Here is a 288358-nt window from a genome sequence, read left to right on the forward strand (position 1 = left end):
TAGTAGCAAAGTCCATTACATTGGATTGTTCCACAGTGTTTTATGTTCTATGTACAATGTTCTTCTGGTTCTGCTCATTTTACTTTGCATCATGAGGCTCTTCCAGTTCAGATGGAAAGCCTCCAGATCATCAATCCTTATAGTGTAATAGTATTCCACCACCAGCATATACCACAATTTTTTTAGCCATTCCCCTATAGAAAGACACCCCCTCATTTTCTATTTCTTTTTTGTCTCTACAAAGAGTATGGCTATGAATATTCTTGTACAAGTCTTTTTCCTTATTATCTCTGGGGTGCAAACCCAGCAGTAGTATGGCTGGATCAAAGGGCAGACAGTCTTTTAATGCCCTTTGGGCATAGTTCCAAATTGTCTTCCTAAATGGTTGCATCAATTCACAACTCTACCAGCAGTGTAATAGTGTCTCAATTTTGCCACATCCCCTCCAATGTTTATTTTCCTTTGCTGTCATATTGGCCAATTGACTAGGTATGAGGTGGTTCACAACCTCAAACAACCTCAGTGTTGTTTTGATTTGCATTTCTCTATAAGAGATTTAGAATACTTTTTCATGTGCTTATTGATAGTTTTGATTTCTTTGTCTGAAAACTGCCTATTCATAACCCTTTACCATTTGTCAACTCGGGAATGGTGAAACAAGCATTTATTAAGTGCTAGTGCCAGTTACTTTCAAAATGGCATTTCACATAATCCTCACAACAATCCTGGGAGATAAGTGCTATTATTATCCCCATTTTACAGATGAGGAATTAGGCTTGGGTCACCTGGGTAGTAAATGTCTGTGGCTACATTTGAATTCAGTTCTTCCTCCATAGCTAGATGGTGTAGTGGATAGAGAATCACAGCTGAAGTCAGGAAGATGTGAGTTCAGATTTGACCTCAGACACTAGCTGTATGACCCCGAACAAGTCATTTAACCCTATATGCCTTAGTTTCCTCATGTGTAAAATGAGCTGGATAAGGAAATAACAAACCACTCCAATATCTTTGCCAAGAAAACCCCAAATGGAAGTAACATGGAGTTTGCTGTGACTAAAATGACTAAACAACTTCCTGCTCTGCACTCTATCCACTGTACTACCTTGCTATCTCTGGGTAGTGATGATGCCGATGCTATGTCAAGGATTCTCGCTGTCTGTCCCACTCTCCTTTTCAACCGTTACTACTCACTTATTCTTTTATGTATACTTGCTACTCAAGTCCAAATAAACCCACACTCTTCCCTTCCTCTTCTTTCCTCCCTCCCAGGCTTTTCTGCCTTTGAACCCCCGGTCATGCTTCTGTCTTTACCTGCTATGTCTTCATCTGATTCCACCCATGGAAATCCTTCAAGTTTTGAGAGCCCAACTCTCATGTCACTTACTCTGTGGATTCTTCCTTGAGTGCCTATGAGAAACCTGAATGACCTCACCTTCCTCAAATATCTCTTGCCATTTTTTTGTACATACTGCATTTGTATCATAGTTACATGTGTTCCTTGCTCTTCACAACCCTTTATCTCCTTCCCACTCAACTGTGACTTCTAGAAGGCAACAGCTATATATTTCTTCATTATCCACCATAGGGCTGAATATAAAGAAGATACTCATACTTATTAAATGAATAAGTAATATACCTTGAAATCCCTTAGGAGTAAGCAACTCAACAACAAGGACCATATCTTTTTTCCATTATTAAAAAATTTAATTTTTTTTCCAGATTACATGTCGATACAATTTTCTACAATTGTTTTTGGACATTTTTCGATCCATGTTTTTTCCCTTCCTTGTCTTTCCTACTCCCAAATATGGCAGGTAATATGATGTAGATTGTACTTAAAGTCCATATTTTCTAATTTTCTATGGTTGTGTGATCTTGGACAAATCATTTCCTTGCTCCGAGGCTCAGATTCCATGCTGAAAAATGTTGGAGGTGTATTATACATGATTTTGAAATCCCTTTTTGCTCTCTCTTTATACATTCTATATTCTGTGTTCTGAGAACCATTTCAGCTCTCTTTTATGGTATCTTCCAGCTTGAAACCTCTTAACAATGACTGATAATATTGGACTGTACAGGAATGTTTGCCAACTTTCTTCTCTGGAGTTCCTTCCCACCTTGAAAAAGAATCAGTGGCAGCCTTAGCTGGCCTTCTAGGGAAGTGGTTAGTTTCCAATTTCCTGTACTTCTTCCAGAGTCTGAAGAGCTGGGAAGGCAGGCAAAAATAGTTGGTATGAAGAGACTGGTCCCTAGGATAGGGACCTTTGAGCTTGATTAAACAAATTCCCCAGGTACTCTGTTGGTAGATGAGGTAGGACACTGGGGAAGTCTGCGAGCCTGAAATCAAATATAAGGTTGTAGAAAAGTCTAAGAGAGGTTGGTTTCCTTTTCATAGGAGAATTATACATTTGGTCACTGATAGGATTAGAAATAGGGCCAACTTTTGATTGCTGATGCTACTGGAGAGGGGGCTATTAATGCAAATAACTGGAAATGGCAGATTAACTGTCTGGCTTCTCCAAGAGGAGAGGAGACTTCTGAGCTGAAAAGTCTGTCTCCCTAGAACAGTAGAGTCTGTTCTGTTCCTTCCCAAACCACTTTTGATCTTATACCACTGGATCACAAAGATATTTCTGGGCTGGCAAATGCTGTCTTCCTGATGGAGTTAAAAGATATATATATATATATACATATATACATATATGTATATATATATATATATATATACAGGTTAGAGAGAATGCTCCTGACAGCAGGAGGAGGGACAAGATGACCCTTGGGTGTCTCTGGTGACCCTTGGAGTGTTGTAAATAATGGAGGATCATGAGATAATGATAAATCATGAGATTATAATAATATGATAATTTAAATGCTGTTCACACATAACATCAGGACCATCTCTGGTTAGATGCAACTAGGGAAGCTAAGGGAAATCAGTAACCTGCCTATGATTGTATAATTGCGAATAATCTGAGGCAGGAATTGAACATAGATTCTTGTCCCCATCTCTGACCCTGATCCCCCACAAGATTCACACTCTATCCACTATGCTATACTACCTATTCAAGACAAAGGAAAAGGGAACTCTTCTAAAGGACTTCTAAATAATTCTGATGAATGAGAGGCAACATGGCATAATGGATTGAGCTTTGTCTCCAAACCTGGTCAGTTATTCTCTATATGGTCCAAGCAAGTCATTATTCTCTCTGAGCTCTTTTCCTCTTCTACAAAATGAGACAATTAGATTTGATGAGCTAAAATGTTAAATATTCCTATGATTTATAAAGACCCAGCCAAAATTTCATTACACCTTAAAATGGAGTTGATAATCTCATAGAATGTTGAGTTCTTAGACCCCAAGATAGTAGAATGTAGAAAAAAAGAAAGTAGGGAGTTGGAGGGATCTTTAAAAAGAGATAAAGCTTGAAGGGGCCTAGGTGATTATCTAGACCAAGGGTTCTTATCCTCATTTGTGTCATGGAGCCCTCTAGCAGTCTGCTGAAGCCTGTTGACCCCATCTTGGAATCATATTTTTAAATGCACAAAATAAAAATAAAAAATAAAAAATATATATATGTATATATATATAAAGCAAAATCAACCAGTTACGTTGAAATGTGGTGCTCAAAATTAAAACATAACCAAAAATAAATTCATTGACTCCAGGTGAAGGACTTTTGATTTAGATTCTAAGTCAACCTGCTCATTTTTCAGAAAGAAAAAGTGAGGACCAGAGAGGGCAAATGACTTGGAATGAGCTAAGTATTGTATGCTAAGTATTATACTAAGTACTATGTCATTTGATCCTAAAAACAACCCTACTATGTAGGTACTATTATGACCCTTGTTTCACAATTGAAGAAAATGAGGCAAACAGAAGTTAAGTGACTTTCCCAGGGATACATAGCCAATAAGTATCTGAGGTTAAATTTGAACTCGGGTTTTCCTCACTCCAGCCCCAGCACTTTATCCACTGAGCCACCTAGTTGCCTTGTTCAAGTTCCTACGGTAGAATACATGGCACAAACTAACTGGTTTCATCGTTGGCCGTTTTATTCTTTGTTGAGTTATGTTCAGCCCTGTCCATCTCTTTTAGACTATTTGAAATTTTCTTGTCAAAGATACTAGAGTGGTTTGTCATTTCCTTCTCCATCTCATTTTAGATAAGGAAACCAAGGCAAACAGGGTGACGTGATTTACCCAGGGTCACATGGCTAGTAAATGTCTGAGGCTGGATTTGAACTCAGGAAGAGGAGTCTTCTAGACTCCAGGCCCCCAAATCTATCCACTGTGCCCCCTAGCTTCCCCTTGGCTTATTAGGCAAGTTCTAATTCACTGGTAAGTGTTTTCTGAAGGGAAATTGATTTGGCCTCTCCCAAGTCAAATGTTTTGTGGATGGACAAGGCTCCATTCAGAGGGGTTTCTTGGAAGAAAAAAGAAGTGGCATTCTAAAGATCTGCTTAGTTGACTGAGAGGAAAGAACAGAGTGTCCCAGGGAGAAACAGTGACTTCACCGAGATGAGGATCGTCACATCCGACACAGATCCCTGGCCAGGCCCTCTTCTCACAACTGCTCACCTGGGAAAGGAGGCAGAGAGGTCTGGCAGCTGGACACTCCATGCTCTAATCTTCCTAAGTGTTTTTTAATTAATGGGAACAAAACTCTTTCCAATTAGGAGCCACATGGGAAGTTGGCAGGGGGAGGGCGAGTGATCTTGGTAGGGTTAGGTACATTAGACAGAAACCACTTGTCCTGAGAGTTGGGAATGTTGCTCACCCCCTACTCCCAGCCCACTCCCCACCCCCACCCCAGCCTCCGGGAGACTTGAACACTCAAGCAATTTCTATAAAATAAACCATATAATCAGGTAAATAAGTCCATAAGGTAGATTGTTCCTTTCCAGCTGCTCATGTCCCCTGTCGGTAACCTGTCTAATCTCAGGGTAATGCAACATGTGTCCAATTATGGCTGGATATCCTTTGAGAGTGGTTTGGGGAGAAGGCGAGTGAAGGGAGTTGGTAGGGGGAGGGGAGCCTCAGAAACAGAATTAAAACATTTAAACTGTCAATCCAAATCCTGGAGAGGCCTGATTACCTGGGCTTGGAGGAGGACTGGTTTGGTTTGGTGTCTGCTACAATTTCCTGGCCTCCAGCATTGACGCCCAGTGACTCCTTCCTTCCAGGAAGGAAGCCTCCTGACTACCTGAGACCCGGAGTCCTTGGGGAGGGGGGTAAGGTCTATTCCTCTGAACCCAGAGCCGATGCCCCCTCCTTCCTGCTCAGTTCACTGTGTCTGGATTGCCAGTGGACTGAGTATGATAGACATATATATATATATATATATATATATATATATATATATATATATATATATATATATATATATATATATATGTAAAGGCAGGTATGATTCATGTGTAGCCTCATGAAATAGTGGAAAGAGCATTGGATCTGGAATCAGGAGCTGGGTTCAAATTCCATTTCAACTCCTTACCAAACATATGACTGAGCAGGTCACTTAACAGTTTCCTTATCTGTAATAAGACGACATTCTCTACTTCAATGGTAATGAATGAAGTGGTGATCATGTTGAAGGATCTTGGTTAGGATGTCTGGCTTGGAGAAGAGATACAGGGTGAGTGTAATCAATATCTACAAGTATTTGAAGGGCTATCGTGGGAAAAGGGGTTAGACTGGTCTCATCTCATGGCAAGACTATTAAGTAGTCTTCTGGTCTCCCTGCCTCAAATCTCTCCCCACTCCAACCTATCTTCTACTCAGCTGCCAGTGATTGCTCTAAAGTCCAGGTCTGACCATGTCACAACCCGCCCCACTCCCCCACCCCATTCACTAAATTCTAGTGGTTCTCTGTTACCTCCAGGATCAACTATAAAATCCCATTTGGCCTCACCCCTTCCTCCCTTTCCAGGCTTCTACTTTTCTTCCCTCTGTGGATTCTGTTGTTCAGTGAGTGATACTAGCCTTCTGGCTGTTTTTTGAATATGACTCTTCATCCTTCCACCTTTTTTCTGACTATCCCTGATGCCTGGAATGTTCTCCATTTTCATCTCTGACTCCAGGCTTCCCTGATTTCTCCAAGTCTCAGCCCAAATCCCACCTTCTACTAGACATTCCAATTTCCCCTGAAAACCATTGCCTTCCCCATTGAGATGACCTCCATTTATCCTGTATCTCTCTTGTCCTTACCTGCTGATATCATTGGTTCTCTTTGAAAATGAAGGACGAACAACAATCTCTCTTGCAGTTGTTTATGTGTTGTCTTCACTGTTATTGTCTTGGGGGCAGGGATTGTTTTTACCTTTCCTTGTATCCCCACTCCATAGCAAGGGTCCTGGCAAAGATTATGTAAGTGCTTAATTGACTTGTTGACTTGCTTGGCCCTGCAGAGCAGAAATTAGAACAAATAGGAAGAAGTTGTAGAGTAGCAGATTTGGGCTTGATGTAAGAAAAATTTCCTAATGAGTGCTCTCCAAAAGGAGAATGGGAACTGGAGGATTTCTATATGAACTGGAAGAACCTCTGTGAACTGATGCAGAGTGAAATGAGCAGAACCAGGAGAACATTGTAACAGAAAGTGAAACATTTTGGGACAATCGAATGTAACAGACTTTTACCAGCAGCAATGCAATGATCCAGAACAATTCTGAGTGACTTATGAGAAAGAACCCTATCCACATCCAGAGGAAGAACTGTGGGAGTAGAAAGCAGAAGGAAAACATACTTATCATGTGTTTATATGGGTACATGATTTGGGTTCAAAAGATTGCTCTATTGCAAAAATGAATAATATGGAAATAGGTATCAAGTGATACCATTTGTACAACCCAGTGGAATTGCTTGTTGGCTCCAGGAAGGGGGAGAAAAGAGAGGATGAAAAGAAAATGAATCATGGAAACATGGAAAAATATTAAAAATAAATTTTAAAAAAGGAGAATGGAAGGTAGTGAGCTCCCCCTTTTTAGATCGTCAAGAGAATGTCTGGAATGCTGTGGAAAGAATTTCTGTTCAGGTATGGGCCAGGCAACATGATATCTGGAATCTCTCAGTTTTCAATTTTTGCAACTCTGATTCTGATAAAAAAGAGACAATATCAAGTTTGCTATGATCTCTAGTGTGAACTCTGTGTGTGTGTGTGTGTGTGTGTGTATGTGTGTGTGTGTGTGTGTGTGTGTGTGAGAGAGAGAGAGAGAGAGAGAGAGAGGGCTTTTTTCCTCTTATAGTTGACATATCTGTAAATGGTATGTAATGCATGTCAACTGTATATATGTGTGATCCATGGAACAAAGATCTGGGTGAGGATATGGATATGTGGCACATGATCATAACACATGTATAACAAATCCATTGGGGTATGTAGTTGCATGTTACACAACTGCATGGGCTGTACATAAGTTTAAAATATACAAAAAATTGTATTAGAGAGATGCCCCAGGATATATGGTGGATGTCAGGGCATACTGTGGCCTGTTTTCACCAGGGGGTGAGGGGGATGTGAGACCCAAACATGAGACGTATGTATACCACACGGGCATGGCTCAACCCTGTTCCCAAGCTATTAGGGGGCATGCTTGTGTGATATATTCACAAGCACATGGATTCAAGTGTAGCTGGTTAGAACTGGTGCTAGCAGAACAGCCCGCCAGGTCCTCATGACAGCACGAGTCCTGTCAGGGCTTTAGTCTGGTTTCAAGATCCATAAACCTTGTCTTTACTTCTCTTCTTACTCACTGTCCTGAGGCTTTGTGGGAAGGACAAATGGGGCAAATGATGGGCTTGGCCTCCAATAGACTGTGTAATAGAGGGCAGCTGGGTAGTTCAGTGGACTAAGAGCTGCGCCTAGAGACTGGAGGTCCCGGGTTCAAATATGGCCTCAGACACTTCTAGCTGCATGTCCCTGGGCAAGTCATTACCCCCACTCCCCCCACTGACTAGCCCTTACCCCTCTTTGGCCTTGTAATCAATATGCAATATTGATTCTAAAATGGAAGGTAATGATTCTTTTATTTTTTTAAGAGTTAATGGGGTGGGTATGGGTAGGTGACTGTGAATTGAGAGCCAGGCCTGGAGAGGGGAGGTCCTGGGTTCAAATCTGACCTCAGACACTTCCCAGCTGTGTGACCCTGGGCAAGTCACTTAACCCCCACTGCCTAACCCTTACCACTCTTCTGCCTTGGAACCAATACACAGTATTGCTTCTAAGATGGAAGGTAAGGGTTTATAAAACAATAGACTGTGTAATGGAAAGAAAACTGGATTTGGAGTCACAAGTCCTGAGTTCAAATCTCTTTCATCAATCCCATATGGCCTTAAACAAGTCACTTTTGTCTGGATTTTGTTTTCTTCCTGTATAAAATATGTAAGTTAGAAGAGACAATCTTGAAAGTTTCTTCCCACTGTAAAATCCTGTGGCTGGAGGTTGCAGACAGGGAGATTGCAGGAACAGAAGCACTCACCACACTGGAAGGCCCCCTCCCGGCGTGGCATGTGGTCAGGCCCACTCTCCCCATCCTTGCCTCTTTCCTGCCTCCACCCTTCTTCTCCAGCCGACTGTCCTTGGGCCCTGGCCAGCTTTCCCCTCTTCCTGCGCCCACCCCCAGCCACCAGGGTCCTTTGGGTCTCACTGGGCAAACATTCCCCTCAGAGGCTATTGTTCCTGACCCCCTGGCTGGAGACGGGGCTGAACGACAGAGGAGGAAAGCGTGGCAGCTGGGCAGGTCTGGCCAGAGGAGGACCTTGTGCCCCTAGAGAGACAGTGCGGGCCGGGCAGGGGGACCCGGGAGGCCTGAAGATTCCTTCGTCGGGCAGCAGGAGGAAATGCAGCATTGTTCACTCGGGGGGTGGGGGAGGCAGGAGGGGAAGGGTGGCTTCCTTCCAGGGAGTTCCCTCAGCCAGTTGGACATAAAAGGAGATAGTCAGGGGGAGCTGGCCCAAGGCCGGTGGGGCCGTGGGGCGGCTGCCTGGCCTGGAGGAAGCCCGACCCTGATCCTAGGCTAGCATCTCCATCCTTTTTATTCACCTCCCCCTCCTCCCCAGACATTTAGGTCATCACAGGGAGGGGAGGAGTGGCTTCCTCCCTCTGCTGGGCAGGCCCCTGGGAGCCCAGATCATTCATCACTTAGAGGCCCAACTCTTTAATCTGCCCAAATCATGGCACTGTGGAGGGAAACCACTGCTCTCCAAGACTCGAGACCCACGTTGGGAGTCCTGGCTCTGACTCCGGCTAGTACTGTGACCTTATACAAGTCAGTTTACTGCTCTTTCAGAATTCATCAAATAAGGGGGAAGCTGGGCAGCTCAGTGGATTGAGAGCCAGGCCCAGAGACAGGAGTCCTGGGTTCAAATCTGACCTCGGATACTCCCTAGCTGTGTGACCCTGGGCAAGTCACATAACCCCCATTGCCTAACCCTTACCACTCTTCTGCCTTGGAACCAATATACAGTGTTGATTCCAAGATGGAAGGTAAGGGTTAAAAAAAAATAAAGAATTCATCCAATGAGGAAAACAGTTATACTAACCACCAGCCATCCAGAAGGGATCTTGGAGGACACGGGATCCAGTTCCCTTCTTTTGCAAATGAAATCATCAGCCCCTTTGACTCACCCCAGGCCTGGGTCTTCTGACCCTTCCTCCACTGGTCTTTCTAACACACTAAAGCAGGCCCTCACTTGTTATTTTGAGGAAAGCCTGGCTAAGTCTCTAAGGTGCTAGAGAAACGTGAGCTCTTATTATTACTTTAGCGAGGATACCCACAAGGCCGAGCTCAAATTTCCCTTTGCGCCAGATAGGAAATTAATGGTCCTCACAATTATTCTATGGGCTTGTCCCGTTCTTCATGGCAATAAAGCACAGTCCTCTACGTTGTCTTATTTGATCCTTCCAGGATCATTATCCCTATTTTATTCATGAGGAACTTGAGGCCCAGAGAGTTGGAGAGAAGGACAGAACAGCAAACGGGAACCAGCCCGTTGAGTTTCCAGTTCAGTGATTTTTCCATTCTATCCTTGGTTAGGACTGCAGGGTAGGGAGGGGGAGATGGGCATGGGCTGGCCAGGGAGGGTGGAGGGAACCCATTCAACAGAACCAACAGTTTGCAAGGAGGAATTGTGCAGCATACCTTTTCATAAATTAGTCTGGAAACTGCAAATACCTTGTCTGTCATTATAGCAGCCTAAAAGGGCTTCTGCCAACTGATTTCAAGAACTTTAATGGAAGTTCTTGTCAGATCCAGAGGAACTTAGGAGAAAGAACGCTATCCACATCCAGAGAAAGAACTGTGGGAGCAGAAATGCAGAAGAAAAACAAATGCTTGATCACGTGGGTCAATGGGGATGTGATTGGGGCATTGGCGTTAAAAGATCACTCTACTGCATACATGAATAACATGGAAATAGGTTTTGAAAAATGACCCATGTATAACCTAGTGGAACTGCTTGTCAGCTCTTGGAGCAGGGAGGGAAGAGGGGTGGGAAAAATCATGAATCATGTAACCATGGAAAAATATTCTAAATTAAAAAAAAAAGTTATTATCAGACCTCTTACAGATTGTGTAAGTTTGGGCAATCATTTCCTATCTCTGAACCCCAGTTTCCTCATCTGTTAAATGGGAACAATAATATACTAAGTTCCTCAAAATAATTTCTGAGGCAAATGCTTTGTTCATCTTATAGAAGTGATAGGGGGAAGCTAGGTGGTTCAGTGGATGGAGAGTCAGGTCTAGAGATGGGAGGTCCTGGGTCCAAATGTGGCCTCAGACCCGTTATAGCTGCGTGACCCTGGGCAAGTCACTTAACCCCCATGGCCTAGCCTTTACCACTCTTTTGCCTTGGAGCCAATATCCAGTATTGATTCTAAGACAGAAGGTAAGGGTTTAAAAAAACAAACAAACAGAAAAATGGGGGACTAAAGGTTCAGAATGCCAAATATGCCATCAAGTCTCTGTGATGGTTGTTGGTCAGTTTTGCTTGACCATTTTTGTTACAAGAGGTTCAAAGCAGAGGAGTTATATCAAAAGGTAGCAGAGAGGTAAAAATAAGAAAGCATCAATAAAACTTTTTAAAAAGTGAGTAGGCATTATTTCATTCTTTGTTTTTTGAAATTGGATCTCCTTATTCTGCCCACACCAGAGATACAATTTGCTTCTCCTATAGCTAATCTCAATATTGATTGACATGGACCATTCTATTGCTGACCCAGAATGGTTTGACTTTCTTTCGGCAGCCTAGTTGGCCTTTCCAAACACCCTCTCAGGTTCACATGTGGCTGCTCAAAACTCCAGAGCTCAAGCAATCCACCATCCTCAACCTTCCCCAATAGAAGGGATTGCAGACATGCACTCCTGGCCATTCTTTGAATTTGTAAACTCAGTGCCTAATACAGTGCTTGGCACATAGTAAGTGCTTATTAAAGATAGTAGATTTGTTGATTTAAAAAACCCCAAATCTTAGAGTTTAAACAAAACAAAAGAAAAAATGGGAAGCATTATAATTGATGTGCTCATTCATTTTTTTCAATAGACATTTCTTTGGCGCCTCCAGCCTTCTCTTCTAAGATTATCTTTCATTTTCTTTGTATGTGTCTTACATGTGCTTATTTAGGAACATGTTGTCTCCTTCCTCAGAATGTTAAGAGACTGTGTTTTTTACCTTTATATCTAAAATACTTAGTGAAGTGCCAAGCCCTTTAAGTTAAGTGCCTAATAAATATTTTTTGATTGAATGATAGAATGTGGTTAATATCAGGACAACAGGGAGTTGGAAGGAAAGAGATAGTATCTCTCTATGAAGAAATCAGGAAAGATTTCCTAGAAAACCAGTATCTGTATTGGTTCTTAAAGGACAGGTTGAGTTTCAGCAGCTATGTTTTAATTGGAAAGAAGAGAATCAGCACATGGGCCCTGGAAACAGGAAATGTATTGGAGGGTAGAGGGGTGACAAGATTTCCAGTTTGGCATGGAGTGCTTGAAGCTGAGTAGTGGTGAATAAGACTGAAGAGAGAGATGAGGATCAAATCATGGAGGGCTGTGAAGGTGAGACTGAAGATGCTAGACTTTATTTAGTAGGTAGTGGGGAGCCATTGAAGATTCCTGAGCAGGGGAGTGATATTCTCAAAGTACATATTAGAAGATAAATCTGTTGATTTGGGCAGGATAGGTAGGAGCCATGAGGCAGCTAGTGCAGTTAGGAAACTATAACAATAATTTGGGTCAAAGATTACAGGGGAGCCTAATCTCTTTAGTAGGGCAGTTCTAGTTGCCTTTGTAGCTGTTATTTGGCAACCCTTTTTTAGCACTTTGTTAACAAGTTGCTTTATAAAATTGAAAGTAATAACACCTTAAGTTTTAAAAAGTTTTATTGGTGCCTCTTATCTTTACATCATAGTTTTTCCCCAGATATTCCACCCCCACAAGCTTTTCCTTGGGTTGGAGGGGGGGGGGACCACTTAAACAAAACCGATTGATGTATTGACTATATCTGAAAGCATTTCACATTCATTGTTCCTAACCTCACCACAGAAAAGAAGGAACTATATTTCATCTCTCCAGGGCAAAGGTTGACCATTTAATTCCTCAGCATTCAGTTTTGTTTTATTGCTTTTCCATTGTTGTAGCTCTTATGTATATTGTTTTCCTGATTCTACTTACTTCATTCTCTATCACAAATACAACACAAGTAGTACCATGTTTCTCTGAATCCTTTATATTCATAATTTTGTACAGCACAGTAATATTCTTTTATATACTGCAAATGATGAGCACCCATTTTATTTCTAGTCATTCGTTATGACAAAAAGTGTCCCTATGAATATATTGGTATATAAAGGGTTTTTTTTTCCCCTGTCCTTGACCTCCTTTGGGGTAATATGACCTATAGTGGGATGTCTGGGTCAAAGGATATGAATAGTTTTATGACTTTCTTAGTTCATTCCAATTTGTTTTCCAGCATGCTCAATCCATTTGCAGCTCCATCAACAGCATGGCGCTTGTCTTCCTAACGACCCCTTCAACACTGACCATGAAACTATATTAAAAAGAAGAGCGATGAGTTCAAATTTCAATTTTAGCGCTTATTAACTCTGTGACCCTTTCTTTGGCCCCATCTATAAAATCTACCTCAAAGGGTTGTTGTGAGGAAAGTACTTTGTACAACTTTTTAAAAAATCTTTATACATTTATCTGAATGGTTATTAACAATAACAACACTAATAAAGTCCTCTGGTGCCTGATAGTATAAAGATGGCTCCAACTCTTGGTGTTTCTATCGGAGAAAAAACATTTGGCTGATTCTTCTATAAGCTGGAAAGGTTTTGAGCATGGTCTATGGGTGGATGTCTATTGCCCAAGAGTCAGTCAAGATGAGTAGAGAAAGGCTTAGATTTTTTTGGCCTCAGCAACTCTGTTTTCTAGTCAGCTGCATATTTCAGTGATTGGAGCTGTGGACTTGGAGCCAGTAAAACTTGAATTCATATCCTATCTCAGACACATTTTACCACTATGATCCTGGGCAAATCACTTAGCCATTGTTTGTCTCAGTTTCCTCATCTGTAAAATGGGGATGATAACATTTATCATACAGAGTTGGAAGGATCAAATAATTTAGCAGGCATATATTTACAAACCTCAAAATGCCATTTAAATACATCATCATCATTATTATGATGATGATGGCATAGAGAGGTTGCAGTCTATATCCATGGAAGGAACCTTGCATGGACTAAATTCAAGATATTTTGAAAACTGATAGGATTTTGCTTTATTTCATTTATTCAAATTGGCTTCCCCTGGTAGTCTGAAGTATTGAAGCCTGACTCTTGAAAAATAACAGTATTAAAATATGCACAATGTACTGGCATTGGTAGGGACACCTATTGCATTGGAAAGATTGAGTTAAAAATCTCAGCCATGCAGAGGTGATTATAACATACTTGGCTTGGTCTGTGCAGTCTGAGGGCATTAATATGTAATTAACAAGAGAAATAGAACTAAGAAAATAGCAACCCCTGTGGTTTCCATAGCACCATTCTATCCAGGATTTCCAAGTGGTTTGTGTATGATCAGCTCATCATGGGGGAAGTAAAAAGGATGAGGCTGAGGCTTCCCCACTTAATGCTGAGGTCAAATGACTTCGAATTCTACAATGTCACAGCTGAAAGATCTATAAGAAAATAGAATGCTAACTAGAAAATATTAGAGCACAGAATTAGAATCTGGACTATTAGAACCTGAAGAGCCTTTAAAAGACTATCTGGAAGGGGCTTTAGAACACCAAAATGTTTATGTTTACAGCTCAAACTGGAGAACCCAAGGATGCCGAGAACGTAGGAGATATTAGGAGATAGAACATAGAATGAATGGTAGAGCTGGGGGGGGGACCTCAGAGCCCCCATAATCCAATTGCCTCATTTTATATGGGGGGAGACTGAGGCTCAGAGAAGTTAACAGGTCGTAGAGTAAATTGGGTGGTGACCTCTTGACAATATTTGACAAACTTCTTGCCCTGCCAAGTTTCTCTCTCTTTCCACCAGGCTGTAGTAGTTTGAGCAACACCAGATGAAATTTGGGGAGCTTATCCGGGGTCCTCCAGGGCACTGCCTTGGTGTATGTATTAGGCATGTTCCCCCATATCCTCCTTCCCCCACCCCAAGCCAAGGAACCCTATACCAGGGCAGTAATTGACATCAGATGCGTCTGTGACCTATGGAATCCACCCAAGGAGCCTGGAACCATTTATTGTCTGGAAGCAAAATCTCTGGCCCTCGATCCATCTCTGTACCACCACTACCACCATCACCAGCAGCAGCAGCAGCAGCATTCTCCCTCCTGCCCTCCCTCCCTCCCTCTTCTCTAGGTGGATTGGGCAGGAGGTCCCTACCTCCTAGCCTCCCAAGCTAAACTTGGCCTGCCCCAGAGCCAGGAGGCTGAGCCTGATGAATATGATTGCTGAAAAGCTCCTTCCTGAGTTCCCCTTTCCTGGGGATAGGGTTACAAGTTACCAGACTTCCTGTCCAGCCTGGCCTTTTCATTTCGGATCGGTTGTCTTTTCAAATGCTGTCTGTCAACCCCTCTCACTCATGCCCTAGCTCGAAGCCCTGGGATGGTCAGAGGAGGAGAGGAGAAGGCAGGCCAGCGCTGAGGTCCTGACCATCATCCCCCGCTGCTCCACAGCCTCTGCGTGGGTACCACCAGCCCCTTGCAGAATTTCCACTCAGCTCCACCATTCTATAGCTGACCATCCCTTTCTGGGATGGCATTCTGGATGGCCACGTTCTATGCTATGGATACCCTGTCTCTGGCCATAATTGCCTCTGACTTGGGACCTTCTGACCTTCCAGCCCCTTCCTGATCTCAGGGCACTTTCTCTTTCCAACTGGAGCTGAGCAGCTGGGAGAGCCGAGCAGCATGGTAGGAGGGGAGGGAGCTGGCTGGCCAGTGGAGGCAGCAGCAGCATCAGTAACAGCAGCAGCTTCGGCAGCCCCTTTGTACTGGGAAGAAGGGACTGTAATGGCCTCAATTATGGGCAATCAGGATGCATTGGGGCGGGCTGTGGAAGTACTCAAAGAGAGGATGTTTTGCTTGAATCCAGAGTAATTGAGCGATTCTGACTCGGAGATTCAGGTGCCCAAAGTTTGGCTTTTTGTCTTTGTCCTGGACAAAGCCATGCTAATGAGAGAGAGAGTCAGGGCCTGCATCCCCCCTTCCACTCCCCAGCACCTTATGTAGCTCTCATGGTACCTGTAGCCCCCAGTCCCAATTCTTACCTCATGATCCAGCCATGATCCCCCCCTAACATGGTCCCCTCTCATTCCAGCGCTGTAGATTCCTAGAGCCCCAGTGCCCAGTCCCTGTGGCTGTTCCTCCTCTGGTCCCATGATCTTTTCATTGCACCCCATCCCCAAGTCTTCCCTTAGAGAGAATAGAGGGTCCCCATCCCAACACATATACAAATGAAAGAACTCAACAGGGGACTCATGGGCAGGATGTCAAGATTCCAGGCCTAGTAGCTACTCATCTGGGTACATTCAGAGGCAAACGATCTGGGTTTGGCATCAAAGGACTGGGTTCATTTTGGACCTTATTAGTTACTAACTCTGTGACTTTGGATTCGTTTCTCTAGGCCTCAGTTTCCTCATTTGTAAAATGGAAGGGATTGGGCTAGATTAGGGGTTCTTAACTTTTTGTGTGTGTGCCATTGACTCCCGTGGCAGTCTGGTAAAGCCTCTGAATCCTTTCTCAGAACATTGTTGTTAAATGCATAAAATAAAATATTAAGGAAGCCAATTATATTGAATATAGTTGTCTAAGTATTTAAAAAAAAGTTCAAAGACCCCAGGTTAATAGCCACTGACTATTAGGTGATCTCTAAGGTACTTCCTGGGGCAGCTAGGGGATGAAGTGGATAGAGTATTGGGCCTAGAATCAGGAAGATCCAAGCTCAAATTCAGACTCAGATACTCTATGTGACTCTGGGCAACTCACTTCCCCCCATTTTCCTCAGTTTTCTGGAGAAGAAAATGACAAACCACGCCAGTTTTTCCACCAAGAAAATCCCCAAAAGAGATCATGAAGACAAGACTGAAACCATTAAACAACCACAAAAGTCCTTTCCAGTTCTAAATTCTATAAATCAAATTCAAGCTTCCTACCGAGCCTTGGAAAGAAGACTGAACTTGTTGTCAGGAACCTGGGCTTGATGCTCTGCCATTTACTAGTTTTATAGGACATGGCTTGATCATGTGTGTGGTGAGGGGGTTGAACTTGGCCTCCTGAGGTCCCTTACAATTTTAATGATCTATTATTACCTTCCTAAACCTAAAGGTGGTACATGTGGCTAGTGGTCTCATAGGATGCACAGGCATGGATGGATGAAACAGTCTAGATTGTTGATGGGGGTGCCCACACTGATGAGATCACAGATTATCATCCAAGTATCTTCCTAACAACTATCATTATCTAAAATGATTGTTATTCAAACAATGGAAGGGTTTGCTTCATGTAGCAAATTGTCCTTTTCAGGGGGTCTTCAGTGGGAGGCTGGATAACCACTGGTTGAGTATGTTGTCCAGGGGGCTCCTTTCTCAGGTACAAGTTGGGCAAAATGACCTTTGAGGACCTTTCTGGCACTAAGGTTCTAGAATGGTCCTCATCCCCTTTCCTATGCAGCTTTCCTTTTCCCTGGGCTTGGGAAAAAGCCCTGATTTCCTCAGAGCCACAGGGATACCTTTGGGGAGCTAATGGGTCCTTGGGGGAGGAAGAGGTGTTGGAGACTCCACAGTGGGTGATTGAGAGTTGGACACTGGCAGGCTCCTTTCATCTGGATTCTGCTGATTGCCTGGTTAGGTGGCTGCATGTTGCCATCATGTGGCCGCTTGCAGGATGAGCATCAGAGTCAGGGCCAAGATGAAAGGAATCGTTTGGAATCCTTTTTTTTTACAAGAGCTCCCCAGCTGCTGGGAGAAGCAGCCTTGGGTTTGAGAGGAGGATGGAGGGAAATGTTTGACATTATATCTGACCAAAATTTCTTGGTGCCCTCCAACTGGAAGCCATTGGCTCAAGGGCTGTGTGTGTGTGTGTGTGTGTGTGTGTGTGTGTGTAGATAGGAGGGCATCAAGAGGGGAAGGGTGCACCCTGCTTTCTAGGCAATCAAAATAACCATATTCTAGAGTTTTACACATATAGTGAGGATATCAGAGTTGGAAATTCCTAACCACTGTAAGCCTCCCATCCTTATTGCTTATCACCCCTATGGCAAAATTAATATCTTTGAATTGAAAGCTCAAAGATATAACTTTAATATATACTATTTATTAACAGGTACAATTTCATAATTTTCTTTGGCTAAGGTCAAATAAGCTCAGATATAAAACTCATTTTCTACTCTAAGCAAACTCCTAAGTCCCCTCCTCCCCCTTTGACTGGGTGTAGTCCTTGTTTCTTAAACTTGGACACTTTAGAATGTTATTACACTCCCTCAGCAGCACTGATAAGGTTATAACCTTGCCTAAATAGAAAGTCCTAAAAATTCACAGATAAGACAACTTCAGAGGCTTTTGCTTCTTTTTTTAATCAAATAGTAAGTTATTATATATTCAATTAAATATTTGAGTTTTCTGACATTTTGACTTTAACTGCTAAATTCATTTCTGACAGCATCCAGATTAAAAGAGGAGTTACTTTTCTAACAATATATCTGATACAATGGTTCCCAAATTTCAAAATTTAAGAAAAATAAGTTTAGAAACACAACCATAATGCACAATATCATGTATCTAAAACATGAAACAAAACTTATTATCAGCCACATGACATTAGTTCAGAGGAATGTAGCTCCTAATTATCTAACACAGAAAATAATTTTATTTCTTTTGGCATTCTATACTGATTGCATTCAAGACCAATATGGAGTACTTACATTTAGTAACATTTATATAGTATTTGCCATGTGCCAGGCATTAGACTAAGTTCTTTACAATTAGAATGTCATTTGATCCTCACAACAAACCAGGGAGATGGGAGCTATTATCCCCTTTATAGATTGGGTAACTTGGTTAAACAGAAGTGAAGTCACTTGCTTGGGGGTCACACAGCTAATACATTAAAAAAAAAATTTTTTAAATGAGACCAGATTTGAACTCAAGTTTTCCTGCTCCATGCACATTCCCAGCATTTTGTCTTAATGCCAAATATATTTTGCATTAAGTTCTGATTTGTCACAATTATCCTGATTGGAGAATATATCTTACTTTAAATGAGATCACATTATGATTTAGTTTCAGGACAAACTTCAGCCAAATCAAATCTGGATTTATAATCACTTAATAAGAGGAAGCGAGGTGGATTGAATGCCTGACTTGGAGACAGGAGGACTTGGGTACAAATTTGGCCTCAGACACTTCCTAGCTGTGTGACCCTGGGCAAGTCATTTTATCCCATTTTTTACCCTTGCCTTTCTGTCTTAGAAATGTTTTTGAGACTGAAAGAAAGGGTTAAAAAATAATCATAATCAAATTATAGTAACATTCAAAATCTTCTTTTTCCCAAGGGCTATTAGCTGCCAGCACCCCAAATTTCAGAGCCCACTATTTTGTTAGTTCATATTAAAAAAATATGTAGGTAAGCAGGAGAGTCAAGCTCTGACTAGATTAGACCTGTCCAACTATGTGACTGGGCTGAGACTGTAAAACTGGGATGATATCTCAGACAGTATTATGACAACCTTGCAAGTGTTAGGAATCTAAAGGTTTGTACTAGGGCCCAGGGCCAATCCTCCATAATTCTAACACCCTAACTCCTCCTGTCTACTCTCCCTGAGCCTTTTCCTCTGCAGTGGCAAGCCTGTGGCCCCTTGTAAAGGGGCAGCTAGATGGCAGTAAGTACAGCATCAAACTCAGAATTAGGAAAACCTGAATTCAAATCCAGCCTCAGACACTTAATAGCTAGATGATCCTGAGTGACTCATTTAACATCTCTGAACCTTAATTATAAAATGGGTTCAATTAAAAATAATTAGCACCTATCTTCAGGGTTGTTGTGAAGCTAAGATGAGATATGTTTGTAAAGTACTTTGCAAACCATAAAGCACTATATAAGTGCTAGTTGTTTATTATTTATTAATTAATATTATTGAAACCAATCAGGCTTTAACTAGACAGAATATTAAAGTTGGAAGGGAATGTTAGAGCTAAAAAGTGCCTTAGAAATCGTGTAAGAGACTAATAACTCCTTTTCCAGATGAGGAAATAGACTGGAGAAATAAAGTTACTTACGCAAGGTTTTACAGCTAGTAAATAGTAGAACCATATCATAAGCCCAAGCCTTCATATTCTAAGTTCAATTCCCTTTCCACTCTGCCCTTCCTGTGTAGTGCCCAGGGAAGGAGGGGACTTTAGGTTGCAGGATGAATGCTTGGGGAAAGGGGAAGGAAGGCCAGGCTGAGGTCAGAGAGAGAGAGAGAGAGGGAAAAAGAGGGGAGGGAAAAGGGTGGAGACTAACCCAGGGCTTCCCTTGGCAGGAAGGGGATGGGTAGAAGACAGAGATTCCTCAGAGGTTGGATGGGGGATTTTAGGAATATCTTAACTGCTTACTTAAATAAAAGGTTCTCACCTGGGGCTAATGGGGTAGTGGTGGTGAAACATGATGGTTTCCCTCATTAGGAAAAGGGCATGTTCTTGGATAGGGAACAAATAGACCCTGTCTTATAGGCAACAGGCATCTATGCCCCTTGCTATTCAGGCCTTGGCAGAAAAGGTAAAGAGCAATTTCTTCTATGGAAGAGCAAGGACCAGGACCCAGAGTGGGTTCAAACCCCTGGAATCTCAGAGCAGGGGGAACCTCCTCTGATATAAGGGAAAGAGGATCCCCTGGACCAGGAATTATTGAATCAGGATCCTATGGATCTTTAAAGTTTGAAGAGATCTTTGAGCAGCAGTTTTGAACTTTGTTTGGGTGATGTATTCCTGTGGCAGTTGGGGGAAATCTTTAGCCACCTTCTTCCAAGAAGGTCTTTATATGCATAACATAAAATACATACAATTACAAATGGAAATGATTCTATTTAAGTGAAGTTATAAAAATGTTTTTTTAAAAAAGAATATTCTAGGTTAAGAATTCCTACCTTTGTAATAATCTAGCCCAGTGATGGTGAACCTTTCAGAAACTTTAGAGACTGAGTGCCCAAAATACAACTCTTACACTGTGTGTGAGCTCCGCCCCCTTACCCCAGACAGGGGAGGGAGGAAGTGCTTCCTTTAGGCTACTGGGTAGAGGGGCTGGTGATATAAGAGATATCCTTAGGCATGTGTGGAGAGAGGGAAGGGAACAGTCCTCTCTAGCAAGCTCTGATATGCATTTTCTTATCTATGGAAGGAGTAATACAGAAAAATAAAATTACTTTCTCTAGGTAAACTAGGTAGTTAATTTAGAAGGTAAGATTTCAACCTTGTTCTATCTCTTAAATCCCATGCTCTTTCCATTGTACCAAACACAGGTGATGATGATGATGATTGCGACTAAGGTTAAGCAACTTGCCCAAGGTTATACATTTGAGGTCAACTTTGAGCCCAGGACCTCTAGTCTCCAGACCTGGAGCTCTATCCACTATGCTACCTAGTTGTTCCTCTCCCCTCCCCCCCCCCCCCCCAATTATTAGAACTGGAAGAGACTTTAAAGAAAACTGAGACAGAGAGCTAATGATAGTTTATAGGTCATCTAAGTAAGGATCAATGAGTTGGGATCTGGAGCTAGGACTTTGGATGAAATTCAATGGTGCTTCCATTAATCTATACCACTTCCAGTCTGGAACTTGGACTCTTAGAATTAGCTCCCCTATGCCACCAACTTGATGAATGACCTTAAAAAAGTCCCTCTCTGGGCCTTCCATTTGTTAGTCCCTTCTCCTTTCTGGACCTCAGCTTCCCATTCTGTAAAGTAGAGAAGGGATTAGAGATTTAAGAATCTAAAACAATGCTTATTATTCTAAGATTCTGGTATTTGAAGGACATAGATATTGGCAGCATCAGACAGGAACTAAGGGATTTGAGATCAGTCTGATAAAAAATAGAGGTAAAAACATTGAGTTACTGATTGTCCCCATCTGCCACCCAGTTCCCCAACTTCCAGCCGAGCACCCAGGCCACAGACATGAGCTTCTGCTTTCTATTTTAAGACTTCTTAGAGTTCTGAAGAAGGCTTGGAGCAGAGCTCATTCCCTGTTCCTTTGAACCGAATGGACAAAAAAAGATGTCAAGCAGGGCTCAGGATATGGGTTCAATTCTTGGCTCTGCTATTTATTGTCTATCCTTGGTCAAATCCCTTAATATCTTTAGGCCTTACTTTTGTCATCTGTAAAATGAAGGTGGTGGCAGTGGAAGAGATAATCTCTATGATTTCTTCCAATTCTAAATACTAAAATCCTAGCTCTTAGTTTTGGAGCCTGGGAGTTAGAATCCTTCCAGAGCAGTCTCTCTCATTGAAGCAGAAGGGAATATGGTTAGACTATCTGCTCACTCAATCACTAAGTATTAAGTGCCTCCTAGCTCTAAGCAGTGTCAAACTCCAATAGAAACAGATCCCTTTAGATTACCTGTTGACTTAGAAAACCGCCATTTAGCATTATCTCTGTTTAGTATATTTTAATTTTGTTAAATATTTCCCAATTCCATTTTAATATGGCTCAGGAACACATAAGTTTGACACCTCTTCTGTAGGCACTTTTCTTCGTGCTGGGGATACAAAGCCAAAAAGAGTTCTTGCCCTCAAGAAGCTTACATTCTACAGGGGTGAGGCAGCACACACACACGTATATAAGTATATATAAAATATGTACACATAAATACAAGCTAAATTTTGGGGAGAAAGAAAGTAGTAGTGGCCCAGTCTAGGGGGCAATGGGAAAGGACTCTAGCGTTGCCCCTTGCTCACTCTGACTCTTCTCCTAGGCCCAGGGTGTGAGGTGGAGGTGGAGGAAGATTCTACTTGAAGATATGACAGACCTGGTTTCTGGGAGGGTAAGGAATGTGGCCCCATCCCTAGGGTGGGGCGGCCTGGGTCTTGCCATTCACTCCAGAGGTCTGAGCTTATGGGGAAGGGGTGAGTGAATAGATGCAGCAGTGATGATGGGAAGTAAGGGAGATGATCATATCGAATATTTTGGCAGTAAAAACCTTCCCTTGAGTCACACTTCAGAAGGAGAGGGATGCCTTTTGAGGGGAAAGGTCCTCAGTCTTCCTAGTCTCTGTTAGTTCTCTAGTTTCTGAACCAAAGGAATCCCATGTCTATTCCAGTTCCACTCTCTGGCTGGTGAGTTATTTTCTCAGAACAATGAGGTCTCCCCACCCTTTACTTTTCTCAGCTGAGGGAACAATGGGCCCTCCACCCCTCCTTCTCCCCAAGGCCAACTGGCTCAGAGCAAGCCTGGGTCCAGGTAACTACAGGTCCAGGCTGCTCTAAGCAGGCACTACCAAACTTTCTCTTAGGGCCCAGGAAATACCTGGTGACTGGATAAGTGAGAGAACCTAATATCTCCTACCTTACTCCACCCCTACTACATTTCCTTCCAACAGCCTGAAATCCCACCATTAACAATCCTTTTTTTTTTTAATAGTAAAATATAAGTAAAATAGCAGAAAGACAATACTAACATGTTTTCAAGACATTTTAAAGCTTGTAAAGCACTCACATTCTGTGAGGTAGAGAGTACATAGAGTAATATTCTCATTTTGTAGAGGAGGAGATATGATCAGAAAAGTTATGTAACTTTCTTATAGACACAAAGCAACTAAGGGTCAGAACCATGATTCTGACCCAGCTCTCCTAATTACAATCCCAGGGCTCTTTTTGACTATATTGCCGCTCCATCTCGATTGAGTTATGATAAGATTTTGCAGTGGAGGGAAGCTTTGGGCCCTAGGAGGATTCCTTTCCCAGATAAGTGGAATGGATGATCTTTGTATAGGCATAATGGAGAACAGTCAAGGTCTGTTGTTATTTAGTGTTTTCAGTCATGTCAGATTCTTTGTGACTCCATTTGGGGTTTTCTTAGCAAAGAAACTGGAATGGTCTGCAATTTCCTTTTCCAGCACATTTTACAGATGAGGAAATTGAGGCAAATAGGGCTAAGTGACTTGCCTAGGATCATACAGTTAGTGTTTAGTGCCAGATTTGAATTCAGGAAGATGAACTTTCCTGATTCTAGGTCCACCCCGTATTCACTGCACCCCTTTATATTCTACCACTGAATGAGGAGATTATTCATAGTACAAATGACTCGACCCTCATCCTTGTCTTCTTGCTACCATCCATAGAGGCTTTGAATTTTTTCTTTGTGGTTATAGCTTCTGGGATATAACTAATTCTTTTTTTTTTTTTAAACCCTTACCTTCCGTCTTGGAGTCAATACTGTGTATTGGCTCCAAGGCAGAAGAGTGGTAAGGGCTAGGCAATGGGGGTCAAGTGACTTGCCCAGGGTCACACAGCTAGGAAGTGTCTGAGGCCAGATTTGAACCTAGGACCTCCCGTCTCTAGGACTGGTTCTCAATCCACTGAGCTACCCAGCTGCCCCCGGGATATAACTAATTCTTCCCCAGACTCTGATGTGTGATTCATCTGCCACATACTCCCAATCTTAAGTGAGCTATACATTCATTTATTATAGACAGAGAAAGTAGAGATAGGAGTATTAGGGGCCCAAGAGCCCCATAGTCTGGACTGTCTGCATTTGAGGTCTAAAGGCTGTTGTGTCTACTGCTCCTCACCATTGCCTTTTGCTGCTTTCACTCCTAAGAGCTTTCCAAGGTCTCCACCCAGCAAATTCATGTCTGATAATCCCTGGAGTTTTCAGGAGAAGCCACAAAGTGCTAGATTCCTTCTTGAGAAATCAGACCCTTACCCATCCATGCCAGCATCCCAACAGGGAAGCCAAGGGGAATTTGCTTAGCCAGGTGCAGGGTTGATGCTCTTTGGCTTCTACCTGAAGCATTCACCAATTAGGTGTGTAGTAAATATAGAAGCTGATCTTACTCATGGAGGAAAAGCCCAAGGTGATCAAAAAACCTCTCTCATACTTCAACTTGTTAGATGTGACAAAAAGTTATTCCTCAGGATACAAGAAATAATCTAAGAAAGAAATCAGGAAGGAAAAGATTCTGAGGTAGCAGACAGGAATTGAAACCATTGTCATGGGGTTAGCAAGTGGAAGAATGTGGTGGATCAGAAAGGGAAGAAGATGAAACTGTGAACCACTGAAACTGTCCAATAGTTATGAGGCTTATCCCCCAAGGGCTAAAGCTGGACCTTAGGGAGCATCCACAGGTCTGACTTGACTGATTAGAAGATATGTTATATTCCTAGAGTACATTTCTGAGAGTGACGGAAATTCTGTTAAGATCTCTCTAATTTGTCTAATGGACAGCTAGGTGGTACTGTGAATAGAGTGTGAGACCTGGAGTCAGGAAAACCTGAGTAAAAATATGGTCTAAGAGATTTACTAGGTGTGTGACCCTGGGCAAGTCACTTTACTATATTTGCCTTGGTTTCCTCATCTGTAAAATGAGTGGAGAAGAAGATGGCAAACTGCTACAATATCTTTGCCCCAAAAAACCCAAATGGGATTAGGAAAAATTGGATATGACCAAAAAACTACTCAACAACATCTTGCCTAGATTCCAATTCACTACTGTTACTTAGAGGGAGAGGAGAAGTGGAGGAGAAAGGAAGAGAGAGGAAGAGGGAAAAGAAGGAGAAAGAGAGAGAAAATCTTAAGAAGTTAAATTCCATTCAGTGATCAGTGAGCATATTCACTCAAAGACTGTATTTCCTGAAGTGAATGTGAAAGACTATGGGAATCTGCTGTTGCCCTAGGCAGTCTAAGTTCTGGATTGCCTCTCATGGTGTGAGCATCTTGTTACTCTGGGGTGGGATTTAGAGTCTCTTTTTCATCATGCCCATAGTTTATTCATTCTGCTCCTTTGGGTAGTAAGGGGTAATGAGAAATCCATCCTTCTTAAAGATACCAGCCCCCTAGCATTCTGGTCAGCTAGTGCCCTTGCTGTTCCCTTTGACTTTCTTGGGTTTGTTTACTCTTGTCCTTTAGAGAAGAAGGAACAGCAATACAGAACTTCTTTACCTGGGGTCCATGGACCCCTGTGGCTAGTTTTCAGGGGGTCTGAGAACTTGGTTGGGAAGAAAAAATTAAATATTTTCCATAAACTTTGATTTCCTTTGTTGTCCTATGTATTTGATTTTTTTTTTTTAGTTTTTAAAACATTATTTTATTTGGTTATTTTCATACATTATTCATTGGAAACAGATCATTTTCTTCCCCCCCTCTCCCCCCTCACCCCTTCCCTAGCCGACCCACAGTTTGTCTGGGTATCACATGTGTCCTTGCTCTGAACCCATTTCCTTGTTGTTGGTATTTGCATTAGGGTGCTCATTTAGCATCTCTCCTCGGTCATGTCCCCTCAACCTCTGTAGTCAAGCAGTTGTTTTTCCTCGGTGTTTTTACTCCCTCAGTTTGTCCTCTGCTTGAGGATAGTTTTTTTTTTTTCTCGTAGAGCGCTGCAGGTTGTTCAGGGACATTGTAAAGCCAGTACTGGAGAAGTCCATTACGTTCTCTTGTACCACAATGTGTCAGTCTCAGTGTACAATGTTCTCCTGGTTCTGCTCCTCTCACTCTGCATCACTTCCTGGAGGTTGTTCCAGTCTCCATGGAATTCCTCCACTTTATTATTCCTTTTAGCACAATAGTATTCCATCACCAACATATACCACAATTTGTTCAGCCATTCCCCAATTGAAGAGCATCCCCTCATTTTCCAGTTTTAACTTGCTACTTAAGTAGAAGTTTTAGTTCCTTATTAACTTGATTTCATGTTGAGAAAAATAAAATTGACATTCAATTGTTTTTGTCACACCAAACTCAGATCCATCTGCTTTCTGAGATGGAATGCCTTCTTTTAAAGAGAACTTTTTAAGCCATAAGTGTTTACAGATACTATATAGATGTTCCAAAAGTTTTAAGTGCTTAAAAACTATACTTAGGTCGTTGGGACACCCTTTATTGTACTTATGGATGATAAAAGATTTTCCAAGGAAAATTTTGACTATATCCATTTTTTTTACCCAAGGAGCTGATGTCTTTAGAATATAACCCCCAATATTCTATGACTTCACTGTTGTACATCATCTCTTGCTATGCCACACTGTCTGACTTAGAATATGTAGGGGGGGGGGACTTCAGGGTAAGCATGGCTGCAGTCTAGATGTGGGACACTTCCTCTCCCCAGCACATACTGACAAAGACCACCTCAAAAGATTTTAAAAATAATTTTCAGAAGAACAGAGGAACTGTACAGTAGAGCACAGCATTGAAGGTACATAGGATTGGGGCATTTCCAAACTATAAGAGGGTGAAAAAACTTCCACCCAAATGTGAGCCAATCCACCCTCCCCCACCCCATCTACGGAGCCAGAGCCAGTGCACGCCAGAACCAGCGAGCGAGTGAGGGGCACCTCTAGAGTGAGCAAGAGGCATCTCTAGGTCCTTAGGAGCTGACTAGGACCACCAGGGACCCACCCCTGAAAGCAGCTAGACAGGAAACCCCAGTGCACACAAAGGAATGCAGACCTTAAGTGATCAGAGCCAGTTCACCCACCAGAACCAGTGAGCGAGTGAGGAGCACCTCTAGAGCGAGCAAGGGGCACTTCTAGGTCCTTGGGAGCTGACTAGGACCACCAGGGACCTACCCCTGAAAGCAGCTAGACCAGAATCCCAGGTGGGCAGGGGAGTGCAGACCTTGGGCACCCCCGGGAAGGTAGCCTAGAGAAGAGCTGCAAAGGACTTCAGAGATTCAAGAGCTTGCCTCAGGCAAAATCCTTGCTCCTTAACTCCATACACAGAGAACCTGCCCAGTTCACTCAGATTTCTGACTAAAAAGGGAAGGAAAAACATACACGGAGATGGCTAATTATGCATAGGAGTCTCAAAATCCTTCCAAAAAAAACAAAAAAACAAAAAAAAGACAGTGACCCTCGAGAATTTTTATGGAGGAAAAACCTAGGCTACAGAGGAAATACTGGAAAAAATTCAAAAAAGGCAAAACCTTCTAAAAAAACCAAACAAACAGAAATTGTCCACAAGCCCTGGAAGAATTTCAATTGGAGCTTATCAAAAAGATGGAATCCTTCTGGCAAAAGAAATGGGAAATGGTTCAAAGAGAAAATGAAGACATCAAAGCTGAATACCAAAAGATTAAAGCAGAAAACCAAAAGATTATAACAGAAAACAAGGTCTTAAGGACCAGAATTGAGCAACTGGAGACCAATGATCTTGCAAAACAGCAAGAATTAATAAAGCAAAATCAAAAGAATGACAAAATAGAAGAAAACATAAAATATCTCACTGACAAGGTGACAGATCAGGAAAACAGAGGAAGGAGAGACAATTTGAGAATCATTGATCTATCTGAAAAGCCAGAAATTAACAGAAACCTTGACACCATACTACAAGAGATCATTCAAGAAAACTGCCCTGAAGTTCTTGAACAAAGGGGCAAAATAGACACCGAAAGAGTTCATAGAACACCCTCTATACTAAATCCCCAACAAACAACTCCCAAAAATGTAATTGCTAAATTCCAGAGCTTTTAAGCTAAGGAAAAAATTCCACAAGAAGCCAAAAAGAAGGAATTCAGATACCAAGGAGGACCAATCAGGATCACACAAGACCTGGAAACTTCCACACTAAAGGACCGCAAGGCCTGGAACACGATATTCAGAAAGGCAAGAGAACTGGGTCTTCAACCAAGAATCACCTATCCATAAAAACTGACTATATACTTCCAGGGGAAAGTATGGGCATTCAACAAAATAGAAGATTTACAAGTATTTGTAAAGAAAAGACCAGAAATAAGTGGAAAGTTTGATATCCAAACACAAAGATCAAGAGAAACATGAAAAGGTAAATATGAAAGAAAGGGAAAAGGAGAAAAATGTATTTTTTTATTCAAACTCTTTTCTTTAAGGGCTACAATTAGATCAAATTATATATATTAAATATATGGGGGAAATGTTATTTGTAACTCTCAAAAAAGTTTTCATTATTATAGTAACTAGAAGAATCATTCATAGGAAAAGACTGGGGCATTAAGGGCTATAAAATGATATAAAAAAAGAAAAAGGGTTGGGGGAAATTGATGATGGTACCAAGAGATATTTGAAAAAATAAAATAAATAGGATAATCTCTGTCACACAAAGATACACATGGGAAGGGGATAGGAAGAATACTCTTATAAGAGAGAGAGGAAGAGAGTGCTAATATGTAATACTAACATTACTGTCAGTGAAATCAATTCTGAGAGGAAAGAGCATCTAGATACATTGGGATCTTGAAGTCTATCTTATCCTACAGGGTAAGGAAGGGAAAACTAAGGGGGTAGGGGGAGGGAATAAAAAAAGGGAAGGAAGGAGAGGGGGAGGGAACTTAACAGACCCTAAAAACACAAAAAGGGAACAAAAAGGGAGGGGCAAGAAAGGGAAGCATATTAAGGGAGGGGAATAGGGGGATTGACTAAAAGTAAACCACTGGGTTAAAAGGACATAGCAAAAGAAGAAAGGACAGAACTAGGAGAGCATATCAAAATGCTAGGGAATTCAAAAGTGACAATCATAACTTTGAACGTGGATGGGATGAACTCACCCATAAAATGTAGATAAATAGGAGAGTGGATTAGAATCCAGAATCCTACCATATGTTGTCTACAAGAAACACACCTGAGGTAGATAGATACTCACAAGGTCAGAATTAAAGGTTGGAGTAAGACCTATTGGGCCTTAACTGATAGAAAGAAGGCAGGAGTTGCAATCATGATATCTGACAAAGCCAAAGTAAAAATAGACCTCATTAAAAGGGATATGGAAGGTAAATACATCCTGATAAAAGGGAGTATAGATAATGAGGAAATATCACTAATCAACATGTATGCACCAAATGGTATAGTATCCAAATTTCTAATGGAAAAACTAGAAGAATTGAAGAAGGAAATAGATAGTAAAACTATACTAGTGGGAGACCTGAACCTACCACTATCAAATTTAGATAAATCAAGTAAAAAAAATAAACAAGAAAGAGGTAAAATAGGTGAATGAAATCTTAGAAAAATTAGAGTAATAGATATATGGAGAAAAATAAATAGGGCCAAAAAGGAATACACCTTTTCAGCAGCACATGGTACATTCACAAAGATTGACCATATACTAGGCCATAAAACATGGCATAGAAATGCAGAAAAGCAGAAGTAATAAATGCAGCCTTCTCAGATCATAAGACAATAAAAGTAATGATCAGCAAGGGTACATGGAGAGACAAATAAAAATTAATTGGAAATTAAACAATATGACTCTCCAAAATTGGCTAGTTAGAGAACAAATCATAGAAACAATTAATAATTTCATTGAAGAAAATGACGATTATAAGATATCCTTTCAAACTCTATGGGATGCAGCCAAAGTAGTACTCAGGGGAAAATTTATATCCTTGAGTTTGTATATTAACAAATTAGGGAGGGCAGAGGTCAGTGAATTGGACATTCAAATCAAAAAACTTAAAGGAAACAAATTAACCCCCCCCCAAAGAAAACCAAATTAGAGATCCTAAAAATTAAGGGAGAAATTAATAAAATCAAAAGTGATAGAACTATTGAACTGATAAATAAGACCAGAAATTGGTACTTTGAAAAAAACAAAATGGACAAAGTATTGGTCAATCTAATAAAAAAGAGGAAAGAAGAAAACCAAATTAACAGTATCATGGATGGAAAGGGAGAACTCACCTCCAATGAAGAGGAAATTAAGGCAATCATTAAAAACAAATTTGCCCAATTATATGGCAATAAATATGCCAATCTAGGTGATATGGATGAATATTTGCAAAAATATAAATTGCCTAGATTAACAGAAAAAGAAATAGAATTCTTAAATGATCCCATATCAGAAAAAGAAATCGAACCGGCCATCAAAGAACTCTCTAAGAAAAAATCTCCAGGGCCAGATGGATTCACAAGTGAATTCTATCAAACATTCAAAGAAAAGCTAATCCCAATATTATACAAACTATTTGACATAATAAGCAAAAAGGGAGTTCTACCAAATTCCTTTTATTACACGAATATGGTACTGATTCCAAAGCCAGGCAGGTCAAAAATGGAGAAAGAAAACTACAGACCAATCTCCCTAATGAACATAGATGCAAAAATCTTAAATAGGATACTAGCAAAAAGACTTCAGCAACTGATCAGGTGTGTTATTCACTATGATCAGGTAGGATTTATACCAGGAATGCAAGGATGGTTCAATATTAGGAAAACCATCCACATAATTGACCATATCAACAAACAAACCAACAAAAATCACATGATTATCTCAATAGACGCAGAAAAAGCCTTTGACAAAATTCAACATCCATTCCTATTGAAAACACTAGAAAGTATAGGAATAGAAGGGTCTTTCCTAAAAATAATAAACAGTATCTATCTAAAACCATCAGCCAACATCATCTGCACTGGGTATAAACTATATGCATTCCCAATAAGATCAGGAGTGAAACAAGGATGCCCATTATCACCTCTATTATTTAACACTGTACTAGAAACACTATCAGTAGCAATTTGAGATGAAAAAGTAATTGAAGGTATTAAAGTTGGCAATGAGGAGACCAAGCTATCACTCTTTGTGGATGATATGATGGTCTACTTAAAGAATCCTAGTGAATCAACTAAAAAGCTAGTTGAAATAATCAACAACTTTAGTAAAGTTGCAGGATACAAAATAAACCCACATGAGTCATGAGCATTTCTATATATCTCCTGTCTTTAAAAAAGAGAGGAGTTTTGTACCCCAAAAGGGGAAGCTTGGGCTTTTTCGTGAGGGAGAGAGAATGGGAGGAGACAACCCCCCTTTCTCAAAGTGGGGTTCAGAGGAGACAGCAGATGTAATGCGTTGGCTCAGAGAGAAAAGAGAGGGTTTGAAGATTTTCCCCATTCTGCCTCCCCTCCTTAGCTAAAACTGATCTTCCCAATTTGCTCTTGTCTCTCTTGTCCCCCCTCCACTACTCGAGACCCAAAGGTCTCCCCTAGAACCATTCACTCACACTCAGCTTGGGGAACAGATAACTTTTAATGTTAACTCGATCAGATAACACAAAATGAATAATGGGCAGGGAATAATGGGAAAATGAAAGTGGGGAAAAGGGGGTCCCTGTCTATCTAAACCCTTTTTCTCCCTCCTTGAGTTTGGGGGGAAGTCAGGCCTTGGCAGCCTGAGCCCCCTGAGAGAAAGTCAGGTTGACTCACCTCTGGGCAACAGGAGCTGAGGTAAAGTCTGCTCAGATTTCTCTTCAGAAAGTCCCTTCAATTGAGAAGTGTTGGGGGGAAAGATTTCCAGTCACCAGCAGGAAAAAATGGGTAACCCTCAGGAGAAGGTCTTATTCACCTTCTCTCTTTGACATCTCAAGATGGAGAGACTCACTACTCTCCTCTCCAGAGTCTTCTCTCCTCCGGAAATTCACTCCTGGGGCCTCTCCCCCATAGAGGTGATCAATTTCATATACTCTTCAGTCTGGCACTTTTTCTCTAGTGCCAGCCTCTATCACACTCCAACATGTCTCAGAAGCAGGAATTAGAAAGAGAAATTCCATTCAAAATCACCTTAGACAATATAAAATACCTGGGAATCTATCTGCTGAGACAAACATAGGAACTATATGAACACAACTACAAAACACTTTCCACACAACTAAAACCAGATCTGAGCAATTGGAAAAACATTAACTGTTCATGGGTAGGATGAGCTAACATAATAAAAATGACAATCCTACCCAAATTAATTTACTTATTTAGTGCCATACCCATTGAACTTCCAAAAAACTTTTTTACTGAATTAGAAAAAAACTATAACAAAGTTCATTTGGAAGAACAAAAGATCAAGGATATCCAGGGAAATCATGAAAAAAAAAATACAAAGGAAGGAGGCCTTGCAGTACCAGATCTCAAACTATACTATAAAGCAGTGGTCATCAAAACAATTTGGTACTGGCTAAGAGACAGAAAGGAGGATCAGTGGAATAGACTTGGGGTAAGTGACCTCAGCAAGACAGTCTATGACAAGCCCAAAGATCCCAGCTTGTGGGACAAAAATCCACTATTTGATAAAAACTGCTGGGAAAATTGGAAGACAGTGTGGGAGAGATTAGGTTTTGATCAACGTCTCACACCAAGATAAACTCAGAATTGGTGAATGACTTGAATGTAAAGAAGGAAACAATATGTAAATTATGTGAACACAGAACAGTATACATGTCAGACCTTTGGGAAGGGAAAGATTTTAAGACCAAGCAAGACTTAGAAAGAGTCACAAAATGTAAAATAAATAATTTTTATTACATCAAATTAAAAAGTTTTTGTACAAACAAAAGCAATGTAACCAAAGTCAGAAGGGAAATAACAAACTGGGAAACAATCTTCATAACAAAAACCTCTGACAAAGGTCTAATTACTCAAATTTACAAAGAGCTAAATCAATTGTACAAAAAATCACACCATTCTTCAATTGATAAATGGGCAAGGGACATGAATAAGCAATTTTCAGTTAAAGAAATCAAGACTATTAATAAGCACATGAAGAAGTGTTTTAAATCTCTTATAATCAGAGAGATGCAAATCAAAACAACTCTGAGGTATCACCTCATACCTAGCAGATTGGTTAACATGACAGCAAAGGAAAGTAGTGAATGCTGGAGGGGATGTAGCAAAGTTGGGACATTAATTCATTGCTGGTAAAGTTGTGAATTGATCCAACCATTCTGGAGGGCAATTTGGAACTATGCCCAAAGGGTAATAAAAGACTGTCTGCCCTTTGACCCAGCCATAGCACTGCTGGGTTTGTACCCCAAATAGATAATAAGGAAAAAGAGATGTACAAGAATATTCATAGCTGCTCTCTTTGTGGTGGCCAAAAATTGGAAAATGAGGGGATGCTCTTCAATTGGGGAATGGCTGAACAAATTGTGGTATATGTTGGTGATGGAATACTATTGTGCTCAAAGGAACAATATAAGTGGAGGAATTCCATGGGAACTGGAACAACCTCCAGAAAGTGATGCAGAGCGAAAGGAGCAAAACCAGAAAAACATTGTACACAGAGACTGATACACTGTGGTACAATAGAGTGTAATCGACTTCTCCATTAGTGGCAATGCAATGTCCCTGAACAAACTGGAGGGATCTATGAGAAAAAACAATATACACATGCAGAGGAAAACCTGTGGGAATAAAAACACTGAATAAAAGCAACTGCTTGACTACAGGGGTCAAGGGGATATGATTGGGGATGTAGACTCTAAATGAACATCCTAGTACAAATACCAACCACATGGAAATTGGTTTGGATCAAGGACACATGAAATACCTAGTAGAATTGCACGTCGGCTATGGGAGGTGTGGTAGGAGGGGAGGGAGGAAAATAAAATGATTTTTGTATCCCAGGAATAATGTTTGAAATTGACCAAATAATGTTTAAAATCTAGGAAAAAAAAAGAAAGAAAGAATATGTAGGAATTTTGAAATCCTAAATTGGGAATGGAAGGATTTAGGGATTCAGGTGGTATTTTCATGACTTTTTCCATCAGAAGGTGAGAGGTGAGAGCCCTGGAAGAGAAAGGAATTGATAGTATAGTGAGAACAAGGGATAGTAGTGTCTATTTTATTTGTGTCCATAAAGTATTAAAATAATAATAGTTAATATTTATATGGTGTTTGTTCTAAGGCTTACAAATCACTCTATAGCCAATATTTCATTCAATCCTTACAACTCTATAAGGTATAGGTACTATAGGTTTTAAAAATAATTTTATTGATATTTTTTAATATTTATATCAGCTACATTTCTCAACATATCTTTAACCTCTCCCTACTTCGTTAGGAGCCATCTCTTATAAGAACAAAGTAAAAAAGGGGAAAAAACTAGCCAAGGTCTCAAAAAAAATCAATACTCTGTATTCAATATTCTATACCAAAGGTGTCAAATATAGCCTATAGCCATAACATTCTTGAGTGTGGTCCAACCAGATTAAAATTCAGTTGGGAAACATCTAAAAAAATAAATAAGAATACAATAGAACATAGATAACATTCATATGTTGTTTTCTAAGCCAGTGTGCTGCAAAAAGAATCCTTATGCACAATTTGGTGACCCCTATTTCTATTTGAGTTTGACATTAATGTTCTCCACCTATCACAAATAAGTGGGAAGAGGTTCCTTTTCTTATTTCTTCTTTTTAGCCAAGTTTGGCTAATGGCTTTGTTGTTTCCCTTCCGTTTATATTATTGTAGATATTATTTATATTGCTTTCCTGGTCCTGCTTGCTTCATTTTGCATCAGTTCATATAGGTTTGCCTACGTGTTTCTGTGTTTATTACATTACTATAGGCATTAGATTTTTTTAGAGATAAGAACTTGTTAAAGTTCAAAGGGGTAGAATTACTTGCCTATGAACATATAGCTCATGTGTGTCAATTGCAGAATTTCAACTCAGATTCTTCTAACTCCAATTCTAGCTATGCCACATCTTCCAAAGAAGTATCTCCAGGGGATAAGTGAATTATCTATGGAAATTTAACAGAAATACATGGATAAGAATTGCAAAGGATGAGAAGGTGTGGAAGTGGTATGATTTGTCCCACTGGAGAGAGAATATGCTGATAAGATTACAGGTCCATAGGACTTCTTGTCAAAGTTTCTGCCTGAATAGGAGGCAGCCAGCTCAGTTCTCATTCACTCCAACAAAATCCTGAAATTTAAACCAGCTTAAATAATGATCATTGAATGGCAAGATTGGAGGTCTCCCCAAGAAAGCATCAGGATGGTCAGAAAATCTTGATACAGGGACCTTGGGAGCCCCAGGGAAAGGCAGTGGGTAGCAAATATCTTAGTGTTCCAGCTCTCAGACCTCATATTAGAACAATCAAGGCTCAAGGACTCTGAGATTCCTAACTCTGTATTCTGAGATTCCAGAAAGGGTCCTGGAGATATAGCATTCTGAATTTCAAAGATCCAAGGAGTGCCAAACCCCAAGACCATTGTAGGAGGTGGAGATTGGCATAGGAACCCAGGTATCCTTGGGAAACATCAAGTAGGACTGACCATACTACCCCAAAATACAACAGGGATCAGAATTTGGCTCTAGAACAAAGCACAGGTTCAAGAATTAAAGCTAGAGATATGAGTAAACCAAAGAAAATACAACTAGCATAAAAAATTACTTCAAATTCAGAGATTCTCTAAAAGAAGTAATGAAAAGTTTTTTAACTACTCTAAGCAAAGACCCAAAGAAAAACAAAAAATTGAATATTTAAGGGGGAAAATGAGGAAAGATAAATAAATAAAACAATACTTTGTAGAAAAAATAGGAAAGAATAATAGCTTAGAAAGAAAAGTGGAAATCTTATCCAAGCAATGTACTCCTTGAAAACCAGAGCAGACCAAACAGAAATTAAAGACTCTGAGAGACAGCAATAAATAAAATAATATCAAAAGGCTGAAAAAATACGAGGAACATATAAGAAATAAAAAATAATTTACTTGAAAACAGGTCAAAGAAAGATGATTTAAAAATCATTGAACTCTGAAAGCCATTACTAGAAAAAAGATGGGATCCTATATTTCTGGGCAGTCAATAAACATTTATTAAGCATCTATAATGTGCCAGATACTATATGCTAAAGGCTGGGGATATAAATTTAAAAAAATTATCCTTATCCTCAATGAAGGGCTCCCTAAAGGGGAAAGACCACACAGAAAAGGAAGCTGAAAAGTAGAGGGGAGGGCAGGTATCTGACATGAGGACACAGTATAGAAGTCAGTCAGAGAAGTTCCAAAGTAGTGCAGCCATCTGAGAAATGAGATGTTAGGAATGAAAATTTCCCAGATTTATTAGAACCAAAGGACAAAATAAAGACAAAAAGAACCCACCAATCACTTGAAAGGAACCTTAGAAGAAAAAGTCTCAAGAATGTCCTAGCCTAAATCCAGAGCTTCCATACCAAGTTAAAAATAGTAAAAGAATCTTGAAGGGAGTTCAAATACCAGGGAACTAAAATCAGGGTCACATAAGACCTGGCACCTTTACTATAAACCAGAGGAGATTTTGGAATGATATTTTAAAAGGCAAAAGATATAGACTTACAATAGAGAATAATTTATCCTGCCCAAGTGAGTATAATCGTAGAGGGGGAAAAAGTACATCTTTAGTGGAAGAGGACTTTCAAACCTTTCTGATGAAAAGACCTTTTTTATATAAGAATTTTGTATTACAAAAACAAAAGTGCAGAAAAACCTAGAAAGGTAAATTTGTTTGATCATTTAGATGGAGCTATATAATGATATGATACTAACATTCTAAACCGGGAGTATGTGTCCCCTTGGAATTTTCGTTTCTTCAAAGGATATTGGAGAAATTAAATAAGAAAAACAGAGGGGTCGTAGGGGGTGAGTAGGTTGGTTATGTTCTGAAGATTTGAAGAAGAGAAAGTAGAGGGAGGATAAAAAGGAGGAATAGGCTAGTGTTGAGAGGAGGAAGAAAGGGATGGAATATGCTATTTCTTATCATTTATGAAGTGTTCAAGAAGAAAAGTATACAACCCTGTGGGAAGGAAAGGAGGAGTAGGCATCATATGAATGCAGGGGTGTGCTGGTAAATGTTTAGCAACCATTGTACACACATACACAAAAAGAATATATGTGCATATATATATATAATCTATGTGTTTTATACATACACACACACACACACACACACACACACATATATATATATATACACACACACACATATTGTATGATCCTTTTAAATTTAATCTGCCTTACTGACATTTTATTCACCACTTCCTTAGGTCTAGACAATCAACAAAACAATAAATAAAATTTTTATTTGAAGCACTGGTGATTTCCAGTTGGCTCTTGAGAGCTGGCTCCAGCATGCCCTAGGATGAACCTTACTCTTATCTGAAACAGATAGAAGAAACTTGAACCGACACACAAACAATTTGGTGTAGAAAAGCAGCACTTCAAACTCAGCAAGGAGAAAAGTGGAGATTGTAGGGGGTGTGGTTAAGGCAGGAAAATACCAGAGAGCTAATGGTCACAAGCAAAACAATCTGCCAGATCCTAAAGGGGAGATTAGAAGGGGGGGAGGGCAGGGGAGAAAAGCCAAGAACTAGAATCTAAGGGAGTGTCTTATATACCCTCTTAGACAATCATGGAATGGTTCAACACTTTGTATGAAGTGGATATAATGGAATATTATTGTGCTGGAAAAAAATGATGAAATAGTTGATTTTAGAGAATTCTGGGTAGTATGAACTGATGCAGAATCAGGGGGACACAACCAAGAGAACAGTTTATGCATAGACAGCAATATAGTGTAAAGAAAAACCCACTTTTGAGAATGAAGATGAATGCAGTGACCCGCCATGTCTCCAGAGGACCTATGATGAACTAATGCCTTTTCACAGGGAGGTAGGTGATGGACCCAAAGGGTAGAGAGATTCATTTTGGGCCTTGGCTACTTGTGTACTCTTTTGACTTGACTATGCTTCCTTGTTACAAAAAGGTTCCCCCTCCCTTTTTTTTTCTTTTTCTCTGTTTTTAATGGAGGGGTTAGGTTAGGGAGATTAGTAATAGTGATGTCAAAACAAAAGAGAGCTATTTAAACTTTTTTTTTTTAATCATTGAAGTAGACATAAGAGAGTTTAGAAGGAAGTAGACAATCAGGACATTTTTGAGAGTAATGTGTACAATTTACAATATATTTTAAAGAAAACTAGGCATGTAGTATAAAGTGGAGTTCTGATGTTTCATATGGGGTCCTCTTATTATTGTTCTGCTGTGTATGGTGGAAATCCTCAGAATAAAAATAAAAACAAACCCCACCACCCAAAGCAATTGGGCCAGCTACAGCTGAAGTTCTATTTTAGTGGGCAGCAGGATCAAGAATAAGTTTTCTAACCAGGAAACAATTTTACCAAAGCCAAAATGAAATGGCAAAGTTTAAAAAAAAAGGCGGGGGGGAGAGATTTGCTATATTCAAGGAACTACACTTGGTGCTAAGGAGGCAAAAATGGAAAAAACCACATAGTCCCTGCCCTCAAGATTACACTTTAACAGGACAGAAGAGACCTAGAGATAAATAAAGATGATCCAGGAAGAATATGATTGGGGTATGGGAGAAAGACAAACAAAGGCATTTTCAGGGAAAGAACACTTTCAGCTAAAAATGAAGGGAGTAGGAGAAAAATGCCCAGAGAAAATTGTAAAACTGGAAACTATGACATGGCATAGTAGAAAGGGATGACTCAGAAAGATGTCTAACACTGGAGGATGTTATAAGGGATTAGGCAATGGGCCTTAGGCTTTGCAAATAAGTCATCTTGAGAATTCCAGCTCCTTGGAAAGGATCCCAGGCAGCTCTCCTTTCATAGTTTTCTAAAACTCCCAGATCCATCTAAAAACTTCAGTTTGAGGCATCATCTGCCCTTCTGACCAGCTTAAGTCCTTGGGTTCAGAGTGTCTTTTTTACTTCCTTTCCAACAGCAGGATCATAGATTGATACATGGAAGGGATCTTGGAGATCATTTTGTTCTGTGGATCTCCAGAACTCTTTGGTCTCTGAGGACTCCAAAGAGCTTTTGTTTATGTGGATTAAATCTACTGATATTTAGTTAAAACTGTTAGAACCTAAAACATCTTAGAAGTAACATGAAAATAGTTTTGAGCTTGCAAATCCCCTGAGTCTTGGGGATCCACCTCTCTGTTTTCCTGACTTCCTTCAAGACCTAAATAAAATCTCACCTTCTCCAGGAAGACTTTCCCAGTCCCACTTAAGGCTAGCATTTTATTTCTTTATTGAGTACCTCCTATTTATCCTGTATATATTTTGTATGCACATAATTTGCACGTTGTCTTCCTTCAAATTTCTTTAGAGCAGGGATTGTCTTTTGCCTTTGTAGTGGCAGCACTTAGCACAATCCCTGACATGTAGAAGATACTTAATAAATGTTTTTTTGATTCCCTGACCCTCTCCTGCTCCTGCAGTCCCCTCCTTGAGAACAACTGAGCTAGTCTAATACCTTTATTTTACATAAGATGGAATATAGGCCTATGTAGGATAACTGACTTGGCCGAGGTCACCCAAGCTACAATTTGCACATTTGGGTTTGAAACTCAAGCCCTTTGACTCCAAATTCAATTTCCATTACATTATGAAATATCTTTTCTTTTCCCCTTCTTCTAGGTCAATGATGGGCAACCTTTTGAGCTTGGTGTGTCATAATTCACAAAAAAAAAAAACCCAAACATAAGTGGTATGTCACTTCGAGAAAAAAAACCCATAAATTTGTGATATTTATAGTTTAAATAACAAAATTTTATAATTGTAATATATAACTGTATTTAATAAACCAAAAACTAATTATTTAACTTACCTGCTTAGTGACTTCTTTGTGCATCTGTCAGTCGGTTTCTTTTGTTGGTCTTGATATTATTTAACTTGTGTGGAGTGCCATGAACTAAGGTAAATGTGGGGGAGGGGGAATTCTTAAACTAACCTGCCTATCAGTGACTTTTTTGTTGCTTAATTTCATTGGCTAAATCTTCAATTGAAAGTTGGTATTTTGTACAGTTCAAGCCAAGCAAGAGCTACTAACTTCATCTGTCAATCTGTTTCTTTTGTTGGTTTTGATATTATTTAATGCTGAGAATATAGTCTCACAAAAGTACGTAGAGGGAAAAATTGTGAGTAAAGCCATTGCTATATTTTTCAGGGTGCTAATTAAAAGTGTCTGGTAATTGGTTCCAGGCACTCCTCCATTGCATGTGGGCCAGAGCCCCACCCAGTCTTTTGCCAGACTGTCCCTGCCCCTCCCCTCCAGTGGCTGTGGCCTGCCAGCCTGCCTGCCTAGTGCACTCCTCCTCCCTGACCCTGTGGGAGCCCCATGTGCCCCAGATGAGCACTGCTTGCCCCTGCACCCAAGGGAAGCATGTGGAGCAACCCTCTTCTCCTCCACCAACCTGGGGCATGACCATGGCCAAGGTGGTGGGCATGTGGCTCCCTGGCTCTGAGGCATGTTGAGCCTGCATACAGCCACATGTCATTGAAAATGGCTACACATGGCAGTGTTAACATGTGTGTCATAGGTTTGTCCTCCCTGTTCTAGGTCTGTGAAGATAAGCGAATGCCAGCTTCTGCTTCCTGTCCCCTCTTTCCTTTGTCATGTCCAAGCTATGTTGAGGTTTAAGCAAGGATATTTCCTTACAGGCTAGGTCTTTTTCATTTTTGTCTCTGTTTCCCTATCCTTTATTCTGGTGCCTGACATATAGCAGGAACTTAAATGCTTTTTGATTGTCTGATTCTCCCACCTGAACTCCCCAGCATGGTACTCACAGGCAAACCCAGGCTCACAGTAAGTCAATCAGGAGCTCTCATAGATAAGTGACAAGAAAACAGAATTAAGAGTTAGAAGACAGAAGTGCAAATTCTAGTTTCAGTTATTCAACTGTTTATTACTTGTGTTAGTTTAGCTAAGTCACCAAGTTTCTCTGAGCTTGTTTCTTCATTTGAAACATAAGAAAATTCATGGACACTGGAGCAGTTTACTTCAAAATCCTCTTCTCTTAGTCTCATGAGCTCATAATTTACAAGAGAAAATAACATTTGAAGAAGACTAAATGCAATATCTATAGCCTTAGATTTCTTTATATCAAAGCATTGAATATGAGTCATAAACAAAGCAAATTTAAATGTTAATACAAAGAGAAAAATATGACCTCAAAGGTATAATTAAGATTTTGGTAGCATGGCACAGTTACTCTGTCATCTTAGAATTTTTGATAGCCAGGATAGGGAATCTTGGACATGGATGTGTACCTTAGACTTTAGGAGAAGGGATTTCAAAAAGTTCAGAGAAAACAGGTGTGAGGGAAGAGAGCTCAGGGGGAAATAAGAATTATAGATTTCTCTGTTAAGAAAGAGAAAAATCTTGAGATCTGGATTTCTTGGAGAAGGAGAAGTTTTATTCTACAAAACCTTTAACTTCCTCCCCGGAAACCAAGCAAACCAGGGTCCTTATGTCCCAACAGAACCCAGACATAGACTCTCACTACATCACCCTTCCCTTCATGCATTGGCCTCAGGCCAAGCCACCAGTATATCCTTTCCGGGTAGGTGAATTAAATTGGCTTGTGCAGTGTTAGAGATGACAAAAACCTCAGAGATAGCCTAGTCAGAGCCTCTCTTTTTACAGATGAAGGAACAGATGTCCTGGAAATTGGATAAATTATTTGTACAAATAAGAGAGAGTCAAGACTTGAACTGAGGGCACAAGGTACAAAGGAGTTTGTGCTAAGAACAGAAGTTCTTATGTACTTGATAGGATGTTTATTGGGCATTTATTGATACATTACTTTAGAATGTTTTTTTTAAAATTGTGTCTTTTGTCTCTATGGCTCAACTTTGAGTTCCTCAAGGGTAGGGCTCATAGAATCATAGATTTAGAGTTGAAAAGGATCTTAAAAATCACTTAGTCATTTTTGCAGATGAAAACATTCAGCTAAAGAAAAGTTAAATCTTCTTGACCAAAAACAAAGAGTTATTGAGTGAAAGAGTCAAAATTCAAATCCAGGCCTCCCCCCCCTTCCCCCAATCCAAATTCAGTGCTCATTCCTCACCTCCAGAGGGCCTGATCTCCATTTTCTTTTTTTCTCTAGTCAATTCTTTGCCCTTCTTTGGAGGGACTGGTGTTCTCTATTCTCAGTTTGTTTTTCTTCCTAAATCTTACTGTTTTTACCTATACAATCTGTTGAATCTGACCTCTATTCTCTACTCACTTAGCTACCACCATGGTTCAGGTCCTCCTTACCTCTTGCCTGAATGATTGCAGTTTTGTCTCTTGGTCTCAAGTTTCTTTCCACTTTAGTCTATCCAACATGCCACTGCCCATATAATTTTCTTTAAGCAGCTCAGGTCTGACAGCATTACTCCCTTACTCAATTCCACTGGTCCCTAGTGTCTTTAAAATAAAATATAAGCTCCTTTGTTTACTTTTTAAAGCCTTTCACAACCTGGTCCTGATCTGTCATTTCAGCCATAGTAGACATTATTTCCTCCTACAAACAAACACACACACACACGTGTGCACACGCACGCTCTGTGATCTAGTCAAAATGGCCTTCTCTGTGTTCCTCAAACACAGTAGTCCACCTCCCTTCTCTGTGCTTTTGGGCTGTCTAGCCTATATAACTGGAATATAATTTCTCCTGACCTCTGTCTCAGAGAATCACTCTCTTTTTATTTTGAAATTCAGAGCTCAAGCATTATTTTCTACATGTGACTTTTCTTTAATCCTTCACTTGCCAGTGCCTTCCCTCCCAAATGACTTTATATATAGCTGCTTTGTACATATTTTTACATTTTTTTCTTTGTATTTATTCTTATGGGATAATAGATTCAGAGATGGAAGGGACTTTAGACTAGGTCACTGAGCCCAACTTCATTTTTATAGATGAGGAAACAGACACACTGAGATGAAGTGACTTACTCAAGATCACATAGGTAGTAAGTTGTAGAGCTGAATGAGATTTGAAATTAGGATCTCTGACTGCAAGTCCATTGCCTTTTTTACTTTAAGATATCCTTGATGTGCCATGGTTATGGCACTAAATAGATAAATAAGTTTGGGTAGGATGGTCATTTTTATTATATTGGCTCATCCTATCCATGAGCAGTTAATGTTTTTCCAATTGCTCAAGTCTAGTTTTAGTTGTGTGGCGAGTGTTTTGTAGTTGTGTTCATATAGTTCCTGTGTTTGTCTCAGGAGATAGATTCCTAGGTATTTTATTTTGTCTAAGGTGATTTTGAATGGGATTTCTCTTTCTAGTTTTTGCTGCTGAGCTGTGTTGGAGATATATAGAAATGCTGATGACTTGTGTGGGTTTATTTTGTATCCTGCAACTTTGCTAAAGTTGTTGATTATTTCAATTAGCTTTTTGGTTGAATCTCTAGGATTCTTTAAGTAGACCATCATATCATCTGCAAAGAGTGATAACTTGGTCTCCTCCTTGCCTATTTTGATGACTTCAATTTCTTTTTCTTCTCTAATTGCTACTGCTAGTGTTTCTAGTCAAATAGTAGAGGTGATAATGGGCATCCTTGTTTCACTCCTGATCTTATGGGGAATGCATCTAGTTTATCCCCATTGCAGATGATATTAGCTGATGGTTTTAGATATATACTGTTTATTATTTTTAGGAACAACCCTTCTATTCCTATGCTTTCTAGTGTTTTTAATAGGAATGGGTGATGTATTTTATCAAAGGTTTTTTCTGCGTCTATTGAGATAATCATGTGGTTCTTGTTGGTTTGCTTGTTGATGTGGTCAATTATGTGGATGGTTTTCCTAATATTGAACTAGCCCTGCATCCCTGGTATAAATCCTACTTGATCATGGTGGATGACCCTTCTGATCACTTGCTGGAGTCTTTTTGCTAGTATCCTATTTTAAGATTTTTGCATCTATTGGTCTATAGTTTTCTTTCTCTGTTTTTGACCTGCCTGGTTTTGGAATCAGTACCATGTTTGTGTCATAAAAGGAGTTTGGTAGAACTCCCTCTTTGCTTATTATGTCTAATAGTTTGCATAGTATTGGGATTAGCTGTTCTTTGAATGTTTGATAGAATGCACTGGTGAATCCATCAGGCCCTGGGGATTTTTTTTTAGGAAGTTCTTTGATGGCCTGTTGGATTTCATTTTCTGATATGGGATTATTTAAGAATTCTATTTCTTCTTCTGTTAGTCTAGGTAGTTTGTATTTTTGTATATATTCATCCATATCACCTAAGTTGGTGTATTTATTGCCATATAATTGGGCAAAGTAATTTTTAATGATTGCCTTAATTTCCTCTTCATCAGAGGTGATGTCCCCCTTTTCATCTTTGATGCTGTTAATTTGCTTTTCTTCCTTCCTTTTTTTAATTAGATTGACCAGTACTTTTTCTATTTTGTTTGTTTTTTCAAAGTACCAGCTTCTTGTCTTATTTATTAAATCAATAGTTCTATCACTTTCAATTTTATTAATTTCTCCCTTAATTTTTAGGATTTCTAGTTTGGTTTTCTGCTGGGGTTTTTTAATTTGGTCGCTTTTGAGTTTTTTTATTTGCATTTCCAATTGATTGATCTCTGCTCTCCCTAGTTTGTTAATATATGCACTCAGGGATATGAATTTACCTCTGATTACCACTTTGGCTGCATCCCAAAAGGTTGGAAAGGATGTCTCGCCATTGTCATTTTCCTCGATGAAATTATCAATTGTTTCTATGATTTCTTCTCTAACTAAACGATTTTGGAGTATCATATTGTTTAGTTTCCAATTAGTTTTTGATTTGGTTTTCCATGTACCATTACTGATCATTATTTTTATTGCCTTGTGGTCTGAAAAGGCTGCATTTATTATTTCTGCTTTTTTGCATTTGTGTGCCATGTTTCTGTGACCTAATGTATGGTTAATCTTTGTGAATGTGCCATGTGGTGCTGAGAAGAAGGTGTATTCCTTTTTATCCCTATTTATTTTTCTCCATATGTCTATTAATTCTAATTTTTCTAAGATTTCATTCACTTCTTTTACCTCTTTCTTATTTATTTTTTTATTTGGTTTATCTAAATTTGATAATGGTTGGTTCAAGTCTCCCACTAATATGGTTTTACTGTCTACTTCTTCCTTCAATTCTCCTAGTTTCTCCATTAGAAATTTGGGTGCTATATTATTTGGTGCATACATGTTGATTAGTGATATTTCCTCATTATCTAAAGTCCCTTTTAACAAAATATAATTACCTTCCCTATCCCTTTTGATCAGGTCTATTTTTGCTTTGGCTTTATCAGATATCATGATTGCCACTCCTGCCTTCTTTCTGTCAGTTGAGGCCCAGAAGGTCTTACTCCATCCTTTAATTCTGACCTTGTGGGTGTCTACCCGCCTCATGTGTGTTTCTTGAAGACAACATATGGTAGGGTTTTGGATTCTAATCCATTCTGCTATTCGTCTATGTTTTATGAGTGAGTTCATCCCATTCACATTCATAGTTATGACTGTCACTTGTGGACTCCCTGGCATTTTGATATCCTTCCCTAATTCTAACCTTTCTTCTTCAGCTCTACCTTTTAGTCCAGTGCTTTACTTTAAATCAGTCCCCCTTGTACTTCCCTTTCTACCCCCCTCCCTTCTTATTCCCTCCCTTATTTTCCCCTGTAGTCTTTTTAAAATTCCCCCCCCCTCCCTTGTACTGCTTCCCTCCCCACCAGTCTGTTTTTTACCCTTCTACTCCCCTATAGGGTGAAAATCTATTCTCTTCCCCAATGGATTGGATTGTTCTTCCCTCTTTGGGTCAGTTTCAAAGTATGTAAGAGTTGAGTATTTCCTATCTCCAACCTCTTTACCCTTCCAGTGTATCGATGTTCCCCCGCCTCCCGCCATGAGCTTTTTTGTGACATATAAATTTACCCCAATTTGTTTCTTTTCCCATTTCTTTGAGTCATAACCTCTTTTATTTTTTAGCTTTAGTCATGTATATATGTATATATACATACATACACATGTATATGTATTTATGCATGCATATATCTATATACCTATTTATGTCTTGTCCTTTCATCCTATACAGTTTGTCACTGTTCCCTCTGAGTGTAGTTCTTCTAGCTGCTCAGGTGATAGCAACAGTTTTTAAGAATTGCCAATGACCTCTTTTCTTATAGGGATACATATCATTTTAACTTATTGAGTCTCTTAAAAATTTGTTGTTGTTGTTTTTTCCCCTCTTTTTTAATTACCTTTTGATGATTCTCTTGAGTTCTGTGGTTGGACTTCAAATTTTCTGTTCAGGTCTGGTCTTTTATTTATGAATGCTTGGAACTCTTCTGTTGTGTTAAATGACCATACTTTCCCCTGTAAGAATATAGTCAGTTTTGATGGGTATTTTATTCTTGGCTGTAGACCTAGTTCCCTTGCTTTCCGGAATATCGTATTCCATGCCTTTCTTTTTTTCAGTGTGGATGCAGACAGATCCTGTGTTATCCTCACCGTGTTTCCATGGTATCTGAATGGCTTCTTCTTGGCAGCTTGTAATATCTGTTCTTTCATCTGATTGTTTTTGAATTTGGCTATAACATTTCTTGGTGTTATCAGTTGGGGATTAAATACAGGGGGTGATCTGTGGATTCTTTCAATCTCCACTTTCCCCTCTTGTTCTAGGATCTTGGGACAGTTTTCCTGGATAATTTCCTCTAGTATTATGTCCAGGCTTTTTCTTTTGTCGTGGTCTTCTGGTAGTCCAATTATTCTTAAATTGTCTCTTCTTGAACAATTTTCTAAATCGTCTGTTTTGTGAATGAGATGCTTCACATTTTCCTCAATTTTTTCATTCTTTTTGTTTTGTTTTATAGTGTCCTGCTGCCTTGTGAGGTCACTTGATTATAGTTGTTTTACTCTGGTTCTTAAAGATTGGATTTCATCTCTGGCTTTTTGGTCATCTTTTTCCTTCTGGTCTGATTTTATTTGAAGATTGTCTTTCATCCTCTTTACCTTGTCTTTCATCTCCTTTGCCTCATCTTTCATCTCCTTTGCCTCATTTTCCAGCTGGATGATTTTGGCTTTCAGGACACCATTTTCTTCTTTTAGTTCAAGTGCCTCTGTTTCCAGGTGACTTATCTTAGTTTTTAAGTTCTTTTCCCAATTGTCTTTAGCCTGTCTTAGTTGTGTTTTGAGTTTTTTTCACAGCCTGTATCCAATTTGCTGGGATTTCTGGTTTATCGTTTGCTGAGCTCTCCCCCTCTGTTCCATTTGCTGAGTAGTAGCTGTCTATTGTAGTTTCTTTCTTCTGTTTCTGTTGTTTGTTCAAATTCACACCTTCTTTCCTCCCTGTATTTGTCTGTGCTCTTGTTCTTCTCATTTTTTTGTTTTTTTTGGGACTTCTATCGGTCTCCCCTCTTGGAGGTTTAACAGAAGATCTCTTGGTGTAATCTCTGGGGGAGGGTTGTTGGAGGTTTGAGCTTTCCTGTCCTCTGGAGGCTTTTGATTGGCTTAAAAGTCCAGCAGTCAATGAGTATGGATGGGAAGCCTGGGCTTCCCTGCGTTCTGGAGACTTTTGATGGGATTGAGTTCAGCTTAGTTGGGCTGGGTTTACTCTGAGTTTTAAACTTCCTGGATGGCTGGAATAAATATGGAGGATCTCCAAAGCTCTGGCCAGGCTGCCAGTTCTATGCTCCTTCTAGGCTGTCATCTTGACTTCACCTCTAGGTTTCTGTTTTTTTCAGAAGACCCTGCTCTCTAAGGGGGGAGGGGTCATGGCTTGCCTGGGCTCTGAGGGCTCCTGATGGGATTAGGTTCACTTGGTTTGGGCCAAATGAGCCCTGAAGCAAAAAACCTCCTCCTCCACAATCTGTGTTGAATGCCTGGAGACTGGCCCGGGTTGTCTTCAAGGTAAGTCCTTCACCAGCCCTGAGGTTTTTGTTCTTTCAGAAGCTCTGAGGGCTCCTGATGGGATTAGGTTCAAGTGGTGTGGGCCAAATGATCCCTGAGCCAAAAAAAGAAAGAAAAAAAAAACAACCTCCTCCTCCACAGTCTGTGTTGAATGCCCGGAGACTGGCCCGAGTTACTTTCAAGGTAAGCTCTTCAGAGCAACCCCTTTGCCAGCCGTGGCTTTTCTGTCCTTTCAGTAGCTCTGAGGGCTCCTGATGGAATTGGGTTCAGCTGGTGCCCTAAAGCTGGGACCTCCCTTGAGACTCAGATGGAAGGACCCAGCCAGGGGGCTACAGGCTTCCCCCTTCTCTCTATGTTTCCCTGCTGTCTGTGTTGGGTGCTCCGGAGACTTGCTCAGGTTGCTTTCAAGGTGAGTCCTCAGAGCCCTGAGGCTCCCGCTGCTGCTGTGGGCTCAGCACTCTGGGTTGGGGGGGATGGGTCCTGGGACCTTCCTTCTGCCTACCCCTTAGATCCGAGTGATCTAGGGTTCTGGCTTTTGGGGTGCGGTACCTTTTGATCCAGATCCAGGAAGAGGGTTCCCCAGGTCTATCCTGTTGTTCAGCTTGAATTTTGGTGTCCTAGGAGCACTCTGTTTGCGATCAGTAAGGAAGGGTTTCCGAGGTCTGAACTTTTGCTGCTTCTATGCCGCCATCTTGACTGAAAGTTGCTACTACACTTCTTACAGGGGCTGTTGACAGTGCAGCAGAAATCTTAAAATGCTCTAGAAGTATGAGCCATTCTTCTTCTGGGAGATGTTCTTAAGTCCCTTTCAATTTTGAAGTTCTATGGACTTGGACTTAAGAGTCTGCTCTGTGAAGGCCTATTTCTAGGCATAGGGGGATAAAGGTAAACAGTTTATGGGTCCCTCTCCTCATGAAACTTACCGACTGAAGACATTTTTAAAAAGTGCACACTACATGCAAAGCACTGCTGGGCATCAAGGTTACCAGGATAATGATGGCACAGACCCAGCTCTAAATTAGTTTATAGTCTACTAGGGGAGAAGAACAAATAAACAAATAACCTGAACATGAAAATGATATGGGAAGAGTGAGATAAATGCAAAGTAAAGGTTCAAAGGCAAAGTCTTGGAGTTAGCTACCTAAATCATTTTGTAGTGATCAATTTGGAGGACCAAAAGACCAATATACTTGTAGGCAGTTTCCTGATGGTCCAGAAGGTCCAGAAGAGCTAGGGAAAAGGGAGAGTAATAATAATTCAGATACATTTTTGCATTTTAAAGTTTACAAAACACTTCTTACAACAATCCTTTGAATTAGGTAGTAGAAACATTCTTATCTTCATTTTTACAGATGATGAAACTGAGGTGCAGAGAGATAACATGACCTACTTCTGGTTTCAGAGCTAGTATCATAGGGGAAGAGACCAGAGCAATGGTTAAAAGATGTTTTTAAAAATAAAATTTTATTTGTATCATGTCCCTATTTACTTCTCTTTTTTCCCCCCTAGATAACCATTTCATGTAAGAGGGAATACTTTCAAAAGAAAAAAGAGAAGGAATAAGTATAATAAGCAAAAATGACCATCAATAAAATCAATCTATATATCCATCTATCTATCCATCTGTCTGTCTGTCTGTCTATCTATCTATCATCTAGACCTAAAGACCTCTCTCCTTTGAAAAGATTTGAGTAAAGTGTTTCTTCCTATCCCTTATTCAGAGCCAAGCTTGTTCTTTGTAATTTGCTAACATTCAGTTTTGATTATTATGCTTTCCACTTACATTGTTGTAGTCATTGTGCATATTGTTTTCTTGGCTCTGTTTATTTCACTCTGTATCAGTTCATGTAAATCTTTCCATACTTCTATGTATTTATCACATTCATCACTTATTACAGCATGTTATTATTCCATTACATTTATGTACCACAATTTGTTTAATTGTTTCCCTAATTGATGGGCATCTGCTTTGTTCCCCATTCCTTGCTACCACAAAAAGTGTTGCTATAAATATTTTAGTGTACATTGGGTCCTTTTTTATCAATGATCTCCTAGTTGTAGGTTCACTGGGTCAAAGAAAATGGAGATTTTAGTCACTTTATTTTTTCCCCCAAAGCTTTCCAAAATGGTTCAACTGATTCATAGCTTCACCAACAATGCATCAGTGTGTCTGTCTTCCTATAATCACTCCAACATTGCCTATTCCCATTATTTTGTCATCTTTACTAATTGCTGAATTTGAGGTGAGACCTCAGAGCTGTTTTGATTTATATCTCAGCCTTAAGAAAAACAACTATTCTTCTTGTTCTTTCAACTTCCAGAAGCCTAGCTCTCATTGTAAGAATAACAACCCCTCTGTCTCCTATTTTCCTTTGAAGATCTTGGCTTTTTTCCTGCATATTAATTTGTCTGTTTTTCAGCAGTAGTTTGTTAATTCTCAGTGTTGTTTTTCCTTCTTTTTCATGCTTTCCTTTGTGTTTCCCAGCAACTGATATTATTTCTTTGAGTGCCTCTCCAACTTTATTTCATAATCTGTGAATTGCATTCATCTACTTAGGTTCTCCTCTTTGGACTGCTAGGTCAGTCTCATTGAAGAATCTGTTAATACTTGAAGTTCCACAAGATCTAAGGCTTTAGAACATAGAATGTGAAAACGTCACATTTATATAGTATAGAATGAAGTCTTCTGAAAGGGACCTGAAAATATAATAACTCACATTTATATGGCACTTTTGGGTTTGTAAAGTACTTACCTCATAATAATGTTATGGGCTAGATAGTACAATATTATGCCCATTTTACAAATGAATAAATGGAGGCATAGAAAGTGACCGATCACCCATAATCACACAGAGGAAGTATCTGAGGTGAGATTCAAGCCTATGTCTCCTGACTTTAGGTCCCAAACTCTTTTATGTCATGTTGCCTCTCAATTAAAGAGTATCCAAGCTAAAAAGGACCTTAGAGCCTGGAATGTTAGCCTGAGGAACATAAAGATTGTTAAAGTCAAATTGGAAACAAGTACCTCAAACGCTAAAGCTGGAGGAATTCTCTAAACCACTGTAGATGAAGTATTTATTAAGCCCTCACTCTGTTTGGTGTATTGGCTGCTTTTGAGGAGCTTAAAAGTCTAAAGGAGAATTGGGAGGGGGAAGAAAGGGGAAAGGAACACAAGGAGACAGGATAGTGTGGGGGTGGCTGGAAGATAGAGTTAAAATCTGGTTCTGGGCAACATAAGCCCAGGGGCATCAATCTGATTTGGGAAGTGGAGCAGGGGAGATGAAGATGATGGCTAGAGTATAATAAGCAGCATGGTGAGGATGTGCTTGGAAATGGTTAAAATATTCTATGTTAGAACTAGAGAGTACCTGAAAAGACCATCCAATCCAACTTCCTCACTTTGTCTAATGAGAAAACAGGTCTAGAGAATGGAATTACCCAACACAGCATAGTTACTTCGTTGCAAAGTCTGGTCTGGAATTCAGACTTCAAGATTCTTAATTCTGTTCTCTTCAGACCTTTTGGAGAGAAGATGGCCTATAACTAAAGTAATTGGTAAACCTAGGGGAGGGAGACTACCTTCTCACCATAGACCCAGATGAGGCCAGGAAGCAACAAGTTTATCCTGTACCATTCTTAAAAGCTGCTGTGGTAGCACCAGCTCCTGTTGAGAGAAGGAAAGAAAGGGAAGAACATACTGTAGGATTTCCTGAAGTAACAGCCCCCTTACCTTACTGTGTGCAGTGTCTCTAAGACAGGAACTCTACTCTGGGTTGAATGGGAAGGAAAGCCTGTCAATGCTTTCTCTAGAAAAGGTGGATGAGTGCCTTGTATTCTTCCATTCCTCTCCTTCTTCTCCTGTCTTAACTCCCAAATCTGTGCCATACCCTAAAGGGAGAAGCTTGGATGCTTTGGTGGGGACAGAGGACCTGGTGGTTCATCTTTTTCTTGAGACAATATTTCCCAGCTAGGATTAGAAGGAAAAAGATCTTTAAACATGTTGTTCAAAGGAGTTCTAGACAGATTCTGGAGCTCTAGGAGGCTTATTGTTCCCATACTTTTATAATTATGGCTAGCTAGAAGAGATTGGCAAATGGAACCCACCTATTTTTCAGATGACAAAATTGAGGCCCATAAAATGTGACTTCCCTGAGGTTACACTGATAGCAAGTAATTAAGCTAGGATTCAAGCTTAAGGTTTCTTTTACTCAAAATTCTGGGCTCTTCACTATTCTCTGGCTTAGAACTCTGAGGAAACTGAGGCAGGAGAAAGGGTCAGGGACAAAAAGGAGAACCTAGCAAAATTTACCAATATGGGGTCAGAGGACTTCGGTTTCCATATTAACTGTGCTACTCACTAGCTGAATGACCTGGGGCAAGTCACTTCCCTTCTTGGGTCTTAGCTTCCTCCTTTAGAAAATGGGTCACAGAGCATTAGAAGGTCTCTTAAGGTACCTTCTACTTCTCAATTTTGTAATTCCATGATGCTGTTTTAGGAACAATAGTTCGTGCAATGTAGGGCAATGGAAAGATTCCAGAACCACACCATCTGGGTGTGGAACAGGGGATAGACTTGTTCTGGTTGGCCTTAGAGCGTAGGAGCAGTGGGGTTTGGAAGAGATCCAGAGAGGCGCAGAAAGGACTTCGGAATAATTAATTAGAAACGAAATTAACCACGAAAAGAGCTTCTTGCCTTCCCAGGTAGTGAACTGCCCATTTCTGGAAGCGTTCAAGCAGCTTCTAGTCAGAGATGCTATAAGAAGGCCCTTACTGGGAGTACGGATTTGCCGGTCCCTTTCAGGGTTGTGAATATACGATTCTAAAACTCCAGGAAACCACTCCGCAGACTCCGTAACTTCTCTGGGGCCCCATTCAACCGCCCCCCGCAAGTCCGAGGGGGCGGGGCTGACTGGGCTTGGGGAGCGGGAGAGCTAAGAGAAAGGACGGGGAGGAGCCGAGGCAGCCAGCGCAGGGCTATAAGGGGCTGGAGCCCGCATTGGTCAGGGTTTCTGGTAACTAGCGGACGGAGGCCGGCTGCCTGCCAGCTGCTGCACTCTTAAAACTCCTGCCCACCATGACTTGTGAGTTCGGTCAGAGCAGGGCTCCTCTGTCCCCCTTTCCCACCCTCCCTTTTCCTTTATTCTTTTCTCTTCACTTTCTTTTCTTCTTCCTCTCTTCTCCTGTTTCTCATTCCCCCTTTCTCGTATTTGTCCCTGTCTTCTCGCCTCCCACCTCTCTCTCTCCCCTTTTCCTTTCATTTGCTCCCCCCTATGTCCTCTCATCTCTTCTTCTCATTGTTTTTTCCCTTCCCTTTTCTGTTTGTTTTCCTCTTTTCTTACTTTTCCCTTTTCTACTTCATCTCCCTCTATCTCTTTTCTTTATCATCATTTTGTACTTTGTCCTCTTCTCTCCATCCTGACCTTTTTCATCTTCTTCCTCCCCAGGGTCACATCTCTCAGTCGGGCTATTGTTATTGATGCAAACTGTGTCTCCTGCTCCAGAGACTCCTTCTACAGGTAGGTCTCATTCTGGACATTCCGGGGACAGGAAGATCTATCCCCTGGATGCAGCTGGGAAGTGGGGGAAGGGACAGGAGAGTCTCCATTAGGAGCTCTGCAAATTCTTAGGGTCAGTGAGAAAGGAAGGGTTCTGGTGGTCCATTTTGGCATTGGTGGTCAGAGAGAGGGAGTATCCTGGGGATTTACTATATTGGAACAATTCCTGCCCATACCCTTTCTACACTCCCTGGAAAGCAATCATCAGCTAGGCAGTCACTTCTCTAGGCCTCAGTTTCCTCATCTCTAAAACAAGGAAGTTGGGCTAGAAGGTCTTTAGAGTTTAGCTTTAATAGTCTTTGTTCATTGCTTCAACATTTTGTGTCTGAAGAAACTTTGCAGCTTTAATATTCTGTGTTCTATGTCTATCATTCCACCTTTAAGGCTTTTACGCATCCAGATATTCTTTTTGCTATTGTTTTGTAAGTCAACAGATATTTATTAAGCATTTACTGTAAATGAGAAATGATTTTAAGTACTAGGGATACAAAGAAAGGAGGGGAAAGACACTGTTCCTGTCCTCACGGAGCTCACATCTTAACAGGCGAGAATTACGTATGTAACAACTATGTATATAAATGTTTATAGTACAACTGGGAGATAGTCTTAGAGAGAAGGCACTAGCATCAGAAGTAGGCATTAGGAGGGGAGAGGGAGATTGAGAAAGTCCTTTGCAGAAGGACACTATATTCTAAGATCCAGGCCAGAGAAAAAGCTCTTCTGGGTTTGAGGAAGGCAGTGCCTAAGGGGTATGGGACATGCCTGAGTTGGGTTAATGCATTGTTTTCCAGGAAGGCTGGTTTGAGAGGCAGTGTCAGAAGAAATTTCCTCTCACTTCACTTTTTACCCTTCTCTCTTTTCCTTCTCCCCCATCTCTCCCATCTCCTATTCCCCTCCCTTGCCTCTCACCCTTATGTTTGTAGGCACTGTCCACTGGTGGGGCTGTTTCCTACTTAGCTACCAAGGAAGAGGTGGGCCCCAGAGAGATGAGATGAGGGATGAAGAAGAACAGAGAGGGGTGAGAGAAAATGATCCCCTTCTCTATTCATTTTTTTACTCTAAGCAGGAGGAAGAGAATGAATATCATACTAGTACCTCTTGAGCATCCCCTCTTCTTCTCTCCTCATGGAAATGAAGGGAAAGATTTAGGCTCCATGCCTCTTAACCTTTGCCTTCCCATTTCTTATCATCTACCTTCTCATTATCATAGATTTGTTTCTCTCCTCAACTCCCCATTCAAAATTATTTAGTGAGTTGATTATTTTCTTGGTGTCTTACTTGTATTAGGTTTGAGTTGAACTTAATTTCCTCCTCTGTGAAATTATGTATCCTCATTCTGTTTTCCAGATGTTAGTACATACACATCTGGGAGTCCTAGTTACATCTGAGGACTTTTAGACATGTTGTTTCCTCTCACAAAATAACATTTATATGGCATTTTATAAATATACTTTATATTTATGTAAATATAAAGATACTTTATAAATATTATCTCATAATAACATCTCAGCAACCCTATAAAATAGGTACTATTATTTTGATTTTTCAGGTGAAGAAACCAAGGCAAATAGAAGTTAAATGAGTTGCGCAGGGTTTACAGAGCTAGGAAGCCTCTGAGGTGGGGTTTGAACTTGGGTCTTCCTAACTTCAGGTATAGCCTTCAATCCAGTTCACTGCCTCACTTCCTGAGCATTTCTGGTTCATACCCAGGGGTTCTTTTGATTTCAAAAAGGTTGTCTGTAGTATTTAGTGCCTTGTAAGAGCTAAGTTACCTGGGTTTGAGTCTCAGCTTTGTCATTTATCAGTTCCATGAATTTTGGGCAAATCCCTTCTCTCTGGGCCTTATTTCCTGTCATTGTAATGTGACGAGTTTGGACTAGATGACCTCTAAGATCCTTCCTAGCTCAAATGTTTTATGTCCATCAGATCATAAGAACATACATTTTATATTGGAATTATTCTTAGAGACCAGAGATCCTACTTCCTCATTTTACAGATGAGGAAACTGAAACCTGGACAAATAAGGTACAGAATGCAAATTGGAAGCCAGTCCTGTAGATTCAAAATTCATAATGGGAAAAGAACAACTTTAATGAAAAGGAAGGGAGTCCCTTCTTGTAACAATCTTTTGAGGTAATTAATATAAATGTACCTAAGTAAGGAATATAAGTTATTGTCCCCATTTCATACATGAGGAAACTGAGTCTTGAAGAGTTTTTGACTTGCTAATGGTCCTACAAGTAAGTTCTAAAGTCCCATTCAGGTTTAAAATACTATGACCATCTTATTGATTCAGGAAAAACCACTGGCCAAGAGATTACTCCCTTCCCTCTTTACCCTACCTTACTTCCTGCTGCTTTTTTGCTGGAGGGCCCTGAACTGGGATTTCATCACCCTGAGGATGATGGGGAAAGAGAGAGGCTCAGAATCTCTTTCCCTCCAGGGTTAGGTAAAGCAGCTCTCTGGGCCTAGAAGTTTGGGTTGTGTGCCTCCTGGCCACAGTCTTCCTAAATTAGGTCACAAGAAGTCACAGAATCAGAGAATTTAGAATTGGGAGGGATTTTAGACATCAGAGAGCTAGTGGTTTTATTCTCATTTTATACACTATATGGATAAATTGAGGGAAGTACTTAGGTCTATGCTCTAAGGTCCTTATGGCTCTAACATTCCACGTTCAATGGTTCAACTAGACAATTTCTAATCCATTCCCCATTACCTTGAGGGGGAGGGGATGCTGGGCGTTGGGCTGCAGTATGTGGAGCCCCTTCCCTCCACCATGCCTCCATTTCCTAGTGTTTAGCGATGACCCAGAGAGGGTAGATGACTTGTCTGGTGTTCCACAACAAGTTATAGATTAGAATCCAGGTTTCTTGACTTCTGTGCTTTCAGGCAACAATTTTTGACAAGATCCTGCACCAGATATAGTGGGTTTTAGCCAAGTCTTCACTTTCTCCCCAGATCCATTCAATTGGCAAATCTTGATCAATTCTGCTTCCAAAAAATTCCCTCTCATATGTCTCCTCCTTACCACACCCATAATGATTTAAATTCTGGCCCCATCACCTCTTGGCCAGTCTAGCAAAATGACCTCCTAATTGTTCTTGCTTTAATCTTTCTTGCTTTAGTCTTGTCCCTTGATAATCCATCCATTATATTCTCCTCCAAAAGCTCTGATGGCTCCCTATTGCCTTGACAATAAAATATAAACACTTCTGCTTAGCCTCAAAGCCCTACATGATCTAGCTACAACTATTACACATTAATTTCCTTCATACACTCTGTGTTCCAGCCAGTTTGGCTTTCTTGCTGTTCATTGGCCATAAGCTCCCATCTCCCATCTGGAGTGCACACCTTTTTACTTCTAACTCTTAGAATCCCTAGTTCCCTTTAAAGCTAAGCTCAACTATCAACTTCTTCATGATTCCTTTTCTGAACTCCTGCCCTGGGATTCTAGCCCCGCTGCCTCCCATTACTTTGTATTTATTGGTGAATGCATAATTTCCCCTTATAGAATACATACTTTTTGAGGGCAGGGACTATTCTATTTTGATTTTTGTATATCTAGTACTTAGCATAGTGCCAGGCATACAGTAAGCATTTATTGAATGTATGTTGGTAGATTGATAGAAGAGGGCTAAGACAGGATCTCTTTCCACTAGGAGCTTCAATTTGGAAATGACTGTGTGACCTAAGGCCTCTCACTAGGCCTCAATTTTATATATATACATATTCTTTTTTTCTAACATATATCTATATCTGTATGTATATATTTTATGTACATCTGTATCTGTATGTATATATGAGATATTATTTTATTTTTTCCTAATTTTGTGTAAAAACAATATTGGACATTCAGTTTTTTAAAAAAAAAAATTGAGTCTTGAATTCTCTCTGTGCCTCTTTCCTTGCCAAGATCATAAGCAACCTGATGTAGATTTTACTTGTGTAATCATGTAAAACATTTCTCCATATTGGTCCTTTTATTGTTGAGCTAAACTTAAACAAGAAGTTAAAAAAACACCCCCCAAAATGAAAAAAGAAAGTGAAATACAGTATGCTTCAGTCTGGATTCAGTCTCTATCAGTTCCTTCTCTGCAGGCATTTTTCATCCTGAGTTCTTTGGAATTGTTTTGGATCATCATATTGCTAAGAAGAGCTGTCATTCATGGTTTTTTATCGTACAAATTTGCTATTACTGGCACAATGTTCTCCTAGTTCTGCTCACTTCACTTCAGTTTAGAGTATTGGGCCTGGAGATGGGAGGACCTGGGTTCAAGTTTGGCCTCTAGCATTTCCTAGCTGTGTGATCCTGGGCAAGTCACTTAACTTCAATTGCATAGCCCTTATTGTCCTTTCTGTCTTAGAATGGATACTAAGACAGAAGGAAAAGGTTTAGAAAAGGAAAAATAAGTTAATAGCTTAGATGAGGTATCTTTAAGGTCCGGGTCAATGCTTTAGGTTTCATTCATCTAATATAGAATAATGTATGTTCTGATATTGCTTCCAGCTATACCATTCTCTAATCTAAGAATTGGTGGGTGGATTTGCCTAGATGCAAGAAAAAGAGAGAACATTCTTAGTTTGGAGGCAGAAAACCAAATGGGTTGTTTGTGGAACTGCTTGACTCAGCTTGGCTAGAACATAGAGTATATGGAAGGGTGAGTATGATAAGTAAGAACGGAAGGAAAAGTAGGAGCTGGATTAGGGCAGGCCTTGGAAGTCTGCTCCAAGCAGCTTGGATTTTAGAGTTTTGTGAGCAGGAGAGCAACGAGATTAAAGCTTTGCATTGAGAAGAGGGTGCATCATCTGGATTCCTAGATGTAGACCTAGAAAAGATCCGAGGGCTCATCTAGGCCAGTTCCCATCTCATCTTACAGGTGAGGAAATGAGGGCCCCTAGACATTAAGTGACTTGCCCAAGGAGACACCGGCAATACAGAGGTCCTCTGATCCTAGAGCCAGCACTCTTCCTGCTGAACAGGGAAGGAGAGAGCAGGTGGTGGTGCATGAGGTGATGAGGGTCTGGACTCTGGCTAGAGGTACTGGAGTTGCAGAGAAGCAGACAGCGTTCATTTTTCATGTGGGAGAGCCTTGTTTTCTCAAAGAGAATGAAAGCAACTTGAAGGGATAGGACCCTGAATGCATCCTCCCCACCCCAGTGCTCAGACCCCAGAGAGACCTTAATCCATACCGGATAATTATCCCTCAGCAGCCCTTCTCGCATTCTACTGAGGGGGAATGCCCTCCCTTTGCCTTTCCTTGTACCCCTAGCATTTAGCACTGTTCATGGGCCCTACAGGCTCTAGAAATGCTTGATGAATAAGGTGTTAGAATGGAGGAAATTGAGCCCCAAAGGGGAAGTGTCTCAAGCTGGCCTGCAGCCGATCTAGGATTCAATCCTAAAGCCTTCTGACTCAAAGGCCAGCTCTGCACAACGATTGCTGTGCCAGTGTGGTCAGTCCAATCTCACTGTGACATTTGTATATGATGGCAGAGTTATTTTATTTACTCACAGAAAAGCAAACTCTTAGGACTTTTAGTGCAATGAAATAATATTGTTTGCTCATGGAAGGACTGGCACTCACATTTTAAGTGAAGTGTAGCTTGTAGATCACTATATCAGCTTATAGAGGAGGTACTCAAATTCCCTTTTTTGGAAAAGTTTCTGCTCCTTGGAGGATTGTGTAGGGGAGGGGAGAAGAGAGGACCTTTGGGTCTGCTTTCCCTGAGGCTAGGCCAGGGTGGGATCCTGGAGGCCCCCTGCACTCTAACCTTTTGACCCTGGTACCAGAGGATCCAGGAACTGGGGAAAGGCCATGCTTGTGTGGGGATGGGATGGGAAGGTTGAGAGGCCTCCTTTCCTTATTAGTTTTGGATTCCATGGACAGAATCTCTCAGGTTGTGGAGAGGCCTGGGCAAGGTCCAGGTGTTTCTTGGACTGGTACCCATAGGAAGGAATGTGGGATGACTGCCAGCCCTGCCTATCCCAAGCCCCTCCACTTTACAGAGTGTTTGGAGGCTGTGGCTGCTTTCTGTCTCGTGTCCTCCACCTTCTAACCTTTTCTCACTCCAGTTCTCATATAGGGGGAGGGAAAAGGGAGGAAGACAGGAAGACTAGGATTTCTTGTAGGCCCCCTTACTCCTCCCCTCACTACTATCCAACTGTTGCTCCAGTTATTTGGAGACAGGGTTCACTGAACAGCTGTGGGTTGTTTGCTGATGATGACAGACCCTCGCTGAATAGCCTGGCCAGGAGGGATTAAGTAGGTAAGATCACTCGCCCCCTCACTCTGACCCAGAGGAATCTAGCATCTCTTGTTTATGCTCTTTCAGTATCTTTGCACCAGACTTCAGCAATTTCTCTAAATATTATTCTTAGCAGATTACAGAAGAACAAATCTAAGCCTCTCCCACCTTATCCAAGCCTGGGTGTTTTTCCTTCTTTACTTCTCAAGCCTTTCCTCTTTCTGCTCTGAGTCACATGCATCCAACTGCTTATGAGAAGGCTTGAACCAAAGTAAACCCATATTCAGTTATGCAGTTCAAGCTTAGCTTTTTGGTGACTCAGGGATGGAGAGGGAAGGCTGGATGGAAAACCTTGAAGGAACAATGCCAAGGTGAACAGAAAACAGAGAAGACAACAGGATTTCTTCCTAGAATGATACATGTTAGAGCCAGATGGGACCTCAGACCAAAGGATGGCAGAGTTGGAAGTGAAATTAGAGTCTTGGAACTTGGGAAAGAAGTTGTTGAAGGGTAGCCATTAATCAATCCTTCCCTCATCCCAAGAATAAATTTGAAGTGAAGACTTGGGAAGAACTCTCTCTCTGAGAGTTGACCTCTGGCTGGGGGCCATGGAACCAACCTGGGGGTTATTATAATGGTATTTTGGGTATATTTGTTCAGGGCAGTAGACTCTTTTTGAAGACAGGGAGATGGCCAGTGACCTTTTAAGGTATTTCCACTTAGCCTGGGGATTCTTCTATCCCAAAACTGGGTCCTCTGGGAAAAGGGGAAAGTCAAATCCAGGTCTTCAAACTGGCCTCTCACAGCTGTCCTGGCTTCATCCTAATGTTCATCATTAGCATTGCACTACCCCAGACATAGATTACTGGTGTCTTCTACATAGCTTTTGGAGAAAGTAGGTGGTATGTGTTTGAAAGGAGAGGAAGAATTGAAAAGATACTAGGGGAAAATGCATCCCTTGAGCCCTTCTGATGGGCTAGATTTCATAGCTACTCAAAGATTGTGACTAAGAGACCTCTAAATAAATGTTCAGATGCTCCTTATGTTTATTGAAAAAAAATGAAAAAGGAAGGGGGGAAGGGAAAATGAGGAGAAGAAGAGGGAGTGGAAAAGAGGAGGAAGACTAGGAGAGGATAATAACAAAGAGGAAAAAGTGAAGGGGACTCAGGGTTGAGGAGTAAGAGCTGAGAAGGAAAGAATGTAGGGCAATTGGGCCAAATTGGGGTGGATAAGAAGTTTGTCTATTCTCTCACAACTTCTCTGTTGCAGTCTTAAACCTTCTGGAGACGTTGGGAATCTGGGACAATGTGAGTGAGCATCAGGTACCTGAATCCTCTGATAATGCAGGGACTGGATTTCTTGGTGCAGAACTCAAGGATTGTAATAGGAGATATTTAGGCTTGGATATAATGCCTGAACTTGGCCTTCTGAGGTCTGCTGTCATGGAATCCCAGAAGGTTACAGCTGGGACAGAATTTTAGGTCACACTGTTTAGTGTGATGCCTTAACTTTAGAGGGATAAAGGAAGTGACTTGCCCAAATTTGCATATTTAGTTACTGGCAGAAGCATGAATAGGACCCTTGGCCTCTTCACTCCCCAGCCCAGTGCCCCTTCCAACATTTGATCAATTCATGGAGTTTTCATGATAAAGGAGCATAACTTGATTCAGGGTCTAAGACCTGGGTTTCTGTCCCAGCTTTGGCATTTGGGTGACCCTATCCCTTTATCTCCTTATGTTCTAGTCTTTTTTTTTTCTCTATAAAGTGGGAATAATGGTTACAAGGGGTACATTGGAGAAAATATTACATACTGTTTACTAAACTTCTCTTCCATAAAATGGGGATTCATAATCCTTGTCCTGCCAACCTTACAGGTTATAAGGAATGTGCTGGAGAAATGGGAGTTATTATTATTGTTATTCTTTGGCTTAAGGGTTTAAGGTGTGGGAAAAAGGAAGCTCCAAACAGCCTGTGCCTAGAGGCTAGCAACTTCTTAAGCAGACTGCTTTGGGTAAAGGAGACAGTATCAGCCAAGGCCTTTCTCCTGGGGTCCCTTTGCCCCTGATGTCATCCCTGATTCTGGCCAGACTTGCTATTGGATGGGTTTGATTGGTAAAGTTGAATCTCCCAGGAGTTCCTCTCATGCCCTGCTTTCCTTATTGGCTCTGAGTCTTCCATTTCTTCAATGACCTTCTCCTATGCTATCAGTGCTCTAGCTCATATCAAACAATGCCCATTGTGCAGATGAAGGATTAAGCAAAGTTATTTGCATGATTTTCTTGCACTTTGTATTTGGGAATAGGGTAGGACTTGGACCATGGACTCTTCTCTTCTTTTTTCCACATTCCTCAAGTTGTAGGATCATATAAAAGGAGAGTTGGAAGAGACCCATAGAGGCTCTCCAGTCCAATGCCAGGAGGGGGAAATCTAGGGCCAGAAGGTTAGATAACTTGCCCAAGGTCTTACTGGCAATAGTTATCAGTGGTAAGCTTTCATCCCAGGTCCTTTGTAGAACCAGAACTCTTCCCATTCTAACTCACCTTAAATGGAGCACCTTTCTGGGAGGTGAAGTTAGCTATGGTATCTGCATCTTCTTTTTTTTTTTTTCATTATTTTTTTTTTAAAATATATTTTATTTGATCATTTCCAAGCATTATTCGTTAAAGACATAGATCATTTTCTTTTCCTCCCCCCCACCCCCCATAGCCGACGCGTAAGTCCACTGGGCATTAGATGTTTCCTTGATTTGAACCCATTGCTTTGTTGATAGTATTTGCATTAGAGTGTTCATTTAAAGTCTATCCTCTGTCATGTCCCCTCAACCTCTGTATTCAGGCAGTTGCTTTTTCTCGGTGTTTCCACTCCCATAGTTTATCCTTTGCTTATGAATTATGGTATCTGCATCTTCTTATTCTGCCTACTCACCACTTCTCTTCACAACCCTTTCCCCCAATAGATTTATTGGCCATTATAGCTGAAAGGGACCCTACAATGTTAGAGCTGGAAAGGACCTTGGGATACGGAATATAAACAAGAAGTTAGAACAAAAAATGTCAGGACTCAGAATAAAATTTCAAAGCTGGAAGCAACTTTAGAATATAGAGTTGGAAGGGACCTCAGAATATAACATTTTTAGAAGTGAACGAGCCAGTTGCTCATATTTAGGCTGAGCCAATATAGTGAAAATGATAATCCTACCTAAATTAATTTACCTATTCAGTACCATTCCAAACAAACAATCAAAAGATTATTTTATAGAACCAGAAAAAGTAACAACAGAGTTCATCTGGAAGAACAAAAGGCCAAGAATATCAAGGGAATTAATGAAAAAATTATGAAGGAAGGAGGCCTCGCCATACTGGATATCAAACTATACACTAAAGCGATAATCATCAAAACAAACTGGTACTGACTAAGAAATAAATTGGTGGATCCATGGAATAGATTAGGTAATAAATTAGGTAGTCAGTGTCCATAGCAATTTACTGTTTCATAGCTTTGGGGAAAAGAACTGACTATTTGACAAAAAACTGCTATGAAAGCTGGAAAGCAGTATGGCAGAGATTAGACATGGACAAATATCTACACCAAATATTAGGATAAAGTCATAATGGATACTTGTTCTAGAAATAAGGGATGACACCATGAACAAATTAGGGAACATGGAAAAGTTTACCTATTAGATTTATGGATATCAGAAGAATTCATGACCAAACAAGTTATAGAGAACATTATGAAAAATGAATGGATAATTTTAATTGCATTAAATTTAAAAGTTTTTGTACAAACAAAACCAATGCAATCAAGATTAGAAGGGAAACAACAAATCTGGGAAAAATGTATAACAAATGTCTCTGACAAAAGCCTCATTTCTCAACTATATAGAGAGCTGAGTCAAATTTATAAGAATTCAAAGCATTCCCCAATTGAAAAATGGTGAAATAAGCAGTTCTCAGAGAAAGAAATTAGAACTATCCATAGCTATATGAAAAAATGTTCCAAATCACTATTGTTTAGAGAAATGCAAGTTATAACATCTTTGAGATACTATCTCATACCTACCATATTGACTAACATGACCAGAAAAGAAAATGATAAATGATGGAAGGGATATGGAAATATTGGGAAACTGTTGTTGGATCTGTGAACTGCTACAACCATTCTGGAGAGCAACATGAAATCAGGCTCAAAAATTTTTGACCTAGCAATACCACTACTAGGTCTATATCCCAAAGAGAGAAGGAATAAAGAACCTACTTGTACCAAAATATTTTTAGCAGCTCTTTTTGTAGTGGCAAAGAATTGCTATCACTTGGGGAATGGTTGAACAAGTTGTGGTATAAGTTGTAATGGAATACTAAGGAATGATGAATAGGATGAGTTCAGAAAAGCAAGGTAAGACTTATATGAAATGATGCAAAATGAAGTGAGCAGAACCAGGACAACAGTGCATTCAGTAATAGAAATGTTACATAATGATCAACTGTGAAATGAAAGTGGAAGGGCCCTTAGAAACCACCTATTCCTTCTCTCTTCCACCTTCTGCCCCCTGCTTTTTTTGGTAATAAAACAGGATTACAGAAGGAAATCACTTAGCAAGGTATTAATACTTAAAGTTGCTGGGTATCTGTTCATTTTTTCCTTTTTAATAATTTTTGTTTTTTGTTAATTTGAACTTGATATAAACTGGTTTGTATTGAGCCTGAATCTATTCCATACAACTTATTTTTTTAAAGAGAATAAAAACATTGATTTCAAAATTAGTTTTTTTGTTTGCCTCTTCCTTTGAAATTCTTTCTATTATGTGCATTTAAAAACTGCCCAGTGACACTTTTATTTCTTTCCTTTTGTTCTAGCCTTATTATTACTATTCTTTTTCCTCTCTGCCTCTCCTTCCTCACTCCCTGTCACTTCCCCAACAACTAAAAACAAATTCTTCCTCCTGACAAAGAGTTGTAGTCAAATAAAACACCTGTTGTTCAGTATGAGCAAAAATCTATGTCCTATTCATCATCCTGAGTCAATCACCTCTTTCTTAGGAGATAAAAAGCATGGATCATCAATGATGATGTAAAATAGTGTAAATATAGTAAAATAGTGTTGCTCTTTACATTGATCAATTTCCTCAATATTGAACTACTCCTTCATTCCTAATATAAATCCAACCTGGTAAGATTGTATTTATTTTCTTAGTATATTGTAGTATGTTGCTGTAGCCTTTTTCTCTTAATATTTTATTCAGTATCTTTGCGTCTATATTGATTAGGGATAGTGGTTTTTAGTTTTTTCTTTTTCTCTGCTTTGTCTCTCCCTGGTTTAGTTATCAAGGCCATAGTTATGTAATTGAAGGAATTTGGTAGGATCTTTTCCTCATTTTGCAAAGATCTTATATGACAGAATTCATTGTTCTTAGAATATTTGATAGAATGCACTTATATTTGGTCCTAGATGTTTTCCTTTGAGAATTTACTTATGTCTTGTTCATTTTATTCCCTATGATTAATCCATTTAATTTCTCCAGTTCTTGTCTTTTAATTTGGGAGTTTTATCCACTGACACCTCTATTAGGCCAAATGCCCCAAAGAAATTAAAGAAAGGAGAAATGGACTCTATTGTGCAAAAAAATATTTATAAGAGATCTTATTTAAGGCAAAGAACTATAAATAATTGGGAGATAGCTGAAAATATTATAATATATAAGTATAATAACAGATAACATAAATGTAATCTATTATGCCATGGAATTGATGAAACAGATAGTTTCAGAGAAAACTGGGAATATCTGTATGAACTGATATAGAGTGAAATAAATGGAACCTAGAGAAAAATTTATAAAATAATAGTATTGTAAAGTCAAACAACTTTAAAAGATACAAGAAGTCTAATTAATACAATGATCAACCATGATTCTAGAGTACTGTTAACGAACTAGGCTACCTCTTTCTGAAAGAGAGGTGACAGATTCAAGATGTAGAATGCAACATGAACATGGACAATGTAAAAATTTGTTTTACTTAACAATGTACGTTTATTGAATGGTTTTGTTTTTCTTTTTTCTTTTCTTTTCAATTAGGAAGGGGGGGAAGAGAGAGAAAATTAATGCTTCTTAATTGCAAGATAAAATTAAAAAATCAAGATATACTTGTGCAAATAAATGTTAGACTGCTTTATTTGTTGTCAGTTTTGTTGGTATCTAGGGCGAATAGTTCCTTCCCTTTTCTTTTCTTGGGAATTCTGTGTTTTAATTTTTGTTACTTGCAATTAGTTTTATTTTCTTTGTTTAAAACAAATCAGACTTGCTAATAGTCTCCATATTATTGTTATTTTAATAGCTCTTTGTTTTACCTATTACTTTATAGTTCTTTTCCCTTCAATTTATCTCTTTTTTGATTTTTAGAATTTTTATTATGGTATTTAGTTTAAAAATATTGCCTTTCTGGTTTTTTTTTTTTAGTTTAATTGCATGCCCAATTCACTGATCTAGTCTTTCTCTTTCATTAGTGAAATTTGTCAAATTTGTAAAATTTCCTCAATGGACTGTTTTTGGTTTGTCTCAGAGTTTTGAATGTATTCTTATTTTTGTAGTTTACTATGAAGAGATTCTCAGTTGTTTGCATAATTTGTTTTTTCCCTACCAGCTCTTTATTTTTATTTTATTATTATTTTTTACCAATTACATGTAATAAATTTCCACATAAATTTTCTGAAGTTGTATGATCTAAATTGCCTCCTTTTCTCCCCATTCTCAGAGCTGGCAAACAATTTGATCTGGTTATACATATTTTATCATGCAAAATATATTTTTATATTGTTCATTTTTGTAAGTGAAGAATCACATAAAACCAAAATCCTAAACCAAAAACTTAAATAAACAAGTGAAAAGTAGTATTCTTTCATCTGCATTCTGACTCTAACAGATCTTTCTCTGGAGGTGGATAGCATTCTTTGTCATAAATCCCATTCACCACAAATTGTCATAATACAATGTCCTGGATTGCTAAGAATAGTGAAATTTATCATAGTTGATCATTCAACAATATTGCTGTTACTATGTACAATGTTCTTCTGGTTCTGATTATTTCACTCTGCATTAGTTCAAGTGGGTCTTTCCAACCTTTTCTGAAATCATCCTGTTCATCATTTCTTATAGCACAATAGAATTTCATCACCAGCATTTACAACACTTTGTTCAGTATTCCCCAATTTATGGACATCCCTTCAATTTCCAATTCTTTACCACTACAAAAAGAGCTGCTATAAATATTTTTGCACAAGTAGGTTCTTTCCCCTCTTTTTTGATCTTTTGGGGATTCAGACCTAGTAGAGTTATTACTGGACCAAAGGATCTGCATTGTTTTGTAGCCTTTTGGACATAGTTCCAAATTGCCCTTCAGAATGGTTGAATCAATTTACAACTCCACCAGCACTGCATTAGTGTCCTAATTTTGCCAAATTCCCTCCAATATTTTATCAGTTTCCTTTATTGCCATATGGGCCACTCTAATAGGTATGAGGTGGTACTTCAGAGTTGTTCTAATTTGCATTTCTCTAATCAAGAGTGACTTAGAACATTTTTTTATATGATTATTGATAGCTTTGATTTCTTCATCTGGAAACTGCTATTCATCTACCAATTCTTTAGCATTAAATTATACACTATTTTAATTTGAACCCTATCTTTTTATTGTGCTGTAGTCAATATAGGATATATTTAATATTTTTGCTTTTCTTTTTTTCTGACAAAAGTTTATTTACAAAAACTTCAATTAGTTTTGCTTGAAAATTACAATGTTCAATATTATCCTTTTAGTAGAGGTGCTTAATATTAGACACAATGACATCTATAGAATAACTTCAGTTTAAGGATGAATACAGTTTATAAGACTATGGACAATAGAGTATGTTTCGTATAGAGAAAGGCACAATAGTTCTTTCAGGGATCAACAAATTGTTACATTATTATTATCATTAAAAAACCAGTGCCTTTCAATGATTTTTGTAGAGTTTTAGAGCTAGAAGAGACCTTTTGCAAATTATTTTGTAGAGATCCTTTCATTTTACATCTGAAGAAACTGAGGTCCTGAGAGGGTCAGTGGCTTGTCCAAAGCCACACAACTGGTTAGAGCTAGGTGTAGAACCCAGGTCTCCTTACTACTAGGTCTATGCACAAACTAATTAAGTAAAATCATAGGTCCCAGATATGACACCTGCAGAATTCTCAAACTAGATTTCAATGTAAGTTTAAAATTGATAATTCAAGTTTCTCACTAATAATTTAAAGATCTGAACAATATTTTTGTGTTGCAAGTATTTAGTGAAGGTGCCAAGAATGTTTTAAAAAGTTATTAACCTTACATATTGAAAGAGGACTTTACTTTCACTACCATTTTAAATATAATTTGATGGTTGGAGTTCTTGTGGCTATGGTTCAAAATCAGTTTCAAAACAAGCAGCAAATGCAGGTTTCCTGTCAACTGAGTTTTTTGAAATTCTTCACATTGATGTTTAGTGCCATTTCCCTACATCAGGCAAAAGGATTTGGAATGCAAATGTGATCTGTCACTAACAACAGAATCTTAAAATAGAATACCATGCAGGAACGAGGTTTAGAATAACCATTTCAAAGTATTTGGTAATTAAGATTCAAACTATTTTTTCTTTTTGTAAACCATTCTTTTAAACAAGATGTGGGTTGGGACTTCATTGACTGACTTTTCTGCGAAATAAATAAATTTTGTAAAAAGAATCTACACTGTGCCAATTTTATACTAATTGTAAATCATTAACACATATCATAAATAAATTTCAACTAATCTACTCCCAATGCTTTAAGTTACCATTCAGTCTCTTCATCAGAGATTATAGATGCTTTTGATGTGGATGCAGATGGTAAGCCTCAGGCAACTGATGGTGCTTTGGCCATCTTTCCAGAGATTTCCGTTTCAGTTTTATCAAGCATCTGGTTCTGTAATATTTAATGTAATATTTGTCAATATCTTCTCTCTAACATTCCAATTGCTGTTTGTTTCACCTGATTGGCAGAAAGTCTAAAACTTGTTTTAGTTTTCCTTTCCATAATTCACAATATCCTGGCTTTCTTCTTCATCATCAGATCCATCAAAAATGTCATCCAGTGTATCACTGATCATTTCTCCAGTCATTTCCATTTTCATGTTTTCCTTCTGCAAATTCTGCATTGTTTTGTCAACTGGGAACTGGGAACCCAGTTGACCTTTTGTAATGTCTTTTGTGGATGCATCTTCTTGTTAAATGCCTGCATTGTTTTTGCAGTAGTTGACATGGCTCCAGCCATCTTCATTACTTTACTTTGTGTAGACATAGAAGTGACTTTTGAAGTTATAGCAAAAATTTTAGTTTTTTCTAAAAACTAAAGTTTTTTGTTTCCTCAGTTGTGAAGCTGTTTAGCTAAAACCCTGCAGACTTCTTTCTTACCAGTCTTGGTCATTTTTTTCTTAACTTCCAATTCTAGCTGTTTTTTTCCCATTTTTCTAATGCTGCTCAATTTCTCATTATAGCCCTCTGTGTACCTTGTAACTCTCAATTCTGCTCCTTTATTACAACATCTACCGTTTTCTTCTTGAAAAAAGAGACCATGGTCATAGACTCCTGCCCTGGCAGGTTGGGCTGGGGAAGGGAAGGAGAAAGGCCCTGGGGGACCTTGGAAGGGAATGCACTGGCTGGATGTCTCCAGGACAGTTCTGGGTGGTGGCACAGGATCTGCATCTTTGGGGAAGAGAGCAAACTGCCCCTCCCCCCATTTTTAAAAGAAATTTGTCTCCTTGCCCTGGTGCTTGAGCGTATTTTTGCTTTTCTTAATTTGTGAAGATTTTATGCCATAGCATATGGTTAATTTTTGTAAAGGTGCTATGCACTTCTTCGAAATAGGAATGTTCCTTTCTTTTTCTTTAGTAATTGCATGAGACCTATCATATATAACTGTTCTAAAGTTCTATTCAGGTCTTTTTATTGTTTATATTTTTGTTAATTATCTAGGACTAAAAATATGTTAACATTTTCAACAATTATAGTTTTGCCTTCTATTTCTCCCCATAATTTGATTTATTTTCCTCTTAATATGTAGATGCTAAGCCATTTTATGCATATCTATAAATATATTAAGTTCTGATATGACTTCATTGTTCATAGTGCCTTTAAACATGATATAGTTTTCTCTGTCTAAATTAACCATATATATTTTTACAATTCCCTTTTCTAAGATTATGAATACTGTCCCTGATTTTTTGAAATCATTTGAAGTATGATAAATTCTGTTCCAGTCCCTCATTTTATATGTATGTGAATATTTATGTTTCAAGTGTCTTTCTTCTAGATAATATATTGTTGGATTCTGCTTTATAATTCATCTGCTCCCTTCTTTTCTGTGAGTGAGTTCATATCATTCCCATTTCCATTTGTAATTGTTAATTTTGTATTTCCCTGAATCATCTATTTTTATAGTTTCCCCTTTCTTTACCCTTACATGTTTTATAAAGAAGGTGTGTGATCAACAATAGTGGTCTTACTCTTAATTTTTCCATTTTAATTCCCCCTTAATGATGCATACACTGAAGTTGAGATTTATTTTGCGGCTAATTGTTCTTGCTCCAATATTTTAAAACCTTCCTCTCCATCTTCCCCAACTTTGCCTTTCTTCCTGTTGAATTTAGTGTGCTTTTCCACCAAACAACTGTGCATTCAGCCTTCTTATGTACTGTTTAAATAAGAATGATGCTCACACGAAGCTCTTTTCCCTTAACCCCTTTTCTGTCATTTCGTACTTTTCTTCTCAAGTACCTTGATGATGGAAGATATTAAGTTCCACCTCCTAACACCTTTTCCCCAAATGTATTCCTTTCCTCTGCTTTTTCTTTCTTTTCTTAAGACCATCAAAACAGAACAAAATCACTGATGGTCCCTCTGTATTTAACTCCCTCTGTGTCCTTTAAAGACACAGAGCTCCAAAGTGACATATACTTCTTCTTTCCATATTTTAATGTAAGAATTTCATCATTATTTAGCTCCTTCTAAGTGCTCATACAAATTTATTTTTCAAAGGGTCTCGGCATATCATTAAAAAGTTTTTGCTCATATCTGGTCTTTTCCATGGGGATGTTTGAAAATTACTTGTTTTGCAAAAGGTCTATTTTTCTCCTTTTAGTATTATACTTTGTTTTTCAGTATAAGTTTTTTCTTGATTGTAAACCCTTATTTTGTGCTTTACAAACAGTTCAAGATTTCTTCTTTATGGTAGTAGCTGTCATATGTTATATGGCCCTGACTTGTGGTTTCTTAACTTGAACGGTTTCTTTCTCATTCCCCCAGTATTTTTTAATTTAACCTGGAAGCTTTCAATTCTGGATATGACATTCATAAATACTATCATTTTGAGCTTTCTTTAAATAGATATCTAAGTAGATCCTATTTTCACTTTTTCCTCTTATTAGAATAGATATTGGCAGTTTGCATTTATGATTTCTTGGAATATAGTGTACAAGTTTTTAAAAATTATATGATTAATCACCACTACCACCACCAAAAACCATTTAACTAATCAAGTGAGTAAAAACATTTGTGTGAAAATGCAAACTCCATATTGTTTATGATTTGTTTACAAATATGTAAATTATATATATTTGCTAATATAAAAATCCTCTACTTTTAAGTTTCCTTTGTTTTACTTGGATACTTTTTTCTCTTGATTTTTGTGGTTTTAAAAAATGTAATATTTCCCAGTGGAATTCTGTGCCAGCCATGGGGGGGGGGGGTTGGGGGAAGGGGAGGGAAAGAACATGAATCTTGTAACCATGGAAAAATATATTAAATCAACTAATTAAGTGAAATTAAAAAAAATAGCATTGTCAAATGGTTTAATACCAGGAGCCAACATGGTTTTGTTAATGGAAATTTTATTAGAGGAGATGCATTATAATCTGCATTGTTCCTGTACCCTAAGGACCAGAAAGCCTTTCCATATGACTTACAGCTGAAACCTATTTGTATTGCCTTTCCCCTATTAAAATGGGAGTACCTGGAGAGAAGGAACCATCTTGCTTTTATGTTTGTACTCCTAGCTCTTAATAAATCCTTTACTGTTCATCTAAAAATGTAATATTTATCATTTCTGATAACCTAATATGATTCATTACCTTCCATATCACAATCTATTCAGTCATTTCTCTCATTCATTGCATTTGTGTCATTTCCAGTTATTTTGTTTTTGCAAACAATGTTTCCATGGATATTTTAATACATATACAGTTTTTTACTCTTTCAATAATGTCACTAGAGCCTAATCCTAGTAATGAGATCCCTTGGTCAATGAGCATGAATAGCTTTAGAGCTCTTAATTTATATTTCCATTTTTCTAAATATTTTTTTCCTAAAAAACAATTCACAGCTGCTCTAGCACTGTATCATCACCTCATATTCTTATCAGCATTTAATTTGATCACTTTAACTCATCTGGTTCTTAGTTAACATACATAACCAGGACCATATTTAGCCAGACCAATCTTTAGGCAGAAGACTTAGATCTTTTGCCAGGACCATACTCTTCCAAAACCAAGTCTTTCCAGCTTGGTCATACTCAATGAAACTTTTGTTCCAAAGCCACAACCCCTCAATAATGCAGAATTACCTTTATAGTATGATGAGTATTAAAGTAAAGCTTTTATTTATTTATTTTTATTTATGCTTTCTAAACCATTGCTCTCGCACCAGAAATTATTTAGATTATGTGTATGCTCAGGCTTAAATCTACTACTAATCTCATACAGGTATGTGTTGGCTTTCCTAATGTCTTATCATATTTAAGTTATCTAAGATTCTATTCATCTCCTTGACTTTTTTCTTATTTTTCTTTTTTTGGTTACATTCATCTAGTTATAAAAGGGGAAAATTAAAGTCCCCCACTATTATTATTTTGTTGTCTATTTCCATATGTATCTCATTTAGTTTTTTCTTTAAAATATGGATGCTATAACACTTGATGCATATAGATGCAATATTGATAATGCTTCATTATCCATAGTACTCCCTCCCCCCAACATAACATAATTACCTTGTTCATCCCTTCCAATTATATCCATTTTAAACCCAACTCTGTAAGAGATCATGACTGCTACTACTGCCTTCTCTGGATTGACTGAAGCATAGCATATTCTGTTCTAGTTCCTCATTTTCACTATATATGTATCTTTCATTTTCAATGTGGTTCTTGTAAACAACACATTGTTTGGTCCTGGTTTTTGATTCTTTCTATTATCCCTTTTCTTCTCATTGGTGAATTCATCTCCTTATGCTCAATGACATAATTACTAGCTGTGCATTTCCATCTACTCTGTTGTTCCTTTCTATTTCCTTCTTCCTTTTTTTTTTAACCATATATTTCATTTGACCAATACCTCTCCAATTCACATCTCTTCCCAAAAATCCTCCCTTATTCTCCCCCTTTGACCTCTTAGTTCCAAATTGGTCCACCTTTCCAAAGGTCCCTCCCTTGTCACTTCCCTCTTACTTTTTAATTATTATTCTATCCACCTTTCCAAAAATCCCTTTCTTATCTCCACAATCATGCCCTCCTAGTTCTTGATATACATTTAGTTTTAAAAATCCCTCCCCTATCTTGTCCTAATTGTCCCTCCATATCTCCTCACCTCTTGCCATGCATTCCCCTCCTCAGTCCCTCCCTTTATCCCATCCCCCTTCCCTCTGGCTTCTTTGTACATTAAGACATTTTTTACCTTCTAATTATATATATTCTTCTTTCTTTATCCCACTTCTGATGAGAGTATGGTTCTAATTCAACCCTCTACCCCTTCTTCCCCCTCTTCATGACAATTCCTCAGTTCAGTCCTCTTCCATATGAGAGAGTCATTTCACCCTACCTCTTCCTGGCCTATTTCCCTACCATTTGGGCTCATTCTATTATATTCACCTCAACCTTGAGTCTTTCATCCATCCATACCCCTTCAAAATATCTAGGGGCCATCATTGACATTTTCCCATACAGGAATCAAGCAATTTGACCTTTTAGGTTACTTCTGACTAGTCTTTTATTACCTTTTTATATTTTTTTATAGATCAGTTTTTTTGGTCAAATTCTAGGTTTCCCCCCAGGAATAGTCGAAATTCTTTTAGTTTGTTGAATGTCCATTTTTTTACATTGTATAATTTTGCTCTTTCTTTGCTGGATACATTATTCTTGGCTGTAAGCCTGATTCTTTTGCTCTAAAAAATCCTGTGTTTAATGTGCTGTGATTTTTTTAGGCTTGATTCCCAAATTTTGTGTTATTCTGACTATAATTCATTTACTTTATTGATTTTCTGCTATAATCTTTTGATTTTCCTTTTCAGTTTGGTCTATCCTGCTTTTCATGGCTTCCAGCTGTTTAATTTTGGTCTCCAATTTATTTATCATTTCATTTGATTTCTGGGCTTCTTTCTCCAATTGGGAGTTCCTGTCTTTTAGACTATTTTTTAAAACTATTTCCTGCTTTTCTTCCCAAATTCCTTTCACCTTTCTCAAAATCTCAGATTTAAATTCTTCATGAGCTTGTGGCCAATTTGGGAAGGTTTCGATGCATTTACTAGTTTGCCATCTTCTACTGTTTCCTCTGTAGTCTGGATTTTTTCTCCATAAAAATTATCCAGGGTCAATGCCTTCTTCTTGTTCTTCTTGGTGGCTGTAAATTGAATTTTCTAGGCATTGTTCACCATCACTATGCTGGTTTTCCCTTCCTTTTCCAGTCAGAAGCCTGAGTGAGGAGGGCAAGCTTTCTGTGTATGGAGCTAAGGATTGCAGTTTTTGCCTGAGGCCACCTCTAGAGTCTCCCTGGCTTCTACTCTGTGCTGCCCCTCTCTGTGCTATCTCCTTGCCCAAGGCCCACACTCTTTAGTCGGCTGGGGTCTCAAGTCTAGCTGCTCTCAGGGGTAGGTCCCTGGTAGTTTTAGTCAGTTGCCAAGGACCTAGAGGTGCCCCTCTCTCGATTGCTCGCTGGTTCTGACTGGCTCCATAGGTGGGGTGGGGGAGGGTTGATCAGCTCACATTTTGTTGGGAGCTATTTCACCCCCTTATAGTGTGGAAATGCCCAAATCCCACGTACCTCCAATGCTTCGCCCTACTGTGGAGTCCCTTCCTTCATCTGAACTTGTTTTTTTTTTTGGCCTTTTGAGGTAGTCTATATTGGTAGGAAAGGAAGAATCCTGGTTCTACACTGTAGCCATGTTAATGTGGAAGTCCTCCTATAACTCATTTACTTTAAAAATTTTATCAGCCAGAATAATAGCTATAATTATTGATTTTTATTGACTCCCAAGGCTCCTATTGTGCTTAGGTATGTTATCTCAGATTTTAGGATTTGTGTGTGTGTGTGTTTTTACCTTGGACCTATTTACATATTCTAGTTTTTATAGTCCAGGTTATGATGTAATCCCAGGTCCCCTTTTCAAGCCCTAGTCCATGATTGACCTCAGGTGTTCTGACTAACGGCAGTTCTGCCACTGTTACTGCCAACAACCAGTCCATCTACTCCTGTGGCAGCAACCAAGGACTCTACTCTCCAGGGAGTGACCACAGCTGATTGGGCCCCAGTGCCTATGTAACCTTACTTACTAGGTGTCTCTCCTTTATCACTACCCCATTCCATACTCCTATTACCACAGATGGGGACAGAGCAGGTATCCTTTGGGCTCTAAAGCCTTTCATTTGCTAGCATCAAAGCTTGAGATCTTTCCCTCAGGGCCCAGTATCCTCAGACTTTATGTTGTCTATTCCTTCAGTCCCTAGCTGGGGTAGGGATGGGGGGGGGAGGGCTCGTGGAGGTCTCCGGAGAAATACACAGGTGCTCCCAGGGTCCTCTGACTGAGGATTCTAGTGGTATCTTCTGGGATTCAGGATCTGGGGCTCAGCAAACAAGGTGAGATAGCCAACCCTCAGGGGTTACCTTGCTGATTCTACTCTGTTTGCTTTATTCATGCTCCCAGAGTCAATGAGACCCAGAAGTCAGAAATCTTCTTCCCTAGTTTTTCCAGGTTGTTCAGCTTAACTACTGACTCTTTTCTGTTTTTGCCTGTTTAGCTTTGATTCTATGGAGTTATTTTTGGTTGTTTGTGGGAGGTTTTAGGAGGTTGAGAAAGTTTCATGCCCTACTCTGCCATCTTCCCACAATATTATCTCAGGTGTTTTTTTTAAATCATGATTTTCAGGGAATCAGAGGAATCTTTTATCATATTTCCTAGACCTGTTAACCAGATCTATTATTTTAAAGTAGTAAATACATTATGTTTTCTTTAATTTTTCAATATTTAGATATTCTTATACAAGGTGTTCCAAAAGTTCTAGTGATATTTTAAGCTATAATCATGATGACAAGGTCACATTTTAAGGATGATCCAGAATATATATATATATATATGAAGGATGATCCAGAAAAAGCTGAAAAGATGTACATAAACTGATGCAGAGAAAAATAAACAGAAGCAAGTTTCATTGTTTAAAACTATTATCTCAATAAAATTAATAACAAAAAAACTGAGTTCACTTTTAAGCATCAATAGCTGTAACTTGGCCACATGTTAAATTTTAATTTTAGGATACTCTGTATCCATAAAGTCACTGATCTCTATCTGATATATTCTAATGTTTCTTATTTTGGTAAGATTTTTTACCTTTTCTTCTAAGCTTTTTTATTCTTTCTTCTTCTTCCCTGTGTATCTTATTTGTAATTTCATTTTCTCTATTTTTTTGTTTCAAAGATATTTTATGTCCTCAATTACATATAATAATATTTTTCAACATGCATTCTCCAAAATTATGAGATCCAAACCATCTTCTACTCTCATTTCCCTCCTCCCACTCAGAGATCATAAGCAGTTTGATCTGGGTGATACATGTATTATCATGCAATACTTCCATATTGGCCATTGTTGAAAGACACACACAAATACAAAACCCCTAAATAAAACTGTAAATATATGGATGTATGCTTTGATCTGCATACATCTGACTACAACAATTCTTTCTCTGGAGATGGACAGCATTCCCTGTCACAAGTCCTTCAGAATTGTCTGATCATTGCATTGTACTGCATTTCATAGTTATTCATCATGTAGTATTGCTGTTACTATGTACAAATATTCTCTTGCTTCTGTTTATTTTTCTCTGCATCAGTTTACATACATCTTTTCAGCTTTTTCTGGATCATCCTTCTTATATATATATTCTGGATCATCCTTCTTATAATTACTTATGTCATAATAATATTCCATTACCAACATGTATCACAATTTGTTCAGTCATTTCCCAACTGATGGACATCTCAGTTTCCAATTCTTTGCCATCACAAAAAGAGCTGTGATAAATATATTTGTACAAGTAAATCCTTTCTCCTTTTTTTATGATCTCTTTGGGATACAGACCCAGTAGGATCAAAGGGTATGCTCAATTTTATGGCCCTTTGTGCATAGTTCCAAATTGTTCTCCAGAATGGTTGGATTGATTCACAACTTCACCAACAATGCATTAATGTACCAATTTTGCCCCATCCCCTCCAACATTTATCACTTTTCTTTACTGTTGGCCACTCTGATAGATGTGAGGTTGCATTTCTTTAATCAAGAGTGATTTAGAACATTTTTCCATATGATAATTGATAGTTTTGGTTTCTATATCTGAGAATTGCTTGTTCATATTCTTTGGCCACTTGTCAAATGTAGAGTGGCATGTATTCATACAAATTTTATTTACTTCTCTATAGATCTGGGAAATTAAAACTTTTATCAGAGACATTTGTTATAGAATCCCCCCCCCCCCCAGTTTATTGTTTCCCTTCTTGGTTACATTGGTTTGTTTGTACAAAAGCTTTTTAATTTAATATAATCAAAATTATTCATTTTATATCTTAAAATACTCTCTGTTTCTTGTTTGGTCATAAATTCTTCCCTTCTTCATAGATCTGCCAGGTAAATGCTTCTATTTTCCCTTAATTTACTTATGGTATCATTCATCTAAATCACATACCCATTTTGACTTTATCTTGGTATAGAGTGTGAGATTCTGGTCAATACCAAGTTTTTGCCATACTGTTTTCTAATTTTCCCAGCAGTTTTTGTTAAATAGTTCTTATTCCAAAAGCTGTGGTCTTTGAGTTTATCAAAATACTAGATTGCTAAGGTTATTTACCCCTGTAATCTACCATTGTACTTCTTACCCAGTACTAGATTATATTTTGATGATTACTGCTTTGTAGTACAGTTTGAGATCTAGTATTGCTCATAATCTCTTCTTGCTTCATTTCTTTCAGGTATTTTTCTTATGCTATGACATTTTTTCCCCCTTTGAGGCTCTTCTTTTTTTTAAATTAAATTAATTTTATTTTATTTTTTTGGTTACAATACTCACTTTATTTCCCTCCCTCCCCTCTACCCACCCTTCCTGCAGCCGATGTGCAATTTCATTGGGTATTACTTGTGCTCTTGATCAGAACCAATTTCCATGTTGTTGTTTGCACTAGGATGTTCATTTAGAGTCTACATCCCCAACCATATCCCTTCAACCCATGTATTCAAGCAGTTGTTTTTCTTTGGTGTTTTTACTCCCACAGTGTTTCCTCTGAATGTGGATAGTGGTTTTTCTTGTAGATTCCTCCAAGTTGTTCAGGATCACTGTATTGCCACAGATGGAGAAGTCCATTACATTTGATTGTACCACAGTGTATCAGTCTCTGTGTACAATATTTTCCTGGTTCTGTTCCTCTCACTCTGCATTCCATTCCTGGAAGTTGTTCCAGTCCCCATGGAATTCCTCCACTTTATTATTCCTTTGTAATCAGTCCCCTTAGTTCCCTCCCTTATTTTACTTCCCTTTCTACCCCCCCTTCTTATTCCCCCCTTAATTTTCTTTGCAGTCTTTTTAAAACTACCCCCCACCCTCTCCCTCCCTTATACTGCTTCCCTCCCCACCAGTCCATTTGTTACTCCCCTATAGGGCGCGAATCTATTCTCTGCCCCAATGGATTAGATTGTTCTTCCCTCTTTGGGACAATTTCAATGCACGTAAGAGTTGAGTATTTCCTGTCTCCAACCTCTTTACCCTTCCAGTGTATTGACGTTCTCCCCTCTCCCACCATGAGCTTCTTTGTGACATATAAATTTACCCCCTTTTGTTTCTTTTCCCATTTCTTTTAGTATAACCTCTTTTTTAGCTCTAGTTGTATATATATGTATATATATACACATATGTGTATACATATATACACACACATATATATTTATGCATACATATATCTATATACCTATTTATGTCTTGTTATTTCATCCTATACAGTATGTCACTGTTCTCTCTAAGTGTAATTCTTCTAGCTGCCCAGGTGATAACAGTTTTTAAGAGTTACCAATGACCTCTTTTCTTATAGGAATTTATATCATTTTAACTTGAGTCTCTTAAAAAAAGTTTTTTTTGTTTGTTTTGTTTTGCTTTTCTTTTTTCCCTCTTTTTTCCCTTTAAATGGTTCTCTTGAGTTCTGTGCTTGGACATCAAATTTTCTGTTCAGGTCTGGTCTTTTCTTTACAAATTCTTGGAATTCTTCTATTTTGTTGAATTATCATACTTTCTCCTGTAAGAATATAGTCAGTTTTGCAGACCCAGTTCCCTTGCTTTCTGGAATATCATATTCCATGCCTTTCGGACCTTCAGTGTAGATGCAGCCAGATCCTGTGTTATCTTCACTGTGGTTCAAAGGTATCTGAATGACTCTTTCTTGGCAGCTTGTAATATTTTTTCTTTGGTTTGATAGTTCTTGAATTTGGCTATACCATTCCTGGGTGTTGTCAGTTGGGGATTAAGTACAGGAGATGATCTGTGGATTCTTTCAATCTCCACTTTTCCCTCTTGTTCTAGAATATCAGGGCAGTTTTCTTGAATGATTTTCTATAGTATTATGTCCAGGCTTTTTCTTTTGTCATGGTCTTCTGATAGACCAATGATTTTTAAATTGTCTCTCCTCAAACGATTTTCTAAATTTTTTTGGTTTTGGGTATGAGATGTTTAATATTTTCCTCAATTTTTTCATTCTTTTGGTTTTGTTTTATAGTGTCCTGCTGCCTTGTGAGGTCACTTAATTCTAGTTGTTGTATTCTGGTTTTTAAAGACTGGATTTCATCCCTGGCTTTTTCGTCATCCTTCTCCTTCTGGTCTGGTTTTCTTTGGAGGTCATCTTTCATCCTCTTTGTCTCATATTTCATCTCCTATGCCTCATTTTCAAGCTGACTGATTTTGGCTTTCAAGACACTATTTTCTGTTTCCAGATGACTTATCTTAGTTTTTCAGTTCTTTCCCCAATTGTCTTCAGCCTCTCTTAATTGCATTTTGAATTGCATTTTGAGTTCTTCCAAAGCCTGTATCCAATTTGCTGGGATTTCTGATTTTTCCTTTGCTGATCCCTCCCCCTCTGTTTTGTTCCCTCTTTGCTCGTTACCTGTACAGAAGCTGTCTATTGTAATTTCTTTCTTCTTTTTCAGTTGTTTGCTCATATTTACCCCTTCTTTGCTCCCCATATTTGTCTGTGCTTTTGCTCCTCTCATTTTTTTGGTTTTGGAGGTTTCTGTCAGTCTCCCCTATTGGAGCTTTGGCAGAAGGTCTCTCTCTGCAGTCTGTGGGGGAGGGGTGTTGTAGTTTGAGCTTCCCTGTCCTATGGAGGCTTTTGATTGGATTAAATTAAAGTCCAGAAGTTTGTGAGGGTGGGTTGTTGGAGTTTGGGCTTCCCTGACCTCTGAAGACTTTTGATGGGATTAAGTTCAGCTGGGTTGGGCTGGATGTGCCCTGAGGCCAAAACCTCCTGGAAGACTAGAGCAGTATGGAGGGTCTTAGTAGCTCTGTCCAGGCTGCCAGCTCTGTGCTCCCTCTCCAGCTCCTTCCCTGCCACCTATGTTCGATGCTCTGAGCCTGGCAAAGCCTTGCCCACAAGGTATACCCTCCAGACCAGTGCCTTTGCCTGCTCAGAGGTTCCCACTGCCGCTGGAGGTGTAGCGCTCTAGGTGGGGGGGGGAAGGGGTCCTGGGACCTTCTTTCTGCCTTCCCCTTAAACCTGACTGTTCTTGGATTCTGGCTTTTGGGGGGGGTGTACCTTTTGGATTGAGTCCAGGAGGAGGGTTCCTTGGCTCTGTCTTGTTGTTAGGTTTAATTTTCAGTCTCCTAGGAGCAGTCAGTTTGTGAGCAGTAAGGAAGAGTTTTCAGTGGTCTGAACTTCTGCTGCTTCTAAGCCACCATCCTGACATCACCTCTGAGGCTCTTCTTATAGTTGTGGAGATACTTTCTTCCTTTCAGTTTGTTTTTTGACCATCTCTGGATGCATACTACCTCCTCATAGCATTCAGTATCTTCTGTTTACTCATGTCTGCAGCTTCAGTTCCTAATTTGAGGGAGCAGGTCCAGGCTCTCTCCCAACCTGCACTCTTGGATGGAGGATGGGATCCTGTTGGTTTTGATCTTGGAGTCCTATGCATTCAGAGTCTAGGTAGTTTTCATGTGGTTCACCATAAATCAACTGAGTTGAGTGTATTGAGGTTTTCAAAGCTCTTTGGACCATCTCAATTCAGGACTGTGAACTCCCAGCATACTTGAGATGTCCTGGTGTGACAGCTGTTCCCTGTCAGAATGCTGAAGGGTTCCTCATATCCCAGAGCTTCCCCATCTGAGCACTTCAGTTTTCCTATACCAACTCATAGAATGCTAAAGACTTTAGTTGCCCCTTGGAGAATCTTCAGTTTATGCTTCAGGCTTTTGGTTTATCTTCAATTTCATTGAGTTTTTTCGGTCAGGACTTCTTTCCCACTGACCACAGGCTTCTGCATTTATATAAATGCTTTAATGCATTTATAATAGTTTTTCTTTGGATTTCTTGACATTATTTGGTCTCATGTTCTTTTTATATCCTTGTTGGAGTACACATGTGAGAACTGGGCTCCTGTGCTGCCATTAACCATAATTCAGTGGATTTATATTTAAACTCCCACCACTTGCTCCTCCAAACCACACTCTAGCCTATGTCCTCTATCCCTTATGGGTTAAATGTGATCACCTTATGTAAAATCTGCCTGAGTGGACTAATAGGAAGGAAGCTGAGTTTTTTTGATAATGGAAAGATCACTGGGTTGGGAGATTGGGGTCGCAGGGTTTAGATGCAGGTCTGCTACTAAGTTGCTCTATGACCTTGAACAAATCATTTCATACTTCTTTAGGTCTTAGTTCACTTAAATAAAAATGAGCAGTATGGATGAAATAACCAGTATGATTCTTTCTAGTTCTAGAGCTATAATCTTAGGTAATGATGTATGACCTTAGGCAAATGTAATCTAATCCTTTAATTTTTACATATGAGTAAACCAAGGACTAGAGGTGAAGTAATTTGTCCAGGATGACAGTTTTAAGTGACAGCACTGAGTGGGGTTATAACCCAGGCTCTCTGGTGAACAAAACTAGTGAATTTTCCACTGCATCACACAGACTGTGTGTTGTCTATTCCTGAATGTCTTGGAGCTCTGGGACTCAGAACCAGGGAGGGCACTGGGATGGCCTTTTAAGTTCTTTCTTGCTCTGAGAGTCTATGATTTACTGCACAGTTCAAAATTTCCAAGTGTTTCTCTTCTGTTCTGTTTTCTTGGCCTTGTTCTTCCCCCCGCCCCCTCCCCTCTGCACCTTCCCCCCTTCTCGCCCCACAACCCAGTGAGAATGTGGCGTCAACCAGAACTGGGTGTGCCCAGCTAGGGCTCTAGGGAGGTGGGGGGAGGAGGTCAAACTAGAGTGACTTTGGACGCCAGAGCCCTGTTATGCCTTCTCCTGCTTTCCCACTGTATCTTGACCATAACATTCCTGCTGCTGGGAGAGGGAATTGAGCAGGAGGTGGGAGGGCTGTCCTAATCAGGATGTATCCCTTCTCCACCCCCCACCTGCTTTCAATGAAAGAAAACTTTAATCCCAGATGTGGAAGGCTTGGGTCACAGCTGGAAAGAGGGAAGGTCTGAGTGGGAGTGGCGAAGGGTGGTATTTTGAGTAAGTTTACACTGAGTTAGGATTGGGAGGGAGAAGGAAAGAGTATGTGACTGGGGGAGGAGACAGACGAAGAGATAGGGTCAGAGGAGAGGAAAAAGGACAACCTGGCCTTTCATTGTTGACAGAACATAGGCTTTCGCACACAATTCTTTTTCTGGTGATGCTAGGGAGCTGGAGTGAGGGTGTCATCAAAGGATGGTATAAATGGTAACAAGGTGGTACAGTGGAGAGAGTCCTGGAAAACTGGAGTTCAAGTCTAGCCTCAGATACTATCTATATGACCCTAGGCAAGTCACTTAACTTCTCTGTCTCAGTTTACTCATATGTAAAATGGGGATAAAATGGCATCTGCCTTCCAAGGTTGCTATAAGGATAAAAATGACACAATATTTGCAAAGGTCTAAATAAGGTCTAAGTAACTAACTAAAAAAATTATAAGCAGCTAGGTGGTACAGTGAATAGAGTGCAGGGCCTGGAGTCAGGAAGATCTGAGTGCTTATGCACCCTCAGATACTTATCAGCTGTGTAAGCTAGCTATGACCCTAGGCAAGTCATTGACTCAGTTTCCTCAACTCTAAAGTGGTATAATAACAATAATAATAAGCACCTACCACTTCCCAAGGTTGTTGTCAGGATCAGATAAGATATTTTTAAAGTGCTTAGCATAGAACCTGGAACATAACAGTCACTTAATGCTTATTCTCTAATTCCTTTTCCCAATATGTGGATGATTAGGAGACTCTTGGGGCTCCTTTACTGATTCACTCTGGACTTTAATCAAACCTTTCAGCTTTTTGACTCTCAATTTCAACATCTGTCAAATGGGATGATGACACATATACCTGTTTACTTTGCAGAGGTATTGTGAAGATCAAAAAGATAATGGTTTTGAAAGTAAAAAATTAGTCTTAGAAAATGAAAGTCATAGAATGTGAGAATTCTAAATAAGGGAATGTAGGACATAAAGTGTCAGAACTGGAAGAGACTCGAGAGACCATCTAGTTTAGAGTTCTCATTTCGTAGATGAAGAAACTGAGACTGAGAGATAGTTATTTTCCAAGGTCTTTCAGTAAATAGCAGCAGAGACAGGGCTGATTCAGGCCCCAGTTCAGGATTATTTCTACTGTGCTACTGCCAAGGTATCATAAAAAAGGGCCAGGGTCAGAGTAAATTAGGAATTTGCTTTGTGAACTCTTTAGCTGCCTTGACTGCAGTTTCCTGTTTCCTGGGGCTAGAGAAGGAGCTTGAGTTGGGGAGATGCCATGAGAGATGGCCAGGGACAGCTTGCCTTCCATGCCCTCTCAGGCTCAGGCTGCTGCCTCTGTTCTGTCAACTCTGTTCCATATCCCTTCTCCATGGCCCCATCCCCCCTTCTTCTGCCCAGTGGGCCTCAGTCTGACTCAGCAGGAAGTGACAATCCCCCAAAGCAGTAGGGTAGCCTCTTATCGCTAGTTTGCTGGCACTTGGTGCCACAAGCCAGACTTTGAGAGGCAGTGGAGGAAGTAGCTTTCTTTGGAAGATTGATGGGTGGGTCCTGAAGAATGCTCTGGGCAGGAACCTACAGATACTGAGGCCAGAGTGAGTCCTGCAGTGGCCTGAGAGACTGGCTGAATGGGAAAGGACTGTGATCAACCTCTTCCTGAAGAAGAATGTCTTCTTCTGTGTTCCCCCCAAAAATGGTGACCAGCCTCTTCCCCTTCTTCTCTATCCACACCTGTGGCCACGCTCCCTTATATTGCCTCTGTGCCTAAGGAGAGTGGGTTCAGACATAGCTCTGTTTCTATAGTTTCCCCTCTCTCCATCCCTAAATTCTGGTCTGGGTCTCTACTAGGTAGCAAATGGCTGTTGGTGTCTCACTTCTTAAATTCTAGTTGTCTCTCTCCTGACTTATTTGAATTTCATATTGCCAATTGCCATTACCTTTCTCCTGAAATAGAAAAGAACAGACACCAAAGGCAAAGAACTGGGGCTAGTGTTCGTGGGCCACAGATCAGTCTCAGATGGTGAGGATCTGAGACTTCCTTTGTCTCTTTTACCCAACAGCAGCTAGACAGAAAAGTCCTACTGACTTATCTCTTGAAAACTCAGGCTTACCCATTTATTATCTCCCCAAGTGGCCCATTCTTTTTCAAGGTATCTCTAATTGTTAGGAAGCATTTCCTTATGAAGTTCCTACAACTTTTACGTGTTGGTCCTAGTTCAGCTCTTTAGGATCAAGAACAACATATTTAATCCATCCTCCACATGACAGTCTTTCAGTTACTTGAAGGATAACTATGACGTGATCCCTAAGACTTCTCATTTTGGGGCTAAATACCCCAAATTCCTTAACCAATTCTAATATGGTATAATCTTGAGATCTTCCACTATCACTAGCTAATTGTGTTCAGAATTCATTTTCTTGCCTTTTTTTTGGTGGGGGTGAGTGAGGTATTTTGCCCCACAGTGTTTCTCTTGTTCTTCCCAGAACAAATATCATCTCTCCTTCATATGACAGTCTCAAAACCCTTAAAGACAACGGCCATGTTCCCTCTGAGTCTTCTCTTCTCCAGGCCAAATATCACTGCTTCAGTCAATGTGCATATAACATGGATTCAAAGGTCTTCCATCATCCTAGGTACTCTCTTCTGGACACTTTCCAACTTATCCAGGACTTTCTTAAACTAAAGTCCCCTGAACAACAACACTAACAATGAGGTCTAGTGAGAGCAGAGTATAGGGAATGGTCACCTCACTACTTCTGGAAGTTACGGTTCTATTCATTTTGCTCTTCGTTAGTTCTTGTCTTCCCAAGATTTTCAGAAATCCTTTGAATCATCATTTCTTACAACATAGTAGAATTACATCACAGTCATATACCACAACTTATTTAGCTATTACTCAGTTGATTTAGATATTCCTCAGTTTCCAGTTCTTTGCCACCAAAAAGATAGATTCTAGGGGCAGCTAGGTGGCTCAGTGGATAGAGAGCCAGACCTAGAGATTGGAGGCTCTGAGTTCAAATCTGGCCTTAGATACTTCTTAGCTGTGTGACCCTGGACAAGTCACTTAACCCCCATTGCCTAGCCCTTATCACTCTTCGAACTGATACCTAGTATCAAATCTAAGATAGAATGTAAGGATTTTTAAAAGAGAGAGACAGTCTAGAAATATTTTAGAACATATACATTCTTTTCCTTTTTCTCTGATCATTTTGGGAAATAGACTTAATTGCTAGGTATTGCAAAGTCAAAGGGAATATACAATTTAATAACTTTTTGGGCATAATTCCATATTGCTCTCCAAAATGGTGAAATCAGTTCACAGTTCTACCAACAATGTATTAATGTTCCAATTTTTCTACAACTTCTCCAAAATATGTTATTTGCCTCCTCTATCATTTTAGTCAATCTGATAGGTGTGAGAAGGCATCTCAAGATTATTTTAATTTGGCATTTCTCTAATCAATAATGATTTAGAGCATTCTTATATAACTATAACTTTTATTTATTCCTTCAAAAATGTCTCTTTATATTCTTTGATCATTTATGAGTTGAGAAACAACTCATGTTCTTGTAAATTATAACAAAGTCCTTTCTATATTTGAGATATGAGGCTGTCTATAAAATTTTCCCCTCAATTTTTTACTTTCCTTCTAATCTTACCTACATTGATTTTGTTTGTATAAACTTTTTAAATTTAATGTAATCAAAATTATCTATTTTATATTTTACAATGCTCTCGATCTCTTGTTTACTCATAAATTCTCCTCTCCACAAATCTGATAGGTAATATGTTCCATGTTTACTTAGGATATCTCCCTTTATATCTAGGTCATATATCTATTTTGACCTTATCTTGAAAAATAGTATAAAATATTGGTCTATCCCTAGTTTCTGCTAGATTGCTTTCCAGTTTTCCCAACACTTTTTACTAAACAGTGAGAGCTTAAATCTTTACATTTGTCAAACACAAAGTTATTATAATCATTTTTTTACTCTTTTCTACTTAAAAAATTTTATATTGTATTCCTTTAAGGTAGCTAGAATAGGTATTATAATATTTATGCTATGGAAGAAGAGATCAGAGCCAAAATTTGAACCCAGCCATGAAGTCAGAAGACCTGAGTTCAAATTCACTTTCCTACCTTTCCAGTCTTCTTATACCTTATTCCATACCATGTAGTCTGTCATCTAGTGACACTCTTTTCCTTGCTGTTCTTCACATAAGACACTCTATCTCCTGACTGGGAATTTTTACTGGTTGCTATTCCCCATGTCTAGACCACTCATCTTCATGATCTCTGTCTCTTACCTTCTCTGACATCCTTTAAACCTCAGCTAATGACCCAACTATTGTCCTACTTTCTGCAAAAAGCCTTTCCCAGTCCTCCTTAACCTAGGTGCCTTCCTTATATAAGACTATCTCCAATTTATCCTATATTTATCTTGTAAGTACATAGTTGTATGCATGTTGTTGCCTCCATTAGACTGTGGGCTCCTAGAGGAGGAGGCCTATTTTCTCCTTTCTGTTCATGGAAGTCAGTCTGTTCAAAGGCACAGAGATGAGAGAATGTTATTTCCCAGAACAGCAAGAAGTCCAGTTTGGTTGGAATATGGAGTTTGTGAAGAATACTACTGGGTAATAAACCTGGGGCCAAATTATAAAAGATTTTAACTGTTAATCTAAGGAACTTGTATTTTATCTTAAAGTCAATAGAGAACCATCGGCACTTCTTGAGGTAGGGAGTGATGTGGTCAGACCTGGGCTTTTGCACTATCAATTTGACAGTTACTAAGAAGATGGCTTGGAGAAGGGCAGAGGCTAGATTTAGGGAGACCAATTAGAAGGAGGTTATTGTAGCACTCCACATGAGACACATCTCTGCCTTGGAACTGATACCTAGTATCAAAGCTAAGACAGAATGGAAGGATTTTTTTAAAGAGAGAGACATATTCTGGGCCTGAACTGAGATGATTATGGTATGTCAAGAGAAGAGTATGTTTGTAAGATGTACTGGGGACAGAAATGCCAGATTAGATATGGGAGGGTGAGTTAGAATGAAGAGTGGAAGACAACTTTTAGACTTTGGCCCTGGGTGACTGGATGGGTAATGTTGCCTTCAACACAAATAGGGAAGTTAGGAGAAAGGGTGGCTTTAGGGAAAAGATAATAACATTGCCTTCTTTTTTCTTTACATAAAAAATACATAAGCATCTCCATAGGCAAATTAGAAAACAAAGAGAGGATTGTGTATGAAATTGTGAATTTCTATTTTGTACTGTTTGCTTATTTAAAAAGCATATAATAAATTCAACCCTTTACTTTCAAGTCTTATTTTCTGTGCTTCCTTCAGAACTTCTGTATTTCTCTGACTGCTTTTAAAAACGTTTCAATGGATCTCCTCTTTTTGTTTTCTTTTTTTTTTTGCATTGCCATTACTATCAAATTAAACTTCATCTCTAATTAAAAACAGAAAAAAACCCGTGTTACTAATAAGTGTAACTAAACAAAACAAATGTACACAGTGGCATGGGCAAAAATGTGTCTCCTTTTGCATCTTTAATTGCTGATCTCTGATAATGTGATTGGTCATTATTTTAATCAGAATCCTCATGTCTTTTGAAGTTGTTTTTGAATGTTGTTACCATTACATAATTTTTTTCTCCAGAGTCTGCTTACTTTACTCAGATGACCCAGTTCATATTTCCCAGGATTCTCTTTTGACATTTCTTATGACATAGTAATATTACATTTCATAAACACACCAATTTGTTCAGCAGTTCCCTGAATGATGGGCACTCCATTTCCAATTCTTTGCTTTTATTTTTTCCCCTTTTAATATTTCCTTCAGGATCAGAACATTTGGTTTGTTTGGGACTCTTCCCTCCCTAAGCGTTCTGAGTTAGAATTGATACCAAGTTTCTTACTACAGAAGAGTGGTAAGGATTAGGTAATTGGGGTTATGTGACTTTCCTAGTATCACACAGCTAGAAAGTGTCTGAGACCAGATTTGAATCCAGGATCTCCTCTCTTCAGGCTTTGCTCTCCTATCCACTGAGCCACCTACCTGCTGCTATCCTTTTTCTTAATTCTTTCTTTCCCTCTTCTTGCTTATCCATCTGTTGAGTTTGATATATTTCTAGACAAACCTCTTTGTGTGTATGTTCGACCCCCATTTGTCTAGGTCAGATAAGAATGAAGTTTATCTCATGTCTGCTCCCCTCAGCCTTTCCTCTATGTTGATAAATTCTTCACAGTGCCCTAATTATAAGAAATAGTAAATTCCACCCCATTCTTCCTCTTTTATATGTATATAATATACACACATATATGTTTCTTTTATCCTCTCTTTTGTTTCTCATTTTGAAAAAACTCAGCATAGGATTCTCCTTCAAAGTGCTTTGAACATATCCAAGTCCCAATGAGACACTTGTTTCTTCTCTACCTTTTAGAATGTTAAGCCTTCATTATCTTGAAGCCCCTTCTAATTCCTCAGACCAATTTATTTTTCAGTTTCTCTTGAGTCTTGGTTCACATTTCATAATTTCTAGTCAACTCTGGACTTTTCATTGGGAATGCTTGAAAGTCCTCTAGTCTTTTAAAGATCCATTTTTTGGGGGGGAGGAATGGGAAGAAGGGTTATATTTGGCTTTGCAGGGTAAATTAATCTTGCCTACAAGCCTTTATTTTTGTTTTTTGGAATATTGCATCCCAAGATCTCTTCTAATTTATAATGGAGGTTGCCAGGTCTTATATTATCATGACTATGTTCCTTTGGTAGTGGAACTTATAATATTTTTTTCTTTGATATGGAGACTTGGGATTTTGGCTCTAATATTCCTTGGTATTTTCATTTTGAAATATTGCTCAAGATTGTTTTTTTTAATCATGCTTTTGGGGATGTCCAGTGATTCCTTGATGGTCTTTCCTTGATCTTTTTCTTTTAAAAAAATCCTTTCTGACCTAGGATTGATACTAATATTTGGTTCCAAGGCAGAAGAGCAGTAAGGACTAGGTAACTGGGGTTAAGTGACTTGCCCAGGGTCACACAGCTCAGAAGTATATGAGGTCAGATTTGAACACAGATCCTCCCAACTCCAGGTATGACACTTTATCCACTGAGCCACATATCTGCCCCTCCTTGATCTTTTTGTAGGTCAGCTTTTTTAAAAAAAATATTTATTTATTTGTTTAGATCAGCTTTTAAAAAAATACCAACTATCTTACATTTTCTTTCTTCCCCCCCCCCAGTTTTTAAAAAATTTAATCTAATATTTCATGAAACTCAATGGAGTCATTGATTTCTGTTTGGTCAATTCTAATTTTCAGGGGTTATATTGCTTAGTGCAAAACTAAGGTTTCCCACTTTCTGTTCTAAGCTCTTTATTACTCTATCAATTCTTTGTACCAAATAGAAATCTTTTGTTTAGATTTTTATCTTTTGCTTTACTTCTTGTAAAGCAAGAAGTAACTTCATGTAACCCTTATAGAAAATCCATTTTTTCTCTTTTTAGTTTCTTCTTGCTTTGGGATCACTTCCTCTTTCAGCTAGCTGGTGTATCAGAGAGAACAGTGAACGTAGAGTCAGGAAGTTTAAATACAGCTTCTGAGACATACTAGCTATGATACTCTGAGCAAGTCACTTAATTATTGTTTGACTCAACTGGACAGTTTGGTACAATTTCCTCAACTATAAAATGAGGATAATAATAGCACCTAACTCACAAAGCTCTTGTGAGGATGAAAAGAAATTTAATTTGTAAAATACTTAGCATAGTGCCTGGCTCATAGTAGATTCTTTAAAAATGCTTGTTCTCTGACATAGGTCTTCTGACTGTTGGATTTTTGGATATCTCTGGATTTATCACAATTATTTATAGTAGTCCATGTCTTCTTGTTTTTATCCATATCTCTAGCCTTAATTTCTGAACTAGAACTTTTTACCAAGTCAAGGATCCATTTCCTTTTGGGTGGAGTGGTCAGCTCTACTTGATCTGTCTCCTAACTTGGGTCAACAGTTCCCTAATCTGATAATAATAATAACAGTAATAATAATAATAATAATAATAATAATAGCAACATGCATTTATATTATACATACCTTGTACTAGGCACTACATTAAGTGCTTTACAAATATTATCTCACAACAACTCTATGAGGTAAGTTCTATTATTATCTCCATTTTATGGTTGAAGAAACTGAGATAAAAAGAAATTCAGTGTCCACTGAATACCCAAGGTCACACAGCTATTAAGAGTTTGAGGCCAGTTTTGAACTCAAACCTTCATGATTTCTGGTCCACTGTGTCATCCATCTACTTGACCTCTAACTGCTGGTTTTAGGTTCCCCTTTGAACTTTGAGATTCAGATTATTAGCTATTCAGGGCCCTTTATGATATCTCAGGATAGAGGTCTAGAGTTCTTGGGGATTCTGATCTGAGCCCTACTCCTATGCTTGGAATTTGTCACTGCATTTGTAATTGCTTCTAAGTTCCTAGGTTGTAGTTTTCCTTCCCTCCCACTACACATGGAAGTCTCTGTTCTTGTTGCCTCTGAATATAGAACTTTGCAGGATACAGACATTTCTGGCCATTCTGTGGCCATATTGGTAAGCTACTGTGTTGTTTGCCTGCACTTGTTTTGGCTTCTATGGCAGCCCCCTTTCCTGTTGCCTGTGGTTGACTCTTTGGATAGTTCTGGGGGTGAAAGAAGATATTTGCTATAGTTTCTGATCATATTTCTTGATCATTATTTGGTTTGACCTGGTGTTTTAAGGCCTTTTTTATTGTGGGAATGAGTATGTGGGAACCAAGGCACCCCCATTCAGGCAGCCATCTTATCTGGATCTGACATTATTTTTCAACATGTTGAATTTGAGATGCCTATGGGACATGCAGCTGGACCAGTCCAACTGGGAATTAGAGATGCAAAACTGCAACTGGACTCTGTTCTGACTCAAAAGAAAAATGAAGGTCGAATATTTAGTTATGAGAGTTGCTTGCATAAAGATGAATTGTTGCCATGGAAACCATTAAGATTACCAAGAGAAGGTGGATAGAGAAAGAATAGAGAAAGAAATGACATAGCTTTAGAATAAACCCATGAATAGGAATGTAGCATGGGTAAGGATTCTGTAAAGGAAAATAAGGATTGGTCAGAGTGATAAGCAGAGACTCACAAAACATCAATGCCACAAAAACTCTGAGAGGAGAGTATTTGTGATCTAACTTAGGATTGGTTCTACCAGATTCCTTGACAGATAATTTGGATGCTTGAATATCTGGGGTGAATGGTGGAAACAAGTAGCATTAGGATGGCTTGTGAGGTGGGAAGAAGGAATGACAGGGGTGCTGTATATTCCTCTCAGAAAGTCCCAGCATTGAATGGAGGGAGGATGGGAGGAAATCTAATGGAATGGATTTGGGGTCAGAGGACCTGGATTTGAAGCCTGGCCCTGCTCCTTATGATTTTTGTGACATTGGGAAAATCATATAACCTCTGTAGGACTGTGTTTTCTTGTTTATAAAAAGAGGGAAGTGGATAGATCCCACTTGTAACCCCTTTCAGGTCCAAATTGCATGATTTTATGTGTCTGTCTTAGGGAGGAGTGAGTGTCATTGTGGCACTTGTTCAGAGGAGAGAACATGGGAGAGATATGCTATGGGCACTTTGTGTGTTCTGGGGGTTGGTCACTGGTAAGTTTTGGGGGAGTATTTTATGGAGTACTCAGAGGTGGTTTATTTATAATTATGTATCCTACCATCTCCCCACAGTGAATCCCTGCTGCTACTTCCCATGTCAACACAAAGGTGTCTGTGTGCGCTTTGGCCTAGACCAATACCAGTGTGATTGCACCCGAACTGGCTACTATGGGCCCAATTGCACCACCCGTGAGTATTGCTCCCAGTGTCCCCATCCCTTATCATCTTTACTTCCTCCCCGTTCCTTCCTTGGTTCCCTATCCTTCCTATACTTTTGTATCTAAGCCTGGTTAGTTATTTATTTTAATTTTCATTTTATCCCCCCCCCCAAAATACCTGTAAAAACACTTTCCAACATTCTTCAAAGAATATTGAATCTCAAATTCTCTCCCTCCCTCCCTACCTCCCCCAACCTCTCAAGCCACTTGAAGGGTAAGCAATCTCATATAGATTTTACATGTATCTGAGCCTGGGGAGGAGGGAGTCTGATGAAATTTCCATCTGCTCCCCACTACCACACCAGCGGAGCTATGGACGAGGATCCGGGAAGCCCTGCGACCCAGCCCTTCCTTCTACCATTTCATCCTAACCCATGGTCGCTGGATCTGGAACATTATCAACACTACCTTCATCAGAGACGTTCTCATGAGGCTTGTTCTTACTGGTATGTCTCTACTCCAACCCCTCTCACACTTTGGAAAGATGCCCATCCATGAGTATCCTTTATCTTAGTACTGGTAAAGATCTAGAAGAGAACTTAAAGGGTTAATGTTTAATCTAAAAGGTACCTTAAAACAGAAATTAGAGAGTTAAAATCAGAAAGTTAAAGCTGGAAGAAACCTTAGCATATAGAATGTTAAAAAACAGAATGCTAAAATTGGGAGAGACCTTAGGATGCCTGAAGATAGTACCCAGAATGTTTGAATTTCCTACCCCAATTTGTCACCACTTCAGCTTGCCCAGGCAGACCAGAGGGTCGGTACTGGGTCTGGAGTGAGTATATTGGTTCAGGAGATAGCAAAGGGAACAATGAATTTGGGGTGGGTCTAGGCCTTGTGTTCCAGTTAATCTGTGGAACATCAAACCAAGGCGCCCTGCTTTACTAAGTTAGAGGAATTCACAGCATCTGATAAGGCTCAGCAGACATGAATACTGAAGGCAGTTTGATGTCAGATAAAACTTTTATGAGCTAGGCTGGAACCCTGGGGTTCCCTTAAACTTATGTCCCATATCTCCTTCTGTAGATTAGGGTGATGTTCCTGGAGGGGAGGGCCTGTCTTCCTTATCAGCTTGGGCAGCTTCTTGAGGGTAAAGGTTGTCTCTCTCCTCTTTCCCCTTCCCCCTGTGAGCACTCTGAACCCAAGGGTCCAGTCTCCTTCTCCTGCTAGGGACAGTGGTCTGAAGGCCCGTGTGCCTAAGTGGTTGTTCTGTTTTTCTTCTCCCAAAGTTCGAGCTAACCTGATTCCCAGCCCACCCACCTACAACTCGTACCACGGCTTCATTAGCTGGGAGTCCTATGCCAATTTGAGCTTCTATACTCGAGTTCTAGCCCCTGTACCTGAAGACTGTCCTACCCCCATGGGGGTCAAAGGTAATTCCTTGGCTTAGGGGTAGTGGAAATGATAGCAACCCAGGGGTCAGCATTAAGTGATGGGGATCTCCTCATTGTTAGGCTATGTTAGAGTCATAGGATTTAGAGCTAGACAAGATCTCAGAGATCATCTAGTCTAGCTCCTGTATTGATAGAGGAAGAAACTGAGGCTTAGTGAGCTTAAGTGACTTTCTCAAGGTCCAGCAGCCAATAAATCGTCAGTAAGCTCTAGGTCCTCTTCTTCCATATCCAGAGTTCTCTCAACCACACAATAAGTAATAGAGATGTGGTGTCTCAGGGAGGTACGGTGGCAATCTTGTAGTTTCCAAGGAGGATAAACAGAATGGTGAGTCCATGCCATATGAGAGTCAGTTGAAGAAATTTGGAATATTTAACCTGGGAAAGAGAAGATTTAGAGAGGACATGATATTGTTTTTCAAGTATGTGAAAACGTCATGTGAAGTGGAGATTTTAGATTTTTGCTTGGTCCCACCCAAGGACAAAACTAGTAATGAAGGGTGAGGTGGGGGCATAGGAGAGTGTGATTGCCACAGCAGAGGTATATTTCAATTCAGCATAATGGAAAATCCCCTAAAAATTGGAACTAATCCAAAGTGAAATGGGCCACATGTTGAAAAGTGAATTCCCTCTTTACTGTCTGCTAGTATAATCTGGGTCATCCCTGTAAAGGAAGTTCAGGAGCCATTTGGAGTGGAGGACCTCTTAGGGACTGTCTGACTTTGAGATTCTGTGATTTCCTCAGTTGACTCTCAGAACAGTACTATGGAATAGGTAAGGTGAAAATTATTGTCTTACCATAGATGAGGGAACTGAGGCTCAAAGATGTTCAGGGATTTCCCCAAGGTAAAATAGTTTAGAGCAAGGATTAGAAGTCAACTTTCCAAATTCCTGAGCATTTTTTCTTTTCTTTTTTAACCATTAATTCAACCTGACATAGTCCAGTTGGGAAATTGGGCCCTATTGAAGGGAGAAAAAAGTCCTTGGCTGGATGAATCATGGGTATTTCCTTAGCCTGTCCTACTCTGGCTCTTTTCCTCACAGGGAAGAAAGAGCTGCCAGACCCAGAGTTGCTGGCCCGACGCTTCCTGTTGCGGAAAGAGTTTGTGCCAGACCCTCAGGGGACCAATCTCATGTTTGCCTTCTTCGCCCAGCACTTCACCCATCAGTTCTTTAAAACATCTGGAAAGATGGGTCCTGCCTTCACCAAAGCCCTGGGCCATGGGGTGAGCTCCAACTTCTTATTAATTCCCATTCTATCACTGTCCTTTGGGGGATATACTCCACATGATACTTTTTTAATCTTATTTTTTATTAAATATAGTATTAATTAATGTAAAGATTTCTACATTTGACTCAAAAGATATGCTTTGTGATCTTGTGCAAATGAGTCCTGTTTTGGGGGCCTCAGTTTCTTCATCTAGAAAATGAGGAAAGTGAACGTGATCACCAAGATCCCTTTTAGAGGGGGAGTGACCTTTGGATGGAGGAGACATGAAGATAGCATGGGGTAGTGGAAAGAATGAGGAATTTGGAGTCAGAAACTCCAGACTTGAAACCTGGCTGCCTTTCTTCCCACTTATGTGACCTAAGCATCTTTCTTTAGGCCTTACAGAATTAAAACTAGGTGTCTTTGAGGTTCCTTTCAAGCCTGAACCCAAGACCCTGGAGCTTGTATTGTGACTTTGACACATCACATCCTAATATTGAGAACTGAAAGAATTCTTAGGTTTTTCAGGTTTTTCCTTTTACAGATGAAGAAACTGAGGACTAGAAAGGAAAAGTCACTTGTCCAAGGTCACATAGGAGGAAAGTAACAAACTCTGACTCTAGATTCAGTGCTTTAAGATCAGTGACCCTAGGGAAGTCACTTCATCTCTGAGACATCGATTGTTCTGTGAAATGGGCTAATAGTCCTTTTACAGAATGCCTGCTTACCTTCACACAGTTGAAGAAAGGGCACTTTGTAGACTTTAAAGTTTTATGGAAATGGGGCTTGAGGGTAATGATGAGGCCAAAGGTTCTAAATGCAAACACTTGCATAGGTATATTGGCATATGCATAAATGTATGATATAATGCATGTCAGGTGTGTGTATGTATATGTGTTTTGCCTGTGTGCCTGTGTATTTGTGTCTGCCAGTGTGTTTTTGTGTGTGCATACACTTTTGGGTATCCAAGAATTTCAATCAATCAATAAGCATTTATTAATGTTCTACCATATGCTGCGTATTGTTCAGCACTGAATATATGAAGATAAAAGTTAAAAAAAAATGAAAAATCAAAACTTAAGTACCCAGTCCCTGCCCTCAGGAACTTCCTTTCTTTCAGATCTGTCAGGTTGGGAGACTCTCCACATGGTTTTCTAATCTGTCCTTTTCCCTGGCCTTGATGACTGTATTTTCTCCCTTCTTCCTCCCAAAGTTGTAATTTAGGGGCAGAAAAAACCTAGCCAAGTGACTTCCCTCCCTCTCTTGTCAGGTAGACCTCGGCCATATTTATGGAGACAACCTGCAGCGCCAGTACCAGCTACGCCTTTTTAAGGATGGGAAGCTCAAGTTTCAGGTAGTTCTGGGGTTCTATGAAATGATGTCTGAGCCTGTGCCTGCCCTGGAATAGCCAGAAATAGGTGCAGAGGTTTGGTATAGAGTGGGGAAAGGATCAGTCTGCCAGGATGCCAAGGGATGCCTTCCCTTTGGGTGTTTCTTGGGTGGGAGGCATTCTGCTTGGAGGTGGAGATGACCCCTCAGCCCTCTCCATACTGCATGAAGCATTGCCACTGAGGTATGCAGAAGGAGGAAATGGAGTATGTTCAGGGTCCAGGGTCAGGGTTGCCTGTTGGGTGGAGAAGGGGACATTACAACCAATGTCTAATTTCTACAAAGCAACATGGAACAGAAATGCGAATGGTTAACTGAGAGACAGACCTGAGGCCAGCATAAGGTTTCTCAGTCATTGGAACTGTCCAGCAGTAGAACTGGCTGCCTGAGAAGGTATTGAATTTCCTGCCACTGGAGAGGTCTGGAAGGCCACTTGCCAATGTTTCTCCTAGGATCGTGTTCAGGGTAGGATGCTAGAGAATGTGAGCTCTGACCTTCCACAGGTGATCAAGTCCTGTGGTTCTGTTGTAGATGGTGGATGGGGAGATGTATCCACCATCAGTGACTGAGACTCAAGCATCCATGAGATACCCAGCAAATGTGCCTGAAAGTCAACAGATGGCCGTGGGCCAAGAGGTGTTTGGGTTGCTCCCAGGCCTCATGATGTATGCTACAATCTGGCTTCGGGAGCACAACCGTGTCTGTGACATCTTGAGAGCTGAGCATCCCACCTGGAAAGATGAGCAGCTCTTTCAGACAGCCCGACTCATCCTCATAGGTGAGTGGAAGTTGCCCCCAAGTCCAGATTCCTCAAGGTGAATATCAAAGCCTGCACTTGGGAGCAACAGTATTGGGAAATGCAATGAAACAAAGGGCACTTTGGGTTTGAGTTTTGGTTGTATACCAAGTACTCTTTGCCAAGGGTCTGGACCTCCCTTTCCTAGATCACTTTGGCTCTTCCACTGGTGACATTCTAGCTCTATTTTCTAATATTTTGTGGGTGGAGCACCCTTCCAGCTAGTGGTTCAGTGGATAGAGAGACTAGTCTTGGGGTCAGGAAGACCTGAGCTCAAACTTACTCTTGAATAGTTATGGATTGTGTGAACCTAGAGAAATCTCTTGTCCTCTCTACCTCACTGTCCTCATTGTTAGAGTGAGGATCACAATAGCACCTCCCTCTGAGTTATTTTTGTGAGAATAAAATGAGAAAGTAATTGTAAAGTTCTTTGAAAATTTAAAGGTGCTATATAAATGCTATGTAAAGCTTGTTTCTCCTTCCTGTTATCCCCTGGTGTTAGCCAGTCTTGCCTCCAGGAAGCTAAGCCGGGGACACAGTTTCTAAGGTCTTAGGATCCCTGTTGTACCTGTTTCTCTAGGGAAATTCAGAGTTCTCATTGGTCATGGTCATTCCTTGCTAAGTCTACATTCTTTCCCAAGAGACATCCAGCTCAGAATAATTAAGGAAAGCTAGACTAGTAGATTTAATTCATTTCAACATTTATCAAATGCAAGTTGTTTGTTAGGGACTAAATTCCAAGGGGAACACAAAGAAAAGTAAGAGTGGTCTCTTAACTCAAGGACCTCATAGTCTAATGGGGAGACAACATGAAACAGAGAAGATGGAAAGTGGACATAATCACAAATGCAAAGGTATAAGCAGGAAAAGTACTTTATACATTCACAAGTTTCCTCGTTTTAGTGCCCAAACTTATTAGCATAAATTTTATATTAATTTATTGTGTGATTGAAGAATAAAATCACTATTTTGCTTTTTAATATTTGTGAAGCTTTGATTGCCACTGATATGTAAAGTAACACTTTTGGACATTCTTTTGGTTTTGAAATAAATTCTTTCTATACAAAGATAAGGGGAAAAAAAACTATTGCCCAATGTTTTACAAATGAACGCTATGATACCAATCATAATTCTTGAGATTTAAAATTATATACTCAAATTTAATAAGATCTTAAAGTTCATACCATTTCAACATCTAACACTCTGGCTTGGAGTGTCTCTGGTGTCCCCACAGAGAGAGAGAATAAGGCATCCACCAGGCCTCTACTGCCAGGAAAGAGTAAGGCCCTTATGAGGAATTCCATCCTTTCCTCCAAGCTGTGTGAATCCCTGCAACCAAGAGGGCCTCAGTTGAGTTCTTTTGAATATTTCCCACCTGTTTTCTCCTTATTGGTGATGTCAGAGAGAGGAATGATTCAGGGGCTGAACATCCCTGTGGTTGGGGGCCACTGCTGCCTTAATGTCAAATCGTTTCCTGCTCAGTCAGCCTGAAGGGTCCCTCCCTGACATTACTTTGGTGACGTTCCCTGACCCCTTATTTCCTTCTGACTCATTAGTTCCTGTCCCCTGGAACAGATAGGCTTCTCTAGAGAGAAGCTATGGGGTGGGGACTTGTCTCAACTAGAATTAGCATGATTCACTAGGGATGATTTGGAGGAGGGACAGGAAAAGTCAAAGCAGGGGAAAAGATGCAAGATAAACGAGAAAGCAAGAGTTGAGTGCTTGCTAGTGATTTTTTATCCACTTCTACCCCCCCCCCCTCCTTCCCTCCATCTACTTCTTATAGCTAGAGTCTTACTGTCTGAGGGTAGTCAGTATCAGTTCATTGCTAGGCGCACCTAGGATGATGTCAAGTAACTGGCTAATGGTCATTCAGAAATTGCATAGAAAGCACCTTTTCTGGGGCTCTAAGAGTTTCTTCTGTGTCTGGCTAAAAGTGATTATGATTAGTTATTATGTAGGCAGTGTAGTGTCATGGAAAGAATGCTGGACTTTGGAGTCAGGGCCTTTGGGTTTGAATCCTATTATATTCATTTCTAAACTTTATTTTATTTTTCAATGAACAAACATTTGTTTTTCCTCCATCCACCTTTTTGCCCTGTGACTGAAAAATAAAAAAAAATGCACTTATGCCACTTATTTCCTGTATCTATGGATCTCAATGACCTCATTTCAAAATTTGAACATTAGTTGAAGCACAATACAGCTGTGACATTCTTTGATTCTAGCTGCGTGACCAAGGGCAAGTAATTTCATCTTAGTTTCCTTATCAGCTAAAAAGTCCTTTGCCTTCCCTGAGACTGGGGGGTTGGTTTCACTCAGTGTGACGGTGCCTGAGCCCCTCGAAGAACTGTCTTTTTAGCCTTTTGGGGAATTTGAAGGGTCAGAATTAGAGATTTGAGATTTTAAAGATCATGTGGCCCAGCCTTCTCATTTTAGAGATAAGAACATTGAGGTCTGACTGTCAAGGAACTTATCCAAGGTCCCAGGGACTTCAAGTAGATCAAAGACAAGCTCAGGTTGTTTTATGCCAAATCTGGTCCTTTCTTCATGCTATTGCTCTGCCTCTCTAAATACGGCCTCATGCATGACCTAGCTCAGAGGTTCAAGAAAGGGAGGAAAGGAGCCATGGCCTGTTGTCCCTCTCCTCTCTGACCCTTCTGCCCTGATCAATCCCTCCAGGGGAGACCATCAGGATTGTCATTGAAGAATATGTGCAGCACCTTAGTGGCTATTTCTTGAAGCTGAAGTTTGACCCCGAAATGCTGTTTGGAATCCAGTTTCAGTACCAAAACCGTATCTCCTTGGAGTTTAACCATCTGTACCACTGGCATCCACTCATGCCTGACTCCTTTGTGGTGGGAGATCAGGAATACAGCTATGAGCAGTTTGTATTCAACACCTCCATGCTTTTGGACTATGGTGTGGAGGCCCTGGTGGATGCTTTCTCTCGACAGAGGGCAGGCAAGGTAGGTCCCAGGATGGTATGAGACTTCATTCCCATTCGCACGCACCAACTGCCCCATAACATAAATGAAGCAGGAATGGAAAAAGTAATGGGTATGAGTTCAGAAGACTTGGCTTTGATCTTGTCTTGGTCATAATGATGGATAATTCAAGATACAAATACCATTTGTTTCAATAAGGAAACCTGTTTGTATAAACTTTCCCCCCTTTTTAAAAAGCATAAATATCCAGGAAGGCACTCATTTATTCAGTTAGCTGCTCAGGAGTAGGGATTGTTTCATTCTTTGTACTTCAGTGCCTGGCATATTATAATATAATAAAATATCATTATATTGTATATAACACTTTTAAGGTTTGTAGAACACTTAACCCATATTGTCTCATTTGATTTTCACAACAGCACTGTTAGCTTCATTATTCTCTCCATTTTTTACAGGTGAGGAAAATGGGGATCAGAGAGGAGAACCCCAAGACCCAGGTTTTATAGGAATTATAGTATTGAAGGGTTGGAAGGGATTTCAGAGGTCATCTTCCCCAAAAGTCCTCCTTTGGTAGACAAAGCTTCAGAGAGGGTCCTGCTAAGAACACATGAGTAGCAAGATGGGATTTGAACCCATGTCCTCTCACTTGAAATACAGTGCCTAATACACATGACCATTCTTCAGGGTATATCTGCATACTTTTTGTTTACTTACAAATGATTCTTTTTTAGGAGCATCTTGTGTATTTGGTGCAATATAATGATTCTCCTGTACCACAAAATAATGAATATTGCTGCTGGTGGTACATAATCCCTACAGAGAAATCCTCTCTTTCCTCCTGCATGTGTACCTCTTTTTTTAAAAAGCCAGATCTGTGAATGCATTGGTATAAGGAACTTCTAGTGAGAAAATTCTCTCTCCCAGCACAGATCAGCAACTGCTCTACAATTTACTCCCTGTGTCTGAGGCTGACTGAGACCGAGTCAATGCATTGCTAAGAGTCATGCTGCCAATGGGTGCCAGGTATGGGGACTCAAGCCCAAGTCTACCTGATCCAGAAGGTAGCTGCCCAGACATTTCAGCACAGCCGCCTGGCCTATGGGAGCCTGACGAAATATTGAGCCTGGACTTAGGAAGACTTTTTCCTGAGTTCAAATCTAGCTTCAGCCACTTATTAGCTCTGTGACCCTGGACAAGTCACTTAACCCTGTTGGTCTTCATTTCCTCATCTCTAAAATGAGCTGGAGAAGGAAATAGCCAACCACTTCAATATCGTTGCTAAGAAAACCCCAAATGCGATCATACAGAGTTGGCTATGTCTGAAGCAACAACTTTATCCTCCTTCCCCATGGCCCTATTTTACAGATGAGAAAACTGGTTGAGAGAGGTTAATTGACTTTCCAAAGGTAACACAGCTAGAGTATCTGAGGCAGGAGTCAAATTCAGGTCTTCCTGATCCTAAGTCCAGGGATTCCCTACTCTACTAAAACGTGTTAGTGGTAGGCGAATGGAGCAGTGGATAAAAGCCCTCGATTTGGAGTTAGGAAGTCTTCAAATCCTGCCTCAGATTCTTGCTAACTATGTGATCCTGGGCAAGTCACTGATCCTGGATCAGTCTTACATAGCACCTGCCTTACATAATTGTCGTGCAGCTAAAATAAGCTAGCATATATAAAGCCCCATGCAGTCCATAAAGCTCTATGTCGAGTATAACTGTAATTATTGTTGTTTGATTGTTTGGAGGGAAGACCAGCTGCTGTTTCTGTAAAACCCTAAACCAGGCGCTGCCACAGGCGGATATCCACCAGGTGGCGGCAGATCCCAGTGGCAGCTGCAATTCCTAGCAACCAGTCCATTCAGAGAATCCCAGCTTAGAGGCAGCTGTGGTGTAATGCCTGGGCAGCTGGATCAGGTAGACCTGGGCTCGAGTCCCTGACCTGGCACCCACTTGCAGCTTGACTCTTGGCAATGCAACCCCTTCTCAGTGCCCCAGGCAGGTGCTGATCTGTGCTGGAGAGGGAATTTCTCACTAGAAGTCCTTTACACCAATGCATTCACAGGTCTGGTGTAACAGCAACAAAAAAGGTGCACGTGCAGGAGGAAAGAGGGGATTTCTCAGTGAGGGTGATAGTGCCAGCAGTAGTGATAGTCATTGTTTTACAGTGGTCCCTGGTATTATTGTCGCTCCAAATATACAAGAGGCTCCTACAATGAAAACATTTGATGTAAACAAAAAGTATGCAGATATACCCTGAAGAAAGGTACGGTGTGTAATAGGCACTACATTTGGAGTGAAAGGACGTGGGTTCAAATCCCATCTTGGTACTCATGTGCTCTTGGCAGGTCACTGTCTGAGGTTCCGAGCTTTGTCTATCAAAAGAGGATCTTTGGGGGAGATGACTCTGCAGTCCCTTCTAGCCCTTCAACACTGCAATCCTATTATAGAAAATTCCAGCTGATGTCCTTGGACTTTTTCTCTCTGATCCCCAGTTTCTTTATCTGTAAAAAGGGAGAGAATAATGAATAAGAAGGTTAAGTGAAATAATAATTGTCCACATTTTTATGTGATTTTTTAGAGCGTACCAGTTGCTTTCTTTGCAACAATCCTGTGAGATAGGTAGAGATAACATAAGTGAAAATGCTTTATATACTGCAGGCTATAAAACAGATTATTGGTGCAAATATAAATTCTATTTCCCCACCCTCAAGTTCCCCAAATTATAGTATTCAAAATTATTATAATACAAAATGGAATGAATGATGTATTTGGTGATGTAGTAGATAGAATGCTGGACCTGGAGTCAGGAAGACTGAGTTGAAATTTGACCTCAACTAGCTTTGTGACTCATGGTAAGTCACTTAACCACTGCCTGTCTCAGTTTTCCCAATTGTAAAATGGGGAACATAATAACAAATATTTTTCATAGTTGTGAGAATCAAATGAGATATCTGTAGAATGTTTTGCAAACCTTAAGATACTATCTAAATGTCAGCTGTTGTTATTATTATTGCTATTATGATTATCTTAACCTGGATTCAAATTTTGACCTTACCATTTATTTTCTGTGATTATTGCAAGCCACCTCCCTATTTGCCTCAGTTTACTTTTCTGTAAAAAAGAAAAGGTTGAATTAGATGACCTCTTAGGACCCTTCCAGATATTAACCCATGATCTTCTGAAAGTCTTGGTTATTCAAATCCACTTCCAAGGCATTTATTGACTCCTGACTATTGTGCCTGCTGTTAATATGCTGCCACCAGGTGAATATAGCCTGTGTTTTCTGGCTCCTGACTTTGTTGTTCCAATTGTGAGGCTCCTCAAAGGTACAGTTAATTGGAAAAGAGGATGTTCTCCCATCCACCTACACTTTGAAAAAACAGGGGAAAATAGGCTTCTGGAGGGAAACAACTGGCACTTTTTACCTGAATTTATTTCTTATAGACACTATAAAAGAGCCTGGAATTGGATTAAGAAGGCTCAGATTTTCAAATCCTAGCTCTACCATTTTCAGCTGGTTTTACACAAGTCCCATAATTTTTGTGGCTCTCAGTTTCCCCATATGTGGAAGGGCAGAGGCAGGGGGTGGAGTAGGAGGAGGAGGTTGTGTGGGTAAGCAGCAGGGTCAAGGTTGGTGGTGGGGGAGGTTAGACTAGATGATCCCTAAGGTTCCTTCTATTTCTAGATTTTATGAGCACCTCCACACCTACAAGTAAGTAGTTATAATTAAACCATCCTCATTTAATTTCCTCTTAATTTTAAAGAATCAAAATCATAGGTCATAAATCTTTTTTAAAAGCTTGGACTTAGCTACTTTCTGGCTGTAATATGGATGTATCTCTTTTTTTTCAGATTGGTGGGGCCAAGAACATCAACCACCATATCTTGCATGTGGCTATCAGCACCATTAAGGAGTCACGGGAGCTGAGGCTTCAGTCCTTCAATGAATACCGCAAGCGCTTTGGCATGAAACCCTACACCTCCTTCCAGGAGCTCACAGGTCAGTGACACACATCCTAGTTTCCTCCAGCCTCTGACCCCATGTTTTTTGTCTTAGAAGAAAGGGATCTCATGGTTGGGGCTGGGCACTGGAATATACTGAGGGAGAGACAGGCTGAGGGATTATGGGTGAAATGTAACAGTAATACTATTGATAATCATAATACTTCAAGGACCCTTTCTTGTTTGAGAGGGGGGAGGGAGAGGTGCTAGCCTCTTTATCCTTTAGTATATGGTAAATAGGATGGATTGCTAGACCTGGAGTCAGGAAGACTCATCTTCCTGAGTTCAAATATCACCTTAGGCACTAGCTGTGTGACCCTTGGCAAGTCACTTAGCCTTCTTTACCTCAGTTTCCTCATCTGTAAAATGAGTCAGAGAAATAAATGACAAATCACTTCATTATCTTTGCTAAGAAACCCCCAAATAGGGGGCACCTGGGTGGCTCAGTGGATTGAGAGCCAGGCCTAGACACTGGAGGTCCTGGGTTCAAATCGGGCCTCAGACACTTTCTAGCTCTGTGCAAGTCACTTAACTCTGGGCAAGTCACTTAACCCCCATTGCCTAGCCCTTGCCACTCTTCTGCCTTAGAACCAATACACATTATTGATTCTAAGATGGAAGATAAGGGTTTAAAAAGAAAGAAAACCCCAAATGGAATCAGGCAGAGCTAGACATAAATGAAAAATGACTGAACAATAATATGGGAGATAGTCTTTCTGAGCTTCTGGGGCAAAATATTGATCACTTGTACCTAGGTAGGCTGGTACTTGGATAACCAATAGATGGTGTATTGCTGGGAACAAAACTGAAGCCATTTTAATGTGGAATAGAACCTACTAATACTTTGGTCTTAGTGGTTTGGCCTTTGAGGCCCCAGGATCACCTTCAAACACAATGAAGTCTCAACTTTAGGGGGGGAATACTACCACCACCACTACTACCACCACCACCACCATCACCACCACTGCTGCTGCTGCTGCTATTGCTGCCACTATCACTAGTAATATGTTACATTTGTCTAGCCTAGAGGCTATAGGCAACTGTTTCTAGGAATCATAGTGCCTATCTTTCCCTGTTCTGTAGTCTAGCCATCTGCTTGTTTGCCAGATTCATTGCTAGGCAATTGTGGCTGATCCTTGGGGTGTTGGGTTCCCGACACTCATATCCAGCATCTCAGCACTTTCATCCTGGCTACTTCTGGGGCATTTCTGTTTTGGGCTGCAGCCTTGGCTTCTTATCCTCCAAAGAGGGGCAGAAGGCAAAGAGGTATCGAAAGCACAAACATGAATTGGGAATAGGACAGGTCCTTTCTTCTTAATTGAAGAAAGCCATGATAAGCACAAGAGAATTATAATGAGCTCTGCAGAATGACCAGAACAGAACCCAGAAGTTCATGTGAAAGGATAACATTCAAGCCTTATTGGGACAAAGAACATTTTTTGCAAGATTGCCAGTTAGTCATGATGCATTTCATTGTGTTGGCATAGTCAGATCAGTCAACTGAGTTTGATCTTTATGATCTCTCTGTTTGATACCTGCCTTGGTTCTACCCTAGCTTAGGTTATTTGCTTTTTGGCAGTGGCTGAATCTATTCAAAGAAGTCACTTTGTTCTGTTGTCAGAAACTACTACTCTAGAGTACATTACCTCTGCTGCTGTGACTGTAGGTCATCAAACCGTTGGAGATCTCATAAGAACTTGTTCCAAAGGAAATAAGATACAAAAAGGAGATGGCTCCATCTGAGGTAGCCCCGACCTAAGTCTTTAGACAGCTACACATTGTCCTTCTTTTAGTATATCCGTTTTTTAGTATATCAGTGGAATTATGGAGCAGCAGCCAATTACACTTAACCCAGTGATGGCTTGTTAGACATGGCTTCCAATTTTCTTCATGGCCACCAAGAATGCTACCTGAACTCTACGGTGGGGTGGGGTGGGGTCTATACTTGTATGATACTTTAAACTTTTCCAAGAACTTTCAGATCTGTTGAACTTCTGTGGCCCTCCCTTTTAGTTCTTGGTCTCTCCTTAAGCTATGGGCCTTGGAACTTCAGAGTAGCTTGGATGCTTGATGAGGGAAGTAGTCTTATCCTGTCATTTAATGCATGGCCTGATATGGGAGTGGGTGAGTGTAGGCTCTGAGCCCAGTTCAATTTTATTTGTCCTTTAAAGGGACTGGACTTGCACAAAACAACTCTGGTAAGTAAGTGCAATGACTATTTCCATTATATAGATGAGGAAACAGGCTGAGTGACTACTATAGCTACTATTCATTGGAGGTAGAATTTAAATGCAGAACTTTGACTCCAGGTCTGACCCTCTATTCACTACTTCACCACATTATCTGATTCCAAGTCTATTGTTCTTTTTGATATGCCACACTGCCTCTAGGGGTGAATAGGGAAGGTTACTTCCTAGTGTTATCCTGGACATATACCTAGTTATTTCTGGAGGTGACTTTGGAAAAGGAGCTGATCTGATATGTTTCCCCCTTCCCTCCTTGTAGGAGAGAAGCAGAAATCAGCAGAACTGGAGGAACTGTATGGAGACATTGATGCTCTGGAGTTCTTCCCAGGTTTACTTATAGAGAAATCTCTGCCCAACTCTATCTTTGGGGAGAGTATGGTGGAGATTGGGGCCCCTTTCTCCCTCAAGGGACTCTTGGGGAACCCCATCTGCTCTCCAGAGTACTGGAAGCCCAGCACATTTGGTGGTGAAACTGGCTTTAACCTTGTCAAGACAGCCACGTTGCAGAAGCTAGTTTGTCTCAATGTCAAAATGTGTCCCTACGTCTCATTCCGAGTGCCTGACCCAGACCAAGTGGACAAGCAAAGTGTGAAGAGGCCGTCTACTGAGCTGTGAGAGAAACATTGACATTCCAGAAGGCTTTGTGTTATTCTTGCTCTTCTGTCTGGAATTTGGATTCTTGGTTTCATGATGCAAAACTTTGGGTCCTTAGTTGGTTTTTCCAAATGTTTATTCCAGAGCTTCAGAGCTTTGATTTCTGATAGACGTTCTTGAATATTAACTGGCTTTCTGGAACCCCTGGATTGTAATTTGGTTCTCTGGAGCATTGATTTTCTCTATTCTCTCCAAATGAATTACTAAAGAATTTTAATCATTTAGGGGAGGATTCTTCTATTGTGCTCAGGACCAGGGAAACTACATTGGCCTCAGACCTGGAAGGGGGTTGCTGTGGAAAGTGGGGAAGATAGGTTCTCTTCATCATCTTCATGTCCAGCCTGGTATGTTTTTGCTGTAGGTTTTTGGGGTACTGTTTGTGTGTTGGGGATAGTGACTATAGATGGGTTCAGGGAACAGCTGACCTACATTTCCCTGAGAGTGCCTACCACCTTTTCCCTAGCCCTGGATTTCCCAAGAGGTCTTGGGTCCTCAGTTGAGGCCAATAAAATATTTTCAAAGTTGCTTCCTGTGTTTCTCCTGCTAACTTGGAGTTGCACCTCCTTGACCTTAGTAGCAACTATAGATATGTCACTATGTGCCCTGTTATGCACTATCCTGCTTTCTTCCTATCATTTTTTGATACAGTGTAAGGTGAAGTATATTTTATCTTTAAACCTCTTGGATTTACCATTGTTGATCATGGTGCTTAAAACACCATTATGAGTCGATACCTTTTTCTTGCTGTTAAATGAGCTTTTTTTTAAATTAAAAAATACATTTTTTACTCTCTCAATTTTCTCACCATGGAAAAAAGGGAAAGAAAAACAAAACTATTTTGACAAATACACAGTAAGGCAAAACAAATCTCAACATTGGGTATATCTAAAAAATTTTTTTTCACTATACACCCTGATCTCAATATAGAACTGATTCATCAGCAGTCCTCTGAAACTAGGGTTGATTATTGCACCGATTAGAGTTTATAATTCCTTCAAAGTTTTTTGTCTTTACAGTATTTTTTGTTATTCTATAATTGCTCTCTTGGTTCCACTTACTTTACTCGGTATCAGTTCATATAGATATTCCCTAGTTTCCCAGAAACTGCCCCTTTCATTATTTCTTACAACACAGTAGCATTATCATATGCCTTAATTGGTCCAGCTGTTTCCTAAATGATGAGTAACTTCTTTATTTTCAGTTCCTTGCTACCAAAAAAGTGAAACTATAAATAAATATTTTTCCATGTGATCCTTTCCTTTTTATTTTGATCTTTTTGTGATTTATGCCTGGTAGGAGTAGTTCAAAGTGTATGTACTCTTTAGTGCCTTTTTGGGGCATAAATCAAACCAGCTTTTTAGAATGGCTGGGCCAATCACTTCTTGACCTTTTGGCTAAGATCAATAGTAGAATGGCTGGGCCAATTGTATAGTTCTACTAATAGTGCATTAATGAACTTATTTTTCCACAGTCCTGTCAGTATTTATCATTTCCTGTTTTTGGTCAGCTTTACCAATCTGATGCCTAAGGTAGAACTCAGACTTTCTTTAATTTGCTTTTCTCTAAGTATTATTGATATGGATCACATATTTTTTCCCACATGGCTATTTATAGCTTCCTCAGAGAGCTGCCTCTTTAATGATCTTTGGTATAATTAGAGAATAACTCTTATTCTTATAAACTTGGATCAATTTTTAATGTATCTTGGAAATGAGACCTTTATTAGAGATGCTTGCCAAAAAGATTTGTGCCCCTCCTGTTTCTTTTTTATTTTTAGCTGCTTTAATTTTTGTCTATTCCTTTTCACTAAGCTCTTTCCTTTTTGGGTTTCCTTAAGGGGTATTAATGATAAAAATAACAGAATATATTTCTTTAGCACTTCCCAACTTCAAAGCAATTTCTTCACAGAATCCTTATAAGGTAGGTAGTCCAAGTATTATCAGTACCATTTTACAGATAAGAAAACGGAGACCAAGGGAGTTAGATGATTTTCTCAAGATCACTAATACCTTGGTAAGAAGGAATTTATTACGTTTCCTTCTGTAAAGGAAAGATAAAATATGTGGTAGTGTGTGTGTCCATGTATGTCTGTGTAGGGGGAAATGCAGGTAGAAAACCAAAACTGCCTTGAATAGTACATAAGAGTTTTCAAAGCAAATTTGTATATCTTATCTCATCTGATCCTTATAACAACCCTGTGGGTGAGCTTCACAAAGGAGAGAATTGCCCATGTTATAGATTATGAAACCAAGGTCTATAGAGGTGTCATAGCTAGAAAGATGCAAACCAGAAATTAATAATAACTAATAATTCAAAGGGCAGTCACATGGCAGAGTAGATAGAATATTAGGTTTGGAGTCAGGAACTTGCCTTCCTGAGATCAAATCTGGCTTTAAACACTTTCTGGCTGTGTTACCCTGGGCAAGTCATTTAATCAGGTTTGCCTCAGTTCCTCATTAAAAAAAACCCCAACTAAACAAAACAATGAGCTGGAGAAGGAAACGATAAACAACTTCAATATCTTTGGGAAGAAAACCCCATACAGGATCACAAAGAGTCAGACATGACTGAAAATGATGAAGAAAATAACTCAACAGTACTTTTCTAACAAAAACTAAGTTGGAAGTACAGTTATTATCTGATTTTATAGGTGAGGAAAATGAGGTGAAGTTGAGAGAAGGTAAATGACTTGCTCAGAGCCATTTAGAGTATTATACAAGTCTTTGATCCCTTAGCCATCTTTCTTCCTACATTACATTACTACTTACTTCCTACATCTACATTAGCTGCTCAGAAAGGAGATAGCCCAGGACCCTGACACCTTATTCATCTCTGGGGAGGAGGCTAATGGACAATAGGCTTAATTCATTCACAATATGATCATGGAAAAAATGGTAAGAATTTACCCAGCATCTTCTTTGAGATTAGTAGGAATGAAGAACTGTGGGTAGAAGTTTCAGAGAAACAGACTTGAGTTTAAAGTACTTAACATTTAAAATTGGCCCAAAGTAGAACCAGTTGCCCTGTCTGAAGTCAGAAGAGTAGAAGCTGGATGCTACCATTCAGGATTGTTGTAGAAAGTATTCTGTTTGAGGTACAAGTGGGTCTAGAAATTCCTTTCATCTTGGAGATTCTTGGCTTCAATGCCGACTCATCTTAGACTAGACTTTAATGACATAATAAGTTGCGGAATAATATAATCTCAGAGCTGAAAGGAACCTTGGACACAGGAGATTAGAAATAAAAGGGACCTTGGAATTTGGAATGATAGATTTGCCCTAGACCTTAGAGGTTATTTAATCACTTTGGTTCCTAGTGGAGGAAATTAAAATTAAGTAGCCGGGAAGTATTTGCCCAAGTACTTGAACCCAGTTCTCTGAGTTTATAGCCCTTGATTACATCATGATCTCAGGCTTTTTGGGGGGTGGCATTTACATTAAATATGAGAGTGAGTGGGCCAAAGCCATTGGATGGGAGGAGGGGAAGTGAAGCTTCCACAAGAAATGTGAATGACTGCTCTTTTCCTACTGGTCTCAGAGGAAACTGTCTCCAAGCCCAGAGAGGGAGTCAGGATGAAAGGAGATGATGTGCTGGGAAAATTGGATGACTTCTAGTGTGAAATGGCATGAAGAAGGTTTCCTCTTCATGATGAGGTCCCTGGTGTGGCCTATCTAATAAGGCCTAGGGAAATCATTCTAAAGATTCCTGTTTCTCTGAATCTGATACTAATTCTCCACTTGGATCTCTGCCCCCCAGTTTGGGGGAAAGTTTAACTTCTCCAGAGCAAGTGGCTAATTGGAAACCCAATGAACCAGCTTCTCTACTCATCCATTTCCCTGAAGCTGCCACAAAGTCTCCAGTGCTGGAAAGACTTCTCAATACCATACATCATTTTACATCACGCAGATCCATCTCATCCTGAGAAACAAATTGCTACCCTAGGTTTTTATTGGTGCATATAGCCTGTCTGGATTCTAGTCCTTGACCCTATTCCTAATCCAGTGTATGACTTTAGATAAGTCACTTCCCTTGTTTTCCTTCATTTTAAAATCATACTTAATCTACTTACCTCACAGGGTTGTTGTGAGGATCAAATGAGACAATGTGTATAAATTAATATTTTTTGGTAAATTAAAACACTATATTAAAAGAAGTTATAACACTTTCATCTTGTCAGCTTGGATGCTAGACTCTGCTACTTATTGGTTGTGTGATTTGAAGTCATTTCTCTAGATTTCCTTTGGTGTTGATTTTATTATAAAATTAAATGGGTGGACTGAGTGATATCTAAGGTCCCTTCCTGTTTTGATATCCTATGTTCATCATAGGATTTTAGACCTCGAGCTTCATGGCAACTCTGAGCCCATCTATTTCAATCCATTTCATTTTATAGCCAAGGAAACCAAGGCCCAAGGAAGTTAAATGGTTTGCCTAAAGCCCCACTGGCAGTAACAGAAGTGGCATTTGAAAGAAAACCTGAATCTAGGTGTAATCACTCTTACAGGCACCATTCTTCAAATACTTAATGACAGCTTTCATTCTTCCCTAAGTCTTCGTTTTTCTAGGCCTAACATCCCAACACCCTTGGTTCTGTACCTTTATATATGACCTCAAGGTCCTCCACCATCCTCCTAACCCTCCTCTAGCAGCTCTTCAGTTTATCAATAGCCTTTCCAAGATAGAGTATCCCAGTGTGGCTTCATCCTTTCCATGAAAGTATTCATGCATCCATTCAGAATTCATCCTTCAGCATATTTTCAGTCCCTGTGGGTTGCCTTCAAAGCTTTCCTCTTTTCCTTATACCAATGAGGATATTCAAGAGGAATCGGGGATAGCACTGGGTTTAAGGAGAATATGTGAGGGACAGACACAATTAATCAGGCATTTAGTAAGCACCTACTTTGTGCCAGTCATCAAGCTTTTGGTACTAAGAACACAAAAGGAATAAATGAAGCAGTTCTTGTCCTTGAGGTACCTACATTGCATCACAGAAGGGAGACAGTGTCCATAGAGAAGTATATACAAAGTAAATACAAAATAAATACAAAGTACACAGTTGAGGAATGGAAATACTTCTAGAGGTTTTTCATTCCATATCAAACAGACCTTCCAAAGGGCAGATTTAAGAGTTGATGGATACTATGTAATAAGCTACTGTTGCTTCCAGTTTCCAGTTCAGTGATCCTAATGGAAAATGCAGAGAAAGAGAGTCAACAGTCCCTGCACACAAGCTACTTATTCATTTGATCCAGAGCATCTAAGATCATATCATGCATTTCTCTCATGTTGTGAATGAGGTGACTAAGTCTCAGCAAAACTGAGCTCATACAGGGAGTTAACCCAACTGGGGTTTAGACACAGCAGGGTCCTTAGTTTTAATATTTGTAAAATGAGATTGTTGGATTGTATGATCCCTAAAGTTCTTTCCAACTTAAAATTCAATGATTACGTGGTTTTTGGATACTTAATTCATTGCTTTTTTCATTATACTATGTACTTCTGGTCTCCCCCCAAGGAAAATTCGTAGTCTTATGGGAGATACATGGTCTCTGCCCAAGGGCAGCTTTCAGTTGGATAAAAAGAACAGAAATTTTTGTGAGCATTTAGAAGGAACAGAAAGAATGTAATTTGGTGGGAAGATGGGATAAAGGAGAGTGAGACAAAGATTATGGAAAAGGAACCAAGCTACAAACAAAAATTGGCTCAACTAGGTCCAACAACTAAAGACCATATGACATGGGATTGCAACCCCTCTGGTCTAGCTGCTGCATATGAGAGTTAGTGCGTTTAAGAAACAGGCTTGGCCAAGATATTAATGCACTGAGCATGTCAATCTTGGGTACTTCACCTTGAACATAAGACCCAGAAAATATCAGATTTGAGAGGAAAAAAAGAAAGATTCCTTAGAAATGGAAGGAAGAAGCTGAGATCTAGAACTTTATTCTACCAAGAAGCCTTCACATATCTTACTTCATGCTATTATTCCTCTGGCTGTACGTAAGAGCTGAAGCATAGAGATGGTTACAGTACAGATGACCATCAATGCCTTGTTCATGACTGTATATGGACAGAAGCTAGAAAGAGAGATGATGCTCCCCCAAAACAGGATCATAGTAGTGAGTTGGGACCTATAAATGGTAAAGGAACTGTTGTGAATAAACTGGTAGGTAATAAGAGATGCTGTATCTTCTTTATAGTCTCTGTTGTTGGTAAAAGGATTGCAGGCTGATAGTTGAGTTTGAGCTGTTGTGAGCTGAGGCTCAGTGTAACTGGTTTTGGGCCTAATTCAAGGATAACTAAGTGAATGACTTGGAGACAGTTTTTAAGAAAACAAAACCTCTATTTAAAAAGGTTTAAGGATAGGCAAGGATAAATAAAATGGTAGAGAACAGGATCCCTAATTCTAAGGGGGTCTAACTTATCCTACCCCCAAATTAAGACCCCTCACGGAGTTTCTTCTGCCTGTGGTCCAGGCCTCCACTGATCTCCTTAAATCTACCACTAAAGTCCAAAAATCTATGCTAAATGCTCTAGGCTCATTATAATCCTTTATATATCTTTTTTTTTAAACCCTTCCCTTCTGTCTTAGCATCAATACTGTGTATTGGTTCTAAGGCAGAAGAGTGGTAAGGGCTGGGCATTGGGGGGTTAAGTGACTTGCCCAGGGTCACATAGCTGGGAAGTGTCTGAGGCCAGATTTGAACCTAGGACCTCCCATCTCTAGGCCTGGCTCTCAATCCACTGAGCTACCCAGCTGCCCCCTCCTTTATATATCTTAAGTAACTGTCTCTTTTGATTATTTTAGCTCACTTTAGTTCTTTCTGGGCCTCGTCAAGTTTCTGGGCCTGGCAAGCCTAAAAAGCCTGCGTCTACTCTAGAACTACACAGATGATAAAAAGTCTCTCTTTCCTCCTTCTGGTCTTCTTCACCAACTTAGCTCTCAAGCTCTACCCTACTTCCACTCATAACTGCCAGAATAGTTTTCCTAGTTTGCCAGAGTAAATTGAGAGATCAGGAACCAACCAGCCTCTCTGAGAGAAGGTGAACTCCCAGAGAGATTTGACAGTTGGAAACCAACCAACTTCAAGCTTCCCCTGAATTCTCAGAACCCCTCACCAGGAATTCTTCCTCCAGATTCCAACTAGGCCACTAAGTTACTTCAGACAGGATCTTCCCTCTATCATTAACCACTGTCCCAAAATTAATCCTAAATCCATTTTAATCCTAATAGTTCTGTGTATTCTTGTGATGGGGGGATCTTTAGGAGGGTGATAATGTTTTGTAGGTGGAGATAATGGACAGAAAAGGGGTCATCAAATAGCCTTCCTTTCACCATCTTCATGACTTCACTGATGTAAGTGAAGGACAAAAAACAGGTTTGATATCATGGGACTATGGAGAGGGGACATTAAGGAGGAAAGAACAAGGCTGGGTTCCTAAAGTCCTTTGGGTGATGGCAACAACAGTGATTGTGAGGAACTTTCTACTAGGGGACTTTGTTGGCATTTTTATTCCATCTTGAGGGTAAATGCTTTCCGTAAAAAGTATATATAGGCCACTACATGCCAAGTTTTATATGTTTATATTTTATTATATTATATGTTTATATTTTATTAACTCATAAGCATTTATTAAGTATGCTTTGTGCCATGGCCTGTGTTAAGCACTGGGAATACAAAGACAAAAAAATTTCTTTCTATTAGGAAATATCAATGTGTACATATATAAGTATATTCAAAACAAATCACAAATGTAAGATACTTTTTTGGAGCTGGGAAAGATGTTAGCAACATCTGAGAAATGAGAAAAAGGCTTCATGTAGAGAATGATACTAGAGCTGAACTCTGAAGAGAACTAGGAGTTCAAAAGGCAGAAGTAAAGAGTGAGCACATTCCAGGTATTGAAAGCAACGTATGCAAAGACAGGGAGAAGGGAAATAAAATGCCTTGTGTAAAGACCAATAAAAATGTCACTTTGGATGGGAGCATAAAGTGTTGAAGGAGGGAATTTCTGGGTTAAGATGGTGGTAGAATAGAAGAAAGGGGCTCCTTCTCCTCACAACTGACTGATATAAAGTGTCTCAAAAGGACAAAAATAGTGTTGAAAGGGAATAATTTTTATTTTTATTTTTTAAACCCTTACCTTTTCTCTTAGAATCAGTACTATGTATTTGTTCTAAGGCAGAAGAGCAATAAGGGCTAGGTAATGGGGGTTAAGTGACTTGCCTAGGGTCACATAGCTCATTATTTCCCCTCTGGCTTCAGGGCTTCATCATATTATCATGCCAGATGCCGTTCTCTTTCTCCCTTCTCCTGTCCCAGGTTTTCAGATTATCAAGTCACATCTCTGCTGAATGGATCATAGAAAAGGGACAAAGCAAAAAGCCAACATGAAAGAGGAAAAGAGAAATCACCAAGATCCTATCAATATCAATATGAATTGACAATAAGAAAACAATGAATAATAAAACTGAAATGTTTTTGAAATGGCTGATAAAATGGAAAAAAATCAGCAACAATGAAAAAGAAGAAAGCAAGCCTCAACTTTCAAAATTAAAATAATAAACATATGATTTAAAAATAAATCAAGGAAATGGCCAGAAATTACTGTGTATAACTATACTGAGCTTATATATAAATGAGCTGGACCTCAATGATCAGAACAGATCATTAAAGTGATGATTAGAGAGCATCTAAAAAAGAAAAAGGTGATTTGAAAGAGCCAATCTGGCTTTATCAATAACAGATTGGTTTTTGTCCAACTAACCTGTGTTTTGTGCCAAGTTTGTAGATCAGGGAATCCTATAGATATAGCTTAGATAGATTAGCAAAAACATTTAGTAAAGTATCTCTTATTATTCTAGTAGAAAAGCTGAATAGCTGTGTCTATCCAGACTAGATGGGGAGACAATTATATAGACCCAGAACTGGAACAATGGCTGGATTCTATGGCAATTTGACAGGAGATCTCCAGGGAAGAATTCTGGGAATCTAGGCTTGGCCTTGTACTACTTCATATTTTTAACTATGACTGATAAAAGCATAGATAGCATGCTTATCATATTTGCAGATGGCACAAAGCTATGAAGTTTAGTTAACATATTGAATCACTGAATTAAAAAAAAAGATCTTAATAGGCTAAAGCCCTGGGCTGAATCTGATAAGATGCAATTCAGTAGGACCAAGTGGAGAATCTTGTGTTTGGGTTTTTAAAAAGTTGACTTTATAAACATGAGTTGTGGAAGCCATGGTTATGAAATTAGTATGAAAAATATTTTGAGTTTTTAGTGGACTGAGAATTCAATGTGAGCCAGCAGAGTCATATGGCAGCTCCTTAAAAGCTAATGCTATTTGGACTGAATTCAGATAGGTATAGCTTCTGATCTGAACATACTTAAAGCATCATGTTTAGTTTTAAGAACTATAGTTTAAGGGCTCTGAGAAGTTGGAAGCATCTAGAGAAGAGTAACTAAAATAATGGGTACATTTGAATTCATGTCACAGGAAGAGTAGGTGATGGATATGGGACTGTTTAGTCTTAAGAAGAGAAAACTTGGGGAAGATTCTGAAAGAAAAAAACTGGTTGTTATTTATTATTGCTATTTCACTCATGTCCAAATCTTTGTGAACCCTCCTACCCCTTCTCCCCTTTTTAAAAAAGATTTTCTTGGCAAAGATATTGGAGTAGTTTGCTATTCTCTTCTCCAGCTCATTTTACAGATAAGGAAACTGAGGCAAGCAGGGATACATGACTTGCTCAGGGTCAAACAGCTAGTGAATGGCTGAGGCCATATTTGAACTCAAGTCATCCTGACTCCAGGCCCAGTGCTCTGATCTGCTATGCCACCACTGCTATGCACTAGTAACAAGGAGCGAAATTTAGAGAATTGCTGCAAGGAAAAATGTCTTAACAATTCAATAACTGAAAATGGAATGGGCTTCATTGGAGATCTTCAGGTGGAGCTTAGATGATCACTTGTTGAATATTTTGTAGAGGGAATTCCTTTTGAGAGATGGGCTGGACTAGAAAGCCACTGTGAACCCTTCCAAACAAAAAATTCTTGATAACTACCCACAAATTTGATAATTCTTGTCACATGAATCTAAAAGAAATGGAACATTATTTCTAGACATAATATAGCCAATTTGATGCGTACCAGATATTCAAGGAGGACTAGTACCTCTGCTTTGAGGGCTTGCCAAGTCTTCTTTCAGGCTGTGCATTCACCTTTGGTGTCCACTTATTACCTAGCTCTCAACTGTGACTCCATGTAGCAATGCACAGTGGCTATATCCTAGTAAACTTTTAGTAGGCAAGCTAACCCAGCTTGAAGGTAACTGACACACCCAAACCCATTAGATAGTTAGGGGGATATCTTCCCATCTCATATGAAGACTTCCCCCAGTGGAATGGGCAGATGAGAACAATTTGTTCTAAGGTCATAAATGCAGGTGAAGCAGTCACTTTGGAGCACTTATTGCTTAATCACATATCGAAGAAGCCAAGGCCATCTACTGCATCCTGAGTCATCAACAATCATCTTCACTTTTGACTTGCCATTGGACTTTGATGACTCTGGAAGAGAGAGTGAACCTGAAGACTGTGCAACTCTGCCTCAGTTGAATCCATTTTATGCACAGGTCAAAAGACATCACTTGCAATGTCATTTTGGTCCTCTTCAAGTACAAATTTGGGACAACAACCATGGACCAAGCCAAATTAATAACACAAGAAGTAGGACTCTGTCCTCTTTTTAACAGGGAACACGTCATTAGGTGATTCCCGTCACTTTCTTTAAGGTGACAGAACTCATGGGACTAGAGAGTTGCCACATTCACCAGCTATCTTTTTTAGCTTCTATCTTTTCAGGAATTTGTCCAGTCCAGGTTTTACAGTAACATCTTGGAGGAGAAAAGTCTAGGTTTGCTTTCTCTTTATGCTTCATCACTAATTGGCTCCTTGTTGATCCTCAAACTGATCAATAGTCAGCCTATCTCTTCTTATCCTTCTCAGTTGGTCAATGCAATTGCAGTTCTGGAATTTTTCTGCTCAGCAAAGGTTATAGGTATTTCAGAATGAAATATGCAGGGCAGACATAATTTTAGGCTATTAGAAAGTCTCTGACTCTGGTATGTTCTGGATCAGAATAATTTTAGAATATTTAAGACTTGCTGCACTTTTACCAGATCCAAAAGTCTTATTCTTTATTTTTTTTAAATATTTATTTTCCATGGTTAGATGACTCATGATTTCTCCCACTTTTTTCCCTCCCCACTCCCAGAGCTGACAAGCAATTCCACTAGGTTATACATATATCATTATTCAAAACCTATTTCCATGTTATTCATTTTTTCAGTAGTGTGATCTTTTAATGCCAAAACCTCAATCATATCCCCATTGAACCACATGATCGATCATATGTTTTTATTCTGTGTTTCTACTCCCACAGTTCTTTCTCTGGATATGGATAGTATTCTTTCTCATAAATTCCTCTGGATTGTTCTGGATTGTTGCATTGCTGCTAGTAGAAAAGTCTCTTTCATTCAGTTGTGCCACAATGCATCAGTCTCTGTGTACAATGTTCTTCTGTTCTGCTCCTTTTACTCTGCATCAGTTCTTGGAGTCTTTTCAGTTCACATGAAATTCCTACAGGTCATTCTTCCTTTCAGCACAATAATATTCCATCACCATCAAATACCACAATTTGTTCAGCCATTCCTCAATTGATGGACACCCTCTTATTTTCTAAATTTTTGCCACCACAAAGAGCACAGCTATACATATTTTTGTACAAATATTTTTCTAATTATGTATTTGGGATACAAACCCAGTCCATATGGATGGATCAAAGGGCAGGCATTCTTTTAAAGCCATTTGGGCATAATTCCAAATTGCCTTCCAGAATTATTGAATCAATTCACAACTCCACTAGCACTGTATTTGTCTACCAATTTTGCCACATTCCCTCCAACATTTATCTCTTTCCTTTGCTGCCATATTGACCAATCTGCTGGGTGTGAGGTGGTACCTCAATGTTGTTTTAATTTACATTTCTTTAATCAGGAGGGGTTTAGAACACTTTTCATGTGCTCAATTGATTTCTTCATGTGAAAACTGCCTGTTCATGTCCCTTGACCATTTATGGATTAAGTATTATTCTTTATGCAAAAGGTTTCCTCAAGTATTATGATGACCTATCTATAGTTACTTAGATCACTCAAGGCTGATATCATTTATTATCAATAAGTTAATGTTTTTAAATTTTCCTTTTTTTAATTACTTGTAGACATTTTTTGAAACAATTGCTATTTGACATTTTACTAATCTAGATTCTCTCCTTTTCTCTCTTCTCTCTCCCCACCCCAAGAGAGTAAATAGTCTGATATAGGTTATACTAGTGCCATCATGCAATACACATTTCCATATTCCTCATGCTGTGAAAGACAACAATATAACACATATGAGAAAAACTCCTAAAGGAAAACAGCGAAAAATGTTATTTTTAAAATTTGCATTCAGACTCAGACAATTCTTTCTATAGCTGTGCATTGATAACTTTTTCCATCATCAGTTCCTTGGGGTTATCTCAGAACTTTGCATTTCTAATAATAGTTTAGTCCTTCATAATGAATCATATAATATTTCTGTTATAAAAATTAAAATTAATATATAATAATTTCAAATATTATATTTTATAAGATTTATTAATAATCACTAGAAGTAACAAAATAAAAAGGTAACAAAATAAAATCATGTGCCTATGGCTAATCTACCTGTTCAAACAGCTTGCTCCACCAATGTCCCAACCTAGGAAGGAAAGAGAGCTAGCCACAGAAGACCACCCTATTTATCTCCTGTCTATGTCAGCATGTGATGACAGGAAGTCAGTGGGCTCCTGGGAAATGTAGTTCAAAGGCACAAGATTTCTAATTACACATTCCCCCTGAGATCCCTTGAAAGACTAGTCTCTCAATGGACCTTGTAAACATAACCAACTTTTAAATTATAATAATTTGGGGATAAAAGGAGAAGATAAAAAAAGCCAATTAGGGGGAAGTCCCCTTTGGCATAAGAGTATACATACAAAACAAATGCATTCAACCCCACAGAGTTCAAATCACCACACCCCAAAGTTCACTCTGGATCTTCTGGTACAGTGTGTGGTCTGTGCAGGCATCTTCATGGTGCCTTCTCTAAACAGTTCACTTTCTGGATTTGGAGAGGTAGCATGTTTCTTATCCAAAAATTGCTCTCAAAAAGAATTTAAACTTTGTATTATAGAATAATTACACATACCCCCCTGAGGAGGATGGTGAAAAACACAGGGATCACTTAGGGATGCATGACTGAGTTATGAGATATACAAATCAATTGGCAAAAGAAAATAAAAAAACATCAAAAAATTGAAATAAAAGAGAAAAAATAACTTCTGGATGAAATATAAAATATCAAAGTTTTATGTCTAAAAATATAAGTAAAGGAAAAATAAACCTATAACAGGTCCTTGAATCAGGGCCCAATTAAAGTGACTTATGTAATTATGCACTTACCCAATCAGTAGCCAGGTCTACAGAAAATTGCCATACTATAAGAGAGAAAAGGGACTAGATTAAGGGAGCCAGGAAGTCAATCAAAGTGAGGTGCTTAATAGAATGTGAGGTTCAGAGAAGACCTGCCTCTGACATATGTCAAAACAACCACAACCTCAAACCCCAAATAAGTTCAAGTTCTCTTGTCTTGGCTCAAAATTTTATTAATCCCACTGGGATTGATTGGTCTCTTTGACCTTGTGCTCAATAGATACTATACAGGTTAGCTTTGTGCTTCCTTGGCACTGTGCAGTGGCTCTTTTTGTATTCCCTTTTCCTGGAATCTGACAATTATTAAGCAAAGTTGCATAATTTTTTAAACAATCAATGGCATTATTTCTATAGTCTAAAGCTTTTTGGATATGCATTGACATTAGGGCAAATGTATTTTAAACTTATATCACTGCAAAATAAAAAAAGTTAAAGAAAATCCCAATACTGGTGATGTGCTTCAAATACAAAAAGGAGAGAAAAAATAAAACTCAAATACTATATTGCACATGTAAGGAAAAACAACAATAAAAATGTTTTAAAAAATCAACAATATAGTTTACCATCAGTGACACACTCACTTAAAAATGCGATCTATTTCCTTCTTTAACTTGGCCATGATCCATGATGTGAGTGCAAATAATTTTTTTTTTTTACAAAATGACAGCTTTATAAAACAGTAGTACACTAGTGTGAATTTTAAAACTATTCCACCTAATCAGACCATTGTTTAGAAGATGTGTTTTAGCTATTTCCTGATCAGTAACAATGGAGATACTTGGAATAACAAAATCAGGTGTTGGGAACTCTACATTCTCCACCCTATTCAGGTTAACAAGATTTTGAAGGTCTGCATCAAACTCAAGATTTAATTATCTGAGGAGATGGCCTTCAACAGACATGTGCAAAAAAAAAGGATAGACCTCTGGGCTGTCCTAAGTCAAGCTAAGTTCTCATTGGTACAGATGAGATGCAGAAAAGTGATATAAAAGGCATGTCACTTCCTACCTCTTTCTCTTTCCCCGGAGAGACGACTCTGGCTGGCAGCATTCTAAGCATTCCAACATCTTGGAGTGTTGGGTGGTGAGTTTGCCCTGGAGCTGATTTCAGGTTCAGGCATCTTAGCTGAGCCCCTTTGGAGGTCAGGCTAATTCCTTCCTCCTTCATACTCCAAACCCTTACTCCCTTATCTCCTGATCTCCCCACCTGATATTAATCAGGTGGGGGAGAGGGAGAGATAAAACTTACTCCTTCTTCTTCCTTCTTCTTAATCTTCTCTACTATATCAATTAAATCACCATAAAATTTTGCAGCTGACTTGGGTATTTTATTATTTGGGTTTTTCATTAGGATTTTTATAAATAAAACTCTTGGCAACCTAAATTAATTATACATTCAGTCTCAGCCATAATTTCACTCTTTACAGTAGGTAATGCACATTCAAAGGAAGTACCAAAATATACCCAAAATTATAATAGCCCAGTTAGTGACACAATAGAAAACAAACACATTATTATATAGGATTCACATGAGTTGCTATTTAGGCACTTGCTCTGTGACATTTAAAAAAACCTATGAACTGATGGATACTTGTCAGAAGTTCTACTGATATAGCAAATCTTTCAACCTTGGCAAAGATATTTTTAACAACTGCCATTTTAATAACTGCCATTATTAAAAAATTTGGCAGAACTGCCTAAAAAAGACATAAACTTCTATACTGTTGATGAAAACCTTTTGAGGTCTAAAATATCACCAAGAAATCTAGTTCATTCTGGTAGAAGGGTAGAGTAGTTGAAGAGTTACAGATATAAAAATCAATTTTGAAGCTACTAGGGTTCACTGGATAAAATCCTTCACATCTCCCAGATGAGATTATAACCCATTATAGGGTAACTAAGCTTCTTGGGCACCTTGCTCCCTCTGGTATGAGACTATAACAGTTTACAGACCTGTTTCCAACATGTTTCACCCATTAAACGTGGAGCTGAGGACTAAATAGTGAAAATCACTTCCAGTGTCTCATCCATTACATTTTAATAAATGTGGAGATGGGGAAATACAACCATGCTATTGCACTTCTCTACAACTACAAATAATTCTAACCATTGTCTCTTGTTACAAACAATTCAAAGACAGGCAAATGATCAGAGGTACTGGTGCTACTAGAAATCTAAAAATCATTTCTGAAATCCCCTTAATATCAATTTGAGATATTTAGCTCATTAAATTCTCCAGAGGTTTTTAACCAGTTTGATGGAGTTCATCCATCATCTATGTGACAATTAACAAAGGCAAAAAGGAACAAAAGAGGCAGCATGTGACCTCAATGGATCTCATGAAAAACCCAATATCCATAAGGGCTTATGGTTTTGCCAAAGGATTTTCACAAATTGTTTATGGACTTTTACAATGGTATTTTGTTCAGTACAGTTATAGGGGAAAGGCACAAATCAAAATAATGTAACAGAATATATCTAATAGCCAAAACAAAGTAGACTAAAATGATTCAGTGTAACAGAATAGTATTGATCAGATTAATAAAAAAATTAAATCTTAAAGCAAAATAATCATCAAAATACAATAAGATATAGAAATTTCATAAAACAATGAAGTCAGAAATGGCTTAAAATTTTCATCTCCAGACTCTTTAAATTTCCTTCCCTATCCATTTAGGGATATCCCTATCCTTTCGTCACACCTCTGGGATCTCCCATATTGAGGGAGAATTCCTCACTGAACATATTGTGGAGGAATCCCAAATTGGATGTGCTTTAGAGACTGAGCAGGCCCAAGTGGCAAGAGATGAATGTCTTCCCTGAATCTCAGGCAAGATAATCGCAAGGACCAGTGTACTCAGGAATGATAGGAAGAAAAAGCATCCTAAAATTGGGATCTGTTTGAAATAGATAATGCATTGCTCTTTCATAGAATGGGCCATGCTTGCCATTCTACTTCCTGTGTAGAAGAGTAATGTTCCTTTCCCTTCCCCCAGGGGAAAAAACACTACCTTAGTCCTTTCCCCTACAGGCAGAGCATGGAAGCCTATCTGGGCTAGCCAAACTTGGATAGGGGTGGGTGTGTCTCCCTGCTGAAAAAAACAACTCAAAAACCCATGTGTGTGTGGGTGAAGGGATTTATACTTCACCCTCCAAGTGAAAAAAAGGTGCTTCTAAATGGCTCTTGAACTTTCAGGAAATCAGGTGCAGGCTGCAGTAGCTCATGGACAGCAGAAATGGGAAGGAGTTAAGAGGCTAATTATTATCTAAGGGAAACACACCTGGGCTTCTAGGGCAAGCAGTGATCAAGCACTCAGCTATTGGCAATGTACTTTACCAGCTGCCCAGAGAGCAGCTCCAATGACTCCCAGCTTGTGTGTTCTAAAGACACAGAGCCAGCAATCAGCAACAGTAACAGCAACAGCAACAGCAGCAGGAGCGAGCAGGATCAGGAACAGAAGCAGCAGAAACTGGTGGCTGGGAATTAGTAGTTGGAGTCTGGATCGGCAACAGTATTGCCAGAGGTAGCAGTGAGGAACACTGGCTCAAGCAGATGTGCTGAAGTAGTTTATCCTTTCTCTGTCAAGAGCCCCCAGCTGTCACTCACACTAAAGCATCTGGGCAGGTGAGGCAGGTGGGAAAAATAGGAGGAAAAAACCAGCAGGAGCAGGGCAGCAGCTCTGAAGAGAGTTTGTAGTTCATGAGGGGGGTGGGGGTGGGCAAAAAACCATGGCAGGAGAAACATGACTTTGCAAAATTTAGCAAATCTAACTTAAAAAATTGAGAATTCTTTATCCAACTTCAGTGGTTGCCATCATTGTAAAAATTAAAATTAATACATAATAATTTGAAATATTATATTTTATAAGATTTATTAATAATTACTAGAAGTAACAAAATAAAAAGGTAACAAAATAAAACCATGTGCCTATGGCTAATCTACCTGTTCAAACAGCTTGCTCCACCAATGTCCCAACCCAGGAAGGAAAGAGAGCTAGCCACAGAAGACCACCCTATTATCTCCTGTCTATGTCAGCATGTGATGACAGGAAGTCAGTGGGCTCCAGGGAAATGTAGTTCAAAGGCACAAGATTTTTAATTACACATCATTACTATACATAGTATTCTCTTGTTCCTGTTTACTTCACTTTGCATCACTTTAAGTCTTTCCAGATTTTCCTGAATTCATCCTGTTCATCATTTCTTATGACATAATTCAAAAAGTGAAAGTTAAGTAAATCTCAATTCCCTCCTATCCCCTAGGACTTTTGGCAGTCTGCCTCCTGATTTCTTAGTGCCTCCCACTATCTTTTTGAATTTGGTATGGGGGTATATGGTCCCCTGGACACCTCAAATCTCTAGAAATTGAGGAATTCCTCAATTCTGAACCCCAGGATTGTTGATGGTAAAGAAAGCCAGCCCTGGTGCAACTAAAGTGACAACTGCATAAACAAAGGATTCTCTGAGAGATGCATTTCCTTTTGTTTTAGGTATATTTCCGCTAGTCTTATGATAAGGGTTTTAGCATGACTGTACACCTTCTCAAATATCACTAGATTCTCTGAGATATGCAACTCACTCTCCTTTATGATCAGGATCTAAAATGTCAAAACCAATGCATACTTGTGCTTCTACCCCAAATACCAAGGCATCTCACATGGGAATGTCACCTAATCCTCTTTGTTTGTCCCCCTACCTGCCTTCCTGTCATGTAGTCTCTGTTCCTTTAAGGTATAAAAATCCTGGACCCCTTTTCCTCAGGGAGGCAGACTTTACCTGCACCTGCCCCCCTGCCATTCACTTAATAAATTCCTCTATTTTAAAGCCTCATTGGAGCCTGGTAATTCTTTAAGTGGGCACCCTTCCAAACCAGATAATATCAAGCTCTCCCACCACAAATTCAAATTAGCACCTGTGCTCCCTTTTCCTTAGCCATTCCATAGTACATCTTCCTGTGCAGTAATTGGGACAAGTTGTACACAGTGCCCCATTGTCCCCACTGGAGACCTCTGAAGTGAGAGACAGAGTCACCTCGTTCTGTTATTGGTATCTTAATATAAGGGAGAGGAATTTTCAGTAAGGGAGGAGACCATTATTTTGACATACTGCCTAGACCTCCTCTTTTTACCCAACCAGAAGGTGGTGAAGCAAACATCAGAGGGACCCTTGAAGGGCATCTTGGGCTACACAGAGGACCAAGTTGTACTGTGGCTTTAACAGTGACACCCACTCTTCTACCTTTGATGCTGGGGCTGGCATTGCCCTACGTGACCATTATGTCAAGTTCATTTCTTGGTATAACAACAAGTATGGTTACAGACATCATGTAGTATACCTTATGATGTACATGGCCTCCAAGGACTAAAGTGGAAAGCTATGGATCTTCATCCCCAGCCAAAAAAGAGTAGTTCCACCACTGGGAATCCCACATTCATAACCCATGTCCCTATGCTGGAGATCCCATGCCCCATTCACATACTTGTCCCAAAGCACCCCTGCTGTGTGTGTGTATATGTGTGTGTGTGTGTGTGTGTGTGTGTGTGTATGAGGAGCATAGAGTCCTCTATTGTGTACCATCAATAAAGTCATCACATTCAGTGCAAATATATATATATACATATGTATATATATTTATATTGCTCATGGGTAGGCCAAACTAATATAATAAAATATAATAAAAATGACAATTCTACCTAAATGAAGTAATTTATTTATTCAGTGACATACAAATCAAATTATCAAATAATTATTTTAAAGAACTAGGAAAAATAATAACAAAATTCATCTGGAAGAACAATTTTCTCCTTTGATATCTCAGATTTGCTGTTTAATTGGGGATTTTTAATTTGTTCTCTTTCTGGTTTTATTTTTTAAATATTTTTTAAATTGCATGCCTAATTCATTAATCTTTTCTTTCCCTACTTTACTGATATAAGTGTTTCTAGATGTAAATTTTCTCCAAAATACTATTTTGACTACATTCTATAAATTTTAGCTTGCTGTTTCATTGTCGTCAGTCTTTTTCTTTTTTTTTAACTTTTTTTTCAATTACATGTAGAAATAATTTTCGACAATTGTTTTCTGAATTTTTACAATTGAGTTTCTCTTCCAATCTTCCCCATTCAGGTGGTAAATAGTGTTGTATAGGTTATAACAATGCTTTCATGTAATATGTAATATGTATTTCCAAATTGTGTTGTCATTTTCTTTAATGAAATTATTTCTTTGATTTGTTTTTTTTACCTATTTATTCTTTAGGATTAGATTACTTAATTTCCAATTTGTTTTTAATTTGTGTTTCAATAACCCTTTATTGAATATAATTTTATTGCATTATGATCTGGAAAGGGTATATTTAATATTTAATTTTTCAGCCATCACAACCATATACCACAACTTGTTCATCCATTCCCCAATCTATTGTAGCTTTTTAGCAAGATGTAATTTCTTTACTCATCTTTTTAAATTATATCTATTTTTGCTTTTGTTTTGTCTTAAATCATGATTGTTAAGCCTGCATTTAAAACAATTTTCAGCTGAACCATAGTAGATTTTGCACTAGTCTGTTCCATGCCTTTTGGTCCTTCAGTATAGATGCAGCCAGATCCTGTGTTGTCCTCACTGTGATTCCATGTTATCTGAATGACTTCTTTTTAGCAGCTTGTAATATTTTTTCCTTGGTCTGATAGTTCTTGAATTTGGCTATAACATTCCTGGGTGTTGTCAGTTGGGGGTTAAGTACAGGAGGTGATATGTGGATTCTTTCAATCTCCACTTTTCCCTCTTGTTCTAGAATATTAGGGCAGTTTTCTTGGATAATTTCCTATAGGATAATGTCCAGGCTTTTTCTTTTGTCATGGTCTTCCAGTAGACCAAAGATTCTTAAGTTGTCTCTCCTGGAATGATTTTCTAAATCTTCTGTTTTGTGAATGAAGTGCTTCTTATTTTCCTCAATTTTTTAATTCTTTTAATTTTGTTTTATATTTTCCTGCTGCCTTGTGAAGTTGCTTGCTTCTAAGTTGTTGTAGTCTGGTTTTTAAAGACTGGATTTCTTCCCTGGCTTTTTAGTCATCCTTCTCCTTCTGATCTTTCATCTCCTTTGTCTCATTTTCAGGCTGATTAATTTTGGCTTTCAAGATACTATTTTCTTGTTTTAGTTCAAGTGCACATGTTTCCAGATGACTTATCTTGCTTTTTAAATTATTTTTCCAGTTCCCCTTCAGCATCTCTTAATTGTGTTTTGAATTATATTTTGAGTTTTTCCAAAGCCTGTGTCTAATTTGTTGGAGTTTCTATGTTTTTGTTTGGTGTTTCTTCATCCTTCTTCATTACATTTGTTCTTTGTTCATTGCCTGGATAGAAGCTGTTGATTGTAATTTCATTTTTCTTTTTCTGTTGTTTGCTCATATTTCCCCCTTCTTTTCCCCTGTTGTTGCATGCACTCTTGTTCCTCTCATTATGTTTTATATCTGTGGTTTTGGGCTTTTCTGTCAGCCTTCCTCCTTGGAGCTTAGTCAGCATCTCTCAGTGCAGTCTGTGGGGGAGGGGTCTTGGAGCTTGAGCTTCTCTTTCTTCTGAAGTCTTTGATGAGATTAAGTCCAGCTGGTTTGAACTTGTAGAGCTGGATGTGCACTGAGGCCAAAACTTTGGGAAGGGGGGGGCAATATGGAGTATCTCTGCTGCTGCAACTAGGCTGCCCGCTCTGTGCTTCTTCTCCAACTACTTCTCCACCACCTGTGTTCGATGCTCTGAGTCTTGCACAGCTTTGCCAGGAAGGTACACCCTCCAGACCAGCACCCTTGTCCAGCCAGAGGTTCCAGCTAACGCTGGTGGCTCAGTGATCTTGGAGGGGGAGGGGTTCCTGGGACCTTCCTTCTTCCTTCCCCTTAAACCTGAGTGTTCTCGAATTCAGGCTTTTGGGGGGGGGCATACCTTTTAAGGTGAGTCTAGCAGGAGGGCTCCTTGGCTCTGTCCTGTTATTAGGTTTGATTTTCAGTCCCCTAGGAGGATTTAGTTTGTAATCAGTAAGGAAGAATTTTCAGAGGTCTGAACTTTTGCTACCTCTAAGCTGCCATCTTGACTCCCTTATTTTCTTTTTCTGTGATATTAGCCAGTATACTAGGTATGAGGGGGTAACTCAGAATTGTTTTAATTTGCTTTTTTCTAATTAAGAGTGACTTGGAAAAATAAGAGTGATTGAGAGGATTTTCCAAGTGATTATAGGTATATCCTGAATTTCTTCATCTGAAACTTGCTTATTCAGAGCCTTTGATCATTTATCAATTGTGGAATGATTTACATTCTTATACATTTGACTTAGTTCTCTATGTATTTGAGAAAAAGGCCTTTACTAGAGATCCTTGTAAAAATTTTTTCCCAGATTAAAGTTGAACAAATTTAAACAGTGATAATTTCATATTTAAGGAATGAGACCTAGTTTAAAAGCCTCCATGGGTAAACTAGGTAAAAATTAAAGTCCTTAGAGGTTTTACCATGGACTAATTTGAGAGTAGAAATTTATATATCACCAAGGTAACTCAGAAAAGACAGTGTCAGGAAAATGGTTTTTTATACAGTTAACTAGGGTGACAAATCATTTTTGGGGAACTTCAAACTTCCCTTGGGATTCCCTCTGAGTAATATTGAAAAGTTAACATTATTGTCCCATAAGTCAGATTTTGTTCAGACTAGGTTAATATAAAAAGAAAGTTTTCAGGTGACTAAAAGTTTGTAGGAGGAATTGCCCTGATCCGGAACAATAAATAAAATAAATGGCAAACATAAACGCTATGAAACAAAAGGCCAAAGTAATATAATAATGATCATAGATAATAAATTACATCAAGTCTCCTTGTAACCTGATAACTCACTCACAGTATTCATGCAATCAGGGCATTTCATCTTGAATCCCAGAGGTCCTCTGCTGTCCTCTGGTCTTTGGAAACATCTTCCCTTGGACATTCTGGAAAAGCTCTCTTCATCAGGGCAGCTCTGAAGGGACTCCTTCTAGTGGATTTGCTTCTCTGATTCCAAGTTACTTGCAAAGACATGGTCAATTCTACTAAAATCTGCCAGCAACATTTCAATACAAGTTAGTGTAATCTCTTAAATTTGCTTTTCCTATAAGTACTTCATGTTGATAAAACTAACTGAAAACCTTATAGATCCAAACTCATTAACAGTAGAGATATAAGAAGAACAAATTGTGAACCCATAATTCACCTGCGACTTCAGAGAATTTCAGGTTTTTTTATACCACTTGTGCTTTCTATCTTTACCCAAAGCCCTGTAGGTGATATGGACAATGCCACTAAGATCCTAAAGGAAGAATCTTAAAAAAATATATTCATGAGGCCTCACATAACATGAGTCTTACTGTCTTTTAATATTATCACACAAATACTTAAAAAGAGAAATATGAAAAAAGAGATTTAAAAAATCTAAAAAAAATTTTTTTAAAAGGAATGCAATTTACATGTAAAGCAAAATCTAATTTTCAGAATGTATTTATTTATTATCTCATCATTAAAAACATACTCAAGGTCTGTATATCCCATTTGGAAGGCCACACACCACACCACACATACACACACACACACACACATGCACAGGAAGGCAGCTAAAACAGACTCTGTGGAATTCTTAGAATCTGATTAGACAGTGAAGAAATCGAGATCTATGAGATGCAGTGTGTTCTTGGGGAAAGTGTGAATAACCAGGTTTCAAGAGGCTTCTATGTTCAAATCCTAGTTCCCATAATTACTAGGTATTGAACTTTGGCAGGTGACTTTATTTTTCTGATCCATTTTCCTTATACATAAAGCAGAATGATTATCATATCCTGGCTCTTGCCAGCTCATAAGAGACTGTTCAGTAGCAGCAGAAACCTTTTAGTGCTCTACAAATATGAACCATTCTTCTGTGAGGTTCTCTCAAGTCCCTTCCAACTCTGAGGTTCAATAGACTTGGACTTGAGGGTCTGTTTTGTGCAGGACCATTTCTATGCACAGGGGGACACAGGTAAATAATTTGTGGGGCCTTGACCTTATGGAGCTCACCAAATGAAGACAGATACAGATTTAATTCAAGAAATTTTATTTTTTATTTTTAAAAATGAGTTTTTATTGATATTTTCTCTTTCTTACATCCCAATTGTTTCCCATGTTTACCTCTCCCTCTTGCTCTGGCTTCCCAAGAGCCATCTCATATGACAAATAGCATTTATTTGAGAAAACAAACAAACTCTTGCCCACTGTCATAGAATCAATAGTAGATCTCAGAGGAGCAGCAAAGGTAGGCAATTAGGGTTGAGTGAATTACTCAAGGTCAAACAGTTAGGAAGTGACCAAGGTCATATTTGAACCCAGGGCCTCCTCTCTCCAGGCCTGGCTGTCTATCCACGGAGCCATCTAGCTGCTCCAAAATAGCATTTTTTTAAGAAAGGAGAAAAAAGTCAGCACAATTATTTGACATGTTGGGAAAGTCTGAAAATGTGAAATGTAGAACATCTGTGGACTTCACACCTCCATGAAAAGATAGGTTGGGGATATCCTCTCTTTACATTTGAGTCCCACTTGATCTCAATTTTGCTAGATGGTGTGTGGTTTATTGTTTCTATTTACATTGTAGTTACTGTGTTACTCTGTCAGTTCATGGAGATCTTCCCATGTTTCTCTGTATTCATCATGCCCATTCACAGGGAGTGAAGGTCAACCTCAGGTCAACAAGTAACTTCCCAAGTTACTGCTGGTCTGTCATTCTTTCTATTCCCCTAGTCCTCCCCTATGGCCCCCTCCCCCAGTCTTGGCAATGAATGATCCTTAGCTTCCTTCCATTAGCATCTGTATCAGAAACTCAAAGTGTTTTTAATTGTTTGGGGGAGGTAGAGAAGAGCACATGGGACCAAAGTCCAGGACCACAGTTGGCTTCTGGCCCTTAAGAAACATTTGAAAAGTGAATACAGGATTAACAGAATAATCATGTCACAGTCCAGCTCTAAATTAACAAATAACCTGTGTACAGAAGGGAAACAGAGGAGAATGAGATAAATACAAAGTAGGGGTTCAAAGGCAAAGTCTTGGAGTTACTTAGCTGACTCATTTTGTAGTGATCAGCTTGGAGGACCAAAAGGCTAACATGCAGTTTCCTCATGGTCCAAGAGAACTGGGGATTAGCAAAAAGGGAGAGAAATAATAATGCACATGTAGTATTTTAAATTTTTCAAAACACAGCTAAACTGGGATCTTATGAATTTGGTAATAGAAGTATTCTTATTTTCTTTTTTGCAGAAGATGAATCAGAGGCATAGAAAGATAAAATGACTTACTTGTGGTTAAGAGCTAGTGTCATAAGGTAAGAGACCAGAGCAATGGTTAGCAGGTATTTGTTATTCTATTTTCTTTATTCATTTTTAAACTCTTGCCTTCCATCTTAGAATCATTATATGTTTTGGTTCTAAGGCAGAAGAGTGGTAAGGGCTAGGCAATGAGGGTTAAGTGACTTGCCCTGGGTCACACAGCTAAGGACGTGTCAGAGGCCAGATTTGAATCTAGGACCTCTCAGTTCTAGACGTGGTTCTCAAATCCACTGAGCCACTTAGATGTCTCCAGCAGGTGTTTTTTTTTGTTTGTTTTTTTCTATTCATGCCCAAGGATTTTATTTTTTAAAATTTTATTTAATTAGTCAATTTAGTATATTTTTCCTTGGTTATAAGGATCATATTCTTTCCCTCTCCCCCTTCCCCACTTCCTCCTGTAGCTGACATGCAGTTCCACTGGATTTTACATGTGTTGTTGATTAAGACCTATTTCCATATTATTGATGTTTGCACAAGGGAGATTGTTTAGAGTCTATATTCCCAAACATATCCCCCTTGACCCATGTGATCAAGCAGTTGTTTTTTCTTCTGTATTTCTATTCCTGCAGTTTTTCCTCTGAATGTGGATAATGTTCTTTCTCATAAGTCCCTCAGAATTGTTCTGGATCATTACAATGCTGCTAGTAGAGAAGTCCATTACATTTGATTGTACCACAGTGTATCAGTCTCTGTGTAGTGTTCTCCTGGTTCTGCTCCTTTCACTCTGTATCATTTCCTGGAGGTCATTCCAGTTCACATGGAATTCCTCCAGTTCATTATTCCTTTGAGCACAATCGTTTCCATCACCAACATATGCCACAATTTGTTCAGCCGTTCCCCAATTGAAGGGCATTCCCTCATTTTCCAATTGTTTTTTTGCCACCACAAAGAGCACAGCTATGAATATTCCTGTTCAAATCTTTTCCCTTATTATCTCTTTGGGGTACAAACCCAGCAGTGATATGACTGGATCAAAGGCCAGACAGCCTTTTAGTGCTCTTTGGGAATAGTTCCAAATTGTCCTCCAGAATGTTTGGATCAATTCACAACTCCTCTAGCAATGCATTATGGTCCCAATTTTGCCACATCCCCTCCAACATTCATTACTTTCTTTTGTTGTCATGTTAGCCAATCTGCTAGGGGTGATTAGAGTTGTTATGATTTGCATTATTTCTCTAATTATAAGAGATTTAGAAAAGTTTTTCATGTGCTTATTAATAATTTTGATTTCTTTATCTGGAAATTGCCTATTCATGTCCCTTGCCCATTTATCAATTGGAGAATGATTGATTTAGCTCCTTATATGTTTGAGTAATTAGACCTTTTCCTGAGTTTTTGTTATAAAGATTTTTTTTTCCAATTTGTTGCTTCCCTTCTAAGTTTAGTTGTATTGGTTTTGTTTGTACAAAAACTTTTAAATTTAATGTAATCAAAATTATTTATTTTATATTTTGTAATTTTTTCTAACTCTTACTTGGTCTTAAAATCTTTTCTTTCACAAAGATTTGACAAGTATACTATTCTGTTTTCACCTAATTTACCTATAGTTCCCTTCTTTATATTCAAGTCATTCATTCATTCTGAATTTATCTTGGTGTAGGGTGTGAGCTGTTGATATAAATCTAATCTTTCCCATAATGTTTTCCAATTTCCCCAGCAGTTTTTGTCAAATAGTGAATTTTTGACCCAAAAGCTGGGATCTTTGGGTTTATCATAGACTGTCTTACTGAGGTCACTTACCCCAAGTCTATTCCACTGATTTTCTCTTCTGTCTCTTTGCCAATACTATATTGTTTTTGATAATCACTGCTTTATAGTACAGTTTAAGATCTGGTACTACTAGGCCAACTTTCTTCACATTTTTTTTATAAGAAAGAATATTTTTAAAAGAAAAAAGGAAAAGAGCAAATATAATAAGTAAAACTGATCAGGGCAGTAGGGAACACAGTGGATAGAGCTCCATGCCTGGAATTGGGTCAAATCTGGCCTTAGATACTTCCTAACTGTGTGACCCAGGGCAAGTAACTTAACTCTAATTTCCTAGCCCTTGTTGCCCTTCTGTCTTATAATTGATACTACGCCAAAGGTAGGAGTTTAAAAAACCCCCATCTATACACTGACAAAATCAGTCACTGTTGTAGTCATTATGTATATTGTTTTCTTGACTTTATTTCACTCTGTATCAATTCATGTAAGTCTTCCCATGTTTCTATGTATTTATCATTTCATCATTTTTTATTATTCCATTATACTCATGTGCCACAATTCATTTAGCCAATTCCCTCTATGGGCATCTGCTTTGTCCTCAGTTCTTTGTTATCACAAAAAATGTTGTTCCAAATATTTTGGTGTATAAGTGAGACCTTTGTTATCAATGATTTCCTTGGGGTATATGCCTAGTAATAGACTGTCTGGGTCACAGAAATGAGAGATTTTAGTCACTTTATTTCCATTATATTTTTAATGAAACATTTTCCAAAATCTTTAGACTAATCCATAGCTCTACCAAAAATGCATTAGTGAGTCTATTTTCGTATAACCTCATAAACCTTGACTATTCCCATCATTTTTCATGTTTACCAATTTGTTAAGTATGACACCTCAGAGTTGTTTTGATTTAAGATTTAAGAAAAAAACATCTATTCTTGCTGTTCTTTTACCTTCCTGAAGCCTAGGCCTCACTGTAGGAAATCTATCTATCTATCTATCTATCTATCTATCTATCTATCTATCTATCTATCTATCTATCTATCTATCTTTGCAAAAGAACATGTCTTTAATCAGGAGAAGTCTCTTTTGTCCCTCTGAAGATCTTGACTTATTTTCTGAATGTTAATTTGTCTGTTTTTCATCAGTAGTTTGTCAGTTCTCTGTGTTGTTTTTCCTTTTTAACCATGCTTCCCTTGTACTTCCCAGCAACTGATATTATTTCTTTTGTGAGCTTACCTTTATACATTTGGTACATAATCTGGAAACTATACATTAGGTTTTCTTCTTTTTACTGCTGAACCAATCCCAGAGGTGTCTGGTAAAATCCTGAGCTCGTGTGAGTTCTAGTAATTTATTTAAAAAAAATTTTTTTAAACCCTTACCTTCTGTCTTGAAGTGAATACTGTGTATTGGCTCCAAGGCAGAAGAGTGGTAAGGGCTAGGCAATGGGCGTCAAGTGACTTGCCCAGGGTCACACAGCTGGGAAGTGTCTGAGGCCAGATTTGAACCTAGGACCTCCTAGAGATAGGCTTGGCTCTCAATCCACTGAGCTACCCAGCTGCCCCCTCTAGTAATTTATGATAAATCATTAAGGATAGAAAAGACTTTCTAACAAAGTATCTGAAAACTTCTGGAAGGGATCTTAGAATATAATAACACATTTATATAGCATTTTTAAAGTTTGTAAATTACCTCACTATCACAATTCACTTATCTCGGCTTTACCATACTGTTGGTTTTAAAAATGAACCTAATTCTGTGTGGCAGAATTTTTTCAATATTGCACAATTTTCCAGATGAATCCCATACTGTATACAATGGAAATGTAGTATGCCATTACAATTTTCAGAAGTTTGCCAATTTGAGACTGTACACGACATACTATTGGCTGATGGAATTAAAGGTGACCAACCACAGCACTGTGTTCTGTATCCTGGGTGCTGATTGACTCAGTGTTTATTAGAGAGTGGAAAAGGTTTATAGGAGAGTAGGAAGAGTTTATAAAGCCTTAAAATATAGGTAAATAGTAAAATAAATATAACATTTTTACCTGGCAGATTTTCAGGTATTGTGGGGCTCTCTGGAACTCTTGCAATATGTGAAGGATCACTGTACTTTCCTCATAATAACCGTATGAGGTAGGAAGTGTGAACATTATTATCCCCATTTTACAGAAGACAAATGGAGGCATTTGAGAGGTAAAAGGACTGACTGGTGACCCATGAGCCACAGAGTAAAATATCCAAGGTGAGATTCAAGCCTAGGTCTCCTATAGACAGAGGGAGCTATGCTATAAAAGGCTCTTCGTGAGTGCATTTGCTGGCCACTTTCATTTGTGTAAATCTACCATTCTAAAAGTTCAGGAAACTACTCCACAGACTCCCCAAGGATTGATTCCAGGACTCCAATCGAATGCTCTCCACTAATCAAGTCCAAGGGGGGCGGGGTTGGCTGGAGGTTTGAAGAGCAGGAGTGGGAAGATAAATGACAAGGAGGAGCCCAGTTGGCAGTACAAGGGGCTAGAGCCCATACTGTCCTGGGCTCCTTGTGCAGAGCAGAAGGATTCCTGCTATTTGAAGGCTGCTAGACTCTTAAAAATCCTTTTTCCCCACCATGATTTGTGAGTTTGATTGGGACAGTCTTTGATTCTAGTTAGGGCTCCTTTGCCTCCCCATTTGGCTTCTCTGCTTTCCACTTGCTTTTCTCTTGTCCCTCTCTATTCTCCTTCCCCTCTTCTCTGATCTTTTCCCCTTTCCACTTATTCACCTCCCACCCATTCTCTCACCTCTCCTATTTCTTTCCCATTGTTTTCTCCTTTCTTTTTCTGTTTTTTTCTTTCCCTCCTTTCTCCCCTTCCCTTATAAATTGTTTTCTCTCTCATTTTCTTGGTCTCCATCCCCTACTCTTCTCTCCATCCTGACCTTTTTCTTCTTCTTCCTAACCAGGGTCACATCTCTCACTGGGGCTGTTGCTTTTGATGTATTCTACTCCAGAAACCTCTGCTAAAGGTAGGGCTCATTCTCCATATTCTCCTGCCCCAGTCCTGGGAATGGGGAGGTCTGCTCCTTGGATGTGGCTGGGAAGTGGGGGAAGGGACTGGAGAGTATCTATTTGGGCCTCTGCAATAATTCTGAGGGCCAGGGAAAAAGGAAGAGTTTTAGTGGTCTCTTTGGGAGTTGGTGGTCAAGAAGAGGGAGTCTTCAGTGGATTTGCTCTATTGGAGCAATTTGTACCCTTCCCCAACCTCCCCCCACCATTTTCTCTACCCTCTGAAGAGTAATCACTAGCTGGACAAGTCATATTTCTTTAGGTCTCAGTTTCCTCATCTGTAAAATGAGGAAGTTGGCCTTCAAGGCCTTTAGGGTTTAGCTTTAATTAAATTCTGTTCTTTGTTTCAACATCCTGTATTCTAAGGAATTTTCCAACTCTAGCACTGTGGTCTGATTTCACCAATTCAGTGTTTTAAGACTTCCAGATCTAATGTTGTATGTTGTAAGGTCTCTTCCAGATTCCAGATTCTAAATTCTAAGGTTTAGGGCAAAGAGTAAGCTTTCTTATGTTTGAGGGAGGCAGTGCCTAAGGAGATAGGACATAAGCAAAATTATTTGCATGATTCTCTCATACTTTGTGTTTGGGAGTGGGGTACGACTTAGACCATGGACCCTTCTCTTTTCTTCCCTCCACTTTCCCCATAGATAAGGAGAGCTGGAAGGGACCCTCAGAGGCTATCTGGTTCAATGCCCTCTTTTAATGGAAGAGGAAACTGAGGTTCAGCAGGTTAGGTCATACAGCTAATAGTAGAGGCAGACTTTATCCCAGGTCTTTGACTCTGGAATCAGAGCTCTTCCCACTGTACCTGGCTATCTCACCTAAAATGGAGCACCTTCCTGGGGGTGAGGTTGGCTGTGATATCTGCACCTTCTCATTCTGCTTACTCACCACTCCTTCCCCCTATTGGATTTATTGGCCATTTTAGCTGAAAGGGACCTTACAGTGTCAGAGCTGGAAAGGACCTTGGTATTGATAGGGAACATAAGCAAGATTTTAGAACAAAAATGTCAGGATACAGAGAACAAAATTTCAAAGCTAGAAAGAACTTTAGAATGTAGAGTGGGAAGATACCTTAGAACATAATGTTTTAGAAGTGGAAGAGCCTTAGAAATGACTTATTCCTTCTCCTCCATTTTAAAAAATAATGAAAAAGGTTTAGAGAAGGAAGTCACTTAGCATGTTATTAACATTTAAAATTGCTAGGTGACTGAGTCATTGTTTTTTCCTTTTTAACCCTTTTTATTTTTTGTTATTCTGAATTCAACATTTTCTAATGTTCTAATGTACATTTCCATCTTCAGAGGAAAACAGATTTGCTTTGAGTCTGAGAATCTATTACATACATCTTATTTTTTAGAGTGTATAAATAAAACATTGATTTCAAAATTACCTTTCTTCTTTGACTCTTCCTTTGAACTTCTTTCTGTTATGTGCATTTAAAAACTTCCCAGTGACACTTTTTCTTTCCTTTTGTTCTGGCTTCATTATTACTATTCTCCTTCCTCACCTCCTTTCCTTCCTATCCCTCCCTTCACTTTCTCAACAATTATAAACAAATTCTTCCTTCTAACAAAGAACTGTAGTCAAATAAAATGCCTATTGTTTAGTATGAGCAAAAATTTATGTCCCATTCAGCTCCCTGAGTCAGTCACCTCTTTCTTAGGAGATGGGCAGCTTGATTCATGAAGGGTCTTGTAAAATTCTGTTGCTTACAGCATTGATCAATTTTTAAGTCTTTCCAAGTTGTTTTCATTGCAATTTTTAGTCATTGTATCTCTTGTTCTGTATCTGCTCACTGTTCAGCATCAGTTCATATCAATCTTCCCAATTTTCTCTGAACCCATCCCTGGAATCAGCTTTTAGTGACTAGATTGCTGTTTCATTCATATGCCATAATTTGTTTAGTCATTCAGAATTGATGAATAGTACCTCCTTTCTTTTCAGTTCTTTGCTATAACAAAAAGTGAGGCAATAAATATTTTTCTATATATCTTTTCCTACTTTCTTTTCCTTCTCTGCTTATTATGCTTAGTAGTGATAGGTTTAAGGGTATGGCTAGAATTTAGGGACTTTTAGTCCCAAATTGTTACTTGAATGGCTGGATCAGTTGAATTTGTAGCTCTACCAACAGTATATTGGGTTTCTATTCTTCTATAGAACATACAACAGTTATTATATTCTTTTTTATATCAGCTTTGCTAGGCTTGTGGATGTGAAATGGAATCTAAGTTATTCCCATTTGCATTTTTCTTATTAGGGATATGAACTATTTTTTCACATGGTTGTTGGCAGTATAGATTTCTTCCCTTGAGAACTGCCCATTTCATATCCTCTGAGTATTTAATGTCTATTGGGGAATGGCTCTTGTTTTTATATCTTTGAATCAATTAAAATATTTATTTAATTAAATAATTTAGAATATTTCCCCATGATTACATGCTTTTTCCCTCTCCTCTCCCCCAGACCTTGCCCCCTTCCTGGAGCCAATGAGCAATTCCATTGAGTTTTACATGTATTTGAATCAATTTCTTATGCATCCTGGATGTCAAAGAAACTTTGAACAAAGTCTTTTCCCCAGTTGGCTGTTTCCCTTCTTATTTTAACTCACTGGTTTTATTTTTGTGGCATTAAGTATTATGTTACCCATTTTATTTCCTGCAAGTGTTCTCTGCCCTCTCTTTGGTCAAAAACTCTTATTTCCATTGCTACAAAAAAGATAGCTCCTTAGGGGTAGGTAGGAAATGTAGTTAATAGAGCACCAGATCTGGAGGTAGGAGGACATGGGTTCAAATATGGCTTGAGACACTTTCCAGCTGTGTGATGCTGAACAAATCAGTTAACCCTGATTGCCTAAACCCCCTAAGAGAGCAGGTAAGGGTTTTTTGGAAAGTTACATCCTCTGTTCCTCTAATTTGTTTCTGATGTGACTTTTTTATCTAGGTTCTGTCTACATTTGGACCTTTTTGTGGTTTTTGGAATGAAATGATGGTCTAACTCAGTGATGGTAAACCTATGGTATGGGTGCCAAAGATGGCACACAGAGAGCTCTCTGTGGGCACTTGGCCACCCTCCCTGCCCACCCTCTACCTCAAGAGTTTGTTTCTAGAAAGGCAGAAGGATTTGGGTGGAGCTGCTCCCATACCCCTCTCTACCATGCCAGATGACATTTTTCTCACATCCTCTGCCCCTCTGCCCAGGAACCCCATGGGAGCTCATAGGGGGTAAGGTGGGAAGCTCACAGGTGGCAGAGCTGGAGGGGTGAGGAGTGCTTGGGTCACTCCCTTCCCCCTCTCTACACTCCCTGAGGATGTTCCTTACCTCATCAGTCCCTATGTTCAACAGCCCAATAGGAGCACTTTCTCCCCTGTGTGGGGTAAGAGGCAAGGCAGGGTACATCCAGTATGTAGAGGGAAAGGGGTACTGCACATGCCCTCTAGGGGGTGGTGGTCATGATACTTGGTCTGGGGATGGAACCTGACACTCTCTAAATTGTTTGCTTTCAGTGGTTTAGCTGATTTTGGCTAAACTTTCCAATTTTCCCAATAACTTTTGTCAAATAGAGAGTCTTTATTCTGATAGTTGGGGTCCTTCAGTTTATCAACCACTATGCTACTTCGCTTGTTTTTTGTTGTATTTCTATTTAGGTAACAATGACTTCTCTGTTTCTTAACTGATACTAAATAATTCCATTTCTGCTTAGTAGTATGTATCAGGTAATGTTAGGCTGCCTTTATTTTCCATCCTTTTATTTTTTTTTTTGCTCCTCTTGAGATTCTTGACCTTTTGTTCCTCCTGATGAATTTATTATTTTTCATAGCTTCATAAAGTATATGCTTGATAGTTTTATTAGTATAGCACTAAATAAGTAAATTGATTTAGTTAATATTGCCATTTTTATTATATTGGCACTTCCCAAGACAGAACAATTAATATCTTTTTAATTATTTAGGTCTATAGACTTTTATAAAGAAGGTTATGCAATAATGCTTATAGTTCCTGATTTGTATCTTGGTAGATAGACTCTTAAATATTTTAATATATGAAATAATTATTTTGGATGGAATTTTTCTTTCTATGTCTTTGTGCTGGGTTTTTTGTTGGTGATGTAACACCTTTTCTAGAAGGGAAAGCAATGACCTGATTCTGCATAGATTGCTAGAGGACCAGGAAGGGTCTCCTGCTGAAGGCAGGATTTGATCTGTATTGTAAAGGAAGCTAGATAACTTACAAAATAGCAGTGAGAGAGCTTATTCCAGTTATGGGAAGATGGAATGTCATTTGTGAGGAATATCAAGTAGGCAAGTGTTAGCTGGATCACAGAGTTCATGATGGGTAGTAAAGTATAAGACCACTGGAAAGGTAAGAAAGGACCAGGTTGTAAGGAATCTTTAAATGGCAAATAGAGGACTTTCTATTTGATTCCAGAGGCAAAAAGGAGCTGGCTTAGTTTAGTAAGTAGGAATTTCATGAGGTCAGACCTACTCTTTTAAGAAAATCACTTTGACAACTGAGTAGGGAGAGGATTCGAGTAGGGGGAGTTGATTGAACTTGTTCTTCTTTATGACCCCTTCTAAATCTAGGACCTTATAGAATGGAGTGTTTCTAGAGACACTATGAAGCCTGAGGATCCACTTTTCTTAGTGAGCCAGGTACCAGAATTACACAGCAAAACAATTGGTTCATCATATAATCTCATAGGGGTACACTGGAAGTTTGTATTAATTCTGCCTTGGGCAGAGTAGTTATGAAACAGGATTGATTTATTATCATGCTATTGGTTAAGGAGAGAAAATTGTCTAACAATGGCTTGAGGTTTGCCTATAAACCCTGTACTAGGATTTCCATGTGGCTCCCAAAACTACTTCTATACCCTTATGTGGGGAAGTCATTTATATGTGGAAATATGTTTGTATCACCCACAGGAACAATAGGTCTTAAACTACTTCTGTCAAACACAGAACTATGGAGTCCAGAACAATGGAGCACATTCAGAAATAGGTGTCAATCACACCCAGTCCAAAGGAAGGGAAAAGAATTAGTTTAGCTTGTGACTGTGCAGCATCGATTGAAAGTCTATACCTCTTTGGACATTTCCCTTTATTTTAGCTTCCTTTTATCTTGGCATTAAAAAGGAAAAAAATAATGGTTTCTCTGGTTGCTATACAAATTGCCAAACAAGCTCTCCTCCTTCTAGCTTCTCTCTACATTTTTCTTGTCCTCTGTAGATCTTTCATATTTCTGGGTTATTGGGAAGCACCTATATTCAATTTCTTTTCTTTTCTCCTGTTAAGGGATCTTTTCTAATTACCACGCTTATTCCTAAACCATATCTTCTTGCCTTGTGAAATGAATGAAAACTGCAAATCACAGCCATCTATGTGTATATAGGCCTTGAGTATCTCTTCTAGTGGAGGTATTATCTTTATATGCAAAAATGCTGATTATTTATAGTTTTATTTTATTTCTGACCTTTCTGACCTTAGTAATTACTTCAATAATTTTTAGTTCATTCTCTAATGTCCTCCAAGTAGATCATTATCTAATTTGAAAAAAAGTGATAATTTTGTTTTCTTCTTTGCCTGTTCTAATTCCTTCAGTTTTTTCTTGTGTTTATTTTGAGCTAGCAATATGTCAAATAATAGTTGTGATAATGAACATCCCTGCTTTACCCCGGTCTTACTGGAAATATTTTTAATTTTTTTTAAATTTACTTGAGTTTTTATTTGGGGGTTTTGATTTTTTTTTTGGAAAAATTTTTATCTAATTAGTTAATTTAGAGTATTTTTCCATGGTTACAAGAATCATGTTCTTTTCCTCTCCTCCCCCCAAACCTTCTCATAGCCAACATACAATTCTTCTGGGTTTTATATGTGTAGTTAATCAAGACCTATTTCCATATTATTGATATTTGTAATAGGGTAATCATTTAGAATCTATATCCCCAATCATATCCCCATCGACCCATGTGATCAAGCAGTTGTTTTCTTCTGTGTTTCTACTCCCACAGTTCTTCCTCTGAATGTAGAGTGTTCTTTCTCATAAGTCCCTCAGAATTGTTCTGGATCATTGCATTGCTACTACTAGAGAAATCCGTTACATTTGATTGTACCACAGTGTATCAGTCCCTGTGTACATTATTCTCCTGGTTCTGCTCCTTTCACTCTGCATCAATTCCTGGAGGTCATTCCAGTTTACATGGAATTCCTCCAGTTCATTATTCCTTTGAACACAATAGTATTCCATCACCAACATGTACCACAATTTGTTCAGCCATTCCCCAATTGAAAGACATCCCCTTGTTTTCCTTTTTTTTTTTTGCCACCACAAAGAGTGTGGCTATGAATATCCATGTACAAGTCTTTTAAACCCAGCAGTGCTATGGCTGGATCAAAGAGCAGACAGTCTTTTAGCACCCTTTGGGCATAGTTCCAAATTGCTTTCCATAATGGTTGGATCATTTCACAACTCTACCAGCAATGCATTAATTTCCCAATTTTGCCACATCCCCTTATTGATAGTGTTTTTCCTTTACAAATAATAATGGATCTTAATTTTAGAGAGATACTATCTATTATATTAAGGAAATTTTCATTTATTCCCAGTTTTTTGTTTAAATCTGAAATTGGTATTACATTTTACCCAAAACTTTTTTATTTATATACTTATATAATCATATCATTTTTATTATTTTTGTCATTAATATGATCCATTAAGTTTATAATTTTCCCAATACCAAACTAAACCTTCATTCCTAGTATCAAACTAACCTGGTGATAATATACTTATCATCTAATTATGTTGCTGTTGCCTTTCTAATAATATTTGATTTAATATTTCTGTGTCTCTATTGATTATGGATAGTGACATATAAGTTTTCTTTTTTCTCCTTTATCTCTCCCTGGTTTAGGTATCAAGGCTATAGTTCTATAATTGAAGGAATTTTGTAGGAACTTTTCCAATTTTTACAAATGTTTATATGACACTAAAATTTATTATTCTTTGAATATTTGTATAATTTGCTTGTCAGTTCTTTAAGTTCTGATTTTTTTCCTTTTGGAATTTATGTATTATTCAATTTCATTCCCTTTGATTAGGTCATTTAATTTTTCCATTTCTTCTCTGATAATTTGGAAATTTTATTCATTGGCTTTTCTAAAAAGTCAGATACATCTAATAAGATAAAACAAAATGGGGAAAGGACTCGCATGTACAAAAATATTCATGGCAGATCTTTTTATAATGTTAAAGAACTGGAAACAAATGAGGAATACATGAGTAATTTATAATATGTAAATGTAATGGTAGATGGCATGAATGTTATCCATTATGGTATAAAAGTGATGAAAGGAATAGTTTTATAAAAATCTGGGAAGATTTGTATGAACTGATGCACAGTGAAGTGACTAGAACCAAGTTTATATAGTAATAAAATTGTAAAGGAAAATAACTTTAAAAGATTAAAGAATTCTGACCAATAAAATGTTCAACCATAAATCTAGAGTCCTGACAATGAGCGATCTGACAGATATGTGATGAATTCAAGTTGTGGAATGCAACATGGACAAGGACATTTTGAGAATTTGTTTTGCTTGACTATGAATATTTATTGCAAGTTTTTTTTTCCTTTTAAATTGGGGAGAGAAGAGAAGGGAGGGAAAAATAAATACCTCTCAATTGCAAGGTAAAATGAAAAAAAATAGGAGTTTTATGCTTGTATGAATTAGGCTGTTTTGTTTGTTTTCAGTTTTGTTGGCATATAGGGAAGACAGTTCTTTTCCTTTTTCTTTCTTGAAATTCTACTTTTTCATTTTTGTTATTTGCAGTTAGGTTTATTTTTTCCATTTGGAAAAATCAGACGAGCTATTTTTAATACATTTTATTGTTATTTTAATAGTTCTTTGTTTTATCTAACCATTCTATACTTCAAGTTAAAAAATTTCTTTGATTTTCAGAATTTTCATTTTGATGTTTTAAAAATTATTCTTTTTGTAGTTATTTTTGTTAAGTTGTATGCCAGATTTAATGATTGATCTGTTCTTTTTCCTTTAATTAATGAAAGTTTTTAGATGCATAAAATTTATGAGAGGACTCTTTTGGGTATGTCCCAAATGTTTTGATCTGTATCCTCGGTTTTGTGGGGTTCTTTATTTGCATGACTTATTTTCGACCTACCAATTATTAAATTGTTCTCCATTTTGCCCTGAATCTTTTCTTAAAAGGTCCTTTATTAATTATGCTTTTTGTTGTGTTGTAGTCTGTAAAGGATATGTTTAACATTTCTGTTTTCCTTAATTTGTTTGTTATGATTTATGATCTAGCATCTGATAAGTTTTTGTAAAGGTGCCATGCACACCTGAGAAATTCATATGTCCCTTTCTATTTCCTTAGTAATTGCAAGAGATTTATTATATTTATCTCTATTCTGATTTTTAACTTCTTTGTTGTTTATATTTTTTGTTAATTGTCTAATGCTAAAAAGTCTATGTTAACATTCCCATATGTTATAGTTTTACCATAAATTTCTTCTCATAATTTGATTTATTTCTCCCTTAATGTATAAATTTTAAGCCATTTGATGCAGAAATTCATAAATATATTAAGTTCTGATTTGACTTCATTGTAGTGTCTTTCAACATAATATGATTTCTCTGTTCATTTCTTTTAATGATGTCTATTTTAAAAATTTCTTGTCTGAAGTTATGAATGCTTCCTCTGATTTTTTGAGGTCACTTGAAGTATGATGAATTTTATTCCAGGTGCTTATTTTATATCTCTCTGTATCTTTGTTTCAAGTGTGTTTCTTTTAAATAATACATTGTTGGATTCTGTTTTATATTCATTCTGCTACCTTCTCCTCTTTTGTGGGCAAGTTCATACCATTCACATTATCAATTATGATTGTTAATTGCATATTTCCATGCATCATATACTCATATAGTTCCCCTTTTAAATTCTTATTATTTAATAAAGAAAGTGGTTGAAAACAAGTGTGATCAATAAGTGATCTATAATTGAAGTGATTTTCTTTAACTCTCCTGCCTTTCTTCTCTTCCCTTTTCTCAGATACTCCCCATCACTAGTTCTTACTCATTAGTTTTTTCATTTAAATTTTCTTCTAATGATAAATACTCTGGAGTTGAAGTTTATTTTCCTAGTGACTACTTTTCCTACAGCACCACCTTCCTTTTAAATCGCCCTCTCCCTTTCCATGTCCCTTCTTGTTGAATTTAATGTATTTCTCCATTGGGCATGTTCAGCCTTCCTATGTACAGTTCAGATAAGAATGATGTTCTTGTGAAGCTCTTTCTCCTTACCTGCTTTTCCATTTTTTGGTAGTTTTTTTTCTTTTCAGGAACTTTGATGATGAAAAATATTGTTTCCCTACCTTCTTCTAAATATAGTTCTTTCCCCTGACTTCTTTCTTCTCCTAAGACCATCAAAACAGATCAAAACCAATCCTAGATTCCCTATATTTAATTCCTTCTGTGACCCTTAAAGACCTTAGGGTTCCAGAGTGACATTTGTTTCTCCTCTCTCTATTATAATGTAAGAACATAAATATTTAGCTCCTTCTAATTGCTCAAATAAATTTACTTATTAAAGTGTCTCTTCATTTATCCATTTTCATTTCAGTTTCTGTTCATTTCTAAGTTTTCCTTGGGGAAGCTTGAAAGTGATCTGTTTTACTAAAGGCCTATGTTTTCCTCTTTTAGAACTATACTGTTTTTCAGGGTAAACTATTCTTGATTGTCAACACTTATCTTCTATCTTACTTAACAGTTCAAGTTTTCTTCTTTATGGTAGTAGCTTCTATGTGTTATATGATTGTGGTTCCTCAGTTCTTGAACAACTTCTTTCTGACTTTTTCATTTGACCTGGAAGCTCAATTTTGACTACGACATTCATGAGTACTATCATTTTGAGGTTTCTTTCAAGAGATGTCCAATAGATTCCTTCTGTTGTCATTTGTCCTCCAATTCTAGTAGGTATGAGCAGATATCATCTGTTATTTCTCAAAGTAAAATGTCTAGTTTTCCAGGAGTTAGATATTTCTTGGTTATCTTTCCTTGACTTGTTTACCCAGATATGTTTTTTGATAGGAAAAACCTTTTGTTTTCTTTGCTTTGTTCAATATTTGATCTTGTTCTCCTACAAGGTGTCCCAACAGTTTTTGTGAAGTTTTAAGTTATAATAATGATGTCACATTTTATGCTTTCTCCACTTAAAACTATTAACTCAGCAATATCAATAATTATTAAAAATCTGAATTGTTTTAAACATCATTAGCTATGACATGGTCACATTTTAATAGTCTAAAGCTGCACTAAAATTTTGGAACACCCTATGTTTTTTGTTATTTCATAAATTCGGTGATTTCTAATTAGCCTGTTCTAATATTTAGGGATTTAAAAAATTTGGCAACATTTTCTACCTTTTCTTCTGGACTTTCTTTCCACTTCATTGCCTGAAAGCTTTTATTTGTAATTTCCTTTTCTTTCTTGCTTCATTTCTTCCAAGTACTTTCCTAATCTTTGAGGCTAAGATACTTCCCCCCCCCCACCCCCCAAGGTTTTGCTTTTAGCTATTGTGGAGATAATCTCTTCCTCTGGGCTTGTCTTTTCACCACTTCTAGATGCATGCTATTTCCTCGTAGCATTCAGTATCTTCTCCTATTTAGTCATATATTCAGCTTTGGTGCCTAATTTGAGATTTTATATCAGGTCAAAGTTCTGCCCTAATCTGTACTCTTGAATGGAGTGGTGGGGTCCTTTTTGGTCCTGTCCTTGGTTTTCTATGCTTTCAGAGTCCTGGTAAGTTTCATATGGTCTCCTCCTAGATTAACTAAGTTCAGGACTCTTAGGTCTTCAGGGCCCATTGGAACATCTTGGATATTGGATTGCAAACTTCCAGCTTGCTTGAGATGTCCTGGTCTAAGAGTTATTCACTTTAAGAATGCTAGGGGTTTCCTGCCACCCTGGGAATTCCTCACCCAACTACTCCAGCCTTCTGTCACCAAAGTATAGAAGACTGTAGGCTTCAGGTGCCTCCTGGAGAGTCTTCAGTATATGTTGCAAGGTTTTGACTTATCTTCACTTTCACCTGATTTTTGTTCTTGACAGAATCTCTTTCCAAATGCAATAGGCTTCTAACTGAATTAAAGTAGTTAATTAATTAAAGTTAATAACATAACCCATTCCATCCATTCATAATCTAGCATTGTGTAACAGCATTGAGGGAATAGGCTGAAAATCCCATAAGGGATAAACATGAAACAGTCCCAGAAAAAGAAGAAAATAGCATTCATCATGTCTCCTGACATGATGCCCAATGTATAGATAAAGTTGTTATATAGAATAGGATATGTATTAGTATCCACCTCGATTAATAATAACAATAACCAAAAAAAAACAGTAACAGAAAAAAAGGAAAAAATATTTTTTTCTCTTAACATATGTGCGTTTGCCCTTTAGTCTATTTAATATTTAAACCTCCCCTTGTGTCCATCAAAAGTCAGAATTCTGTTTTTTCAGGACCTTGGAGAGCAAACAGGTATGGAAGTAAAACTGGAATCTTGCAAGGTACTTCAACTGCCAGCCTCACAGACCTTTCTCAACTACCCTGGTCTAGGGCAATTTTTGTAGATTTGACCTACTCACTCATAAATTGAAATAAGTATAATTAAAATACTAGGTAAACAAGTAATTATAACTAGCTATGTATTAAGCTAAGAGAAAGGAAGGAAGGGAATTGAGGCGATCTAAACTTACACCTCAAAAGCCAGTATTCTGACCCATTAACAGCTTTCTTTACTAATCTGATTAATTTCTTAAGAACTAATTAAGATTAAAGGAGGGGCTGGTAGGAGCAAGAACAAGGGTCAGAGTAGTCTCACAAACTGGAGTCCTCTTGATGATGGGTCTGGAGAAGTCCCAGTAGAAAATCACCAGCAGCAACTCTGTTGAAAATCACTCTTCAGCAGCAGTAGAATCTCAAGAAAAGCCACAGGAGAGGGAATATCTAGTTCCACCCTAGAATAACCCTCCTGGCTCTTCTGACTGTAAGGGAAAGCAACAACCTGTCAGCCAGAAACTGCCTTTTCAGACGTCTGAAATGTTGGCCTGTAGGATTGATCTCCTGCTTTCAGCTTGCTCCTGCTAAAATCCCTTACAACAGGTCGCACTTCTAGGAAGTTATCTGAGGACAGATTTGAGCCCAGGACCTCCCATCTCTAGGCCTGACTCTCAGTCTTCTGAACCACCTAGCTGTCCCCTTTTGGAATTCTTGATCACTCTTTGGTCTTATAATCTTTTGACGTCTTTGCTGAATATACATTTGGGAGCTGGGCTCCTCTGCCATCATTAACCAGAGGTCAGTGTATTCATATTTATTATCCCACTATTTTCTCCCCTAAACTACACTATAGCCTACCCCTTCTATCCCCTATGGATTAAATGTAATCACCTTAATGTAATATCTACCTGACCCTGGAATTATAGAAAGGAAACCCGAGTCTGCTAATAATAGAAAAATCATTGGGTTGGAAGACTCAAGTTCCAAGATCTAGGCCCAGGTCTGCTACAAAGTTGTTCTATGACCTTGAACAAATAATTTCATACTACTTTGGGACTCAGTTCCCTTAAATGTAAAATGAGGGGTATGGATGAAATATCCAGTAAGGTTCTTTCTAGTGCTAGAGCTGTGATCTTAGTTAATGATCTCTGATCCTAGGCAAAGGTAATTTAATCCTCTAACTTTTATAAATGAGTAAACTGAGGCTTAGAGGTGACATAATTTCTTCATTTGATCACATTTTTTAAAAATAGTACTGAGTAGAATTGTAATTCAGACCTTCTAAATGAAAAGATAATGAATTTCCACTGCATAACACAGGCAGTTTTTCTGGATGTCTTGGGGTTAGGACCTGAGGGACTGGTTGTGATGCCTTTTCAAATTTTTTCTTGCTTGGAGCACTTATGATTTACTCACACTTGAAAATTTCCAAACATTTCTGTTCTGTTTTCTTGGTCTCTTTCTTCCTTGATTCCTGCACCTTCTTCCCCTTCTAACCCCCCAATGCAGTGAAAATGAGGAACCAGCCAGAACCAGGTTGTATCTTCCTAGGCATCTTGAAAGTGAGAGGGAATCAAAGTAGAATGATTGCCCAGAAGCTATGTCTCTAAGCCTCAGTTTTCTTAGAATTGGGGTTTTGCACCATGACCAGTATCTGTCTCCTGATACACTTTTGGGTGATGTGGTCAGCCTTGCTTGATCTTGATTTTCACCTGGGTCAACAGGATCCCTACTTTGATAATAGTAAATATAGTAATAACAGTAACAAGAATAGCAGCAAACATTTATATACTATATACTGTGTGCTAGGCACTGTGTTGACTTCTTTGCAAATATTCTATCATTTGATCCTCACAGCAACCAAGGAGGTATTATTATCTCTTTTTTATAGTTGAAGGAAGAGGCAAATAGACATTAAGTAATTGTCCAAGGTCACAGAAGTGTTATTTGAAGCTAGATTTGAGTTCAAGTCTTCATGGCTCTTGGTCCAGTGTTCTACCCACAGTGTCATCTTCTTACCTATTTCTGTCTCCTGGATTTAGCTCTCCCTGGGCTTTTGAGATTCAGGTTTTTGGATTTTCGGGGAAATTTTAGGTAACTCAAGTCAGAGATCTAACGACCTTGGAATTGTTGATCTTGGGACATTCTGATTTAATTCCTTGTCCCATGATTGGACTGTTCACTTCCATTCCTGGTTGCCTCCAAGCTTCTTGCTATCTTTCTATTCCACATATGGATTTCTCATGGAAGTCTTCTTGTTGCCACTGTATATAGAGCTTTGTGGGATACATACATCTCTGGACAGTCTGTGGTCATACTGGTAAGGTAATGCTGGCTTTTCTTACAACTCTCTTTTCTAATGTCTGGGGAGTATTTGGTTCATTTTTGTGTGGTTTTTGGAGAAATATGCTTTACTATAGTTTCTTATCATATTTTTATCACAATTTGATCTGATGTGTTTTTTAAAAATATTTTTCCAATCATATGTAAAAAATGTTCAATATTTGTTTCAAAAAAATTCAGTTCCACTTTCCTTTTTCTCTCTTTCCTCTCCTCTCCCTGCAACAGCAAGCAATTTTATTTAAGTTTTAAGTGCACAGTTATACAAAACATCTTTCCATATTAGTAATGTGAAAGAAACCATGAACCACCCCCCCCCCCAAGAAAAATTAAGAAAATAAAAAACAAGCATCCTTCTATCCCTATTCAGATTTCTTTCTATGGAGATGGATATCATTTTTCATCATGACGCCTTTGGAATTATCTTAGATCTGTCTTGGCAAAGGTATGGCACATGTGCCCTTGTTACACAGAGGGGACTCCTTGGTTTCCCCTCTCCATAGCTTCCACAGATATTTTTGCATTCCTTGTTCCTCTGTCCTACTGCCCAGTACAAAGATTTCCCCCTCTGTTTTCTGAAGTAATGCAGGGGACTCACAGGTAGCTTGAAGTTGCAGTTTGGGCATGAGATCTCAAAAAGGTTTGCCAACACACTGTCTTCGATCATTATTTTGCTAAGAATAGCTAAATAATTCACAATTCATTTTCTTTCAATATTGCTTTTACTGTGTACAATAGTCTCCTGGTTCTGCTTACTTAACTTTGCATCAGTTCACATAAGTCTTTCCAAGTTGTTCTGAGACCAACCTGCTTGTCAATACAAACATATATACCACTATACCACTTTTTCCAGTCATTTCCCAATTGATAGATATCCACTCAATTTCCAATTTGCCACTAGAAGAAGAACCTCTATAAATATTTTTTACATATAGTTCTTCCTCACCCTTTCTTTTTAAAAATCTCTTTGGGATACAGACCTAATGGTGGTATTGCTGTGTCAAAGGTTATACAGAGTTTTAAAGTTGCTCTCTAGAATGGGTGAATCAGTTCATAACTCCAGCAATAATGTATTACTGTCCCAGTTTTCCCACATCCCCTTTGACATTTGTCATTTTCTGGTGTGGTGCTTTTAGGATTTTGGGGGGAATGGTTATGGGGGAATCATGGTGCTCCAATCAGGCAGCCATCTTAACTGGATCTGACATTAATCTTCAGTTAACTTTGAGATATATATGGAACATCCACCTAGAATGGTCCAACAGGTAGTTATTTGCAACATTAGTAATTTGCAACATTATTTCAAGTATTTGAGTATTTCTTTTTTGAGTATTTTTTTCAGTATTTCTTGCTCAAGAGAACACTGAGGGTTGAATATATAGATATGAGAATTTTTTGCTTAAAGATGAATTGTTGCCATGGAACTCAACAAGATCACCAAGAGAAGATGGATAGAGAAAGAATAGGGGAGCCCATGACACAGCTTTAGAATAAACCCATGAATAGGACTGTAGCATGGGTGAGGATTCTGTAAAAGAAAATAAGGATTGGTCAGTGTGATAAGAAGAGTCTAACAAAAAACATCAATGCCACAAAAATTCTGAAAGGAGAGTATTAGTGTTCTAACTCAGGATTAGTGGCACCAAGTTTCTTGTCAGATAGCTTGGATGCCCAAATCTCTGGGGTGGATGGTGGAAATAGGTGGCATTAGGATGGCTTATGAGGTGGGAAGAAGGAATGACAGGGGTCCTGGCACATTCCTCCCAGAAAGGTCCAGCATTGAGTGGGGAGAGGGTGGGAAGGGTGCGGAAATCTAGTGTAGTGGATTTGGGGTAGAAGATTTGAAGCCTGACCCTGCTATTTATGATTTTTGTGACATTGGGAATATCATATAATCTCTGTAGGCCTCTGTTTTCTCATTTATAAAATGAGGGAAGTGGATAAGATCCCATTTAGAGACCCTTTCTGGTCTAAATTACATGACTGTACATGTCTGTCGTAGGAAGGAATGCCATTGAGGCATTTGTTCAGAGGAGACAACATGGGAGACATATTTCCTGGGCACTTTTAGTGTTCTGGGGATTGATTGGTCACTGGTGAGTTTTTGAGGAGTATTTTATGGAGAACTAAAAGAGGGTTTATTTTCAATTATATATCCTATCATCTCCCCACAGTGAATCCCTGCTGCTACTACCCATGTCAAAACAAAGGTATCTGTATACACTTTGAACTAGAAAAATACCAGTGTGATTGTACCAGAACTGGCTACTATGGGCCCAATTGCACCACCCGTGAGTACTGCTCCCTGTGCCCCATTCCTTATCATCTTCACTTCCTCCTCCTTCTTTCCTTGTCTCCCTATCCTTTCTGCCTTTTGTATCTGAGCCTGGGGAGGAGGGAGACTGATGAAATTTCTGTCTGCTTGCCCCTCCCACACCAGCATTGCTATGGACGAGGATCCGGGAAGGCCTGAGTCCTAGCCCTTCATTCACTGACTTCCTCCTGACCCACATTCGCTGGATCTGGAAGTTGATCAACGCTACCTTCCTCCGAGATGTTCTTATGAGGCTTATTATTACAAGTATGTCTCTACTTCAACCCCTTTCATACCGTGGAAGGATGTCCTTATCTTAATACCAGTAAAGAGCTAGAAGGGAACCTAGAATATAGATCGTTAGGAGAGAGCACATGTTGTTTAATCTAAAAAGTACCTTAAAACCAAAAAACCTGTTAGAAGTTAAAAAGTTAAAGCTGGAAGAAATCTTAGGATGTAGGATATTAGAAATTAGAAGATTAAAAATGAAAGAGAACTTAGGATATAGAAAGCCAGAAAACAGAATACTGAATATTTGTATTTTCTAATCCAAATTGTCATCATTCCCCCTCACCCAGGGAGGCCAGTTGGTAGGTAGGTATTGGATCTGGAGTGACTCAGGAGATAGCAAAGGGAACAATGAATTTGGGGTGGGACTGGGCCTTGTGTTCTAGTTAATCTGTGGAACATCAAACCAAGGTGCCCAGCTTCACTAAGTTAGAGGAATTCACAGCATCTGATAAGATTAAGCAGACATGAATCCTGGAAGCAGTTAGATGTCAGACACAGTTTTACAAGCCAGGCTGAAACCTTGGGGTTTCCTTAACTTATGTCCTCTCTCTACCCTTCTGGCTGGGGCAATATTATTCCTAGAGGAGAGGGCCTGTCTTCCTTATCAGCCTGGGCAGTTGTCTCTCTCTGTCTTCCCCTTCCCCCTGGGGGTGCTCTGAACACAAGGGTCCAGTGTCCTTCTCCTACTAGGGACAGTGGTTTGAAGGTCTGTACGCCAAAGTGATTGTTCTGTCCCTTTCCTCCCAAAGGTCGAACAAACCTGATTCCTAGCCCATCCACCTACAACTCACACCATAACTACATTACCTGGGAATCCTATTCCAATTTGAGCTACTATTCCCGAGTCCTACCCCCTGTACCTGAAGACTGTCCTACCCCCATGGGGGTCAAAGGTAATTCCTTGATGTAGGGGTAGTGGGAATGATAGCAACCCAGGGGTCAGCATTAAGTGATGGGGATCTCCTCTTTGTTGACCTATATTATAATCATAGGATTTAGGGCTTGACAAGACCTCTGAGATCATCTAGTCCAACTCCTGTATATATAAAGAAACTGAGACCTAATGAGATTTGTGACTTTCTCAAGGTAGTCAATGAGGCCTAGTCCTCTGATTCCAAATCTATAGTTCTCTCCTCTACACCACAGTTAATAAAGATGTGGTATCTGAGAGACATAGATAGTGATTTTTCTCTCTTCTGCCCTGGTGAAAGCCGATTAAAAAATCCTTACTTGTCTCTTGGTCTCAATTCTAAGGCAAAAGAGTGGTAAGGATTAGGCAATCAGGGTTAAGTGACTTACCTAGGGTCACACAGCTAGGAAATAGCTGAGGCCAGATTTCAATCCAGATCCTCTGATTCCAGGTCTAGCGTTGTATCTACTGTGCTACCTAGCTGCTCCTCAAACTCCTTTTTTTTTTTTTTTGTTCAATTCTGGGTCCTGAATAATAGAGGGAAAGTGACAGAATCGTGAGTCCATGCTATATGAGAATCAATCGAAGAAACTTGGAATATTAAAGTGGGAAAGAGAAGATTTAGAAAGAACATGATATTATTCTTCAAGTATCTGAAACCTGTCATGGGAAATGGAGATTGGATTTTTAAAAAATTTTTAAATTTTACAATATTTTTCCATGTTTACATGATTCATTTTCTTTCCTTCTTCTCTTCCCTCCCTCTCCTAGAACTGACAAGCAATTCCACTGGGTTGTACAAATGTTGTTGCTTGATACCTATTTCCATATTATTCATTTTTGCTATATTAGATTTTTTAAAAGCCTAAACCCCAAATCACATACTCATATAAATGTGTGATAAGTGACATCATATGTTTTCTTTTGTATTTCTATTCCCATAATTCTTTCTCTCAATGTGGATAGCATTCTTTTACATAAGTCCTTCAGGAGTGTCCTGGTTTGTTGCATTGCTACTAGTAGCAAAGTCCATTACATTGGATAGTTCCACAAAGTTTTACTTTCTGTGTACAATGTTCTTCTGGTTCTGATCATTTCACTCTGCATCAGTTCATTACAGTCCTCCCAGTTAATATAGAAATATAGAAATCCCCCAGATCATCATTCCTTTCAGCAGAATAGTTCACCATCATATACCACAATTCACCATCATATACCACAATTTGTTCATCCATTACCCAATCAATGGCATCCCCTCATTTTCCCATTCCTTGCCACCATGAAGAGTATGGTTGTGAATATTTTTGTACAAGCAGGAGACTAGAGTTTTGCTTGGTCCCAAGGAAAAAACTAGTAATGAAGTGAGGTGGGGCAACAGCATAGGTATATTTGGTAGGGGAGTGTAGTTACCATAGCAGAGATGTATTTCAATTCAGCATAATGGAAATCCCCTGAAAATCAGAACAGGTCAAAAGTGAGATGGTCCACATGTTGAAAAGTAGTGTATTCCCTCTTTACTGTCTGCAAATATAATCTGAGTCATCCCTTTAGAGGAAGGTCAGGAGTTATTTGGACTAGAGGACATCTTAGGCACTGTTCAACTCTGAGATTCTGTGATTTCCCCAGTTGAGTTTCAGAACAGTACCATGGAGTAGATAAGGTAGAAATTATTGTCCTATCAAGGATGAGGGAACTGAGGTCCAAATATGTTCAGGGTCTTCCCCAAAGTAACATAGTTTAGAGCAAGGATTAGAAGTGAAGTTTCTAAATTCTTAAACATTTTTTTTACACTAATGCAATCTGACACATTTGAGTTGGGGAATCGTGTCTTAGAAGTATTGAAGGGAGAGATAAATCCAGGCAGTGTTCCTTGACTGATTGGATTATGGATATTTCCTCAGCCTATCCCATCTTGGCTCTTTTCCTTGCAGGGAAGAAACAGCTGCCAGACCCAGAGGTGCTGGTCAAAAGTTTCCTGTTGAGGAAAGAGTTTGTGCCAGACCCTCAAGGGAGCAATCTTATGTTCGCCTTCTTCGCCGAGCACTATACTCATCAGTTCTTCAAGGATTTTGGAGAGTTTAATCCTGCCTTAACTAAAGCCAGGGGCCACGGAGTGAGCTCCAATTCAGTTTTCTTTTCATTTGTTCCCATTCCAGCACTGTCCTTTGGGGGATATACTTCCCGTGATGCTTTTTATCTATATTAAATATAGTATTAATTAATGTAAGGAGTTCCACATTTAGCTGAAAGGATCTGACTTTGTGATCTTGTGCAAATGAGTTCTGTTTTAGGAGCCTCAGTTTCCTAATCTGGAAATGAGGGAAGTGAATGTGATCACTAAGATCCCTTTTAGAGGGGGAGTGGTCTTTGGAGGGTGAAGACATGGAGATAATGTGGTATAGTTGAAAGAATGTGGAATTTGGAGTCAGAAAACCCAGGTTTGAATCCTGGCTCTTCTCATTCCTACTTATATGATCTAAGCACTCCTTTTGAGTTCTCAGTTTCCCTGTCTATAAAAAGAGGGTAGTTAAAACTAGATGACCCTTTAGTTTGCTTCCAGGTCTAAACCTATGACCCTGCAGTCTGTTCTGTGAGTTTGACAGATCACATCCTAATGTGTAGAGCTAGAAGAGTTCTTAGGTTTTTCAGGTTTTTCCTTTTACAGATGAAGAAACTGAGGACTAGAAAGGAAAAGTCACTTGTCCAAGGTCACATAGGAGGAAAGTAACAAACTCTGATTCTAGATTCAGTGTTTTAAGATCAGTGACCCTAGGGAAGTCACTTCATCTCTGAGTCATTGATTGTTCTGTGAAATGGGCTAATAGTCCTTTTACAGAATGCCTGCTTACCTTCACACAGTTGAAGAAAGGGCATTTTGTAGACTTTAAAGTTTTATGGAAATGGGGCTTGAGGGTAATGATGAGGCCAGAGGTTCTAAATGCAAACACTTGTGTAGGTATATTGGCATATGCATACATGTATGATGGAATGCATGTCCAGGTGTGTGTATGTATAGGTGTTTTGCCTGTGTGCCTGTGTATTTGTGGCTGCCAGTGTGTTTTTGTGTGTGCATACACTTTTGGGTATCCAAGAATTTCAATCAATCAATAAGCATTTATTAATGTTCTACCATATGCTGCATATTTTTCAGCACTGAATATATGAAGATAAAAGTTTTTTTTTAAATGAAAAATCAAAACTTAAGTACCCAGTCCCTGCCCTCAGGAACTTCCTTTCTATCAGATCTGTCAGGTTGGGAGACTCTCCATGTGGTTTTCTAATCTGTCCTTTTCCCTGGCCTTGATGACTGTATTTTCTCCCTTCTTCCTCCCAAAGTTGTAATTTAGGGGCAGAAAAAACCTGGCCAAGTGACTCCCCTCCCTCTCTTGTCAGGTAGACCTCAGTCACATTTATGGAGACAACCTGCAGCGCCAGCAGCAGCTACGACTTTTTAAGGATGGGAAGCTCAAGTTTCAGGTAGTTCTGGGGTTCTATGAAGTGAAGTCTGAGCCTGTGCCTGCCCTGGAATAGCCAGAAATAGGTGCAGAGGTTTGGTATAGAGTGGGGAAAGGATCAGTCTGCCAGGATGCCAAGGGATGCCTTCCCTTTGGGTGTTTCTTGGGTGGGAGGCATTCTGCTTGGAGGTGGAGATGACCCTTCAGCCCTCTCCATACTGCATGAAGCATTGTCACTGAGGTATGCAGAAGGAGGAAATGGAGTATGTTCAGGGCCCAGGGTCAGGGTTGCCTGTTGGGTGGAGAAGGGGACATTACAACCAATGTCTAATTTCTACAAAGCAACATGGAACAGAAATGCGAATGGTTAACTGAGAGACAGACCTGAGGCCAGCATAAGGTTTCTCAGTCATTGAACTGTCCAGCAGTAGAACTGGCTGCCTGAGAAGGTATTGAATTTCCTGCCACTGGAGAGGTCTGGAAGGCCACTTGCCAATGTTTCTCCTAGGATTTGTGTTCAGGGTAGGATGCTAGAGAATGTGAGCTCTGACCTTCCACAGGTGATCAAGTCCTGTGGTTCTGTTGTAGATGATGAATGGGCAGATGTATCCACCATCAGTGTCTGACACTCAAGCATACATGAATTATCCATCAACTGTGCCTAAAAGTCAACAGATGGCCGTGGGCCATGAAGAGTTAGGGAGGCACCCAGGCCTCATGATGTATGCTACAATCTGGCTTCGGGAGCACAACCGTGTCTGTGACATCTTGAAATCGGAGCATCCCACCTGGAAAGATGAGCAGCTCTTTCAGACAGCCCGACTCATCCTCATAGGTGAGTGGAAGTTGGCCCCAAGTCCAGATTCCTCAAGGTGAATATCAAAACCTGCACTAGGGAGCGACAGTATTGGGAAATGTAATGAAACAAAGGGCACTTTGGGTTTGAGTTTTAGTTGTATACCAAATACTCTTTGCCAACGGCCTGGACCACTTTGGCTCATCCACTGGTGACATTCTAGCTCTATTTTCTAATATTTTATGGGTGGAGCACCCTTCCAGCTAGTGGTTCAGTGGATAGAGATATTAGTCCTGGGGTCAGGAAGACCTGAGCTCAAACCTGCTCTTGGATACTTATGGATTGTGTGACCCTAGAGAAATCTCTTGGCCTCTCTACCTCACTGTCCTCATCTTTAAAATGGTGATTTTAATGGTACTTACTCCCCAGGGTTGTTGTTATGAAGACAAAATGAAAAATACATCTGTAAAGTTCTTTGAAAATCTTATGGTGCTATATAAATGCAGTGTAAAGCTTATTTCTCTTTCCCACTATCTACTGTGATAGCCAGACCTGCTTATAGAAGGCTAGGTTTGGGCATGTGGTGTCCAAGGACTTAGAATCCTAGTTGACCCAATTCTTGTAGGGAAATTCCAAGTTCTCATTGGTCATGGTCATTCTTCTTTAAGACTATATTCTTTCCTCAAGGGAAGTCTAGTTCAATATAGAAGAGGAAGTGAATTAAATCCACTTATCTAGCTTTCCCTTTTCTCTGCCCACCCCCTATAGTATTTAGTACATTGTTCGAGTTTATCTTCTTTGGTTATGATATTAGCCTGAATACATATAGACTCTCCTAACATTTTACTTATGATTTAGCTGGTCCTAAACATTTATGAAATGCCAACGGTTTGTTAGGCACTAAATGCCAATGGGGACACAAAGGAAGGCAAAAAAGTGGTCCCTGTTCTCTGGGAGCTCACAGTCAAGTGGGAGAGACAACATGAAAATAACTAGATATGCACAGAGAAGATGGGTGGTGGGCAAAATCATAAATCAGAGGACAGAGGTATAAATAGGAAAAAATATATATTCACAAGCTTTCCCAGTACTGCTACGCACACTTAGTAGCACTAATTTTATATTAATTTATTTTTGATTAAAGGATAAAATCACAAATTTATTAGTTAATTTTATAAAGTATTAATTATATTGATTTGCAAAGATATGATTTGCCTTAGATATTCTGTTATTTTTGGAATAAATTATTTCCATGCAAAAATGAGGAAAAATTACCATTTGGTGCATATTAACCTTAAAGTATCAGTCATAGTTCCTGAGAATTAGGTTGATATACTCAAATTTAATAAACTCTTTAAAATTTATTTCACTTCAATATCTACCACTCTAGCTTGCAGAGAGTTCCTAGTGTCCCTAGAGAGAGAGAGAACAAAGCATCCACCAGGGCTTCTACTCCTGCCAGGAAAGAGTAAGGTCCTGGTGTGGAATTCCATCCTTTCTCCCATGCTGTGTGAATCCTTCCAACCAAGACTGCCTCAACTGAGTTCTTTTGAATATTTCCTACCTGCTTTCTCCTTATTGGTCAGGTCAGGGAGAGAGGGATGATTCAGGGGCTGAGCATCCCTGTGGTTGGGGGCCACTGAATGGCTGAAGGTCAAATTATTTCCTGCTGAGTCAGCCCAGATGGTCCCTCCCTGACATTACTTGGGTGACTCAGCCTCACCCCTTCTTTCTTCCTGACTCCTCAGTTCCTGTACCCTTGAACAGATAGGCTTCTCTAGAGGGAGGCTATGGGGTGGGGACTTGTCTGAACTAGAATTAGTATGATTCACTAGGGATGATTTGGAGTAGGGACAGGAAAAGTGAAAGCAGGGAAAAGAGGCAAGAGAAATGGGCAAGTAAGGGTTAAGGGATCTCTAGTGGTTCTTTATGTGTATCTGTCTTTCCAATTGCCTTCTCTTCTTCTTCTTATAGCTAGAGTCTCAGTGTCAGAGTAGTCAGTCTGATTTTGTTGCTAGGGGGAGCCTAGAGATCAGAGATCTTAAGTAACTAGTTAAGGGTCACTCAGAAAATTGGATAGAGCACCCATTGTGGGGCTTTAAGACTTACTTCTGGATCTGGCTGAAAGATTGACTAGATATTAAGTGGGCTTTGTAGAGTCATGGAATGCACTCTGGACTTTGGAGTCAGGGAAGCTGGGTTTGAACCTTATACTTATTTCTCAATTTTATTTTATTTTTCAGTTAATAAGCATTTACTTTCTCTCCATAAAAACAAGAAAAATAAGACCAGAGTAACAAATATACATTCCTGTCATTTATTTCCTATATTACCTTGGGGCAAGTCCATTAACTTCTATGGGAAATCAATCCCCATAAATCATCAGCATTTCTATACATTACCAACAAAGTCCAGCAGTCATGGTCTCAATGACCTCATTTCAAAAATTGAACATGAGATGAAGGGAATACAGCTGTGACATTCTTTGATTCTAGCTGCGTGATCAAGGGCAAGTAATTTCATCTTAGTTTCCTTATCAGCTAAAAAGTGCTTTGCCTTCCCTGAGACTGGGGGGTTGGTTTCATTCGGTGTGACGGTGCCTGAGCCCCTCGAGGAACTGTCTATTTAGCCTTTTGGGGAATTTGAAGGGTCAGAATTATAGACTTGAGATTTTAAAGATCATGTGGTCCAGCCTTCTCATTTTAGAGATAAGAACATTGAGGCCTGACTGTCAAGGAACTTATCCAAGGTCCCAGGGACTACAAGTAGATCAAAGATACAAGCTCAGGTTTTCTTAGACTAAATCTGGTCCTTTCTTGATGCCATTGCTCTGCCTCTCTAAACAGGGCTTCATACATGACCTAGCTCAGAGGTTCAAGAAAGGGAGGAAAGGAGCCATGGCCTGTTGTTCCTCTCTTCTCTGACCCTTCTGCCCTGATCAATCCCTCCAGGGGAGACCATCAAGATTGTCATTGAAGAATATGTGCAGCACCTTAGTGGCTATAACTTGAAGCTGAAATTTGATCCTGAACTGCTGTTTGGAGTCCCGTTTCAGTATCAAAACCGCATCTCCTTGGAGTTTAACCATCTGTACAACTGGCAGTTATTTATGCCTGACTCTTTTTTGGTGGGAAATAAGGAACACAACTTTGAACAGTTTTCATTCAACACCTTCATTCTTTCGAGCTATGGTGTAGAGGTCCTGGTGGATTCTTTCTCCCAACAGAGCACAGGCAAGGTAGGTCCCAGAGTGAGGTTGGACCTCTTTCCTACTCTCCCAAACCAATTGCCCCAAAGCAAAAATGAAGCAAGAATGAAAAAAGTCATGGATGTGAATTCAGAAGATGTGATCTGCATGGTAGAGTGAATAAAGCATTGGATTTGGAGTTAGGAAAGCTTGAGTTCAAATCCTGCCTCAAATTCTTACTAACTGTGATTCTGGGTAAGTCACTGAACCTTGATCAACCTCAGTTTCCTCATACATAAAGTGGGGGTAATACATAGCACCTAACTCACATAATTATCATGCAGCTAAGATGAGCTAGCATATATTAAGCACTTTTCAATCTATAAAGCTCTGTGATGAATATAACTATAATTCTTACTGATTGATCATTTGATTGATTGATTCACTCTGTTTGGAGGAAAGACCCACTGTTGGTTCTGTAAAATCATAAACTAGGCACTACTGGCATCCATCAGGTGGTTGGAGATCCCAGTGGCAGCTGCAATTCCTAGCAACCAGTCCATTCAGAGAATCCCAGCTTAGAGGCAGCTGTGGTGTAATGCCTGGGCAGCTGGATCAGGTAGACCTAAGCTTGAGTCCCGGACCTGGCACCCACTGGCAGCTCGACTCTTGGCAATGCAACCCCTTCTCAGTGCCCCAGGCAGGTGCTGATCTGTGCTGGAGAGGAGAATTTCTCACTAGAAGTCCTTTACACCAATGCATTCACAGGTCTGGTGAAACAGCAACAAAAAAGGTGCACGTGCAGGAGGAAAGAGGGGATTTCTCAGTGAGGGTGATAGTGCCAGCAGTAGCGATAGTCATTGTTTTACAGTGGCCCCTGGTATTATTGTTGCTCCAAATATACAAAATGCTCCTACAATAAAATTATTTGAAAAATATACAGATATACCCTGAAGAATGGAAGTGTATATTAGGTGCTGATTTTGGCATGAGAGGACTTGTGTTCAGATCTCTGCTTACTACTTATGTGGCCTTAGGAAGACCACTCTCAGCTCAGAGCCTTGCCTATCAAAGGAAGGCAAAGACCATTGGGGCCCTTGGAACTGAAATCTCTTCCAGCTCTTCAGTATTAAAATCCTTTAAAACCTGGTTTGTTGTTCATGGTCTTCCCATCTCTGATCCTCAGAGTCTTCTTCTATAAAAATGGAGAGAATTATAAGGCTAAGTGAAATAATAATATCCTACATTTTCTATTATGTATATTTTAAATATATGTTATTTACTTTTATATGGAGGTGTATTTATATTTGCATTTATATATAAATTGGGCATAGCTGTAATTCCTGTCTCTCATGATAAAGGAGTTGGACATAAAAGTATATTAGTGAGAGAAATGGTTAAATTCCATGGAGAGGCAGTCTGATTAAAACTGGACTCCAGACCACAGTTCAGGGTCAAACTCCAACTTCAAGAAATAGTCACTAAGATGCTTCACACATTTATCAATGAAGATCTTGATGGTCTTCCCTGGAGAGATTGATCACAGCAGATGACAGAGGAGAAAAAATTATATGAATATACTCTATATTATGAATTGACATAATTTTAAAATATGCATTATATTTTATAAATATATGTACATATTTAGGGTTTACCAGTTGCTTTCTTTACAAATGACCCTGTGAGAAAGTAGAGAAAACATGTAAAATTGCTTTGCAAAACTATAATGTGTCAAACAATATATTGGTCCAAATGTAAATTCTACTCCCTCTACCCTGCAAATTCCCCATATTTCAATACTAAAAATTTACACATTATAGTGGAATGTATGATGGATTTAATGGGGCAGTGAATAAAGAGTTGTGCCAAGTCAAACTCTGGTCTCAGACATCAACTAGCTGTGTTACCCTGGGCAAAGACATTTAACCTCTCTTTGCCTCAGTTTTCCTAACTAGAAAATGTGGATCATAATAGCATTTATCCTCAGATTTGTTGTGAGAAGCAAATGATATATTTGTAATGTTTTACAAATATTAAGATACTATATAAATGCCAGCTATTATTTTATTATTACTACTCCAATTCCTACTACTGGGTTTCACATGCCAGTCTTAATACTTATTTGGTGATTTGGGGCAGGCCATCTCCCTCTGACTCCAGTTTAATCATCTATTTAGATGACTTCTTAGGTCCCTTCTAAATTTCTACCCATGATCTTCTGAAAGGATCGGCTTTTCAAATTCAGCAACAAGGTATTCATTGGGTCTTGGCTATTTCACCTGTTGTTAATATGCTGCCACCAGGGAGATTTTGTCTATGGTTTTTGGCTTCTGGCCATTCTGATAGTTCCAATTGTGAGGCTCCTCAAAGGTACAGGTAGTTGGAAAAGAGGATGTTCTATGCTTTTAAAAAATAGGGAAGGGGGGGGCAGCTAGGTGGCTCAGTGGATTGAGAGTCAGGCCTAGAGATGGGAGGTCCTAGGTTCAAATCTGGCCTCAGACACTTCCCAGCTGTGTGACCCTGGGCAAGTCACTTGACCCCCATTGCCTAGCCCTTACCACTCTTCTGCCTTGGAGCCAATACACAGTATTGACTCCAAGACGGAAGGTAAGGGTTTAAAAAAAAATAGGGAAGGGGCAGCTGGGTAGCTCAGTGTATTGAAAGCCAGGCCTAGAGATGGGAGGTCCTAGGTTCAAATCTGGCCTCAGACACTTCCCACCTGTGTGACCCTGGGCAAGTCACTTGACCCCCATTGCCTAGCCCTTACCACTCTTTTGCCTTGCACAGAAGGTAAGGGTTTAAAAGAATAGGGAAAAATGGGTTTCTGTAGGACAAAACTGGCTTTTTGTATCTGATGAAGTTATTCCTACAGGCAGTGTAAAAAGGCCTGGAATTGGAGTCAGAAGACTCAGGTTTTCAAATCCTAGCTTTACCATTTCCAACTGGTTTGAGGCAAATTCCTTAACTTTTCTGGCTCTCAGTTTCCCCATGTATGGAAAACTGGAGTGTGTGTGTGTGTGTGTGTGTGTGTGTGTATCTATGTGTGTGATGGGGGATGTTAAACTAGATTATTCCTTTTAGTTCTAGATCCTTTGAGTACCCCCACACATAGGAGTGACTAGCTACAGTTAGGTAATTTCCTCACAATTTCTTCTTCATTCTAATGAACCAAAATTATGGATCTTAGATTTAGAAATAAATCTGGGTCTGTCTGCTATTTTTGTCAGCAACATGGCTGTGTTCTTCTTTTCCAGATTGGTGGGGTCAATAACATCAACCACTCTTTGAGGAGTGTGGTTGAGAACACCATTCTGGAATCACGTCGCCTGAAGTTTCAGTCCTTCAATGAATACCGCAAGCGATTTGGCTTGAAACCCTACACCTCCTTTCAAGAGCTCACAGGTCAGTGACACCCATCCTAGTTTTCTCTAGCTTCTCTCTGACCTCCTGTTTTTTGTTTTAGAAAAGGGGGGACTGGGCACTGGAATTGAGGGAGAGGGAAGCTAAGGAAATAAGGGTTAAATGTAACAGTAATATTACTCCCAGAACCTTTTCTTATTTGGGAGGCGAAGGCTGAGGCACTAGATTGGTAAATGGTCTTCCTAAGCTTTTGTGGCAAAACTTTGATTCCCTGTACTTAGATAGATTGGCTTGCAGATAACAGATTGTTGATCTATTGTTGGGAACATCATTGAAGTCTTTTCCATTTAGTGTAGGATGTATAAATATTTATGTCTTAGTGGTTTGGTGTTTGAGGACCCTGGATCAACTTCAAACACAATGAAGCCTCAACAGAAAGACTTTAGAGGAGGTACACTGCTACCACCACCACCACCACCACCACCACCACCACCACCACCACCACTACTACTACTACTACTACTACTACTACTACTACTACTTGAATTAGTAATCCATTCAATTTTGCTAGAATGGAGGCCATAGTTAGCTGCTACTAGTTGTCATAGAATCTCAGAATACCTCTTTCCCTGTTCTGTAGTTTAGCTATTTGCTTGTATGCCAGATTCATTGCTAGGGAAATGTGGCTGTTCCTTTGGGTATTGGACTCTTTTTAATTCAGTAGCTCATCACCTTCACCCTGGTTACTTCTGGAGCATTTCTGTTTTAAGCAGTAGCCTGGGGTTCTACTCCATCAAAAATGGAGTAGAAATAAAAGAGGTGTTTTGAAAGTACAAATAAGAATCAAGAATAGGGCAAGTAATTTAATCTTATTTGAAGAAATTTATGATAAGCACAAGAGAATCATCATAAGTTCTACAGAATGATTAGAACAGAATTTCAAAGAATCAGAATTTCATGTGGGAGTCTAATCTTTAAGCCTTGTTGGAACATAGAACAGGTTTTTTTTTCAGGATTTATTCATGTTAAATTTCACTTGTGTTGGCATACTAAGCTTTTAGCTCTTGGCATCCCCTTGAGTCATGATGGCCTTGGGGACTTGGAGTATCTTCCATGCTTGATGATATAAAGATATTATACTGTTATCCTGTCATTTAATGCATGTCCTGATACTGGAGTAGGCCAATGTGGGCCCCAAGCCCATTTCAACTTTGTTAGATATGGAAAGGTCCTTAGATACTATTGAGTCCAACCCTCTTATTTTACAGATGAGGAACTTAAGACATTTGGAAATTAAATCACTTGCCTAAAGTCATAGTTAGTAAATAGCTGAAGCAGGATTTAAACCCAAGTCATTCTAACTCTAAAGCCCAGGCTGTAGCCACTATGGAACACTGTCTCTATATTGTCTTTCCAAATATTTCATGACTCAGAAATGACAAATATAAGATGAAGATGAAGAAAATCATAGTTTACACTTAAGTAACACATTAAGGTTTACAAAGCGATTTTATGCATATCATTCTTGATCTTTGAAACAACTCCACAAAGTAGATGATATGATTTTCTGTTATACAGATTTCTGTTATACAGATAAGAAAACAGGATGAGAGTGGTGGGGAAACTTTCTCATATTCCTACAACTACTAGGCATCTGAGATAGAATTTGCATTCAGGATTTTTGACTCTAGGTTTGACCCTCTATTCATTATTCTATCACATCATCTGATTCCAAGTCAGTTGTTCTTTTAGATACATCACACTGCCCCTATGGGTGAACAGGGAAGGCTGTTTCCCAGTGTTATTCTGGATATATGCCTAGTTATTTCTAGGGGTGGGGAGGAGGAGTTGATCTGATCTATTTTCCCCCTTTCTTCTTTGTAGGAGAAAATGAGAAATCAGCAGAACTGGAGAAGTTGTATGGAGACATTGATGCTGTGGAGTTCTACCCAGGTTTACTTCTAGAGAAATCTCTGCCCAACTCTATTTTTGGGGAGAGCATTATGAATATTGGATCCATTTTCTCCCTCAAGATTCTCATGTCAAACCCCATCTGTTCTCCTGAGTACTGGAAGCCCAGTACATTTGGTGGTCAGGTTGGCTTTAACCTTGTCAAGACAGCCACCTTGCAGAAGCTTGTTTGTCTCAATGTCAAAAAGTGCCCTTATGTATCATTCCGTGTGCCTGAAGGCAAGTAAAGGGTGAAGAGGCCATTTCCTGAGTTTTGAGAGAAGCATTAGGATTCCAGAAGGCTCTGTGTGGTTCTTATTTTCTGATCTGGAATTTGGGTTCTTGATTTCATATTGCAGAGTGTTCAATTCTAAGCTGGTTTTCCCAAATGTTCTAGAGCACTGTACTCTTTGCTAACATTCCAGAGTATTAGAGATTCTGGTTTATCATTCCAGTGCATGGGTTACTAATAGACATTTTTGAATATTGGCTGGCTTTTTAGAACCTCAGATTGTAATTTGATTTTCTAGAGCATTGATTTCTTCTGTCCTCTCCAAATGAGTCACTAAAAGAACTTTGATCATCTAGGGAAGGTACCTTTTATGTGGACAGGCCCCAAGGAAACTACATTGGCCTCAGATCTGGGATGGGATTGCTGTGGAAAGTGGGGGAGAGGGTTTGGGATCTCTTTATGGTTCTCAGGTCCAGTCTAATGTGTTTTTATTGTAGATTTCTGGGGGATTGTTGTGTGTTGGGGATAGTGACATGCACTTCCCTCGTAACATCACCTCTTCTAAGACCCCAGATTTCCCAAGAGATCCTGGGTCCTCAGCTGAGGCTAATAAAATGATCTTCCAAAAAAGTTCATTATTTATTTTAACATTCATTAAAAATTATTTTATTCCTGAATTCTCTCCCTCTCTTTTATTCTTTTCACAACCTTTGTGAAGGCAAGAAATGTGTTATCAGTTATATCTGTGAAACCACGAAAACAACATTTCTATATTAGGTTTGTTGCAAAAAATTCCCATGAAAAATAAAGTAAAAAATTATGTTTTAATTTTCATTAAGACTCCATCAATTTCTTTCTCTAAAAATGGATAGCATGTTTCATTGTAAGTCCTTTGGAATAGTCTTGGATCATTGTATTGATCAGAATAACTTGCTACAGTTAATCATTATACAATATTGTTGTTACTGTGTACAATGTTCTCTTGGTTTTGCTCACTGTACTTTGCCTTAGTTCATATATCTTCTTAATTTTTTTTAAACTATCCTGCTTATTTCTTATTTATTATTGTAGTTTTTAGGTTGATTCTCCAGGATTCTCAAAGTATATCATTATGTCATCTGATAGAAACTGTATTTTTCTTCCTTATTGTTTATTCTAATTCCTTCAATTTATTTTTCTTCTCTTATTGCTATAGTTAGCATTTCTAGTACAATATTGAATAATGATGGTGATAATGTGCATCCTTGCTTTAGCTCTGGTCTTATTGGGAAGACTTCTAGCTTATCTCCATCACAAATAATTCTTGCTGATGGATTTAGATAGATAATATTTATCATTATAAAGAAAATTCCACTTATTTCTATGCTTTCTAATATTTTCAATATGAATTAATGTTGTATTTTGTCAAAAGATTTTTTCATATTCATAGCTACATTCTTTGTGGTGGCAAAAAAAAAAACTGGAAAATGAAGGGTTGTCCCTTGATTGGGGAATCGTTGAACAAATTGTAGTATATGATGGTGATGGAATGCTATTATGCTGTAAGGATCGATGATCTGGAGGACTTCTATATGAACTTGGAGAACCTCAATGAACTGATGCAGAATGAAATGAGCAGAACCAGGAGAACATTGTACACAGAAAGTAATACATTGGGGAATAATCTAATGTAATGGACTTTGGTACTAGTAGTAATGGAACATGCCAGGATACTCCTGAAGGACTTATGGGAAAGAATGCTAACCACATTCAGTGAAAGAGATATGGGAGTAGAAATGCAAAAGAAGAACATATGACATCACTTATCACATGTATATATGGGCATGTGATTTGGGGTTTTGGTTTAAAAAAAACCTCTCTAGCAAAAATGAATAATAGGGAAATAGGAATCAAGTGGTAACATTTCTACAACTCAATGGGAGAGAGGAGAAAAGAGGGGAAGAAAAGAAAATGGATCATATAAACATGGAAAATATTTTAAAATAAAAAAATTTAAAAAGTTTTTTTTTGCATCTATTAAGATGATGTATGATTTTTATTGGATTTGTTATTGCTATGTTCATTTATATTGATAATTTACTATTCAATGAACCTTACATTCCTGGAGTAAATCTCACTTGGTCATAGGCAGGATATAGGGTTTTACTCTTCTTGCTATTATTTTATTTAAAAATTTGGCATCATTATTCAATAGGGAAAATGTTTTTCTTCTCTCTTTTCAGTTTTCTGGGTTTAGATATTAGTACCATATTTGTGTCATAGAAGGAGTTTGGTAGGACTCCTTTGCCTGTTGTGGAAAGGAAAACTGAAGCAAGTTTTGGACTTTCTTCCATTCAGATTCAACAAACAGCAGTTGGAATTTTAGAGAGAAGATATTGATAAGAATGACACTTGGTGTGGGGAGGGGCAACTGGGAGTGGCAGTGGGTCTCATGAAACTCTCTTCCTGGCCTGGACTGGACTGGAAGGAGCCTCTCTCCCTGTCTTGGGATAGAAGTACCTCTAGTCCTGATTTTCCCAACTGTGTGCTCTACCTGGATTCCTGTGATCATGTCACGGAACAAAAGGATTTAAGGGAAGCTGTTTGAACTGTAAGGCTTGTCTTTAGGGGCATCAGCCTGAAGAGACAGGCGCAACCAGCTCTGAAGATCAGAATCTTTTCTTCCTCTTGCTGTCTATTGTTAAAGACTTTGAACTTAAGAAAACTAGCATAGATTAGCAGAGACAGGAATAAAAGAAACCCTGTACCAACTTGCAAGACCTGGCCTCAGCTCAAAAGCAGAGAGAGACTCAAACCTCATCTAGGGAAATCCCAATTCCCTCTTCCCTGATACCTTCCAATCCAAACTTGTTATTAAAATTCATCTTTATTTAAATAACTGCAGTCAGATAAGAGGACTATCTTTTCACTTGGACATAGAGGGAGCTGAACCTCAGGACAGCCATTCAAACATAGATGGTGCTTATTGGACCCCTGCTTGGTGACCTTGGTCTGAGGGGAGGCTTGTCCCTCAGGAAGGTCTGTGCTTACCTGATCTGGGGTATCTTCCACATCAATCCATAGAAAAGATGTCCCCTCATGCTATTGTAAGTGGCCCATTTCTTGGGAACCTCATTTTTCAAAAAAATAGCCTCCCAGCAGGGGGCATCTCTCTCCTTTTACCTCACCAGCAGCCATATTCCCTCTCTCTCTTCTACTCCTCCATTCCCTGTTACAAAACCTTCCTTATTCCCTGTTCTTCAATCCCCAACATTTCCCTATAAATATTACACTGCTTTCTCAAAAAGATTTTACTGTACTGGAATTAATTGGCCTTGAAATTTTTCTTTAAATGGAGGAATTCCCTAGTGAGTCCACCTTGTTCTGGGAATTTTTTCTTAGGGAGCCTATTGATGCCTTGTTCAATTTTTTCTAATATAAAAATTTTAAAATATCCCGTTTCCTGTTCTTAATCTGGGCAATTTATATTGCCATAAATATTAATCATTTAACTTAGATTCTGAGATTTATTGGCATATAATTGAGCAAAAAATTTCCCAATAATTGCTTTAATTTTCATCCTCATTGGTGGTGAAGTCACCATTCACCCTTTTAGTTTTTAAGATTGGAAATTTGGTCCTCTTCTCTCTCTTTTTAAGTTAAATTAACTAGTGCCTTTTCTATTTGATTTCCCCCTGCCCCCCAAAAAAAACAGCTCCAAGTTTTATTTATTAATTCAATTTTTTTTACTTTCAATTTTATTAGACTTTACTTTGATTTTTCAGGATTTCCAATTTAGTGTTTATATGAGGATTTTTAATTCATTTAAAATATTTTTTAAACTACTGATCTACTCTTTATTTTGTTGTAAGCATTGAGGGACATAAAATTTCCCCAAATCACAGCTTTGGCTACATTTCATAAATTTGGTATATTGTCTCACTGTTGTTAATCTCTATAATGAAATAATTGATTTCTATGATTTTTTCTTTGTCTCACTCATTTTTTTTAGAATTAGAAAGTTAGTCCCTAATTAATTTAAATATATTTTCATGCCCTCTATTGAACATAATTTTTATTGCATTATGATCTGAAAAGGATACATTTAATATTTCTTCTTTTTCACATTTCTGAGGCTTTTGTGCCCTCATAGATGGTTAATTTTTTTGAAAGTGTCATGTGCAGTTGAGAAAAAGGTATTCTCTTTTTTAATTTCCCTTAAATGTTCTCCAGAGGTTGCTCATGAATAACTTTTTATTTCTTATTTTATGGTTATATTGATATACTTCTGAGAGCAGAATATAGAGGTCCTCCACACAGTTTAGCACAGTTTCATAGTCTATTTTCTCCTATAACTCATTTAACATTTTCTTTGGGAATCTGGATGTTTTGCCTTTTGGTGCATATAAATTTAGCCTTGATACTATTTGTCTGTGGTTCCTTTTAGCAAAGTGTAGTTTCCTTACTTTTCACTTTTAATTAGGTCTGTTTTTGCTTTTGCTTTTTCTGAGATCATGATTGCAATTCCTCATATCTTCCTGACTCTTAAGTCTGGCACTCTATCCATTATGCCATCTATCTTTCCTTCAATTATGATTTGTTGTTGTTGTCTAGTTGTTTCAGTCATATCTGACTCTTTGGGATCACATTTGGGGCTTTCTTGGTGAAGATACTGGAGTGGTTTGCTATTTCCTTCTCCAGATCATTTCACTGATGAGGAAACTGAAGCGAACAGGATTAAGTGACCTACATGGAATCACACAGTAAGTGTGTGAGGTCAGATCTGAAGTCAGGAAGTTGAGTCCACCGCTTCATGCTCTCTGCCCTCTCTTCTATCAACACTCCTCTCCCCCTTTTCATATAAGCCCTCCCATGTTTCTTTGAAACTGTTCTTTTCATTATTTCTTATAGCACAATAGCATTCTGTCATATATCATCATTGATTCAGTTATTTCCTCATTGATGAATACCTCCCTTGTTTTTGGTTCCTTGTTCCAAAATTAGTAGAGTTATAAATATTTTTTACCTATGAATTTTTTCTGTTTTTGAAAATCTCTTTGTGGTTCATGGCTAATAAGAGTAGTTCAAAGAGTATGTACTACTTAGTGACTTTTGGGATATAATTCCAAACTGCTTTCTAGAATGACTGGACCAATTATATAGTTCCATTGTGTGATTGTGAAAATGTGGGTTTCAAGACTTTGAATTGCCAAAACTGTAAAGATAATTTTTTAGTGTCTTGAGTAAAATCAAAAATAAGTGGTCGCCATGGGGAAAATTCCCAAATATGAAATACCCAAGTCAGCTGGGTTTTATGGAGATTTTAATTAATACGAATAAAGGAATTAAGGGAAGCGAGAGAGAGAGAGAGAGAGAGAGAGAGAGAGAGAGAGAGAGAGAGAGAGAGAGAGAGAGAGAGAGAGAGAGAGAGAGAGGCAGAGGAAATAGTAGGAAAGGGCCTAGGCCATTGGCCTAGGCCTGAGCTTTAAGAAATACTAGTCAGTCCTTAATCACTCACCACAAGATCATTCCAAGCAAGCTCTAGTGTTCAGAGAGACCAGCTCTTGACCTCCAATTCAGCTTTCAAAGCTGAACTCCCCCCAGAGGCCGCAAGCTCCTTCCCTTTAAAGAAAAATTTCTCTTGTGTCACCTCCCCTAAATTTTCATGTCTACCAATCACCATAGACGCTTTTCCTAGGACTGCCCATTCTTAGTTTTCACCCCTCTTTAGTTCTTACATACTATGGGTAGATTATATCTTCTGAGTACTTCACTCCTCTTTGCTAAGCTTGCCCTTTGTAAGTTGCTTGACATTTTAGTTATTAATTTAACCTTCATAGGTACCTAGCACCCTTTTGTATTAGATCTAAAAATAGACCTAACTTAAGGGCTTTTGCCTCACTATAAGTATGGATTAAGTACTTTTTCATTGTTCAGTAAAAAGTTTCACAACTTTTTCTTCCCCTAAGGCACTGTTTAAGTATGGGTGGAGTAATGTTAAGTTCTCAATACATTCCGGACCAAGTACCTTCGTTGTTTAAAATGGGGAATAGCCTTAACCAAATGTTCCAAGGTAGAGTCTGAGAAATTTTAAGATTCACAATTGATAGTTAATTAATGAGCTGTTTTCCCATAGTATCTTTATCATTCATCATTTTTCTTTTTGGTTAATTTTACCAATCTAATAACAATTAAAACTTCAAACATATTTTTTGATTTGCATTTTTCTAACCATTGGTGATATGGGTAATTTTTTAATGTGATGTCATAGCTTTTATCTCTTCCTTAGGAAGTTGCCTGTTCATTGTCTTTTGACTCTTTGCTTGTTGGGGAATGACTCTTGAATAATTTCTTTATATATCTTGTTGAAATGAGACCTTTATTACAGAAGTTTACTTATCTGTTTCCTTTTTGTTTAGTTGCATAGATTTTCCCACTCCCCTTTATTCCTTTTTACTAAGCTCTTTCCTTGCTGAATTTTCTTTTTTCCCACTTGAATTAGTTTATTTAGCCAATTTAGAACATTATTCCCTGGTTACAATAATGAGATTATTTCCCTCCCTCTCCTCCACCAACTCTTCCCACAGCCCACAGGAAATTTCATTGGGTATTACTTGTGTCCTTGATCAGAACCTATTTCCATGCTGTTGATGTTTGCACTAGGATGTTCATTTAGTCTACATCCCCAACCATATCCCTTCGATCCATGTATTCAAGCAGTTGCTTTTCTTCAGTGTTTTTACTCCCATAGTGTTTCCTCTGAAGGTGGATAGTGGTTTTTCTCATAGACTCCTCCAAGTTGTTCAGGATCACTGCATTGCCACTAATGGAGAAGTCCATCACATTAGATTGTACCACAATGTATCAGTCTTTGTTTACAATGGTTCTGCTCCTCTTAATCTCTCTGCATCAATTCCTGGAAGTTGTTCCAGTCCCCATGGAATTCCTCCACTTTATTATTCCTTTGAGCACAATAGCATATACCACAATATGTTCATCCATTCCCCAATTGAAGGGCATCCCCTCATTTTCCAATTTTTTGGAGCACAGGTATGAATATTTTTGCACATGTCTTTTTCTTTATTATCTCTTTGGGATACAAACCCAGCAGTACTATGGTTGGATCAAAGGTCAGACAGTCGTTTAGCACCCTTTGGGCATAGTTCCAAATTGCCCTCAAGAGTGGTTGGATCAATTCATAACTCCACCAGCAATGCATTAATGTTCCAACTTTGCCTCACCCCCTCCAGCATTCATTACTTTCCTTTGCTGTCATGTTAGCCAATCTGCTAAGTGTGAGGTGATACCTCAGAGTTGTTTTGATTTGCATTTTTCTGACTATAAGAGATTTAGAACACTTTTTCATGTTCTTTTTAATGGTTTTGAATTCTTTAACTGAAAATTGCCTATTCATGTCCCTTGCCGATTTATCAATTGGAGAATTGCTTGATTTTTTGGTACAATTGGGTTAGCTCTTTATGAATTTGAGTAATTAAACCTTTGTCAGAGGTTTTTATAATGAAGATTATTTCCCAATATGTTGCTTCCCTTCTAATTTTGGATGCATTAGTTTTGTTTCTACAAAACATTTTTAATTTGATGTAATCAAAATTATTGATTTTATATTTTGTGCTTTTTTTCTAACTCTTGTTTGGTTTTAAAGCCTTTCCTTTCCCATAGACCTGACAAGTATACTATTCTGTGTTTGCCTAATTTGCTTATAGTTTCCTTCTTTATATTCAGGTCATTCACCCATTCTGAGTTAATCTTGGTGTAGGATGTGAGATATTGATCCAAATCTAATCTCTCCAATACTGTCTTCCAATTTTCCCAGCAGTTTTTTTTATAAAATAGTGGGTTTTGGTCCCCAAAACTGGGATCTTTGAGCTTATTATAGACTGTCTTACTGAGGTAACGTACCCCAAGTCTATTCCACTGATCCTCCTTTCTGTGTCTTAGCCAGTACCAAATTGTTTTGATGACCACTGCTTTATAGTATAGTTTGAGATCTGGGACTGGAAGCCCTCCTTCCTTTGCATTTTCTTTTCATGATTTCCCTGGATATCCTTGATCTTTTGTTCTTCCAAATTACCTATGTTATATAATTTTTTTCTAATTTGGTAAAAAAGTTTTTTGGTAGTTCAATGGTTATTGCACTAAATAAGTAAATTAATTTGGGGAGGATTGTCATTTTCATTATGTTGGCTCATCACACCCAAGAGCAATCAATGTTTTTCCAATCGTTTAGATCCAGATTTAATTGTGCGGAGAGTGTTTTGTAGTTGTGTTCATATAGTCCCTGTGTTTGTCTCAGCAGATACATTCCTAAGTATTTCATATTGTCTAGGGTGATTTTAAATGAAATTTCTCTTTCTAATTCTTGCTGCTGAAATGGGTTGGAGATATATAGAAATGCTGATGACTTATGTGGGTTTATTGTGTATCCTGCAACTTTGCTAAAGTTGTTGATTATTTCGACTAGCTTTTTGGCTGATTCTCTAGGATTCTTTAAGTAGACCATCATGTCATCCGCAAAAAGTGATAGCTTGGTCTCCTCAAATTCTTTTTCTTCTCTAATTGCTACTGCTAGTGTTTCTAGTACAATGTTAAATAATAGAGGTGATAATGGGCATCCTTGTTTCACTCCTGATCTTCTTGGGAAGGCATCTGTTTATGCCCATTGCAATTAATGTTTGCTGATGGTTTCAGATATATACTGTTTATTATTTTTTAGGAAAGGCCCTTCTATTCCTATAATTTCTAATGTTTTCAATAGGAGTGGGTGTTGTATTTTATCAAAGCTTTTTTTCTGCATCTATTGAGATAATCATGTGATTTTTGTCAGTTTGCTTGTTAATATGGTCAATTATGTGAATGGTTTTCCTAATATTCAATCACCCTTGCATTCCTGGTATGAATCCAACTGGTCATAGTGAATAACCCTTGTGATTACTTGCTGGAGCCTTTTTTCTAGTATCCTATTTAAGATTTTTGCATCTATATTCATTAAGGAGATTGGTCTATAGTTTTCTTTCTCTGTTTTTGACCTGCCTGGCTTTGGGATCAGTACCATGTTTGTGTCATAAAATGAATTTGGTAGAATTCCTTCTTTGCTTATTCTGTCAAATAGTTTGTATAATATTGGGATTAGTTGTTCTTTGAATGTTTGAAAGAATTTATTTGTGAACCCATCTGGACTTGGGGATTTTTTTCTTAGGGAGTTCTTTTATGGCTTGTTCAATTTCTTTTTCTGATATGAGCTTGTTTAGGTAATCTATTTCTTCCTTTGTTAGTCTAAGTAATTTATATTTTCATAAGCATTCATTCATAATACCTAGATTGCCATATTTGTTGCCATATAATTGGGCATAATAGTTTTTAATGATTGCCTTAATTTCCTCTTCATTAGAGGTGAGGTCTCCCTTTTCATCTTGGATACTGTCAATTTGGTTTTCTTCTTTCCTTTTTTTAGTTAGACTTACCAGTACTTTGTGTATTTTATTTGTTTTTTCAAAGTACCAGCTTCTAGTCTTATTTATGAAATCAATAGTTCTTTGACTTTCAATTTTATTAATTTCTCCTTTGAGTTTTAGGATCTCTAATTTAGTCTTCATCTGAGGATTTTTAATTTGTTCACTTTCTAGTTTTTTTAATTTGCATGCCCAATTCATTGATCTCTGCCCTCCCTAATTCGTTAATATATGAACTCAAGGATATAAATTTCTCCCTGAGTACTACTTTGCCTGTATCCCATAGGTTTTGAAAGGCTGTTTCATCATTGTCATTTTCTTCAATGAAGTTATTAATTGTTTCTACAAATTGTTTTTTGACTAAATGGTTTGGGAGAATCGTATTGTTTAATTTCCAATTAATTTTTGATTTACCTTTCCATGTGCCCTTACTAATTATTATATTCATTGCATTGTGATCTGAGAAAGTTGCATTTATTATTTCTGCTCTTTTGCACTTGTTTGCAATGTTTTTATGCCCTAATTCATGATCAATTTTTGTGAATGTAGCATGTGCTTGTGAAAAGAAGGTGTGTTCCTTTTTGTCCCTATTTATTTTTCTCCACATATCTACTAACTGTAATTTTTCTAAGCTTTCAATCACTTCTCTTCCCTCTTTCTTATTTATTTTTTGGTTTGATTTATCTAGTTCAGATAGAAGAAGGTTCAGGTCTCCCACTAGTATAGTTTTTCTATCTATTTCATCCTTGAGCTCAACTAATTTCTCCTTTAGAAATTTGGACATTATGCCATTTGGTGCATATATGTTGAGTACTGTTATTTCCTCATTGACTTTACTGCCTTTTCTCAGGATGTAATTACCTTTTCTATCTCTTTTAAATAGATTTATTTTTACTTTGGCTTTGTCATATATCATGATTGTGACTCCTGCCTTCTTTTTTACAGTTGATGGGCAATAGATTTGGCTCCATCCTCTTACTCTCTCCCTATGTGTATCTACCTTTCTCATGTGTGTTTCTTGTAGACAGCATATGGTAGGGTTTTGGATTCTAATCCACTCTGCGATTCACTTGTGTTTTATGGGTGACTTCATTCCATTCATATTCAGAGTTATGATTACCAGCTGTGTATTTCCCAGCATTTTGATTTCTAATCCTGGTTCTGCCTTTCCTTCTTTCACTATTTCCTTCTACACCAATGTTTGTTTTTATTCAATCCTCCTAGTTCTCACCAGTATTCTACTTCCCTTTCTAACCCCTCCTTTTTATTTTCCCCCTTATTTTCTTTACAGTCTTTTTAAAACTCCCCCCAACTCTCTCCCTCCCTTATACTGTTTCCCTCCCCACCAGTCCATTTGTTAGCCTTCTACTCCCCTATACGAAGCAAATATATTCTCTGCCCCAATGAATTGGATTGTTCTTCCCTCTTTGGGTCAATTTCAATGCATATAGGAACTGAGTATTTCCTATCTCTAACCTCTTTACCCTTCAATTTTATTGATAATCTCCCCCCTCCTGCCATGAGCTTCTTTGTGACATATAAATTCATCCCCTTTTGTTTCTTTCCCCATTTCTTTCAGTATTAACCCCCTTTTTAGTTCTCATTATATATATATGTATATATATGTATACATGCATATATCTATATACTTATTCATGTCTTGCCATTTCATACTATACAGTTTGTCACTGTTCCCTCTAAGTGTAATTCTTATAGCTGCCCCGGTGATAACAACAGTTTTTAAGCATTACCAATGACTTCTTTTCTTATAGGGATACATATCATTTTAACTTATTGAGTCTCTTTAAAAAAAGTTTATTTTTCTTATTGTTTTGTTTTGTTTTTCTTTTTTCCCTCTTTTTTAATTACCTTTTGATGAGTCTCTTGAGTTCTGTGCTTGGACATCAATTTTCTGTTCAGGTCTGGTCTTTTCTTCATGAATTCTTGGAATTCTTCCATTTTGTTGAATGGCAATACTTTCCCCTGTAAGAATATAGTCAGTTTTGTTGGGTAGTCGATTCTTGGTTGTAGACCTAGTTCCCTTTCTTTCCAGAATATCATATTCCATGTCTTTCAGGTCCTTCAGTGTGGATGCAGACAGATCCCGCTTTATCCTCATTGTGGTTCCATGGTATCTGAATGACTTCTTATTGGCAGCTTGTAATATTTTTTCTTTTGTCTGACAGTTCTTGAATTTGGCTCTACCATTCTTGCGTTTTGTCTGTTGGGGATTAAGTTTAGGAGGTGATTTGTGGATTCTTTCAATCTCCACTTTTCCCTCTTGTTCTAGAATATTGGTGTAGTTTTCTTGAATAATTTTCTGTAGTATTATGTCCAGGCTTTTTCTTTTGTCATGGTTTTCTGGTATACCAATGATTCTTAAATTGTCTCTCCTTGAATGATTTTCTAAATCCTCTGTTTTGTGAATGAGATGCTTCATATTTTCCTCAATTTTTTCATTCTTTTGGTTTTGTTTTATAGTGTCCTGCTGCCTTGTGAGGTCCATTGATTCTAGTTTTTGTATTCTCATTCTTAAAGACTGGATTTCATCCCTGGATCTTTGGTCTTAGTTTCAGACTAGGCTTTAGTGACAGAGTAAATTGTGGCATTATATAATCTCAGAATTGAAAGGAACCTCACACACAGGAGATCATAAATGAAAGGGATTTTGGAATTTGGAATGTCAGATTTACATAGAACCAACTTTGTGTTCTACTTGAGGAAACTAAAACTAAGTACACAGAGAGTACTTTCCTCAGTCAGTACTTGAACCTAGATCTTTAACTCTGAGTTTATGTATACATCATGAACTCAGGCTTTTTTTTTCAGGGAGGGTATGGCAGATGTAGATTTGGGAGGAGAGGACCTGACCTTTATGATGAAGATCAGAATGGCATAAGCCACTGAATAGAAGGAGGGGAAGTGGACCCTCCATTAGTCATATGAATGACTGCTCTCTTCCTATTCATCTCAGAGGACACTTTTCTTCTCTAACCCTAGAGAGGGAGTCAGGTTGAAAAGAAATTGCCCACCGGGAAAATTGGGTGACTTCTAGTGTGAAATGGTATGAAGGAAGTTTTCTCTTCATTTCACTCCCCAGAGTGGCCAAGCTAACAAGGCCCTAGAGAAATCATTCTCATGATGCCTCATTCTCATTTCTCTCATTATAACTCTAATGAATCACTTGGGAGGTAGGTCTCTATCCCCCAACTAACTGAACTCATTTGGTGAAATTTTAACTTCTGAGCAAGTGGCTAATTGGAAACTAAATGAGCCAGCTTCTCTGCTCATCAATTTCCCTGAAGCTTCCATAAAGTTCCTAATGCTGGAGAGACTTCTCATTAACACACATTGTTTTATATCATGCAGAACCAGTTATCTCATCCTGAGAAACAGAACTGCTACCCAAGGATTGTATTGGTTCATATAGCTTATCTGGGTTCTAGCCCTTGACTATTCCTTATCTACTGTGTGACTTTAGACAAGTCACTTCCCTTGATGTCTTCCATTGTAGAATGATACTGTAATAGAGAAAGGGAGAGTATTTCCTTCCCTTTAACGGAGAAAGGTAAACTGGGTTGAATGTCTCACTGGAAAGATGTTGGTACCAGTGAAATAGCTGAGGGAAATCTGTAGAGGCTGAGGTGTGATCTTCTGGTGGAGAGAAGATGTTGAGATCTCTCCTCCATAGGGTTAACTGCAACCAGAACTGAGGGTACTTCTAGATAGACAAAAGGGAGACTGTCTATCTCTCCTCACAAGGGATATATTAACAAATTATACCCCATTGGTCACCAATGTGGGCAATTCCTGAAGACAAAATGTCTTTATCCTTGTCAGCTGTTTCAGAGTAAAGGTTTGTTATAAGAACCTTCTCTGTGGAGGTTTGTGACAGACCAGGTCTGGTCTTGCCATAGAAGAGACAGGATTTGCTCTTGACTCCAGTTCTCAATCACCCAATTTCTCTTTGTTATGAAACTAGTCAACTTCAAATCTGACTTACATTAAAAGGTTTATTTGGAAAGGGAAAAGGAAGGTAGGGTAGGGAAAAAGGGAGCTGGATGCCCTTAAAAGCCAAACCCCCAGTAGCTGGATCAAGGGGCAGGAGTATGATCTCAAAGGACTCAGCCCCTTTTCCAGCTGTTTGTGTTTTTTATACTATGCTGATATTTATATAATCTCTACATGTATAATGGTTCAAGAAAGGCAAGGAAAGACCCAGAAAGAAGTCAGAAAACTGGCTCAGGTTTGAGAGAGTCCAAGCTAAACTTCTTCTGAGTCAATGGTTCTTTTATGATGGATGGAGGAAAGTGGAACAAAGCTTTATTGATGGAATCAGCTTCAAAGATAGGTAGAACAGTCTTCTCTTTCTCATTTCTACAGATGTCCCTCAGCCACCCAGGAAAGCACCCGTCCTCTTCCAGTACCAGAATGGAAGTCCACAAGCTGGGCAGAATTCTCTTCAGCTCACAGTTCTCTACCCACAATCCTTTGCTGTTTCCAAACTGCCGCTTCTGCTCCTGTCCATCAAAACACAGGTTCTGCTAAGATCTCTCTTGCCATTCTTACAATACTTAATCCACTCACCTCATAGAGTTGTTGTGAGGATCAAATGAGACAATGTTTGTAATTTTTTCTTGTAAATTAAAACTATATTAAAATAAGCTATGAACACAGTTTCATTTTGTCTAGCTCTGCCGCTAATTGGCTGTAGGATTTGAAATCATTTCTCTGGTGTTCTCTTTGGCATCAGTTTCATCATTATAAAGTTAAAGGCATAGACTGGGTGATATCTAAAGTCTCTTCCAATTCTGACCTTGTCTGTTCATCATAGGATTTTAGACCAAGAGTTTCATGGTACCTCTGATCCCATCTATTCCAATTCCTTTCATTTTATAGCTAAGGAAACTGAGGTCCAGGGAAGCTAAATGTCTTGCCCAAGGCCACACAGAGGTGGGATTTGAAAGTAGGTTGTTCTGAATTAATTCCAGTGCCCTGTACAATTCTCTCTAATGTTGTGTTCTTAATGTAACTGACAACTGTAACTAATTTTATGGGAGTATGTTCTTTCCCTTCTTGTAGCCCTTTGGCTAAGATACCTGGAGTAAAGATTGGCCTGTTTAGTATCTGGAGAAATTTTTATTTTGAACATCTTGTCTCTCTGAAACTGAATCTACTTGACTTATAGTATGATTTGAGAGGTATCAATCTGTTTAGGGGCTTGAAATTCCACTATTAAGTTCCTTTGAGATAAGGCTCCAATGTAAGTGTTGTTGGATGTGGCTACAATGATTATTGATGCCTCTGTGTGAATAAAGCTAATCAAATGATTGGTCCCCATTCAGATTTGGAAGGGGTGTGGGTGTGGTAGAGAGCAAGCCACATCCCAAGGCTGGGAGTGGGTAGACTTGGAGTCCAGAGGATGCTGAGCTCCTGGGGAAGGAGAGGGTATCATGGAGAGAGAGGGGCTGACAAACACATAGGGTATTTCCAAGAACTAATTCAGCATGCTCTTCATGCTTGTCTCCTTTCTTTAAATTCTAAATTAATTTAGATTCACTTAGGCAGCTGGAGTGGTGAAGGGCAGGACTAGGGCCAGAAGAGTAGATGTATGTGAGGCTAAGGGCATCTCAGGCTGACACCTGGGGCTCATGTTGGGGCCAGGCCTGGGGTATATAGGATTCATCTCTTAGCCCAGTCATTTGCTCTTCTATTTATTCCCAGACCATTAGGAATGGCAAAGTATGTCTATATGCTTGATTGGTAGCTGACCTCATAAGTCATCATCTGACTTCTGTCTGAAGACTTAGAATGAGAGGAAAAGCCACGGAACTACAAAAGTCCATTCTCCCTTTGGACACCTTGAAATTATTACAGAGCTTTTCCTTAAATCAATTCTATACTTGCCTCTTGGCCACTTCTCTCTCTTTTGTTCCTAGTTTAATCATATGAACCAAGCAGAAAAAGTCTGATCTCTCTTGCATGCAAAGGCCTTTAGCTCCTTAATGATAGCTTTCATGTCTCCCCCTGAGTTTTTTTTCCAGGCTAAAAATCCCCACAACCTCAGTACTAGACCCTCATGTGGTATGGCATAAAGGCCTTTATCATCCTCAAAGGTCCTCTTCTAGAAGGTCTCTAGCTTACTGATATCCTTTCTAAAATATAGCATCCAAGTATGACTTTATCCTATTTGTATTAGTATTCATGAATCATTAATTCAGTATTTCATCTTTGGGCAATTAATATTTCCCCAAAGAGTACCTTCAGGTTTTTTCCCATTTCTTTTGGGTTTTTCTTGTCCAATTCAGCACTGTGCTCCATTCTGCCCTCCTTTCCCCCCTCTCTCCCTTCCTGGAGTGCTTCTGTGCTAGTTGCTGCTCTTTCCCCCTTTTCCTGTCCTTGGAAATCTGACAGAATATAAGTATAGGACTACCAGATAAGGAAGTCAAGTTATTGCCCCTCAGAATGTTGTTCCCCCTTCAAATTCTAGAACTGATGAGAAATAAAATGCAAATTCATAATTAGTAGTATTGTTGCTTTGTCATTGCTGCCTATCATTTATCTCTGTAAATCTGCTATATTTCAGTCACATTTTGGACCCAATGGGCATTTAGTGCTTTGATTGGGATTTTGGCCAAGGCTAATAATCCCATTCTAAGGCAATATGTGTTCCATGTGAAACTTTTGGAAGCTTATGGACCTTGTACTGGACATTGCTTAAGAAATAGATGAGGAGGAGGCAGAGTCAAGATGGCGGCTTAGAAGCAGCAAAACTTCAGACCTCTGAATACTCTTCCTTACCAATTACAAACTAAATATTCCCAGGGGACTGAAAATCAAACCTAACAACAAGACAGAGCCAAGGAACCCTCCTGCTGGACTCAATCCAAAAGGTATGCCCCCTAAAAGCCAGAATTCGAGAACACTCGGGTTTAAGGGGAAGGCAGAAGGAAGGTCCCAGGACCCCTCCCCCCACCAAGAGTGCTTTATGTCCAGCAGGAGTGGAAACTTCTGGGCAGGCAAAGGCACTGGTCTGGAGGGTGTCCCTTCCGGGCAGGGCTGTGCCATGCTCAGATGTTGAACACAGGCAGTGGGGAAGGATCTGGAGAGAGAGCATAGAGGGCAGCCTGGACACAGAGGCAGAGACCATCCATATTGTTCCAGTCTTCCAGGAGATTTTGGCCTTAGAGCACATCCAGCTCAACCCAGCTGAACTTAATCCCATCAAAAGTCTTCAGAGGTCAGGGAAGCCAAAGTTCCAACACCACTCCCCCACAGACTGCTGAACTTTAATCCAATCAAAAGCCTCCAGAGGACAGGGAAGCTCAAACTCCAACACAACTCCCCCACAGACTGCACAGAGAGATCTTCTGCCAAAGCTCCAAGAGGGGAGAGTGACAGAAAACCCCCAAAACAAAAAAAATGAGAGGAGCAAGAGCACAGACAAATACGGGGAGTAAGGAAGGGGTTAATATGAGCAAACAACAGAAAAAGAAGAAAGAAATTACAATAGACAGCTTCTATACAGGAAACAAACAAAGAGTAAATGGAACAGAGGAGGAGGGATCATCAAATGATGAATTAGAAATCCCAGTGAATTGGACACAGACTTTGGAAGAACTCAAAAATACAATTCAAAACACAATTAAGAGAGGCTGAAGACAATTGAGAAAATAATTTAAAAACTAATATAAGTCATCTGGAAACAGAAAATAGTGTCGTGAAAGTCAAAATCAACCAGCTTGAAAATGAGGCAAAGGAGATGAAAGATGAGGCAAAGGAGATAAGAGAAGAGACAAAGAGGACGATAGATGGCCTGCAAAGAAAATCAGACCAGAAGGAGGAGGATGACCAAAAAGCCAGGGATGAAATCCAGTCTTTAAGAACAATAATACAACAACTAGAATCAATGGACCTCACAAGGCAGTAGGACATAAAACAAAACCAAAAGAATGAAAAAATTGAGGAAAATATGAAGCATCTCATTCACAAAACAGAGGATTTAGAAAATCATTCAAGGAGAGACAATTTAAGAATCATTGGTATACCAGAAAACCATGACAAAAGAAAAAGCCTGGACATAATACTACAGAAAATCATTCAAGAAAACTACACCAATATTCTAGAACAAGAGGGAAAAGTGGAGATTGAAAGAATCCACAAATCACCTCCTAAACTTAATCCCCAACAGACAAAACACAAGAATAGTAGAGCCAAATTCAAGAACTGTCAGACAAAAGAAAAAATATTACAAGCTGCCAATAAGAAGTCATTCAGATACCATGGAACCACAGTGAGGATAATGCGGGATCTGTCTGCATCCACACTGAAGGACCTGAAAGGCATGGAATATGATATTCTGGAAAGCAAGGGAACTAGGTCTACAACCAAGAATCAACTACCCAGCAAAACTGACTATATTCTTACAGGGGAAAATATTGTCATTCAACAAAATGGAAGAATTCCAAGAATTTGTAAAGAAAAGACCAGAGCTGAACAGAAAATTTGATGTCCAAGCACAGAACTCAAGAGAATCATGAAAAGGTAATTAAAAAAGAGGGAAAAAAGAAAAACAAAACAAAACAACAATAAAAATAATTTTTTTAAAGAGACTCAATAAGTTAAAATGATATGTATCCCCATAAGAAAAGAAGTCATTGGTAACTCTTAAAAACTGTTGTTATCACCCAGGCAGCTAGAAGAATTACACTTAGAGGGAATAGTGCCAAACTGTATAGAATGAAATAACAAGACATAAATAGGTATATAGATATATGCATGCATACATACATATACATATATATATATATAACTAGAATTTAAAAAGTGCTTAATACTAAAAGAAATGCAAAAATAAACAAAAGGGGGTAAACTTATATGTCACAAAGAAACTCATGGCGGGAGGGGGCAGAACATCAATACAATGGAAGGCTAAAGAGGTTGGAGATAGGAAATACTCAACTCTTATGTGCATTGAAATTGACCCAAAGAGGGAAGAACAATCCAATCCATTGGGGCAGAGAATAAATGCACACCCTATAGGGGAGTAGAAGGGTAACAAATGGTCTGGTGGGGAGGGAAACTGTATAAGGGAGGGAGAGAGTGGGGGGTAGTTTTAAAAAGACTCTAAAGAAAATAAGAGGGTGATAAAAAGAGGGGTAGAAAGGGAAGTAAAATAAGGGTGGGAACTAGGGGGATTAAATAAAAACAAACATTGGTGTAGAAGGAAATAGTGAAAGAAGGAAAGGCAGAACCAGGATTAGAAATCAAAATGCTGGGAAATACACAGCTGGTAATCATAACTCTGAATATGAATGGAATGAAGTCACCCATAAAACTCAAGTGAATCGCAGAGTGGATTAGAATCCAAAACCCTACCATATTCTGTCTACAAGAAACACACATGAGGAAGATCGATACAAATAGAGTGAAAGCAAGCATCAACTGAAAAAAAAGAAGGCAGAAGTCACAATCATGATATCTGACAAAGCCAAAGTAAAAATAGATCTATTTAAAAGAGATAGAAAAGGTAATTACATCCTGAGAAAAGGCAGTGTAGACAGTGAGGAAATTTCAGTGCTCAACATGTATGCACCAAATGGCATAGCAACAGATTTCTAAAGGAGAAACTAGTGGAGTTCAATGATGAAATAGATAGAAAAACTATACTAGTGGGAGACCTGAACCTTCCTCTATCTGAACTAGATAAATCAAACCAAAAAATAAATAAGAAAGAGGGAAGAGAAGTGATTGAAAGCTTAGAAAAATTACAGTTAGTAGATATGTGGAGAAAAATAAATAGGGACAAAAAGGAACACACCTTCTTTTCACAAGCACATGCTACATTCACAAAAATTGATCATGAATTAGGGCATAAAAACATTGCAAACAAGTGCAAAAGAGCAGAAATAATAAATGCAACTTTCTCAGATCACAATGCAATGAATATAATAATTAGTAAGGGCACATGGAAAGGTAAATCAAAAATTAATTGGAAATTAAACAATACGATTCTCCCAAACCATTTAGTCAAAGAACAATTTGTAGAAACAGTTAATAACTTCATTGAAGAAAATGACAATGATGAAACAGCCTTTCAAAACCTATGGGATACAGGCAAAGTAGTACTCAGGGAGAAATTTATATCCTTGAGTTCATATATTAACACATTATGGAGGGCAGAGATCAATGAATTGGACATGCCAATTAAGAAACTAGAAAGCAAACAAATTAAAAATCCTCAGATGAAGACTAAATTAGAGATCCTAAAACTCAAAGGAGAAATTAATAAAATTGAAAGTCAAAGAACTATTGATTTCATAAATAAGACTAGAAGCTGGTACTTTGAAAAAAACAAATAAAATACACAAAGTACTGGTAAGTCTAATTAAAAAAAGGAAAGAACAAAACCAAATTGACAGTATCCAAGATGAAAAGGGAGACCTCACGTCTAATGAAGAGGAAATTAAGGCAATCATTAAAAACGATTATGCCCAATTATATGGCAACAAAAATGGTAATGTAGGTGATATGGATGAATGCTTACAAAAGATATAAATTACCTAGACTAACAGAGGAAGAAATAGATCAACTAATCAAACCCATATCAGAAAAAGGAATTGAACAAGCCATCAAAGAACTCCCTAAGACAAAATCCCCAGATCCAGATGGATTCACAAATGAATTCTATCAAACACTCAAAGAACAACTAATCCCAATATTATACAAACTCTTTGACAGAATAAGCAAAGAAGGAGTTCTACCAAATTCATTTTACGACACAACATGGTACTTATCTCAAAGCCAGGCAGGTCAAAAAGAGAGAAAGAAAGCTATAGACCAATCTCCTTAATGAATATAGATGCAAAAATCTTAAATAGGATACTAGAAAAAGACTCCAGCAAATCATCACAAATGTTATTCACTATGACCAGGTAGGATTCATACCAGGAATGCAAGGATGGTTAAATATTAGGAAAACCTCCACATAATTGACCATATTAACAAGCAAACTGACATAAATCACATGATTATCTCAATAAATGTAGAAAAAACCCTTGATAAAATACAACACCCATTCCTATTGAAAACACCAGAAAGCATGGGAATAGAAGGGCCTTTCCTAAGAATATTAAACAGTATATATCTAAAACCATCAGCAAACATCATCTTCAATGAGCATAAACTAGATGCCTTCCCAATAAGATCAGGAGTGAAACAAGGATGCCCATTATCACCTGTATTATTTTACATTGTACTAGAAACACTAGCAGTAGCAATTAGAAAAGAAAAAGAAATTGAAGGCATTAAAATAGGCAATGAGGAGACCAAGTTATCACTCTTTGTGGATAATATTATGGTCTACTTAAAGAATCCTAGAGAATCAACCAAAAAGCTAGTTGAAATAATCATCAACTTTAGCAAAGTTGCAGGATACAAAATAAACCCACATAAGTCATCAGCATTTCTATATATCTCCAACCCATTTCAGCAGCAAGAATTAGAAAGAGAAATGCTATTTAAAATCAACCTAGACAATATAAAAAACTTAGGAATCTATCTGCTGAAACAAACACAGGGACTATATGAACACAACTACAAAACACTCTCCGCACAATTAAATCTGGATCTAAACAATTGGAAAAACATTGATTGCTCTTGGGTGTGATGAGCCAACATAATGAAAATGACAATCCTCCCCAAATTAATTTTCTTATTTAGTGCAATACCCATTGAACTACCAAAAAACTTTTTTACTGTATTAGAAAAAACTATAACAAAGTTCATTTGGACAAACAAAAGATCAAGAATATCCAGGGAAATCATGAAAAAAAATGCAAAGGAAGGAGGACTTGCAGTCCCAGTTCTCAAACTATACTATAAAGCAGCGGTCATCAAAACAATTTGGTACTGGCTAAGAGATAGAAAGGAGGATCAGTAGAATAGACTCGGGGTAAATGACCTCAGCAAGAGAGTCTATGATAAACCCAAAGATCGCAGTTTTGGGGACCAAAACTCTACTATTTGATAAAATAGAAAATTTTACTGGGAAAATTGGAAGACCATATGGGAGAGATCAGGTTTGGATCAATATCTCACATCCTACACCAAGATAAACTCAGAATGAGTGAATGACCTGAATATAAAGAAGGAAACTATAAGCAAATTAGGCAAACACAGAATAGTATACTTGTCAGACCAATGGAAAGGAATGACTTTAAAACCAAAGAAGAGATGGAAAAAAATCACAAAATGTAAAATCAATAATTTTGATTACATCAAATTAAAAAGTTTTTGTACAAACAAAATTAATGCATCCAAAATTAGAAGGGAAAGAACAATTGGGAAACAATATTCATTACAAAAACCTCTGACAAAGGTCTAATTACTCAAATTCTTAAAGAGCTAAACCAATTGTACAAAAAGTTAAGTCATTCTTCAGTTGAAAAATGGGCAAGGGACATGAATAGGCAATTTTCAGTTAAAGAAATCAAAACTATTAATAAACACATGAAAAAGTGTTCTAAATCTCTGATAATCAGAGAGACGCAAATCAAAACAACTCTGAGGTATCACCTCACATCTAACCGATTGGCTAACATGACAGCAAAGGAAAGTAATGAATGTTGGAGGGTATGTGACAAAGTTGGGACATTAATGCATTGCTGGTGGAGTTGTGAATTGAACCAACCATTCTGGAGAGCAATTTGGATCTATGCCCAAAGGGCAATAAAAGACTGTCTGCCCTTTGGTCCAACCATAGCACTGCTAGGTTTGTACCCCAAAGAGAAAATCAGGAAAAATACATGTACAAAAATATTCATAGCTGTGCTCCAAAAAATTGGAAAATGAGGGGAATGGCTGAACAAATTGTGGTGTATGTTGTTGATGGAATACTATTGTGCTCAAAGAAATAATAAAGTGGAGGAATTCCATGGGGACTGAAACAACCTCCAGGAATTGATACAGAGTGAGAGGAGAAGAACCAGGGAAACATTGTACACAGAGACTGATACACTATGGTATAATCGAATGTAATGGACTTCTCCAATTAGTGGCAATGCAGTGATCCTGAACAATGTGGAGGAATCTACGAGAAATAGCACCATCCACATTCAGAAGAAACACTGTGTGAGTAAAAACTCCGAAGAAAAACACCTACTTGAATACATGGGTCCAAGGGATATTGTTGGGGATGCAGACTCTAAGTGAACATCCTATTGCAAACAACAACATGGTAATAGTGTCTGATCAAGGACACAAGTAATATCCAATGAAATTGAGGGTCCACTGTGGGAAGGGTGGGTGGAGGTGAGGGAGGGAAATAAAGTGATTAATTTAACCAAAAAAATTAAATTAAAAAAAGAAATAGATTATGAAAAATAATTCAGGGTTAACTGTATATTTTGTAATAGAAAGTAAGCTTGTTTATACAAGGAGTGGCTTCATTTTGTTTGTTTCGTCATTATTCACAGTGGCTGGTACAAAGAAGTGAAGAGGTGATGAGAACAAGGATTTATTAAGCATCTACTATGTGCCAGGTACTGTGCTAAGCACTGTAAAACTTTCATTTGCCTTACAACAAACCTGGCAGGTATTATTTCCATTTTACAGTTGAGGAAACTTGGGTAGATAGAGGTAACATAACTTCCCCAGACTCACAGAGCTTATAATTTTCTCAGTTTATTTTTATTTATTTATTTAATTTTAAACATTTTATTTAATTAGATGATTTAGAATATTTTTCTATGCTTCTAAGACTCATGTTCCTTTCCTTCCCTATCCCCAACCCCTCCCATATCTGACATGCAATTCCACTGGGTTTAACATGTGCCATCGATTAAGACCCATTTCCTTATTATTAATATTTTCACTACGGTGATCTTTTAGAGCCTACTTTCCCAGTCATAGCCCTACCAATCCATGTAATCACACAGTTGTTTTTCTTCTGTGTTTCTTTTCCCACAGTTCTTTCTCTGGATATGGATAGCATTCTTTCTCATATGTCCCTCTAAATAGTTCTGGATCATTGCATTGCTGCTAGTAGAGAAGTCCATTACATTTGATTTTATTACAGTGTATCAGTCTCTGTGTACAATGTTCTCCTGGTTCTGCTCCTTTCATTCTGCATCAATTCTTGGATATTGTTCCAGTTCACATGAAATTCCTCCAGTTTATTATTCCTTTGAGCACAATAGTATTCCATCACCAGCATCTACCACAATTTGTTCAGCTATTCCACAATTGGAGGGCATCTCCTCATTTTCCTAATTGTCTCATTTTAGATTTAAATTCAGATCTTTCTGATGCATTAATCTATTTGCTGTTCCATCTACCTGCTTAGAAAGTATGAGAAGAAGCTAGAAGTAGCTTAAAAAATATTTGATTAATTTATTATCATCCAGCCGAAATGGGATGAGGTATTGTGAGTGATAGGATGATGCTTTGCTGTTGGAGAATGGAAAATGGGAGGGACATAGGCAGGACCATCTAGAAGAGCTTTCTCCCATTCACAGAATTTGAATTAGAGGGGGAACCTAGAGAGAAGGGTCTATACCAGTGATGTATGAACCTTTGGAAGAAGGAGTGTTGACCTGACTCCCCACCACACTCCCCAGACTAAGTCTCATGCCCGGCCCCACCCACCAAGTACAAGGCATGCAGTTCCCCTACCCCTGTTACTCCACACAGGGGAGGAAGAAAGCACTCCCAGTGGCTGCTGGGTGGAGGGGGGGATTAAGTGAAAAATTATCCTCAGAGAATGTAAAGAGTGATAGGGGAGTAGCCCAAGTGTTCCACTGCCCTCTGGCTCTGCCACCTGTGAGTTTCCCACCTTAACCCTCTGTGTATTCCCATTGGGCTGCTGGGCAGAGGGGCAGGTGATATGAAAAAAATGTCATCAAGCATGATGGAGAGGGGGAAGGGTGTAGCTCTACTCAAGTGCCTCTGCCTTCCTAGTAAAGAACTCTGGGCAGGAGGAGGGTGGCCCATGCCCACAGAGAGTGCCCTGTGTGCCATATTTGGCACCTATACCATAGTTTTGCCATCACCAGTCTATACTGAGTGTATAGAAAATTATATTCAAAGTGAATACAAAATAAATACAAAACACTCAATTGAAGAGAAACAGAAAAAGCCTCATTGGAGACCTATGAGAAAGAATGCTATCCACATCCAGAGGAAGAACTGTGGGAGTAGAAACACAGAAGAAAAACAACTCTTTCCTCACCTGAGTTGATGGGGATATGATTGGGGATATAGACTCTAAATGATCACACTAGTGCAAATACCAATAATATGGAAATAGTTCTTGATCAATGACACATGTAAAACTCAGTGGAATTGTGCATCAGCTATAGGAAGGAGGTGGGGATAGGGGAGGGAAAGAACAAGAATCTTGTAACCATGGAAAAATATTCTAAATCAAATAAATAAACAAACAAATAAATAAAAAAAAGAAAAAGCCTCATTGTAAGAGAGGATTTGGGTTCCATTCCAAAAAGACCTTCAAATAGAAAGACTTGGGCGCAGATGGACAACTGTCTGAAACAACTCTGATCTTGATGGAAAATACAGAGGAAGAGAGTCAAAGGTTCCTGCATACAGGGAATATCAATATTGATTTGATATGAAACACCTACAATCTTAAAGTTCAATCCTCTCATTTTACAAATGAGGTGTAGGAAGGAAACTGGCACTGGGGAACTATTTTGGAATGTTCAAAGGAGGGAAGAGTGGCAGTTGGTGGAGAGAAGGGGTTTGTGGGAGAGAGATATTTGGAGGGGGTCTTTTGCCCTGTGGACTTGAGAGAGACAGGAGCGAAGGACCTGAGCTCAGGACCCCAAATCTGTAGTGCCAGAGTCTTGCCTCAATTTCCCCTTGCCATGGAAGTTAGAAAGATCCCCGACATCCCTGGATCATTGATCAAAGAAGCAAAGAACAACAACTGTTGCTGAGGGGCACTTAACCCCTGAACCTCACAGGAGTCACCCTGAAGATATATCACATCTTATTGCTTTCCCAAGGACACTAGTAATCTGCTTAGAGTAGGCTAGTTAAGTGATTAGAGAGAAAAGATGAAAAGAAACGCTGAAGCCTGAACTTTTTGGCTCTGCTGAAGAAAGAAGTGACAAACTGCTTGGATAGTATTATAGGGTTTCCTGATCCCTCTGACCTAATCCCTCCTCTTGTTTCCTGAACAAATAAACTACCCCTTTTCTGAGGAAATAGCAGTCAGATCTAAGTTGTCTCAGAAGTTAAGGAAAAGAGTTGAAGGGAGAGGAAGAGGGAACTGGGGAAGACTGACTATTCAGCTTTGGCATAGAAATAAAGTACAGAGCAGAAGCCATTCAGCCTGCTTCCAGGACTATGTGTTCAGAAGAGGTTTCTGTAGGAAAAGTCTACACCATAACCCATAGAAGCCTACTTACTGGGACACAGCCTCTGTCCATCTCTGTCATTATATCTTCTCAGGGATATTCCTCTTACATGTTTTAGGAGTGATGGAGAAGGGAGAGTTTATACAGACTTTCTCTTCCTCACCAACTCTCTTATCCCTTCACCTTTTATTCCTGCTTCTTGCCCTATCTATCTTCCCTTATAAGCTTAACAGAGATGACTGAGTCCCAGAAAAATCCCAGAAAAAAATTTGTGAAGATCACAAAGGTAGTTAAGTAGTTCAACTGAGATTTAAACATAACTATAGTGAAGAGTAAAGGATGATGGCCTTGAAGTTAGAAGGTTTGGGTTCAAATCCTGTCCTTGTCACTTGTTCCCAGATGACCCTGGGCAAGTTAAATTACTCCCAGAAGCCTGTTTTAAAATCTGGAAAATGAAATTGTTTGATTGTATGACCTCTAAGATTCCTTCCAACTTGAAATGCTGTGATCTTATGGTTTTTGGATTCTCAAGTCATTGTTCTTTTTCATTATATCATTATATCTTTCCTGGTCTCAATCCAAGGGGAATTCTTAGTCTTATGGGAGAGACATGGTCTTGCCATAAGGGAAACTTTCAGTTTGATGAGGGGCACAGTACTTTTTATAAAAGTTTAGAAGGAATGGAACGAATATGACTTGGTGGAAAGATGGAATAAGGGAGAGTGAGACAAAAATTATGGAATAGGAACTAAGCTATAGACAAAAATTGGCTCAACCAGGGCCAACAACTAAAGATCAAATGACATAGTATTATAAGCATTTTGGTTTACCTGCTGCATATGTCCAATGACCATGCTTGGCCAAGATAGTCCTGAATTGAGAGTGTCAATCTCTGGCATTTTAATTTGAACAACAAGACCCAGAAAACATCAGGTTTGAGAGGAAACAAAGTATTCTCTAGAAATGAAAGGAAGAATCTACTAAGACCTTCCACTTCATTCTACCTAGATGCCTTCATGAGTCCTGCCTGCTTCATGTCATTATTTCTCAGGAAGTACATGAGGGGATGAAGGACAGAGATGGACACACATATGTAGAAGATTATTAAGTTAATGGAGGAGGCAAAGAATTATGGTGGTACTGCATGTTTCAGCCTCTTGGCAATGTCACATCCTGTCCATGAAAGTCACTCTTAACAGAGGGGCATGGTCAAATACAATCTTGGATGCACTATTTCCATGTAGTGGTATAAACCTCTTGTCAATATCTGTGTTGTTAGAGTGACCTACCCAATTTGTAATGCCCAGTGTTTGAAATTATATAATTCAGTAGCAATTGGGTATCAATGACATGAAAGCAATCTCACCTCAAAATAGTATATGGAATTTTAAAGCTCTAGAAGCTCAATTATTGTTTAATCTGGCCACACTTTGGTACCTACCAAAAGCTACACTTGTCCTGGTCCTTATGGACAGACCTCTAGGAATATAGTTCCCATAAGAGTCTGCCTAAAAGTCTATTTTACATCTCTTAAGGGTTCAACTTTTTTGATGCCCACTTAAAAGACTTGCTAGTAATTCAATAAATGAGATTTGTTAAAATATCTAAATGTAGAGTATCAATTCTCCATAGTTCAAGGAATGCCTCCTTATCCTGTGAGAGAGGAGCAATTATGAATAGTTTTTTAATAGACTACATTTTGAAACTTCTGTATTCTACCCCTCCAGTATATCCCTAAATATTTATTGAAAAACCTGGACCCTAACTTTCCTTTGCTTCAATCTCCCACCCATTGTCTCTTACATGAGGCAACATTTGATCTAATTGTTTTGTAGGGCATGGTATCATCTGGTTCAGTTAACTTTTGACTTTCAATATAATGGTAGATGTGAATGTCTCTTGGAAGGGGTAGGGTTTGCAGATCTCTGCCAACCAAACCATTGTAATGTGAGGGAGAATTCAATTAATCCTGGTTAAGGTTGGTAAAAATACATTGAACTCATTTCTAGGTAAAAAAAAAAAAACTGGTCCCAAAGTTGATTAGATTCCACACTCTCTCTCCTTGGTTAGGATGAAGATGCCCCAGATACCTGTCCAGTGATCTGATCAACTTATCCACACAGAGGTGTCAATGACTCAGTGCTCAACAGCATTTACATTGAAGTAGTGGGCAGTGATATTCAATTCAATTTCAGAATTGAAGCTCTAATTATGGGATTTCAGGCAATGTATGCAGTACCTTTTACATCACAATTTGTGAGCCAAGAAGACATGGTTCTAGTGGAGTCAAAAGGTACAAAATGAAATTTTCTTCATGTACTCAAAACATCATTGGGAGCAGAAAGTTCTTCTCAGTCTTTTGTTTAAGGAAAAGGCTCAAGAGAGCCATCTCATCATTTCCCATGTGGCTTTAACTCTACTGAAGCTCAGAACTTCTGAGCTCAAGTTATCCACTGGCCTCAGTCACTCCCAGTAAGGATGACTACAGGCATGTACAACCATAAGGAAAATGACTGTGGTTGAAATTCATCTTTTTGGACTCATGTATATAGATTTTCCCATTTTCTCACCTATAATGGACTAAAAGGAAATCCCCACATGATGCTTCCAATCGATTCAGAATTCTGCAACTAATGAATGCTCTAATTCACTTCTGTTAGACCACCATCTTCCTAAATAGCTCTAAAATTTCATTGACTTATTTACATTTCTCTTGTAACTGCTGAAGTTCTTTAATATTGAAAATCCATTTACTCTTTAAATGTCCCATACTAGATATTATTCACCCCTACACTGGTGAATTGGGGAGAAGGAGAGAAGGGGTTGAGAGAATGAGGGGGAAGAAGAGGTTGATCTCTCTTCCCCTTGGTGAAGACAATCTGAGTTTGTTTCCTAGAGGGACAGAGTATGTTTCCTCAGAGATTTGGTTTGGGAGGTAGAGGTTAAGGACTGGAGGAGAGGGCTTTGGAGAAATGACTCACTGCCTCCCTTCTTGATCTTAGTTATTGTTGAGAGGCAGGATAGATTTTCCTACCCCTGGCTCCTCCTAATACCCCAATTACCACTTTCCCTTTGAGATCTGGGTTCACTCCCCAACCCTAGTCTTGAGCTAATACTCCTCCTTGGGGAGAGGTATGATTCTCCCCAAATCTTCAGTACTCTTCTTTGGTGTCAGAAAGTAAGCATACCTGGTCTATATAGTAACACTTTAAAAGAGAATCACCCAGGGAAGGGGGAATAGGAGGGTTGAGTAAGGAAAGTGGGTAACAGGAGTCCCTAAAGACTTACAGACTTACCCTAACTCTAACCCTAGCCCTAACCCTCTGAACATTTGAGCAGATCTACAGATTTGTCATATGCTCATCACTACATGAATCCCTCCTTATTCTAAAACCATTCTATCTTACCTAAAAATAAAACAAGCAGTTCTTACCTAAAACTTAACTATCTACTCACTCTCTATCATCTACCTTACACTAAGGATATGATTTAGGGAAAAAGGAAATTATAATAAATATAACAAATAATTATATAAGGGAAAATAAAATAAAAATAAAATAAACACATTTGCAATAACAATAGTAAAACTCAACATACAAGATGTAACTTAAAAATATAGCAAGAACATTGTAAAGATAAAGTTACAAATAACTCAATGTAGCTTATGATTTTACACTAAACAAAACTATCTGTCTAGCCATGCAAGTTATACAAAATGTATCTTAAAATTCTTAGTTGAAACAATTCAAAACAAAACTTTTCCTTGTGCTAAACCTTATTCTAAAACAGAAAACAAAACTATCCACAGAAAACTGAAAACTGTTTCATCCTAAAAATCCAATCCTTGTAACCTTAACCTATGCACACATTTACAAGTATGTACAAAATGTCTATACAAATTTACAAATATATAGATTTAAAAATTTTAACTTTTGTACTCTTGCAACTATTTATAATCAAATATAAAATACATAAATATACAAAAAATATATAGCAATATACAAGACCTGTACAAGATTTACAATATCTACATTTTAACACACTTATTTACACACTCTTTTACAATATGTTAAACTATGATACAGATTCTACATACAAAGTATATTACAAATTTTATATACAAAGTATGTTACAGATTTGTGCATGTTTGTGTCAGAAAAATCTCCAGCCTCTGATAGGAGTAAAAAATAAAAAAAAATATTTATATAGACCTATATGTGTCCTGATATTACCTGAGTGAAATGTCCGAAATACTTTTCATCCAGGTAAGACCTCATAGACTAATATGAATAGACAATATGGTGTTGCATTACAAGATGATACATAGGTATTAATTTATTTTACATGAATACTATCACCTGGTAATGATATTGCAACAGCTTATGATCATTGTGTACTAAATGTATATGTTAGTTGTAACCTATTCACCAGATCTTCAGAAAATCCTTTTGTTGTCTGTTGTCCCATCTTCTGTCTTCTTACTCTGTCAGTGTAATATGTACTGATGCATGTATCTATAGTGAATATATGCTGTGTACAAAATTGATACAAAACCTTACAAACCAAACACATATCAGTCTATCATCCTTTTCTGTAGTAAACCCTTGTGTAAAGTCTATTATCCTGTCAATGTTCAGTCTGCTGTACTTCTTCTGTAATTCTGCTATGATGTCTTCTATCTTTAGTCTTCTCCATCTGATCTGTTGTCCTCTTCTCTGATCTTTTTGACTGCAGAAATGTTGCCTGATAATAATTGCTCAGTTATCTCTCCTTCATCTTCTGGATCTCTTTCTTCTTCTTCTTCTTCTTCTTCTTCTTCTTCTTCTTCTTCTTCTTCTTCTTCTTCTTCTTCTTCTTCTTCTTCTTCTTCTTCTTCTTCTTCTTCTTCTTCTTCTTCTTCTTCTTCTTCTTCTTCTTCTTCTTCTTCTTCTTCTTCTTCTTCTTTCTTCTTCTTCTTTCTTTCTTCTTCTTCTTCTTCTTCTTCTTCTTCTTCTTCTTCTTCTTCTTCTTCTTCTTCTTCTTTCTTCTTCTTCTTCTTCTTCTTCTTCTTCTTCTTCTTCTTCTTCTTCTTCTTCTTCTTCTTCTTCTTCTTCTTCTTCTTCTTCTTCTTCTTCTTCTTCTTCTTCTTCTTCTTCTTCTTCTTCTTCTTCTTCTTCTTCTTCTTCTTCTTCTTCTTCTTCTTCTTCTTCTTCTTCTTCTCCTCCTCTAGGGATTTTTTAACACGTGAGCAATGGAACCACAACTCTTTTTCTAAAACTTTTATTGTGGAAGATGAAATTAAAATTTTGTTTTGTTTAAGTTCTTTATGTAAAACGAATCACTTGGCTTGATGTTATGTAGTGAATAGTACAGAGGACCACTCTGAACAAGAAGTCCCTTTTCTCATAGTTCTCTTAATCTATCTTGTAAGGCACTTATGTAGGATGCTATCTGAATGTTATGTAATTGGAAATCTTGTTCCTTTGAACTACATTTCCCAGGAGCCCACTGACTTCCTGTCATTATGTACTGAGGTAGACAGGACATAAATAAGGTGATCTTTCATGGCTATCTCTCTTTCTTTCCTGGGTTGGGACATTGGTAGAGCAGGATGTTTGAACAGAGAGATTAGCCATGGGCATGTGATTTTATTTTGTTACCTTTTTATTTTGTTATATCTAGTAATTATTAATAAATCTTATAAAATAAAATATTTGAAGTTATTATACATTAATTTTAATTTTTATATTGATGGCAACCACTGAAGTTGGAGAAATAATTCTCAATTTTAAAAAATAGCCTAGATAAATTATGCAAAGCCACATTTCTTCTGCCACAGATTTTACCCCCCCCCCCCCATGAACTCCGAGAGAACTCCAAACTCTTCAGAGCTGCTGCCCTGCTCCTGCTGGTTGTTTCCCCCCTGTTTTTCGCATCTGCCCCACCCACCTGGCTGCTTTAGTTTGAATGACTTAGCCTGGGGCTCTTGGAAGAGAAAAGTCACTTCTTGTGCCCATCTGCTTGCATCAGTGTTCCTCACTGCTACCTCTGGCATTACTGCTGCTCATCCAGCCTCCTCCTGTTAATTTCCTGGGTTGTCTCAGCCTTCTTCTCCTGATCCTCCTGCTTCTGTTGCTGTAGCTGTTACTGCTGCAGATTGCTGATTGCTGCTGCCATGTCTTTAGAACACACAAGCTGGGAGTCCTTAGAGTCATGCTCTGGGTAGCTGGTAAAGTACATTGCCAACAGCTGAGTGCTTGCTCACTGCATGCCTTAGCAATAATTGGCTTCCTAACTCTTTGCCATTTCTGCTGTCCATGAGTTACTGAAGTCTGCACCTGATTACCTGAGGGTTTGAGAGCCACTTAGAAGCACCTTTGTTTTTTTTTTCCTCAGAAGGTGAAGTATAAATTCATCCTCCACCCCCCCCCCCAAGTGGATTTTCAAGCCTGTCCTAGCCATTTTTCAGCATGGGAACTCCCCCACCCCTACCCCAGTTTGGCTAACCCATGCTTCTGCCTGTAGGAGAGAAGCCTGAGTTAAAATATGGCCCCTAGCATTTTTACCCCTGGGGGAAGGGGAAGGAAGTTTAATATTGCAAACAGGTAGTAGAATGGAAACAATGGCCTGCTCTATGAAAGAGCAGTACATTACCTATTTCAAACAGATCCCAATTTTTAGGTTGTGTTTTCTTCTTACTATTCCTGGATGTACTGGTCCTTGCAATTATCTTGCCTGAGATTCAGGGGAGAAATTCATCTCTCTACAACCCCTTTCCATTTGGGCCTGCACAGTCTCTAAAATATATCCAATTTGGGATTCCTCCACACTATGTTCAGCAAGGAATTTTCCCTCACAATGGGAGATCCCAGAGGTGTGACATTTAGGTTCCCTAAATGGATAGGGAAGGAACTTTAAAGAGTGTGAAGGTGAAATTTTTAAGCCTTTTCAGGCTTCATTGTTTTATTAAAGTCTCTGTATCTTATTGTATTTTGCTCATTGTTTTGTTTAAGATTTAATTTTGTTGTTTCAATCCATATATTAATCTTGTCAATACTATTCTGTTAGACTGAATCATTTTAATCTACTGTGTTTTCACTATTAGATATATCCTATGATATTATTTTTATTTGTACCTTTCCCCTACAACTGTACTGAACAAAATATCATTGGACAAGCCCATAGTCATCTTCTAAAAACACTCTTTCATGGAAAGAAACCACAGGTTCTCAGGGATACTGAGGTTGTCATGAGATCCATTGAGAGATTATCTAAATGACCTTTTTGTTCCTTTTTGCCTTTGTTAAATTGTCACATAGATGATGGATGAACTCCATCAAACTGGTTACAACCTGTATTAATAACCTTTGGAGAATTTAATGAGCTAAATATCTCAATTGATTTTAAGGGGTTTTCAGAAATGATTTTTAGATCTATAGTAGCACCAATACCTATGATAATTTACCTGTCTTTGAATTGTTTGTAACAAGAGATAAGGGTCCATTTGTAGTTGAAGAGAAGTACAATGGCACTATTATATTTTTCCATCTCTGCATTTATTAAAAATGTAATGGAAGAGACATCTGAAGTGATTTTCACTATTTTGTCCTTGGCTTCAGGTGAAATGGGTGGGACTTATTGGAGAGAGGACTTTTAACTGTTATAGTCTCATACCAGAGGGAGCGAGGTGCCCAAGAGGCTTAGTTACCCTGTAATGGGTTATAATCTCATCCTGGAGCTGTGAAGGATTTTTTTCCTGTGAAATCTAGTAGCTTCTGAATATTATAAAGAATGTTGAATTAAAGGTAGAAAACAAAATAGAAGTTCCTATCCAAAAGTTTTATATATAAGGCATGAAGCCTAAAGTGGCAGCTGCATAATATTTTAACTCTTCAGTTTAATCTACTTCCACCAAAGCAATCTAAATATCTTGGCTATGTTTTATTTTTTTAATTTTATTTAATTTTATTATTTTTCCATTTGAATAAGTTTATTTAGTCAATTTAGAACAGTTTTCCTTGGTTACAATAATCACATTATTTCCCTACTCCCCCTCCACCTACTCTTCCCACAGCCAACATGCAATTTCATTGGGTATTACATGTGTCCTTGTTCAGAACCCATTTCCATGTTGTTGTTTACACTAGGATGTTCATTTAGAGTCTACATCCCCAACAATATGCCTTCAACCCATGTATTCAAGCAGTTGTTTTTCTTTGGTATTTTTAGTCCCACAGTGTTTCCTGTGGGTGTGGATAGTGGTTTTTCTTGTAGGTTTCTCCGAGTTTTTCAGGGTCATTGCATTGCCACTAATGGAGAAGTCAGTTACATTTGATTGTACCACAGTGTATCAGTTTCTGTTTTTTCCTGGTTCTGTTCCTGCCTTTTCTTCTTTCGCTATTTTCTTCTACACCAATGTTTGTTTGTAATCAGTCCCCCTAGTTCCCACACTTATTTTGCTTCCCTTTCTACCCACCTCTGTTCTTATCCCCCCTTATTTTCCTTGTAGTCTTTTTAAAAATGCCCCTCCACCCTCTCCCTCCCTTGTACTGCTTCCCTCACCACCAGTCCATTTGTTACCCTTTTACTCCCCTATAGGGCGCAAATCTATTCTCTGCCCCAATGGATTGGATTGTTCTTCCCTCTTTGGGTCAGTTTCAGAGTTGGGTATTTCCTATCTCCAACCTTCATACCCTTCCAGTGTATTGATGTTCTCCCCCCCATGAGTTTCTTTGTGACATATAAATTTACTGCCATTTGTTTCTTTTCCCATTTCTTTTAGTATTAACCTCTTTTTTTTAGCTCTAGTTGTATATATATATATATATATATATATATATATATATACACACACACACACACACACACACACACAGGTATATGTATTTATGCATGCATATGTCTATATACCCATTTATGTCTTATCCTTTCATCCTATACAGTTTGTCACTGTTCCCTCTAAGTGTAATTCTTCTAGCTGCTTAGGTGATAACAACAGTTTTTAAGAGTTAACAACGACCTCTTTTCTTATAGGGATACATATCATTTTAACTTATTGAGTCTCTTAAAAATATTTTTCTGTTGTTTTGTTTTGTTTTACTTTTTTCCCTCTTTTTAAATTACCTTTTGATGATTCTCTTGAGTTCTGTGCTTGGACATCAAATTTTCTGTTCAGGTCTGGTCTTTTCTTTATGAATGCTTGGAATTCTTCTATTGTGTTGAATGACCATACTTCCCCCTTACATGACCAAACTGGAGAAAAACAGTCCACAGGCTCCTCCAAATCCAAGCACCAGCCTTCAACTGCCTCTAGCCCTCCTCACAGGAAGTCCCAAGAACTCCAGAGGCTGTTCTCTACCTCACTTCCTGCATCTCACATGTGCCAATGGTGGCTCTAGCTTGACCTAGGACCACCCAGAGGTCTGTCCTTTTTTGCACATGTCTGTTGAAGGCCATATTCTCAAATAATTAGATTTTGAGTTTTGCTGCAGCCCTTCCTAATCTTGTTACCCTGAGTAGGGTGGAGATTGTAGTAAGTAAGTAACTATTCATTGTTAACTATTTTATAACTAATTCTAACGTTGTTAATAACTACCTATTCATTGATTCACTACTTGAACCAATATATCCAATCATGTTTATATGTTTATGTTGTGTTGTTATTTATGCTATATATTTTGTTATGTTACTTTTGCATGAAATATACATACCAAAACTTCAGATCTTCCATCTTATCTTGTTTTATGAAATCTCTTCTTCTCCATGTCCGTGTCAGTAATATGTACTGTTGAATGCTTAATGAAAATATGCTGTTACATTATACATTACCCAAATCCTTAGAAACATTAGTCCATCAATTTTTTTATCCTGTTCATTGAAAATTTTCTTTAAAATCTTCATCTGCTCATTAGCTAGAAGTCTTTCAGTCTTTGCACAATGTCCATCAATTTCTTTGAATCCTCCTCTTCAACAGCAATCCTCTACTATCCGAATGACCTCTTCCACTGGAATGTCCTCTTCCACTGAAATGTCCTCTTCCACTGAAATGGTCCTCTCCTTACTGATCGATTTGACTGAAGACTCTATTTGATTGATGAAATCTCAGCTTTCCACCAACTCTTCTTCTTCTTCTCCTTCATCTTCTTCAGTTTCTACATTTTTATTATCAATTCCATGAGCTAATTTTACATGAGAAGAGTGATACCAAGAATCTTTTCCTAATACTTTTCACTGATGGAGAAATTAATACCATAGTATTAGGGCCAACTCAACTCTCTTGTGTAGCTGATGTTTTGGCAAAATTTTTTCACATACCATATCATGTGGTTGAAAATTATTAAAAGAATAATCCAATGGACCAGATTGGATCAATACTTCCATATCATGCAGTTCTCTAAGCCTTTGTTGTAAAACACTTAATTATGAGGCAATTTGACAATATACCCCTAAGAGGTGTATAAACAGCCTTACAAGTTTTTGTTTGCAATGGAGCATGTCCAAAGAACACTTTATGAGATGATACATGCAAATCTGCTCTTGGTCTTGTATTCAGGAAAAACAAAGCTATGGGGAGAATATCTGGCCACTTAAGATGAGTTTCAGCACAAATTTTCCCCACTATAGTCTTTAGTTCCCTGTTCATATGCTCTACTTGACCTGAACTTTGTGAATGATAAGGAACATGATACTTAGGTGTTATTCCTAGATTATCACAGACTCTTTTCTGAATATCTTGTATAAAATGAGATCCTTTATCAGAATCTATGGTAATGGAACACCAAATCTAGGAAAAATTTCCCTAAGCAAGACTTTCACCATAAAGCTAGCTGTATTTGTATTAGATGGAAAAGCTTCATCTTGGGCTATTTGTTAGTCTATCAACAATTACACGACAAAACTTGTATCTTCCAACTTTTTGTATACTTATATAATCTACTTGCAAACTCTCAAATGGGCAGTATGCCAAAGGTCTACCACCTAAACCTTTCTTTCCAAATGCAACTTGATTGAACTTTTGGCAAACAGAACAATTACTACAGATCCTATTTGCAACAGTACTTATTCCCAGTGCTACCCATTGTCTCTCTTTTTTTAAAAAATATTATTTTATTTGGTCGTTTTCATACATTATTCACTGGAAACAAAGATCATTTTCTTTTCCTCCCCTCCCCTCCCCTCCCCCCCCCCGCCTTTCCCTCTCCCATAGCCGATGCATGATTCCACTGGTTATCACATGTGTTCTTGACTCGAACCCATTTCCCTGTTGTTGGAGTTTGCATTATAGTGTTCATTTAGAGTCTCTCCTCAGTCTTATCTCCTCCAACCCTGTGGTCAAGCAGTTGCTTTTCAGCGGTGTTTTTACTCCCACAGTTTATCCTCTGCTTGTGGGTAGTATTTTTTTTTAGATCCCTGCAGATTGTTCAGGGAAATTGCATTGATACTAATGGAGAAGTCCATCACCTTCGATTGTACCACAATGTATCAGTCTCTGTGTATAATGTTTTCCTGGTTCTGCTCCTTTCGCTCTGCATCACTTCCTGGAGGTTGTTCCAGTCTCCATGGAACTCCTCCACTTTATTATTCCTTTGAGCACAATAGTATTCCATCACCAACATATACCACAATTTGTTCAGCCATTCCCCAATTGAAGGGCATCCCCTCATTTTCCAATTTTTGGCCACCACAAAGAGCGCAGCTATGAATATTTTTGTACAAGTCTTTTTGTCCATTATCTCTTTGGGGTACAAGCCCAGCAGTGCTATGGCTGGATCAAAGGGCAGACAGTCTTTTATCGCCCTTTGGACATAGTTCCAAATTGCCCTCCAGAATGGTTGGATCAATTCACAACTCCACCAGCAATGAATTAATGTCCCCACTTTGCCACATCCCCTCCAGCATTCATTACTTTGCATAGCTGTCATGTTAGCCAATCTGTTAGGTGTGAGATGATACCTCAGAGTTGTTTTGATTTGCATCTCTCTGATTATAAGAGATGTAGAGCACTTTTTCATGTGCTTATTAATAGTTTTGATTTCTTTGGCTGAGAATTGCCTGTTCATGTCCCTTGCCCATTTGTCAATTGGAGAATGGCTTGATTTTTTGTACAATTGATTTAGTTCTTTATAAATTTTAGTAATTAAACCTTTGTCAGAGGTTTTTATGAAGATTGTTTCCCAATTTGTTGCTACCCTTCTGATTTTGGTTACATTGGTTTTGTTTGTACAAAAACTTTTTAATTTGATGTAATCCAGATTATTTATTTTGCATTTTGTAATTCTTTCTAATTCTTGCTTGGTTTTGAAGTATTTCCCTTCCCAAAGGTCTGACATGTATACTATTCTGTGTTCGCCTAATTTTCTTATAGTTTCCTTCTTTATGTTCAAGTCATTCATCCATTTTGAATTTATGTTGGTGTAGGGTGTGAGGTGTTGATCTAAGCCTAATCTTTCCCACACTGTCCTCCAATTTTCCCAGCAGTTTTTATGAAATAGTGGATTTTTGTCACAAAAGCTGGGATCTTTGGGTTTGTCATATACTGTCTTGCTGAGGTCGCTTGCCCCCAGTCTATTCCACTGATCCTCCTTTCTGTCTCTTAGCCAGTACCAAATTGTTTTGATGACCGCTGCTTTATAATATAGTCTGAGATCTGGGACTGCAAGACCCCCTTCCTTTGTATTTTTTTTTTCATTAATTCCCTGGATATCCTTGATCTTTTGTTCTTCCAAATGAACTTTGTTATGTTTTTTTCTAAATCAGTAAAAAAAATTTTTGGAAGTTCCATGGGTATGGCACTAAATAGATAGATGAGTTTGGGTAGGATGGTCATTTTTATTATATTGGCTCGTCCTACCCATGAGCAGTTAATGTTCTTCCAATTGTTCAAGTCTAGTTTTAGTTGTGTGGAAAGTGTTTTGTAGTTGTGTTCATATAGATCCTGTGTTTGTCTCGGGAGATAGATTCCTAAGTATTTTATTTTGTCTTGGGTAATTTTGAATGGGATTTCTCTTTCTAGTTCTTGCTGCTGAGCTGTGTTGGAATTATATAGAAATGCTGATGACTTATGTGGGTTTATTTTGTATCCTGCAACTTTGCTAAAGTTGTTGATTATTTCAATTAGCTTTTTGGTTGAGTCTCTAGGATTCTTTAAGTAGACCATCATGTCATCTGCAAAGAGTGATAATTTGGTCTCCTCCTTGCCTATTTTGATGCCTTCAATTTCTTTACCCATTGTCTCTTAACAGAATCCACAACAGCTTGAGTACCAAAATGATCTTTTGTGTGAATGGCTTGACACAAAAAGGTATAAAAATCTTTTGGTAATAGTGGTTTTCCAGTGTCTAAAACCCATTTACCATGTTATTTCCTTGCTCCATACTTCTCCTTCTATTTTTGTATCTCTGAGTCTACATAAGCTTTTTGTAAATCATCAGACACTACAGTTGACAAATTCATAACATACACTGGAGTATTATGAGCTGCATACTTTGCAGTTACATCAGCTCTATGATTTCCTTTAGAAACTGTCTCTACCACAAATATAACTTCTGTAATGGATTACTGCTAGTTATTTTGGTTTCTGGGTAGCATCCAACAACTCAGTTATTATTTCTGCATGTGCAATTGTTTTTCTTGATTCATTAATAAAATCTCACTGTTTCCAGATCTTTCCCATTGCATGACACACTGAAAAAGCATACCAAGAGTCTGTAAAAATGTTTGCACTTTTACCATCAGCTAGAAGATAGGCTTGCTTCAATGCTTAAACTCCGCATCTTGTGCACTAAGATTTTTCAGGTAACAAGTGTGAATTTTAAAACTATTCCACCCTAATAAGACCATTCTTTAGGAGATCTGATTTAGCTATTTCCTGATCAATAGCAATGGAGATACTTGGAATAACAGAATCAGGTCTTGGAAACCCACATTCTCCACACTACTCAGTGTAACAAGATTTTGAAAGGTTTGCATTAAACTCAAGATTTAATCATTTGAGAAAATGGCCTTCAACAGACATGTGCAAAAAAAGTACAGACCTCTTGGCGGTCCCAAGTCAAGCTTGAGCAACCATTGGCACATGTGAGATGCAGGAAGTGAGGTAGATAACAGCCTCTGGAGTTCTCAGGACTTCCTGTGAGGAGGGCTAGAGTTCAGTCCAATCCTGGAACTTGAGGTCAGAGGAGCCCTGAAGACTGCTTTCCTTCAGATTGGTCACATGAGTGATAAGGACTGATCCCTTTCCCTGCCTTGGCTCTCCAAGGCTTTAAAACCCATGTTGGCTCAGCCTGAGCCAGAGTGGTTCTGAGTTAAACTCCTTTCCTTCTTTCCCTCTTTCCTTCTCTCCCTCTCCCTCTCTCTCTCTCCCCCTTTCTTGCTCCTGTTGTAATTAAATCACCATAAAAATTTGGCAGCTGACTTGGGTATTTTATTATTTGGGATTTCCCTCGGTGACCATTAAGTATAATTTTAACTGTTACATAAGCCATACCATAGTGTCTCAGATTCTGTAGACCACTGCAGCACCAGTACATTGAACACCACTACACAAATATGAAGAACCATCAGTGAATAATACCAAGTCTGAATTTTCAATAGGAGTATCTTTCAAATCCATCCTAGTCATATCCACTAAATGAAATACTTTCACACACTCATGCAATGGTTCACTGTGCTTTGGTAAATCACTGTGCTTTTGGTAAATTTAATACACTACACCTCCTCAACTGGATGTTTTCACTACCCAAGAGAATAATTTCATACTTTGAAATTCTTTTATCTGAATAAGCTTGAGTATAAAATTTCCTCATTAATGCTTCTATTTGATGTGAACAGTATACACTCAATGGACATCCCAAAACTAAATCTGCTGACTTCTGGAATAACACTGAAGCAGCAGTTACCCCCCCTTAGATAAGGTACAGTACCTGCAGCTATTGGATCAAACTGACAACTATAATACACAATAGGACGATAATTTTGTCCCAAAGTCTGTGTCAGTACCCCAGAAGCAATTCCCTTGGTCTCATTTACAAAAAATTGGAATGATACCAAATAGTCTGGGACACTCAAAACAGGTACAGATAAAATAGCTTCCTTAAGCTTAGCTAAGACTTGCAGATGTTTTGGCTTAAGTTTTGAGGTTCAGGTTCTGTGTTCCTGGTCAGATCTGTAAAACACTTTTGTTATTTCACTATAACTAGATATCTACTGTCTACAGAACCTAGTTGTTCCAAGAATAGCTCCAAGCTGCTTTTTGGTCTTTGGAGCAGTCAGTTTTTGCAAAACAGCTATTCTTTTCTGTGTAATACTTCTTGAACCCTCTAATAACTCAAAACCTAGATATTGCACTCTAGGCAAAACGTACTGTAATTTTGCCTTGGAGATCTTATGCCCACACTTGTATAATTCCAATAAAAGAATCTTGCTATCTCTAAGACACACTTTTGCATTTGGGAACACAAAGAGGATATCATCCACAAAATGCACCAATTTACTCTCCTTGAATTCTATACTTTTAAGATCTCTATTTAGAATCTTTGAAAATTGGCTAGGTGAATCCGTTAACTCTTGAGGTAAATTAGTCCAGGTCTATCATGTCTTTTCCCAGGTTAAAACAAATGTCTTTTGAGAATCCTCATGAATTGGAATTGAGAAAAAAACTGAGCATAAGTCTATCATTGTGAAATATCTGACCTGGCTTGGAATGGAAGAAATTATAGCAGGTGGGCTTGATACAACAGGATGAGTTTTGATCACAGAATTATTGACAGCTCTTAAATCCTCAATACAAGAATATATAGGTTTTCCATTCTTGTCCAGTTTTGGCTTTTTAATTGGAAGAATAGGAGTATTAAAATCTGAGAAGCAAGGAATTATGATCCCTTGTTGGATTAGGGATTGTATAATTGGCTTTATGCCCTCAATTGCTTCTTTAGTCAATGGATATTGAGGTACACAACGAACTGGTCCCCTCATAGTACTCACCCTAACTGGAGTAGCTGATTTCAATAAACCCACATCTATAGAAGCTTTTGACCAAAGATCCTCAGGGATATCCTATGGCATTTAAAAGAGTGGATACTATAAGCTGTAATAATTAAAAGAGTGGAGACTTCCGGTTAAGATGGCGGCTTAGAGAAAGCTGAAGTTCAGATCTCCGGAAAACCCTTCCCGACCGATCTCAAACTAGAAGCTCCTAAGGCGCCGAAATTCAAAACGATCAACAGCACAGACCCTGGGAACCCTCCTCCTGGACCTGGACCCGGTTCAAAAGGTACGGCTCCCCTTAAAAGCCAGAACCCGAGATCCCTCGGACCTCAGGGGTAGGAGCGCAGAGTCCAAGGCTCCCGGAAGCGGCAGCCGCACCGGGCTCAGAGAGCAGGGTCTGAGGAACAACAACCCTCAGGGTCTTCTACCCAAGTCCCTGTCCGGGTGAAAGTTACTGCCTGGGGCTTCCGCTGCAAAGAGCTGGTCGGTCCGGGTGAAAGTTACTGCCTGGGGCCTCCGCTGCAAAGAGCTGGTCGGTCCGGGTGAAAGTTACTGCCTGGGGCCTCCGCTGCAGAGAGCTGGTCAAAACAACAGCAACCCTCAGGGCGGGCAAGACAGCCTCACGGGCTGGATCCTGCTATCCAAGTCTCAGTGAAAGTCTGTGCTCTCGGAGCTTGGGGAAGCGGCAGCCCATCCCCCCGCAGGCCGACGAAACAGCCTCACGGCCAGGGATTCTGAAGGCAACTTCCGGAAATCGAGCCAGGGGGAGAGTGTGGCCTCGTGGTCCGACCCTTCCATTCCAGTTCCAGTGAGGCATATTCAGTTTAACCCAGGGAACGCTCATAGAACCAACATCTGCCCAGGACTAAAGCCACTGATCACCAGACAAAGACAAGAAAAGCCAATCCTCCACGTTCAGAGATGACAAATTCCACAGAAGCACAGAAGCCCCAAAATACCAAGAAAAATAAGAAGAAAGGGGCGACTCTGGACACATTCTATGGAGCCAAAATACAAAATACAGAGCAGATAGAAGAAGATATACAAGAAAATTCTCCAAAATCTTCCAAAGGAAATAGAAACTCTCCACAAACCCATGAAGAATTTGAATCAGAAAGGACCAAAAAGATGGAAGCCCTCTGGGAGGAAAAGTGGGAAATGATGCAAAAGAAATTCACGCATCTACAAAACCAGTTTGACCAAACTGTAAAAGAAAACCAGGCTTTAAAGCAAGAACTAATAAAGCAAAGCCAAAACACCAAGAAATTAGAAGAGAACATAAAATATCTCACCGACAAGGTGATAGATCTGGAAAACAGGGGGAGAAGAGAAAATTTAAGAATAATTGGACTCCCAGAAAAGCCAGAAATAAACACCAAACTGGACATGGTGATACAAGATATAATCAAAGAAAATTGCCCAGAGATTCTAGAACAAGGGGGCAATACATCCACTGACAGAGCTCACAGAACACCTTCTACACTAAACCCCCAAAAGACAACTCCCAGGAATGTAATTGCCAAATTCCAAAGCTATCAAACAAAAGAAAAAATCCTACAGGAAGCCAGAAAAAGACAATTTAGATATAAAGGAATGCCAATCAGGATCACACAAGACCTTGCAAGTTCTACGCTGAATGATCGTAAGGCATGGAACATGATCTTCAGAAAGGCAAGAGAGCTGGGTCTCCAACCAAGAATCAGCTACCCAGCAAAACTGACTATATACTTCCAAGGGAGAGTATGGGCATTCAACAAAATAGAAGACTTCCAACTTTTTGCAAAGAAAAGACCAGAGCTCTGTGGAAAGTTTGATACCGAAAATCAAAGAGCAAGGAATACCTGAAAAGGTAAATATTAAGGAAAGGGGAAAAATGTTATCTTCTTTTACTCAAACTCTCTTCTATAAGGACTACATTTATATCAACCTATGTATACTAATATGTGGGGAAAATGTAATGTATAAATAGGGGGTAAAGAAAGACCAAATAGAATAATGGTTCTCACACAAAGATTCACAGGGGAAGGGGAGGGGAAGAAAACTCCTATAAGAAGGAGAGGAAGAGAGGGGGGGGGTTACTTAAACCTCAATCTCAGGGAAATCAACTCTGAGAGGGAAAAACATCCAGATCCATTGGGATCTTGAATTCTATCTTACCCAACAAGGGTAAGGAGAAGGGAAAACCAAGGGGGGGAGGGGGAGAGGGAGAACAAAAAGGGAGGGAAAGAGAGGGGGGAGGGGGAGGGAACAAAAAGGGAGGGACTAAAAAGGGAAACATCAAGGGAGGGGACAAGGGGGACTGATTCAAAGTAAATCACTGGACTAAAAGGTAGAGCCGAAGAAGAAAAGGTTAGAATTAGGGAAGGCAATCAAAATGCCAGGGAGTCCACAAATGACAATCATAACTCTGAACGTGAATGGGATGAACTCACCCATAAAACGTAGACGAATAGCTGAATGGATTAGAATCCAAAACCCTACCATATGTTGTCTTCAAGAAACACACATGAGGCGGGTTGACACCCACAAGGTCAGAATTAAAGGATGGAGTAAGACCTTCTGGGCCTCAACTGATAGAAAGAAGGCAGGAGTGGTAATCATGATATCTGATAAAGCCAATGCAAAAATAGACCTGATCAAAAGGGATAGGGAAGGTAATTATATTTTGTTAAAAGGGACTCTAGACAATGAGGAAATATCATTAATCAACATGTATGCACCAAATAATATAGCACCCAAATTTCTAATGGAGAAACTAGGAGAATTGAAGGAAGAAATAGACAATAAAACCATACTAGTGGGAGACTTAAACCAACCATTATCAAATTTAGATAAATCAAATCAAAAAATAAATAAGAAAGAGGTAAAAGAAGTGAATGAAATCTTAGAAAAATTAGAATTAATAGACATATGGAGAAAAATAAATAGGGATAAAAAGGAATACACCTTCTTCTCAGCACCACATGGCACATTCACAAAAATTGACCATACATTAGGTCACAGAAACATAGCACACAAATGCAAAAAAGCAGAAATAATGAATGCAGCCTTCTCAGATCACAAGGCAATAAAAATAATGATTAGTAATGGTACATGGAAAACCAAATCTAAAACCAATTGGAAATTAAACAATATGATACTCCAAAACCGTTTAGCTAAAGAAGAAATCATAGAAACAATTAATAATTTCATCAAGGAAAATGACAATGGCGAAACATCCTTTCAAACCTTTTGGGATGCAGCCAAAGCGGTAATCAGAGGCAAATTCATATCCCTGAAAGCTCATATTAACAAACAAGGGAGAGCAGAGATCAATCAATTGGAAATGCAATTGAAAAAACTCGAAAGCGATCAAATTAAAAACCCCCAGCAGAAAACCAAATTAGAAACCCTAAAAATTAAGGGAGAAATTAATAAAATCGAAAGTGATAGAACTATTGATTTAATAAATAAGACAAGAAGCTGGTACTTTGAAAAAACAAACAAAATAGACAAAGTACTGGTCAATGTAATTAAAAAAAGGAAGGAAGAAAAGCAAATTCACAGCATTAAAGATGAAAAGGGGGACAGCACCTCCAATGAGGAGGAAATTAAGGCAATCATTAGAAATTACTTTGCCCAATTATATGGCAATAAATACACCAATTTAGGAGAAATGGATGAATATATACAAAAATACAAACTGCCTAGACTAACAGAAGAGGAAATAGAATTCTTAAATAATCCCATATCAGAAATTGAAATCCATCAAGCCATCAAAGAACTTCCTAAGAAAAAATCCCCAGGGCCTGATGGATTCACCTGTGAATTCTATCAAACATTCAGAGAACAATTAACCCCAATACTATACAAACTATTTGACATAATAAGCAAAGAGGGAGTTCTACCAAACTCCTTTTACGACACAAACATGGTACTGATTCCAAAACCAGGCAGGTCAAAAACAGAGAAAGAAAACTATAGACCAATCTCCCTAATGAATATAGATGCAAAAATTTTAAATAGGATACTAGCAAAAAGACTCCAGCAAGTGATCAGAAGGATCATTCACCATGATCAAGTAGGATTCATACCAGGGATGCAGGGCTGGTTCAACATTAGGAAAACCATCCACATAATTGACCACATCAACAAGCAAACTAGCAAGAACCACATGATTATCTCAATAGATGCAGAAAAAGCCTTTGATAAAATACAACACCCATTCCTATTAAAAACACTAGAAAGCATAGGAATAGAAGGGTCATTCCTAAAAATAATAAACAGTATATATCTAAAACCAACAGCTAATATCATCTGCAATGGGGATAAACTAGATGCATTCCCAATAAGATCAGGAGTGAAACAAGGATGCCCATTATCACCTCTACTATTTGACATTGTACTAGAAACACTAGCAGTAGCAATTAGAGAAGATAAAGAAATTGAAGGCATCAGAATAGGCAAGGAGGAGACCAAGTTATCACTCTTTGCGGATGACATGATGGTCTACTTAAAGAATCCTAGAGATTCAACCAAAAAGCTAATTGAAATAATCAACAACTTTAGCAAAGTTGCAGGATACAAAATAAACCCACATAAATCATCAGCTTTTCTATATATCTCCAACACAGCTCAGCAGCAAGAACTAGAAAGAGAAATCCCATTCAAAATCACCTTAGACAAAATAAAATACCTAGGAATCTATCTCCCAAGACAAACACAGGAACTATATGAACACAACTACAAAACACTCGCCACACAACTAAAACTAGACTTGAACAATTGGAAAAACATTAACTGCTCATGGATAGGACGAGCCAATATAATAAAAATGACCATCCTACCCAAACTTATTTATCTATTTAGTGCCATACCCATTGAACTACCAAAATACTTCTTCACTGATTTAGAAAAAACCATAACAAAGTTCATTTGGAAGAACAAAAGATCAAGGATATCCAGGGAAATAATGAAAAAAAACACATATGATGGGGGCCTTGCAGTCCCAGACCTCAAACTATATTACAAAGCAGCAGTCATCAAAACAATTTGGTACTGGCTAAGAAACAGAAAGGAAGATCAGTGGAATAGACTGGGGGAAAACGACCTCAGCAAGACAGTATACGATAAACCCAAAGATCCCAGCTTTTGGGACAAAAATCCACTATTCGATAAAAACTGCTGGGAAAATTGGAAGACAGTGTGGGAGAGACTAGGAATAGATCAACACCTCACACCCTACACCAAGATAAATTCAAAATGGGTGAGTGACTTAAACATAAAGAAGGAAACCATAAGTAAATTGGGTAAACACAGAATAGTATACATGTCAGACCTTTGGGAGGGGAAAGGCTTTAAAACCAAGCAAGATATAGAAAGAATCACAAAATGTAAAATAAATAATTTTGACTACATCAAACTAAAAAGCTTTTGTACAAACAAAACCAATATAACTAAAATCAGAAGGGAAACAACAAATTGGGAAAAAATCTTCATAGAAACCTCTGACAAAGGTTTAATTACTCATATTTATAATGAGCTAAATCAATTGTACAAAAAATCAAGCCATTCTCCAATTGATAAATGGGCAAGGGAAATGGATAGGCAGTTTTCAGATAAAGAAATCAAAACTATTAACAAGCACATGAAGAAGTGTTCCACATCTCTTATAATCAGAGAGATGCAAATCAAAACAACTCTGAGGTATCACCTCACACCTAGCAGATTGGCTAACATAACAGCAGAGGAAAGTAATGAATGCTGGAGGGGATGTGGCAAAGTAGGGACATTAATTCATTGCTGGTGGAGTTGTGAACTGATCCAACCATTCTGGAGGGCAATTTGGAACTATGCCCAAAGGGCGACAAAAGAATATCTACCCTTTGACCCAGCCATAGCACTGCTGGGTCTGTATCCCAAAGAGATAATGGACACAAAGACTTGTACAAAAATATTCATAGCTGCGCTCTTTGTGGTGGCCCAAAACTGGAAAACGAGGGGATGCCCATCAATTGGGGAATGGCTGAACAAACTGTGGTATATGTTGGTGATGGAATACTATTGTGCTCAAAGGAATAATAAAGTGGAGAAGTTCCATGGAGACTGGAACAACCTCCAGGAAGTGATGCAGAGCGAGAGGAGCAGAACCAGGAGAACATTGTACACAGAGACTAATACACTGTGGTATAATCGAACGTAATGGACTTCTCCATTAGGGGCGGTGTAATGTCCCTGAACAATCTGCAGGGATCCAGGAGAAAAAAACACCATTCATAAGCAAAGGATAAACTATGGGAGTGGAAACACCGAGAAAAAGCAACTGCCTGAATACAGAGGTTGAGGGGACATGACAGAGGATAGACTTTAAATGAACACTCTAATGCAAATACTATCAACAAAGCAATGGGTTCAAATCAAGAAAACATCTAATGCCCAGTGGACTTACGCGTCGGCTATGGGGGGTGGGGGGGAGGAAAAGAAAATGATCTATGTCTTTAACGAATAATGCTTGGAAATGATCAAATAAAATATATTTAAAAAAAAATAATTAAAAGAGTGAGAGACCTAAACTATAAGAGTTAAAAAGGTTGAGGATATAAACTGTAGTGATTAAAATAGTGGAAGACTTAAATTGTGGCCGCTAAAAGAGTGGGTTAGTAAAGTGTGACCACAGAAAATATGTTTTCACTACAGTGTCTTGTTTTAAATCAAATATAAGGTGGTCGCCAGGGAAATATTCCCAATTATGAATATACCCAAGTCAACTGGGTTTTATAGAGAATTTAATTAATAATACAATGAGGAATCAAAGAAAGAGAGAGAGAGAAAAAGGAAATAAAGGAGAAATGAATAGGCTGGCCCAGGCAGCCCTGGCCAACCCACCCAGGCCTAAGACCTAAAAGAAAAGATCAGTCAGTCCTTATATCTAAATCACTCACCACAAGATCTGTCCAAGAAAGGATTCTAGTGACACCAGGAGAGCATCATCTCAGCTGCTTTCACCAGCTCAATCCTCAATCTGAATATTTCAGAATGAGTCCTCGAGAGAGACCCTTCAAGGCAGCCTTTCCCAGCTGACTGTTTTCTACTCAGATTTCTCATCTCCTTATATAGGGCATTTTCTCCTTTGTCACCTCCCCTAAGTTCTTACATCCACCAATCACAGTAGATGTTTTTCAAAGGACAGACCATTCTTAGTCCACATCTAAGAAGGTGTGGATTTTTGAGTAATTCACACCAGGAAAGCTCTGAGTAAGTTTCCCAGTTCTTTGTTCCTTGTAAATTCACAAGTTGCTTGATCTTTATAGGTACTTAGAACCCTTTTTCCCTTATTATAAGTATGGGTTTAAGTACTTTCATTGTTCAGAAAAGAGTTCACAACTTTTTCTTCCCCTAGGGCAGACTTAAGTACGTGAAGTAGAGTTCTCACATTCCTGATCTAAGTAGAGTTCACTGCCCAAATGGGGAATGGTCTTAATCCAATCTTATAAAGTAGGGTCTGGGAAATTTTAAGGTTTATAATCCTCAGTAATTGGATAAACTGAGCCTGTACTTACTGAAACTAAGCCTCTGTACTTACTGAAACTAAGAAAAGCCTCTGTACTTACTGAAACTAAGAAAAGCAGTGGAAAGGCTTTCAGAGAGTCTTCTGGTAGATGTAATGAAATTCCACCAGTTTCAGTACAGTGGATTGTTGCCCTCACTTTACCCAATACATCTCTACCCAAGAGATACATTGGGCATTCTGGCATACAAAGAAATGCATGTTCCATAGATAGTGGTCCTAAAGTAATCATTTTTGGTTGTAATTTTGAGGTTTGCCAGTAGCACCCATTACTTCCATTGTACCAACAGCTCTACAATTCTCAGAAAACTTTGAAAAACTAACACTGGCTTCAGTTTCAACCAGAAGGTCATAAATCTGGTCCCCAATAGTTACAGACACATGTGGTTCTGTGCTATTTGGTGGTTGGAATGTCTCCAACACCAGAGCTAACACAGTAACATCAATACAAAGCTCAGTCATTTCCTATCCATCCAAACACACATCTGCTTGAATTGCATGGTATTCCCAGGATTTTACATCTTTATAGCCTTCAACAGATTTACCACAACTCTCATTGTTCCCTTTAACCTCTATCTTAGTTTCATCATTGTTATTAACAATCACATTTTCCTTATCCATTTCACATTCTTCATTATTTTCTATTATTACACAATCATTAGGATTTTCAACTATTTTTATATCACAGCTTTCTTTTTCTACACATTCATTAACACAAATTATATCTTCATTTGTTTCAATTACATTATTTACAGATTCATTAACTTTATCCTCATTATATTTAATAACATCATCCTTCAATCCATTTTCCATTGATTCACCAAACAATTGAGAACTCTGGGTACACCTTCATAATGAATGTACCTCTTTGTTCTCATCTCCCTTCTGACTACTAACTATTTGATTATCATTCGGTCTTGCTCCTGACCTTACCTGATCCTGCATTCTATTAAGATCAGGTGCTTGAGCTCCTTGACAACATGCATTAGGATAACTATTATTTTGTCTTTGATAATTACTGCCATTTTTATTCGATCCATTATTATTCTCTCCACTCATTGTTATAAGAGTTATTGTAACCATTACTTCTATTTAGTTTCCTAGAGAATTGTTCCCTATAATGACAATCTCTCACAAAATGTCCAGCATGATTGCATAGATAACCTCTCTGAACTCCGTATTTCCTTTCCCTAGGAACATACTGATTCCTAGTTTACCTATCTTAATGCTGCAACAGCTTTCACCTCTTTTATTTCATTATCTTTAGATTTTCCATTGGCATCTTTTAATTGTCTCCTTAAATCTTCAATGATAGCATCCTTATCCTCATTACTTTTATCCTTATCTGTAGTACAGACATATGTAGCCTTTTGCTTAAGTTCTTCCAGACTCATTAATTCCCAGTCTGGACAATTACTTTTAAAAATTTCTTCACAGCAACACATGTATTATTAACAAATAACTATTTGATGTGCACAATAGTTTCCTCTGCAAACACATCCAAACCCAGTTGTAATTCTGCTGCTTCTGTTAACTGATCTAAAAACCTAACTGAAGACTCATCTATATTCTGCTTTACCCTTTCAAATCTAGACTATGCATCTAGCCTACAAGAATTACTTTCTGTTATCTCAATGACTGATTCCTTTGCCTGCTTTAAATTCCTATAATTTGGCACTGAGTTCATATCTAATTCTCCATAGTCCTTTGGCCATGGTGTCAATGGAGGATTGTTCCTTGTCTCTTCTATTTTGAGTTTTGTAAGCAAATCCTCCAGGTGTAAAAATAAATCTCCATAATCTGGATCATAGATTTTAATAACTTTCTTAAATGCATTTTATCACCTTATTTGGTTCATCAAAAAATTGAGGTGTCCTATACCTGATTGCATCTAATTCCACAGCAGAAAATTGTGAGATTTTAGATGTAAAACCCCATGAGGTGAAATAAATGTCATATCTCTTAATAGAAACAATGTAGCAGGATTTTTATATAATTCCTCTGTTTCCCTTTCCAGCCTATTTGGAACTTTAGCTTTTATATCACTTCCCTCTCCATTTGCACCACCAAGCATATTCACATTCTTTAAATCAATACCATTATTTTTGCCATTCACAATATTTTCATTAAAACACTTTTTTCACGAGATGTATCTTTGTCTGCATCAACACCATTTACTTTAGCTCTGAGTCTCTAAATATCCACTTAACACCTTTGATTTTATACAGTCACATTAATTAACCATTTATATTTGTACACAATAGCAAAACCCATTCACAAAATCGATAAATAAGAGCATTTTTTTGTATAGTTAATTTCAGAGATGGTTTTTAAAAGTCACAATAACCAAGAATTCCATAACAATACTCTGTAATTACAGTAAATATGAAATATGGTATACACATGAACCCATTATATAACATCTCCATTATTCCCTGTATCATATTGCCAATCATATAAGAATAATGAGGAAACAGTATAGTATGTAATATTGGTAGAGTGAAATTGGATGCCACTTTGAAAAAAAAAAGACTTCAACCAAAGATTTTTACTCAGTTCAGTTCTAGGTAATGGATAGCAGTGCTACACTTTAACAGCCAGGTGTCAATCAGGCTCACTGGTGGAGTTTCAGTACTGGACAGATCCACTCTCCAACAACTAAGTGCTCACATGCCTGACAGTTCTCCAAAGTTCTATCAGACAGTCAGTTCCTCCTCCCAACTATGTATGAAACCCACTGACACCAAAACTTGAAAATCAAGGAATCATATTTAATAGATAACATATTTAACACAGTCAGATAGCAAGGAGAAATTATTCAAAGCTTGGAGAAAGCAACTCACTGAGGCTACTGGTCAGATATAGTTGAGTGCTGATCAAGATTCCTCCCTCACTAAATCAGCAGACTTGGGGGAGGATTATCTTCCAGGCAGGTTAGTGCAGGGGAATTTGGGGGTACCCTTTGCACCATCTGATAGGGGAGACTTCAACTCCCTTCAACTGCCCATCACATACTTATCTCAGGGGAACCCCTTATTCCTGAGGTTCACCCATTATATCACAGCCTAGGAAGAGTGTGTGAGAGAACAGAGTAGGAGTCACTCCGTCAAGACTTCTACCTTTCCACACCTCACCTCCTCACAAATAGTAGCCTCCTTTAGGTCCCTCTAGTTCCTCAAGACCACCAAAATACCATCTCCCAGAATAATCATTACAGGGGATGATATTGGATGTTAATTTAGAACAGTATCAGAAGAGTAACCTGGTTTTGGGAAGGCTACCCAAGGCCAGGGACAGACCCTGACCTGACACATACACATAGAACCCTAGGTTATAAATAATAGGTGTTTACTATAATAAGGACAGGTTAGAAGGGATTTGGATATACATTACTCTAATAATAAATATCTATACCTCCCCATATCTACAAATCTATCCGCAGAAATTGCTTCTGAGTGGTTTACCTACTCCATTCCTATACTCACTATGTAACCCCAAAATTACTATACTTAACTAAGCTAACACTAACCCCCCACTTTGATAATCTAAGGGAAAGGGTCTCTGTGTAAGTCTGACAGGGTCCAATGATGGTCTCACAATCAGCTGTTGTCACAAGAGCAGTACAGGAACTCAGCAGATGTAAAAAGCCAACAGGTACAGGATCACCCAACAATAGGTAGGATGTTAAGAACAAGTAGTCAAATGCCACAGGGAAAAAGCTAGCTCTTCTCAGGTCTACCCAGAGGGAAAAGTCACAGTCCTAGACTTAACTGTCTCTCCAACATCAGCTACTCTATGCAGAATCCCAGAACTCTACACTTTGCTGTCAGAGTGCCTCTGCTCTCTGTACACACATTACTTTACCTATAACACTTGCCATCCATCTCTCCTGGCTCCACCTCTATCTGGGCTGAATTTGAAGAAGAAGGTTCTAAAAAGTGAAAAGAAGGAGGAAGCACATTCTAGACATTTGAGAGAACCCTTGCCAAGGAATGGAGGTGGGAAATAGGACACCAACTTTAGGGAACAGAAAGAAAATCAGTTCACTTGGAATATAAAGTAAAAGAAACATAACCAGAGATCTGGATGTGAGACAGGCTGTCTTCTCCCATCTTTTAATGTACCCTCTGGTATTCCCTTCCATAGTAAACACTTATCCCTTTCTTTTATGCCCTTTCCATCATTTTCCATCAATGAAGTTTAATTCCTTTCTTATGGTTTTATATATTGAGCTATCACCTCCAGCACTGGATAATCTTTTAACATCTTCTGCACATTAATTCTGGTTTAGGAGCCATAACACCCTTGCTCCTTATTTTAACTTAAAGTCTCTTTCTCTTTACCTACTTCACTTTCCTCATTTGAGCAAGAAATTTTAGGAAAAAATTTCCACATTGTCTAAAATATAGTTGTTGCAACATTCTGCCTCCAGTTCATTCTCAAGGAGTTCAGCACCTCAGTTACTATCTTTCTCACTTCCCCAACTTTTGCCTTATGCTGGTGAATGGGAAAGAAAGTAGAAATGGGAAGGAAAGAAGCATTTATTAATTGCATATTATGTATCAGTCACTGTACCAAGCATTGTACAAATATCACCTCATTTTCTCCTCACAATGACCCTAGGAAGTAGTTGCTATTATCCCCATTTTGCAGTTGAGGAAACTGAGAAAGATAAAGTTTAAATGACTTGATCACTCATATAGCCAGTAAGTATAAGAGATCAGATTTGAAATTAAAATCTAAAATTTGGAATCTTCTTGAGTTCAGGCCCCATGATCTATCCATTATATAACCGTCTCTAGGGGACTTTAATATCCTCAAGGAGGGTCCTTCAGCCTCTCTAAGTTCACAATTCATTAGCCTTCTTAAATTCTATGACATACTCTTTTACTTCATCTTAGTTTCACAAAGGATTGTCTCATTATTACCCAGAGCATTCATTTTCCTAATTAGAATCTTTGACATTCTCTTATCTGGGCAACTAGCCTTCCAAATTGCTCTATATTTCACTCTTTGCAAACTCATTCTTTGCTCTCATCAAGGTTATTATTCCTAATCTGAATTAACTTTTTCTCTCTCCAACCTCCATTCAGTATTTAGTCATTATAATTCTTCAAAGTCTTCTGCTCTTCATTGCAGTGTTGTTGAATCTGTGCTCATTCCTTGTTAAATATCAACTTTGAATTATTCCTACCATTCATTTTTCTGCTCTGACATGAAAGCTACTGAATGCAATATCACAACTATGCTGACTATACATTAAAGATTCATGATATTCAAGAACAAACAGGCCTTCACTGCAACCAGGCAATCTTTTTTATTACTCCCTATTTTATGCCCCATTTCACTCCCCATGCATCCTCTTTCTTCTTCAAGCTTCCCACAACTCTTTTAATTCCCTCTCTTTCATTGGAGAACCTAGACTCTTAAATTTATTGAGAAAATTAAGTCTCTCAATTTGAATTTGAACTCCCATTATCTTTATCTCAAAACTTGTTATATTAAAAATTTTCTATTATTTCCCCATAGTCTCTCCCAAGGACAAGCCAAAAAGAGAAAAAAAACACATGGGAAAACAAATTAGGTGATCTTGAAGGGAAATTTAAAAAAAGAAAATAATTTGAAAAACCATAATATGGGAAAATGGTTTAACAAATTATGGCATGTGGAATACTGAATATTATTTTTGGGTAAAGAATGATGAAAAGGATGAATTCAAGGGCATTGACAAATGGTTAGATGTTTGAAGGCAACAGATTATGAATTAATATAATGCCATACTTTCTAACAATCACAGCTGTCCCAAACAATGTGAGCTAGGCTGCTTCGTTAGAAACTGAGTTCTCCATTCTGGGAGAGCATGAAGCAGGACCTTCATGTTGTAGAGGGAATTCCTGTTCAGAATAATTTGAGCTATATTAAAACTGATTATAAGGAAGTTGGAGAAAGTTCTATCATTGATCATTAATAGGGATAGAGGAAACTTGATGATGAAATTTATTTTAAAATATTTTTATTGATATCTCTTATTTTTGCAAAATATTAGAAATGTCCTCTGCATCACTACACTAAGGAGGGATAGAATTAATGATAAATTTTTCTTATCAGTTTAAGACTTTACATTATCATCAATAAGCTTTGTTTCTTTTTAATATCTCTTTCAATTACCTTTTTCCCACTCCCAGAGTCATAACAAAAATTAACAAAAAAAAAATAAAGCTTGGAAAACCAGGCAACACATCAATCAAAACTTATTTGTAGTTCTTTGGACTCACTGGTCTTACATCTCTACAAATAACGTAGTGTGATACACCACACTATCTCTTCTTTGGATTATACGAATTTAGCCATTAAAGTTTCTTGGCATTGTGGAAGAGGTATGCATGCAAAAGACAGAAGCTGGACATGGGTCAGCTGTCAATCAAAGGAAAATTCCATTTGGACTATTACCGGGAAAAGCAGTTTGGAGCCAAGCCAATGGTGACTGTTTTGAAGTCTTTGGGCTGATGGTGGTGACCCTGAAGGAAGGAGCTGGGTTTATCTCCAGGACGTTGGATAATCAAGAGAGAGACTTGGCTGATTTGAAGGCAGAAGAAGGACAATAGTCCCTATATCTCTCTCTGCCTGGCTCTGTTTCATGCTAGTGACTGAATTGCCATTTCTCTCAATATCCTCCAACCTAATTCTCATTGTAGATAATAGGGAAATCCCACCCCTCTTACTTTATCCTCCATCTTTCCTGTTTTCCCCAATAAACCCTTACTTGAGATAAAGAAGAGAAAAGAGTATTTCCTCTGAAACTTCACAGCTCACCCCGAGTGACTTAGGAGACTGAAGAAGAAAAAGGAGATGAAAGATGAGGCAAAGAAAATGAAAGATGAGGCAAAGGAGATGAAAGATGAGGTAAAGAGGATGAAAGATGACCTCCAAAGAAAATCTGACCAAATGGATGATGACCAAAAAGCCAGGGATGAAATTCAATCTCTAAGAATCAGAATACAACTAGAATCAAGTGATGTCACAAGGCAGCAGGACACTATAAGACAAAATGAAAAGAATGAAAAAATTGAGGAAAATATGAAGCATCTCATTCACAAAAACAGATGATTTAGAAAAATCATTCCAGGAGAGACAACTTAAGAATCCTTGGTCTACCAGAAGACAATGACAAAAGGAAAAGCCTAGACATAATACTAAAGGAAATTATCCAAGAAAACTGCCCTGATATTCTAGAACAAGAGGGAAAAGTGGAGATTGAAAGAATCCACAGATCACCTCTTGTACTTAATCCCCAACTGACAACATCCAGGAATGGTATAGCCAAATTCAAGAACTATCAGACCAAGGAAAAAAATAGTACAAGCTGCTAAGAAGAAGTCATTCAGATACCATGGCACCACAGTGAGGATAACACAGGATCTGGCTGCATCCACACTGAAGGACTGAAAGGCATGGAATATGATATTCTGGAAAGCAAGGGAACTAGGTCTACAACCAAGAATCAACTACCCAGCAAAACTGACTATATTCTTACAGGGGAAAGTATGGTCATTTAACAAAATAGAGAATTCCAAGCATTTGTAAAGAAAAGACCAGACCTGAACAGAAAATTTGATGTCCAAGCACAGAACTCAATAGACTCATCAAAAGGTAATTTAAAAAGAGGGAAAAAAGAAAACCAAACCAACAAAACAAAACAAAACAAAACTTTTTTTAAGAGACCCAATAAGTTAAAATGATATGTATCCCTATAAGAAAAGAGGTCATTGGTAACTCTTAAAAATTGTAATTATCACTTGGTCAGCTAGAAGAAGTACACTTAGAGGAAACAGTGACAAACTGAATAGTAGGAAATGACAAGACATAAATATGTATATAGATATATGTATGCATAAATACATATATATGTGTGTATATATATACAACTAGAGCTAAAAAAAGATGTTAATACTAAAATAAATGGGAAAAGAAACTGAAGGTGGTAAATGTATAGGTCACAAAGAAGCACATGGTGGGAGGGGGAAGAACATCAATACACTGGAAGGGTAAAGAGGTTGGATATAGGAAATATTCAACTCATACATGCATTGAAATTGACCCAAAGAGGGAAGAACAATCCAATCCATTAGGGAAGAGAATTCATTTGCACCCTCTAGGGAAGTGGAAGGGTAACAAACGGACTGGTGGGTAGGGAAGCATATAAGGGAGGGAGGGGGGTAGTTTAAAAAGACTGTAAAGAAAATAAGGGGGGAATAAGAAGGGAGAGGGGTAGAAAGGGAAGTAAAATAAGGGTAGGAATTAGGGGGACTGATTAAAAAACAAAACATTGGCATAGAAGGAAATAGTGAAAGAAGAAAAGGTAGGACCAGAAGTAGAAATCAAAATGCTGGGAAATACACAGCTGGTAATCATAACTCTGAATGCGAATGAAATGAACTCACCCATAAAATGCAAGTGAATAGCAGAGTGGATTAGAATAAAAAACCCTACCATATTCTATCTACAAGAAACATACATGAGGAAGGTAGATATGCATAGGGTGAAAGTAAGAGGATGGAGGTAAATGTATTGGGCATCAACTGATAAAAAGAAGGCAGGAGCCACAATCATGATATCTGACAAAGCCAAAGTAAAAATAGATCTGATTAAAAGGAATAGGGAAGGTAATTACATTCTGATATAAAGTATTCTGATATAAAGACAATGAGGAAATATCAGTACTCAACATGTATGCCCCAAATGGCATAGCATCTAAATTTCTAAAGGAGCAACTAGTGGAGCTCAATGATGAAATAGATAGAAAAACTATACTAGTGGGAGACATGAACCTTCCTCTATCAGAACTAGATAAATCAAACCAAAAAAAATAAATAAGAAAGAGGTAAGGGAAGTGAATAAAATATTAGAAAAATTAGAGTTAGTAGATATGTGTAGAAAAATAAATAGGGACAAAAAGGAAAACACCTTCTTTTCAGCAGCACATGGTACATTCACAAAAATTGACCATGTATTAGGGCTAAAAACATTGCAAACAAGTACAAAAGAGCAGAAATAATAAATGCTACCTTCTCAGATCATAATGCAATGAAATTAAAAATTAGTAAGGGTACATAGAGAGGCAAATCAAAAATTAATTGGAAATTAAACAATACAATTCTCCAAAATTGATTAAAGAACAAATAATAGAAACAATTAATAATTTAATTGAAGAAAATTACAATGATGAGATATCATTTCATAACCTATGGGATGCAGCCAGAGCAGTACACATCTCAGCAGCAAGAATTAGAAAGAGAAATTCCATTTAAAATCACCCTAGACAATATAAAATACTTAGGCATCTGTCCGCCAAGACAAACACAGGAACTATATGAACACAACTACAAAACAACTCTCCACACAATTAAAACTAGATCTGAATAATTGGAAAAACATTAATTACTATGAGTAGGATGAGCTAACATAATAAAAATGACAATGCTACCTAAACTAATTTCCTTATTTAGTGCCATACCCATCTAACTACCAAGAAACTTATTTTGCTAAATTAGAAAAAAACCATAACAAAATTCATTTGGAAGAACAAAAGATCAAGGATATCAAGGGAAATAATGAAAAATAAATGTGAAGGAAGGTAGCCTAGCTTTACCAGATCTCAAGCTATACTATAAAGCAATAGTCATCAAAATAATATGGTACTGGCTAAGAGACAGAAAGGAGAATCAGTGGAATAGACTTGGGGTAAATGATCTCAGCAAGACTGTCTATGATAAACCCAAAGATCCCAGCTTTTAGGACAAAAAACATGATCATGTAACCAAGGAAAAATATTATACATTGACTAATTAAATAAAATAAAATAAGTCAGTCATATGCCCTATATTATGTGCTGGAAAGTTGTTACAAAAACAATAGTCAATAAGAAAAATGTCCTTAGAGATGAGGCAGTTGATTAGGTGACTGTGGCTTCCATGAACTCAGTTTATCAATAGTGAAGGTGTATTCCTAGATCTATCAGGATTAAATGCTGGGTCTTATCCAAGTGAATTACGTTTGTCCCCTCTGTATAAGCCTCATGTTACCTGAGCTCAAACTGAGTGCAAGAGAAAAGAAGAGGAAACCCTCATGTTGCTCCAAAAACACCAGGCCTGGATTTAACTTGGTTATCTCATAGTGTCCATGGAATGGCTATTGATGAGGCTCCAGACAAAGAACTGGACCAAAGGGCAGGACTATGTGCCAGGGACAGGATCATTGTCCTACTTCCTTCACAAGATTCTTCCTGTGTTCTACAGAGCCCTTTTGACAGTTCTGGGGTTGGCTTGGCTGCAGAGCCATCCTTTATCACAGGAAGCTTCTGAGGTCGATTCTACAAAGTTTTCTGAATGTGTCAAGGTGTTGTAAATGTCTCCAGCAGCAGCAGGATGAGGCAGGTAAAATATAGGATGGCCCAACAATGTTAAGCTCCTGCTCTGAATATCTCTTTCCCTCTTACCCTTAAACACTATAGGGTGGGACTACTTATACAATGGAAACACCAGCAGCAGCACAACACTAGCTAGCATTTACATAGTACCTTAAAGTTTGAAATGTGTTTAAATATATTACTTTATGTAATCCTCACTGCCCTCTTTGAAGGTAGGATATTACCATCCTCATTCTACAGATGGGGAAATTGAGGATGAGAAAGGTTAAGTGCCTTGCCAAGGACATACAGACACTGTGTTTAAGGTAGGAGTGGAACATGCTTTTCTTGATTCTGATCCTCCACTACACCAACTGGATTAGATCATCTGAATCACTAATGACTCTGAAATGGTAAATTGGGGTTTAGAAATACCTTTTTTGTTTCTGCTGCTTCAGAGTAGAAGACTAGAAGTAGTGGATATAATCTATAGGGAATTTGAGCTTGTATCATGTAAGGAGCTGTCCTGAGGAGCATGACTTAATAGCTGGTCACTCTCTGATACATGCTAGACTGTCAATTCCAGACAAGTCATTTAAACTCTCAGTGCCCTAGGCCAATGTGCTCCAAACCATTTGGACAGCACATTCCCATAGGTAAAAATTGTGTTTATTTATACATTAGATGCATATAGATCTATATTAATATATTATAAAACAAAAATAGAAGGGAATTTATATAAATATTTTAAAATTTTTAAATATTTTATTTGTTAATAGTGCAAAAGACTTTTTGCTTTCACTATAATATTTAAGGATAATGGTATGATTAGATATTTTTAAAATTAAAATTAGTCAATTGATATTATTTAATTTAAATTTAATTTATTGTTTTATTACAAAAAACTGTGTCCTACCAGATAGAGCAGACATAAATAATAATTGTCTCAGTAATTATTTTAGTCATTTGATTTGTGTAGATAATCAAGCTTGTGATTTTTTAAAGCAACTTTATTGAAAGTAAGACAACAATCAATAATAAGGCAAAAGCCAGGGAACATTTTTGTTAAACACAGTACGCACATAGAGACTGAACCTGGGAGTTCATTGGTATAGGGAAGTTTAAGGAGAAAAAAAAATCTCTTTCCCAATTCAGGTCTGAATCTTCTCTGTAATTTCTTTAGAGAGTGAATTAGAACCCTGACTGGTTTCTACTTGCCTAGTCGAGTTACCTAGTCTGTAGGTGTCAAAGACCGGACTTGAAACCCAAGTTTCTGTGTCTCTTCTTTCAGCTCTCTATTATTGTGCCTCATAATTTTTGTTGCTTTTCATATGGCTTCTTTCATGTAGTTAATTCATTCCATATTGTTTTTGATCTTATATATTATTACTATTACATTTTGATTGCATACCCATTTTTACATAATTATATCCCAGCCAGTCAGGATTAGAACCTCTTCCCTAAATAGTGTTTGCTCTCTTTTGCCTCAGAACATTTGTGTAGTCAGCCCTCCAAGCCTGGAAGCCACTCTATCTGTGTCACAAGTCTGTCAAAAGCTTTTTCCCTCAAGGTTCTGCACGGGTACCATCACTCCGTTCTCTCCCATCTAACCTTTTCTTGAGCTTTTTGTATACCTTGCACCTGTCATAGCCTATCTTGCCTCATAATTATTTGTATGAGTCCTGATTTGTAAACTCCATGATTTCTTATTTCCATGGGGTCAGTGCCCGGTCAATAAGCAGGTATTAAGAGCTTTCCATGTGTCAGGTACTGTGCTATGGGCTAGAAATGCTGATGTGAAATACTGTTTTCAAGGAGCTTACATTGAACTAAAGGGAGGCAACATATTCACAGATGAGTAAATACAGATTACAAACAAAGTAAATATACTGTGACTTGGTGTGGAACTAACAACTGACGGAATCAAGAAAGGCCTCTTGAAAGAGGTGGTATTTGAGTTGAAGCTCAAATAGTACTAATGGTGGTGGTCAGAGAAGAGAGAATCACAGGTATGAGGGGCAGCCTGTTCAAAGACACAGAGGAAGCAGAAAGAATGGCATGTATAAGAAACAGCACTGTGATCAGAACATTTGGTGCATGAGGAAGAGTAAATTCTAATCAGTGTGGAAAGATAAACTGAAGGCAACATATGAAAGACTGTGTTTGATCCTGAAGGCTATGGAGAGCCACTGAAACTTGATGAGGAAAGGAATGATGTGGCCAAGTCTGTGCTTCAGGAGTATCAGTTGAGCAGCTGTGTAGAGGATGGATTGGCTAAAGGGAGTTGGGTGCAGGGAGACCAGTGAGGAGGCTATGGCAGTAATTGTGGCAAATGGTAATGAAAACCTGGACTAGGTATGAATTGTAAATGAAAAGGAAAGGAATTAGCGATTTTTAGAAATTCAGAGATTTCTTTAGCAAATTCTCAGAATTGATTGTGTGGGGAAAGAATGTTGAGATATCTCTGCTTGATTTAATTGGGCCCTTGTTCTGTGGTAAGGCACACTTTTGAGTCTTTACTTCACTTAAATCTCCACATTGCTGGGTCTATAAATACCCTTTTGTTTTAAGATATTTGTACACCTTGGCTACTCCTCTCACAAATAATTCTTTTATTCATTCATTCATTCATTCATTCATTCATTCATTCATTCATTTATCTATCTATTTTTTTAATGCTTGTCTTTTTAAAAACTTTTATTTTTTGTATTAATATCAGTTCTAAACCAGAAGTGCAGTCAGGGTTAGGCAATCAGAGTTAAGTGACTTGCTCAGGGTAATATACCTATAAAATGTCTGAAGTCATATTTGAATACAGATCCTCTCAACTACAGATCTGGCACCCTATCCACTGTGCTACCTACTTGTCCCTCATAATTTCTTCTTAAAGATCTTGTAACTTATTGAAGTAATCAGGTTCAAAAGAGCACGAGGGAGGAGTTACAGCCACTTAAATACAATCACACAAAACGTGGGGACACAGGAAAATGGAATGTTGGGAAATACTAAGGGACTTCTGGGGGATGAAGTCCAAAGACACAAAATCTCCATTTATACAACTAGAAAACTGTGCAAACTGAAAAAGGTTTTCAAACAGTTAGTGGCAATATTTATAATAGCAATGCCCCCCCTCACACCTGAAAGGAGAAAGGGGGTGATATATGAAAAGGGACGGATTTGGCAATTTTTAGAATTATCAAAGATTTCCTTAGGAGGTCTTCAGAGTTGAGCATGTAGATTCTCAGAGGTGAGCATTTAGAAAAGAAATCTGGACACTGGCTACTTGATCTCACTGGATCTGTGTATCTGCTGGGCCTATATTCCACTTCTACTCTTTTTTAGGTTTACATGGATTCTCCTCGTGCCCCCCATCCCCACAATACACCAAGAATGATCTCAGTGGCTGCTGTTTAATCCTGTAGCCTGGGCCCATGCCCTTCTTTTCCTTCAGCCCCTGGGATAGAAAGTCCTAAAACTTCTTGCATTTCCCTCTATGTCAAGCCATCCCAAAGAGGGTAAGAAGAGTTGGGAAAGGTAATTCAGGATGTATGTTCAACTAATTGTGCTTGCACAATATGTGTAAGGGCTGGATAATCCTAACAATAACTCCTTTTTCAAGATATTGCCCTTTAAAAATGCTTTCCTCACAATAGCACCATGTGGTAGGTTGTGTAGAACTCGCTTTTACCATCTTAAACATAAGCAAACTGAGGCTCAGAGAGAGGAATTGATTTGATCAGGTTTACACAAGTAGTATTTGAGCCTGGACTCAAATGTAGCACTGTTTCCCTCTTCTCTTTGGATATTCCATGCTTAGCCCAGTGATTTGCACATAGTAAGTATATAATTTATGCTTTTATTCTTTCATTCCTTCCTTTCTCCATTCACTAAGAAGTCCTCTGATTGCATCTTCTGTTTTCTTTCTACTTTATGTTGGTGCTGCTCATGTGCCTCTGGAGCTTTTTAATCTGGACTTTTCTCTTGGGAATGTTGGAGCTTTCCCTCATATTGAGTCCAGGCCAGATATGTCAGTAGGAAACAGAGGAAGGAATCCTGAGGGAGGGAGAGGTAGGTGGGCAGGAGCCCAGAGTCTCTCAGGCCTTTAAATATTCCTGAATACAGCTATTTCTGAATTCTTGAAAGAGGGTAAAGGAAGAGCATTGACTTTGGAAATAAAGAAGGTGGATTCAGATGAATTTACAGCCAGTTCAACAGTGGGCAAGGCAATTAGCTCTTTCTGGCCTCAATATCCTTACTTATAAAATGAGGAGATTGAACTAAATTACTTCTAAGGTTCCTTTTGGCTCTAAATTTATGAGTCTTTGATCTCCCCAGGCTCATGGTAGAGATTTTCTAGCAACATGACAAGCATTGGAGACAAATTGTGCTTGCTGAGCTTCAGAGCCCCATACTTTTTATTTCAAACAAGTATGTTTAGAAACCTACATTCACCCTCCTCCCACCTTGACTTCTAATTTTAATGCTATTTAAACCCCTATTTAAATGTTCTCTTCCATTCTGTTCTTTTTCTTATTTTCTCTATCCTTTTTTTCTCTTCTCTTCCTGTCCCTGTTCTCCTAACAGTCCCCCACTGCTCCCTGAGCATCTATGTTCTGTCCTTGTTCTCCCTCATTATTCTTCCCCTTGCACTACCTTTTTCTCCATATTTTTCTCCAGCACTCCTTGCCTCCTTCTCTTTGACTTCTCTTTCACTTCTCTCCCTCCCTGTCCTTCCCCCTTTCTCCTCTTGCTCCTCTCTTACTCATTTCAATGTCTCCATCTGTCCCAGTCTCTTCTCTTCCAAGTTTTCATCTTTCCTCACTCACTGTACTTGACTTCTTTCTGCCTCTTTGCCTTGGTTCTCTTACCTCTTGATTTCTTTCTCTTTCTGTTACAGTCTACTCTTTACTGCCAAATGAATCATCCTCTTTGTATTTTTCCTTCTCTATCCTTCAGTTCTTTATTCTTCCTTTTCTCTTCTTGTTTTCCTCTACCTTTCCTACTCCGTATTCTATTCTTTGCCACAAACTCTGTCCCAATCTTTGTTTCAACTTCCCTAATCCCACACATGCTCCTCTCTCTATCCATATATCCCACACTTGGTCTCTCTTGAGAATTCTATTCCTTTTCTAGGTCCCTGGTTCACTTCATATCCCTGTGACTACATTCCTCAACTGTTCTGAATCTCAGCTATTTTGTCCAAACTTGATGAGGATTCTAAAAGCCTCATCTCTTAATTAGGATTGAGACCAGACCCAGGACATGAGAGGTAAGGATCAGACTTAGGCATTTGTTGGTCATATGCCTAGAGGAGATGAGCAAAGCTCTAATAAATAGATTGATTTTCTAAAGGATAGGATCCAGAAAGGGAAGAGAAGAGTGTTAAAAAGCTAAGGTAGGGGCATCTAAGTGGTTCAGTGGATAGAGATGTGGGGTCCTGGGTTCAAATTAGACCTCAGATATTTCCCAGCTGTGTGACCTGGACCAATCACTTAACCTTATTTGTCTAGCCTTTTTTGCTCTTCTGCCTTGAAACTGATGCTTAGTATTGATTCTAAGACAGGAGGTAAGGGTTTTAAAAAACTATATTAAAGAGATTTTGTAAAGGTAGCAGGCAGGAGAAAGAGAAGAACCCCATGCAGGATATGTAGAAGGAAAAGAGTTGAATTAGGAGAATAAAAATAATTCAGTGCTATGGAGCTAAAGTAGTGCTTCAGTGATGGAATCCTAAAACTTGGGAGTAGCTTATGGGTCATATAATATAACTTCCAGTTTCTCTATGAATTCCTTTTATAATATCCTGACTAGCATGAATACCACCTGTGATTGGAAACTCATCATTTATCATTTCATTTTCAGAAAAATAGTAAATTCTTTTCTATATTAAATTTAAGCTTGCTTTCCTATAATTTCCAACCACTGTTTCTAGTTCTGGTCTCTGGAACAACTTGGATTTCTCTCTTATATGATAGTACTTCACATTTTTGAAGACTCCAGTCCCATGTCTCATGTCTCTCTCCACACTCCTAAGAACCTTGTCCTTATATAGCTGAAGTGAACTGAATTGCCTAAGCTGAAATAGACAGTGGGTGGCAAATCCAGGAGTAGGATCAAAGTTTCCTAAGTTGCAACACAGTGATCTTAACAAACACTATGTATTCACTATAGAACTGTGATGGTGAACCTATGCTATGTGTGCCTAGAGTAACAATTAAATAATTTTTGGGAAACCTCAGACTTCCCTTGGGACTCTATCTGAGGAATATTGAAAAGTTAACATTATTGTGCCATAAGTCAGGTTTTGCTCAGAAGAGGCTAATATAAACAGAAAGTTTTCAGGTGACTTAAAGTTTGCAGGAGATAGTGCTCTGATCCAGAACAATAAATAAAATAAATGGCAAGCATAAACACTATGAAACAAAAGGTCAAAGATATAATAATGATCATAGATAATAAATTACATCAAGTCTCCTTGTAACCTGATAACTCACTCACAGTATTCATGCAATCAGGGCATTTCATCTTGAATCCCAGAGGTCCTCTGCTGTCCTCTGGTCTTTGGAAACATCTTCCCTTGGACATTCTGGAAAAGCTCTCTTCATTAGGGCAGCTCTGAAGGGACTCCTTCTAGTGGATTTTCTTTTCTGATTCCAAGTTACTTGCAAAGACATGGTCAATTCTACTAAAATCTGCCAGCAACATTTCAATACAAGTTGGTGTAATCTCTTAAATTTGCTTTTCCTATAAGTACTACATGTTGATAAAACTAACTGAAAACCTTATAGATCCAAACTCATTAACAGTAGAGATATAAGAAGAACAAATTGTGAACCCATAATTCACCTGCGACTTCAGAGAAATTCAGGTTTTTTTATACCACTTGTGCTTTCTATCTTTACCCAAAGCCCTGTAGGTGATATGGACAATGCCACTAAGATCCTAAAGGAAGAATCTTAAAAAAATATATTCATGAGGCCTCACATAACATGAGTCTTACTGTCTTTTAATATTATCACACAAATACTTAAAAAGAGAAATATGAAAAAAGAGATTTAAAAAATCTAAAAAAAATTTTTTAAAAGGAATGCAATTTACATGTAAAGCACAATCTAATTTTCAGAATGTATTTATTTATTATCTCATCATTAAAAACATACTCAAGGTCTGTATATCCCATTTGGAAGGCCATACACCACACCACACACACACACACACACACACATGCACAGGAAGGCAGCTAAAACAGACTCTGTGGAATTCTTAGAATCTGATTAGACAGTGAAGAAATCGAGATCTATGAGATGCAGTGTGTTCTTGGGGAAAGTGTGAATAACCAGGTTTCAAGAGGCTTCTATGTTCAAATCCTAGTTCCCATAATTACTAGGTATTGAACTTTGGCAGGTGACTTTATTTTTCTGATCCATTTTCCTTATACATAAAGCAGAATGATTATCATATCCTGGCTCTTGCCAGCTCATAAGAGACTGTTCAGTAGCAGCAGAAACCTTTTAGTGCTCTACAAATATGAACCATTCTTCTGTGAGGTTCTCTCAAGTCCCTTCCAACTCTGAGGTTCAATAGACTTGGACTTGAGGGTCTGTTTTGTGCAGGACCATTTCTATGCACAGGGGGACACAGGTAAATAATTTGTGGGGCCTTGACCTTTTATGGAGCTCACCAAATGAAGACAGATACAGATTTAATTCAAGAAATTTTATTTTTTATTTTTAAAAATGAGTTTTTATTGATATTTTCTCTTTCTTACATCCCAATTGTTTCCCATGTTTACCTCTCCCTCTTGCTCTGGTTTCCCAAGAGCCATCTCATATGACAAATAGCATTTATTTGAGAAAACAAACAAACTTTTGCCCGCTGTCATAGAATCAATAGTAGATCTCAGAGGAGCAGCAAAGGTAGGCAATTAGGGTTGAGTGAATTACTCAAGGTCAAACAGTTAGGAAGTGACCAAGGTCATATTTGAACCCAGGGCCTCCTCTCTCCAGGCCTGGCTCTCTATCCACGGAGCCATCTAGCTGCTCCAAAATAGCATTTTTTTAAGAAAGGAGAAAAAAGTCAGCACAATTATTTGACATGTTGGGAAAGTCTGAAAATGTGAAATGTAGAACATCTGTGGACTTCACACCTCCATGAAAAGATAGGTTGGGGATATCCTCTCTTTACATTTGAGTCCCACTTGATCTCATAATTTTGCTAGATGGTGTGTGGTTTACTGTTTCTATTTACATTGTAGTTACTGTGTTACTCTGTCAGTTCATGGAGATCTTCCCATGTTTCTCTGTATTCATCATGCCCATTCACAGGGAGTGAAGGTCAACCTCAGGTCAACAAGTAACTTCCCAAGTTACTGCTGGTCTGTCATTCTTTCTATTCCCCTAGTCCTCCCCTATGGCCCCCTCCCCCAGTCTTGGCAATGAATGATCCTTAGCTTCCTTCCATTAGCATCTGTATCAGAAACTCAAAGTGTTTTTAATTGTTTGGGGGAGGTAGAGAAGAGCACATGGGACCAAAGTCCAGGACCACAGTTGGCTTCTGGCCCTTAAGAAACATTTGAAAAGTGAATACAGGATTAACAGAATAATCATGTCACAGTCCAGCTCTAAATTAACAAATAACCTGTGTACAGAAAGGAAACAGAGGAGAGTGAGATAAATACAAAGTAGGGGTTCAAAGGCAAAGTCTTGGAGTTACTTAGCTAACTCATTTTGTAGTGATCAGCTTGGAGGACCAAAAGGCTAACATGCAGTTTCCTCATGGTCCAAGAGAACTAGGGATGAAGTAGCCCCAGAAAGACCAAAAGATGGAAAATTAAAGAGATAGCCCTTTGACCACATCTTTAGGGGACAGACCTGGCTTCCCTTCTGGACAGGAGGTCAAACTTTTTATGTAGATAACAATCTGGCAGGAGACAAGGAAGAATTTCAGGAACATCAAAGGTTCAGCGAACTCATATTTGACTTAGTACAGATAAACACTCCTTAGATCACAACCCCAGGAGGGACTCCTTGTCTCCTACCTAAAATTCCTGCATTAAGGTCTGTTTATTGTCAGATAAAAACCTGTATGTATAACTTGTATCTGGGAAACCTATATAACCTGTTCCCTAATGCTGAACCTGTGCAGTTTTCCATTAGGGAATTCTGTCCCAGCTCGTAGTTTCTTTATTTCTCTCTTTTATTAATAAATTATGGTTCCAATAATCAATATTCTAGGTGTTTGAACTCATTTGTGAAGTGTCCCACTTCGGGGATTAGCAAAAAGGGAGAGAAATAATAATGCACATGTAGTATTTTAAATTTTTCAAAACACAGCTAAACTAGGATCTTATGAATTCGGTAATAGAAGTATTCTTATTTTCTTTTTTGCAGAAGATGAATCAGAGGCATAGAAAGATAAAATGACTTACTTGTGGTTCAGAGCTAGTGTCATAAGGTAAGAGACCAGAGCAATGGTTAGCAGGTATTTGTTATTCTATTTTCTTTATTCATTTTTAAACCCTTACCTTCCATCTTAGAATCATTATGTGTTTTGGTTCTAAGGCAGAAGAGTGGTAAGGGCTAGGCAATGAGGGTTAAGTGACTTGCCCTGGGGCTAAGGATGTGTCAGAGGCCAGATTTGAATCTAGGACCTTTCAGTTCTAGACCTGGATCTCAATCCACTGAGCTACTTAGCTGTCTCCAGCAGCTGTTTTTTATTTTATTTTATTTTTTCTATTCATGCCCAAAGGACTTTATTTTTTAAAATTTTATTTAATTAGTCAATTTAGAATATTTTTCCTTGGTTACAAGAATCATATTCTTTCCCTCTCCCCCCCCCCACTCCCTCCTGTAGCCAACGTGCAGTTCCACTGGACTTTACATGTTTTGTTGATCAAGACCTATTTCCATATTATTGATGTTTGCACAAGGGAGACTGTTTAGAGTCTATATTCCCAATCATATCTCCCTTGACCCATGTGATTGTGGTCATATACAAAGCATTTGGGGAGACTGAGGGAGACAGGAACCCCTGGGTCCCAATACCAACATAATATGGAGGTTGAGGGTTCAAACCAAGCCAACAGTCTGATGTTGTCTGAGGGGTGCTGGCATTCAAGAAGGAAAAGACAGTTGTGAGCATAGTGAGGAGGGATTGCTCACTGTGAGGACGCTTTATGGTACTCTTAAATAGTCACCCAGGTGCTGAGACAGTGGGATGGATTCCATCCCAAATCCAATGAGGACCTCTCAGTTCTGGCTGACTGGTGAGGGTTGCACTTTGTCAGCTATTTGCTGCACTGTAGATTCTATCCTCGATCCTTGCCTTTCATCTCCAGTGTAAGTCCCCATATCCAGCCTAGTAACCATCCCTTATCCAGGGGGTCTCTAATAGTTAGGGAAAGGGGATTTTTGGAATCAAGGGGGGCACCCCAGTCCATGCTTTGCTCCCTTTTTAGTATGATATCGGGGTCTCTCTGCTGCCATGGGGTGGTGGTTTTGCATCCCCAGGCTGCACAATGGAATCTCCTGGTGATTTGCATGATGGTGGCCCTGTGGATGGGCAAGCATAGACAGGGGCTCCTGCTAGATAGGGTCCCAGGTGGAGTTGCGCACAAAAGGGTATGTGCGGGATCTATTCACTTACTCCCAAATAAATCACACAGATCAAAGAGAATTTTGGGGGCCTTCCCCTCCCAGGTTGGTCTGGCACCAACCTTACTTCCCATCCCCTGCCTTACTGACTACCCATCAGTATTGAACTACCTGGAAGGGTAGACTAATTTCCAAAAATCCCAAGAGTACAAGTCCAAGCATAGCCCCATGCTGTTCCATCCCCCCCCTCCAAATATCTAAGAGAAAAAGGGTGATGGTCTCAGTATTCTGTAGCTTCTTCAAAGCTGAGAATGATTGTAGAGCTGTCCCTGCCTATTGTCAGGAGAGAGGTATTGGCTGTAGGCAATGTCCAGGGCTTCAGGCTGGAATAGTTGCTGAGGTTTCAGTGGCATCTATGTCACTCCCATGAGTGCCTTTCCCTTAGAAGCAACTAGAGTAGTGACAAGGTTACAAATTCAAGGTCCACATATCCACATACAAGCAGCCAAAACTTGAACAGGGAGGGAAAGGCTGTGGACACAGGGTCTTTAGGGACATGTCTTCAGTGAATGCCTGGGTCCTAGGTAGGTGGGGACCTGCTTGGAGATCTGAAGGATGTCCAGTGACTGCTTCCTCTGATTGGCAGACAGGTCACAAGGGGGAGAATCAGCCCCTAAGATAGAAGTGTAGAAACCAGAACTGGGGTAAAAACTAGAGAACCAGATAGAAACAGAGAAAATTAGTAAAATAGTAATTGATATTACACATTTGCATTTGGGTATCTTAGTCAACAGACTTCATCTTCAGAAATCATCTTTTGCCAGGAATAGATCCCTTTAGGAAACTGGATTCCTGAGTTGTTTGCAGAGTTGGTATGTAGTGTTTCTGTTAAAGAATATACTTTTGCAAAGTACACATTAATTATAAACATCTATAAACACTTGAGTAACAATATTTCATAGATGAATTTCTTTACCCCAGATTTTGAGGGAAATTCAAGAAAGCTTTGAGCTATATTTCTAAGCTCAAGGTCCAAACTTAAACTGTGGTAAATTAAGGCTACAAATACAAGTCATTTATTAATAACTTCACATACTTTTCAAATTATGTTCCCTAACAATTTAAGAATTTTCAATTATTAACCTTATAGGTTGTTTGGGGAAATGGAAACTTTAATTTTACAATTTGCATTATGTGCTAATTATGGGAATTTGTCACGAAAGAGAAGACAGACAAAGAAAGCATTTCCTCATGTCCCAAGGGACACATAGTGAGGGCTTTATGTACAGGCCAAAGCTATCACTGGCTCATGTCATCATTGTGTCACTCAAGGATTAAAAGCCTAGATGGTCAGAAAAGGTCCATTCCCAGGTGATCCCAGAATATGCTTCTGTAACCATCCCAGGACGTTCTTTATCCTTTGTATACTTTGTCACCATTAGATCCCAGAAGCCTTCTTTTTCCTTAAAAGACAAGTCTTACCCATTACAGCTCAGAGGAATTCTGCTTATCAGCAGTCCAGAAACAAATTTCCATACCATCAAACAAACCTTTTATATCCCTACAAGGGTGATCACTCAAGTATTCTTATATATTTTGGCAATAATTTACATATCACACTTTATACACAAAACCTGAAATAAATAACATGAGTGATGAATTGAGTAGCTCCATAGTAATATAAACCAGGGCTGTATCATCTCTTGAATCTAGACCATCTGAAAGACTAAGACAGGGTCATACAGGAATCACTCAGAGTAACTGTCCAGAGAAATTATAGAATCATTTGTGATTTTCCAACAACACATACACTAATTTTAGAAACCATCCATAGGTCAGGGATCCAATTATAAGAGTAGAACATCTAGAACATCTATCTGTTCTCTTTAACCTCCCTATGTCTCTCTCTCTCTCTCTCTCTCTCTCTCTCTCTCTCTCTCTCTCTCTCTCTCTCTATCTCTCTCTCTCTCTCTCTCCCTTGCTTAAAAAGCAAAACAAAACTTCCATTCTTCCTTTACAAACCCTACAAACTCACATACTCAAGTCTTATGGACTTTAAATCAAAGTCTCTCTGTCTTCTGAATTCAAATCCAAAATACTTTTACTTCCCCACCATATCTGACTTGCTTAAGTCAAACAAACATTCTGTTAGTATCACTTCAGTTGCTAATTGGTAATCCAAAAGAATACTAATTTATAGGTTTACATCATTGAACCACTGCATCTTTAGCATAGTGCTCAATAGTTATAAGTTTTTGATTATTTTAGCAGCAAGTCACATAAAAATCATAAAATTCTGAGCAAGCATTTCTCACATATATGCCATTTTTAACGTCCTACCCACTCCTTGGCTACTGCATATATTGGCTACATACATCTTTATACAGATGAAAATGTAATCAAAATATCAAACAACATATTCCCAAAGTTTGTGTGAGGTAACTTATCAATTACATATCACTCAACTCATTTTATCATTCTGGACATGGAATGTTTGCATTTAGATTCCACAGCTTCAAACAAGCTTTTTGGTCAGACAGGGCTGGCAATGTTTGCTTGCTTGAGCATCTGAAGACCTCCGGAATATACAATTAAAATATACTCATCTTTAAGTTCTATCACACAGTAGTTGTCAATTCTTCGAGGTCCCTATTTCAGTCCCTAAGTATCAGTGTGGAACAATTATGAGCATTTCTTTCTCCTTCCTGTGTGCAAGGAAGGGGTTAATAGCTTATGAGCAATTTATCCTAAAGTTGCTTGGCTTGATTTAGATTTTATTACTTAGCAACCTTGTCTCATCCTTCTTTAACAAGTGAGCTCACTACAATTTAAAAGTTTGAATGTATCAAACCCCCATCATAATAATTTACTCTCAGTGGATTTTAGTTTGCTAAAACCACAACTTCCGGATAACTTTTGATTAAGTCCTTTAGTCCTTTAATCTTTCAGTGTGTAACCAAACTGAAGTTCAAAGCATTGACCTGCAGCTGTTAGTAACCTCTTTGGACCTTTTGGGGCCCTCACTTCCATCCGTGTCCTGCAGCCAGGCAACAAGCTCCCACCAGATGTGCTGCCCTATGCAACCCACTGTCCTGAGCTTCTCCACTGTCCCTGTGCCCTGGTCCAGCTTGAGAGCGTGGAAGCTGCTGGCCAGGCCTTCACTACCTTACAGGAAGACCCTAGGGGCTTTCGAGTGGTGAGGCTGGTCAAGAAAGGCCATCACCAGAATGGGCCTGGGGTGGAAGGAGGCAGCATTCCGCTAGCCCCCTGTGCCAGCTTAGAGGCTCAGGAACCCAAAACATCATTCTCTCCTAATCTGTTGGGTCCCTTGCCCACAGTGACCCATTCCTGGTCCTGGGGTCCCAATTTTGTTCCTCCCCTGCCCAGGCTTGATGTGAGCAACCTACCTCATGGCCCTGATGGCACAAGAGGTTTTCACCACCAAATTAGACACATACTACATCCCTGAGCCCCAGGGGTAGACTAGAGCTCAGGGAAGAAGTGAAGACCATGGGGAAGTGGGGAAGGGGGACAGCAATGGTGAAAAGCCTGTTCAGCTGGCTCATTTTTGTGATCATCCCCAATAAATGATGCCTCAGGTTCCCTTGAAAAAAAATTAAATCCCTTGCACAGATTACCCACTTTAAAAATTTCTTGTGTGTCATATGATTTCTTGTTAGTTCTGACAACACATACATTAAAATAACATCTGATTTGAAAAATCCCAAGTTTAAATTCTATAATAAGTTTTTCTCAACAACATAACAACTTTTTCTGGATGACTTTTACATCTATAAAGTAGCCAGAACAATTTCTGTCCTTATAGAAGAAAACATTCCCTCTCTGTGTCAGTCTGGTTATCTATCAATCACATTTAGACAATTCTCAAATTCACTGAAATCATTATTTATTGCAAAATCTAACAAAAAAAACTTCTAACCATGAGTTTTTGTGCTCCATAAAATCTGGCTAACATTTCACATTTAACTGACAAACAGTTACCACAATACATGAAATTACATTAGTACCATTCTTTTTGTGAGTGTCCAATTTAAGAATAGATAGAGATGAGACTGTGACAAAGACAACTATAAACAGAAACATACAACTTTGTGGCAAGCATGCTTTGAAAGGAAAAAAAATGGGTGTTTTAGGATCCATTCTTAAAAAGAAATATTTGAAGGGAGAAAATGCATTCAAACAGTCTCAGCATACTGCCTCTTTAATGGAGGAAGCTGTACTGGGTTAAGTTATAGTGATTAACCATCTGATTAGCTGAGCTGACTTTCTTGTTCCCTAACTTTCCCTGAACTTTGTGCTGATCTATCTAAACTGTCTCTCTTTTTGACTGTGATCTCTAACAAATTGCTCTTGTAGTATCTGGACAAAACTACTATCTGCTCCCAACAGGGTTTGGAGGTGAAGAATTCATGAAGATGACTGGGTTTCTCAAGGAAGGAACTTCTAAATTCCCTCCTATTCAGATCTTTCTCCTACTTGGAAGCTTGCTGTTGGAGCAGGCACAGCCTCTCCTTCATAGCCTGCTTGGTTGGAATGTAGGTGGAGGTAGTTGGGAACAGCCACCACAAAAGAAATGCCCCTTTGTGAAACACTTTTTGCCTCCTCCTTTGTTTAATCTAGCCACACAAAAACAACAAAGACTCAACAGAAACCTATAGGACACACTCTCTCACATATTCATATACCTTTGAACCAGAAGGTTCCCCCAGAAGTCACTGAAAGACGTTTCTTTAGTGACCTGGCTGTGGCACTAAAGCTGTGTCCAACAACTCAACAGCCTCTGCTGAGTCCAGATTTACAGAACAGAACAGAACTCGATGATCAAACAGTACACTAGGCCAAAACAGGACTCTCAGGTCCAAATAGAACTTCAAGACAGAATCTTCAAGCAGACAGACTCCTAGAGTAAAACAGGCCCTGGGGCAAAACAAAACAGAATTCTAGAGAAATAGAGCTAACTTACCAGAACAGAACAGAACAGAACAGATGGTTCCAAAATCAGCCTAAATTTTGTTCGAAATCTCAAATACCAGAACCATGGTCGGGCTCCAGAGAGGACACCATTCACTTCCTTGGATTTCTGATCCAATCCTTCATGGGAGTTGGAAACTGCATACTCTCCAAGTCCGCACTCAGAAATACTCCCGAAGGGGATAAAGGTTCAAGTCTCCTTCACAGGCCCCGGCTTAGCAAAAGCTGTCCACATATGATTTGGGTTACAACACCAGCCATTTAGCTGTATGCTGCAGGCCTAAAGAACTCTCCCCCATGCAAGCACACACACACACACACACACACACACACACACACACACACACACACACGCTCTTATAGCAGCCCTCTCCGAAATCCTTACCTCCTGGTCCTGGGGCTTGAGATCTCTCTGGGGCCTCCAACTGAAGTGGAGCACTTCACAAAGTGAGTGCAAACACCCAGAATTTCAATTATTGGAATTGTGATTTATTAATAAAGAACAAATAAAGAATCTACCAACTGGGACAGACTTCCCTAGTGGAAGCTGTCCCACACTAACATTATGCAACAGTTTATATAAGTTTACAGGATACAAAGTTATTTCCTTTTACATATAGGTTCTTAATCAAACAAACCTTATCGCCGACAACAGGAATGAGAGGTCAGTGATGAGGAAACAATCCTCAAATTTATGTGGAGGCTGTTATTTAGGGGTTGCTTATTTTCACATGCACTTAGTATCCTAGCCCTAGTTAGCTATATGTTATCTTGCTTCCTTCCTGACCTCCTGAAATTCCGTTGTTTCCTGCCGTTTCTAATTCTCATTCCCAAGCTAAATAGAGCCTGGTCTGCTGTCTGCATAAGCATCTCGACCTCCTGGGGGGGGGGAAGCTAGGTCTGTTCCCTAAAAATGCTGGCAGGGGTTTATCTACTTCAATTTTATTGTCCTCCACTTTTGGGACTACTTCATGATTAAGCAGTTGTTTTTTCTTCTGTATTTCTATTCCTGAAGTTTTCCCCCTGAATGTGGATGGTGTTCTTCCTCATAAGTCTCTCAGATTTGTTCTGGATTGTTGCATTGCTATTAATAGAGAAGTCCATTACATTTGATTGTACCACAGTATATTAGTCTCTGTGTAGTGTTCTCCTGGTTCTACTCCTTTCATTCTGCATCAATTCCTGGAGGTCTGTCCAGTTCACATGGCATTCCTCCAGTTCATTATTACTTTGAGCACAATAGTATTCCATCACCAACATATGCCACAATTTATTCAGTCATCCCCCAATTGGAGGGCATTCCCTCATTTCCCATTTTTTTTCCTACCACAAAGAGTGCATCTCTGAATATTTTTGATCAAGTCATTTCCCTTATTATCTCTTTGGGATACAACCCTGGCAGTGGCATGGCTGGATCAAAAGTCAGACATCCTTTTACTTCTCTGTTAATAGTTCCAAATTGCTCTCCAGAACGGTTGGATCAATTCAAAACTCCACCAGCAATGCATTAAGGTCCCAATTTTGCCACATCCCCTCCAATGTTCATTACTTTCCTTTGTTGTCATGTTAGAAAATCTGCTACGTGTGAGGTGGTATCTCAGAGTTGTTTTGATGTGCATTTCTCTAATTATAAGAGATTTAGAACAGTTTTTTGTGTGCTTATTAATAGTTTTGATTTCTTTATCTGAAAATTGCCTATTCATGTCCTTTGCCTATTTATCAATTGGGGAATGACTTGGTTTTTTGTACAATTGATTTAGCTCCTTATATATTTGAGTAATTAGACCTTTTTCTGAGTTTTTGTAATTAGGATTTTTTCCCAATTTGTAGCTTCTCTTCTAATTTTGGTTGCATTGAATTTGTTTGTACAAAACCTTTTTTATTTAATGTAATAAAATTATTTACTTTATATTTTGTAATTTTTTCTAACTCTTACTTGGTCTTAAAATCTTTCCTTCCCCAAAGATCTGGCAAGTATATTATTCTGTGTTAACCTAATTTACTTATTGTTTCCTTCTTTGTATTCAAGTAATTCACCCATTCTGAGTTTATCTTGGTGTAGGGTGTGAGATGTTGATATAAACCTAACATCTTCCATACTGTTTTCCAATTTTCCCAGCAGTTTTTTTTAAATAGTAGATTTTTGTCCCAAAAGCTGGTGTCTTTGAGTTTATCATACACTGTCATGCTGAGATCACTTTCCCCAAGTCTATTCCACTGATCTTCCCTTCTGTCTCTTAGCCAATTCCATATTGTTTTTGATAACCACTGCTTTATAGTACAGTTTAAGATCTGGTACTGCTAGGTCACCTTCTTTCACATTTTTTATGAGAAAAAAATATTTTAAAAGAAACGAGCAAATAAAATAAGAAAAACTGATCAGGGCAGTAGGGAACACAATGGATAGAGCATCATGCCTGGAACTGAGTCAAATCTGGCCTCAGATACTTCCTAACTGTGTGTCCCAGGGCAACTTAACTCTAATTGCCTAGCCCTTGTTGCCCTTTTGCATTAGAATTGATACTAGGGCAAAGGTAGGAGTTTAAAACCCCCCATCTATACACTGACAAAATCAGTCACTGTTGTAGTCATCATGTATATTGTTTTCTTGACTTTATTTCACTCTGTATCCGTTCATGTAAATCTTTCATGTTTCTAGGTATTTATCATTTCACCATTTTTTACAGTCCATTATTATTCCATTATACTCATGTGCCACAATTCATTTAGTCAATTCCCTCTATGGGCTTCTGCTTTGTTCTCAGTTCTTTACTATCAAGAAAAATGTTGCTACTGGGGGCAGTTGGGTGGCTCAGTGGATTGAGAGTCAGGCCTAGAGATGGGAGGTCCTGGGTTCAAATCTGGCCTCAGACACTTCCCAGCTGTGTGACCCTGGGCAAATCACTTAACCCCCATTGACTAGCCCTAACCACTCTTCTGCCTTGGAGCCAATACACAGTATTGACTCCAAGTCGGAAGGTAAGGGTTTAAAAAAAAAACATTGCTACAAATATTTTGATGTATAAGTGAGTCCTTTGTTATCAATGATTTCCTTGGGGTATATGCCTAGTAATAGACTGTCTGGGTCACAGAAATGAGAGATTTTAGTCACTTTATTTCCATAATTGTTTATAAAATATTTTCCAAAATGTTTAAACTAATCCATAGCTCTACCAAAAATGCACTAGTGAGTCTATTTTCCTATCACCCCCATCATTCCCATCATTTGTCATGTTTACCAATTTGTTGAGTATGAGACCTCAGAGTTGTTTTGATTTAAGATTTAAGAAAAGCATCTATTCTTGCTTTCTTTCACCTTCCTGAAGCCTGGGCCTCACTGTAGGAAATATATATATATATATATATATATATATATATATATATTTGCAAAAGAACATGTCTTTAATCAGGAGAAGTCTCTTTTGTCCCTCTAAAGATCTTGACTTATTTTCTGAATGTTAATTTGTCTGTTTTTCATCAGTAGTTTGTCAGTTCTCTGTGTTGTTTTTCCTTTTTAACCATGCTTCCCTTGTACTTCCCAGCAACTGATATTTCTTTTGTGAGCTTACCTTTATACATTTGGTACATAATCTGGAAACTATACATTTATCTACTTAGGTTTTCCTCTTTGTAATGCTGGTCCAATCCCAGAGGTGTCTGATAAAATCCTAAACTTGTGTGAGTTCTAGTAATTGATGATAGATCATAAGGGATAGAAAAGACTTTCTAACAAAGAATCTGAAAACTTCTGGAAGGGATCTTAGAATATAATAACTCACATTTATATAGCATTTTAAGGTTTGTAAAATTCTTTCCTCATAATAACCGTATGAGGTAGGAAGTGTGAACATTATTATCCCCATTTTACAGAAGACAAATGGAGGCATTTGAGAGGTAAAAGGACTGACTGGTGGCCCATGAGCCACAGAGTAAAATATCCAAGGTGAGATTCAAGCCTAGGTCTCCTATAGACAGAGGGAGCTATGCTATAAAAGGCTCTTCGTGAGTGCATTTGCTGGCCACTTTCATTTGTGTAAATCTACCATTCTAAAAGTTCAGGAAACTACTCCACAGACTCCCCAAGGATTGATTCCAGGACTCCAATCGAATGCTCTCCACTAATCAAGTCCAAGGGGGGCGGGGTTGGCTGGAGGTTTGAAGAGCAGGAGTGGGAAGATAAATGACAAGGAGGAGCCCAGTTGGCAGTACAAGGGGCTAGAGCCCATACTGTCCTGGGCTCCTTGTGCAGAGCAGAAGGATTCCTGCTATTTGAAGGCTGCTAGACTCTTAAAAATACTTTTTCCCCACCATGATTTGTGAGTTTGATTGGGACAGTCTTTGATTCTAGTTAGGACTCCTTTGCCTCCCCATTTGGCTTCTCTGCTTTCCACTTGCTTTTCTCTTGTCCCTCTCTATTCTCCTTCCCCTCTTCTCTGATCTTTTCCCCTTTCCACTTATTCACCTCCCACCCATTCTCTCACCTCTCCTATTTCTTTCCCATTGTTTTCTCCTTTCTTTTTCTGTTTTTTTTTTCTTTCCCTCCTTTCTCCCTTTCCCTTATAAATTGTTTTCTCTCTCATTTTCTTGGTCTCCATCCCCTACTCTTCTCTCCATCTTGACCTTTTTCTTCTTCTTCCTAACCAGGGTCACATCTCTCACTGGGGCTGTTGCTTTTGATGTATTCTACTCCAGAAACCTCTGCTAAAGGTAGGGCTCATTCGCGATATTCTCCTGCCCCAGTCCTGGGAATGGGGAGGTCTGCTCCTTGGATGTGGCTGGGAAGTGGGGGAAGGTACTGGGTGGGGTACATCCAGTATGTAGTGGGGAGAGGGCACTGCACATGCTCTCTGCCGGGCAGGCCATGACACTTGGTCTGGGTGTGCAGGCTGGCACCATTTCTAAAATATTTGCCTTCAGTGGTTTAGCTAGTTTCTGCTAAACTTCTTTACAATTTTCAAAATAATTTTTTTGTCAAATGAAGAGTCTTTATTCTGATAGTTGGGTTCCTGCAGTTTATCAACCACTATGCTACTTTGCTTGTTTTTTGTTGTATGTTTATTCAGGTAACAATGACTTCTCTGTTTCTTAACTGGTACTAAATAATTCCATTTCTGCTTAGTAGTATGTATCAGGTAATGTTAGGCTGCCTTTCTTTTCCATCCTTTTTTTTTGTTCCTCTTGAGATTCTTGACCTTTTGTTCCTCCAGATGAATTTATTATTTTTCATAGCTTCATAAAGTATATGCTTGATAGTTTTATCAGTATAGCACTAAGTAAGTAAATTGATTTAGTTAATGTTGCCATTTTTATTATATTGGCACATCCCAAAACAGAACAATCAATATCTTTTTAATTATTTAGGTCTATAGACTTTTATAAAGAAGGTTATGCAATAATGCTCATAGTTCCTGATTTGTATCTTGGTAGATAGACTCTTAAATGTTTTAATATATGAAATAATTATTTTGGATGGAATTGTCTAACAATGGCTTGAGGTTTGCCTATAAACCCTGTACTAGGATTTCCATGTGGCTCCCAAAACTACTTCTATACCCTTATGTGGGGAAGTCATTTATATGTGGAAATATGTTTGTATCACCCACAGGAACAATAGGTCTTAAACTACTTCTGTCAAACACAGAACTATGGAGTCCAGAACGATGGAGCACATTCAGAAATAGGTGTCAATCACACCCAGTCCAAAGGAAGGGAAAAGAATTAGTTTAGCTTGTGACTGTGCAGCATCGATTGGAAGTCTATACCTCTTTGGACATTTCCCTTTATTTTAGCTTCCTTTTATCTTGACATTAAAAAGGAAAAAATAATGGTTTCTCTGGTTGCTATACAAATTGCCAAACAAGCTCTCCTCCTTCTAGCTTCTCTCTACATTTTTCTTGTTCTCTGTAGATCTTTCATATTTCTGGGTTATTGGGAAGCACCTATATTCAATTTCCTTTCTCTTTTCCTGTTAAGGGCTCTTTTCTCATTACCAGCCCAATCCCCAAACCATATTTTCTTGCCTCATGAAATGAATGAAAACTGCAAATTACAGCACTCTATGTATATCTAGGCCTTGAGTATCTCTTCTAGTGGAGGTATCTTTATATGCAGATGTGCTGATGATTTATGTAGTTTTAATTTATTTACTACTTTTTTGACATTAATAATGGCTTCAATAATTTTTAGTTGATTCTCTAATATCCTCCAAGTAGATCATTATCTAATTAAAAAAAGTGATAATTTTGTTTTCTTCTTTGCCTATGCTAATTCCTCCAGTTTTTTCTCATGTTTATTTTTAGCTAGTAATATGTCAAATAATAGTGGTGATAATGAACATCCCTGCTTTATCCAAGTCTTATTGGAAATATTGATAGTTTTTCTCCTTTACAAATAATGATGGATCTTAATTTTAGAGAGATACTACCTACCATATTAAGGAGGTTTTCATCTATTTCCAGTATTTTATTCAAATCTGCAATTGGTATTATATTTTGCTAAAAGCTTTAAAATATATATACTTATATAATCTTATGATTTTTATTATTTTTATCATTAACATGGCCCATTAAATTTATACTTTTCCTAATACCAAACTAAACCTTCATTCCTAGTATCAATCTGAACTGGTATTAATATATGTGTCTTCTAAGTATGTTGCTATTGCCTCTCTAATAATATTTTATTTAATATTTTTGAGTCTCTATTGATTATGGAGAGTGATATATGTTTCCTTTTTCTGCTATATCTCTCCCTGGTTTAGTTATCAAGCCTATAGTTATATAACTGAAAGAATTTTTTAGAAGCTTTCCCCCCCATTCTTACAAATATTTATATGACACTAAAATTTATCATTCTTTGAATAATTGTAGAATCTGCTTGGCAGTTCTTTAGGCTCTGAATTTTTTCCTTTGGGAATTCTTTTATGCCTTTTTCCATTTCATTTCCTTTGATTAGATTATTTAATTTCTCTATTTCTTCTCTGTTAATTTGGAAATTTTATTCATTAACTTTTCTACAAAGCCACATACATCTAATAAGATAAAAAGAAAGGACTCACATGTACAAAAAATTCATGGCAGATCTATTTATAATATTAAAGTAATGGAAACAATAAAGGAATAGTTGAACAATTTATAATATGTAAATGTAATGGTAGATGGCATGAATGTTATCCATTATGGTATTAAACTGATGAAAGGAATAGTTTCATAGAAATCTGGGAAGATTTTTATGAACTGATACAGAGTGAAATGACTGGAACCAAGAGAACAATTTATGTAATATTAACAAAATTGTAAAGGTAAATAACTTTATAAGATTAAACAATTCTGACCAATCAAATGTTTAACCATGAATCTAGAGTACTGACAATGAACTACCTGACAAAATTGTGATGAATTCAAGTTGTAGAATGCAACATGGATATAGACATTTTGAGAATTTGTTTTGTTTGAGTATGAATATTTGTTACAAGGTGTTTTTTTTTCTTTTAAATCAGGGAGAGAAGAGAAAGGAGGGAAAATAAATGCCTTTCAATTGCAAGATAAAATGAAAATAATTAGGAGTTTTATACTCATATGAATTAGGCTGTTTTGTTTGTTTTCAGTTTTGTTGGCATATAAGGAAGACAGTTCCTTTCCTTTTTCTTTTTTGAAATTCTACTTTTTCATTTTTGTTATTTGCAGTTAGGTTTATTTTCTCCATTTGGAAAAATCAGACTAGCTATTTTTAATCTATTTTATGGATTAGTGAGGGGAACCACCCAGTCAAAACAGCCCTTTCTCTCCTCCTGACCTTCTAGGGACTCTGATGCTGAGAATCTCCAGGGCAGAAGTTCTTAAACCTTTTTGTACAGTGCACTTTTTTGGCAGCCTGGCAAAACCTATAAGACCCCCACCTTTGAATATGTATAAATTAAACTATATAGAATTGCAAAGGAAACTAGTTATTCTGGAGCCATTATTAAAAGTACTAGAAGTGGACCTTCCTTTTTATTCCTCACAATCCTGCTCTCTGGAGGTTTTAAAATCTTTTCTCCCCTCTTCAAACTTCCAGTAGCTCTTCCACTCTCTAAGCTGGGAATTTGTCTTGGATCTCACTCAAAAATTTGGAACAATTCACTGAAGGCTCCCTGTTATTCCTTCCTTTTCATCTCATGTCACTCAGATTCCTTCTGCTACTATTTCCTCCTTCGCCCATCTCACATGTTCCTTAAGTGCTCAGGGTCACACAGATATTGGGTATCTTGGTCCAGATTTGGACACAAGATCTCTTGTCTTTAGGCCAGGCTCTCAACCCACAGAGCCTATGTGTGCCCAAGAAATGTTTTAAAAATAATAAATTGGACTTCCGGGTAATCATGGCTGCAATCTAGACGCCACATGCTTCTTCTCCCCGGCACCGAATGAAATAGACTACATCAAAGGAGCATAAAAATCACCTTTGGAGGAACAGAAGGACTCCCCAGTACTCCCCAGTACACCACAGAGGCGAAGGTACGTGGGGTTTGAACATTTCCACACTATAATAAGAAGGAGGAAAAGCTTGCACAAAAACGTGAACTGAGCCACCCTTCCCCCCCACCTCCCCCACCAAACCAGAGTGAGCTACTGGAGCGCTCACTGGGACAGTGAGTGAGTGGGGAACGTCTCTGTCTGGGGGGGGGCACTCCATGGTCCTTGGGATCTGGGGACTGCTAGGAAAAAAGTCTTAGGGCAGTTTCATGGGAGAATCCTGCGCTGAACAGAGGGGGCCCAGGGAGCCGTACTCGAGCGGTTGCACTGAGCATCTGGGCAGAGCTAAACACCAGGGGTGGACCACATGCTGATTATCTGGGCGGAGCTGAACACCTGGGCAGTTTGGCTGTGATCAGGGGCCTAGCGCTCTAAGAAACCTCAGAGGCTGGGAAGAACTAGTCTGAGGCAACCTAAATTCACAGAAAACCTGCCCATATCACCCAGACCCCAGACCAAAAAGGAAAGGGGAATAAAACCACCAAAGGGATGGCTCACATGGCCCAAAATCAAACCTCCAGGAAGAAAGGGGAAAAGGTGACTATTGAAAACTTTTATGGTGGAAGTACCCAAGGAAAAGAAGAGAATGAGGAAGAAATCCAAAAAAAAAATCAGAACATGCCTCCCAAAATGGAAACTATCAACAAGCTCTGGAAGATCTCAAAATGGAACTTATCCAAAAGATGGAAACCTGGAAAGAAAAATGGGAGAAAGAGATCAGCAGTCTGACAGATAAGACTGCTCAATTAGAAAAAGAGGCCGAAGCATCCAATAGAAGGGCAGACAAAGCTGAAAAGCAAAACCAGTCCCTAATGACCAGAATTAAGCAACTCGAAGAAAGTGAGATCATAAAACAGCAAGACTCAATAAAGCAAACCCAAAAAATTAATGAATTAGAAGAAAACATAAAATATCTCACTAAAAAGGTCACAGACTTGGAAAATAGAGGAAGAAGAGACAACCTCTGAATTATCGATCTCCCAGAAAAACCAGAGATAAAAATAAACTTGATATTATTCTACAGGAGATTATAAAAGAAAATTGCCCACATGTTCTGGAGCAAGGGGGCAAAATAGAAATAGAAAGGGTTCATAGAATACCCTCTATACTAAATCCCCAAAAGACAATTTCTAGGAATGTAATTGCCAAATTCAAGAGCTTCCAAGAAAAGGAGAAAATCCTATAAGAAGCCAAGAAGAGGAGCTTCAGATATAAGGGGGCTCCCATAAGGATCACACGCAACTTAGTGGCTAACACACTAAGAGACTGGGAAGCATGGGACACGATATTTAGAAAGGCAAGAGAGCTGGGTCTCCAACCAAGAATCAACTACCCAGCAAAACTGACTATATACTTCCAGGGGAAAGTATGGGCATTCAACAAAATAGAAGATTTCCAAGCATTTGCTAAGAAAAGGCCAGAACTTAGTGGAAAATGTGATATCCAAGCACAGAAAGCAAGAGAAACATGAAAAGGTACATATGAAAGAAAGGGAAAAGGAGATAAATCTTATCTTTTTCTTTAAGTCAAACTCTCTTCTATAAGGACTACATTTACATCTAATTATATATATTAATATGTGGGGGAAATGTTTTGTGTAACTCTCAAAAATTGTATGCATCATAAGAGTAGTTAGAAGAAACATGCATAGGGAAATATTGGAGCATTAAGAAGATTTGGGGAAAGTGGGGGCAAAGAAAGGAAAAGGGAGGGGGAACCATTGATAACACTAAGATTTACTTCAAGAAATAGGGGGGGGGACTTAATAGAATAATCTTTCCCATATAAAGATACACATGGGAAGGGGAGGGGAAGAACTCTCATATGAGAAGGAGAGGAAGAGAACGTGAAGTGGAATTACTTAAACCTTACTCTCAGTGAAATCAAATCTGAGAGGGAAGAACATCTAGATCCAGTGGGATCCTGAATTCTATCTTATCCATTAGGGCAAGAAAGAAAGGAAAATTAAGGAGGGGGAGGGGGAGGGAGCATAAAAAGGGAGGGAAGGAGAGTGGGGAGGGGAAAGGAGCATAAAAAGGGAGGGGCTAGAAAGGGAAGCATCTCAAGGGAGGGGACTAGGGGGACTGACCTAAAGTAAATCACTGGTTCAAAAGGAGATAGCTAAAGAAGAAAGGTCAGAACTAGGGGAAGATAACAAAATGCCAGCTAATCCACAAATGACAATCATAACTTTGAACATGAATGGGATGAACTCACCCATAAAACGTAGACAAATAGAAGATTGGATTAGAACCCAAAACCCTACCATTTGTTGTCTTCAAGAAACACATATGAGGTGGGTTGACATTCACAAGGTTAGAATTAAAGGTTGGAGTAAGACCTTTTGGGCCTCAACTGATAGAAAGAAGGCAGGAGTTGCAATCATGATATCTGAAAAAGCCAAAGCAAAAATAGACCTGATCAAAAGGGATAGGGAAGGTAAATATATTCTGTTATAAGGGAGTATAGACAATGAGGAAATATCACTAATCAACATGTATGCACCAAATGGTATAGCATCCAAATTTTTAATAGAGAAACTAGAATTGAAGGAGGAAATAGACAGTAAAACCATATTAGTGGGAGACTTGAACCAACCACTATCAAATTTAGATAAATCAAACCAAAAAATAAATAAGAAAGAAGTAAAAGAGGTGAATGAAATCTTAGAAAAATTAGAGTTAATAGATATATGGAGAAAAATAAATAGGGACAAAAAGGAATACACCTTCTTTTAAGCACCACATGGCACATTCACAAAAATAGATCATACACTAGGTCACAGAAACATGGCACTCAAATGCAGAAAAGCAGAAATAATGAATGCAGCCTTTTCAGATCACAAGGCAATAAAAATATTGATCAGTAAGGGTACATGGAGAACCAAATAAAAAATTAATTGGAAATTAAATAATATGATACTCCAAAATCGGATAGTTAGAGAAGAAATCATAGAAACCATTAATAATTTCATTGAGGAAAATGACAACAGTGAGACATCCTTTCAAACCTTATGGGATGCAGCCAAGGCAGTACTTATAGGAAAATTCATATCCCTGAGTGCATATATTAACAAACTAGGGAGGACAGAGACCAAGGAACTGGAAATGCAAATCAAAAAACTTGAGAACTAACAAATTAACCCCCCCCAGAAGAAAACCAAACTAGAGGTCCTAAAAATTAAGGGAGAAATTAATAAAATCGAAAGTGACAGAACTATTGAGCTAATAAATAAGACTAGAAGCTGGTACTTTGAAAAAACAGACAAAATAGACAAAGTACTGGTCAATCTAATTAAAAAAAGTAAAGAAAAAAGGCAAATTAACAGCATCAAGGATGAAAAGGGGGATCTCACCTCCAATGAAGAGGAAATTAAGGCAATCATTAAAAACTACTTTGCCCAACTATATGCCAATAAATATACCAACCTAGGTGATATGGATGAATATTTACAAAAAATAAATTGCCTAGACTAACAGAAGAAGAAATAGAATTCTTAAATAATCCCATATCAGAAAAAGAGATTGAACAGGCCATCAAAGAACTCCCTAAGAAGAAATCCCCAGGGCCAGATGGATTCACAAGTGAATTCTATCAAACATTCAAAGAACAGCTAACTCCAATACTATACAAACTATTTGACATAATAAGCAAAGAGGGAGTTCTACCAAACTCCTTTTATGACACAAACATGGTACTAATTCCAAAGCCAGGCAGGCCAAAAACAGAGAAAGAAAATTATATACCAATCTCCCTAATGAATATAGATGCAAAAATCTTAAATAGGATACTAGCAAAATGACTCCAGCAAGTGATCAGAAGGGTCATCCACCATGATCAAGTAGGATTTATACCAGGGATGCAGGGCTGGTTCAATATTAGGAAAACTATCCACATAATTGACCACATCAACAAGCAAACCAATAAGAATCACATGATTCTCTCAATAGATGCAGAAAAAGCCTTTGATAAAATACAATACCCATTCCTACTAAAAACACTAGAAAGCATAGGAATAGAAGGGTCATTCCTAAAAATACTAAACAGTATATATCTAAAACCATCAACTAATATCATCAGCAATGGGGATAAACTAAATCAATTCCCATTAAGATCAGGAGTGAAACAAGGATGCCCATTATCACCTCTATTATTCGACATTGTATTAGAAACACTAGCAGTAGCAATTAGAGAAGAAAAAGAAATTGAAGGCATTAAAATAGGCAAGGAGGAGACCAAATTATCACTCTTTGCAGATGACATGATGGTCTACTTAAAGAATCCTAGAGACTCAACCAAAAAGCTAATCGAAATAATCAACAACTTTAGCAAAGTTGCAGGATACAAAATAAACCCACATAAGTCATCAGCATTTCTATATAATTCCAACACAGCTCAGCAGCAAGAACTAGAAAGAGAAACCCCATTCAAAATTACCTTAGATAAAATAAAATACTTAGGAATCTATCTCCCGAGACAAACACAGGAACTATATGAACACAACTACAAAACACTTTCCACACAACTAAAACTAGACTTGAACAATTGGAAGAACATTAACTGCTCATGGGTAGGACAAGCCAATATAATAAAAATGATCATCCTACCCAAACTCATCTATCTATTTAGTGCCATACCCATGGAACTTCCAAAAATGTTTTTTTACTGATTTGGAAAAAACCATAACAAAGTTCATTTGGAAGAACAAAAGATCAAGGATATCCAGGGAAATAATGGGAAAAATACAAAGGAAGGGGGCCTTGCAGTCCCAGATCTCAGACTATATTATAAAACAGTTGTTATCAAAACAATTTGGTACTTGCTAAGAGACAGAAAGGAGGATCAGTGGAATAGACTGGGGGCAAGCAACCTCAGCAAGACAGTATATGACAAACCCAAAGATCCCAGCTTTGGGGACAAAAATCCACTATTTCATAAAAACTGCTGAGAAAATTGGAGCACAGTGTGAGAAAGATTAGGTTTAGATCAACACCTCACACCCTACATCAAGATAAATTCAAAATTGGTGAATGACTTGAACATAAAGAAGGAAATTATAAGAAAATTAGGCGAACACAGAATAGCATACATGTCAGACCTTTGGGAAGGGAAAGACTTCAAAACCAAGCAAGAATTAGAAAGAGTTACAAAATGCAAAATAAATAATCTGGAATATATCAAATTAAAAAGTTTTTGTACAAACAAAACCAATGTAACCAAAATCAGAAGGGTAGCAACAAATTGGGAAACAATCTTCATAAAAACCTCTGACAAAGGTTTAATTACTCAAATTTACAAAGAACTAAATCAATTGTAAAAAAAATCAAGCCATTCTCCAATTGATAAATGGGCAAGGGACATGAACAGGCAGTTCTCAGCCAAAGAAATCAAAACTATTAATAAGCACATGAAAAAGTGCTCTACATCTCTCATAATCAGAGAGATGAAAATCGAAACAACTCTGAGGTATCACCTCACACCTAGCAGATTGGCTAACATGACAGCTATGGAAAGTAATGAATGCAGGAGGGGATGTGGCAAAGTGGGGACACTAATTCATTGCTGGTGCATTTGTGAATTGATCCAGCCATTCTGGAGGGCAATTTGGAACTATGCCGAAAGGGTGATAAAAGACTGTTTGCCCTTTGATCCAGCCATAGCACTGCTGGGTTTGTACCCCAAAGAGATAATAAGGAAAAAGACTTGTACAAAAATATTCATAGCTGCACTCTTTGTGGTGGCCAAAAATTGGAAAACAAGGAGATACCCATCAATTGGGGAATTGCTGAACAAATTGTGGTATATGTTGGTGATGGAATACTATTATGCTCAAAGGAGTAATAAAGTGGAGGAATTCCATGGAGACTGGAACAACCTCCAGGAAGTGATGCAGAGCGAAAGGAGCAGAACCAGGAAAACATTGTACACAGAGACTGATACATTGTGGTACAATCGAAGGTGATGGACTTCTCCATTAGTGGCAATGCAATGTCCCTGAACAATCTGCAGGGATCTAAAAAATACTATCCACAAGCAGAGGATAAACTGTGGGAGTAAAAACACCGATGAAAAGCAATTGCTTGACTACAGGGGTTGAGGGGATATGACTGAGGAGAGACTCTAAATGAACACTCTAATGCAAATACCAACAACAGGGAAATGGGTTCGAGTCAAGAACACATGTGATAACCAGTGGAATTATGCATTGGCTATGGGAGAGGGAAAGGTGGTGGAAGGGGGGGAGGGGGGGAAAAGAAAATGATCTTTGTTCCCAGTGAATAATGTTTGGAAATGACCAAATAAAATAATGTTTAAAATTAAAAAAAGAAAAAAAGAAAAAAAATAATAAATTGGTCCATCTTGTGCAATTAAAAGTTCTTTTTTAATAGTTCTTTGTTTTATCTAACCATTTTATTGTTCACATTAATAAAACGCTTTGGTTTCAGAATTTTCATTTTGGAGTCTTTTTTTTTAATTATATTTTTTGCAGTTATTATTGGTAAGTTGCATGCCTGATTCATTGATTGATCTATTTCCCCCCTTTAATTAATGAAACTTTTTAGATACATAAAATTTCTGAGAAGACTGTTTTGGGTGTGTCCCAAACATTTTGATATGTATCTTCAGTGTTGTAGGGTTCTTTGGAGTTTTGTAGGGTTCTTTGTTTACATGATTTATTTTCCACCCATCAATTATTTAGCATTAAATTGTTCACCATTTTGCCTGGAATCTTTTATTAAAAGTTCCTTTATTAATTATGCTTTTTGTTGTGTTGTGTTCAGTAAAGGATATTTTTTAATATTTTTCATTTTCTTAATTTGTTTGTAAAGATTTATGCTCTAGCATCTAGTCAGTTTTTGTAAAGGTGCCATGCACACCTGAGAAATTCCTATGTCCCTTTCTATTTATTTGGTAATTGCAAGAGATGTATCATATATACCTGTTATTAAGGTCTATCCTATTTTTAACTTCTTTGTTGTTTGTTTTTTATTTTTGTTGTTATAATTTTGTTGTCTAATGCTGAAAAGTCGCTGTTAACATCCCCATCTATTGTAGTTTTACTTTCAATTTCTCCTCATAATTTGATTTATTTCCCCCCTTAATAGGTACATTTTAAGCCATTTGATGCATGTATTTATAAATATATTAAGTTCTGATATGATTTCATTATAGTATCTTTCAGCATAATATGAGTTCTCTGTTTATTTCTTTTAACAATGTCTATTTTTAAATTTTCTTTTCTAAGATTATGAATACTCCTTCTGATTTTTGAGGTCACTTGAAGTATGATAAATTCTATTCCAGGTGCTCATTTTATATTTCTGTGTATCTTTGTTTCAAGTATGTTTCTTCTAAACAATACATTGTTGGACTCTGCTTTATAATCCATTCTATCTTCTCCTTTTCTGTGGGTGAGTTCATACCATTCACATTAGATTGTTAATTGCATATTTCCCTGCATGATATATTCATATATTTCCCCCTTTTAAATCATTACACCTTTAATAAAGAAGGTGGTTAAAAAGGAGTTTGATCAATAATAGTGAACTATAATTGAAGTGATTTTCTTTAACTCCCCTGCCTTTCTTTTCTTCCTTTTTCTCAGATACTCCCAATCACTAGTTCTTACTCATTCTTTTCATTTAAATTTTCTGCTAATACTCTGGAGTTGAAGTTTATTTTCCTAGTGACAATTTCTCCTCCAGCACTACCTTCCTTTTAAAATGTCCTCTCCCCTTCCATGCCCCTGTCTTCTTGTTAAATTTAATGTATTTCTCCATTGGGCATGTTCAGCCTTCCTATGTGTAGTTCATATAAGAATGATGGATGTTCATGTGAATCTCTTTCTCCTTACCTGCTTTTCCATTTTTTTTGTATTTTTCTTTTCTTTTCAGGCACTTTGATGATGAAAATATTGTTTCCCTGTCTTCTTACAAATGTATTACTTTCCCCTGACTTTTCTTTCTTCTATTAAGACCATCAAAACAGATCAAAACCAATCCTAGATTCTCTGTATTCAATTCCCTTCTTTGACCCTTAAAGACCTTAGGGTTCCAGAGTGACATTTGTTTCTTCTCTCTCTATTATAATGTAAGAACATCAATATTTATCTCCTTCCAATTGCTCAAATAAATTTACTTATTAAAGTGTCTCTTCATTTATCCATTTTCATTTCAGTTTCTATTCATTTCTGAATTTTACTTGGGGAAGCTTGAAAGTGACCTAAAGGTCTATTTCAGCTGTTCTCAGCCTCTCAATTTGTAGCAATGAGAATACACAATGCATATCAGGTATTTACATTCTGAATCATAACTGTAGCAAAATTACAGTTTTGAAGTAGCCACCAAAATAATGTTTTGGTTTGGGGTCACTGCAACATGAGGAACTGTATTGCAGGGTCACGGCATTAGAAAGGTTGAGAACCACTGGTCTAATTTTTCCTCTTTTAGAACTATACTGTTTTTTGGGGTAAACTATTCTTGATTGTCAACCTTTATCTTCTATCTTACTTAACAGTTGAAGTTTTCTTTTTCTTTATGGTAGTAGCTTCCATGTGTTTTATGATTGTGATTCCTTGGTACTTGAACAACTTCTTTCTGACTTTTTCATTTGACCTAGAAGCTCAATTTTGGCTACAACATTCATGAGTACTATCATTTTGAGGTTTCTTTCAAGAGCTGTACAGTAGATTCTTTCTATCATCATTTGTCCTCCAATTCTAGTAGATATTAGCAGATATCATCTGTTATTTCTCAAAATAAAATGTCTACTTTTTTAAATCATGGTTTTCTAGGAGTTAGATATTTCTTTGATTATCTTTCCTTGACCCATTTACCCAGATATATTATTTTTGAGAGGAAATAAATACTTTTTGTTTTCTTCACTTTCTTCAATATTTAATCTTGTTTTCCTACAAGATGTCCCAACAGTCTTTATGAAGTTTTAAGTTATAATAATGATTAGTCACATATTATGGTTTCTCCACTTAAAACTATTAATTCAGCAATATCAATAATTATTAAAAATCTGAGTTATATTAAATATCAACAGCTGTGATATGGTCATATTTTAATACTCTAAAGCTATACTAAATTTTGGAACGCCTTGTATTTCTTGTTATTTAATAAAATCAGTGACTTGATTAGCCTGTTCTAATATTTAGGGATTTAAAAATTTTGGCAATGTTTTCTATCTTTTCTTCTATGATTTTTATTCTTTCCACTTCATTGTCCTAATGCTTTTATTTGTAATTTCCTTTTCTCTTTTACTTCATTTCTTCCAAGTACTTTTCTAATCTTTGAGGCTAACACACTTTTTTCCCCTCTAAGGTTTAGCTTTTAACTATTGTGGAGATACTCTCTTCTTCTGGGCTTGTCTTTTCATCACTTCCAGATACATGTTATTTCCTCATAGCATTGTGAGGAATTAAATTAAGGGTTTGACTCAATATAGGATTCTAAAATAATCTTGTGGTTGCCAATTCAAAATATAGCTCATAAATGAATTTTAATATCTTTTATTTCAAAAGGTTGGAAAGAGTGAAAGTAGAGAAACACCAAAAGAGGGTAGAGAAGATGTGAACCCTATCACACTAAATATTGCTCTGATGCTTGACTCAGTCCTGCAGGGCTTGTTAACCCTCAACCTGGAGGACCAGGAGTTCCCTTCACACAGCCTCCTCCAAGAAGGGAAGGACTTTCCAACACTAATCTCTTTCCAGACACAAGGAAAGGATGGCCAGCTACTCACACACCAAAGAGGCAATCCAAGTCCCAAGTTACCTCCAAGAGTCAGGTCACCAGTTGAAGCAGAGTACAAAAGACAAGGCTGACCTCCAGAAGACTGCTTGCAGAGAGTCCCCAGCAGAGGAAGTTCAGCTCTTTTATAGTGACTTCTTGTCCCTTCTTCTCTTCACAGGGGCCAATTACAGCTTCCAAACTGCCTATCACTGCCCAGGGAGGCATGTGAGGCAATTCTAACCTCTGAAGGTTTTAACTCTTATCATAGGCCTTTGAAAGTGTCAACCTTTTATCACAGGCTTCTCAAGGTATCAGTTTTTATCATAGAATTAACAATTTTCTGACTGATTGAGTTATCATCCACTTTAGCAAATGATTTGTGAATACTCATGCTTAGTGTTAAGTTGGGGTGGTTTGAGTTCCGGAATTATCACTCATTTTATTTATTTATTTTTAAACCCTTACCTTCCATCTTGGAGGTTCCAAGGCAGAAGAGTGGTAAGGGTTAAGCAATGACGGTTAAGTGACTTGCCCATGGTCACACAGCTGGGAAGTGTATGAGGCCAGATTTGAACCCAGGACCTCCCATCTCTGGGACTTGCTCTCAAACCACTGAGCTACCCAGCTGCTCCCTATCACTAATTTTAATAATTGATTTGCAAATTCTTGAATTCTCTTGATAGCTAACAAAGTGCTAATTCAAACTAGACAAAGAGAATAAAAAATTCCCTGTCACAGCATTCAGTATCTTCTCCTATTTAGTCATATGTTCAGCTTTGGTTCCTGATTTGAAACTTTATATCAGGTCCAGGCTCTGCCCTAATCTGTACTCTTGAATGGATTGGTGGGGTCCTTTTTGGTCCTGTCCTTGGTTTTCTATGCTTTCAGAGTCCTGGTAAGTTTCATATGGTCTCCTCCTAAATTAATTAAGTTCAGGACTCTTAGGTCTTTAGTGCCCATTGGAACATATTGGTCATAGGATTATAAACTCCCAGCTAGCTTGAGATGTCTAAGAGTTATTCACTTTAAGAATGCTGAGGGTTTCCTACCACCTTAGGACACATCCTCTCTTGAATACTCCAGTCTTCTGTCACCAAAGTATAGAAGGCTCTAGGCTTCAGGTGCCCCTTGGAGAATCTTCAGTCTATGCTGCAAGCTTTTGACTTATATTCATTTTCATTTGATGTTTTCTTTCAATTTCTTTTTTTTTAAACTCTTATCTTCTGCCTTAGAATCATTACTGTATTGGTTCTAAGGTGGAAGAGCAGTAAGGGCTAGGCAATGGGGGTTAACTGACTTGCCCATGGTCACACAGCTAGGAAATAACTGAGAACGTATTTGAGCCCAGGACCTCCAATCTCTAGGCCTGATTCTCAATCTACTGAACCATCGAGCTGTCCCCTTTTGGAATTCTTTTATTTTTTTAACTTTACATTTATTTATTTAAGTTTTTAAATTTTTTAAAAAATTATTTAATTAGTCAATTTAGAATATTTTTCTCTGGTTACAAGAATCATATTCTTTCCCTCCCCTCAACCCACCCACTCCCATAGTCAACCACTGGGATTTACATGTGTCCTTTATCAAAACCTATTTCCATACTATTAATGTTTGCACTAGGGTGATCACTTAGTGTCCATATCCCCAATCATAACCCCATTGACCCATGTGGTCAAGCAATTGTTTATCTTCTGTGTTTCTATTCCCAGTTTTTCCTCTGAATGTGGATAGCGTTCTTTCTCATAAATCCCTCCAAATTGTTTTGGATCATTGCATTGCTACTACTAGAGAAGTCCACTACATTTGATTGTACCACAGTGTATCAGTCTTTGTGTACAATGTTCTCTTGGTTCTGCTCCTTTCACTATGCATCAATTCCTGGAGATCTGCCCAGGTCACATGGAATTCCTCCAGTTCATTATTCCTTTGAGCACAATAGTATTCTCTCACCAACATATACCACAATTTGTTCAGTCATTCCCCAATCAGAGGGCATTCCCTCATTTTCCAATGTTTTGCCATCACTAAGAGCGCAACTATGAATATTCTTGTACAAGTCTTTTTCCTTATTATCTCTTTGGGGTATAAACCCAGCAGTGGTATGGCTGGATCAAAGGCAGACAGTCCTTTAGTGTCCTTTGGATATAGTTCCAAATTACCCTCCAGAATGGTTGGATCAAGTCACAACTCCACCAACAATGCACTAATGTCCCAGTTTTGCCACATCCCTTCCAGCCTACATTACTTTCCATTGCTGTCATGTTAGGTGTGAAGTGGTATCTCAGAATTGTTTTGATTTGCATTTCTCTGATTATAAGAGATTTAGAACACTTTTTCATGAGCTTATTAATAGTTTTGATTTCTTTATCTGAAAATTGCCTATTCATGTCCCTTGCCCATTTATCAATTGGAGAATGGCTTGATTTTTTGTACAATTGATTTAGCTCTTTATAAATTTGAGTAATTATACCTTTGTCAGAGATTTTACTTATAAAGATTTTTTCCCCAATTTGTTGCTTCACATCTTATTTTGGTTGCATTGATTTTGTTTTTACAAAAACTTTTTAATTTAATGAAATCAAAATTATTTATTTTATATTTTGTAATTTTTCTATCTCTTGCTTAGTCTTAAAATCTTTCCTTTCCAAAAGATCTGACATGTATACTATTCTGTTTTCACTCAATTTACTTATAGTTTCCTTCTTTATATTCAAGTCATTCACCCATTCTGATTTTATCTTGGTGTAGGGTGTGAGATGTTGATCCAAACCTGATTTCTCCCATAGTGTCTTCCAATTTTCCCAGCAGTTTTTTGTCAAATAGTGGATTTTTTTCCCTCAAAGCTGGGATTTGGGGGCTTATCATAGACTGTCTTGCTGAGGTCACTTACCCTAAGTGTATTCCACTGATCCTCCTTTCTGTTTCTTAGCCAGTACCATATTGCTTTGATTTCCACTGCTTTATAGTATAGTTTGAGATGTAGTACTGCAAATCCACCTTCCTTTGCATTTTTAAAAATTATTTCCTGTATATTCTTGATCTTTTGCTCTTACAAATGAACTCTGTTATGTTTTTTCTAATTCAGCAAAAAAGTTTCTTGGTAGTTCAATGGGTATGGCACTTAGGAAATAAATTAGTTTGGGTAAGATTGTCATTTTTATTATGTTAGCTCATCTTACCCATGAGCAATTAATGTTTTTCCAATTATTTAGATCTAGTTTTAATTGTGTGGAAAGTATTTTGTAGTTGTATTCAAATAGTTCTTGTGTTTGTCTTGGCCGATAGATTCTGAAGTATTTTCTATTGTCTAGGGTGATTTTAAATGGAATTTCTCTTTCTAACTCTTGATGCCAAGACATGTTGGAGATATATCGAAATGCTGATGAGTTATGTGGGTTTATTTTGTATCCTGCAACTTTGCTAAAGTTGTTGATTATTCCCACTAGCTTTTTAGTTGATTCTCTTGGATTCTTTACGTAGACCATCATATCATTTGCAATGTGTGATAGCTTGGTCTCCTCATTACCTATTTTAAAACCTTCAATTTCTTTTTCTTGTCTGATTGCTACTGGTAGTATTTCTAGTACAATATTAAATAATACAGGTGATAATGGGCATCCTTGTTTCACTCCTAATCTTATTGGGAATGCTTCTAATTTATCCCCATTTCAGATGATACTTACTGATGGTTTTAGATATATGCTGTTTATTATTCTTAGGAAAGGCCCTTATGTTCCTATGTTTTCTAGTGTTTTAATAGGACTGAGTGTTGTATTTTGTCAAAGGCTTTTTTTGCATCTTTTGAGATAATCATGTGATTGTTGTTGGTTTGCTTGTTGATATAGTCAATTATGTGAATGGTTTTCCTAATATTGAACTATTCTTGCATTCCTGGTATAAATCCCACCTGATCATAATGAATAACCCTCGTGATCACTTCCTGGAGTCTTTTTGCTAGTATTTTATTTAGGATTTTTGCATCTCTATTCATTAATGACATTGGTCTATAGTTTTCTTTCTCTGTTTTTGACCTGCCTGGTTTTGGAATCAGTACCATATTTGTGTCATAAAATTTGGTAGAGCTCCTTCTTTGCTTATTATCTCAAATAGTTTGCATACTATTGGGATTAGTTGTTCTTTGAATGTTTGATAGAATTCACTTGTTTATCCATTAGGGTTTGGGGATTTTTTCTTAGGGAATTCTTTGATGGCTGTTTAATTTCTCTTTCTGATATTGGATTATTTAAGTATTCTATTTCTTCTTCTGTTAATCTAGGCAATTTATATTTTTGTAAATATTCATCCATATCACCTAGGTTGCCATATTTATTGCCATATAATTGGGCAAACTAGTTTTTAATGATTGCCTTAATTTCCTCTTCATTAGAGGTGATGCATCCCTTTTTATCTTTGATACTGTTAATTTTGTTTTCTTCTTTCCTTTTTCTTATTAGATTGATCAGTACTTTGTCTATTTTATTTGTTTTTTTTTCAAAGTGCTAGCTTCTTGTCTTGTTTATTAATTCAAAAGTTCTTTCTCTTTTGATTTTTACTAATTTTCCTTTAATTTTTAGGATCACTAATTTAGTTTTCATATGGGAATTTTAATTAGTTCACTTTGAAATTTTTTGATTTGCATGTCTAATTCATTGACCTCTGCCTTCCCTAATTTGTTAATATGTGAACTCAAGGATATAAATTTCACTGCTGAGTACTGCTTTGGCTGCATTCCATAGATTTTGAAAGGATGTCTCATCATTGTCATTTTCTTTAATGAAATAATAATTTCATTGTTTCTATGATTTGTTCTTTAGCCAATTTTGGAGAATGATACTATTTAATTTTCAATTATTTTTTGTTTTGGCTCTCCATGTACCATTACTAATTATTATTTTTATTGCATTATGATTTGAAAAGGTTTCATTTATTATTTCTGCTTTTTTACACTTCTTTGCCACATTTTTATGCCCTAGTACATGGTCAAACTTTGTGAATGTATCATGTGCTACTGAAAAGAAGGTGCATTCCTTTTTGTCCCTATTTATTTTTCTCCATACATCTATTAACTCTAATTTTATAAAATTTTATTCACTTCTCTTACATCTTTCTTATTTATTGTTTTGGTTTGACTTATCTAGATTTGATAGAGGTTGATTCAGGTCTCCCAATAGTGTAATTTTACTATCTATTTCCTCTTTCAATTCCACTAGTTTCTCCTTTAGAAATTTGGATGCTACACCATTTGGTGCATACATGTTGATTTCTATTTCACCATTGTCTATACTGCCTTTTATCAGGATATAACTCCCTTCCCTATCTCTTTTAATTATATCTATTTTTAGTTTGGCTTTGTCAGATATCATGATTGCAATTCTTGCCTTCTTTTTCTCAGTTGAGGACTAATAGATTTTGCTCTACCATATAATTTTTATTCTGTGGGTGTCTACTTGCCTCATGTGTGTTTCTTGTAGACAACATATTTTAGGATTTTGGCTTCTAATCAGTTGATCAGTCACTGGTGAGTTTTTGGGCAGTATTTTATGGAGAACTCAAAGATGGTTTATTTTCAATTATATATCCTATCATCTCCCCACAGTGAATCCCTGCTGCTATTACCCATGTCAAAACAAAGGTATCTGTATACATTTTGAACTAGACCAGTACCATTGTGATTGTACCAGAACTGGCTACTATGGGCCCAATTGCACCACGCGTGAGTATTGCTCCATATATCCCCATCCCTTCTCATCTTTACTTACTCCCACTTCCTTCCTTGGCTTCCTATCCTTTCTGCCTTTTGTATCTGAGCCTGGGGAGGAGGGAGACTGATGAAATTTTTCTCTGCTCCCCCCTCTCACACCAGCATTGCTATGGACGAAGATTTCAAAACACCTATATCCTAGCCATTCCTTCGTCCACTTCCTCCTGACCCACGCTAGCTGGATCTGGAAGTTGATCAACGCTACCTTCCTCCGAGATGTTCTTATGAGGCTTATTATTACAAGTATGTCTCTACTTCAACTCCTTTCATACCTTGGAAGGATGTCCTTATCTTAATACCAGTAAAGAGCTAGAAGGGAATCTAGAATATAGATCGTTAGGAGAGAGCACATGTTGTTTAATCTGAAAAGTACCTTAAATCAAAAAATTTGTTAGAAGTTAAAAAGTTAAAGCTGGAAGAAATCTTAGGATGTAGGATATTAGAAATTAGAAGATTAAAAATGGAAGAGAACTTAGGATATAGAAAGCCAGAAAACAGAATACTGAATATTTGTATTTTCTAATCCAAATTGTCATCATTCCCCCTCACCCAGGGAGGCCAGTTGGTAGGTAGGTATTGGATCTGGAGTGACTCAGGAGATAGCAAAGGGAACAATGAATTTGGGGTGGGACTGGGCCTTGTGTTCTAGTTAATCTGTGGAACATCAAACCAAGGTGCCCTGCTTCACTAAGTTAGAGGAATTCAAAGCATCTGATAAGATTAAGCAGACATGAATCCTGGAGGCAGTTGGATGTCAGACAAGGTTTTACAAGCCAGGCTGAAACCTTGGGGTTTCCTTAACTTATGTCCTCTCTCTACCCTTCTGGCTGGGCCAATATTATTCCTAGAGGAGAGGGCCTGTCTTCCTTATCAGCCTGGGCAGTTGTCTCTCTCTGTCTTCCCCTTCCCCCCTGGGGGTGCCCTGAACACAAGGGTCCAGTGTCCTTCTCCTACTAGGGACAGTGGTTTGAAGGTCTGTACGCCAAAGTGATTGTTCTGTCCCTTTCCTCCCAAAGGTCGAACAAACCTGATTCCTAGCCCACACATCTACAACTCATACCATAACTACATGAACTGGGAGTCCTATTCCAATTTGAGCTACTATTCCCGAGTCCTACCCCCTGTACCTGAAGACTGTCCTACCCCCATGGGGGTCAAAGGTAATTCCTTGATGTAGGGGTAGTGGGAATGATAGCAACCCAGGGGTCAGCATTAAGTGATGGGGATCTCCTCTTTGTTGACCTATATTATAATCATAGGATTTAGGGCTTGACAAGACCTCTGAGATCATCTAGTCCAACTCCTGTATATATAAAGAAACTGAGACCTAATGAGATTTGTTACTTTCTCAAGGTAGTCAATAAGGCCTAGTCCTCTGATTCCAAATCTATAGTTCTCTCCTCTACACCACAGTTAATAGAGATGTGGTATCTGAGAGACATAAATAGTCATTTTGCTCTCTTCTGCCCAGTTGAAAGTCCATTAAAAATCCTTACTTGTCTCTTAGTTTCAAGTCTAAGGCAAAAGAGTGGTAAGGATTAGGCAATCAGGGTTAAGTGACTTGCCTGGGGTCACAGAGCTGAGGCCAGATTTCAACCCAGATCCTCTGACTCCAGGTGTAGTGTTGTATCTACTGTGCTACCTAGCTGCTCCTCAAATTCCTTTTTTTTTTGGTTCAGTTCTGGGTCCTGCATATTAGAGGGAAAGTGACAGAATGGTGAGTCCATGCTATATGAGGATCAGTTGACAAAACTTGGAATATTTAACCTGGGAAAGAGAAGATTTAGAGAGGATATGATATTGTTATTCAAGTATATGAAGACATGTCATGTGAAGTGGAGATTAGATTTTTGCTTGGTCCCAAGGACAAAACTAGTAGTGAAGGGTGAAGTGGGGACAAAGGAGAGTGTGGTTGCCACAGCAGAGGTATATTTCAATTCAGCATAATGGAAAACCCCCTAAAAATCAGATTTGGTTAAAAATGAAATGCCTACACACTGAAAAGTAGTGAATTCCCTCTTCAATGTGTGCAAGTATAATCTGGGTCATCTTTGTAGAGGAAGGTCAGGAGCTATTTGGACTAGAGGACCTCTTAGGGACTGTCCAGCTCTGAGATTCTGTGATTTCCCCAGTTGAGTCTCAGAACAGTACCACAGAGTAGGTGAGGTAGAAATTATTATCCTATCACAGATGAGGGAACTGAGGTCCAAAGATGTTTAGGGACTTTCCCAAGGTAACACAGTTTAGAGCAAGGATTAAAAGTCAAGTTTCCAAATTCTTGAACATTTTTTTTACACTAATGCAATCTGACACAGTTTAGTTGGGGAAGTGTGCCCTAGAAGTATTGAAAGGAGAGATAAATCTAGGCTGTGTTCTTTGACTGATTAGATTATGGATATTTCCTCAGCCTATCTACTCCTGGCTCTTTTCCTCACAGGGAAGAAACAGCTGCCAGACCCAGAGGTGCTGGTCACAAATTTCCTGATCCGGAAAAAGTTTGTGCCCGATCCTCAAGGGACCAATCTCATGTTTGCCTTCTTTGCCCAACACTTCACCCATCAGTTCTTCAAGACATCTTTAAAGTTGGGGTCTGCCTTCACCAGTGCCCTGGGCCATGGGGTGAGCTCCAACTTGGTTCTCTTCTAGTCTACTCCCATTCTAGCATTATGTTTTGTGGGTATACACTTCCCATGATCCTTTTAAACTGTATTAAATATAGTTATAATTAATGTAAAGAGTTCTAAATTTGGCTGAAAGGATCTGACTTTGTGATCTTGTGCAAATGAGTTCTGTTCTAGGAGCCTCAGTTTCCTCATCTAGAAAATGAGGGAAGTGAACATACTCACTGAGATCCTTTTCAGAGGGGGAGTGATGTTTGGAGGTTGAAGACATGGAGATAATGTGGTATAGTTAAAAGAATGTGGAATTTGGAGTCAGAAACCCCAGGTTTGGGGGGGGGGCAGCTGGGTGGCTCAGTGAATTGAGAGTCAGACCTAGAGACGGGAGGTCCTAGGTTCAAATCTGGCCTCAGACACTTCCCAGCTGTGTGACCCTGGGCAAGTCACTTAACTAATCCCCATTGCCTAGCCCTTACCACTCTTCTGCCTTGGAGCCAATACACAGTATTGACTCCAAGATGGAAGGTAAGGGTTTAAAAAAAAAACACCAAAAACCCCAGGTTTGAATCCTGGCTCTTTTCATTTACATATGGGACCTAAGCACCTCTCTTGAGTCCTCAGTTTCCCTGTCTATAAAAGGAGGGTAGTTAAGACTAGATGACCTTTTAGGTTCCTTCCAGGTCTAAACCTATGACCCTGCAACCTGTGCTCTGAGTTTGACACATGACATCTGTAATAATCAGAATTAAAACTGGCATGTCAAATTTAACAGTATATATTTTAGGCTAGGTTTTATGATGAAATAGTTAATAGTATCTGAATGTGATAGTTAATATTTAAGCTAGTATTGGAAATGGATAAATCTTAATCTAGTATATTGAACTGGTATAATAAATGTTAAAGCTTGAAGGGTCAATCTGGTTTAGGCAGTGAATGAACTGGCTGGAGGCAGACTAATACAATGCTATTTATTTTCTCTTAGAGAAGGGAGAGTAAAATAAGGAGTATAAAATAACAGGAAATATATTAATACCCTAATACTAATAAATTCTAAATATGCCCAATCCCAAAATCTTCTCTGCAAGGAGTATCTTCTTGCCTGTAATCAGTCCTAACTTAAACTTACATTTACTACCTTAAATTATTCATTATCTGATTAACTTCAACTATAAGTAATCTTTACCTTATTGAAGTAATTTATCAATCTCATCAGTTTTTCCTTCACAGAGAAAACTAAAATGCAGCTTTTCAGTCTGTCCCAACATCGATCTGTCAGATACAAATTGCTCTCTGGCATCTCCTGTGGATCTGAAGAGAAAACCTTCAGAACACATCTTTTTCTTTTCAGCTGAATATAAATCTTTCTACCTTGAAGTAGCAGTTCTGAACTCACTAGAGATCTTCTGTAAATTTAGAGAATCACCCAGTTACCTGTTTAGTAAGCTGAGAAGTGAAAAACCTCAATCACCCCACTCGTAAATACAAATCTTAAGTTTCTTCCTTTAGTTTTCTTAATGATCTTAAATTTCTTCTTAATCTTCAGCCTCCACCAACTGTCATTTCCAGAGAGAGAGAACAAAATCATTTCTGTTCTCCCAGGCTGCTACAGTAACAGAAGTCCAGAATCCTCGCTGCCCTAGAATTTATGCTTTACCCTTAAAGGATCTACAGCAAAATTATCTTTCTCCTCACTAAGTGAAAAACTCAAAAGCGCAAACACCCTTACTTTTAGGCTGAAACGCTTGCTTCTAACTAGACAGAATAACCTAAATAAATTCTTTTCCTAACACACCCCCACTGTGATTCTTGGGGAGATCCATCTTCCCCATGAATCATCACAAACTAAACTGATTCTATAATTCTATGCTACAGAAAGAGCGAGATTAAAAGAGAGGAAAAAGAGAACAAAACATCTTTCAAAATACAGTACAGATATTCAGTTACAGATATTTGCAATTACAAAAATAACATACTTTTGACTGTACTTTTATAGAACTAAAAACTACTTTAAAATAATTCAAATTTTCCTTACAATTACTATTGGGGGGAAAAAACTTGCAACAAAACATCTTAAACAGAATATACATAATATTTCCCCCTAAAGTTACCTTTGAGGAAGATATACAATCCCCCCTGAAGTGAGATATATTTATTTTCATTTTTTTATATTTTTATATATCCTAATATATAGAGCTAGAAGAGTTTTTAGGTTTTTCAGGTTTTCCCTTTTACAGATGAGGAAACTGAGCACTAGAAAGGACAAGTCACTTGTCCAAGATCACATAGGAGGAAAGTAACAAACTCTGACTCTAGATTCAGTGCTCTAAGATCAGTGACCCTAGGGAAGTCACTTCATCTCTGAGTTGATTGTTCTGTGAAATGGGCTAATAGTCCTTTTACAGAATGCCTGCTTACCTTCACGCAGTTGTAGAAAGGACACTTTGTAGACTTTAAAGTTTTATGGAAATGGGGCTTCAGGGTAATGATGAGGCCAGAGGTTCTAAATGAAAACACTTGCGTAGGTGTATTGGCATATGTGTACATTTATGATGGAATGCATGTCCAGGTGTGTGTATGTATATGTGTTTTGCCTGTGTGCCTGTGTATTTGTGGCTGCCAGTGTGTGTTTGTGTGTGCACTCACTCTTGTGTATCCAAGAATTTCAATCAATCAACAAGCCTTTATTAATGTTCTACCATATGCTGCGTATCGTTCAGCACTGAATATATGAAGATAGAAGTTTTTTTTTTAAATGAAAAATCAAAACTTAAGTACCCAGTCCCTGCCCTCAGGAACTTCCTTTCTATCAGATCTGTCAGGTTGGGGGACTCTCCACAGGGTTTTCTAATTTGTCCCTTGCCCTGACCTTCATGGCTTTATTTTCTCCCTTCTTCCTCCCAAAGTTGTAACTTAGGGGCAGGAAAAACCTAGCCAAGTGACTCCCTTCCTTCTCTTGTCAGGTAGACCTCAGTAATGTTTATGGAGACAACCTGAAGCGCCAGTACCAGCTACGCCTTTTTAAGGATGGGAAGCTCAAGTTTCAGGTAGTTCTGGGGTTCTATGAAATGATGTCTGAGCCTGTGCCTGCCCTGGAATAGCCAGAAATAGGTGCAGAGGTTTGGTATAGAGTGGGGAAAGGATCAGTCTGCCAGGATGCCAAGGGATGCCTTCCCTTTGGGTGTTTCTTGGGTGGGAGGCATTCTGCTTGGAGGTGGAGATGACCCTTCAGCCCTCTCCATACTGCATGAAGCATTGCCACTGAGGTATGCAGAAGGAGGAAATGGAGTAGGTTCAGGGTCCAGGGTCAGGGTTGCCTGTTGGGTGGAGAAGGGGACATTACAACCAATGTCTAATTTCTACAAAGCAACATGGAACAGAAATGTGGATAGTTAACTGAGAGACAGACCTGAGGCCAGCATAAGGTTTCTCAGTCATTGGAACTGTCCAGCTGTAGAACTGGCTGCCTGAGAAGGTATTGAATTTCCTGCCACTGGAGAGGTCTGGAAGGCCACTTGCCAATGTTTCTCCTAGGATTCGTGTTCAGGGTAGGATGCTAGAGAATGTGAGCTCTGACCTTCCACAGGTGATCAAGTCCTGTGGTTCTGTTGTAGATGGTGGATGGGGAGATGTATCCACCATCAGTGGCTGAGACTCAAGCATCCATGAATTATCCACCAACTGTACCTAAAGTTTACCAGATGGCTGTGGGAAATGAGCAGTTTGGGTTGCTCCCAGGCCTCATGATGTATGCTACACTCTGGCTTCGGGAGCACAACCGTGTCTGTGACATCTTGAAATCGGAGCATCCCACTTGGAAAGATGAGCAGCTCTTTCAGACAGCCCGACTCATCCTCATAGGTGAGTGGAAGTTGCCCCCAAGTCCAGATTCCTCAAGGTGAATATCAAAACCTGCACTAGGGAGCGACAGTATTGGGAAATGTAATGAAACAAAGGGCACTTTGGGTTTGAGTTTTAGTTGTATACCAAATACTCTTTGCCAACGGCCTGGACCACTTTGGCTCATCCACTGGTGACATTCTAGCTCTATTTTCTAATATTTTATGGGTGGAGCACCCTTCCAGCTAGTGGTTCAGTGGATAGAGATATTAGTCCTGGGGTCAGGAAGACCTGAGCTCAAACCTGCTCTTGGATATTTATGGATTGTGTGACCCTAGAGAAATCTCTTGGCCTCTCTACCTCACTGTCCTCATCTTTAAAATGGCGATTTTAATGGTACTTACTCCCCAGGGTTGTTGTTATGAAGACAAAATGAAAAATACATCTGTAAAGTTCTTTGAAAATCTTATGGTGCTATATAAATGCAGTGTAAAGCTTATTTCTCTTTCCCATTATCTACTGTGATAGTCAGACCTGCTTCTAGAAGACTAGGTTTGGTCATGTGGTGTCCAAGGACTTAGAATCCTAATTGACTCCGTTCCTGTAGGGAAATCCCAAGTTCTCATTGGTTATGGTCATTCTTCTTTAAGGCTATATTCTTTCCTCAAGGGAAGTCTAGCTCAATATAGAAGAGGAAGTGAATTAAATCGACTAGCTTTCCCTTTTCTTTGTCCACCCCCCACACTCCCCATAGTAATTAGTACATTGTTTATTTTCTTTGGTTATGGTATTATCCTGAATACATATAGACTCTTCTAACCTTTCACTTATGATTTATCTGATCTTAAACATTTATGAAATGCCAACAGTTTGTTAGGCACTAAATGCCAATGGGGACACAAAGGAAGGCAAAAATGTGGTCCCTGTTCTCTGGGAGCTTACAGTCCAGTGGGAGAGACAACATGAAAATAACTAGATATGCACAGAGAAGATGGATGTGGGGCAAAATCATAAATCAGAGGGCAGAGACAAAAATATGAAAAATATATATTCACAGGCTTTCCTGCTTGTGACTCACACTTGGTAGCACTAATTTTATATTAATTTATTTTTGATTAAGGGATAAAATCACAAATTTATCAGTTAAATTTATAAAGCATTAATTGCATTGATTTGCAAAGTAATACTTTAGGAATTCTGTTAGTTTTGGAATAAATTCTTTCCATGCAAAAATGAGGAAATATTACCATTTGGTGCAAATTAACCTTAAAAGTATCAGTCACAGTTCCTGAGAATTAGGTTGATATACTCAAATTTAATAAGCTCTTTAAAATTTATTTCACTTCAATATCTACTACTCTAGCTTGCAGAGAGTTCCTGGTGTCCCTAGAGAGAGAGAACAAAGCATCCACCAGGGCTTCTACTCCTGCCAGGAAAGAGTAAGGTCCTGGTATGGAATTCCATCCTTTCTCCCATGCTGTGTGAATCCTTCCAACCAAGACTGCCTCAACTGAGTTCTTTTGAATATTTCCTACCTGCTTTCTCCTTATTGGTCAGGTCAGGGAGAGAGGGATGATTCAGGGGCTGAGCATCCCTGTGGTTGGGGGCCACTGAATGGCTGAAGGTCAAATTATTTCCTGCTGAGTCAGCCCAGATGGTCCCTCCCTGACATTACTTGGGTGACTCAGCTCTGGCTGAAAGATTGACTAGATATTAAGTGGACTTTGTAGAGTCATAGAATGCATGCTGGACTTTTGAGTCAGGGAAGCTGGGTTTGAACCCTATACTTATTTCTCAATTTTATTTTATTTTTCAGTTAACAAGCATTTACTTTCTCTCCATTGAATTTCCCTCTCCTCTACTGAAGGATTTAAAACAAGAAAAATAAGACCAGGGTAACAAATATACATTCTTGCCATTTATTTCCTATATTACCTTGGGGCAAGTCCATTAACTTCTATGGGAAATCAATCCCCATAAATCATCAGCATTTCTATACATTACCAACAAAGTCCAGCAGTCATGGTCTCAATGACCTCATTTCAAAAATTGAACATGAGATGAAGGGAATACAGCTGTGACATCCCTTTGATCCTAGCTGTATGACCAAGGGCAAGTAATTTCATCTTAGTTTCCTTATCAGCTAAAAAGTGCTTTGCCTTCCCTGAGACTGGGGGGTTGGTTTCATTCGGTGTGACGGTGCCTGAGCCCCTCGAGGAACTGTCTATTTAGCCTTTTGGGGAATTTGAAGGGTCAGAATTAGAGACTTGAGATTTTAAAGATCATGTGGTCCAGCCTTCTCATTTTAGAGATAAGAACATTGAGGCCTGACTGTCAAGGAACTTATCCAAGGTCCCAGGGACTACAAGTAGATCAAAGACAAGCTCAGGTTTTCTTAGACTAAATCTGGTCCTTTCTTGATGCCATTGCTCTGCCTCTCTAAACAGGGCTTCATGCATGACCTAGCTCAGAGGTTCAAGAAAGGGAGGAAAGGAGCCATGGCCTGTTGTCCCTCTCTTCTCTGACCCTTCTGCCCTGATCAATCCCTCCAGGGGAGACCATCAAGATTGTCATTGAAGAATATGTGCAGCACCTTAGTGGCTATTACTTGAAGCTGAAATTTGACCCCGAAATGCTGTTTGGAGTCCCGTTTCAGTATCAAAACCGTATCTCCTTGGAGTTTAACCATCTGTACCACTGGCACCCACTCATACCTGACGTTTTTGTGGTGGGAGACAAGGAATACAATTATAAGCAGTTTGTATTCAACACCTCCATGCTTTTGGACTATGGTGTAGAGACCCTGGTGAATGATTTCTCCAGCCAGCGGGCAGGCAAGGTAGGTCCTAGGGTGGGGCTGGACCTCTTTCCTACTCTCCCAAACCAGTTGCCCCATAGCAAAAATGAAGCAAGAATGGAAAAATTAATGCATGCGAATTCAGAAGATGTGATCTGCATGGTACAGCGAACAAGTACTGGATTTGGAGTTAGGAAAACTTGAGTTCAAATTCTGTCTCAGATTCTTGCTAACTGTGATTCTGGGTAAGTCACTGAACCTTGATCAACCTCAGTTTCCTCATATATACTGGGGATTTCAATCTATAAAGTTCTGTGATGAGTATAACTATAATTCTTATTGATTGATCATTTGATTGATCGATTCACTACATTTGTAGGAAAGACCTATTGGTTCTGTAAAGTCCTAAACCAGGCATGACTGCTGGCATCCACCAGGTGGCAGCAAATTCCAATGGCAGTTGCAATTCCTAGGAACCAGTTCAATCTGAGAACCCCAATTTATGGCTCCCACAGCACAGACAGTTGTGGTGTAATGCATGGGCAGCTGGATCAGGTAGATTTGGGCTTGAGTCTTGGACCTGGCACCCACTGGCAGCATGACTGTTGTCAACACAACCACCTTCTCAGTGCCCTGGGAAGGTGCTGATCTGTGCTGGGAAAGGGAATTTTCTCACTAGAAATTCTTTACCCCAATGTATTTACAAGTCTGGTGTAACCACAACAAAAAAAAAAGGTGCATGTACAGGAGGAAAGATTAGACTTCTCTGTAAGGATTATGGTGCCAGAAGCAACAATAATAATTATTTTGTCATCCCTGGTATTATTGTTGCTCCATGAAGAATGGTAGCATTAGGGAGCCAGAACTGTGGGGTAATCCAGAGCAGCTCTGTGTCACCACAAGAATCCTTTCAGATCAAAATTAAAATATTGCCATAAAAGGAATACAGGAGTAAAACAATCAAGAGGGAGACAGAGTGAAACAACTTTCAAGAAAAGAAAAACCCAAAAGTTGACAAAGAACCTCTGGGGCACTGGGCTGAGAGGAGAGCAGAGGCAGCAAGATGTTGTTTCAAGGACTGAAGAGAATGTCAAGAGTAAGCCCCCTCCCCCTCCATCCCACATCTGTTGTCCCAGGTTCAGAACCTAAGTCCAACCCAACATTTATACCCTGAGATCATGCCTCGGAAAATAATGGTGTAAGCCAACCTACACCCCTTGAAATTTCAAACTCATGGAGAAGTTCAGAATTCTAGCCCAGGGCAGTCTGGGCTGAAGTGAGCTGATCATTGTGAGTCTAGTGCAAAGGAATACCAGTCTGTGCTTGTGATGAGGATGTAGTACACAGCTGGGGTTGACAGTAATAAGTACTGGTTTTTTTGCCTAAAGCTCTGGGTGGAGTTCCAAGACAGGGCAATCTAGGGTGTGTCTGATGGGATCAAGTATACAGTGAAACCAAAACCTTGAGCCTAATCCTGGGGATAGAATTTGATCAGCCCCTGACCTGACCAAGTTCAGAGTGAGATCAAAAGCTTATACCCAAGCCTGAGGCATCTTTAAGTTATCAGCATCTCAAAGGTCAATTGTATCAGCAGGGAGAGGTGGCTCTCAGAACTCTCAGCCCTCAGACCTTCACATCATTCCCCAAGAATTGAAACTGGCAAAACTCCACAAAATGAGCTGAAAACAGCATCAAGGAAGGACTGGGGTTTAAGAGGGTACCCCAACTTCCCAGAAAACAGAGCCTACCTATAATTAGATAGGGAAAATGAACAAACAACAAAAAAAAACCCCACCTAATTGTAAAGAATTTTTATGACAATAAAGAGCAAGGTACAGGTACAGAAGAGGACAATGAAGCCAAAGGAAACATGTGCAAAATCCAAAAGAAAAATATGGATTGGACGCAGATTGTGAAAGAGCTAAAAAAGACTTGAAAAACCAATTAAGAGAGGCAGAGGAAAATAGGAAAGAGAAATTAAAGTGATGCAAGGAGAAATTAAAGTGATGTAAGGAGAAAGGAAAGTGATGCAAGAAGAAATGAAAGTAATGCAAGAAGAAATGGGCCAATTAAAAAAGGAGAACCAAAAGCTGACAGAGGAAAATCAGACCTTAAAAATCAAAATTGATCATCTAGAAACTAATGATTTCAAGAGAAACCAAGAAACAATAAAACAGATTCAAATGAATGAAAAAAAACAGAGAAAAATATGAAATATCTTATTGAAAAAACAACTGATCTAGAAAATAAATGTAGGAGAGATAATTTCAGAATTATTGGACTACCTGAGAGCCATAATCAAGAAAAAAACCCTGGATATCACCTTACAAGAAATTATCAAAGAAAACTGCCCAGAGATCCTCAAATAAGAAAACAAACTTGAAATTGAAAGAATTCACAGATAGTAATTTCTTCCAGAAAGAAATCCTTAAATGACAACTTCAAGGAATATAATAGCTAAATTCAAGAGCCACCATGTTAAGGTGAAAATTCTTCAAACAGCCGGAAAGAAACCATTGAAATACCAAGGAGCTACAGTAAGGATGACAGAGGACCTAGTGGATTCTACTTTAAAGTATCAAAATGCATGGAATATGATATTCAGGGAGGCAAAAGATTTGGGTTTACAACCCAGAGTCACCTATCCAGCAAAACTGAGTATATTCTTTTCGGGGGGGGAAATGGACATTCAATTAGATAGAAGATTTCCAAGCATTGCTGAGGAATAAGGAGGACATAAACCTAAAATCTGAAGTCCAAACACAAGACACAAGAGAAGCCCAAAAAGGTAAATAAGAAAGAGAAAATTTAAGGGACTCATTAAAGTCAAAATGTTTATATGTCTACATGGAAAGAAGATATCTGTAATTTCCAAAAATAACTCAGTAGTAGTTAAGATAGAAGGAATTCACTCAGAAAGAGGATGGAGAAGTAAGGTGATTATGATATAATGTATATGATAATATAAGATGATATGAATGTGATGATATGAAGTGATATGTATGTATATAAATGATATATAAAAAATCAAGGGGTGGATTGCACTGGGAAAAAAGGGAAGGGAGAGATAGAATGGGGAAAATTATATAGCATAAAGAGGCATGTAAAATCATTATAGAAAGGTGAGGATAATGGTAGTGATGGGCAAAACATACTCTCATTGTAATTGGCTCAGAGAGGGAAAAACAAATATACTCAGTGGGGTATAGAATATTATCTTACTCTAATCAGTGGGGTATAAAATTCTGTCTTACCCCACAGAAAAGTGGAAGGGGAATAACACAAGGGAAGGGTGAGGTAATTTAAGGGAGTTGGAAGTGGGGAGGGTGATGAAAAGCAAAATACTGATGAGAAGGAATAGAGTGAAAGGGAATAGAGCAGGATCTAAAGGGCATAATATGATGGAGGGCAATACATAGTTAGTAACCATAACACTGAATGTGAGTGGGATTAACTCCCCCATAAAACAGAAGCAAATTACAGAGTAGATTAAAAAAATAAACCCAGTATATTTTGTTTACAAGAACCACATTTGTGGCAGGGTGACATGCACAGATTAAAGGTAAAAGGCTGGAGCTGAATTTATTATGCATCATCTAAAGTTAAACCAACATAAATCACATTATTATTTCAATAGATGCAGAAGAAACCTTTGACAAAATACAACACTCATTCCTATTGGAAACACTAGAAAGTATAAGATTAGAAGGGATCTTCCTTAAAATAACAAACAATATATATTTAAAACCATCAGCAAGTATCATCTTCAAAAAGGACAAGTTAGAAGCCTCCCCAATGAAATCAGGAGTTAAGCAAGGATGCCCATTATCACTCTATTATTTAATATTGTACTAGAAAGCTAGAGGTAGCAATTAGAGAAGAAAAAGAAATTGAAGGGATTAAAGTAGGCGATGAGGAAACTAAACTAGCACTCTTTGTAGATGATATGTTATACTTAGAGAATCCTAAAGAATCAACCAAAAGTTTAGTAGAAATAATTAACAACTTGAGCAAAGTTGGAGGGTTACAAAATAAACCCACATAAATTACTAGCATTTTAGATATTTCCAACAAAATTCAGCAGCAGGAGTTAGAAAGAGAAACTCAATTTACAATCACTCTAGACAATATAAAATATTTAGGAATCTATCTGCCAAGACAAACACAGAAATTATGTGAACACAACTATACAACACTTTTCACACAATTAAAACTTAATCTAAGTAATTGGAAAAATATTAATTGCACATAGGTAGGGTGAGATAATATAATAAAAATGACAATCCTATCCAAATTAGTCTATGTATTCAGTGCCATACCCATTAAACTACCAAGAAAATCTTTTATAGATTAGAAATTAGAAAAATTAGAAAAAAATTATAACAGTTCACCTGGAAGAACAAAAGATCAAGAATATCCAGTGAAATAATAAAAAAGTAAAGGATGGTGGCCTAGCAGTACCAGATATTAAACTGTACTATAAAGCAGTGATCATCAAAACAATATGTTACTGGCTAAGAGACAGAAGGATTGATCAATGGAATAGACTAGGGTTAAATGACCTCAGCAAGCTTGTGTTTGATAAATCCAAAAGTCCCAGTTTGGGGGGACAAGAACTCACTCAGATAAAAACTGATGGGAAAATTAGAAAACAGCATGGGAAAAATTAGGTTTAGATTAACATCTTACACCCTATACCAAGAAAAATTCAAAATGGTTAAATGATTGAAATATAAAGAGTAACATCATAAATGAATTAGGTGAACATAGAATAGTATAACTGTCAGATCTGTGGGAAAGGAAGGAATTTAAGACCAAGCAAGAGAAAGAGAACAGTACAAAATGTAAAATGAATAACTTTGTTTATATAAAATTAAAAAGGTTTTGTACAAACAAAACCAATGCAACAAACATTAGAAGGAAAGCAACAAACTGGGAAATTATTTTCATAACAAATCTCTAAAAGAGGTTTAATTTCCCAAATATATTACAAACTAAGTTAAATTAAAAAAAATCAAGTCATTCCCCAATTGACAAATGGTCAAGGGATATAAATAGGCAGCTTTCAAATGAAGAAATCAAAACTATCAATAAGCAAAGGAAAAAGTGTTCTAAATCACTCCTGATTATAGAAATGCAAATCAAAACAACTCTGAGGTACTACCTTACACATAGCAGACTGGCCAATATGGCAGCAAAGGAAAAGAATAAGTGTTGGAGGGGATGTGACAAAATTGTGACACTAATACACTGCTGGTGGAGTTGTGAATTAATTCAACCATTTTATAGGGCAATTTGGAATAATGCACAAAGGGCTTTAAAAGAATGCATACCCTTTGATCTAGTTAGGTTTGTACCCCAAAGACGTAATAAGGAAAAAGGCTTGTACAAAAATATTTATAGCCATGCTTTTTGTGATGGCAAAAAATTGGGAAATATGGGGATGTCCATCGATTGGGGAATGGCTCAACAAATTGTGGTAACTGTGATGGAATACTATTGTGCTGAAAGGAATGTTGAACTAGAGGATTTCTATGTGAGCTAGAAAGACCTCCAGGAATTGATGCAGAGCAAAAGGAGCAGAAGCAGAACATTGTACACAGAAATTGATACCTTGAGGCACAATCAAATATAACAGACTTTTCTACTAGTAGCAATGCAATGATCTCAGACAACGCTGAGGATCTTATGAGAAAGAATGCTATCCACATCTAGAGAAAGAACTGTGGGAGTAGAAAAGCAGAATAAAAACATATGATCAATCATATGTTTAGATGGGAATATGATTGGAGTTTTGGTGTTAAAAGATCACTCTTGCATATATGAATAATATGGAAATGGGTTTTGAACAATGATACATATACAACCCATTGGAATTGCTTTTCAGCTCTGGGAGTGGGGAGGGGGAAGGAAATAGGGGTGAGAAAATCATGAATCATGTAACCATGAAAAATATTATAAATAAATAAATAACATTTCTAAAAAACATGTTATCATGTATTAGGTGCTAAATTTGGCACTAGAAGTCCTGTGTTCAGGTCTATGTTTACTACTTATTTGGCTTTGGGAAGATCACTCTCAGAGCCTTGCCTATCAAAGGAGAGCAAAGACATTTGGGGGAAGGAGGGCCCTTGGAACTGAAATCTTTTCCAGCTCTTCAATATTAAGATCCTCTGAAACCTGGTTCAATGACCATGGTCTTCCCATCTCTGATCCTCAGTGTCTTCCTTTGTAAAGATTGAGAGAATTATAAGGCTAATAATGAAATAATAATATCCCAAATTTTATAATATGTATATTTTAAACATATATTATTTACTTTTATATGGAGGTGTATTTATATACAAATTGTGCATAGCTGTAATTCCTGGTGTCTCATAATAAAGGAGTTGGGCATAAAAGTACATTAGAGAGAGAAATGGTTAAATTCCATGGAGAGGCAGTTTTGTTCCTGAAACTGGAGTACAGACCACAGTTCAGGGTCAAACTCTAACTTCAAGAAATAGTCACTAAGATGATTCACACATTTGTCAATGAAGATCTTGATGGTCTCCCCTGGAAAGATCAATCATGGTGGATATTGTCAGAGAAGAAAAATTATATTGAAATATTATGCATTATGAATTGACATAATTTTAAAATTTGCATTATATTTCATGAATACCTACACTTAGGGTTTACTAGTTGATTTCTTTATAATAACCCTGTGAGAAAGGTAGAAATAACATGTAAAATTACTTTGAAAAACTATAATGTGTCAGTTAACATATTGATCCAAATATAAATTCTACTCCTGCAAATTTCCCAAATTTCAATACTAAAAATTTACACATTATAGTGGAATGTATGATGTATTTAGTGGGGACAGTGGATAAAGAGTTGTGCCAAGTCAAACTCTGGTCTCAGATATCAACTAGTTGTGATACCCTGGGCAAAGACATTTAACCTCTCTTTGCCTCAGTTTTCCTAACTAGAAAATGTGGATCATAATAGCATTTATCCTCAGATTTATTGTGAGAAGCAAATGATATATTTGTAATATGTTTTACAAATATTACAATACTATATAAATGCCAGCTATTATTTTATTATTACTACTCCAATTCCTACTACTGGGTTTCACATGCCAGTCTTAATACTTATTTGGTGATTTGGGACAGACCATCTCCCTCTGACTTCAGTTTAATCATCTATTTAGATAACTTCTTAGGTCCCTTCTAAATTTCTACCCATGATCTTCTGAAAGGATTGGATTTTCAAATTCAGCAACAAGGTATTCATTAGGTCTTGGCTATTTTACCTATTGTTCATATGTTGCCACCAGGGAGATTTTGTCTATGGTTTTTTGCTTCTGGCCATTCTGGTAGTTCCAATTGTGAGGCTCCTCAAAGGTACAGGTAGTTGGAAAAGAGGATGTTCTATGCTTTTAAAAAATAGGAAAAAATGGATTTCTTTTAGGACAAAAACTGGCTTTTTGTTCCTGATGAAGCTACTCCTACAGGCAGTGTAAAAAGGCCTAGAATTGGAGTCAGAAGACTCAGGTTTTCAAATCCTAGATTTACCATTTTCAGCTGGTATGGGGCAAGTTCCTTAACTTTTCTGGCTCTCAGTTCTCCCATGTGTGGAAAGCAGGAATTTGTGTGTGTGTGTGTGTGTGTGTGTGTGTGTGTGTGTGTGTGCTCGTGTGTGTGATGGAGGAGGTCAAACTAGATGATTCCTTTTAGTTCTAGATCCTTTGAGTACACATAGGAGTGACTAATTACAAGGAGGCAATTTCCTTACAATTTCCTCTTCATTGTAATGAATCAAATTTATGGATTATAAATTTTTTAAAAATCTGGGCCTGTCTGCTATTTTGTGAGCAACATGGGTGCGCTCTTCTTTTACAGATTGCTGGGATCAATAACGTCAACCATAATTTGAGGACTGTGGCTGAGAACACCATTCGTGTATCACGTCGCCTGAAGTTTCAGTCTTTCAATGAATACCGCAAACGATTTGGCTTGAAACCCTACACCTCCTTTCAAGAGCTCACAGGTCAGTGACACCCATCCTAGTTTTCTCTAGCTTCTCTCTCTGACCTCATGCTTTTTTGTTTTGTTTTGTTTTGTTTTGTTTTAGAAAAGGGAGGACTGGGCACTGGAATTGAGGGAGAGGGAAGCTAAGGGAATGAGGCTTAAATGTAACAGTAATATTACTCCCAGAACCCTTCCTTGTTTGGGATGGGGCGGCTGAGGCACTAGACTGGTAAATGGTCTTCCTAAGCTTTTGTGGCAAAACTTTGATTCCCTGTACTTAGATAGATTAGCCCTCAGAAAACAGATTGTTGATCTATGGTTGGGAACATCATTGAAGTCTTTTTCATTTAGTATAGGATGCATAAATACTTATCGCTTAGTATTTTTGTGTTTAAGGACCCTGGATTAACTTCAAACATAATGAAGCCTCAACAAAAAGACTTTAGGGGAGGTACACTGCTACTCCTATTACTCCTACTCCTACTACTCCTACTACTATTACTACTACTACTACTACTACTACTACTACTACTACTACTACTACTGCTACTGCTACTGCTACTGCTACTGCTACTGCTGCTGCTGCTGCTGCTGCTGCTGCTGCTGCTGCTGCTGCTGCTGCTGCTGCTGCTGCTGCTGCTGCTGCTGCTGCTGCTACTCCTTAAATTAGTAATGCATTTGATTTTACTAGAATGGAGGTCATAGGCAGCTGCTACTAACATTCATAGAAGTTCAGAATACCTGTCTTTCCCTTTTCTGTAGTTTAGCTATTTGCTTGTATGACAGATTCATGTCTAGGGAAATGTGGCTGTTCCCTTAGGTATTTGGCTCTTTTTAAATCAGTAGCTCATTCCTGATTACTTCTGGAGCATTTCTGTTTTAAGCAGTAGCCTGGGGTTCTACTCCCTCAAAAAAGGAGCATAAATAAAAGTGGTATTTTATGAAAGTATGAGTAAAAATCAAGAATAGGGCAGGTAATTTAATCTTATTTGAAGAAAGTCATGATAAGTGCAAGAGAATCATCATAAGGTCTACAGAATGATTAGAACAGAATTTCAAAGCTCATGTGGGAATGTAATCTTCAAGGCTTGTTGGGACATAGAACAAGTTTTTTGCAGGATTGCTAATTAGTCATGTTAAATTTCACTTGTGTTGACATACTAAGCTTTTAGCTCTTGGCATCTCCTTGAATCATGGCCTTGGGGATTCAGAGTATCTTCAATGGTTGATGATATAAGCTTACTGTACTGTCTTATCCTGTCATTTAATGCATGGCCTGATCCTGGAGTGGGCCAATGTGGGCCCTAAGTTCATTTTAACTTTGTTAGTCTTTGAAAGGATTAAACTTATATGAAACAAAGATTATTATTATCATCCTAATCATCCTTTACTTTTTTGTCTCAACCTCTGAATAAGTCCAGATCTCTTTGTAGTAAACTTAGAGTCAAAGTCATTTCCAGAAATTCAGTTTCTAACTTTTAGTAAATTTGTTAGATGTTAAATTTTTAAGAACTTCCTATTTATTTCTAATTTTAATCTTTTCTGAAAACAAGGATTTCTTAGTTCATGTTATCTGTTTCCCTTGGTGTGCTTTCCAATTGAAAATCCCTTGCCCCAGTTGGGTCTTTGATCCTAGTTCTAGTCTAATATTCTGATATTAAAGGAAGGGAAGGAGTTTTCTCAATTTTTCAAATCACAGATCACAAGTTTATGGAATTATAGATTTAGAGATGGAAAGGTCCTTAGCTACTATTGAGTCTAACCCTCTTATTTTACAGATGAAAAAACTAAGACATGTAGAAATTAAAACACTTGCCTAAACTCATAGTTAGTAAATAGCTGGAACAGGATTTAAACCTGTCATTGTGACTCCAAAGCCCAGGCTGTAGCCACAATGGTACACTGTCACTAATATCGAGTGTCTTGCCCATTATTTCATGACTCAGAAATGACAAATATTAGATGAAGATAAAGAAGATAATAGTTTACACTTAAGTAACACTTTAAGGTTTACAAAGTGCTTTTATGTATATCATCCTTGATCTTTGAAATAACTTTACGAAGTAGATGATATGATTATTTCTTTTATACAGATAAGGAAACAAGTTGAGAGTGGTGAGGTGAATTTCTCATATTCTTACAACTACTAGGCATCTGAGATAGAATTTGAATTCAGGATTTTTGACTCTAGGTTTGGCCCTCTATTCATTATTCTATCACATCATCTGATTCTAAGTCAGTTGTTCTTTTAGATACATCACACTGCCCTTATGGGTGAACAAGGAAGGTTGCTTCCCAGTGTCATCTTGGACATCTGCCTAGTTATTTCTAGGGGTGGGGAGGAGGAGTTGATCTGATCTATTTTCCCCCTTTCTTCTTTGTAGGAGAAAATGAGAAATCAGCAGAACTGGAGAAGTTGTATGGAGACATTGATGCTGTGGAGTTCTACCCAGGTTTACTTCTAGAGAAATCTCTGCCCAATTCTAGCCTAGGGGAGAGCATTGTGAATATTGGATCCTCTTTCTCCCTCAAGGGGCTCCTGTCAAACCCTATCTGTTCTCCTGAGTACTGGAAGCCCAGTACATTTGGTGGTCAGGTTGGCTTTAACCTTGTCAAGACAGCCACCTTGCAGAAGCTTGTTTGTCTCAATGTCAAAAAGTGCCCCTATGTATCATTCCGTGTGCCTGAAGGCAAGTAAAAGGTGAAGAGGCCATTTCCTGAGTTTTGAGAGAAGCATTAGGATTCCAGAAGGCTCTGTGTGGTTCTTATCTTCTGATCTGGAATTTGGGTTCTTGATTTCATATTGCAGTGTTCAGTTCTAAGCTGGTTTTCCCAAATGTTCTAGAGCACTGTACTCTTTGCTAACTTTCCAGAATATTTGAGATTCTGGTTTATCATTCCAGTGCATGGGTTACTGATAGACATTCTTGAATATTGACTGGATTTTTAGAACTTCAGATTGTAATTTGATTTTCTAGAGCATTGATTTCTTCTGTCCTCTCCAAATGAGTCACTAAAAGAACTTTGATCATCTAGGGAAGGTATCTCATATGTGCTCAGGTCCAAATGAAACTACATTGGCCTCAGACCTGGGATGGGATTGCTGTGGAAAGTGGGGGAGAGGGTTTGGGATCTCTTTATGGTCCTCAGGTCCAGCCTAATGTGTTTTTATTGTAGATTCCTGGGGGATTGTTGTGTGTTGGGGATAGTGACATGCACTTCCCTCGTAACATCACCTCTTCTATGACCCCAGATTTCCCAAGAGATCCTGGGTCCTCAGCTGAGGTTAATAAAATGATCTTCCAAAAAAAGTTCATTATTTATTTTAATAGTCATTAAAATTTGTTTTGATTCCTGAATTCTCTCCCTCTCTTTTATTCTTTTCATAACCTTTGTGAAGGCAAGAAATGTGTTATCAGTTATATCTGTGAAATCATGAAAACTATGTTTCTATTTTAGGTTTGTTGCAAAAAATTTCCATGAAAAATAAAGTAAAAAATTATATTTTAATCTTCATTGAGACTTCATCAATTCTTTCTCTAAAAATGGATAGCATATTTCAGTGTAAGTTCTTTGGAATCATCTTGGATCACTGAATTGATCAGAATAGCTCATTACAGTTAATCATTGTATAATATTGTTGTTACTGTGTACAATGTTCTCTTAGTTCTGTTCATTGTACTTTACCTTAGTTCATATGTCTTCTCAAGTTTTTTTTCTGAAACTATACTGCTTATCATTTCTTATTTGTTATTGTAGTTTTTAGGTTGATTTTCCAGGATTCTCAAAGTATATCATCATATCATCTACAAAAAGCTGTACTTTCCTCTTTTTGCTTATTCTAATTCCTTCAATTTATTTTTCTTCTCTTATTGCTACCGTTAGCATTTCTATTATAATATTGAATGATGTTGATAATGGGCATCCTTGCTTTATCTCTGCTCTTATTGGGAAAATTTCTCGCATATCTCCATTACAATTAATGGCTTTAGATAGATAATATTTATCATTTTAAAGAAAACTACTTATTTCTATACTTTCTAATATTTTCAATATGAATTAGTGTTGTATTTTGTCAAAAGTTTTTTTTTTTTCTTATTCATAGCTACATTCCTTGTGGTGGCAAAAAAACTGGAAAATGAAGGGTTGTCCCTTGATT

The 288358-nt window shown here is 38.3% G+C and overlaps 3 protein-coding genes across 5 annotated transcripts; all 3 read left to right on the forward strand.

Annotated features, from left to right (window-relative positions):
• Positions 1 to 52621: 52621 nt before the first annotated feature.
• LOC100016779 (prostaglandin G/H synthase 1) lies at positions 52622 to 116074 on the forward strand. 3 transcript variants are annotated; one of them, XM_056812097.1, is made up of 12 exons: positions 52622 to 53167; positions 53531 to 53602; positions 92711 to 92827; positions 93162 to 93302; positions 94086 to 94229; positions 95292 to 95473; positions 96728 to 96811; positions 97378 to 97624; positions 100325 to 100611; positions 104441 to 104588; positions 107096 to 114844; positions 115812 to 116074. In XM_056812097.1, the coding sequence occupies exons 1-11, from the start codon at positions 53161 to 53163 to the stop codon at positions 107449 to 107451; spliced, it is 1785 nt and encodes a 594-aa protein (XP_056668075.1). In that variant the 5' UTR covers positions 52622 to 53160; the 3' UTR covers positions 107452 to 114844; positions 115812 to 116074. The 3 variants fall into 3 exon arrangements, with proteins under 3 accessions (XP_056668075.1, XP_056668076.1, XP_056668077.1); XM_056812098.1 differs by having other exon boundaries at positions 52769 to 52787; XM_056812099.1 differs by lacking the exon at positions 107096 to 114844 and having other exon boundaries at positions 52825 to 53167.
• An 8813-nt stretch (positions 116075 to 124887) lies between these two features.
• On the forward strand, positions 124888 to 168269 carry LOC130456428 (prostaglandin G/H synthase 1-like). The gene is made up of 10 exons (XM_056812100.1): positions 124888 to 137143; positions 153272 to 153388; positions 153538 to 153678; positions 154452 to 154595; positions 156544 to 156725; positions 158006 to 158089; positions 158656 to 158902; positions 161815 to 162101; positions 165305 to 165452; positions 167295 to 168269. The coding sequence occupies exons 1-10, from the start codon at positions 137113 to 137115 to the stop codon at positions 167606 to 167608; spliced, it is 1695 nt and encodes a 564-aa protein (XP_056668078.1). The 5' UTR covers positions 124888 to 137112; the 3' UTR covers positions 167609 to 168269.
• Positions 168270 to 237872: 69603 nt separating this feature from the next.
• LOC100016853 (prostaglandin G/H synthase 1-like) lies at positions 237873 to 286921 on the forward strand. Its single transcript, XM_056816852.1, has 11 exons — positions 237873 to 237950; positions 240967 to 241354; positions 266681 to 266881; positions 267032 to 267172; positions 267946 to 268089; positions 269367 to 269548; positions 272508 to 272591; positions 273159 to 273405; positions 275937 to 276223; positions 284071 to 284218; positions 286584 to 286921. Exons 1-11 carry the CDS (start codon positions 237873 to 237875, stop codon positions 286895 to 286897), a joined length of 2214 nt encoding a protein of 737 aa, XP_056672830.1. The 3' UTR covers positions 286898 to 286921.
• Positions 286922 to 288358: the final 1437 nt, after the last annotated feature.

This window comes from Monodelphis domestica, chromosome 1, assembly GCF_027887165.1.
Source record: "Monodelphis domestica isolate mMonDom1 chromosome 1, mMonDom1.pri, whole genome shotgun sequence".
Classification (NCBI taxonomy): domain Eukaryota; kingdom Metazoa; phylum Chordata; class Mammalia; order Didelphimorphia; family Didelphidae; genus Monodelphis; species Monodelphis domestica.

Excerpts from the sequence above, each read along its gene's own strand:
- LOC100016779 (XM_056812097.1), top strand. Across the intron at positions 97,625-100,324 it reads AGCCCGACTCATCCTCATAG|GGGAGACCATCAGGATTGTC; the intron begins GTGAGTGGAAGT and ends CAATCCCTCCAG. Across the intron at positions 100,612-104,440 it reads CTCGACAGAGGGCAGGCAAG|ATTGGTGGGGCCAAGAACAT; the intron begins GTAGGTCCCAGG and ends CTTTTTTTTCAG.
- LOC130456428 (XM_056812100.1), top strand. The coding sequence starts at position 137,113 with ATGTATTCTACTCCAGAAACCTCTGCTAAAG. Across the intron at positions 153,679-154,451 it reads TATGAGGCTTATTATTACAA|GTCGAACAAACCTGATTCCT; the intron begins GTATGTCTCTAC and ends TTCCTCCCAAAG. Across the intron at positions 154,596-156,543 it reads TACCCCCATGGGGGTCAAAG|GGAAGAAACAGCTGCCAGAC; the intron begins GTAATTCCTTGA and ends TTTTCCTTGCAG.
- LOC100016853 (XM_056816852.1), top strand. The coding sequence starts at position 237,873 with ATGGTGGCCCTGTGGATGGGCAAGCATAGACAGGGGCTCCTGCTAGAT. Across the intron at positions 266,882-267,031 it reads TGGGCCCAATTGCACCACGC|CATTGCTATGGACGAAGATT; the intron begins GTGAGTATTGCT and ends CTCTCACACCAG. Across the intron at positions 273,406-275,936 it reads AGCCCGACTCATCCTCATAG|GGGAGACCATCAAGATTGTC; the intron begins GTGAGTGGAAGT and ends CAATCCCTCCAG.